At 41.8% G+C, this 243793-nt stretch overlaps 4 protein-coding genes and 1 long non-coding RNA gene across 12 annotated transcripts; 2 read left to right on the top strand and 3 right to left on the bottom strand.

Annotated features, from left to right (window-relative positions):
• Window positions 1–1073: 1073 nt before the first annotated feature.
• Window positions 1074–16196, top strand: PSMD6 (proteasome 26S subunit, non-ATPase 6). The gene is made up of 8 exons (XM_032867317.1): window positions 1074–1293; window positions 1944–2149; window positions 5777–5922; window positions 6176–6395; window positions 6497–6605; window positions 11522–11690; window positions 15769–15846; window positions 15982–16196. The coding sequence occupies exons 1-8, from the start codon at window positions 1149–1151 to the stop codon at window positions 16076–16078; spliced, it is 1170 nt and encodes a 389-aa protein (XP_032723208.1). The 5' UTR covers window positions 1074–1148; the 3' UTR covers window positions 16079–16196.
• Window positions 16197–17264: 1068 nt separating this feature from the next.
• LOC116873519 lies at window positions 17265–21634 on the bottom strand. The gene is made up of 3 exons (XR_004383833.1): window positions 21606–21634; window positions 20672–20900; window positions 17265–17535 (listed from the first exon to the last, which is right to left on the bottom strand). It is a non-coding gene; the product is annotated as an uncharacterized LOC116873519 (long non-coding RNA).
• Window positions 21635–24161: 2527 nt separating this feature from the next.
• On the bottom strand, window positions 24162–161133 carry ATXN7 (ataxin 7). Of its 7 annotated transcripts, none has more exons than XM_032867316.1 (14): window positions 161108–161133; window positions 128497–128595; window positions 113855–114184; window positions 113561–113629; window positions 73466–73570; window positions 45605–45857; window positions 43299–43558; window positions 42765–42847; window positions 37976–38241; window positions 36254–36452; window positions 35772–35893; window positions 30200–31172; window positions 29314–29383; window positions 24162–27459 (listed from the first exon to the last, which is right to left on the bottom strand). In XM_032867316.1, exons 3-14 carry the CDS (start codon window positions 114171–114173, stop codon window positions 27350–27352), a joined length of 2829 nt encoding a protein of 942 aa, XP_032723207.1. In that variant the 5' UTR covers window positions 114174–114184; window positions 128497–128595; window positions 161108–161133; the 3' UTR covers window positions 24162–27349. The 7 variants fall into 7 exon arrangements, 6 of the variants coding, with proteins under 6 accessions (XP_032723207.1, XP_032723202.1, XP_032723204.1 ...); XR_004383832.1 differs by lacking the exon at window positions 29314–29383 and having other exon boundaries at window positions 24795–24882; window positions 26710–27459; window positions 161108–161131; XM_032867311.1 differs by lacking the exon at window positions 29314–29383 and having other exon boundaries at window positions 24162–24882.
• Window positions 161134–161428: 295 nt separating this feature from the next.
• On the top strand, window positions 161429–184075 carry THOC7 (THO complex 7). The gene is made up of 8 exons (XM_032867310.1): window positions 161429–161504; window positions 177405–177522; window positions 178963–179090; window positions 179404–179490; window positions 181719–181776; window positions 182965–183031; window positions 183114–183183; window positions 183881–184075. Exons 1-8 carry the CDS (start codon window positions 161486–161488, stop codon window positions 183946–183948), a joined length of 615 nt encoding a protein of 204 aa, XP_032723201.1. The 5' UTR covers window positions 161429–161485; the 3' UTR covers window positions 183949–184075.
• Window positions 184076–184900: 825 nt separating this feature from the next.
• CUNH3orf49 (chromosome unknown C3orf49 homolog) lies at window positions 184901–206618 on the bottom strand. 2 transcript variants are annotated; one of them, XM_032867309.1, is made up of 5 exons: window positions 197576–197700; window positions 193139–193461; window positions 189699–189823; window positions 185866–185979; window positions 184901–185414 (listed from the first exon to the last, which is right to left on the bottom strand). In XM_032867309.1, exons 1-5 carry the CDS (start codon window positions 197698–197700, stop codon window positions 185217–185219), a joined length of 885 nt encoding a protein of 294 aa, XP_032723200.1. In that variant the 3' UTR covers window positions 184901–185216. The 2 variants fall into 2 exon arrangements, 1 of the variants encoding a protein (XP_032723200.1); XR_004383831.1 differs by lacking the exons at window positions 184901–185414; window positions 185866–185979; window positions 193139–193461; window positions 197576–197700 and adding an exon at window positions 206602–206618 and having other exon boundaries at window positions 189686–189823.
• Window positions 206619–243793: the final 37175 nt, after the last annotated feature.

The following is a 243793-nucleotide window of genomic DNA, read 5'->3' as shown; positions in this document are numbered from 1 at the left end:
CTCTAGAAGGTAAGTTCCACAAGGGCAGGGTGTTGTCCTGGCACCAGCCCTGGTACTTCGCGACCATGTAATAAATCTGTTGAATCAATGAATGAAAGATGTCTAGAAGGTTCTCCCCCAAAAGCTTAACATGATGGGGGCCTCATAACTTTTTTCTATGTTCCTTATTACCTTTTGAGGTATCTTCAAAATGCTTGTTTTTACCAAAACAAGTAAATCATAAAAATATGGGGTATAATGCTTACTGCTGGCAAGATTGTGGCAGTTCCAGATGTTTCACAGGCTGTATAAACTGGTTCAATTCTTCTGGAAAATGATGTGACATTAAATATTTAAAAGTCACAGAACATCCCTACCTTTTGTGTATTAATCCTGCATGGGAATTTTTTACAGGGGGGAAAAAAAAACAAATAGCAAATGATCTGTGATGTTCATCTCAGGTTTTATATTAAGAAAATAACAGCCCTGGATGACCTAAAGGGTCGACCTATAATGGAGAGAAGAGGAAAAAAAAATTATGGCAAATTCACTGGGTGGAATTTCACAATAACCATTACCAAGTCTGAAGCTACATAGCTTCTTCAAGAACAAAAAGAGGCTGAACATGCAGGCATGCAATGATTTAAATAATGCATAAACGAAATATTAATGTTGTTGTATAAAGACCGGAATTCTGGGTACCATTTTCTTAGACTAGCGGAAAGAACATGGGTTTTAGGGCTGTGCACAGAGATTTTTATTGTTGGTGCTGATGATGATATTTTGAAAAATTTCAAAAGCTTGTCAGCTCCTGTCAGTTACGAACAGAACGAAAAGCAGACTAGCTAAAAAGGGAGGGAGGGAGGGGAGGGAGAGTTTCGGGAAATCAATCTTCAGAGTTGGGCAACACGTACACGGAGACTGACTGTCGCGGCCAGAAGCGAGGGAAAGCCGTTCGTGACCACACGGGGGCGCCAGCGCTCAGACAGGGTGAGGTGTTCCAAGGGCTGTCCAGAAGGAGGCGCTGCTGACGGAGGCTTGCCCGGGACCGGAAGCCAGGCTGGAGGCGGCCGGGCACTCTCGTCGTATCCTCCCGCTTCCGCTGCCGTAGACGCCGCGGGTCCGCGCTGAGTTGCCGTCCGCCTTGTGTTGCTAAGCCCGCCGCCGAGATGCCGCTGGAGAACCTAGAGGAGGAGGGTCTGCCCAAGAACCCCGACCTGCGCATCGCGCAGCTGCGCTTCCTGCTCAGCCTGCCCGAGCACCGCGGGGACGCGGCCGTGCGCGACGAGCTGATGGCGGCCGTCCGGGATAACAGTGAGTCCCGCGCGAGCGCCGAGTCAGCGGCCTAGGCCTGGGCTGGCCCTGCGCCCCGGAGGCTGCTGGCATTTTCCCCGAAGGGGCTCCGGGCCCGGGGGTGCCCGCGGGGTCCTCCAGCCTTGCTGTCAGAGGGGGTCTGCATCCGTGCGGGCCGTACTGCTCTGAAAGCAGCTTTGGGGGGCTATGTCGAGCTCCGAGCGAGGCGCAGAAGAGAGGCTCCGGGCTTGCTGTTCTTAGCGGCCGGGCCCGGGCTGGGGCAGCCGTGTAGGAGAGGGCAGCTGTCCGCAGGACGGGGAAGGGGGGGGGGGGGTCGGTGTCGGGGGCCGTCCCTGGCAGTCAGTGCCCCTGACGTAGGTGCCTGAGGAGGTGTCTGAGCAGGCTTCCCCTTTCCGCGGCTTGAAGGCTTTGTTGGAGCAGAAGCCGTCGGGAGGCCGGCAGGACTGGCCGTGATGCCCGCCTCCCAGCAGCAGACGTTTACGTTCTGCCAAGCTCTTCGCCAGGCTCTTCTGTCCCATGCCTTCCTGGGCACGGGGCGGAGAGGGGTCGACTCGACAGGGTGTGTGTGTGAGGAAGACGGGGGTGGACCCTGATTTTGAGGGTACCAGGGGCACCCGCTCCTAAGTCACGTCCCTCTTTTTGGCTCTCAGACATGGCTCCTTATTACGAAGCCCTGTGCAAATCCCTCGACTGGCAGATGGACACGGACCTGCTCAATAAAATGAAGAAGGCGAACGAGGAAGAGTTGAAACGCCTGGACGAGGAGCTGGAAGATGCGGAGAAGAATCTGGGAGAGAGCGAAATCCGGGATGCCATGATGGCCAAGGCTGAGTACCTGTGCCGGATCGGCGACAAGGCAAGTGGAGACGGTTCCCCTCTCTCCCTCTCTGCATAGTGGCGGAGAGGCACTATTTAAAGAATTAACTTCCTTTCAAAACAAAACAAAACAAAACAAAAAAACTAGCACACAGGTGATGTGCTTACCGGGCTCAGCGAATCAGCACAAAAAGGAGCCAAGAAAAAGTTTTCTTTCTATCCCTGTTTAGCCAGGTGTGTGTTCTTCTCTGTGTCCACGCCAGTCAGAACTCAAGGGCACTTGCAGAGATTTGATCTACTGCTCTTGCAAAATTGGGATCATTCTCAGTCGTGCACTTTTCTCCCCTTCGTTGGAAAACATTGGTTCTGTTGAATTTTAAAAATTATTATTTATACAACTAATAGTCTCCTTATAAGAAACTGAACATTACAGTTAATGCTGAAGTTCTTATTTGATTTTTCTTTATTCCCTTTCTTCTCAAAGGTGACCTTTTTAAGTTGTTTTATTGCATGCTGACAGACATGTAAATTAGGCAGGATTATATTTTAAAAAATTGTTTTTAGGGGCCCCTACCTGGCTTCATGACGCATGTGACCCTTGGTCTCAGGGTTGTGAATTAGAACCTCATGTAGATATTAAATATAAAAATAAAGTATTGGAAAAGGGTTTTTTAAATAAGTGGGACCATAATATTCTCATGTCGTCCTGTTAATTTTTTCATTAAGCATTGTATCGTGCTCTTTCCCCTTTAAGGTACATAAACGGGGTACGTATTCCGGTTAACTCCTAGCTAGTAGTCCTTTGTAAGGCTGTGCCGAAGTTTACTTTGCTCTTTAGCTGTTTACTTAGCTCTCCAGCTGTTGATGGACATGGATGTTGTTTTCAGCTGTTCTTGCTAGTACAAACCGATGTAGAAACGTGCTGGAATGTGCTTCCTCGTGGATGTATGCTAGTGTTCTCTAGGATATAGAGACAAGGGACAAGGAAGGATTTTAGCCGTAATATATGTGGCCATCATTTCTTCCACATGGTGGCCAGCCTGATCGATACTTTCCCATCCACTGCGTGAGACAGATGCCCACAAGTATTACATCTTTTGAATTTAATTTAGCAGTTAATAGTGGTTAAGAGGATGGGCTTTGAATGTCATTAATTCTAAGCAGTGTATCCTGAAGTACTCAGATGACAGATGTCACGGCATCAGTAGAAGAAAGTGTGATAGTATGGGTTCTTGGATCAGATTGCCTGGGTTAACATTCCGGTTTCAGTAATTACCATTTACTGGACCCTCCATTTCCTCATCTGAAATATGGTGAACAGTTCCTACTTAGTGAAGATTAAAGATAGGGGCAGAGAACTCAAATGTTAGCGATAAGAACTATTATTATTTTAGGTTTATTTATTATTTTAAAAATTTTATTTATTTGCCAGAGAGAGAGCACTCAAGCGACCAACGTACACAAGCAGGGGGAATAGCAGGCAGAGGGAGACACAGGCTTCCCACTGAGCAGGGTCCCAATTGTGGGACTTGATCCAAGGACCCTGGGATCATGACCTGAGCCAAAGGCAGATGCTCAATTGACTGAGCCACCCAGGTGCCCCCGTTTTAGGTTAATTTATTTATTTTATTTATTTAATTTTTTTCCCCAAAGATTTTATTTGACAGCAACAGTGAGAGGGGGAATATAAGCAGGGAGAGTGGGAGAGCGAGAAGCAGGCTTCTGCTGAGCAGGGAGCCCAATGGTGTGCCCGATCCCAGGACCCTGGGATCATGACCTGAGCTGAAGGCAGACACTTAACGACTGAGCCACCCAGATGCCCCACCATTTTAGATTTAAAACGAGATTTTTCTTATTGTAAATTTAAGATCTCATTGTAAAAAATTTGGGAACTACAGAACAGTTTAAAAATAGCTAATAGAGGGTGCTTGGGTGACTCAGGTTGAGCGTCGGACTCTTGATTTCAGCTTCCGTCATGATCTCAGGGTCCTAAGAACCAGCGCCTCAACAACAGGCTTTGCCCTTAGCGGGGAGTCTGCTTAAGGATTCTCTTCCTCTGTCCGTCTCACCCCCATGAGTGTGTACGCTCTCTCTCAAATGATAAGTCTTTTAGAAAAAATAGCTAATAGTTTGTGTGGTTTTTCAGTTGTGTGATGTGGTTTGGTTTTTTTTATTTATTTTTAAAGATTTTATTTGACAGCGCGCGAGAGAGGGAACACAAGCAAGGGGAGTGGGAGAGGGAGAAGTAGGCCTCCCACCGAGGAGGGAGCCTGATGCGGGTGGATCCCAGGACACTGGGACCACGACCCAAGCCAAAGGCAGATGCCTAAGGACTGAGCCACCCAGGCACCCCTATGGTTTGGTTTCAGAGAGGATAGGTTATTACAGGTGAAAGAGAAACTAAAGCTTTTGATTCTGGATTTGAGGAATTTCCACAAGGATGTGCTTGAGTCAATATCCGGAGTTATAAATCGATGATGGGCTTATGTCATTTTCCATGTTTATTAAGTAGGATTGTTTTAAAAAGAGCTTGCTTTTTTCCTCTCCTGTTCACTCTCATTTTAAATATATTATTAACTCTTACGTAATGGATTTTTATTATTCACTGTGTTACACTGATCATGGTCCTTACTCTTTATGGTGCTCATCTTGTTACATGCCTGTTAGTGGAAGCTCCTTTGAGAAGTCTTTGTTTGACATCTCCTTGGTCTTCTTTTCTTTTTTTTTAAATTTTATTTATTTATTTGAGAGAGAGAGAGAGACATCACAAGTAGGCAGGGAGGCAGGCAGAGAGAGAGGGGGAAGCAGGCTCCCCGCTGAGCAGAGAGCCCGATGTAGGGCTCGATCCCAGGACCCTGAGATCATGACCTGGGCCGAAGGCAGAGGCTTTAACCCACTGGCCACCCAGGTGCCCCTGGTCTTATTTTCTCATACAACAAGCTGTTACAGACTTACCTGTTATTTTTACTCTCCAAACCTGGAATCATCCGTTTCTCCAAGGATCCTTAGTTTCTTTTAGCATGTGGAGGGTGGAGAGTTGTATTAAAAACCGCGATCTGAGTGCCAGCTCTGCCCATTACTGTTTTGCTAGCCCCCATTATTAATTTATGAGGTGTAACTTAACAATTACATAAACCCAGACACAGACTAAGAAGTACCATGTATTGACAAATGATTTTATTCATGTTTGTTTTTAAAGCAATAGAACATTTTATTCCACAGTATTTTGATACAGACTTGTATATTTGAATACTCCTTTGTATTCTTATGGTGACTAAGGTAAAGCTTCCATTACCCTTAAAGTAGTGTAATAATTTACAGGAAAGTAACATTGTAATTAGGGAAAAAAATGCTGAATATGTGCAAGAAAGAATGTTGAAACAAGTGAGGATAAATCGTGGCTGTTTTTCCTGTGTTTTAGAATGTTAAGTATATGCTTAGGTATAGCTGATGTATTTTTTTATACTTTATATAAGTGGAGAGAAAAGTATAATGAACCCCCCACCCCCCCATGCACTTATCACCCAGCTTCGACAGTTACCAATTCATTGGTATCTTACTTTCTCTTCAAACCTCTTCCCTCTACCCTTTGTTAAGAGAATTCCAGATAGTTGGTAGCATTTGAAAATTAACCTTTTTTCACCTGTTGCCTTGGATCTCTTGACAGGAGGGTGCTCTGACAGCCTTTCGCAAGACATATGACAAAACTGTGGCCTTGGGTCACCGACTGGATATTGTGTTCTATCTTCTTAGGATTGGGTTATTTTATATGGATAATGATCTCATCACACGAAACACAGAGAAGGCCAAAAGGTACTTTTTAATGATGATGATATATTCCCTTGTAATTATGCTATAAATAGGAAACCGATGTAAGAAATTTACCTGCTTTATTTATAATTAGTAAATTAGGTGAAATAATTGATGTGCTTATTTAGTAGAATATTTTCTTTAAATACTACCTTTTGATTCAACTTGTTGTTTTCTGTTTGAAAAGAACACAGCACTTAACAAAAAATGGCCTTGTCTGTTTCCAGATTGTAACCTTACTGTTTTTTATTTATAGCTTAATAGAGGAAGGAGGAGACTGGGACAGGAGAAACCGCCTAAAGGTATATCAAGGTCTTTACTGTGTGGCTATTCGTGATTTCAAACAGGCAGCTGAACTCTTCCTTGACACAGTTTCAACATTCACATCCTATGAACTTATGGATTACAAGACCTTTGTGACTTACACTGTCTATGTCAGCATGATTGCCTTAGAAAGACCAGATCTCAGGGAAAAGGTAATGCCTGAATCTTTAATACTCATGTTTAGAAATTACTCCATACTTTCCTAACCTAAATACACATTAAAGCATACATTTGTTCTTTTTCTAATTTGTAGGTGATTAAAGGAGCCGAGATCCTTGAAGTGCTGCACAGCCTTCCGGCGGTCCGGCAGTACCTGTTTTCACTCTATGAGTGTCGTTACTCAGTTTTCTTCCAGTCCTTAGGTAAGGATAGAGTTGCTCATTTCGATAATCTGTCTTTATCTCAATCCTGATCCTGTATGCAGAGAACTAAGATGATTGTTCACATATGTGACAGACTGTACAGGTCTTTGATTACCGGGGCTCAGTTTTTTGCCCCCTTTTGTTTAGAAGGGGATGTTAGCAGACTGTAACCTGTTTTTATATGGCCCACCAGGTAAGATTGATGTTTACACTGTTAAAGGTTTGTTTAAATTTTATTTTATTTTATTTATTTTTTTTTTTAGGATGAGAGAGCAGGGGAAGGGCAAAGGAAAAGAGAGAGAGAGAATCTCACGTAGGGCTTCATCTGACAACCCTGAGATCATGACCTGAGTCCAAATCAAGAGTTAGATGCTTAACTGACTGAGCCACCCAAGTATCCCTCAGTGCTTATTCTATTTTTGAAGTGGATTTTGGCCCAGTGATTCTGGAGTGCTTTTTCCAGGCGTAAAAGTTGGGACTGCTTCAAGAGAATTCATACTACTTACCTTATGTGATAGGGGAACAGGGCCCCTGAGGTATGATGAGTTACCTGCGTGGCCTCGTCTTCTCATATGTGTGCACAGGCGCGTTTGCACACAAGATCATACTGCACAGTTGTTCCTTTTTTATGCTTGCGGCTCTCCTGGCATTATTCTGCTCAAATATGGGGCCTTTCCCTTCTTCTTCATCAGAATGAATCCCTTCCCTTCATTCCTGGGGAGCTCTCATTTTATGCCTCCCCTTTTAACTAAGATATGAGTTACATACCATAAGATTCACCAGTTTCAAGTGTAAAATTTGGTGGCTTTATTTTCTTGACAAGGTTGTGCAGTCGTCATACCTAATTCCTGAGTACTGCAGAGGGAAATCGGTACCCTTGAGCAGCCACTTCCCATTCCTCCTCCCACTGCCACGTGATCTTCCTGTGTCCATGGATTTGCATGTTCTTACTCTCACATTTCATAGGAATGGCATCCTAATCTGTGTGGCTCTCTGCCTGGTACCTTCTCCCTGACATCATCCTTTCATGGGTCATCCGCGTGGTGGCATGTCTCAGGGCTCCATTTAGTTTTATGACTGAAGGATGCTCCATTATATAGAAAAACCACATTTTTACAATCCTTTTCAGCCACTGACAGACATCTGTGTTGTCTTCCCTTTTAGGCTGTAAGGAACATTTATCTAATGTTTTATGTAGACCTGTGGTTTCATTTCTCTTGGGTATGTATCTAGATACATACATATTTAGTAATGGACCTGCTGGGTCATACGATGATGCTTTGATTAACTTTTTGAGGAACTGCTGAACGGTTTCCCAGAGCGGCTACACCGTTTACATTCCCACCAGCAGTGTGTGTCTTAGTCTCCTCACATCCTGTACTCGTTACTGTGTCTTTTTGATTATAGGCATCTTAGTGGGTGTGAAGTGGTATCTGGTGGTTTTGATTGGCTTTTCTCTGATCTGATGGTGAACATCTTTGGTGTGCTTTTTGGTCATATGCCCCATTTTTAAAATAGTATGTCATTTTGTGACTTTTTCTTAGTTCCTTCTGCTAACTGGAATTATTGGGAGATTTTTTTTTAATCTTTTTAATCTTTGTAATGAACTTGACACCAGTACATTGCCTGTACATTACTGTGTGGTCTGTGCAAATCTGTTATATTCATTAAATAATTTTAGAGGAAAGTGAGGAAAAGAAATTCATGGCTTTGGGAAACCTTTAAATTGTGTAGATATTAATCTCTTCCTACTGCCCCTATTCCTAATAGCAATCTTTTTTTTTTTTTAAATTCTTTTTTATTTATTTGACAGACCGAGATCACAAGTAGACAGAGAGGCAGGCAGAGAGAGGAGGAAGCAGGCTCCCCATGGAGCAGAGAGCCCGATGTGGGGCTCGATCCCAGGACCCTGGGCTCATGACCGGCAGAGGCCTTAACCCACTGAGCTACCCAGGCGCCCCTCCTAATAGCAATCTTTTATTTGAACATTGTAGGTGAAATTTTTATCACTACCAAATTTATACATTTTCCAGATATTTTAAATGCAGAAGACAGAATAGTTACATTTTCTTTGATGACAGTTGTCTTTATTTATATCATTTATTTTCTCTAGTATACTGAGACATGGAGGATTGATTTAGTTTTGTAAGCCTTTTTGCTTCCCTGAGAATATTCATAGTGTATGTATGTGCTTTAAAATATTTCATTAGAAAAAGGAAACTGCATCCTTCTCTAGATAATACCCGGTTGTTTTTAAAATTAAAAATAGAGAGGGGTGCCTGGGTGGCTCAGTGGGTTAAGCCTCTGCCTTTGGCTCAGGTCATGATCTCAAGGTCCTGGGATCGAGCCCTACAACGGGCTCTCTGCTCAGCGGGGAGCCTGCTTCCCCCAACTCCTACCTGCCTCTCTGCCTACTTGTGGTCTCTCTCCATCAAATAAATAAATAAAATCTTCAAAAAAAAGAAATAAAGTCCTGTTCCCAAATCCATACACGTGTTCACTCACAAAATTCTTCCAGAAATAACCATTTTAAGATTTTATGTATCTTTCCAAACCTTTTGTACATTTAAATGTGCTTTAAGAAATGGAAACAATATACCAAAAACCCAAGGTTATACATACCCATGGAAAAATCTCAAACGGTATCATATAAAGAAGAAAAGCTCTCCCTAACCAGCGATTGCCAGGGTCCTTTCTCTAGAGGTGACTGCCACTATCCGGTTTCACGTGTGTCCTTCAGGGACATTCGTATCCAGAGACAGAAGCACGTAACACCGTTAAACATAGGTGGGTGTATTTTACATGCTGCTTTCCAAGTAGGTTTTTTTTGTCTTAACAATCTAATGTGAATACCTTTTCATGACTGTAGAAAAAGAGTTGGTCATTGAGTCAGTAAGGATTTTTAACTACCTGTCATGTATCAGACACTGCGGATGTAGTGGCAGATCAAACAGCTGGAACTCCTTGGAGCTTGTAGTTATCTTAAAGAGACCTATTTCAGTGTGATGGATGTGCCATACTTTATCCTCTACTGACAAAAAATTACGCTGTTTACAGTTTACTCCTGTTGTGAGCAACTTTGTTTTGAACATTCTCTTATAATTCACCTTTTCTACTTCCACTTACTTCGTTAGGGAAAAAAATCCAAGAAAGTGAATTTTACAAAGTGAAAATACATCTTGATCACTTTTGCCCTCCAGGAATCCTGTGCCAGTTTCTAGTTACACAGATTTTTTTTTACTGAAGTAGAACTGAGATGCAGTGTCAGTTTCAGGTGTGTAACATAGTGATTTGATGTTCATATACATTTTAAAATGATGACCTATATCAATTTAGTTACCACCTGTCACCATACAAAAGTAATACATTACTATTCCCTGTGCTGATTTCACAGTTTCTACCTCTCTTAATTTACATTGATTTTTTTTTAAGATTTTATTTTTAAGTAATTGCTACACGCATCCTGGGGCTCAAACTTCTGACTCAAGAGCAAGAGTTGCACACGCCAACTGAGCCAGCCAGGCACCCCTCGATTTACATCATTTGAGGAGAGCCTTTCCCCTGCCTCCTCCCCCTCCACTCTTAGCCAGTTTGAGAGGAGAAAAATATATTCATATTTTATTCATTTCTTATTTGTTTCCAGGGATAGTTTTTATTGAACTCTTGAGTTTTTTAAATGGCACACAAATGATAGAAGATATTTTATGTTCGGCTTATGAGTATGACCCATCCTGATGAAAATTTTTCTTCCCATTCTCTTTCACAGGTTTTCTTGCTGTGTTTTTTTCCCAGTTTTATTAAGATCTGACATATAACACTGTATATAAGTTTAAGCTGTACAATATGACTTGATGTTTATACTTTTTTTTTTTTTAAACTATTTGTGAGAATGAGCATCTTTCAGCTTCAGGCCGTTGAATGAGCATCATTCAGTTGAAGGTTGCTAAACCTTGTGCTGTCTTGGCCCACTCATCCATGTCTCTTTTGGTGTTGAGCAGCCTTTGCATCTTGCCACAATTTTGTTCTCTTGAACGGTAACACACCCTTGTTTTCCCCAGACCCACCACTTCATCCTCTGTTAGGCCTCTCAGTGACTGCCTCAGACTCGGTCACTGCCCTTGTCTCTACCTTCATTCTGTTATCAGTGAATGATAAAACGTGGGAAGAGCCACCTTCATATCTGTTACTGGGTGGCCGTGATTCCCAAATTCATGTCTCCAGCCCCACACTTCCCCGTGGGCACCAGACCCATGTCTAAATTCCTCCCTGGTGCCTTCAGCTGGATGTGCGGTGGGTGAGTCCGCTCGAGCGCTGTCAATCGCCCTGGCCCCGCCCCCTCCAAAGACTCTCCAGAGCCCAGAAACAAAACAGAAATTCTTTTCCAGGGATTTGGTTCTCGTTAAAGCCGCAGATACAAGTCTATTTTTAGCTCTTTTGTCTTGCTCAACTTCCATATCCCTGTAGCTGCCCCCTGTCGCTTTATGTTGAACCTGTGCTCCTTTCTTTTCCGGGGCGCCCCGGCTCTTCCTGCTGGGGGCACTTCTGCATTACGGGCTTGCTATGGGCCTGCTATGGGCCTCCTGCTGTTTGGCTCCTCCGAGGGGTCTTCCCTGTCCACCCAGTCCGCCCCCTCGTTGCCCTGTCACTCTTCCTTTCCACACAGAATTTGTTACTAAAAGTATCTTGTTAAGTCATTTATCTCTGCTCTTTGAAAATTTAGTTTCTGTGGCAGCAGGGATCTTGTCTTTTGGTTTACTGCCTTAGCCTCACTATTTTGAGCAGCGACACACTGTAGTTACTTGGTAAACTAATGCATGTGGATGGCTTATCCGCATCCTGTGTCCGTTTTACCGTTCAGTCTTTCCCCGTTATTTCGAAGAGCTGTCTCTTATAATTTGGCATCTTATTCACTGCAGCTGTTGTGGAACAGGAAATGAAAAAGGACTGGCTTTTTGCTCCTCATTATCGATACTACGTACGAGAGATGAGAATTCACGCATACAGCCAGCTGCTGGAATCCTATAGGTCATTAACTCTTGGCTATATGGCAGAAGCCTTTGGTGTTGGTGTGGAATTCATTGATCAGTAAGTATAAATAATTTATTATGTTAATGCATAGCTCTGAAAGTTACCTTTTAATGTCTCAGCTTGTACATTTTCTCCATTTACATTGCTTCCCTCACTTATAAAAAGTTTTTCTCTAAATGTTATCAGAACAATCTGTTATCTCTGCCTTCATGATGTGCCCTTTTTATGAACAGATGGGATACTGAATTGTAGAGTGGTTAAGTGATTTTGCAAAAGGGTAACAGACCAGGTGTTGTACAGTAGTATTCTGTCCCTTCTTTGTGGACCACACTGCTGCTATGGTGATGACTCCTAGCTCGCTCTCATATTTCACATTAAGGGCATGTTTTCTCTGATAATGCCTTCATTGTTTTTGGTTGCTGCTGCAATTCTGGTCACATTAGTTAAAAGTGAGACTTTTAGCCCTTAAATCAATGATTCATCAAATACTTTCTAAGCCATTACTGTAAGGTCCTTGTCACGGACTTTATTTGATACTTTTTATATGGGGAGAGTTAGCAAGTAAGCAAATAAATACATAAGGTAATTTCAGATAGAACTGAATCTCTGGAGATAATAAAATGCAACAAAAAGATGTGTGTGGCTGCAGCGGAGTGGTAGTAGCGAGAGAGGGGCAGCTGTGGGCGACTCAGGCATGCGTACATCTGTGCAGGGCCTGGCTGGCTGTGGTATGGAGCTTGGGTTTTAATCTAGGTCCTGTGGGAAGCCACTGGAGGATTTTAAGCATGAAAGTGATAGTGAAACCCTGTCTTACACAGGCCACAGGGGGATAGGGAGACTGGGTGGGCTGTTGAGTACAGTAGCTCATGGAGCAGCTATTACGGTGGTCTGGACTAGGGTGGTGGGAATGGAGTGTGGGAGACGTACACATTTAGAGTATGTGCTGTCCTTACTGTATCTGGATCAGTGGTTCCCAAAGATAGATCTTGTCAAGTACTAATGGTAGATTTCAGTGGCCCGTGTGAAAAAGATGGTCATATAAATTTCAGTGATGGTGTATTTCATTTAAAAAAAAAAAATCTCATTTTAGGGGTTTGATTTTTCTAATTTATTATGAAAAATTTTAAAAATGTAGGAAATTCTAAGGAATTAGTTATTTTCATGATTGATTCTGTAATTAACATGGCTGTTTTATCACATATCTGCCCATCCTATTTTTTAAGCACTTCAAAGTTAGTTTCAGACACCAGTACGTTTCATCCCTAAATACTTTAGCATGCATCTCAATATTTATTTATAGGCTTGTTTTGAGGTTTTACATATTTACATTTGATGAGAGATACAGATTTTAAGTATAACCTAAACTGTGGAGCAGTCCCAGAAATCCCCTTATTCTCTATTTGAATGTAAATTCTCTATTCACATTTCAGGTGGGTATTTCAGTTTGTTCCCTTCATGTTTACAGACCAACTCTAAAGGCAAAAAAAGTTGTATGTACACACACAGCTCTAGGGGTTACCTACTAAAGATCTTGTTTTAAATTTCTGATACCCAATTCACATCTGGGTTTCCCTAGATTCTTTTTGTCCTTCCTTATAAAAACCATTTTCGGTGAAATCCTTTTGTAAGGAGGGTCTGATTTGTTAAGTTGAACATGATTCTGCACCCTCCCTCCACTTCTCTACTTCCTTAGACTCAATAAGATACTGTGGGGAGAATAGAAAGGGGCCATTATTTGAGGAAACGCTGCTGTTGACAGGTTTAAGGCTAGAAATCCATGCACTGTGTACAGTTTTGTTGGTAGGTCTTCTTTTTGGAACATGGGATGCAAATCTGATTGGTGGGTGTTTGTTCAGTAAGCACTTGGGTCATCATGACTGCGTACCTTCCCTAGTGAGCCGCCACGCTCAGGACTTGAGAAATACCCACGGCTGGGGAAGAGGAGTCATCCTGGGAGGTGACTGGCACATGAGGAGATGACAACTGGTCTGGCTCTAGAGCCAGGGATGGGACTTGAATGGAAACATAGGCATAATTGTTAGGAGTTAAATCATGGTGTGGTAACCAGGAAGGAAGCTGTGGCCAGATTCTTCTTGATGAGCATGCCTCGGGGTCCTTGTATTTGACTGAAGTGCCCGAGAATCGGACACATCCACTGATGCCTTCTGCTGGACCTTTGGACTGGGTGTCGCTGCATTTGTAAGATTTTTGAAGGAAAAAAGTGCTTTCCCAGTGGAAGCAATAGCACAAATACCTGTAGGAGCGTTTCTTTGAAACCAGTAGCTTAAGTGTACTGGCTAGAGCGTGTGGCGGTGTGTACAGGAACTGAGAGCAGCACTGCGTTCACTGCCCGGCTCAGGAGTTAGCGAGCAGCTGGGGTCTCGCTGAGTGGTCCGGGCAGCGGTGACGGGAAGGCCTCCAGTCTGGCGACGCGGGGCGACGCGGGGAGCTCAGGTGTGCCAGCTGTCAGGCTCCTAGCATGGAGCAGTCTGTCCTCACCGCGGCAGAGGGCATTCTTCAGAGTTGGCCTTGGAGCTTCTCTGTAAGTCAGAACCACTGTCAGAGGTTCCCCCTGTCTTGGGGTTGGTGCAGGGGGTGGGGGAGGAAGTTAACTGTCTGGAAAATGAACACAAGTTTAGAAAGCCATTCAGTAACAGAACTCAAAAACAGCCGAAAAAGACTGGGCACTGTAGCACTTGGATCCAGGTGTCTAGATGGAGACTATAGAAATAAAGCCTGCTCCGTGACTGTGTCAGCCATGCCTGCTAGTTTAGGACGACCTCCAGCCTAATAACTTTTTTGTCTTTCCAGCTTTTTGAAGCTCACAACCAGATTTTCCAAAATTACACACTTCCTTATTAAAAACACTAATGCTTTCTCATTCTTCCTACCAAGATTAAGTATTAATTGGTTCCTTTTCATAGGGTTTTTTTCTTTTTGATACAACTTAGTACAGAAGGCATAGTGGGTTTTTCACCACTGCCTACTGGGGCAATTAGGTAAGAGACTTGACACTTTAAAAGCACAAATCCAAATAACACACTTTCTCATCTAATTCTATCACTTTGTCTCCAGTAAGTGTGAGACGTTGTGTTTGTTTCTGACCTTCCTCAACATTGCATTATGCTTTGTTCTCCCCAGAATGATGGCATTTCATTACAGCTTTAATTTGCATTTTTAATGAGTGAAATTGATCTTTTTTGTATATATACTTTGCCTGTGTTTTAATGAGCCATTTGTCTGATTTGTTGCTCCCCCCCCAGTTTATACTGCAGACATCTTCTGTCCACATTGTCATTTAGTTCGTGACTTGGTTCTGGTGGTATTATCCTATGTGGACAGTGTCTATATCACCAGGTTTAGCAGGCTTTTTTCTGGGGTTTGTCACGGGGAGGCTGCCTCATCACCATTCAAACCAGCCCTTTCGCATGGATTTCAAACGCCATCTTTGTTAGAAAATTGTTTAGGATTTAGAGTCTCTCTTTTGTTGTTTATGTGCTAGGAGCAAAATGTTTTAGTATCTGGGAGAGTATAATTTTCATTTAAACTTAACAGTTCTATTATAAGTAGATTTTTATTTTAAAGCACTCATCTTTCCATGTAATGTAAAGTCTTCATATAGCCCTTGTATATTTTTAAGCCCTTTTTCTCCTTGTTGATCTTTGATAGTGTTTCATTGGTAATGGTGCTGTTGAGGTTTATGTGTAAGCATGTTATAGCTATCTTAATTTTGAGGTTTGGGTTGTGACTGTACATAGATATTCAGAAAAACTTTTTCACAAAGATTAATATCAGCTGTGCATTCCTGATGCTTATTTATTGTGGCATAGTCTTTCATCTTAATTTTGAAAATCCTAAGCATCATCTGCTCTTGTTTCATTATTTCCGTATTATTTTTCTGCGAAGCTTTAAGGATTTCATTCTTTGACACTTGCCCTCAGTATGAACTTACCATTCTGGGATGATCCTGCGCAGTTTGCTCACGAGTCTTCTCAGCTGCTGCACCGTCAAGAGTGCAGGCTGGAAGCCATCAGAAGGTTCCCGTGGGCGACAGTGGAAGTGTGTAGTTAGTGCAATTTAAGAATTTTGTTTAACACTCATACTAATGCCCCTTTCTCCCTGCTCTTCATTGTAGGGAGCTCTCCAGATTTATTGCTGCAGGGAGACTACACTGCAAAATAGATAAAGTCAACGAAATAGTGGAGACCAACAGGTACTGCTAAGTTTGTGTGTCATTTGTGTGGTAGAATAAGGGGCATTCTTAAGTGTCTTTTAAAAGTAGGTCAACTCGTGTTATGGAGTAATGTGACTGGTAAATAATTCATTTTTTTCTTGAATTTATTTATAGGCCTGATAGCAAGAACTGGCAGTACCAAGAAACTATCAAGAAAGGAGATCTGCTACTAAACAGAGTTCAGAAACTTTCCAGAGTAATTAATATGTAAAACCATGTAAACGAAGGATTTCCTTTAGAGATAACTGTGGAATTTTTATAGCTTACTTTACTATGTACCCGGTTCAGCTGTATAAAATAAATATTGCATTTTTGTTTCTTTCAGTTTACTTTTCTGAGACTGTAATCCAAGACTACAGCGCCTGAATTCAAATCTGAGTAGTACACTAGGGATAATACAAACCCTTCATGTCTTACTGTAAGTCTCCTGAGTTTTAGAAAATATGTGCTATATAGTATGTGTTTAAACACAGTGTCTCCCACTTAGTACACAAAAGACAGAAGATAAATGAAATGTATCTTAAGCTTTCCCTCAGAAAAAAGGGAAGCTTTTGAGGAGGCAACCATAACCATGGATTCCAGAATCTGCCAATCTCACCAAACACTGATTAAAAAACAACAAAAATACCTATGTCAATAATAATGGGATTTCCCCCCCCCCAAACAAACAGAACCATAGTAAGGAAAACAAAATTGTTCCTTGTTTTTTTCTTAATATACACTCCGTGAGTCAGGTGGGGCTAAGTGCTAGAAAAAAAAAATCTGAAACTGGATAAAGGAGACAGTGAAGTAGGGCATGGAAAGCTCTCCTATAGGGTGGCACAGCCTCTGCTAAGGTGACATTTAAGTAGAAGAGGGACATGCAAATATCTGGGAGAAGAAACTTTGTTACTGGAGGTTTTAAGCTGAGGAATGGCCCTGTTTGACCTAAGTGGCACCAGCTGGAGGGAATGCCTGACAGTGGGGGTGGGGCCTGCTTTGCTGAAAGGTAAGAATGGGGGTGGGGGGGGGGAACCTGGTGAGGAAGTCTGGGACAACCCCAAACTTTTTGAATGCCATTCTGACAAGGCCATTCTGGTAGAGCTGAGTTAAAAGGAGAATGGGAAATGGCATTGTACTGTAAAAGGAAGGCAAGAGAAGTCTGCTTTTATAGTTTACATGCTGTTCTAGTTATGAGCCAATTGGAATGATTCATTAACATCAGAAAAGAAAACCTCTCAGTGGAAAATAATGTGATTCAATTCAACATTCACTCATGATAAAAACGTAAATAAACTAGAAATAATGAAGGTTCGGAAATAAGCACGATTGCCAATGGCATAGTTCATGGCTGTCTTAGAAGAATTACTGTAACGAGCATCCGTGGTGCTGCGGGAGGCACCGTGGGCGCTGTATGGTGAATGGCAGGCTAGTAAAATGCTGGATATGCCTTCAGCATTTGAGAATATCCACTTACAGATTTCCGAAAACGCTTATTTATAAAACCTTAACAATGATCACTATAATTTCTTGAAGAAAATGTGAACAGAAGTACTCTAAACCCATGATCCCGAAAATCAGGGCCATTTGAGAAATCCAACGTGTAGTCATTGAGAACTCACCGTGTTCCTGGTCTCCGTGTAAAAATCAGAATTCTGTTCTTAGCAAACTGACTCATTGCAGTTCATGCTAAAGGAAAAAAACGGATGCAAACAGCCCCTTCCCTGGGCTCCCACCTCTTAAGACCACTGGGACAAATGAGATCACAGAGCAATCCTGGCCTTTCATTCAAGGTTTACACTAACTCCTGGTCTAGAATGGGGATTCTCAAAACTTTTTTTTTTTTAAACTCTGCTTGCTTAAAATGTATTTGTATTTTTCTTTCACTATTTATGCCCAACTGCCTAAAATTAGTAGGCGAGGATGACAGGTAAGGGAAGCTAAAAGAAACAGATGCTATCCCTTCTGAGTTCAAGATCGGGAAATTGAAAACTCCAGAAGCTGTTAAAGGTCCAGTAGAGTAACTAAAAATGGGACAATACAGTTTTGAGGTGAGGGAGTAAATTTTTTCTTTTTTTTTTTTTTTTTTTCTGAAAAAGAATGTATGCTCACTGCAAAAGACATTCAAGATACTAACGTGGATGGCCTTGTATTCCCACCCAGCAGGGACAGCTACTGTCAACATTTTCATGCTCTCTACATTTATGTGGAGATGCAATCTCCACATAAATCCTATTGAAATGCAGTTTTTAATACAAAACTGGAGCATCTTACATGTTAACAAGTTATTCCATGTAATTACATGTCCCAGGGGAACACTGTTAGCCTCAAAGTATCCGTTTGGAGGTGAAAATAAAGTTAAGACTCCAACACATCCTCTCTAAATGAGGCCGTATGGTACGGGAGAAATAGCACTGACACTGAAGCTAGAGAAACCAAATTCTGATCCCAGCTCTCCTCACACTAGCTGCGTGATGGAGGGAGAAAGGATGTCCTCTCTTGGACCCTGTTCCCCCTCGTCTGCAAAGTAGAGGAGCAACCGGACCTTATGCAGTTCTCTATGTGAAAACACTACTAAAACACTGAACACTAAAACAATATACGAAAATATTTCTTAGTATGTGGATGGAGCGTTAGGAGAAAACTCACGTATGGTGAGTAAATTGGGTCACCTCGGTCAACTTTTATAGAATAAGCTGAAAACTGAATTTTTTGTATTTGATCAAGATCAAACTGATGTTTTTAACAAACTTACATTTGTTATGTAATTATGGAATGCTAAGATCTGCTTTATGGACAGGTAGAGTATTTTAAACCCAATAAAAGGCCTACAGACATTTTAGGTCCAGGCCCACATTTCCCACAGGTGGGGATCAAAGAGCTCAAAAGACCAAAAGCCCACCACGATGGCAGACGATGCTTCCTGATGATCCGAAGTTGGCTACTGGTCGCTCACAAGAAGCAATGCTGCCACGCCTGTCCCCACCCCATGCCCCAAGTTAGTTTCCTAGATAAAAATTCATTTATGGTCACCTTCTAAAAACTGAAAACAATTCCAAGGTCACTTACCTAGCTTCTGTGGAAAAATGGACAGATGAGGCTGCCTCCGGGCTCACCCTCCCCATCAAGCTAATGGCTAGCGTGGGTTCTCCAGCACGGTCCCGTTCCCACAGCCTGCCCTATTCCCTTCCACTGCCTGCCCTGCATTACCACCCCCACCGCCCCATTCTGTACCTATTTTATGATGGATGCCTTTAGTCCTGTAGTAGCCTGACTAAGCATTAGTATTAACTGATCAGCAGGTTACTGATCATGAGCAAACTGCGTAATTTTGGATTAAACCTTGGTGCTGTTTTTAACCTGTCTTTTAAAGAGGATTAATGGCTGATCATTGAAATCTTGTTTCTTCACGATTAGGAGGAAGAAAAGAGGGGGACGATGATAATCTCTCACCTTCCTGATGCTATACAAATGACAAACTGTAGCAAACTGCCAGCTCCACGTTGGCAATGGGGGCGGAAGGTTAAATCCCTATCTGGAAAAACATGACAAACTCGAGTATGCGCTAATGTGGGTTTCATGGGCAGAGAGCCACAGGTGTGCATTATTCCTGTGTTTCTGAAAGCCTACAAAAGATAAATTGTAGCAGTTGGGTCCAGGGGGAGGATTACTGTTTGTCCCTCCCAAAGGTCTGGCATAATTTTCCCTGGACAGACTGGCTTCGAGAAGTAAAAGGGACAATCTCCACCTGAATGATGGGTGGGCTTCCCTCCAGCTGCTGCAAATCCTGACTGCCTCAGGCAAGTGGCCTCTTTAGTCAAGACAACCAGTAGGTAGCGTCCTGGTAACTTCCTCAACCCTCTTAGAGTTCACCAGAGTCTCAAGACTGACGGAACTCTACACTTGGCCTCAGAGGATGCTGCATTCATTTCCCGAAGTCCTCTGGGTTAGAGGCTGTTCATTCAAAAATACATCAAGGCCTTGGGGACAACATGAAGTCCAAAGTCTCCAAGTCGGCCGCCCTCTCCTGGCCAGAGGCTTTCCACCCTCATTCAAAATGCCTTCTCTTGGAAGCTGCTCACCACCCACTTAGACCACCAGTTCTCTGTGCTCACTGTCCCCAGACCTCCAAGCCGCCCCACGCTATTCACACCAGATCAAGCAGCTGGCTCCGTCTTCCTCTCAACGCCAACCACTCTGAAACCAGCAGCCTACACAGTAATAGCCTTGCCTCACAGTGCCTAAGCCTGAACGTCAGTGCTCTTTATCCCCGAGGCCACTTCCAGCCTCTGCCACCGTCTCACCCAGGACCCAGGAATCACAAGCACCTCTGAAGAGCTCTGTTGTTCAAACTGAAACCTGATATTCTACTCCAGTCCCTACTACCCTAGTCCTCTGTTCCCTGACCTGTCACTAGAAGCGCTATGCCACCATCCTAACTCTGTTACCTGGATCCACCGCAGTTAGCCACTCTAGTAACAGCCATACTGAATTGAACTTGGACTTAGCTCTGTGACGTTGAATAAATCACTTAACTCGTCTCATCGCAAATACCAGGAAGGAGGATTCTAAGATTTACCAGGAGGGTAATTACAAATAGAATGTCTTGAGAGCGTCTCAAAGATGTACATGGAGGCTTCTGGTTCTGTTCCTTGAATGCCCCAATGACGGCCATCGTCAATGACTCAGCCATACCCTCATATGCTTTAACTGCCTGGCAAACTCCCTGCCCAAGTTCTAACCTCTCCACTGAACGAACACCTGCTGTTCCCATTATCCTGGAGAAAGAGGCAAGAGGAAAAAAAAAATAAAACCAAAACATTACCTGAGTGGCTTGGTGGGGTTAATTACAATGGAGTCAACTGCCCAAACTTCCAACTAAACCATTTCAACCTCGTCACCAAAAATAGGCTCTCCAGGGTCTCATCTTGGGCTTTCTTCTTTCCCTGGGCCACGAAGGATGGACTTCAGGTCTGTGAAGTCCTGGAGATGGAACATGAAATGTGGTATGTCTGTGCCTCTGGCAGAGAGAATCCACACTACTTTCTTGAAATCTGTGGGGAAGGAAGAGAAAAAAATTAAGAACCACTGATCTGACAGACCTGAATTCACAGTCTGGCAACGCTACCAGTAGCTGGAGAACTGTAGGTGAGACACGTAACTTCTTGGATGTTCCTCCTCCATTTGACTAGCATCAAAACGACCTACTCTATAAAACTCCCGTTACTCTATAGGGGCTTCGTGAGAGACGATGTTTGCAAAATGCTTCAACGGGCATTATAAGCATTCAATTAGATGGGCATCATTTGAACATAGTAATGAGCCGAATCCAACAGCGACCTTATTTTTCCTAGGTGAACTCATACACTCCTATGACCTCACCTACCACCTAAGAATGAAAGACAACCCTCCACCTTACAGCTCACACCTTTCTCTTAAGCATCGTCCAGACTGTACGTATAGCCACTGGGCACTAAACACGAGTATCCCAGTGGCTACTCAAATCCGTTGTGGATTTCTCCTTCTCTGTCATAGAATATACATACAAGGCTCATCAACCAGTTTAGTTAACCTTGGATTCAACCTTCCCCTTACTGTTCAACATAATGAGACTTCAGGACCTGTTGGTTCTACCTGCGAGGTATCTCTGCCATCAGTTCCCTATTTATCCATGTGGTCATTGCCTTAGTTTGGAAACTCAGCTCTGACCTGGATTTTTAAGACAGCACCGTACCTTATTCTTGTCCCAAGGTTCTCACCTGTCCATGTTGTCCTCCACAGTTACTGGACGGCCCTTCTATGATGGGGATTAAAAAAAAAGGGGGGGGCGCCTGGGTGGCTCAGTGGGTTAAGCCTCTGCCTTCACCCCAGGTCATGATCCCAGGGTCCTGGGATCGAGCCCCGCATCCGGCTCTGTGCTCAGCAGGGAGCCTGCTTCCTCCTCTCTCTCTCTCTGCCTGCCTTTCAGACTACTTGTGATCTCTCTCTGTCAAATAAATAAATAAAATCTTTAAAAAAAAAAAAAGGATTAAATTATGTGTTTGAATCTCCCCTTCTTCCTGAAAACCTTTCCCTCTGGCTCCATCTCCCTTTCTCCTGAAAGACAATCTCTGCCAGTGGCAGCTCTGGTCCCCGGGCTTTGGTTGTGGAAAAGGGGGTGAGAAGTGCCAAGAATCGCACAGCCTTACAAGGTGAAAGGTAAGTTTGTTTAACTCCCGTCAGCAACAGGAGCAAGAGTTTCTTACCAGACAGAAAAGACCAAAAGAGTAGAAAGTGGGATGAGAAGGGGGCAGGGCCGTGGGCCTGATTTAGGGAAGAGCTTTTTGATTAAGCTGGGGAGGGAGAGGACAGAAGAGGGAAAGGTGTAAAGGATGACATGTGAGGCAAAAGACAGAGAAGTACAAGAAAAAGGGAAAGATCTGAACGGCTTTTACTTCTGACACCTGCAGCACCCTGGCACTGGGTCCCAAAAATCTCTGGGCTGTGACAATCACATTTGGTTCAACTGTACATTCCTGAGGTTGAAGGCCCCATGACACTTCAGGTCCTTGACAATCTAGTGCCGACTTCTGCAACCCTCCAACCCCTCCTTTCCAGAGGCTTCACCCAGAATGGTTCTTGTCCACACTGTTCCCACCTGCGCTTGCCCGGACTGTTCTCTCTGCCGACAATGACCTCCCTACCCCTGTCTTCCAGCCAACCCCCCTTCCTGGAATCGGGAGAGTCTCCTGCTGTCCATGGCCAGGTTACCTGCAAGGGAATGAAGCAAAAAGGGTTAAAGACACTGAGCGAACCTCTTCCCAGGATGTTTAAGGAGGACACCTGAGGCAAAAGGAGCTTCTCAGAATTGATTTTAGGAGTTGGTTGATCTAAGGAGGAGGGAATGGGAAGTCCGTGGCGTGGTGGGGGTTGAAATCAGAGTAATAAATGGACATTTTCTCCAACACACAAATCAGATGCTTCCCTTACTATGTTAAGCAACAAGAATACTTTTTAATTTCTCAGAATGATTTGCAAATGGAAAAACTGGCCCAGTTTCTAGAGATCCAAGATTATCTGGTGCTCTGAATACTACCAGCATGCACTTGCCCTTCCAGGAGGGAAGAGGTATATAAAAGCAAGGAAGGGACCCCACTAGCCACAGAAACAAAACTTACCTCTGGAGAAAAATGAAAACTGACCACACGCCATCGAATTTACACCTAAACAAATACAGACAGAATGTGTTTCTCAATATATCAACTTCCCTTGGTTGACAAACCTGCAATAGTGTTCACAGTTTACCCCATTATTAATTTCTCCAAATCTTCTTGTGCCCAAGAAGGGAAACATCTTAAGCCCTGTACTTAGCTTATACAGAAGGGAAGGAAACCAAAGGTGCTTCACAAGGATGTCTGATTCAAAAATGAAGACAAGTCAGACTAGATTGAAAGGGGTTTAGTATCACGAGGCAGAAACATGTAAAATATTTCATGCAGCCAACCTTATTTATTGAGAAGTCCTAATTTTATTGCCCATTTAGTAACATGTTTGTTCCACAAACTAATTTCTCATAAAGCAAAGCACAACCTTTTCTTATAAATAGTATAAATTATTTTATTTACAGAAACTTGTTACAAAACAAATAGACTATATATTTCTTCTCTTTTAAATATCCAAAGTAATTTTCTATCCCTTGACATTTGTTCATGTTCTATACAGCAGCCAACACAAAGTCCAGCTGAGATGCTCTTGATTACGTGTACAAATTATCAAACTATTCACACATTTTAACACAGGAGATTGCTTTTATAACCAAGCTCAAAGAAACAGCAAAATGCTTTTCAAGGCCCTACATTCACACTGACAGTATGTAGTGCTCATTTAAATGATCGGAAAATGTAGAATGTTTTGCACAAAATGTAAAAATGATTTTCTGCTAAACAATGAAACTTTTAACAATCATTTTCTAAAGCCCGCCCCCCCACCCCGGACAGAGAGATAGTAAGAATTCCTTGGCAACAGAACTCTTGCAGGAAGACAGCTGCCTTTATAAGTTACATTTTTTTCAAATTATACATTTTTCAATGCTCTCAGAGGTACTTTGTATATTTTTGGAATATAAAATTTTTTAAATATTCTATTTTAAACTCTGTATTTCATGAGTGAATAACAAAACGGACATATTGTGTTAAGTCGCTGGCTGACAAAAAAGATTTGTAACCCTTGGTGCCACCAGGCAATCCATCACCAGTTGAATTACTGTGAACCAAAAGGCCTTAATTTTAAAATACCTTATAAAAATTACCAGCATTGGTGGTTTTCAACTCCTCCCCTAATATTTCAGAAACAATATTTAGGTGGAAAAAGCAAACTCCAAAAGTTGAACTGAACATTCAAGTCTTTTGAAAGAATCTGTCGAAGCTTAAAACTAGGTTCAGGCACTTTCAGTTTTTCCCGTTAGTTTTAAACCACATCACACATGAACACACATGTGCTCAGAGTGTGCACACTCAAACGCACAGGCACACACGCGCACTCGTACTCACACATAAAACACAAACGAAAGAAAAGCAGTGTGTCACTTCGTTACGTGTAGTCTATCGGGAAATCAGGCCACTAGAGAAGCAATGCCCACTTGATCAGCACGAATCCGCTCCCGAGACATTAAAAGGGACAAAAAGACTTTCACAGAACAGAGGCATCCCTTAAACTGTAAAGGAGGCAGGTTCTAGAACTATTGGCTTGGCAGTGAACCACTTCAAATTATAAAAAGGTATTTACTTTTATTAATTAATAAATAAATACTAGATGATCTCAATTGTACCAAAACAGGATATCAGAAAAAAAGACCTGTGCAAAAATACATATTTAAATATGTACAATTCATTTTTAACAAAATATGTCTTCTGAAATAGGGATACTTCCATATTTATAATAGAACAAGAAATTCCAAAATAAAGATACAAAAGTAGGTTTTGTAGAATTCTTTGTTCATCAATGCAGCACTTTTTTTCTTTTGTAGGTTAAGAAAACTGCAGGAGTTGTCATGAAATTCTATTGGAAAGAATATAAAAATTATCTTGGTTTTAAATTGATACCAAAGTCTGTCTAGAAACAACCCAACCACTGTAAATTTGGTTTTTGCAAGTTAATTTAATTCAAAAAAATACTTGTACTCCCGTGTTTTAAATGGTCTTAATTGTTCATTATAATAAAAAGTAGTTGTAGGAGAAAATAAAATATCTGAACAGTCTAAAATTTAATAGCACTGTTTAGAATAGGTCTGTTTGTGGCAGGCAGAATCCAAAATGGCTAATTTCCTAATCCCGATGATCTGTGTACTACCGGGAGACATAATGAAATCCAATTAAAACCTCAGTCTAAGAAATCAAATGATCAACACTCGCTTATCTAAATATCTACAGAATTCTGAATCAACTTGCTATCATGGATCCTATTCACATCTTTCGGAACAACATGATCTGTCTATAAATTCCATCGCTAAAAGCAACTTTATTTATAACCATCAAGTCCCCTTGGCTCTGAAAATAATTTCTACCCATATCCCCATTGCACTTGTCACCAAGGAATCATCCAAGTACGTTCTGATTCCCTCTTACCTCCGTTCTCACCCTCCACTGGGATGGAACAACCAGACTGATTTCTCCTATAACTGTACCAAACTGGCCCATCCATGCGCTCTCCTTACTAAGCTCTCCTATAGTAACATTTTTTAAAAAATATTTACTGATTGCATAATAAGTGAACAAGATACTCTTCTCCCCTTCCTTTAAAAAAAAATCAATATTTTACATCAATTTATAGCTAAAGCATCTGCATAAAGTTTTTGTTGTCTTACATAATAAGAATAATTCTGTAGCAATTCACATTATTAGGCTGGTAACCAAGTATTTATTCATTCATTCGACTTGTTGTTGACTTGAAATTCCCTGAAACTGATGTTTGTAACCCAAGAATTGTGGGCAAAGAAAGGATGCACTGACTGGCTCTGTCCAGGCCCTGCCCAGAGCAGTGATCAGAGCCCGGGGAAATGTACCCTGTGGTGTTCGGTAACTCTATGTGTTCCTCTAGGGAAAAGTGCCTGGGTTCTTGTTTCAGGAGCTGTGATCATGGAATCACCAGCTCAAATGCCCCAGCTCATTCCCCAATGCAATGAGACCTTCTCAAGCAATGAGTTTTAACACAGGAAGCTCTTTCTTTTGGGATGGGGTACTCAAAAAAAATAAATAAATAAATAACCTCGAGGGACTCCAAACTCTCTCTGGAAGATGGCTGGTAGTAATCACCAGAAAGAAGGGTTTGTCAGGAAAGTGTATGCATCCCATCACCTTGGCCTGGATATGTGTACACATATGCCTGCTCCCCTCCCTGGGTGCCTGCTCCCTACCCCACTGCATCCAGATGAACCTACGGAGAGGAAGAGAATGCAGACACACACAAAAGGGGGAGTGCTCAAAGCAGAAATGTACATGGAGTCCCAGGACAGTAGCCACAGAGACTGAGGGTAATGCACACGGTGCCCTGGAAACATTTAATATATTAATGACTCAGTGAGTAACAGTTTCTGCTGCATCCTAATAATTTCACTTAACAAAGGCAAGTTTTTAAAACCAGGAGACTGGGCAGGGCAACCAACCCAATCTGCCTTTCTGTATAACATGAAAACTTAAAGGATAAAAAATTCCATCTCTTTGGAAATCTTGGAAAAACATGCCCCCCATAGTGATTTTATCTACCCACCCCATCCCCCAACCAAAATTTGGCTTTCCATTATCAAAACTAATTTGCATTTGCATTTTCTTAAGAAAAAAAAAAAAAAAAGAAAAGAAGGAAAGAAATTACATAGAATTGCTTTTGTACCATGAAAAGGAAGCCTCTAAAATGTGGTATACTTGCTCTCTGGGCGTCGATGGCTTTAAACCAGTTTGTAAGTTAGAAACCTTTGACAGCTTCTTACTCCAAATTACTTGCAAAAGGCTGGGGGAAACACAGGCTATTTTGTCACGGTGCCTTGCGCGCACGTCCATATTCCACGCCCAGAACATTGCTATAAAAACCTAACAGCACATCCCTTCTCTGGAGGGTTGCTCAGGGCGCAGCTCTGCTCTCCTCTGGAACGTGTCTCCAGACAGGGCACCTAACTGCTGGAGGGTGACGTACAGAAGACAGTGTAAAAAAAAGAACTGGGACAGGAAGGGGGAAGAAGGGAGAAAAGTCTACAGTAATGCTCTTGCCAAGACATTCTTTCGCCCAGCCAATCTACTCAAAGAGTGGCTCCATGATTTACTGCAAGTTAAAAAACAAAGCAACAGCTTCTCACAGATCGGTAGCAAGCAGTCCAGGCCACTTTAACACTGACAGAAGCAACTCGGTGGCCGAACTTGATCCAGTGTCCTTTACAAGTACTCACTGCTACAGACAGAGCTTCAGGGGATCCTTGTTACAACAACAGCCCGGCAGATTCTACCCTCGAGGCCCACGGGAGGTTGGGAAAACAGACTCAAAGGCATCGTGGAGTCCATAGTGCTGAGTGGAGGTGTAACTTGTCATCAAAAGTGTCCAGATTATTCCTCCCCGCGCTATTTTCAGCTGTCAGGGACGTGCCTTTGGCTTTCAAAAAAGAGGGGGTAGGGAAACAATGAAAAGGTAAGTAAGCAGGTGTGCGCGGCCCCGCCCTGCCGCCCAACAGAGCATCCCGAAGGCCACGCGCCGCTCGGCTCTCTCTGGTGACTGGGGGACACCGGGAGCACTCAGCTAAACAGTGTGGCCTTAGCCACTTGGGCACAATCACTCTAAAAGACCGACTTTTAGAAAACTGTCTAGAAGAGAGGCAGGCCAGGTTTCTAGCTTAGAGAAAAGGCTCTCATGTTTGCCTTCTGGTTTTATTTACTGATTTCATTTCCTTGAAGGTCTTCCAGGTTGTCAGCTGAGAACTGAACAAGGCCTCCACGCCGGTATAAGAACTCACACCCAAGTGCCCACGCCTGGGGTGGGGGAAACTCGGGCCCTCAATGATCCACAGTGAGCTACCGAAGTCCTGGGCGGTAGAGGCCACAAGCAGACTGGGGGCTGGCTGGGGGAAGCTGCCAAGCCCCCAGGCTTCCCAGTACGGCCCACCACACCCATTCCCTTGTTTAGGGGTCTTCAACCAGCTCAGCTTTCTCCGCAAGGGGCACCCAGGTAGTGCAGTTGGTGAAGCGTCTGACTCTTGGTTTTGGCTCAGGTGGTGACCTCAGGGTCATGGGATCAAGTCCTCTGTTGGGCTCAACCCTCAGCACGGAGTCTGCTTGAGATTCTGTCTCTCCCTCTGCCCCACCTTACCCCTAAAATATAAATTAATTAAATCTTAAAAGCAGCTCTACAAGATACAGGGAGGTAAGACCCCTACTCTTCTAAGGGCACCGTTCTCTACAGCATTTGGGAGTCATGGATACCTTTGAGATTCTGATGAAAGCTATAGGATCCCTCCGGCAGATAAATGAGCACAGACACTGAAAATATCTAACACTTTTTTGGGGATTCACTGATCCTCCAATCTCTAGCCATCCCCCACCCCCAGATTTGTGCAGCACAATTAAAAAAAAGTTTTCTACTGCACAGGGGAAATCTTTCCCAAATACATACTTAGGTTGAAACTAAATTTAAGAACCCAAACTCAGACTGTTTGTCCTAGTGGGACCTCCCCAGAAGCGGTAAACGGGCAGCTCATGAGCCATACTTGGTCAGCAGATATGTGGGCTGTATTAGATTTCAAAACAACACACTACATAACTTCTAAACACGGCCAAACTTTCTCATGCTGAGTCCAGATCTGCAGTTTCTTTGAAATGGGTGACAAGTTTCTGCGAGCACCTGCTTTGTGCAGATGGGCTCCCATTCCCTCATTTTCCAAAAGCACTGTTCACCTCTGCTGCGCCCGCCAGCCTCCTCCCCTCCTTTCTGTGATTTGTGGGCACCAAGGGCTGGCAGTGCCATCTATGGGAAGCCAGGCGCACGCAGTCAAAGAACACGTGGGGCATCGCAACACAAGGGAAGATCCCTCCCCTAGGTTCACAGAGAATCAGGAAACTACACTCAGAAGGAAGTTTTTCAAGGATGGCTGGCTGTACCACTTTCTGCAGTATTTGCACCGTACTTTTATGCTGATAAACGCTAATGAATAACTACGAACCAAATGGTAAAAGCCCATTTTCACACGTCCAGGGACCCCTTGTTCAAAGAGCCACGCAACACACAAACAGCCCCTAGAGACTCGAGGCTCAAAGAGAAGAATTTAAACAGCTGCTCCTTCAATTCTTGGGTAGTTCTTTGCCCGCACCTTTGGCAGTGGGCATTCATGCACACAGGCAGTGGAGGGCGCGCTACCGCCACAGGAAACGTCCTGGTATGTCCTGCGGAAGCCCCAACCTGCCCACTGAGTGACGTTCTGCAGAGGAGGAAGACAGCAGGACAGGACAGAAGGACCTCGCACTGTACCCCAGGGCTCTGGGGGCGCTGTGGACAGCCCCATGTGCAGGCAAGGAGAGGAGACACGCTGATGAGTGACAGGATGAGAGGTGGATGGACACTTAGAGCAACGGAAGCTAGAGGCGGCGGCTCTAGGAGAAGAGGGTGAGGGGAGGACGGGGACTGGGGGAGGAGTGGGGAGCAAAGAGCGCAAGGTGCAGTCACGGGTCATTATGAATCTGACACCCAGCTGGGCACTGCTCTACAAATGGGCCTGCATTCGCACTGCCTTCTCATCTCTTCACTTAAATGAGATTTTAGTCTTCAGCTCTGCCCACACTTACTGCCGCTTCCCTGCCTCCATGGGAAACCGGGAGAAGAGAGAAGGTGAGAGTTAACTGGAAAATCTGAAGTCCTTTGATAAGAAGATTATTAAAAGGTCTTTCTTTCAAAAATTTAACCCATCCCTTTCTAGATTAGGGGGTTTGCAGGCCAGCTTTCTTCAGAGGAGCAAGCGAGAGAACCAGTCTCTAGGAGATCACGGCCTGCGTCCTCCCTGAACGGTGCCCTAGACATGCGCTCCCCGGGCCGGGCACCCACGAGCTGTGCTGGGTCTGCTGCCATCATATCACGCGGGATGGCTTCTGCAACCCTAGCTGCTAAAATAAAATGCGCTTCGTGGTTTCCTTACCCGGGAGCATCTTCCGAGTCTTAGGAAATCCTGGCAGAGAAACTCTGTTTTACCTTCACATGGCCATGAACTCTTCCTCTGAAGAGAGACCATGATGCTGGACACGGTTTACAGGCAAAGCAACCAACCCTACCACACCGATCTCTGAGCCGGCCAAAGAGCTCGAGGGAGAGGAAATGGGCACCCCCACAGGGCTCACAGTCCATTTCCTACCTGATGAAGGAGGGAACTGTTCGTCAGTCCTTGTGCCCCTGGGCTGGTGCCCGCGTGTTTCATGTAGACGTTGTTCATGGCTGGCAATTTGGCAACCTTTGTGGGTTTGCTGCTGCTGTTGTTGACGCTGCTGGAGCCGGGCGAGCACTTTCTTTTCTTTCCGATCAGTCTCTCGAGAGGAGTGTGAGAGTGTGCGTAGCCGCCGTGGGAGTTGACGGGCAGCTCGCTGGACTGGTGAATGAATGGGCCGAGAGAAAGCGTGGAGTCACCGCTGTTCACCATCACACTCATCCTCTTGATGGATTCGGCAGGGCTCCCCCCCGGGGGGCCCCTCCCTGACTGCTCGTGCCGGACACTCACCGAGTTCGCCTTATTTACCACACAGTTGAGGCCCACGCCGTGGGAAGACGTTACCGTGGAGGGGTAGGGAGTCCCAGAGTGCGCCACACAGTTTTTCCGAAAAGACTCCATGGAATGAGAAGAAGAGGAGGAGGAGGAGGAGGCAGAGTGAACTAACAGTGGGGAACTGTTTTTGCGTTTCTTTCCTGAGCCACCGCTGGTACTGCTACTGGCGTTGTGACAGTTAGTGCTGTTACCAGAAGGCTCCTTGGGCCTTAAAGACTTGCTGGATTTCAACTTCTGAGGTTTCCTGGACATAGGGGACGAGGGCACCGAGGACAGGCTTGAGGGCGTGGAGGGGGACGAGGAGGAAGAGGACACTTGTCTGGGTTGCATACTGCACACGGGATCCATTGCCCCAGAGGCGGCGGGCTGCGCATTTAGCGTGGTGCCATGAGCTGGTACCGATTTGCTGTTCGGGGAGATGCAGGTGGACGAGAGCAGGACGGGGGAAGATGACACAGTGGCTGCTGCCAGATAGCTGACCCCACACTGTGACGTCGGCACAGAGTTTGTCCGATGAGGAACACGTGTAGAGATGGGGGGTGCGGTGCTGGGCACCGGTGGGATTTTCCTGCGAAGAAGAGAGACGACAGTAAGAATCACCACAGCCATTCACAGAAACTTGGAGACGGAAGTGCCCTTTACCTCTGGCACTGAGCAGCACACACCTGTCAGAGGGATCCATCTGAAATGCACAGCCCATCCTTCCTGCCACTCCGCTCCTTCAAATTCCTTCATGCCTTCCTCGGGCTCTCAGAATAACGGTCTGTAAAGCACGTGTGCCTCACTCCTTGCAGGTCCCAAGCCCCACACTGCCTCCTCCCATCCACCCCTCCACCCCATTCCCAGATTCCACCTACTGACCTTTCTTACATCTCAGAACAGGCCTGGACACGAGGCACTGTCCATCTTCCACCTACAATGCTCTGACCCCATACTCTGCTCACCCCTCAGTTTCAGACCATTGTCATTTTCTTAGAAAATCTGTCCTGACCATCTTGACTTGCTTGGTTCTCCAGTGACTCACACTGCCCGTCCCCAGACTTGGGAGCATTCAAGGCAGTTCCCCAAGTGACTGATGATCATGGGCTAACTTCCCTACAGACAGAACAGTCCACGGCGTATTTGTAACTGTACTGCAGTGCCCAGCACGGTGCTATGAATACTGGAGGCATGCAGATATTGAGGGAATTCACGAACAAATGAGGAAAAAGGAAGGCCACAGTGATTTCATAGCAACTGCTAGGTCCTACCTATGGCTCGAATCACATCTCTGGGGGTTCCCAATCACAGTGCTGGAACAAAGTATTCCGTCAATAATGTCTGGGTTAGGTGTCTGTCTGAAGATGAGAGTGTCATTCAAATGGCAAACCAGGGAGGTCCCCTTTTGGTTTTGCTCTGATTTTAAAATATGCCAGCATCAGAATTTCAAAAACCCCTACGGCAGAATTAACACCCAGGCGACGACACAGAAAATGGCCTGAATGAAAAGCAAGTGTCGAGACGGGACTGCTCTTGACTTTATGGGGAGGCTCTAGGAGGTCCAGGCCAGCGGGGCGCCAGCTCCTCATCTTACAGGTGAGTGGGGTCCCGACTGCCGCCGAAGAGCTTACCGGATGCTCTGTGAGACCTACAGCTATTAATAAAAGCAACTATTGACTGCGTACCAGCTGTAACCGCCCCATTCAGGAGTGTCGTTCTGGTCCCACCCTGCATCCAGACCGACCACACCAAGATCCCTGTGGGGCAGGGTCCAGACATGGGAAGTTTCTCAATCTCTGAGGGATTCCAAAATGAAGCACAAACTGAGAAGCGGGGCTCTATTGCCATGCTTCTTACAGAGGGCAAATACGGATGCCATCTGAAAGGCTTATGAGAAATGAGGAGTCCCTGCACCTCACCCACACCTACTTCATCAGAATCTGCATCTCAACAAGACCCCCAGGCAATCTGAGGGCACTGGCACGTCTGAGAAGCCCTGCTCTGAATGTGTGGGTACAGCACCGCCCCCACTCATGGCGTGCAGTGGCTCCTCGCGGCCACCAGGTGGCTTGGGGAAGATGAAGCCTTAAGACCAGGCTGCTGGAACTAAATCCTGGGAAAAGGAAAAGCTTCCAGACTGGGAGAGATGTGGATCTCTCTGCACAAGATACTGGTTCCTGGTGAAAAAAGCAAAAACAAAAACAAAAACACAACAAAAACAAACAAACAAAAACATACACACACACACACAAACTCTTTTAAGTCATTCATTACCTTTTGTATAAAAACATGACAAAGAGAGATTATGCAGTCGTACAGACCTATGTCTGTATAAGTAAGTGAATTCTGTAAAAATATACAAGCAATTAATAAAAATGCTCCTGTCTGGGGGGTGGGTGGGAAATAGGAATGTAGGGGTCGGGGGGACTAAAACTCTGAACTGTATACCTCTTTACATTCATTATTCTTTTTTTTTTTTTTAACCCCAGTGTATTTATTAGCAATCTAGAAAACTAAGTACCACTGTCTCCCACTCTACCCTCCCCCTCCCCTACCCCCACCGCCAAAGAAAAATCCTATCCCTTCCTTAGGATTTAGGATGTGTGGAATAGCGGTCCTCAACCAACAGTGGACAGGCAGCTGAAAGAAAATCACAGGAGCTCAAAACTGGCCTTTGGGGTCATGGCCATGCTCCAGAGGAAGTGCTAGTCTAATTTCACCAGTGTTCAGACTCCAGACACTAAAGATGACTTATTTCACGGCCATACTCAAATCCCATTTTCACTTATCCCCAAATTAACCGTAACAGGTAACTAAAGGGACTGAGAAGGCTGCCACTGAAAGTAGGGGACCTCCTGGAAGGGAGGACTTTTGGCTGAGCCACTCTGGGAGTTTCCTTGAGTAAGTCAAAGATGCCACCTGAGGACCGTTCTTGAGCTGAGAAGTGCTGAACTCCTTGCGGCAAATTTCAGGAGCTGCCTGAGAAGCTCGCGTGCACTGGCCAGCCTTACTGCCCAGCACCTCTCTCCAAGCTCCTATCTGCCCCAGGCCTGTGTGCCACCTCATCACTGAGCAAAACGTCTCAGCTGTACTGGCTTTTCTAAAACCAAAGTTCACGTTAATGGAAAGCCATGATGTCCTCCTTGCTGGGGATCAAGTGAATGATAAGGCCGTCAGTCTCTGACAGAAAAAACAGAGAGACAGTGGAGACAACCTCATGATTCTACATCTTCAAGAGGTCACGGCACAAAGACAAAAACCTCCCCCCACAAGCCACTATGACCCGAAACCATATTCACCCCAACTGCTGGCCATCAACCACTTATCAGTCTAATGGAAGTAAGTCTTTCTGAGGACCCTTTGAAACTCTTGGTAGTATACTAAACCCATACCTTGGGGAGCTCAATGAGCTCTTCAAGTCCTAACAGGTGGTCTGCAGAAATAAGCAGCTGAGATTTCACCTATCTGGGGGTTTCCTGATGTGGAGAGACCCCCAGAATCCCAACAAACCAGTGCCCTGACTCATTTTTCTCGGCAAGGACAAAGTTCCTTCATAAAGAGGGAAAAGGAGCCTCTTATCTAGTAAAAACCAGGAAGAAATGTGAACTAGAAAAACAGAGCAGCACTGCTCTGGATCTGATTTTCTAAGAGAATAAATGCAAGTCCTATTAATGATCATGAAGCTAGTTCAGACTGTGGACTATCTGAGGCCTCTGACCAGCTTCCTCTGACTTTCTGAGGGAACCAAGGCAGCAAGGCAAATGGATGTACTGGCAAAGTCCTCTCAAGAAGGCTCTAGTAAATGATGCTCAAATGGAGAATATGGAGTGACATGTGGGCAACTGGACAGCTCCCTTCCTTTAGCAAAATTCAAGGTTTCCCAAAGTAGAGTCCACCAAACATTAGTTCCGTAAGATTCTCCCCTAAAAGAGGTGCCCAAGTCAAAAGAACTTGGGAGATGTTCTACATTATACATGATATTCCCTGCTTTGAGAGTTACAAAGGCTCTGAGAAGTCCTGCAATAATGAAAACTATTTCACTTCAGAAAAAGCTGAGCCTTTTGGCCATGAAACTCTTCTTCCACTTAATCCCATGTAGGAAACACTAGCACACATCATGGCATACAAGATGACCATCTTATCTCAAGCTGTAAATCAGAGCACATGGCTCCTCTTCCTGAAACCTTCAGCAGCACCCTACTGCACTCAGAATCAATTTCACAGTCATCTGGCCCCTGCCAGCTTCTTGAGTTTCATCTTGTAGCATGCCTGCTTTCTTGCTTTTTCTCAAACAGGCCATGATCTTTTCTGACTCAAGACCTTGACACATACGGCTCTTTCTGCCCATAGCCCACTCTATCCCACCATCCCATGGGCTGCTCTTTCTCATCGATCCATCTCAGTTCAAGGATCGCCTCTTCAGCAAGGCTTTCCCTGAATCCCTCCGGCTTCTTGTTTTCCCATCTCAGCTCCTTGTTTGGAACCAAACTGCCTCTGGATCCAAATCCTGGATGCCCTACCACCAACTCGCTGTGTGACCTTGCTTCTTGGTTTCATTATCTGTAAAAGAATGATAATCAAGGTGTCCCAAGATGGCATACCGTGAAAATTAAATCTAAGTTGTCTGGAATACAATAAGCTCTCAGTAAGTGCCAGTGATTTTTGGTGCTTCCAGGATCTCCCTTCTGACAAGCTACAACCTCTACTGATTTTCTGTTTAGTGGTTTTTGTGTTTCCCCCAACATGTGGGAGTCCCTCTGCCTGGAACCACAGCACCCAGAGCAAGACCCATCTGCTCAGAGTAAATGAATGAATGAATGATGAGGGGCCTTCTCAGGGACAGTCAGAGGCCGTGTTTTCATTTTAAATAAGTTTACCTTGCGGTGCCCAGGTGGCTCAGTCAGTAGAGCGCCAGACTCTTGATTTCGCTCAGGTCATGGTCTCAGGGTTGTGGAGCCCTGCATTGGGCTCCATGCACAGTGGAGAGTCTGCCTGAGATTCTCTCTCTCACTCGTCCCCTCTGCCCCTCCCCATTAGCTCACTCTAAAATAAATAAATCTTTAGATAAGCTTATTAAATCATCATCACCATCATCATTACTAAATCAGTCCCATAAGAAGGAGAGGATGCAGCACCGGGTAAAGTCGGCCCCTCTCCGCACCCCTGGAGTGGCAGGACAGGCACTCACTTCCACAGCTGCGCGTTCAGATGCTTCTCCACCATGAGGTTGAGGGCGCAGCGAAGCCGGTTCCACCTGGAGTCAAAGACGTAATAGCCTCTTCCAATCTGTCGGCTCCCGAATGTGCAAAACTGCAAGAGAGAGCACAACCGCGCGTGCTTGCTAACTCTGCCAGCAGCCCAGGAGGTGAGGGCTCTCTCGCCTTCAGGAAAGGAGCTAACCATGAAAGAGCTTACTCTGAGTACCGCAGGCTGTGAAGCATGAGAGTGAAGATGCCTAGCCCTGAGTTTCATGGAAGAGACAGGGAGAAGCACAAGGTGTCCCAGGAGAGAGTGCATGCCGCCTCTGGGGCGCCCTGTTCTGAGCTGCTCTCACACCTTGACCATGTCTCCCACACGAACGGGCATGCCAAGGCCCCTGGCACGCCCCCCTGCAGTGCCCTGTCCCTGCTGCGTGGGGAGGGTCAACACGGGGGTGCATGTGGAACTTACAGATGCTGGCTGAGGATGATGACCTGAATAATGACAGTCCAGTTTGTCAACAGACTCTTCTTTGTCATCGCCTTCTCCCTCCTCACTGGATAACCGAGAAGCTGGCTCAGTGGCAGGCAGGGGAGGGTGTGGAGATTCATGGACTGGAGGAGGGTCAATGGGGGCACTCCCACCTTGCTGAGCAGGGCAGCCTGGAGGCCTTGGTGAGTAGAAAGTGCAGCACTGATCAGATCACACATCTGGGAATCAGCCGCCTTAACCCAGATACAACAACGTGTCTGAGACCACCTAGGGAGGCCTGGGGTCCCCCACTAGCACTGGGGCAACAGATGCTGATCAGGTGGCCGGGGAGGGAAGAGTCCACTCTCCTGAACCGCACGATGTCACAGGGAGCTGTCTGTCAGTTCTACCCAGAGGTAACTTGCAAATGGTTCTCCTTTCTATAGCGATCGAGTGGCTCAGGGCCTCTTCCTAGTTTCCCCAAAGAAGAGGAAATAGAAGTGGAACTTAAGAGAAGTCTTTGATTCCTCTTCAAATTTCACCTAGACTTGGGTTACTGAGGCAATAAATGAGATAAATGGCAATGTGCTCTAAGCCTGAGAGGGACCAGAGGTGCTCAAAGGAGGAGGCAGCATGACCACCCGCTGTGGACAGTGGACAGCCTACCACTCGGGCGGTACTATAGGCTTCCTACATGTATGAATGCCTGGTGCTTCTAGAACTAAGTTTACTTTTTTACAGATGGAAAAATTTCAATGAGAAGATGGCCAAAGAAAGGACTTGCCAAGGAACGGACAGCCTGGGCTTGGCCACGTTCTGGGGCGCCGTCTCTGACGGCTTCCCCGCCATGCTTCTCACAGACCAGAGGGCCCGTGTTGGAGCAGCTCAACTACACACGTGGGTCTCCATGGGCAGCCACTTCTACCCGTCACGTGACCATGTTAAGGAACAGGCACATGAGGGGGAAAGGTTGGGCACAGTGACCAGAGGCTGGCATGTCCCTAAGCAGAAGCCCTTGGTGCCCATGGCTGGCAAGGAAGGCCCTCATTCTCTGTGCCTTTCTCTTTCCCTTCCCTCTAGAAATTGGGGACAAAGTCCTTTACTTCAACTTGGTTAAATATACAAGCACAAAGACACATATATTCAAGTACACCTTCACTGTCTCCGAGGAATGTGCATTAAGTTCTCATAAAACACTCTGAGATCCATCGCTTACAAAACAGCTCAAATGCCTAGTATGTGGTTAGGCCCAGGTCTCGAATGAATGAATGAAAAAACAGGCTGATAAATGGATGCTGTAAAAACTCAGGCTGAATGCCCATCCCCAGCAAGGACTCCCACTGCTGTGTTTTGCAAGAACTGAGACAAGTGAATGGGAAAACGTTGCCAAAGCCGTGTGAGATGTTCCAGGCACTAACCTGCAGTCAGGACCCAAGTCTCAGCCCGCTCAGTGGGGTTAAGAGACCCCAGAAGCTGAGCAGGGGTGGAGGAGATCATTCTGGCTTCTTTTTGCTGCTTGCATTTGGCCAAGAAGAGCCCTGGTTGAAACTGACTGATGAACTCAACAACTTTTTTTCCTTAAATTAAAACCCAATTAGAAAAATCTCTCATCTTCTTAGAGTGAGTGTGACGTACACTCCTCAACATCATGACTACACGGGGGTTTTAGAGTCTGCAAGTCTGTTCTCTGGAAAAGGGAGAGAACTGGAGGATTTGGCTTACCTTGGAAGACTGGGGGTGTGAGGTTTAGGTTTACTAGCTACGAAAGGCTTTGATTCAGAAGGAATCACTCCGTGAGAGTTTTGGTGTGGCTCCTGGGAAGGTCTGGGAGGGGTGGGCTGCGGGTCCCTGAGAGGCTGCGTTGGTTGTTGAGAGTCCGGATGGCGAATCGATTCCTTTTCCCTGGTTTTGTTTTTGTGCTCGGCTAGTAACACATCAAATCGTTTTCTTCTACCCTGGACAGCCCTCCGCTGAGTTAAGGAATGTGTCTATAGACCAAAAAAATACAGGAACTGAGGAATCTCATCAATAATTATTTCTTCGTCATATATCCAAAAACGCCATTCCCAATTAAAAACCACCAACAACAATCTGGACCATTAGCACAGTTAAAGACTGCTCACCATTTGATAAGCTAAAAATCATAGGAGTGTGACCTTTTTTCTTTTGCTAGAATAGAAGCACATATCCCAGGCTCCAAATACATGAGAATGTGGTGATGTTGCTTCCACCAGGAGAAAGAAGGAATGTTAGCTGTGCCACCTGGTATGTAAGTGAATGGCAAACAGTAGAAACAAACAGGTGTTAGGTACTCATGCTCCGTGTCATTGTAACAGTTTATTTATCGGGGCTCTTACAAGCTCAAACAGAAAAATCCCTCTTTGGGTCATTCAGATTTTAAATACTAAAAGGGAATAAATACGTATGCCATAAACATGTCCCAGAGGGGTGCCTGGCAGGCTCGGTCAGTAGAGCACATGACTCATGATCTTGGGGTCGTGAGTTCAAGCCCCATATTGGGCACAGAGCTTACTTTAAAACAATGTACCAGAGACTCCTTTTTCAGTAACAGCTGGAGAGTAAAAATTAGACAAGTATTTCTCTCTTCCAGTGAAAATGCCATGTCAAGAGTGAAAGTGGCTCAAAGCATCCTGGAGGTGGGGACTGCTTTGGAAGAGGAAGCCTGGAGAGAAGCAAAGACTATAAGGCCGAGAGGAGAAAGTGTGAGCTGGAAGAGATGAAGCAGAGTCAATTCCTACAAACAGACACTCACTACGTAGATCAAGAAAATGGGACAGACAGCATTTCTGGATCTTAAGACAACATCTATTTCAGAATTAGGAAATGGGCACATTAAGAAAAAGGAGGTCAATCCCGGCAGGGTAACTAACAACAACCCGTGCCTGAGGCGTATCTTATAATAAAAAATGTCTATGCTCCAGATGCGTTTGATAATTCCTGTTTGTTTGTTTTCGAAGGCTAACTTGAGGCTAATACTATTCCTAGAAGAAGATAAAGTCTAGTTAACTATTGCCTATTGCGGAGTCCTAGTCTGTAAAAAATGTTTAAGGAGACAGTGGCCACAAATCATGTGCTGCAAATATAAGTTAATTCATCTACAGGCTTCCTCCATTCTTCCATGTTACAAAAGTAACACAAAAGTATTTTGTGTGTGTTTATGGCCTTACACATTATACAAATGTATTACTGCTCCAGAAGCTTAGAGGTTTGATATAATTTAAGGGCTTGAAGGGGAATTAGGCTTTTACTGTCCTTCTGAACTTCAGCTAACGACCTATCTCCTTACAGACCTACTGCAAACTATGCCTGACCCACACTGAAGCTGGCATAGATGGGTACACAAGTGGATTTAGCTTCTTTTCCAAGTTTTACTTAATTTCCTTTACTATGTAATATATCCAGAGGAAAGTAACCGAAATGAAGAGAAGGAACTTTGTTATGTTCTAGCTACCTAATACTGCACCTGTCACTCAGGAAATGCTTCAAATAAAGTATGTAAAAATTATGGCCCTCTACTTGGTGTTGAATGAATCAATGAATCAATGAATATCTATCACTCATCCAGTCGCCCGTCTCTCTAGACAGATGTAGAAGCCATTCTTCTCCTTTGAATGTCTCTGGTGCTTAGCACAGCAAGACCAAATTAAGTCAAGCTAGGGAAATATCGGTCATCTTATGACCTTATGATCGTATGATCGGTCATCATAAGATGACCAATATTTCCCTCGCTTGATTTGAACAATAACCAGGATTCCTATGGAGCTCCCTCCCCATCAGAATCCTTGAGGGCTACCCAAGAATCACAGGACAAAGACTGGGTACGTAACTAGGCTCCTGCCCCCCACCCCACCCCTTTGGTAACCAAGTGCCTCCTCCTGCTCCTGCTCTTCAGGTGGGCTCAGACCCGACCAGGTCTATTCTGCCCCATCATGGAATATTTACACATGCTGCTTCCTTGGCTTCTCCCACCCCTCTGTGCCCAGTTAAATCATGTGGGTTTCAGCCCATATTCCTATGGCAAAGGAGGCCTGAGACTCCCTGGCTCAATCCCCTACTGAAGGCTGTCATAACACATAAGCTTCCTTCCTATTGCTCATCAGGGGTAACTTCACACATACATGAATTATTATGAAGCTAACCTACCTCTCATTCGTAAGACTGTAAGTCCCTCAAGGCTAGGGGCTGTGCCTTGATTCTGTTAAAGCCTGTATCTACTGAGTCCCAGAATGGGGCCTGTGCTCAGATATATGCAATAAATTTTCCACAATGACCGAAGGGGCAAGGAAACCAGAGCCAAATTTTATTTTCATGGAAGACAGAGAGGACATGAAACAGGATATCAGACAGACAAGGAAGTGAGGAGGGGACTGAGAGGGTGGCAGGCATACAGAGTGGACGAGCGACAGAGTGGGCAGCAGCAGGTCCCCAGACACCGAAGAGGAAGGACTACGTTCTCGGTCTGAGGCAGGACAGACCCAGGCAGCAACATGGGAGACATTCAGCAGGGAGGCCCTTAAGCGCGGGGCATGGGCAGCCCTCCACAGCTTAAGAGATGCAGGCCAAAACGGCGACAGGAAGAGGGAGAAGCAGTGGCAAACAGAGGCAGGAGAGGAAGGGCCACGTGTGAAAGGGCAGACCTGCCACTTCTCTGATGACCTCGGACAGGCCAGGGCTACAGATGCATACGAACATGAAGGCAGGCCCCACACCGGGCTCTGCGGATGCCACCCTTCATAGAACACATGAAAAGCACACATGACTTAGAAAGATGAGACGACAATGCAGAACCCGTATGAAGTCTGTTCACCGTCAATAAAGACTCAGGGAGAAGGCTGGTCAGTCCTGCACATTCTGACTTGATAAAGCTTTTGGTCCACTGGCATGCCCAGAGATGATTAAAGGCCAAGCCTCTGGGATAAGGCAAGCATTCTTCATCAACCACGGGCACCCTAATACTGAGAGATCTGGGGTCTCGAGAGCCAGGGAGGTGGCAAGAGAGTTGAGAGCAGTCGGCTGGTCGGGACCAGGTCGGGGTACCCGGGCGAGGCTTGCGCTTACAAACTCCTCTGCGGCTGCTGCAGCAGGCCATAGCTCTTCAGAGCTCGAGGGGCTAACTTCCAACAACACACTGTGCTCTGTGTTCAACTAATGTTACATAAAATAAAAGCAGTTTGTCCTGAGAAAGGAGTTTTTAGCCTAGAGATTTAAGGGTTGGGGCTTGGGGTGAAGATATGTGTGAACCCTGAGACAGAATGCAAAATTCAGAATATATATATATATATGTATATATATATATGTATATATATATGTATATATATACGTATATATATACATATATATATGTATATATATACGTATATATATATCATTTTCCTCAGGGAAAATGATCTGTGATTTTTTTTTTTTTTTAAGTTAGATACTTAAAGGGGCTCTGGTCAACGCCTTTCCGTAAAAGCTTCAGAACCACTGTTGCAAAATAAAATCTACATGCAAAATTAAATTAGAAATTTAAACTAAAATAAGAACCACTTAGAAACAACATTTACACCTTCTGAAGGATTTTAACATTCCTCCACTGTTAGGGGGTAGAGTAGGACCTGAAGTCCCTTATTCAAACATAATCTTTGGTAAAATTTAAAATAATACACCAAAAATTTTATTCAATTTTTTAGAAGACAACACTAATTTTTGTAATTCTTACCCCCTTCTCCAAACAAGTGTTTTTAAATTACTTTAGAGCAATGACCTGTGATAGTTTTTGAACCTCTCTGAAGAGTAGCTGGAGACATTCTCCAGAGAAAAGCACACAAGCACATCTGCTCATTTATGCGGGGTGTCCCCTGACACCACTCCACAGCAACTCCGACTATACAGCAAATACACCACCTTCTTATTAGCATATCGGCATTTGAAAGGAAAACTCAGGGCAGAAAGGAGGATCATAACATTTTCTTCGCTTAGTAAGTAAGACTGTATATTATCTAGTACTTTCTTAGAACTGGAAAAATGAGTCTATCTCAAAATCAGATGATTTGAAAGTGGCTCTTTAAAATTTAGGAACCACACATTACACAAGCATTTTAAGAATATTCACACACAGGCAAAGTAAATTCCTGGACTTGTTTTAAGCCCATACAATTTACACCACAGTAAAGGGTAGTCTCTCAACATTAAATTTCTCTGCAGAAATACTAACAGTCTTTGAAAATAACAGACTGATTAGGAAAGAACAGTATTCCCCTGGATATGATACTAGAAGCTCACCAGGGGCAAAACGCCTCTTTTGACTGCAGCTTATCACAGAAGATGTTGCATTTTCCGAACTGAAGGCATTCTTCATGGAAACCCCGTTACCCCTTCGTTTACAAAATTCAGAACAATCCACAGATCAGCACCCCTCCAGGTGCAAGAGCCTTACGGGGGCCATGCCATGGACCCCAACTCCTGTGCTCACTGGAGAGTTTCCAGTGCCATCTAGGAGGCCACCTACCTTGCATGTCAAAGACCGGGTGCAGGGCTTCTTGGTGTCGAGGTCGATGACCCCACAGTGGATGTCAGGGTCAAACTCTCTTTCTGTCAAAAGCATACAGACATTACCAAGGGCTCATCAAACATTCCTTCCTTTATTTTGAAAACAAAAGGAGAAATCTCAAAACAGACACATTTTTAACTTGAATACAATCTATGACATCACCAATAAATAAAATCTACAACATGTGAGCCCCATAAAGCAGCAGCAGACCCCAAAGAGGGCGGGGGTCTACCGTCATCACTTGACAGAAAAGAGAATGTGCCAATCAGCACTATCGCACCTCTCCGTTCGCAAAGACACCCCGAGAAAGCTAGTTTTACAGTACCTACAGACAAGAGTGAAGAGGTCAGATGTCTTACTTAAGGAACCTTCTCCTAAAGCTGAAGTTGACCAGCCTTAAAGGGAGGACTTGTAGACAGCAGCCCATTTGTTCCCTCACGAATGCCCAATTAATAGACACAGAAACACTGAGACAAGAAAATATGAAGTTACCTGATAATCTCTTATTTAAAAATTTCCTGTTATTGGAATTATCTTCAGACTTCTTTTCCAGAGTGGATGGTGCAGGAAGCCCTTTGCCATTCAGAATCTGTCCAGGTGAAGGCAAGGTTGGCTTTGGTATTGAGGAGCAGTTAAGGCCAGGCTTGACTGAGGAACTCACAGTAGCAGGACAGGTGGGCCCCACCGCAGATTTCAGTAGTGTGCTATCCATCTTCGGATGAATCTTTTCCACTTTGACAGAGGGCGTCATGCTATCAGAGAGGGAAGCGGAGCATCAGCCCACGGGCCTTGCGGCCCCAAGGAAGTGGGGAGCTAGAAGGCAGAGGGCAGAGTCTCCAACTACCCCCATGCGCTGCACAGAGCTAGGCCCCCAAAGGAAACTTTGGAAAATGTGTTGGGACTACCCAGAAAACTCAGGAAGATTCACGATGATTCAGTCTCTAAGCCCTCCTGCTGAAGCAAAAAAGTCCAGTGGACCATCGGATTTACCTGGTCTTTCGTCATCCAGGACAATCTGACACACAAGGCTATGGGAGACCTATACCTGACACCCAACTAAATTCCTCCAAGAAGCAGAACATGAAAAGGTTAGAAGGACTGAGACTATCTGCAAAACCTTTACAGAGTATCTTTTGAGAACTATCATTTTTAAGAAAGGAGTCATCAAAACCAAGTAAAGTGAGTGAACAGAGGAAAGAATAATTAGAACTAGAGAATATGTCCAAGAAATGTCTGTGGGGACATACAAGAATTCAAATGAGCCTAACCACACCTCTGAGAAGAGGCTCTCTGCCCCCGTCAATGAAGGAAACCAATGTTTAATTAGTTAAGTGATATGTCACTGACGGGATAATTCTCCAGTCTCTGAAAAAAGTTTCTATGACAAGAGCTCAGAAGTTAAGTGTCTGGCACACAGCTGGTGAGCACCAAGTACCTGGGCCACTGATAAAGAACTGAGTTTTCTGGGAATCTTAAACGCTCTCATTTGGGTGGCAAATGTTAGTACAATGCTAACAGTTGGCCTGGTCCCCCTCTAAAGCCCAGCTCCATCCAAATAAAGAAATTGGGATTGATGAGGTTTTATAAACTTTGCTCAGTGAAGTCAGTGCTCAAACAGCTGTTAAGCTGGCGAGTGACTTACACATAGCACTGGCATTTTCTTTGGCTTTCAGACAGGTCCGGGAATGAAAGCCAAGCCTGCTGTACTTGTACTTCTGACAGATGAGCAGAGGCCGGGGGCTTAGCAACCAGGACAAACAGCACCAAACAGCTGTACCTGGAAGAGGCCGACAGCAGCAGAGACGCTGCAAGAAGCCACGGCCTCTCCCAGCTGGCAAGGTCCTCGAGCAGCAGCAGGTGCTAGATGCTGCCCTACGATTAGCCAGGTTATCAGACCGGGGGACTGAGATGTGGGTCATACCCTCCAAAAGGGAGGCAGGCCAGGGAAAAGCCACCCACACCAGGGCAGAGGGCTGCCATGACGAGGCAAGACAGGTTTTTATGGAGCGATTGGGCTGCTCCCTCATTGCTCCCTGCCAGGCTCCAGACCCACTGTGCAAACATGCCAAAGCCTTGCCTGGAAGTGAGAACTTCTTCCAGTCTTCCCAGTCCGCTACTGTGATGAGAGCCCAAGACTGTGGGGGAGGAAGCGTTGTTTCCCTATTGCTCTGCAGGCTCCAGGAAATCCTGGAACAGCATCTAGGAATCACCTCACCTTTTTATTCCTACTGTTATCATTGGCAGCAGAAGAAGCACCAGTGTCCGTTCATTTACTGTCTCCCGTGGGCCAGACACTACGACAGGTGCTTGGCGCTACCATGTTAATTCTACTGCTCTCAGGAACTCTGCACCACGGGCTATTCTCACACTGAGAGAGAAACAGTGCCTCGATCAAAGCCCTGCAGTTAGGGAAGTGACAGGAGGGGCGTGTGAACCGGGGGCTGGTCTGACTGGAGTGCTCTTTGGCTACCACTCCTCGACCTTATTACGTTTCCTTCTCCTTATCTGCAAAATGGGGCTACCACCAAGACCTGCTTCATAGGGTTGTTGTGATAATTAAATGACAGGACACAAAGACAGCCAAGTTTCCACAGCTGGCACACGATAAGGAATCAGTAAGTATTAACCTTAACCCAAAGCGGGACAGGGAAACAAAACGAAACATCTATTTGCTCCCCCTCCTTCCCTGCCCCCGAGCAGCCTCTCTTCCCCATTATTCACAAGGCGCTTGGATGCTACTGGGGACACAGTTCCACTTCCTGCAGGGAGGCTTCAAGGACCCTCCTGGCCATACTCACATTCTACCATGGGGGACTCTACTTTGCTGAATGGGATGCATTGGCCTGGTGTTCCCCCTGAGCTGGAACTTCTCTTTGGGTGATTTCAGCAACTTGGAACTTAATGAAGATGCGCTTAGAACACCTCCACTGGAAGAACGGCTGCTTCCACTTCCACTGCCGCCTTTGCTTTTGGACAGAGAAGGGAAGAAGGAAAATACTGAACTGGGAGGAACGGCCAAAGAAGGCTTGCTGGATGAGCTATGTCTTCTTTCTGAAAAGGAAAACAGGAAGGGGAGGGGGGGAAAGACACGGTTTCAGGCAAGTCTCCAATGGAATCCTGGAAGAGTCCCCTGAAATCAACACATTTAGGTTCAAATATGCGTCACTAAGTGAAAATATATTTAACTCAGCAGCTTTCAGAAATGGCTTGTCTAGGCCCCACAGACTTATTTAGGATTCTAGGAACTGGTCCTTCTGCTTCGGAAACATCTCAGCATAAAGCGGTTTATCATACACAGATAGCCATTAGGAAATTAAATAGCCATTCTAAACCTGAGAGTATTTGGTTTTTCAGGCTCAAAATGAACCTCACTCCAACTTGCAGGTGGAGAGGCAAGTTACTCACTCTTCTGAAGAGCTGTACTAACTGACGCTTCACGGCCCTCGTTCTTCCTTGCTAGCAGAGCATCTTGCCAATTTTCAGAATTGCAAAATGTTAAAAAACAAGTTGTACCTTATTTTTTTTTCCACTACCCACTAGCATATGACAGCAAATAAGAATGTTTCTAGGGTTCTCTTATCATTCTTTAAGAATCTGTTCTGCAATTTTCCAGTGAATCACTTCACTCCCCCCCCACCCTTTTCTTTTTAATAATCTCACTCGAGTACAGATGGCATAGCTCTGGTTCACACCACTAAGATGCCAAAGGCATAAGACAAAAATACCACAAATAGCTACGCCTGTTTTTTTAAACCAGGAAGTAATTCATGGTTAAATACAGACTACACAGGTTTAACTGAAAATAAGTCTACTCACTGGAGAATCAGGTTTTCTCTGTGTAAAGCAATCCATACTAAATAAATCGAGAGCTGTTGAAGAACGCTACTATCTGAAACAAGTGAATTATTTAGTAACTTTTATCTACTTAACTACCTTATGATGGTAGCTTAGTGCCGTCAATTAAACTTGCAATTTAAAATGACACGTGGCTTAACTTAAAATGTATGGGATCCAACATTTACTTATCACAATATGGAAACTAAAGGAATATTTTTTAAAAATTTAAACTAGAATCAATGATTATAAGCATCACACAAATGGTTTATTTTTAAAGGTCATTTTATAACAGTCCTGAGGCTCTCTGGGAAACTGAGATGACTTATTTCCCAGAAGGTCATTAGTTCAATGGTGCTTTACATGGTACTTAAGAACCTACTCTACAGACAAGATTCCAGTTGTCCAACACACCAAGGCTACAACCAAGTTAGGATGGCTAACTGGATAGTGATTTTTAAGTGCTTTTTTCCCCCCCTCTAATGAAAGTTGTGTGTATGGGAGGGAAAATTAAAATAACTTAAGTTTATTAATTTTCTAAATTTGGCATCTGAGAGGTTCCCTCCCCACCCCGTCTTCTAATTTAGTTTCTCTCTCCTCTGTGATCCCCAAACACTGTCTGAGGATCCTTCCAAGCACCAGCACTTGTCAGCCAGGACTGTAAAAATCGGTTTCCAGTTCTGCCACCTCCCCTTGGATGGCGAGGCTTCCTGTCTGGGTCATCTCTGTCCCTCTGAGGCACAGCACAGAGCAGACCTTCAATTAACATTTTCAACTATCGGTACAGTTTTCTTGTGAGGAGGAGTGATTGCCAATCACTCCAATGGTTCTCAACCTTGGCCACACACTGGTGTAACATAATGGGCTTAAAAAATGCTAATTCCCAGCCCCCTAGATTCTGATTTCACTGGTTTGGGGTGTGGTCTGGGCATCCAGACTTTGATAAGCACCCCTGTGTGATTCCACTGTGCGGTCAAGGTTGAGAGCCTTCCTCATACTAGGCTAATGCTCCAGAACCATTAGACATGGCTGAGTAAGTTACCATTTGTAGAGCACTGAGAGCGCTGCCTGGGCCCTGGCACTCTATATCAGGGTCTGTTAAGTAAAGCTCACAGTTCCTACCTGCAGTGCTTTCCAGACTTTCATCAGCTGCAAACTGTTTTCATCATTCTTACCAAAGCCACATAAAATACTCCTTTTTACTGGACATTTTTATTTAAATGACCAACTCTACTGTTCCTTCCTCCTCCTCAGCCAGCATTAACCGGTCTCTTGGGGGGGCGTCACTGGTACTTTGGACAGGAGAATTCTTGTACAGGATATCAGGATGACTAGAAGTCCTGCCCCCTATCCCTAATCACCAGCAGTGTCCCTCTGCTGGGGGCAACCTGAAACTACCTTCTAATCCATTTTTACATCACCCAGTATGAAGCACAGAACCACCTTCGACTGAGAGCTATCTTTCCAAACGAGAGTATCTACGAAACAGGTTTTGATAAGCTTGTTATATATATTTTCTGATATATCTTAAAATAAATATTAAAATATTCCTCCAAGTTCATCCACAGCAAGCTTGTACACTTCTGGTGGAAGCGTACTAAAGGAATAATACCATGTTTCTGCTAGGAAGAGGTAAAAAAACCCCAACTACAACTTTTACTTTAACGAAGCACACTCTTTTTACTATTCTCTGGGGATTAGAATTCTTAGCATGTGTCTTAGAGTAAATGTGATACATTTTATCTTGATAACCAAATGAGGTAAATAACATTCTCAATCTAATTCAATACAGTTATGCTGATTTGGAGAAAGCAAATTTATTCTAAAGTCATTGATACACTAAGGAATGAATTGAGCATAATGAAATACTGCACTTGCTTTTGCAAGATTTCATCTGCAAAAAGCACTACGTCAATGCAAAAAATTACACCTGGCTGAACGGAGCCACGTGGGCGTACACAAAACACACCCCTCTTCCCAAACATCTACCATCCACCCCAGGCCGCCCTGGATGTGAGGAGCCACACCCACCCACAACCGGTGCTACAACTTTCCCTCAATTTCAGAAAACCTTCCGTCCACTACTTCCCAAGAGCTTGCAAGCAGCAACCTTTCCAAAACCTACTTTCAGAAGCAAATGTCAGGGTGTTTTCTTGTATTTACCTACTCTTAACCATTTAATCGATGTAAAACTATGCTACCATTTTTGTTAGGTTCCTATCCTTTTTATCAGTAGTAGTTTTGAGTGTTGTGCCCATAACCCCATTTTCCCAATGCGCCTCATGTGGATTGCATTACACAATTTTGCACAGCACAGTAATTTCTTAGGAATGCATGCTGTGTTACAGCAGAACTGACTGTAACTTCAAGCTTCTCCTTCTAATACTCTATTCCCATCATAGTCCATTGCTGCCATTTTCTTCAGCTAACGCTTCTTTTCTAGTCTATTAACTCTGATATGGGATTTTGCACTAGAAAAATCAAGCATCAAAGTTTCCTAACATTAGAAGTCAGCTGATGTATCGATGACACTTCAAAAAAATTGTATTTTCTACTTCAATAATAAAAGCTATTTAGAAGCTAAGAATGGCAATCTATCATGTGAATTTCTTTCATTTACTTAAAACTTGAAACCAACTTGTGTGATGTGTGCATGAGTATGCGTGTAACAGATTCTGGCTGAAAAGGGCCAGCTCAAATCCTTGTCATGCTGCTGAATTAAACTGTTCCTTCACATCATGGTCTGGTAACTTACTCTCTGGAAAGGGCAGTATCTGGCTTACCCTCTGCGAGAAAGCAAAGAGGAAAAAACAAATTTAATTACAGCTGAGTTGGACTCTCCTCATCCTTTCACTGTGGGCCTTTATTTTTCCTAAGATTTTAAACTGGACTTGAAAAAAAAGAAAGTGTTTGTTCCTAGATCAAAAGAGAAATGGGCAAGTTACGGGTAGGGTTAGGGACCTTATATTAAGTGGGCAAACTGGTGGCCAGATGCTAAGCATAACTGCGGTGTGGTTTGGTGAGAAGTCCAAGTTGAGTTTTCAAAGCACTCCTCTCTCCAGGGTCTGGCACCAGCTCAGACAAAGCACACTCTCATGTCCCTGAATGAGGAGGGCAGTTTGAATGGCTCCAGCAAATGGGAGAGATAATCAGGCAGCCCAACAGATAGACAAATACAGATACAGGGAAACACAGAACAGAGACCCAGTGGCATCGGGGGTTTGGGTTCGACAGGGGAGACAGACAGATGTGGAGGAAGAGGTACAGGTAAAGAGGAAGGAAGGAGGGAGAGAGAAAGAGACCACATGCAAGCGAACAACGAGAAGAGGCTCTGGGCTTTTTCTCCCCCTGTGGCTTGAATGTGTGCGACCACTGAATGCAATGGCAGGATACTGAGAAGGATAAGACAGAGGACAGCTCTCTTTAAGTCTTCCAAAATGCAAAGCAACCAAGAATACTAAGCTTGCAATCTGGGATTCATGCTGAGGTTTAAAAATATATGTATGTACCTGTTGACACCCAGGTACAAACCAAATAGGAGTTCAAAGCAAATAATTAGATCTTTTAAAGTCATAAATAAATACTGCTTTGGAAATAACTAAAAGTAATTTATATGCACAAGTGTCAAAGTTAGGACACAAACCTTAAAAAGCTGTCAAAGCAAACTCTAACTTCAAACCATTCACGGTGGAAAAAAAAAATTTACAAGGATGTATATCAAATTTTAAGCAGTTCTCCCTGGATTAGTGTCTATTTTTTTGAAAATTTTTGTATATTGTTTTCTTTTTCTACAACAGCTATAGTTTACTTGATTATACTTTAAAAAAAATGGGGGCATTTCATGTGGCACTCTAGCCTCAGTCTCACACATGCCAGATTACAGCAAGGCGTATTATCGTTCATGAGCAAAGAGTCCATCTGTCCCATTCTCAGGGGTCATCATGTTTTAAGAGCAGGCAACACCTAAGAGCTACTAGACCACTTTACAGTCTTATTTTTGCTCAGGGCTCTTTTATTAATGTTTTATAACTCAACCAACTGACTGATAAGAAGTCTCACCTTCAGCGACGTCAACAATAGCAGCCATTGTTTACTGGGCAGAAACCACGTGTCAGGCACTACGCTGCGTAATTTACAGAGGTTATCTCATTCAGTTCTGACCATCTTTGTACAAAGCAGATACTGTTATGATCCCCACTTCCAGATAAGGAAGCCAAGGCTTTAAAGGACTCATGACAGTTGCCCAAAGTCACCCAGCTAGTTAAGAGGCAGAGTTGGGATACAATCCCAGGCACGCTGACTCTAGCATCCAGGCTGGACTACACCATAACCCACCTGCCCTGACGTGGCGTTATTAGAGCCATAATTTGTGGTCCGAAGGCAGGCAGAAGAGAGGGGCAAAGGTGAGGGTTGGGACATGTAAGAGTGGGAAGCCCGTCTTCCCAAGTGCTCAGGAAAAACAGGCTAACTGCCAGCACAAAAGGCTGCGGGGGCTAAACACAAGGTCAAGACAGAATTTCAGTGAATTCAGGATAAGGATCCAGAATCCGTTTAAGTGAAATCCAGGTATTTTGGATTTCACCTTTCCATTATGCAAGCTGCTATCCTAAAGATTAGCTGTGCCCATCAGCCTGGGCAGCTTTCTCTTTTGCTCAGGGGAATTTTAAAGCATCAGAGATGGTCTGAAGAGTGAATTCTGGTACAAAGTATCAGGGAGAGCTGTCTTTCTGGCTAAAAAGAAACATTTCACAAAGTTCCCAGATGACTCTGTTTTACTATAAGAACCATCAGGAGGGGCAGCAAATACCTGTTCTATAGGATTAAGCTGGCCCCCCTCTGGACCAATACAATGTATGCTTCTTGTCACTCTCTGGTCTCTGGAGGTCATGGTGGCCTTTCGAGCTGAGGCTCAGGGCTATTGGGCACAGTCTTGATGTGGGCTAAGTAACTAACCAGCCTGAAGAGAATCCAAATTAAAATAAAAAACGCTTTTTTATAGATCCCCTGAAAGGGCAAGAACTTCGGAATCAAGAGACAGATGGGTTCAAAGCCTCTGCCACTTACCATATGGGTAATGCTAGACAATAACCTGATTCTACCTACCTTCTTAACCTCTTCATCTGTTGTGCCTACCCTGCAGGGCTATTGGGGATTAAACGATGGAGAGTTGTAGAGCCTGCAGACAAGGACGATCATGGACCGGCACCGGGAATTCAGCAGGCACGAAGGCAAATGACACCTGTGAATTCAGCTAATGCCAGTTACAGACTTCTGTGAGAAAGGTGTGCTGATTACCGAAGCAGGCAGAAATCACTTACTCATAAACCTAACCCACTTTAAGTTACCTTCTCCGGTGTAGGACAGGGGTAGGCTACGTATCTAGTACATATGTCAGTCCAGGAAGAGACTAAGCTCTTCTCCTAAAAGCTCAGAGGAACAACTTTTAAAATTCATTTAAAAAATGAGTAAATTTACACTAACCAAAAAGAACGCTCATTCAAGCTGAAGTTACTTTATCAATAAAAGGTTGGCTCATTTTTGACAGAAATGAGTCACTCAGGAAGAACTGCAGGGGAATGGAATGGAGTAAAGTGAAGATCAAGTCTCAAATTCAGCTTTGTAGATCCAAAGGTGGAAATTTTAGGCCGATTATTGAAGAAAGGATTCCTAAAACTCTTAAATTTTTCTCTAAATGAAACTGACACTTTTGGATAGATTTGGTCAGATAAGGTCACAAAGAGTGTGTACTCTGTACAAAAAGACCTTGTGAAAAAAATACCAATCCACACTTCAAGGACGGTATGGTTCCATGGGATCTCTGACAGCCCCATCCCATTAATACTCTACAGCTCTCCCTTTTAAAGCAAGGATATTTTAATAATCAAGCTTGTACGTGGCTATGAAATGTTAAATGCACATGTATGACCATTTGGTCAGGCATAGCAAGTAATTGCTGCACATAGCAAAAGGCACAGTTTGGAAACTTCCAGTCATTCATTAAGCAGGCCCTTCACAAAATTTATTAAGTTTTTTATTTCAACATCCAGGTGGGAAAATAACCCTAATATGCTTATCATCCAGCTCCCAATTAACCCAAACTGTCATACTTCACTTTCAGACGGCCAAACACGACTCATGAGGTGTCACGTCAATCAGCATCAAGGAACTATAAATCAAGACTACATAAACATTTTTCAACTCTCAGAGCATCTTCCTTGCACATCTGCTTTGCTCCACATCAGGGTTTTCTCCAGACTTTTGTCATTCAAAGCTCAGAGCATCTTCCTTGCACATCTGCTTTGCTCCACATCAGGGTTTTCTCCAGACTTTTGTCATTCAAAGCTGAATCCCATTCTGGATCTTTCATCATTTCTACACATTATCTAGATTATTGTCTATTTACTCTATTTTTCAAAATTCAGCGGCTGACCAGGCATATGTTATTTTAGCGTTATCCTAAGCATTATCAGTAAAACCAGGGCTTTGTGTCTGACACAGCAGTTATCTATTTTTTTTTTCCTAATAAGTATTTAAAAAAATACTTGGCATACTATCTAAATTCACAGAGTGGACATGAAATCATTGCATGTGAACATAAAGCATTTAATGTCTTCTCACTACTTTCATGATCAACTTTTCCTTGTAAGTTTTCTTCTTCTTATCTAACTGCACTCTCATGTGTCTGACCAGCAAACACGGTCTTACCCCACTTCCTGTCCTCACAGTCTCTTTAATTCTCAATCTGCTTTTTCTTTGATCTGACTTCTTTAGGATCTCCAGACACTCGATTAGACTACTCCAGAGAGAGCCGAGTGTAGTCCAATGCTAAAAAAAAAAAAACAAGTCAATCCGTGAGACTATCCCTGGAATATTCAACTCTCAGGATGGGGAATCCAGAGCTGACCCCTGACAGGCAGTGCCTCAAAGGACAATCAGCCAAAACTGGAGCTGGGAGGCAGCCTCCAGAAAGCATGCTTAGGTGGGTTACAAATGGCACTGAAAAACAGGGAGGAAGAAAAAGTCTTTACCACAAAGCACTCAGCATCATTTCCACTAGAGAGATTTAATTGAAAAGGATGATTTCAACACTGGCTGCCCTAACAAATTAGTCTCCAACTGCGACTTCTGCCAAACACGCTTCTCCTCCCCCTGATGCAGAGGTGCTTTTAGATTAAAACATAAGGGGAAAGTGCAGAAAAGAGAGTCATTTACAGCACTTGGGCCACTTGAAACAACTTTTCACCAAAGGTCTATAATCAAATTATCAAGCTCTTCAAGTCAGTGCTTTATGACGGAAATAAAAGGCCCACTAAAGTACTCGGGGAAGGGCATTTCCCCGTCTCCGGGCAGGGTGCGCACTTGCAGCACCCCCATTCATGCTAGCTGCATGAAAGAGAACAGATCACAAAGGGCAGATTACAAGGGAGAACGACTCCAACTCCAGTGGGGGAAGGGACAAGCGTGAATGGATTGTAAATAATGTTGCTAAGAAGGGAGCAGAAATATGGCAACTTCAAATAATCCTCTTGCCAGGAATTCTTCCCATGGGGAGGGACTGTTCTTTCTGTACTTTGCTTTCAAGCGTGTGAGAAATATGAAAACCTTAACTGAGTGCCTGGGGGTACTCCTCCCCTGCCACCCCAACTTGTTGCTCTTTGCAAACACTGTTTAAATGTTTGAATTTTAAAATTCAAGTACTTTATTAAAGGGGATGAAAGGAGAGAAAGAGGAGGCACTGAAGGGTTAGCACAGGAGATCACCTTGGTTGTCAGTGTAACATCGCTTTCTTCATAGTCATTGTCATAAAACAGCCGGTTTTGAGGAACAGTGAATGGTCCAAATGACCAGTTCACTTCCTGACGGGGGCCCTTCCTATGCTTCCGTGACTGTGGTCAAGATGCAGACTCGGAGCTGAAGGTTATCATCATTATCTCACACAGGCATGCACAGATGTTTTCAGTGAAAGTACCTTTGGGGGAAAAGGCTGCTGCTGCCTTGAGCAAAATACAGCCACCAAACTCTACTTTGGCTGCCACCATTTCTGACTACAGGCTATCACGCCACAAATGACATGCTGGCTGACACTTCTACGTTGCTAACAGTCATAAGGACTTCTCTCTGCTGTACTCAAGGAGCACAGTGTTACCCAAAAGATGCTGGCAGAGTACAGCAAGCCATCACCCTGCCTGAACAAACATGATCTCCCCGAGAGATGCACAGCACTGCCCCCAGATCCACTCATCCCTTTCCCTCCCTCTCTCTCAGTTATCAGTGACTTGAAAAATCTGCATTCCTCAGGTATCAACATGTGAGAAGAAAAAAGAGCCAAAATCAAAAATCAACCAGTCTCCAGCTACGTCTGATTTAATCCTTCACTGGTTAGGGAACAAGGCATCCTACAGCTCGGTGATTTATCATTCCAAGTTTAGTCTTCCAATTTGTTACATACCACATGAAGTTCAATTATCAACATACTCAGTCCTTACCCAAACTTCTCTGTAGTCCCATTTTGGGCCTACGTCCCAAATGAAAGATACAAGGCTATCATCAAAATGTAAAAAGGGAATTTAAAAAAAAAGGTATGCCTTTGCCACTCCAATCCAAATTTTAGACACACACACACACACACACACACACACACACACACACAGGAAGAGACAGAATTAAAGGAACCTGGTAAAACTTTAAAAATTCAAGTTCTCTTTCTTCATTGTTTTTATATTGTTTGTTTTTAAAAATGAAAACTGCTGTGCAGGAATGCCCACAGGGAACACTGTCCAGGCTGAAAAGGAGTAGCAGGTCCAAAGTGCAATGGAATGACAGCACCATCTGCCACCAAGAGCTACACTGAGTCTAGGTCACATCCTTATTGCTATTTCCCACTAATTTTGTATCCTTTTAATTTCACTTTATTCTGGATGGGGAAGGGAAGCAAACAGTGAACAGGGGAATGACAAAAAACTCAAACTCAGAGCCCAGCCCCCCAAAGCCTTCTTCATTAAGCACTCTGTTAATAAGGAACGGGTGATTCATTACTTAACAACGCCAATGTTTTCAGTGGACCTGCGGCACACATTTTTTCTTTTGAAAAGAGAAACAATATCTGCCCCCCCCTTCGGGACGGAGCTAACAGCTAATGAACATCAAAAGCGATATTCAAAAACGAAACCACGAACAGCAAAACTGAAACCGCCTGACAAGAGACAGTTTAAAAAAAAAAATAAATTTTAGGGAATGAATAGGAATTTGATTAAAGGTTTAAAATCTGTCTATCTTTACAGCCCTTGAAACTGGTAGCTAAATTTCAACCTCAATTCAAATCACCCCATCAAGCTCATTACTGCAAGAAGCCGTGAAATGTGAATCCAGGGAAAAGTCAAGCACTCCACTGTCACCTCGCCCCCTGCTCACCCAGAGAAGCAAGCACGAGACGGGGCAACTCTGAGAACAGACCCCCAACGCAGCCAGAAAGAATGAGCTGAAGGGCACTGGCTACCTTGATAACACAACTGAAACAAATCGTTCTTTCTGGCAGTCAGTATGTAATTAAATTTCTATACACTCAATTTAAGTTACTGAATGACTTTCCAGGGCTACTGTTTATATTTTGAAGTTGCTCTTCCTCTTGACAGTGTTCTGTTTGAAACGTTGCTGTGGATCTGAAGTATCTGACAAAACAGCTTTCAAACACATTCTACAGGAAACACTATGAACTGCCTGTCACAAAACCTCACTCACCACAAGTGAGATAAAAAACAAACAGTTAAAGCGTGTCCCAGCGTTCCTCCATTTTTAGAGAGCGGCGTAACTAATGCTTTCCCTGTTTTGAGATACGGGAACTGTTTGGTGCAAACCTCAGCATTTTGTCGGAGTTAATAACAAGCCAGACTCCTGTCTGTGTTTGAACTTTGTCCAGACCACTCGAATGACATTTCAGAATGGCTCCCGTGAACGGGCTGCAGCAGCTAATCCCCCTTGTTGCGATCACCCACTCGGCTCCACTAGCTCTGCAGAGCTCACTCCCTCCACCACTCCAGCAACGTACAGCTCAGGGCCTGCTGGCAGGGGAGGCCAAATGCCAGGAGGAAAGAGGCCTGCGCGAACTCTCTTCCATGTAACGTTAGCAAAGACCTAACCCACCTCCCTCACGCTCATCCACAACTGGGCCTCGAGCCAAGCCCAGCCTCTGGAAACTGCCTCAGAAAACTTACCCAGTGGAGCTTTCAGCCCTCGTGCGGAGGAAGGGCTGTTCTGGAGAGGCTTCTTGTCACCTTCCATTCACAGAATCTGGTTGTGATTCATTGCACACTTGCTACTGCAAGCTTGCATCATGACTTGGGTCTGCCCACCAACTCCAAATATGCTCCATGTCTGGTCTTATGTAACATTTGCTACTACTGTAAAAAGCACTTGAATTACAAAGGTCCTGGCAGATCAACAGAAAACAAGGGGTGGAGTCTAATTTCATCTAATATGGTCATACAAGGCGTCCTGGCTGGTGTAAATCAATCCTTCTATTTGAAAGGCAACTGGCCAAAACTGTGCAAGATGGAACTTACGAATTTCACCTGCTAAACTGTGAATTTTCTCACACTCTCATTTTGCTGAATACCTTGAAATGCATGCCACTGCTACCAGGTACATTAGAAAACTCAGATGATTCCTTAAGCAGCCTACATTTTAAGCCTCCGCAGACCTAGAAGTTTTAAAGTTAATACATCTCTATAAAAATCAGTAGCCTCTCTCAACATTTTAGTTCCCCATGATCTATACTTAAAATAATTAAAAGTTGTCATACTGAAGCTTACTTTTCCTTCCTAAATCTAGTAACAAAAATCTTAACCAATTTCCTGTGCTTTTTTGTAAAATACATCTAATTTCAGAAGAATATACATCTTATTGTCTGGAGTTGGGTGTTCAATCACTACATGACTGACTAACATACTTTTTATACTTTTATACTTTTGATCCCAAAACTTCTCTCTCCGGTCGCTCTTTATAAACACTGTCTTCCTGGTCTGTTTCCCTATCTCAGACCTATTCTACTCCCCACAAAGCTACCCCTCTTTCCTCAATCCCCAAATCTTACTGTCAAATAGACATGGAAAAAAATGGCCAACTGATCAGAGTTTGATGATGATAAAGGCAGCACACATAAATAGACTCGGATGCCTGATAGTTCAGAATGAACACTTTTAAATGTCAAAAGGAGGGGAGAAATTCCTCTACAGAATCCCATCACCCCATAGAGAATATCTGGCAAGAAGTCATGAATTACATGTGTGGAAAAGATTTGGCCTGGAAGGGGTGGGAGTCATGAGGTGTAGGAAATGGATTCTATTAGACCAGACACAAATTCTAAACTTACTCTAAAACAAAAGAATAGTAGCCACACTGCTTTATTTTCACGGCAAGCATGCAGATCCCAACCAAGGCAGCAATATTAAGATCCAGAGGGTTTTCTGAAACCGACTTTCTTCCCCCCAGACTTCTTATAGTCACGTTCAAACAATGCAAAACTATGGGGGTCTTTAAAAGATGCCAGAACACCAGGTAAGGGGCATCAGCAGGTCTCAGAAGCCCAGGATGAGAAAAATCTTCCAAAAGCTTATCAAAAATAAGAAGTTTAAGTTAAATTGCCAAAGGACTTCTTACGCTAGAAGAAAAAATTCCATTGCTATCCTACCTGATTGCAACAGGTCTTACTTAGCATTGTTCCCTATACCCACCCGCCCTCCCTAAGGGCCAGCTGAGGAGTCTCCTTGATGTCATCATCCACAGGGCACAACTGAGATAAGAGGCCCTTTCTCAGACTAAGCCTCAGTTCCACATCACTGCACCTGTCAGGCCAGACCCCAGAGTCCTCGCTGTTCTCCCAGCACAAATGCTTGCCTTTCTAATGTTCCCTTTTGTAAACGGTGGTAGGGCAAAGGGGGAAAAAATCCTTACAAACCCCAACTGATCCATGAGTTCTGAGAACCAAATCTTATCTGTAATTCTGATGAAAACCAGGGTGAATTTCAGCAAACATTCTTAATTGCTACAAATACACATCTATATTTAATTTCACAAATAGTTGACGCCCTTGAACAATGTGGGGGTTAGGGGAGCTGACCTCCCATACCCCACAGTTAAAAATCTATCTAACTTTTGACTCCCCAAAAATTTAACTATGAAAAGCCTCCTACTGATGGGAAGCCTTACTGTTAACATAAAGCTAACACATTTTCTATGTCATACATATTACATACTATAATGGGAAAAGAAAATGTTATTAAGAAAATTATAAGGAGGGGCGCCTGGGTGGCTCAGTGGGTTAAAGCCTCTGCCTTTGGCTAGGGTCATGATTCCAGGGTCCTGGGATCGAGTCCCACATTGAGCTCAATGCTCAGCAGGGAGCCTGCTTCCTCCTCTCTCTCTGCCTGCCTCTCTGCCTACTTGTAATCTCTGTCAAATAAATAAATAAAATCTAAAAAAAATAATAAATAAGGAAAAGAAAATACATTTACAGTACTATACTATATTTACTGAAAAAACCGTGGATAAATGGATAAAATCTGCACAACTCAAATCCATGTTGTTCAAGGTCAAGGGTTAATTGCAAACAAGACAGAAACAATTTATTTTTAAGATCTATATCCAAAAAGGGATGATAGCATAAGCCAGGAAAATATAATTTTGTACAATAAAAATATATATAAATATACAAAAAAATGGGCATAAAGCTTTAGATCAAATTTTTAAACACACACACATTCTCCTCTCTGAATGCCCCAAGTAAAATGTTAAAGCAAATACTTAAATACCTCTTTGTTCTGCTTGGACAGCATTCTTACTCTATTTTCTACAAACCAGCTCCCGATACCCTACCCAAATAAAGTTTATTTTGATACTAAATTTCCCAATGATGGCTCCTATTTAAGTGTCTAGGTCTGAGGACATGGTCACATTTCATTTTTCTTATGGAAAAAAAATTCAAAGACTACAGACTAAAAAAAGACTGCAGACTAAAATACAATTTTAACAGAGAAACACCCATGCCTCACAGACCAAAAATTCTAGGTATCGCCTGTGTTGTGGATGGTTTGCGTTCATCAATTTTATGCTGATGCACAAAGGGAGTCCTGAACTGACAAAATTCTTCTGTGAATGGGCCTGCTCCCAGCAAATGAGCACACCAGCAGGAGCCAGGAAGGGCAGCGCCTCGAGGCTTCGGCTGAGGGGCAACTGGCCCTCAGTCTCCTCTGTGGCCTCAGCCAAGAGCCTCCCCTCCCGAAGGGTCTGTGTCCTCTCCTGGGAAGTGCTAGGATGGCCTCACCCGTGGGGCTGCGGTGAGGAGTAAGGAGGTCATGCCCGTCATGCAGAGCCCGGCACCGCCTCCGTGCTCAATACAGGTTAGCTCATAGGAGCGGAACCAAGGAGAAATTAGACGGCGGGCATCATTTCAAAGGGAGGGGGAAGAGGAAAAAGAGGTTCCTGCTACCGAAATAAGGGACGTCCCCAACACAGCTTGGCATTTCCTAAGCCAAATCCCAGAGAGGCGGGCAGGTGTCATCTGGTGTTCAGCAGGCCCCCAGCAGGCTGCAGGCAGTGGGGAAAGGCTGTGTTGCGGTCACTGGTGGTAGTCGGGTCTCCAGTTTACAGGAGCACAAGTCTCCAGTGACTCCACTTCAGTGTCTCAGCAGGCCGGGCAAGTTATAATTGGCCTTAATTGGCACTTACAGGAGCTTTAACATTCCTCACCTGCTGCGAAGAACACTTGAAAGGGGGAGAAAGTATTTTCAAACTTGGAAATACCAAACGATTCATTCAGCTGTGGGCCTGGAAGCCTGCTATCCAGAATCAGATTAGCTTCACCAAGAAACGGTGCGACGTTATTATCTAGTGCTCGTCAGGTACTCAGGTACTCACGCCGGATTAGGAGAGGTGGAAGATGAAGTTGAAATGGGGGTAATTCACCTTGGGGTCCAATACCATGCAGCAGCCTTCCTCGGGCTGGCATCCTCTGATCTTCTGGTGGATGGCTCTTCAGGACTCAGCCACACTTCATGTGTGTATCCCTTTTCAACTGTTCCAATTGTTCAAAGGCAGGCAAATAAAGTAAGTATAACCTCATGGCCTGATTTACAGAGGCTTTGTAAACCACAGACTGACCTCAGTCCAGTCACTCAGGATTTGATACACAAAGTGAACACTGTTAAAAGGTGACTGATCACACCAAATGCAAGTGGGATAATGAGATCAGAATAAAACGTCTGACAACAGATTAAATCCTTGTTCCTGCAATTAAATTCACCCAAAACTGTTATTTTCTAGGAGCCTACACATTTCGCAGAGAGGAATCCCAGCCGAGCAGACCTAGTTTTCTCTCCTAAGGTAAATTCCAAGGAGGATGAATAGAAATTTCCCACAGATGCCAGGAAAATTGCCTGTGATTACTTAAATGAGGTTTTTTTTTTTTTTTAAATCATTGCTCGTTTTGAAAGATCTCTTTGCCCCATATTATTCCATATTACTCAAATTCAGAAGATATGTGCTAACACTCGGAGTAAAAAAGTTTTGTGCTTGTTTCAAAAACTTGGTTCAAAGTCGAATTACAATCAATCACGTGTGTGTGTGTGTGTGTGTCAAACACTTTAAAATGCTTCAGCAAAAGAAACTGAATTTTAGAAAGATAAATAAAACAACTACTCCTGATGGTGATACTTTCATATATGCCTAGTAAATATAAAGTATTGTAGCCTTTGTGGAAAACAATTTAGTAGCAGCTATTAACAATGCCTATCAATATCCTTTCTGGCCCAGGAAACCCTTCCTGAGACTCTAACTCCATAGAAACAAAGCCACCAGTAGTTAAGGACATGTGTGGCAGGAGGGTTACTGTTGCTTTGTTCCTGGAGGCAAAAAGCAGGAAATAGGTTTATGTCCACAGAGAGAGGACTTCGAGGAGGAAGCTACTACCCAGCCACACCTTAGAATAGTAAGCAACCATTAAAAAGGGGGGATTAGCATTATCCTGGCCTGTGTCTGAATTCCCATGTGGTACTGTTGAGTAGAAAAGCAGCAGAAGTGTGCATATTAGAATCCATTTTTCAGAAAACTATGACCAAAAGTCCCTACTAATAAAACATAGGATTATATGTATTCATATAGATTAGCATTAGAAAAAATTTACAAGTATGTATACTAAGTTATGTACTAATACTGTACTAAGTTACATAGATGGTTTGCAGAAAGATGGTTTGTTAGAGTTGGAAAGAGCGAGTAGGGAGAAAGAGCCAGCAAGATAAGAAAAAAGTAGGCTGAATTGAAAAGAGCGTATTTGCGATTATTACATTTGTGTATCTATATAAAAATATATGATGTTTATATATTTGATATATTCATGCATCATTCAAAAAAATCCATAAAGAAACTAATTTAACCAATTTCTGTACCAAAAAAATGCACTGTGAAAGGAGCGGAAGAAGAATTTAGACAGCACTACATTCTGGTGTTACATCAAACAAGCGTATCCTGATTAGGGCTCCCATTTCATTTGTTTGACTAAGCTGACTGAGATTCAAGTAGCACAACTGAACACACGAAGAATCATAGAGAAAACAGGCCTATTAGCTACTTTGGCAAAACAGTATTTTAACATTCTAAAGCTCACCCCAAATCTTCAGTAGTAGAAATTCTAACAATCTTTTGACAATATCAAGAATATGAAGCAATAAACAAATTTCATTCCAGAGTTTATTTCTGACCCTAGAAGACTATAGATCAGAAACTCTATCATGTGTGATCAGGGGCTTACTGCTTGTATTTTAACTTTCAAAACTGAGATAATGACTTTCCCTGATCTCCCCCGCCCTTTTTTTTTTTTTTAACTTTCAAAAACACAAGAGGAAAAGGTACAAAATTTCTTTGATGTTCAATCTGAGAACTGTTGTATCAATAACAAAACGTAGAAGTAAACCTAAAGACTGGGATTTCTGTATACACAATGTGTATATGTGTGTATACACAATGTGAAATGAGAAAGCCAAGAGATAAGTTAAGCCACTGCTCCTTTGCCCCAAACAAGTTTGTTTTATGGGCTTGGACTAGCGTATGCATGGGAGGAATTATTCCAGCCAGGCAGTAGGTGTTACAGCATAAAGAAGCAATAAAAACTCCCTCTTCTGGTCATATGTAAGACCACAGCTGAACAGGGTTGAAATAGCAGGTGTCTGTGTATCGTAAGCAGTCAACACACACATTAGTCTTGTGAAGTGACTCAGGAAAAACACCTTTTAGCAAATATCACTAACATGCAGCTCTATATACTGAAATAACTCCTTTAAAATCTGAAGCACAGCCATCCTGATGATTTCTATATATAGTAGACAGGTCAAAAAAAGCACTGGTGAATAAACAGTATTCATTTCCTGATTGATTAATGCTGCCAGAAACCCACATTTTCACTGTCTTATCCTGGTGACGCAAATCAGAACTGCTGAAGTAGTTCATTAAATTGCAGCCCTGACCAGCCTCCATGGGGAGAATCAATACACTGATATAAATGACAGACATTCCCAAGAAGAGTGTTATTTAAAGCACTGCCTGGCATAATGCGACACTGAGAAACTACATGTCTGCGAACAGAGGCCCGGTGAAATTAACTTAAAGACTAATGAAGTGGAATGTTCTTCAAAAAGAAGTGGCGTAGCATGAATTCACATGAAAAAATAAGATAGGTTACTAAGTTTAAAAAAAGTAAATTTATAACACATCCAATGTTAACGTGTATGAGGGAACAAGAAACATGCAGCCAAACAGGTCTATGTGCCGGGTCTAGAAACCTTCCAAGGGTATGTGCCAAACTGCAGCTCTGAGAAGTAACATGGAGGACCTTTATTCGTTCTGATTTCATATTTATCCTCTTCTTTCATATTTATTTTTCTTTTACAATGAATATTACTATGTTAACAATGAAAAAAAAATCAAAATGCCTGTGTTTTTGCTTTTGAATTGGTATGTTTCTGTTAGCTGAATGAGAAGCTGAGGAGTCCCAGGAGAGCACGCACATCCTCTTTTGTGTCCCGGCATCTAGGACTAGGTAACTACTGTTCCATAAAACAACAACAACAAACTAAAAAGAATAAATGACCCCAAAGTTTGCATTATTGCACTATTTTCAACCCCTACAATATTTAGAAAATGCCTAAAGACTGAATATAACACATCAAGGCTTTTCATTCCAGTCAGTACACCCCATTTACAAGAAGAAGAAGAAGAAGAAGAAGAAGAAGAAGGAAAAAAAAAAAAAAGGCCCCACACAAGCTGGAAGAACAACTCCCCTGAATCCATAAACTAGGTAAATTCCTCCAGCTGCTTGAGCCAAAAACCCCATGAGTCATTCCTTGTCCCTTCTTTCCCCATACTGCTAATCCCCCATCCGTCAGCAGGCCCTGATGGCTTTCTACTTCCATGCAGCCTGCAATGCTGGCCATAACCCTCAGCTTCGGCAACCTCTGCCACAATCTCAATCTCAGCCTTTTCTCCTGATTCAGCCCTCAACTGGACTAGAGCAAAACAACCCATCAACCGGCCTCCCTGATTCTGCTCTTGCCCCTATGTTCCACAGAGCAACCATCAATCAGATCAGGACACTCCCCTGCTCAAAACCCTCCAGCGACTTTGAGTCACCTGCACTGTCCAATCCTGATCCTTTGGTGGCCTATGGGGCCCTGGATCACTGGGCCCCAGTCCTCCCTTTTCTGAACCTTAACTCAGACCCCTCACATCCTTACACAATGCTTCTCCGCCTCCTCACTGGCCTTTCTGCCATGTGCATTTCCACCCCAGAGTCTCTGTACCTGCTATTTTCTCTGTGTCCAACACTGGTCTTCCACATCCTCACATGGCTAGCTCTTTTTTTCAGTGAGCTTCAAAATCAACACCTCAGAGGAGCTTTCTCTGACTAGCCTTACTTAGAGAATCCTGCCCTGGTGGTCATTCTCTCGCACCTTATTCTTAGCCTTTATCACTATTTGAAGTAATCTTATTTTACTTGATTTTGTCTCCATCCTCCCTAACTAGAATAGAAGTTGCATGGGAGACACTGTTTCTGTAGTTCAGTGGGAGCAATGCCTAGAGCCGACAGGGGGTACTCAATAAATATTTGTTAAATGCATGAATAACATCATGGCCAATTTATTTATTTTTTTAAGCAATTGGAAAGGCACATTAATAAAGGCAGAGATTCATAAAGAGGAAAAATTACTACATTTTATAACTACAAATTTAAATGTGGCTCCCATTAATGGCATAAGTAACACCACGTAAAGACACTGCTTATTACATAACCAAGGAAAAAAGGTAAAATTCTATTAGCTAGGGACAAAGTGGTCCTTTATTTGACACTACTAAAGTTACACAAAAAAATTAATTAGCACTGTTTGGCTTGTGACAAAGAAAGCTGAATTCACTGCATTTATTTTGTATCACGCTACTTGCGTTGACAAGAAGTTTAGGTCAAATGGTCAATTTCAGATTTCCACTGAGAGTTAAACTAATGTCCACCTTGATCTCATTCCCGTTTTGATGAGTCTGCTACGGTTAGCTCCCTTCCCTGACTCAGCCCTGACAGCTGGAGAAAGACCTGAGGTATGTCTCAGAAGCAAAAGAGTTAATTAAGTATGTTTGGCTCTGCAACAAGTTTCAATCTTTATACTGACTGAAGGAATAAATATGCCAACCAATTCTCTAAAGAAGCTACAGAATGTTATGGGGCTGAAACAAAAAAGAGGAGGAGCTTGGCTTTGGACTACGAGTATTTAGGGTTAAACAGAGGAGGAGAACAGGCTGAAAAGAAATCCAACAACTATGCTAAATCAATTACCTACTACCATTACGTCTTCAAATTACTGAATGTTCCCTCTGAGGTAATGGGTTTACAGCGCTGACCCAGCTACTCTACGCCAACTTTAAAGTTCTACCTGAGCTTGGACATCTGTCACTAATGATAGTTTTGTGACATGTGGAATTCATTACATCTTCCCTAGATTTTCTTTTAACTCTATACATCCTTATTACATGCAAGAGAAATGGGTATGAGTCGCCAGAAAACCTGGCCTGGTACGTTTTATCCATGTGAGAGAAATTTAATTTAGGAGTTTTATTTGTAAACTGGGAATAGAACTACCCACTCGGTGGGCTGCTAAGAACAGGAAATGAGACAGTACATACAACAATGCTTTGTGAATCACCAAATACTATTTAAAAAATCATCATTAGTCTGTGGACTTTTAGACGAATGGAAATCCTGAAAAGATTAACTATCACTAAAAGTTTCAAAGTAGAAAAAGGCCCAGATTATGAAAATGCAGTGGCCAAATTTAGCCAGCACATTGGACAGAACAGAGAAACATTTTTTCTTTATCCAAAAATAAAGTCACTTAATAGTGAAATAAAATAACTCATTCAAATTACCTGAAATTGTTACTTTCAACCAGATGGCAAAAGGGGAAGGGTGTTCTTTATTAAACAGCAAAACCTCTGCTTTGTGATGTAGATTAATTCAATCAAAGGACAGCAATCACCGGTCACAACTATCCGAAATGCTGTCAACAATGGCAGTCAGCACCCGTGCCAGAATCAGCCCATCGGCTCTCATAGGTTAAGACTCATTCTGCTCATATACTAACATTCTTTGAAACCAATTTAATTAGCTCAAACAAGTATGAGTACTTTCTATTTACTCATCTTCTGATGAAAATTACATTTCTGAAAAATATAATTTATGCTGCCATCTGAAAGAACCCAAGCCACCTCGGTGCACTTCACGGAATGTGTGCGGCTGTTAATTTTGCAGGACCGCAGTAGCTGCAAGTAGAGAAAGCTGTAAGATCGCAGCAATATTTCTGCTCATGCTACTTTCACAAAGTTAAGAAAAAGCCAGACTTGTAATATTCCCGCACCCCCACCCCCATCTATGAACAAAGATCTGAGAGAGGAAATGTGTTTTACACTGAGGACCAGACTCACATGCCACTCCTGGTGACTGGCAGGGGCTCAGCCCATAATCAATACATAATACCAACTGATAAAAGACCAAGGGTATTCGTTCTCTGTGATTCTTCTGCAGATCAAAACGTGACTTGAGAATCTGCTTCCTAGGCATGACGACTTCCTAGGGCTAGGGCTGGCCTCAGCGGACAGCCCCTTCAACAGGAGAGGAAACTAAACCCAAGAGCTGGAGCTGGTGTTTCCCAAAACACAGAGTAGGTTTCACTCCCCGTCATTAACAACATTAAATCTCAAGTGATAACTTACTCCTTTTCCAAATCTCTTTCAATTCTTCTGATAACAAACATCACATTACCGGGTGGATAACACTTGCCTAAAACGTGCTAGTCTCCTCTTCCACAAAGGGAGCAGGCCCTGGGGCTCAGAGCTAGCACCGGCAAGAACATCAACAAGGAATTTAATCACCTCCTCACTTTATTTATTTTTATACTTAGCATCTATGGCAAACAACACCAGTCTTCCTGATGATGATTCTGGTAAGGTTTTCTTTGTAAAGGATTTATTTAAATAGAAGTGGTTTGATTTACAGAAAAATATTAAGTGGAATTATGTAAGCAAATCATACATAAAGAACCCAACTGATTAAAACCGGGAAAGGTGGCACAGGCACATGTGACTACGAGGCCTTATTCAGGGACTCAGGGCTGAGCCAAAAGGTGAACAAATGGGTCAACTTAACTAACCTGGGGCAAAATACTTTAGCAGCTGACATTCAAGCAGGGTTTCCATTTCTTAGTGGTTCTAACTATGGCACCTGTCCAAGCTAAATCAACACATTCACTTAGCCCACCTAGGTAAGATCACCTCATGTCTGCACAAGGACAGGTTGAGAGGAATTAAGGTATTTTTCAAAAGCAAACTCAAAGAGAAGCAGCAGAGCAAACAGCAGCACATACACACAGCGTGTGCGAATCACTTGGGAAACTCTTACAAAACAGAACCCCAAAGGCACCCCACAAATCAACCAATCCAACCTGTTCAGATCCACAGCCAATGTACAGAAACAGGACTACACATTTTATGCTATTCAGTAGCCAGTTTAGGACCAAGACATGTGTTACTGAGATTGCCACTGTGGTAAACCACCTCAAAAGGAGGATACTTCTGGCCCTATGGAACGTCACCGTCTCAGCCCTCCTCTGTACTCAAAGAGTTAGAAGCAATTAATAGAACATTTCCAACATGTAATAAAAAAAAAGTTAAAAATCAGTTTAAAAAAAAAACAAGGGCCTCCTTTCGTGCCATCCCTGCTAGACTCAACAAATTTCTGAGTGCCAATCTATGTCAGTCACTGTGCCAGGCACCAGGACTGCAGAGCAACAACCCTGACAGAGTGGAGGGATGTGCTGGGGTCATAGTGCACCCCGCTCAGCCTGGGGTTTGGAGTCGGTCTCCAGAGTGGTTGGGAATATAGATTGCTAGGTCCTATCCCACAGATTCCCATCTAGACGGTCGGAATGGTCCTTGAGAAGCTGCCCATTTAAAAAGCTCCTCTCTGATTTAGATGCACAGCAGGTTTGGGATCCAATGGTTCAAATTATACTTTTAAATCTGAAATTAACAGGAAGGAACATCTTGCTCTCAAAAATACCGAGTAACTAAAGGAAAATATGAAGTATCCTGGACTACTTCAAAACATTAAAACAACATCAAGAAAATATATTACTATGCAGTTTCCAAGAAAAAAAAAAAGAAGTCTATATTATGAAAGCAAATAGATCTATGAGAAACTGGGAATGCCACAATGACACTACCATCAATCCACATCATTGCTCATATGGAAATCCTGGGTAATCGTTAGCTCCCAAAAAGGTAGTTTGGCTAGCAAAAAATTAATATTATCTCTTACTACTCTTGGTAATAAGCTGCTTACCAATTCACAATAACATTATCACCAACACAAACCAATTTATAAGCCTTGTTGCTATTGTGGCTTCCTTCTCTGCCCTAGCAGCAGTGGTTTTAAAGGAACTGCCTGTTGGAATTTATAACAACTGCTCGGTTGTTCATAAAATCACAGATGATTATCAGTAATACATTAATTCACAGAAGACTGCTCACACATTTTCACCAATTTCATGCAAGGATAAGAAAAGAGAATCCCTCCATCGGCAGGTATGGATTCTTCCTAATACCTAACAGACTATAACGGCCACTGGGAAGGATTTTGAATTTGAAAACTGTTTTTGGTGTTAACATGTAAGAATGGGACTTTGGGAATTACAACAAAAAACACGTGGGTTCCCCCCAAAAAACTTTTCCTATTATAACCCCTATGCCCAAGGATAGAAGAGACACCAAGAGCACTGGAACACTTCTTGGTACCAGAGCCCCTGCCCACACCTCCTTCCCTCCAGGTGAGTGGTGTGTTGGTCCCAAATCTCTCCAGGGTCATCACATGGTGCCCCCCTCCACTTCATGCAGTTGCACCCAACCCTCCCCCCCATCTTCAAATGTCCTAACCTCCTGTTTGTTTGCCATCAGCCTTCTCCTTGGTGCTGCCTCACAGAGGGAAGTCCTTCAACATCTCCCAGCCGAAAACCTCTCTCAGAACTCTTGGGCCCCACCTTCCTGCCAGGGACTCCTCTATTACAGCTTCAATATTTCCCTTGCAACCAGAGGGACCAAGCTCCCCCGTGCAACCACACACACACCCAACGGCTTTATCAGTCCCATCCAAGCCCCTGCGTAGCCACAGAAGGTATGTGAGTATGTGAATCTTGCATTCACATCTTCTCATTTACATGTCTGAAGTGACCACCATTCCATTCTCCTTCTACAAGTATCTTATTAGAAAATACTGGTTGGACTAGGTACTGGTACAGAAAAGGAGTAAAAATGTGATTTTATGGGACTCCCTCACCGCTGCCCCCAATACAGACATTCTTAAAGAGAGAATGAGAGAAGAAAATCATCTCCATAAGGTGCTGGAACAACTGTGTTGAAGTGCTTCTCGAAGAGGGGACCAAAAGGGCCCTTTGTGCCTATGAAGTCCTGTAAGTCCGTGAGCAAGTCAGTGAGCCTTGCCCCAAGCTGCAGCTTCGGGATTCACACTGCCAATTGCCTTTCGCTCCCTTTTGATCCACTCTGTCACCCACCAATCCTCTCTGGAGGACCACTAAGTCATCACTCTGGGCCTAAGAAACCTGAAGCACTTCCCCAATGACACATCAAAGACAGGGGGTCTAATGGGCACTGAGGCTCTGACAGCTAGTCCCAGCCTGCCTCTGCACATCGCTCATTCACGTGTGGGAACATCAGTCCCGGCCAATGAGGACTCCATTCAGTCCATCCCAGACAGCATGGGATTCCCTGCCTCTGCGCTTGCTCACATCATTGCCACTGTCAACCTAAGACCACTAAACGTGGCTGTTCAGCACACCAACTGTGAAGTTATATACGGTAGCCCTATCTATCCCCATCAATACACTTCCTGTTTTAGGGGATTAGAAGTGATTTTTAAAAAGTCTTTTCTGGACATCCAGATGGCCAAGAGATACATTAAAAATGCTCAACATCACTCGGCATCAGGGAAATACAAATCAAACCACAATAAGGTATCACCTCACACCAGTCAGATGGCTAAAATTAACCAGTCAGGAAACAACAGACGTTGGAGAGGATGCACAGAAAGGGGAACCCTCCTACACTGTTCGTGGGAATGCAAGCTGGTGCAGCCACTCTGGAAAACAGCATGGAGGTTCCTCAAAAGTTGAAAACAGGGGCGCCTGGGTGGCTCAGTGGGTTAAAGCCTCTGCCTTCGGCTCAGGTCATGATCCCAGTGTCCTGGGATCGAGCCCCACATCGGGCTCTCTACTCCATGGGGAGCCTGCTTTGCTTCCTCCTCTCTCTCTCTGCCTGCCTCTCTCTGCCTACTTGTGATCTCTGTCTGTCAAATGAATAAATAAAATCTTAAAAAAATAAAAAAAATAAATAAACACAAAATTGGCAAAGCTTATTTAAAAAAAAAAAAAAAGTTGAAAACAGAGCTACCCTACAACCCAGCAATCTCACTACTGGGTATTTACCGTAAAGATACAAATGTAGTGATTCGAAGGGGCACGTGCACCTGAATGTTTATAGTAGCAATGTCCACAACAGCCAAACTATGGAAAGAACCTAAATGTCCATCAACAGATGAATGGATAAAAAAGATGTGTGGTGTGTGTGTGTGTGTGTACATACATATGTATATATGTATGTATGTACACACACACACACACACACACACACACACACACAATGGAATACCATGCAGCCATCAAAAGAAATGAGATCTTGCCATTTGCATTGATTTTATATCCTGACACTTTACTGAATTCCGGTCCTCAATTTCTTTCATGAGGCCATTTGCAATGACGTGGATGGAACTAGAGGGTATTATGCTGAGCGAAATAAGTCAGAGAAAAACAATTATCATATGATCTCCCGGATGTGAGGAATTTGGAAGGCAGAGCTGGGGGTTTTGGGGGGTAGGGAAGGAAAAAATGAAACAAGATGGGATCGGGAGGGAGACAAACCATAAGAGACTCTTAATCTCACAAAACTGAGGATTGCTGGGGGGTGGGGGGTAGGGAGAGAGTGGCTGGGTTATGGACACTGGGGAGGGTATGTGCTATGGTAAGTGCTGTGAAGTGTGTAAGCTTGATGATCCACAGACCTGTATCCTTGGGGCAAATAACACATTATATGTTAATAAAAATAATTAATAAATTAAAAGTCTTTTCTGCATCTTCCACAATGGACATGCATTACACACCTAAAAACTAAAGGAAAACATTTGCATATGGGACAACAAATCCATTCTACTCTTCAGAATCACCTAACCTGAGGCAATTTTCTCCAAGAAGCCTTTTCATCGAAAAGCAATTTGTGTTCCTCCTTGTTCTTAAGGCCCTTGACTGTTTTTTGACGTTAAACACAAACCTGCCTGTACCCACAGTTGTACTTTTCTCTCTCCCTCATCCTTATTATGTGTCAGGCATTGTATGAGGAGCTTTACCATGTTGTTTCATTTGTGGTCACTGAGAACCTATGAGGTTGCTATTACCATTCTGACATTGTAACAAAGGAAGCTGAGGTTGGAAAACTTGCTCAGGGCAAATGAACAACTTAGGGTTCTTGCCAGTTTAAATTTAAATCCAGTCTAGTTTGGCTTCAAAATCCTGAACTCCAAAATACTTGGCAATTGATTAACTGCATTTTCCAATACTAACCTCTATGACTCTTTATCAGGAAGATAGTATCTTATTCAGCTTTGTTCTCACTTTAGAGCCTACCCAGGGCTTCACTCAGAATCAGACACTCAGAAAGCCTTTTTCTGGTTACATAAAAAAATCGATTCCTATGGGAAAACATAGTGGGATGTTGATATGATGGCATGCCTCTTAAAATAACTGTTGTCCCAACAACAAGCCTTTTTAAGTTTTAGCCTTAAAATGAATCTCAAAGCTATGCTGTCTCCTCAACTCTAGGGCCCCACATTAGCCTTAGTCTGTTACCATGTCTTGCACCTTGAACTCTTCCCAGCTTCTATCCTTCTCCTACAATTTATTCTCTGCAAATTCACCAGTGAGGTGGACCTGTGTTACTTACTTTCTTATAGAATAAGCCCTACAGTGCCTCCAAGCTGCTTCTTACTCTGCCCTTCAAGGCTGTGCATGATCAGGGTCCGGTCCCTGCCCACAAGGGCAGACCTCTCTAGTCTCTACTTCCATCCACTAACTACCCTCAACCTACGGCGGTCAGCTGTACACCAGCTCTTCCCTCCGTGTAAGAATGCACTTATTCTAGATTGCCACACGGGTGGCTCCATTCCATCACTTACAGCTCAGGTCACCAGGGTCACCTCCTCAGAAGCTTTGCTTAAACACTCTATCTATAGAAGGATCCCGTTTTTATTCTGTCTCAAGCTTGCATCTGTAGTAACGAGGACAATGAGGAATCAACTCACAGTTGTTTAAAAAGTACGTCTAGTTAGTTCTGCCTATCTCTTAAGCTAGGTTGTAAACTCCAAGGAGGTAAGTAAGGATCATACTATACACATCCTCATGCCTGAAATAAGGTGTTGCCCTCAAATACTTCTGAGCTATTACTGAACCCAACTGGGTATAAAACTATGTCTTTAGGTGCCATTATGACAAAGCAAAACCATCTTATTTGGATTCTTCCATGATCAAACACCCAGACACCAGGCTTGGAGCCTAGAAGCCCAGGGATGGCTCAGGGGTTCATGAAATCTCTAAAGACACATTGCTTCATTTCTAAGTACACGTGCGTTTTAATGGAAAAGATGTGATAGTTTCATCATATTCACAAACCGAACATAATGTCAAGCTGGATTTAGAACTTCTGAACTTGGAAGTTTCAAAATCACATTTCCTTTAAGAAGATATGTATCCACACTGTGTATACATAATTTTACCAACCACTAAATTCACAACCATGAGGTCTAGAAGGAAATAAACCTTTCACTATGCTGACTCAATATTTCAAAAGAGATTTTATAAAATATATTTTCCTTGTGTAATTTCAATAAATTAGAAAATACACATCACTTTTAATAAAATTCAGAAAACACACATCACTTTTAATAAAATTCAGAAAACACCCAACATCTAATAGGCATTAACCCATTCGATGAATTAGAAAGCCTAGCTCCTGACAGAGGGAGGAATATTATAGCCTATCCATGCTGTCACTGGCCTTCAGTTTAATCCTGCTTTACCTTTTACCCTCTAATAATGATTTTTAAATGGTTAAGCACTTACCGTAATGTGATTGAAATGCCTGCGGTTTGACAACCTGATTACAGTCGTTACACACCACCAAGTAGAAATCATCGTGGGCTGGACACAGACCAAATATTGGCATGTCTGCAACAAAGAAAGAGAGTATCACTCATCTGGTTCTGATTAATATGAAACCATTTAGCTAGCAATACTTTCTAAAGCTGTTGCCTAAGATGAAGTACACCAGTTCAAATACTACTCCAGTGACATTTAAAAGTAACTGATGTGCCACCATAACTATTAAGAGAGAAATCAAATCAGGCTTACAGAAACACTGTTCAGAAAGTTAAAATAAAACACACCAAAAATCATCAGTATGAGGTGAAAGAGACAAATCTATTAAAATGCAAACAATGAATACACTCACACAATAAAGCAACTTTAGATGAACTCCACCAAGGGTTATGGGTAAGAATCTGTACCACATAAAATGCTTAGCAATTCATAAAGCTGTATCATCTAATGGTTTTGTTTAACTATGCATCCTATTCCAGCCATCTGGTTTCTGAGTTCTATGGAACCGTTAAGAAAGGAAGCAAAGGTTTCAATGAAGAGTAAAACTGCTGGTCTGGTCAGCATGTAATACCAAAAAAATTATTTTTATACTCTTTTTCAGGTCACAAGAACCTCTAGTCCTTTTGCTCACATACTGATGTCCCTGAACTCATGGAACTTTGGTACAAACACAGTATTTCACACATTAATCTCAGTTCAGTTACTAGAATAGGGCAAGATACAAGTTAATTAAAACACAAATGTAAAACTAAACTATCTGCATGTACACAGAAACTGAGTGTGACTTCATATTTGGTAATATGTGGTTAACTAAAAAGTCCTAACCATGAATAATTACTTAAAAATAATCTAGGTAGGGAACAGTGCTAACATTTCAGATTCAGAATCTAATCTCTTAAATATTTCAAAATTGGTGAATTTAGGGGTGCCTGGCTGCCTGAGTCAGTAGAGCATGGGACCCTTGGTTTCTGGGTCGTGAATTCAAGCCCCACATTGGCACAGAGATTTAAAAGAAAAAAAAAGACAATTGCTGATTTTAAGTATTGCACACTATCTAGAATATCTGCAATGAATGGATAATTAGCACATTTCAATTAGACAAATAGTTTAGTAGACCAAATACCAAGTTTAAAGGGGAAAAAAGATCCAAAACTAATTGGCATCTGTTTTCTTTCCTGTAAGATCTGATTTCACGTTTTCTCCAGCTTGGGTGATCATGGTAGTTTTACAGGAAAAAGAAAATGCCCTGAGGAGATGTAAAGTGATCATAGTCTCAAAGCATCAAATGACTGATCTAATATCTACACATGGATATAGCTCAGATTTTCTTAAACAGTTTCTATTACACTGAACTGCACAGATTGCAGGCTATAAATCTGAAATATACCAGGGACCAACAAGCTTCTGGGACACAATGGCAGCACTGAGCAGTTTCTAGGTGCTATGATCTTGTTCTTTTCTCACAACTACCTAGGTCGATACCATTACAACCCCTCTAAAAAGGAGGAAACTGATTCACAGAGAGATGAAGTACTTTGTCTACGTCAGTAGCCGGGATTCCATTCTGACTCACAACAATGGCTTGGATCTGGTCCCTTGAAGATCAGAGGAACGTGATTTCTAGAAATTCCTTCCAGTTTCCACCTCCATTAAGTTGGAATGTCAGAGCTGAACACCTCTGATAAACTGATTAGATAATGCAAGAAGCTTCTAGCAGACTACGACTTCTGTGACTAAGCTTAATAATTTAATGAAAAATAAGAACCAAACAAGGTGCTATTTTCCTTGAAAGCATGCCCACATTGAGTTAAAAATAGTACATGTAGGAGAAAAGGAAAGGTTATATCCCTGCAATGATCAACACGTAATAAGCCATTTTCCATGGCTACAATTTCTTGACATGACAGTTCATTTTAAAAATAAAATGTAAGTAGTTCCCTTTAAGTTCCATATACCCCTGTGCTAAATGCCTCCAATACAAGACCAATTAAGAAAGAAAATCTGAATTACAGAACACAGCATTCATAATTTACAGCTGTGAAGTATGAAATGTCTATAAATATCAAATCAACAGTTTAATTAATGAAATTGACTCAATTAGTTTTATTAATTAAATGGTAGTTAAAACAGCATTAAATTAAGTGGTCTCACTTTAGATTTAGGCGACTGCAATGTGCTGGTTTTGTGTGGTTTCCCACAGCACTCAATGTTAAGCAATGCTGTTTAAAATATATCACTTTCCCAGAAACCAAATACTTTGGGGAACAAGCCCCCTCCCACCCCTTTATAAATAAAACAACTTTAAAAAATTAAGAATTGTACCGATCCTTTCAAGTAATAGCAATTCAACTAGCCACAATAACCTTCATATAGAAAACTGTTCTTTTTTGCTGTGATTCCTTTCTTCCTTTTTCAAGATTCAGAAATACTAGTAAAAATAAGAAGGTAGGGTTCATTCTGTAAGGGACCAGGAATCTATACTTCTGGAAAAACTTCAATTTCCTCAATAACTTAAGACCGTGTGCAATCAATGATGACAGTAATGAGGATGAATAGTTGGTCCTTACTGAGAGACAGCTATGTACCAGGCCCTGAGCTAAAGACTTTATATATGGTCTATCCTACAATAAAATCCTCATTTTACTGATAGAGACATAAACTTGTCCACTATCACCCACCAAGAAAGCATAACCAGGACTCAAAATCAGGTGTGCTCCATGAGCTCAGTTCTTAATATCTCACCAGCGTATCACACTCCCTAAAAAGCCTGCCTGGGTGCGTGCGTGCGTGCGTGTTGTGTTGTGTTCACACACGTGCACGATACACACACACAATCCCCGTGGAAGGAAACATGGTACACTTAAATCCAATTCATGCTACCCTCAGAAATCAGGTTCCAGTTATGAAAATCTAAAGCAACTTTAATTTTAGCTTTCTAAATTCTTTACTTTCAGAGAACCATATTTGGAAGTAAGCTAGAAGATACAAAATAATTTCAATAAAATGTCTTCAGGAGAAAAAAAAAAAAAAGAGTTCTATATCCTTTTTCTGTACTGGGACATTCCAGAGGCCTTAGCAACAGGAACAGAATGTGGAATGTTGTGGCAACAGAGAAAATGAAATTTTTGTGAGAGACAGTATGTATGTTTCTGAATATTTTTAAAGCATAAGTTTATAATCAGCCTATCTACAAATTAACATAAAAAAATTGCCCAAATGCAAGGAGGTAAAAGACTGAATTACTCTGGAAAAAAAAAAAAGAAATAGAATTGATAAAAATTAGTTATTATTGAATTTTTTTTAAAGTTCATAAAATATACTGTAAACATACAACTTAGACTATTATATACTTCAAAATAATGAGAAGTTTTTAAATTGTACCTGGCTCCAGGGACTCTGAAGCAGTTTGAAAGAATGGATTTTATTGTGTGTAAGCCCTAAATCTTTTTCAGGATTCAGGTCACTCCAATCTTCCAGTTAGCAAGTAGCCCAGCACCCACATCTAGGCCATCATGTACTTTGGAGACCCCAGGCCAACACACTGGGAAGGGCTGGGTTTAAGCACATGGACACATGAGCATGTGTGCAGAACCTCCACAGGCAAACGTAGAATGAAGGCTCTTTGCCGAAACCCAGACCCTAAGCAGGAGGGAATGTATTCAGTTACTTTGGTGCTACTATCTCCATTCTGAGAACTGAGTCCAACAATAGAACATGTGTTTTGTAAACAAAGCATTCTACCTTTGCAGTACACTGGGTGTCCCCCTTCTCCCATGCTCCCCAATCCCCACATGCCAAAGACTCCCACATTTCCGTCTCTAGCCCAGATGGCTCCTGGGCTCTGTCTAGACTCATATATCCAACTGCCTACTAGACACTGCCATCTGGACGTCTTGTATACATCTCAAAAGGAAGAAGCATGTCCAATAGAACTCCACTTTCCACCCTGCCCTGTTCCTGCCCCACAAAACTTTCCCTCTCGTGGGTAAATGACTATCCATTCTCTTTGACTGCTCAAACTAAAAACCCAGGTGTCACCTCTGACTCCCCCTTCCCTCATAATTTTCAGGCCACCAGCATGTCTGCTCGGCTCTACTCTAAAATCTGCATCCACTTCCATCATCTACGCCAGTGCTGTAGAGCTTTCCATCAGTACCTTTCTGACTGGCTCTGGAAGAAGTCCATCTATCAGCTGGTCTACAGTCTCCTCTGCATGGCCGCCAGAGTGACTCTCTGAAGTTCTCCAGCAGATCACATCACTACCATTAACATTTCTCCAGTGGCTTCCCACTCCTCTGGGAATAAAATCTCAGCCCTTACCACAGCCCCCAGGGCCCTGCCAGATATTGATCCACCTCCCTCTCGCTCTGTACCCTGATTCCCTCCCTGCTCCTCTCTCCTTGGCTCACTCTGCTCCGGGCACATGTCCTCCACTCTCTCCTAGATAGACCCAGAAAGCTACTTTCAGTGAGGCTCTGCCCTCTCTCTTCATCAGATGCCTAGTACATTCACACACTGTCAGGTCTGGTTCAGCGGTCTTCCTGTCAAAGGGCTCCCCCTCTTCCGGCCCCCCAATTAGTTACTCTCCATCACAAATATCATTAGCAGAGTGGCTAACAGAGAGGATCACTCCCACCACTCTGAATCCAGTATGTCCTTAGGCAAGTCTATAAGCTCTTTGAACTTCAGTTTCTTCATGAGTCAAACGGTAATGATAAACAGTACCTAATTTACTGGGCACTTCACAAGACTGAAAGATTAAGAGGGTTAATATAGGGCACCTGGGTGGCTCAGTCAGTTAAGTGTCTGCCTTCAGCTCAGGTCATGATCCCGGGGTCCTGGAATCAAGTCCTGTATCAGGCTCCCTGCTCAGCGGGGGCTTTGCTTCTTCCTCTCCCTCTGCCCCTCCCCCTGCTAATGCACTTGCACTCTCTAATAAATAAATAAAATCCTTAAAAAAAAAAAAAACAGTTAATACATGCAAAGCTCTAGGAGACCTTAGATAGCACTCAAGCAACAGACCCCTTCCCAGCCTGTGAGATAGGAGTCACACACCCACACTACTGCTCAGGAAACTAAGGTACACAAATATTAAGACCTTATAAGCTAGTAAGTAGCAGAGTTGAAATTTGAACCCAGATGTGCGGGGCTTCTGTGCCCTGGCTATTTCCAATGTTCTCCCACAAACACCGCCTAAATCTGCCTCCTCCATGTCACTCCCACTGCCGATACCCATGGTGGTGGCCACCACACACCAGGACAGGTCTCACAGAACCAGAGTTTCTTCCCTTTTCTGGCTCCTCTACCCAACTGCCAAAGCTACAGACCTATAAAGCATCAAAGCTGTTCCTCTCCTTGAAGACCTCTGCTGGCTCCAAAATAGAGCTGGGACCTCTGACTAATCCCTCCTCAACCAAGGCCCCAGCACTCTGGCTTCTCCCATCGCTCTGGCCTGAGGCAACCTGCTCCAGTCTCACGACTGCCTGGCCTTCTCAGAGCCTGCCTTGTCTTCCCACAATCCTACCTTTTGGCCAGAACAGTTCCCGTTGCATGCAAAGCGCTCCCCTCTTCCTCCTGGAACTCCCACATTTAGTAAGAACCAGTTCCAGTGCCCTCTCTGCTGTGCTCTTACTCACACCATTCATTATCCCTCTGCAGCCCTTCGCTCACTGATTTATGACTTACGAATGTAAGTTACATGCAGACACCTCTGTAGTCCTGCCTGACAGACGACTCCTTGCCTTCCCCAGCACGGATCCTGAAGATGAGCTCTCGCTGTGTGCTTATGATGACAACCAGCACTGAGAACTCTTCCGTAGCTTCCGGTTGCTCTTAGGATAAAAACTGGCCCACGAGGCCTTGAACATCTTCGACCTGCCTCTCTCCCCACTGGCTCTTTGCAGCTGGCCCTTCCGGCCTTTGATTCTAGAGTACATCATGCTCTCTCCTGCCACAGTACCCAGGTACCTGCTGCTCCATCTGCCTGGAACCACCACCTTCTCCACATCATCACCTGGCTTGCTGCTTTACTCCATTCCTTCTCAGCCTTGAGGTCATGGTCCTGGAGACCTGGCTAGGCAGACCCTGTTACATGTTACCAGAGCAATGCCTTAGTTATTAGCCTTGCCACAATGCACCATGCTCAATTTTTAACAGTCCATCTAGCCGTGTGAACCTTGAAAAAGTTCTGTATTTGTCTGGCTTCCTGCTCTAGTGACAGTGCCTGATAATGCCTAACTTGACCAATAAGCAGCAGCAAATAATGTGTGTCATATATTACCTGATGAATAATAAGTGAAATATTAAAGTACCTGTGGGGCCATCATAAGTCAAGGCTATAATTAGGCCTTTATGTCACTGAATGACAGAGTCATCCACTAGAATTGGGCATACCATTTATTGATACACACATTCAAGGGTGAGAAGGTTTCCCTTGAACACATGATCAATCCCATTCCTGGAAGCCATTTCTGGAAAAAATATGCATCTCAGGGTCCGATTCTCAAACATGCACATCAGCAATTTCTCTTTCGCTAGTATGTCAGTGCAGTAGCTAAGGGCAGTTGTGGCGTCACTACTTAGATTCAAGTCCTTATTCTTCCTCTCACTGGCTGTGTGACCACGGTTTTACATTATTTAACCTCTTTGAAGATTTTATTTATTTATTTATTTGAAAGACAGAGATCACAAGTAGGCAGAGAGGCAGGCGGGGGATGGGGGGCGGGGAGCATGCTCCCCACTGAGCAGAGAGTCTGATATGGGGCTTGATCCCAGGACCCTGAGATCATGACCCAAGCCAAAGACAGAGGCTTAACCCACTGAGCCACCCAGGCACCCTTATTTAACCTCTTTGAACGTCAGTTTCCTCGTTGGTAAAATACAGTTAACAGGACCTATATTTCAGAGTGTTATTTTGAGGTTTAAATGAACTATCCACGGGGAGCACTCAGGGCTGAGCATGTTGTAAACACTCAACAAATGTGAGCAAAAACACAAAAACACAAAAATATATACATACTACCAATGTCTGCTGAAAGGGCCCCAGCTCTAATTAAACTCACAGAAGATTGATATATACACAAATAGGGACTATTTTACAATGGGAGCTGAATTCTCCAGTGGTCTCACGCTCCTACTGCTGGCTACACACTCCTCCCTGTTAAGTGACAAAAGGCAGCGGGGCAGCAGCGGAGGCTCGCTGGCACCCCTCTCCCTGTGGAGGGTCAGGGCCCATGCTTCAGAGTTTAAGCTATACCTTTGCAAGCCAGAAAGAATGCAAGGTAAGTGAGGAAGCCACATGCTAGAAAAGGTCACTCTGGCGTGAGTGTAGATCAACTTAGGTAATGGCAGGGGGGAAACAGATCGAAGACAGTGATCCCTAAGGGCTGATGCAACAGACTGAGACACAAAATGTCTGTGCAATGAAAATAGGGGAAACCTGGCTGAAGACAAGCTCTGGAGGACCCTGTCAAGCCCTCAGGAGATTGTGCGTGCAGTGTGAGGCCAAGGGGGGAAGCCAAAGATGGGTCCGCAGCTCCTCACTGCAGCTAACTTCACGTTAGCATGGACCATGAGAGACACTGCTGGAAGAACTTTGTTTGCAAAGACAACAGAGCTTCGTGGTTTAAGGCACAGCCTCTGGAGCCAGATTGGCTGCATTCAGATCCCAGCCACCTACGAGCTCAATTTCCCCACCTATAAATGGGTCAAGTAATTATAACCACCTTGTAAGTTGTTGAAGGGACCAACGAATATAAAATGCCTCAACAGTGCAAAGTATTTTAAAATGTGAGCCATTTTTTTATCATCTTGCCTATCACTGCTCTCTGGTCTTAGATCTAAACAGTAGCTATGTTCCCTTCCACCAATTCCAACCCCCACCCCCACAGCAACCAGTGATGTTCTTCCATTAAAATATCACCCAGTCTTCTTAACACCTTAGTGGTTCTCCAATGTATTCAGAATGAAAACCAATGCTTAGAAGGCCTTGCGTGACCTCTGCAACCTCAAGACATATTATTCACCCTATAATTTCCACTCCAGAATTCTCATCTCCTTGACAATTATACCAATATGCCAACCAATTGCTGTCCCACCTCAGGGCCCTTGCTAATTCTGTTCCCTCTGCCCGGAATGCTTTGCCTGGCTGGCTCCAGGTCTCAGCTTATATTCCAACAGAAGGACCTCCCCTGAACACCCCCGTTTGAAGCAGCCCCCTATCTCTTCAGATAATTCTTCTCTTTAGTCATTAGTTATTTCTTATTTGTGTTTTGGCTCTTTGGCCTAAGAGATAAGCTCCATCATGAGGGTGGGTATCATACCTGCACAGCATAGTGCCTGGCACACAGCAGGTGATTAATTAATCAAAAAAAATAATTAATTAATTAATTAATAATTTGAGCAAGCCCTCTTCATCAGACTTCCCAAGTTTAAATCCCAATGCCATCATCACTCACTAGGAGTGTGACCTTGGGCAAGTTCCCCTGCTTTGGTATTCTCATTCATAAATCAGAGATGATGCTAGTAGCTAACTTAATGGGTAGTTATAAGGATAAAGTTAGTATACATAAAGCTCTTAGAACTGTGTCTAACATGTGCTAGGTCTGCCTTGCCTATATTGATTCCAATTATTCCTACTTTTACGGTCAGTGAGCTACAGTGGCCACTACTTCCAATCTCTGCCATCTATAGCCAGCACCTCTTATAATATTATGTATTAAGTACTTACAAGCATCATGGCAAGTACTCTATATACATCATTCATTTATTCATGCATGTATTGAATCCCTGTGATGCCTAGACACCACCGGAGTACTGGATAGGTATCAGTGAACAAAAATCACAACAAGAAACCCTAAGAAGCATTAATACATAAGGCAAAAGTAGTAAGTTTATAGTTACTGAATGCTTCCTATGTTCCAAGTACAGCGTTAAGTATTAAGTCATTTGATCGTCACAATTACCTGCCTTTCAAGGTTAGTACCCCCACACTTCACAAAAAAAGCAAGAAAGGCACAAGATTACCTGCCTTAACTCACAGAGTCAATAGATAGAGGAGCCGGGATTTGAAGGTGGCTTTCAAAAGTACATGTTCTTCTCCAGCTCAGGACACAAGCCTCTCCATTATTCAGTGCCCTCCCTAACTCTCTCAGGATATCTCTGCTCTTCTGCCTTTAGTCAAAGTCAACCAAGGCAACCTATCAGAGAGCAGGCTGCTTAATCTACCTCTGGATGGTCTGCTCTCATTGCTCCTCAAGGGTTTCCTTAGATACTAGGACACTCAGCCCCACTGGTGTCTGAAACACTTCTAAATAATCTGACACACCTGGAAGGCTGGTCTGCAATACTAAGCTTTTACTACAGTCAGCCCCAAATTTATTTCAAATGCTCTCAATTCTAGATAATCAAAAGTAATATCAATAATCTAAAAAAAGTTTTTATTTGCTATTAAATGAGCTCTAATATCTCAACTGGGAAATGACAAAACAGAATTTTATTTCTAACCTCCACACACTCTCCCAAATTAAAGGAAAAAACAGACTTCCTTTCACCGTAAGATGTTAAACAATGGAATCAACTAGGCACACAAAGGCCAATCAACAGCCTGCTAAGATATATGTGGTTTGGGGCCTTATTTAAAAGTAATCAATAAGGACTGGATTAAAAAAAAGAAAAATGACATGTTGTTTTTTTTTTTAAAGATTTTATTTATTTGTCAGAGAGAGGGAGAGAGGGAGAGAGAGTGAGCACAGGCAGACAGAATGGCAGGCAGAGGCAGAGGGAGAAGCAGGCTCCCTGCTGAGCAAGGAGCCCGATGTGGGACTCGATCCCAGGACGCTGGGATCATGACCTGAGCCGAAGGCAGCTGCTTAACCAACTGAGCCACCCAGGTATCCCGAAAAATGACATGTTTTAAGTCAAAAAGTAATGAACCAAACAGCAGAAGCCCAAAGAGTTAGATCAAAGAAAATGGTCCTAATATTTTGAATCACTGACTATGAGTGGCCAGCCTTACAATGACCCTCCACAGATAAAAGTCACAAGTGCTAATGTTGTCACTGCTTGTACTGGAAGTGAGATACAGTGCCTGCGACAGAAGAGAGGAGGCAAATAGCAAAATCCTAGGAAATCTGCATTAGGGAAGTACGTCAGGCTACAAGGGTGACCAACTGGACAGTACCCATGACAAGCTGTCTCATGTGTACCTTAAGCTACTCAAAATACTGTCAGTAAATTCTGACCTTTCAAATCAGAACTCAAGCCTGAAATGCCATGTGTTCTAAATCTGGAGGAGCCTGCCAAAATCCTTATGAATCTGATTTGCAACACGGCCATTCAGCTAAGCTTGTAGCCCATGGGTAAGACGTGGGCTAAAACAGAGGCTACCCCTTTGCTGGTATTGTAATCTCAAGAGAAGTACTTAACCTCCAAACAATGGTATCTGTCTCCATAGACTGTTGGGTTAAATTAGACAACTCATTAAAATGTTTAACTCTATTCTAAATACAGTAAGGAGAGTATATATAAGGACTCAATAAAGAGTACTGTTGATTTTACCATCATTATTATTTCATGACTCAATACCATTCCTCCTTTTGTTCAAAAGACAGTCAATACAACAACACTTTATCTGCTAGTATCTTATATGCAGAAAATCCCTGGCTCTCTTATAACTAAGTACAGCTTTAACTATGGAATAGCACTGCCTACTGACCTGTTTTTAAATGGTTGGCCTTATACAGACCATACCCTGGGCCACAAAACCAACAACCTCAACAAATTCAAAAGATCTGAAATCATACCACTATGTTCTCTGTCCCTGATGGAATCAAATCAGAAATCAGTAAGAGAAAGATAACATTAAAATTTCCCAATACATGGAAACTAAAAGGACATTTCAAAAAATCCATAATCAAACAATGTAATCAGAACATTAACAGACTAAGGAAGAAAAATCATACCATCATAAATGATGCAGAAGTTTTTAGGATAAACCACCACCACCTCATATTCACCTCATTCACATATAACCACCTCTATTCGTAACTAGGAATAGAAGGGACTTCCTTAACTCGACAAACAACATTTACCAAAAAACACCTACAACTAATACCATACTTAATGAAGAAAGATCATATGTTTTCCTCCTAAGCTCAGAAACAAAGCAAGGATATCCACTCTCACCACTGCTATTTATTTTTTTAAGATTTTTCATTTATTTATTTGAGAGAGAGAGAGAGAGAGAGCATGAGAGCAGGGGGAGGGAGAGAAGGAAAAGCAGACTCCTCACTGAGCAGGGAACCCAGTGCAGTGCTCAATCCTGGGACTCCAGGATCATGACCTGAGCCGAAGGCAGATGCTTAACCGACTGAGCCACCCGGGTGCCCCTCGCCATTGTTATTTAGCATAATATTGCAAGTTCTAGTCAGAGAAATAAAGCAAGAAAGGGAATTAAAAGGCATACAGATTGGAAAAGAAGAAATTAAGCTGTCTTTATTTGCAGATGACCTGATGGTCTATGTAGAAAATCACAGGAACCTACAGAAAACCCCCTAGAATTTACCAGTTTAGCAAGATGACAAGATACACAATTGCTTTAGTCTGTTTGGGCTGCTAGAACAAAACACCATAGACTAGGTGGTTTATAAACAACAAACACTTACTTCTCAGAGGCTGTAATGTCCAAGATTAAGGTGCCAGCGCATTCCGTGTCTGGTGAAAAACTGCTTCCTGGCTAACAGTCCTCTTTTCCATGTGTACTCCATATGAACAGGGGGAGGGAGCTCTCTGGAGCCTCTCATATGAGGGCATTAATCCCATGAGGTCTCCAATTCTCATGACCTAATTACTTCCCAAAGGCCAAGCCTCCAAAAATCACTTACATTGGGGATTAGGTTTCAACATATAAATTTTGGAGGGGATCACAAATATTTAGCCTATATACAAAAACAACACACAAAAATCAATGGTCTTTCTACATACTAGCCATGAACTTGTGAAAGCTGAAATTAAATAGCTAGTCTTCAGCTAAGCATGTTAAGCATGTTATTTGCTTTACAGTATAGTTGAGTATTATTCAACAGCCATGTGGCTGTGACGAATGTGGCAAACTAGAGATCTGTATCTTTCCTAAGTACCTTAAGGGGATACTATAAAACATAATTAGCTCATATTTATAAAGTCTTTAAATATCTTACCAAAAATGTGTCCCAGAAGGTTGACTTTTAATAGACAATGAAAGACAACAGACTTTTAATAAATGTCAAGTTTGGTAGAGATTCATCAAGTCAGAGAGAAGATGGTTATAGATCCTCTACCTTAATGATCACAATGAAAAAGAAAGTACATACAACTCTATGTTCACCCCCAAAGCCCCCTGCAGCTTAAGAATGACCCATGGACCATACTCTCCGTATCACCAAGAACCTGGTTAGAATTACAGAATTTCAGGCCCTGACCCAGACCAACCAAACCAGAGTCTGCTTTTTAACAAGATTCTCAGATGGTTTACATAAATGTTTGAGACGTGCTGAAAATAGAGCATCATATAATTTGGACTGAAAGCTGAATAATGTTACCAATATTGGAGAAATTATTCATAATATAATTCAGATTTTTTTATCTGTCCATCTATCAATCGCATCTTGAGCATACTTGCTCAAAAGTATATTATTCAAGTTTAGACTAAGTATATGTGCATTGTAAATTATAATAAAGGTATACTGTATACTGTACAATGAATATATTAGTCTGTAGTTTCAGTCTTTGGTTTCAGTTATCAGGGTACTGGTCTCAGAAAGAGTTGAGAAGTGTTCCCTCTTTTCCTATTTTTTAGAAAAGTTTGTGCAGGATGGCTGTTAATGCTTTATACATTTAGTAAAATCCACCACTCAAGCCATCTGGGCCCCAGGCTTTTCTTTGTGACAAGTTTTAAAGTTATGAATTCAAATTCTTGTACTAAGTCTATTTGGATCTTCTGATTCTTCTTGAGTCAGTGTCGGTAGTTTGGTAGTGTCTTTCTAGGAATTTGTCCATTTCATCTAAGTTATCCAATGTGTTGAAACATAGTTGTTCATGGTATTCTTTTATAACCCCTTTCTGTTCTGTGAGGTCATCTAATTCCTGATTTTAGTAGGAGGAATACTATGGTGAAATCTAGCTGAAGGTCTGCCAATTTTATCAAAATCAAAGCCCTCCGATCTTGTTAAAGTATCAGCTTTTGGCGTCACTGATTTTATCTTTTTTTTTCTGTTCTCTAGGTCATCTATTTACACACTAATCTTTATTTTCTTCCTTCTGCTTGCTTTATGCTCAGTTTGCTCCTTTCTCTAGTTTCTTAAGGTAGAAGAATGATTTGAGATCTTCTTTTTTAAGCGGTTTACAGCTTTAAGTTTTCCCTTAAGAACTGCTTTAGCTGTGGTGCAAAAGTTCTGATACATTGTATTTCATTTTCATTAACTTCAAAGTATTTTCTAAATTTCTCTTGTGATTTCTTCTGTGACCCACTGCTTATTTAGGAGTGTAGTGTTTAATTGTGAATTTCCCAAATTTCCTCCTGTTGTTAATTTCGAATTTTACTTCTCTGTGGTTAGAAACCATACTTTGTATTTACCTGATTTCAGTCTTTCTACATTTCCTGAGGCTACCTACAGATGGTCCTGGAAAATATTTCATGCACATTTGAGAAGAATGTGTATTCTGCTGTTCTTGGTTAATCTAGGTGGTTTATGTTTTTCAAGTCTTCTATATCCTTGTTGATTTTCTGCCTAGCTGTTGTATCCATCGCTGTGAGTGAGTTATTAAACTCTCCAGCTACTATTGTTAAATTGTCCATTTCTCCTTTTGGTGTCAGGTTTTTTCCCTTCATGTATTTTGAGATTCTGCAGTTAGGTACATGTAGCTCTATTATTGTGATGGACTGACTTATTCATGATTATATGCCCTCCTTCATATCTAATGACATTTTTTTAAACTCTATTTTATCTGATACTCGTATAGCCACTCTAGTGCATTTGTTCATTCTTCCTCTCTCGGTGGAGAGGAGGGGGTTCAACGTGGGGCTCAAACTCACGCGCCCAAGATCAAGAGCTGCAAGGTCTTCTCAGTAAGTCGGCCAGGCGTCCCTGCTCTAGTTCTCTTTTGACTGCTGTTTGCATGGTATATTTTTTCCAATAACTTACAACATATTTCTTACTTCGAACCTGAAGTATGTCTCCTGTTGCTAGCATATTGTAGGGATTTTTTTAAAAAATCATCTTTTGCCAATTTCTGTCTGTTGATTAGCAATCTGTTTACATTTAGCATAATTACTAGAAAGATAAGATTTACGTCTGTGATTCTAATTTTTTTTCTAAATGTATTGTGTCTTTTGTTGTCATTTCTCCATTATTACCTCCTTTGTGTTAAACTGTGTAACTTTTTTTTTTTTTTTTGAGAGACAGTAAGTGCAGGGTGGGGAGGGTAGAGGGAGAGAGAGAATCTCAAGTAGGCTCCACACTCAGCATGGAGACTAACGCAGGACTCAATCTCACAACCCTGAGACCATGACCTGAGCTAAAACCAAGAGTCACACACTTAACTGAAGGAACCACCTGGGTGCCTTCCTAGTATACCTTTTGGTCCCAAATTATTAATGGTTGGCTTGGGGATTACAACTAACAACTTCAAACAATGGAGTCTGAGTAAAACCAACTTAATTTTAATATATAAAAAAGCTTTGCTTTGACATGACTCCAATTTGTATCCCACCCCCCCCCACTGCCGCATGTGGGCCATATTTTGCTGTTTCTCTGAAATTCTTGTAATTTTTTGTTGAAGACTAGACAAATAATATAATGTGGCAACTCTGGAAATCATATCCACCTGTCCTTGTCATTTGTTTAGCGATTTACCTGGTCTAGTTGTTGTAAAGTCTATATTCTCCGTTATGTGTGGTGAGGGCAAAAGTCTGTGTGTAGTTAGCTAATTATTAGACAGGGATTTCCTTAAATTTGTTGAACCAGTGAGTCTCCAAGCCCTTGCCAAGGGGCTCTATGTGTATGCTGGAGCATGCCTTCAATGATCTCGAGCAAGCATTTTACAACTTTTCTTCAGCCTTCACTTCCTACTTGCCTAGATCCTCAAGGTCAGCCAGAAGTAAGAGATTAGTGCTTTCTCAGGTCCCCCAAATGACATCTTTTCCCCAGTGTTTCCCACTTAATTTGTTGGTCAGACTGTAGTGAGCCTCAACTGGTATCACCACCTCAGACAACTGCAATGGTCAATGAATGCCACTAATTTTCTTTCTTTTCCTTTTTTTAAATAAGCAGGGCACATAGTGAACCCTGAGCCAGCTCAAGTAAAGGCAAGTTCTGGGAATGGAACTTTCTACACGGTTTAAAGAGTGACAAATGCCTGGGAATAGGACTTTGGGGGAGTTCCAAACCCCTCTGTCCCTTCTGGTAGCTTCTAGGCTGCTGATTTTCACAGTTATCATAGTTGTAGGGCAGTTGGTTTTCAAAGTTACTATGGAGTTGGTGGTGGGGTTTGAAATAGAGTGAATTAAACTCCCCCAGAGTCTGCTGTATTTACAGAGACTCAGCTTTCTTTCTTGTGTAAATCAACAGATCCCTCCAGTCTTAATTTTCAGAATGCTGACAAAGTTAATTTCGACAATTCTTGACAGTGTTCTCACCATTTTTATGGAGGAGAGATTTTCAGGGGTCCTTACTCTGCCATTTGGAAGTGCTTACTGCAAGAGTATCATCGGACTGTTTACTATTATTTTCAGCACTGCTCAGACTGCAGTGTGGAGAAGGGAGGTTCATGGTTCAAAGCAGAACTGAGAAAACCAGACAGGAGCTGTTTGCAATAGTACAGCTGAGAGACCTGGAGTAGTCTGGACTTGGGGATGGCAGGGTGATGGCACAGAGAAGATTCTGCGACATTTAGAAGGAACTGTCGCCATAACTTGGTAATGGCCTGGACACAAGAGTGATGTAGAGAATGATGCCACGTCTCCTGTCCTGTAGAACAGGATGGATGAGTGGCACCAGTGGTACCAGTCTCTGAAAAGGAATTCTGGAAGAATGCCAGGTCTGCAAATGAGCAACATACACTTGGGACATCTGAAATCTAGGCACCTCTGAGACTTCGAAAAAGATGCCAAAGAAGCCTTCATCCTGAAGACTTCCCCCAATTTTAGAGAAATGTTCTATAAATTCTAAAACATTGGTTCCTCCATATGGAAAAAAAACAAACAAACAAAAAAACAAAACAAAACAGGCAAGGCATAAATACTAGAGTGTCAATAATTCAAAGTCACCCAGGAATTAAAAATATGGTTCCAAGAATGATGAGAACCAGGCATAAATGCCTAAAACTACTCACTGCTTACACTCAAGTGAATTAAAGCTTTCCCCAAAGGCAGCTATATTTAAAGTGAAATTACAATAAAAAATAAAGATAAATCTTCCCTTGTGTCTGAAAAGATGCTGTTGCACTCGTACACATGTCAGTTTAATGTTCTCATTGACGCCTGTGAAAACAGCTCAAATCAATCAGATTCGTTCACGCCTCCACTCATTCCACAAATATTAGAGGCTTCCTAATTGACGGCACTTGGTCTGACCTGGGAGACAGCTGGATCAGACTAGGTCATCAAAGTGTCAATTGTTCTTTTGGTTGTAACGCCAACTTTCCTGAGTATCATACATTTTTAGCTCTATAAACATTTCCGGTAGTCCTCCCGTTCATGCAGGAAACTCACTTGTACAGCTGCTGTCTCCAGGTGGGTATGGGGAGGGGAGAGACTTATAAGGCACACTAAGGGGAGAAAGAAAGAGGAGTGCTGACTGCTGGTTAATTACTTCAACTCCTAACCTCTCCTAATGTTACAAAGGCTTTTTCTGTGTAAACAGATTAGGTGTAGTTTATTACTACTGGGAAATATTTAAGTATCTCAAGTTTGTTCTGACTGTTAGCTCATTTCTGCTTCAAAAAGCTCTTAGGAGCTAATGGGCAATAGCTTCACCAGAAAGCTTCGTGTGTTCTTATCTCAGTCGTACTTCTTTAGACTGTGCAGCTGCATTCCTTGTCCTTCCAGGGCAAACTGGTCAACACACCTGAACAAGGTACTCAAAGCACAGTTTCCACAACCGTGTGCAAATAGATGTGGTTGGCAGATAACACTCTGCGTAGCCACAATTCAGAGCGATGCCTCAAGTTAAACACCCGTTTCCCCTCAGTTGTTTGTCTGAGTGCTTCTAAAGTAAAACATCAGACGAATGTTTAAAATACAGTATGATAACAATAGTCACTGCATCACACATTTATTGTGCACTCACTGGGCTACACAGTGTACTCAGCTCTTTACACGCTTTATGGCTTTATGTTATGTAATCTTTGCAACAACCCTGCAGTAGAGGTACTATTATTAGCCTGCTTTTACAAATGAAGAAACAGGCATGGAATGATTAAGTAACTCACCCAAGGTGGCACAGCTGGCAAGAGATGGGTCTGGAGTTAAAGGTGAAATCTAGTTGACTCCAGATCCTAGTCTCTAACCAGCACAATGACATGTCACTGGTTACAGAGCTTCATTCCCTCCTTCAAAAGTATTCGCTAAGGGTCCCACTAATGTCACTTCTGGGCAAGAGTAAACAAGAAGTACAAAGATCCAACCCTTGTGGAATTGACACAGCTTCTGACATTATGAGAGCTGTTTCCTTTAAGACACGTGGGTGGGCAAAACTGTTCACATACATTACTTTACACATAAATAAAACTCACCACTGCCCTAATAAATCCCAATTACCTTAAAGTAATGGTATATAAAAATTACACAGAAAATGATTTCAGTAGATGCGGGTGGGATCTCAATATGTTCGAAAGAAGTACAAAGCATTCAGCTATATTCTTAAATGACTAACATGACAATACGCACTCTCTCCCCTCATTCAACACATCACGAAGCACTTAAGACAACACAGAAAAAGAACTTTATGTACTAATAAATGGAAACTAACAAAGTAAGCTTTTTCACTCCAGTAAGCCTTTATTTTATTTTATTTTATTTTAGTTAACATATTTCTGTCCTCCCTCATTTCAGAAAAACAGCCAACGCGCTGCCTTATTTACGTCTGTGCTTATCGGTAATGACATGTCCATATCTCTGCAAACAGTTGGTTAATTAATTTGTACCCCTATCTTCTGGCAGCCTGCCTGTGCAACCGAACGGCAAAAATAATTACACTAGGCTAAGTGGGAACATTTTCACTCTTCTTTTTGAGATTTCTTATCGTGGGGCTTGTTGCCTTTTTTTAAATGGGTTTGAGTTGTAGAATGCTTGCCAATCAGATTGAAGTTATTAGAAGACCATGTTTCCATTCTTCACTCCAGCATGAATAAGCAATCAGGAAGAAAATGAACAGACTGAAAACTGACCAAGCAGTCAAAGGCATAAAACTGGGCTGAGTAGAATCATGGATGAGGACAAATCAAGCTCTACTGCAGGAAAGACCTTCATCTCTTTCATTACATTGATCTGAGAATAATCTATCAACACAAATTTACCTAGAACCTACCACAAGCAATTACCAAACCCCATGTGAAAGTCAAGTAAGAGATCACTGGGATCTTGTACCTGACACCGCAAATCACAGAATTTCTAATTAGGGATCACCTTTGAAACAGTCTCCAGGGATAGATGTCTAGTACTTCAAGGCAAACACAACAGTCCCCTGAGCCTGGCTTAAGCCCACCTAACATATAACTGATGTTATAGTTTCCTGCATGCCTGATGATTTTCATCTGTCTTGATTTTAACAGTGGAGTTCCATTTTAAGAGAGGAATTGGCTGGTTAGTTTCTAACATCAGTTGAAATCACCCTTGAAAATGTCTCAGACGCCACGTGGAGGCCAACCAGGAGGTCCCACACAGCCAATTGTGTCACTGATGTTAGAACAGATGGCTGTTCCCACCAAATGAAATAGATGGCTTGTATTCAGGGGCCTTACTGTACAAAAATATCCATGTAATTCAACACCAGAATCACAGGACAATGAGATGCTTGCACTTGGACTCAGTTCCCACAACCATCTCCAAATAAAGGAAAAGCAATCAATATTCATAATTGTGTGCTTACTATGTTAAAAACACTCTTTCAGGATGCTGAAGATAACAGCTGTGAGCAAAATCCTGCCCTTGCGAAACTAACATCTTAGTTGATTCACACCTCTCTTTTCAAGCTCAATTCAGGGCACTATGCATGGAATGACTAGTGAAATTAGCCACACTGTTTTTTTCTCTTTTGTACAATCTTAAGCTATAATTTACATAAGTTACAGGCACATATGATGCAACCCTCCTGTAAAAGTTTGAGACCTAGGTTTCTTTTTTTTCTTTTCAAGATTTAGAGAGAGAGCAGCAGACTCCCCGCTGAGAGGGAGCCCTATGAAGGGCTCAATCCCAGGATCCTGGGATCGTGACCTCAGATGAACGCAGAGGCTTAACTGAGCCACCCACGACCCATGACCTAAGTTTCTTTTATCAGCAGTGTCAGAAAACTGGCTTGTACTATTTATCAAAGTGCAGTAAAACAGTCACATAACCACTCACACTCACTGCTGAAATGGCAAAACAAGGACTATTGCAAAAAACACTGCTGGTACCCACATCATGTGAGAGGCTGCACTGCTTTTTGTCCTGAGTTGTGTGAAGGTCCAAAACCATATGAAAAGCAGTTTAAGGGCATCATCACAGAACAGTGAAAAGTGCAGGCTGTTCAAATGTTCGAGATTGTATGTTTGTGGCATTGTGCTGAGTGCTGGGAAAAAACAGCATGGTAAAGCATACTTTGCCCATAAAGAGCTTCCAATCCAGTCACAAAGCTGAGACATTCACAGAAATACCACATCTCTTCATTTCAAAGCTGCCACCAAGTGTGTGTCAATACCAGGCTTTGGGGAAGAATAAAAAAAAAATGTATCTTTCAACTTTATAGTCCACTCTTATTAAAATATTTGTTTTAAAATATTAAAACAAAAAAGAGGTGAGGCAGCTGGGTGGCTCAGTTGGTTAAGCATCTGCCTTAGGCTCTGGTCATGATCCCAGGGTCCTAGGATTATGCCTGAGGTCAGACTCCCTGCTCAGCAGGGAGCCTGCTTCTCCCTCTCCCTCTGCTTATCCCTTCTCCACTCATGCACACTGGTACAAGTGCATGCTCTCTCTCAGATAAATAAATAAATAAATAAAATCTTAAAAAACAAACAAACAAAAAAAAAGTGGCATCTTGGAATCAAGGATATACAATAACAGTTACTCTGGGACTTCTCAGGTGTGGCTGTGCAACATCAGTGAAACTCAGGATAAGGAAGGAAGGGAGGGCTTCTCTTGATAGTCACCCAAAAGAATATAGTTAATGTAAAACCACAACGATCTCAGCAGCGAATTTCCTCCATAATATGATTTCTAAGGAAGGGGCTAGTAGTCTTTCAACAGCATCACACCAGCGACACCAACATTCAGTCATTTGTTCAAACATTTATCAAGTACCCCATATGCACCCAACACTGAAGAACATTCCTATATGCCAGGACCTGAGTGAGGGGCTTTATATTATGGTATGTGTTTTGTATTATATGTATTTTAATATATACTTATATTTAGGGGCAATTCTGCCCCTAAAGGGATGCTGGCAGTGTTTGGAGACATTTCCGGCTATCACACATGGGGCATGTGGTTCTCCTGGCACCCGACGCAGAGGCCAGATGCTACCCAATACCCTACAATGCACAGGACATTCCCCACAACAAAACAATTATCTGGCCCCAAATGTCATTAACATTGAGGTTGAAAACCCCTCCATTAATTAAAGCACCCTCAAAAAACCTATGGGGGAAAGTCTATTGTAACCCATGCCCACTTGTGAGGTAATGGAGGCCAAGAGGTATGAAATAACTTGCCCAAGGTCAGCGGGGAAGGATGGAGCCGGGATTGTAACCCAGGAAATGCAAAGCGCGGTGCAACGAGCATTAACACCCTGCAAAACTCCTGGTGTGATTACAGGAACCCAGAGAGGAAGTACTTAAAAAAAACGGAGTCACCAGGATGTAACGCTCTTCATTTCACCCTCTCTTCCCTCAGTTACCATCCAGAAGTATTCCCTTTCCGCCTCTCACAAAGGCCATCTCTTTCCGGTGTTCCCCCATCCCCTCTTGATCTCTGGGAAGAGGTGTGTAAGTAGGATAACCATCTGATTTCTGATTTCTCCTTCCACTGTTCAAAGAGTGGTTCCCGTCAGCATAAACAAAAACATCCCCTACTCCCAAGAGCCCAGAGAAACAGGCAATTCTTTTTGTGAATTCTCTTCCCAGAGGTGGCATAAGTTTGGCACATGGCACGCCGAAGAGGCCAGCCTCAACCATAACTGTGAGTGGGCAGGGATGGAGAGGTGGTGGGAGAGGCCACCAGCCGGCAAGCAAATATGAAAGGACAGGAGGACACAAGGGGGTGGTTTTCAGACTTCCCAGCTCCCGGAGGAACTAGTCTTTGGCTTCTCTGTGCAAATGCAGTATTAGCCGTTAGCAGCAAAGGAGTTAGGGCAATTGAGGATTCTGAAAATAAGGATGAACATCAATAGCTTTTCAAGTGTAAAATCTGCAAATGAATCCATCACCCAACTTCCAATTAACTTTCTTCTAAAAAACAAAAAAATTAGAGTCCCATCTTAAAATAAATACCATACAAACAACAACAAAAATCAGCTAGTCACTTGTTCCTTTAGGTATCTGTAAGATACCAATTTTATATATCCCATTGCCCTCCCTCTCCAGAAAGGTTATCTTAACAAACTGCTCTGCAAAGGTTTATTTCAGCACTCCATGAAGAATGACATTTTTTTTTCAGGAGGGAAAACAAGGGAGCTTACCGCAGTCACAGTGAAATTTTTATTTCCTCTTTTTTTGTAAAAGAAAAGTAGCTGAGACTACAGTCACTTAACATTCTGTTCCTTATTCAACCCCAAATCCTGTTATGAGATGTGCAGTTCACTCATCATGGACTTTCTAGAGGGAGGTAGAAAACAGCTTTTGCCTCTGAGACTGGAGAGGCTGAGGCTTGCAGAGTGAAGAAAATCATCAACAGGTGGCAAAAATGGTACCTCCAATTCTGCACAGATTGAAGAGGGAATATGTCCGGTACCTTGTGATTCTCAGATGAAGACAATCATTGTAACCAGGAAGCATACAATGAACTCTTCTTTTAACAACAACACTCTGAAGGGGAGACTGCATTTTCAAATCACAGGGCTCTAAGTTTCTGCAGAACTGAAGACTGCATTTTCAACAGCCCAGAACTCGGGAAGTAGGAAGTCTGGGTAAAAAGGTGAGCCTGACAGTTCCGTAAGGAGAGACAGACTCCAGGAGAAAGGAACTGTGCTCCCAGCCATCAACAAACTTTTCTGTCATCTAAATGGACCTCTGACACCAGAAAAGCCTTTCTGGAGGGCACTTGGGCATTATCTACTTAAATATACCTTCCATTTGCCGTTCATTAACAAAATCAGCAAATAAAAATTTCACTGGTGCTAAGGATCTTGTAGAAGTACTGTTGATAAAATAAGCAAAACTACCAAGAGCCTAAATGTCCACCAACTGAGATTTAAACAACCAAAGTATATCCCAAATACAATCTACAAAGCAGTAGTTTAAAAAACAAAAAGGCAGAACTCAACGCAGTGACATGGGAAGCTCTCCTTACGGTTGAACACAAAAAGCATGCAGCAGGCTTAAAGCTGGACCACAGGCCCAGAAAGGCTGCCTGAAAGAACTAAGGGCAAATGTGGGACCTGAGAGATGAAAGTTATTTTTCTTTCTTTGAGGGGAGGGAATTAGGGGAAAGAAGGCAGCAGCGAAAGGAAGAGTGTCTGGGGTAAGGGGGTAGTTACCCTGCACAGAGACAGACATAACCCAGAGGGAAAGACTAAGGAGCCCAGACGCTATGGCGGCCTCAGGTAAATAGAACTGTGTCTCGCAGCCTCGTGAACAGTTTTCGCTTTACCCTAAGGGCAATGGGAATCCATGAAGTCAGTTAAGCAAGAACAAGTCATTTAAGCAATAATAAACATTATTTAATGTGAGTCTCAGTAAGATCACCCTCATGTCCTAAAGTCTGTCCCTTATGTGCTCAGAATTTATAAACTATTTCATGACAAAATGTCAGGTGGGACTGAGCTTTTACTCTATTTGCCTGTGTGTCTGAGATGACGCAGACCTACAGGCATCATTATGACAAAAAAATGGTATCTTCTCGTCTCAGGCTGGTCAACTATGACTCCTAACCTTGAATTCAGCCAGAATACTATAGGTTTCTAATGAAAATAATAAAAAACAATTGTGCTGTGAAATCATCCATTAAAACAAAAGATTTAGAAATTGAATAGGAGTTTTTTAAAAATTATCTTGTATATGAACAAAAAACCTGCTTTAACTACAAAGAGCATAATAATGGAGGCTAGTTACAAGCTTATAAGAAGTCTGGTTATTTTTTGGTGGTGCCAAACCCTAATTGGGTTTTAAAAGGCCTTTGAGTATCTGTTCAAAAGTATACTCTCTTTTTAGAAAACTGTACTTAGGCAAATACGGACAGTATTTTGCATGTATCTACAAGGGGGTTCAAGGACCTCCCACTGCTCAAATAAACCCAGTTTGAGAACCACTTATTTCAAAGCCCTAGCATTAGTTACTTCTTCGTAGGTCTATGCCCACTTCTCCACTTAAAGGCATCTCTGTCCTGACACAGGGGTGTAACAGTCACAATTCATAGAGGTCACCTACATCATGACATGAGACCGGAAATGTTAAAAGGGAGCAGAATTTCACGTGAACTCTTTTCCTGAAGTAAGAGTGGAGGGTTGGGGAGGGGCGGGGCATGTAATTTAAAGAGGGTGTAGGTGTACAAAGGAGACCACCTATACCAGAAAAAATATAGCCAAGGGCACTGAAAACAATGCAAAAAGAAAGGATATGGCAATAATGTGCCTTTTTTTCTGAAGAGAAGGCAAAAGGCTTTAAGGGGAACAGTGGATCGGTCCGTGAGGGGCCTCAAAGGCCAGGGTTTGGGTTTGTTTTCTGCAGGAAGAGCAAGTTCATGAACGCCCTGTCTCCAGAGCTCTTCCTTCCTGACACTATAGTCAAGGCGAGGCACCCTATATGCATTGATTCCACGCACGGTTATCCACAGGTATTGCTCACAAACCCTTTGTCAGAACTAAATTAAAATTTTGAGTAATTAAGTGTCATGTTTTCCCCTCTACTTTTTTGTGAGGGGGGGGTTGTGCTTACAAGTAAGTAAGATCAGTAGTAGAAATAAGAAGTTAGAACTCCCACTTTACACTCCACTGACTCCAACTTTAAGGACTGACTCTTCTAGACACCTCTGTGTTTCACTTTAATTCTTTAGTGGCTGTCTGAAAGAGACTGCTCTACTCTCCAATGCCCCATATGGTACTTCACAGCCATATTTAACAAAATCAGTGCACATGCTCTTAATATGTCTCCAAAGAAGTAGCCACCTGCCCAGTGTCTTAAACCTTGATAGGAAAATCCTTAAGCAATAGGGGTATGTTAGAAGCCACCCCAGATTTTAAACTGTGGGATCTGAAAAAGATCAGGCAACTGTTTATCTGCTCTGGCCCCTCTCTTCATTTGACAGTGCCCAGATATAGAAATAATTATGGCCAAGGTCTTCCAGGGAAAGCTGTGGAGGGGCTGCACACAAAGGGATCTTATTACGAGATATTTTCATCAGGCAAATAAGAACTTGAGTGATGATGCCAAACCAACCGCTTGCAAGACATATTCCCTACTCACTCCCTAATTACCTTTTCATAAAACTGACAGCACTGGAAATTTCCTGGGGATTTGGGAATAAAAATAAAAACTTGTTATCTTTTAAAATGGAAGGAAAAGCTGTCTCTGAACAGGGGCTGCTAAATTTTACCAAAATCAAACATTAAAGTCTGACCTCTCAAAGTAATCAGCATTATTTGAAAACCATTAAAATATACGTTAAGATCTATTTTTCCTGTAAAAGAAAGAGAGACAGAAAGAGACAAGGAAGGAAGGAAAGAAAGAAAATAGAATATAGAAGGAAGATAAGTAGTTAACTAATTCTGTCCAATTCAATCATAACCATTTCAAAACCCTAGATTCCTGCCCAAGGCTACGGGGCAGGTAATTCCCAGTTCCTATAGATGGTTGGAGAGCCTCTCAATCATGTCTGCACTGAAAACCGATCGCGTGAACCCGCTGTGTGCAGAGGAAAGACAGAATGCTGGGAGTGGCTCTGCGGCCAAGAAGAGCAGGCTGGCCTGGCCGTCAAGAAAACTCCCACTTGTCTGTGCCAGTCGTGAGGCACGTAGGCAAGACCACAGCAACGTGACATGACCAAAGCAAAAAAAAAAAAAAAAAAAAAAAAAAAAAAAAAAAAATACCTGATGGGAAGTTTTGTTGCTGTTGTAACCTATTTCTCTTTCGGGAAAGCACTACCAACAAGGCCAGCAGAGACGAAAAACAAGAATGAAAGATCAGATCAATCAATTTAGCTACTTAATACCAACGAGAAAAATGGTTCGGTAAGTGAAGCAGGAAAATTGAGTGAGTCTCATTCTCAAACGAAACACTCCAGGAGAATCTCCGGATTACCAGCATCTTTGTGCATTATTATAAAAGACTGTATTAGCTGTGTTTATTTATCTGCCTAGATGAAGACACTGTCCTCAAAGATTAGTATACATGCCACTTCCCTGGTACATTTAAGAAATGTCTAAATTACTTTTTTCTGTTTCGGTTAATAAACTATTAGGATTTACTTTCATAGAGTTAACCACTTCTCCACCATGCATTCTGGAAACTATGTTGACTAGAGATTTTAAATGAACCCCTGCATGGCCTAATTCTCTCTCTCTCCCTTCCCCCCCACCCCCTCCTGCTTGCTCATGCACTCTCTCTCTCACATGAATAAATCTTAAAAAAAAAAAAAATACAATGGTGATAATATAAGTACCTGTTTTACAGTACTTTGTAAGGATTAAGTGAGGCAATCCATGTAAAGCGCTGGTATAGTGCTTGGCACACAGGAAGTAGTCAAGTAATGAGAGTCACTAATACTAGTTACTAGGTATTGGTTAAAATGCTTAATTTTTCGAGTTCTAAAGTACTCCTTAAAAGCATTTTCCCAGTGTTAAGTAAAATGGGTATGTAAACCATGCAGCTAACAGGATTTGACAGGTTTCATAATTCTTAAATGCCATTTATTGAAATCCTATATTTAAGGAGCTGTTTTTTACTTCAGAATTACTAGCGAGGAGAAAAAAGAGGATCTCTGCAAAATTTCTACAAACACTTACATGGCAATGGGTGAATACTAGTGCCTACCAATTTGACTAATCTATCTGGATGGTATGGTTTTTAAACTACAAAAAAATTAGTTGTTTTATTTGTTACCCTGACATAACTATCTCTTTAATGAGAAGAGACTATGATTCATGGAGAGACTGTAAACTCACACAACAGATTATTTTCAGTAACAGCCACCAGCTTTTAGGAAAACATCTACCAAACACACAAGATCTTTTAAAGAAATAGCCATTGCAGCTGCCAGTTAACAGTGAAAAGCTCCTCAGACATGAAGCTAAGGAAGAGAAGAGGAATAGAAAGTGTAGTACATAAAATCTACAGTAAACTCTGAGCTAGTCCCTAGTACAGTGGTTCATCAGAGGAGCCAGAAAAAGGCCTAGAAACAGGAATAAAGGGAAGGAAGAAAAAAAATTTCCTATTCAGAGGCCGAAAAAAAGCACAGAGTTTTATTGGGAAAGAAAACCCCGATGATGTAATAGAGGGATTCAGGCACACTGTCATTTATTCCTACAAAACCAGTTATTCCAAAACTGAAACCATTTCTCTCTTCACAGCACACTGTTAGTCAACCAAAAAGAGGGTGCTGGAACACAGGAAGCAATGAACAAGGGTCTACCAAACTTTATATCCAACAGGGAAACGAATGTTACTGCAGTGAACACTACTGGGTCTCCCCAACAACAAGAAGCCAAAGAACATTATTAGCAGGTAGTCTATACTGTTCTTTCCTCTAGGCAGACCAGTTCTGCAAATTTAACCAAGACCTGTGTCATGATAATTCCTTCTACCTGATATTTACACCCCAAGTCTAACAGGAAGGCCACATTTTGGTAAGAGTGGTGGCTTACTTTCCATCATCACAGGATACTAATGGACAGCTTTTGGTAAGGACTACAAAGCATGGAGGAATCCTTTTAGGAAAGGGACGCCTAAGCTAAGGAAGGTGTGGGGCCAGAAACAGCAGCACTAGCCCAGGCAGAGGGAACAGTATGTGAAAGGATTCAGCATATGGAAGGGTTCAGAAGTAGGAAAGAGCCCGGAGTGTGTGAAGAATTGGAAGGAGGCTAATACCCCCAGGGGGAGTGTAGGTAATGGGGAAAATGAAGGTGAGGAGGCTGGACAGCCTGGCAGAGGCAAGACCAAGCAAGGCTGTGGGCCACAGAAAAAGCTCAACGGGACCTGCCGCCCCAACTCACCCCAAGCCCTCAGCATGTGACTTCTACTGTTCCCCAGCCACCCGGGCCCCCTGCCTTTCTGTCAACACCCTAGGATCCTCTCCCACCAGGGCCTTTGGATTTGCTGTTCCTTCTGCCTGAAGGTCATTCATGATATCCAGATGACTCACACCTTCATAGTCTATAAGTCTTGGTTCAGAAAACTCCTCACCCTATTTCAAATTGTACCCTTCCATACACATCTTTCTCCAGAACACTCATTACCACCTAACATTCACAGGTTCTCTCTTTTTTTTTTTTTTTTTTTAAATTGTTGCCTATCTCCTCCACTAGAACAGAAGCTCTATGAGGGCAGTTCTGGAACCCTGAAAATTAGAATAGTATCTAGCAAAAGTAGATGCTCAGTAAATACAGGCTGACTGAATGAATGAATACTAACAAAAAGAAACACTTAGGGTGCCTGGGTGGCTCAGTCAGTTGGGCATCTGCCTTTGGCTTGGGTCATGATCCTGGCTCCTGGGATCAAGTCCTGCCATCAGGGGTTTTCTCCCTCTGTCTCTGCCCCTCTCTCTCATGAATAAATAAAACTCTTTAAAACAAAAAAAAAAAAAAAAGAAAGAAAGAAACGAAACATTGAAAAGTTTTACCAGAGAGAAACAATCCACTTTAGACTTTAGAAATTATATTTTAAAACCTCACTTTCTGAATTTATCCTTACCTAGACATGCGAGATTTCATGTGTAAGCTAATGCTGCACAGGCCTCCAACTTCTACTTTAGCCACAGCCAGTTCAATTTCCAGACAGCTACCATGCTGAGCTCTCGACACCCACCCTCCTCGGGAGTGACCTTCCTCCTGCTGCAACCAGCTCACCTCCTGCCCTCCGGTGTAGCCAGGTTCCAGGCTCCTTCACAGAGATGTCCCCACCTCAGAAGCTGCTCCCACACGAGACTGGCTAACTCCTTCAAGGATTAACAAGAGCTCCAACTCTCCCTATCAACTCCAGAAAGCCTCTCCCTTACCTAACCCCTGCTTTCCCACCAACTCATTCTGTCCTCCACTTCAGAGTTACTAAGATTCCCGATTTCCTGGGCCTACCCTCTCACCATCCAAGGCCTCACAGGACTTGCTAGGAAGTTTGGATTTCCTCCAAGTGCACTGGGAAGCCTCCAAAGGATACATAACTGCCAGTTTACTTGGCTATCCACCCTCCTCCACCCCATCTAGATACTTGGAAAAAGTGGCGGACAAAATTCTTTTTCCTGTCCACTCTCAACAGATGACCTCCTTACTTCACAGAAAGAACTAATTACCTTATCTTCTCCCAATTCCACATTTTACCTATAACTGAATCTACAATCTTTATTACGAACAAAAAAGCCTCATTCTACCCAAAGTTGACCTGTCTACTTGGGCTCTGGTTGCATCCCCTTTTCCCACCTCAAAGTATTATCCTTGTGATGATCCATCTTCTCCCATGCAATCAATTCTCCCCACTCCTGGGTACTTCCAGTGGCAGACAAACATGCCCCAGTATTATCCAAAATAAATAAAACAAAATAAAATGGAATAAAATAAACCTTCCCTAGTGTCCTTTATCTATGCTCCCATCCGGCTACTGCAGCATTATCTCCGTTCTCTCTCAGAGCAAAACCCTTTGGTCACCTGCCCACATCTGTCCTCTCCACTTTTTCAGTGCTGGTCCTCATAGCCCCCTCCAACAATCTCCCTCCCAACCAACCTCCAACAGCCCCCTCCAATGAGGTGCCTGTCTCTCCGACTCTTCGGATTAAGGTCATTAACCACCTCCACACTGCCAATCCAAAGATCAATTCCCTGGCCCGGCTTGGCTTCATTTCACACGGCATCTGACACAGGCAATCGCCCCTCAATTGAAGTGTTTCTTCTCTTGAATTCTACACCAGTGCTCACCTGGATCCCCTTCCCGCCAACTGGAGTTTTCCTCCCTCCCCCCGGCAGATTCTTCCTATGCACCTACCTCCTCAAGGAGGACTCTGCTGTTGGCCCTCCTCATGGATACTGGCACCTTGAAGGAACTCACCCCGACCCCCAGCCTTCCATATTCTCCGTACACTGGTGACACACACTGACACACAGCTGCCCACGCAGGCCGTTCTGCAGAGCCCCAGACTGTACACTCAGCTGCCAACTCCACAGCCACACGTGAATGCTAAGTACATCACACACACTGTGGCCCAAACCTGAGCTCCTGACCGCGTCTCCGCTTTCTCCACCATTCCTCAGCTTACTAAGGTAGCACTCGGCTGCTCAATTCTTACCCTTCTCCATCATCCACATCCAATTCTTCACTAAGTCACATCAAATCTGCCTCCAAAACATACCCTTAACAGGACCCCGTCTATACTGCCACTGCCACCACCACCTCTTACCTAGCTGCCTGGCCCACACCCTCCCCTCAAATCACTCAGCATACAAGAGCTGGTGGTTTTCACACTTCACAATCAGGCCATTGCCCTGCTGAAGGCTCCCATTATGCTGAGGATAAACCCAAATCTTGACCGTGACCTTTGTGATCTGACCTTCATACACCTCATTTTTTGCACCCTTCTTCATTCCCATCTCAGAAGCTGTGTACTTGCTTTTTCCTTCTGCTTGGAACACTCTTTCCCCCCATCCCAGAAGATCCAGTGGCCATTTCTTTCACACCATTCCTATTTCAGCTCCAGTGCCAGATTCTCAGAAAAGCCTTCGTTGGTCAAGTTAGCTAGAACTTTCCTCCCACCCCCACATCATTAGCCTACTTTACAGCACTCTATGCCCTTGAAAAATGTTTGTGTATTTACTGTGTCTCCCTCTGGCAGAGGGCAGGGGCTCTTTCTGACTTGTGTCACTCTATCCCCAACACCCATGAGAGAACCTGGCACTTAGTGGGTAACTGCATAAATATTTGCTGACCAACTGCCTGACTGGGGGGTTAGGGCTGTGCCTTCGTACCGCGTTTGCAGTTGTACCCTCAGACTCTAGGCCAGCAAAAGGTACACATAAAATGTCTATCACACGTTTGTGGGATAAAAACTAAACGAACAAAGGCAAAACAGCCAGAGGATTCTCAAGGCAGGAATCATGCTGGACAAAATATCCTGAGGCCAGCTGAAAGACAAGGTCGGACCCCGTCAGGAAATAAAATGACCAGGCCAGCAAGTCTGAGTCCTGCCTATTGTGAAGTGCTCAGAGCAGCTACAGGGGTGTCCTTGATCAAGTATGAATCTCCCAATACCCAAATCCTGTAACCGAAGACTTAAAATTGGCTGGATTAGGATTACAGAGAATTACCGTTTTCATGTCCCATATTTCCGTGATCTGTAAAATCTTTACAATGAATAAGTATTAACTTCTATAACAATGATTTTTTTTCCCCCACTAAAACATATCTGCCTATATAGTTTCCAAAGAGAACAAGGTAACTTAAATGAAGAACTGCTTCAAGCTGGACTGGAAATTTCCAAGAATTAAAAAGGCAATTTTCTAAATTCCCTCACCAGGTAGAAAACCCCTTGTGACCACCACCACACACACACACCAGATCACATAAATAGGAGTGCCTCTGTCACCCTATCCACTGCATAATTTCGTGAGGATGACTTGTTCTACTAGCTGTAATTTACCTTTCTTGCTCAGAAAAAGAGGTTTGTAAAAACATTTTAAGAAGCTACCTAAAGACAAACTTGAGGCTTCCAAAAGAGGAGCAGTGCCACTGTGCACACGCAGGAGCGGGTAAAAAAAACCACACTGGTATGTTCTCTGCAAGTCAAAAAGAGAGGACTAAAGGAGGAAACAAGAAATGTCAATTCCCACTTCTCATTTTTACTAGAGTCCAAGAAAACTCGAAACCTGGGTTTATTTCCTACCCTCTGCTCCCTTGAGCATACTGAGGTTTCCTCTGACTGCCAACACAAGGCCTGCTAAAGGAAAACTGGCATCTCACTTCCTGCTGCTCCTGACCACGCTGGTCCACCGCCTGATCAGAGGCAAGCTCATGACACTGCGTTCTCATCACTGATAAAATTAACAGAATTAGCAATTAACATTTAGTGAACAGTTGGTCTGCTAGACACTGTACCAAGTGCTGAAACTGCATTATGCCATTTAATCCTCCCAACCACTATGAGGTACTACTATTATTCCCATTTTATAGGCCAGTCAACCGAGGCTTAGCAAAGCTATGCAGTAGTTACTCAGCAAGTACAGCCTGAATTTGAGCCCAGGTTTGTGTAACTCCAGAACTGGTAGTTGCCATGACTGCCTCTAAAGTTGCCTTTTTCAAACTTACCACATGGAACCCCTTTCCTGCATAACTCCTAAGAGGAGCACAAAGAAGCAAGGCTGCATGACCAACACTTTGGGAAACTGATTTAAAACAATGGTTCTCGGGGCGCCTGGGTGGCTCCATCGGTTAAGCGTCTGCTTTTGGCTCAGGACATGATCCCACGGTCCTGGGATCAAGCCCCACACTGGGCTCTCTGCTCAGAGGGAGGCTGCTTCTCCCTCTCCCTCTGCTGCTCCCCCTGCCTGTATTCTTATTCCTGTCAAATAAATAAATAAAATTTTTAAAAATAAATGAATAAATCACTGTTCTCAAGTACCAAAAATACATGATGATCTCCAAGAAGTCGAAAAAGAAACGAGAAAAATAAGAACAGTGCACTGTGCCTTTCTTAAAACTTTCTTCAATTTTAAAAAACTGCCCTATATTCCAGAACAGTGACCCTCATACTTTTATAATGGGAAGAATTATATGTGTGTCTAATTACATATATTCTAGAATGCCAGCAACCCTAGCACTGATCTCCAATTTATTTAGGAAACTTTCTGGTTTGAAATACAGAAGCCTGGGGCCATTGGTTAAAAACATTTTTCTTTTTCCTACTGCATTACTGGAGTTCAAAATTGTGGAAACCATCCATATAACCTGAGAGGGAGACATTTTCTGTTTTAAGACTGTGGATATAACTGACAAAAACCTATTACTTTTGCTTGCCATAAACTTACACAGAACAGAAAAAGCACTTCATGTTAACAGGGTCTTTATTACAAAGAGGAACAAGAACACTTAATCTAGTTTTACGGTGAGTGCCTAAAATGCAAAAATCATTCTTTTCCTTCTTTTGCTCATTTATAATAATCCCTGCTGTACAAGATGAATATAAATGTAATCCTCTGCCTTTCTCTCAAAAGTACAGTAACTCCGACTGTTAAGTCTACTAACAGGCTTCTTTTTCTCCTTAGAACTTCAATCAAAAAATACTTTAATAATCAGAGGGGCACATTTATTAAAAATACTGCCATAAACTTTGAATATCAATGTGATTAAAAGCAATCTTGCACTGAAATACTATTTAAATAGCGGAATTTCATTTCTTTTTTAAAGGATTCTTTCCAATGGCACAAATCCCAGATGATTGTGTTTGCTATCTGCTGCAACCTTAGCTTTCATTTAATCTTTTTTTAAAGCCAATTACTTCTAACGCAAACTGCACACACTTCCCCTCCCCCTCAAAGAAAAGATTTTATAAAAGAACTGCTAAATACAACGTATAAACTGCTGTAAGGCACAGCAAGGAAAAGGCTCTGGTATCTTTAAAATGAATTTGCAGGGGAGGACGGTAAGGTTCGGTTTTTCTAGCTGAGCATACAGAGAACAAGGGTCATAGCAACCTGCTCAAGCTCGTGAAAAGCAGGTGAGCGGTCTGGAACGGGCTCAGCACAGCAGAGGGCCACGCACGTGGGCCGCGGAGACAGGCAGATCTGGGTTAGTCTCTTACATGCTCTGAGATCATGCTGAGGCACCTCATTTCTCTGAGCCTCAGTTTCCTCCTCTGTAAAAGGGGAAATGGTACTACCTAGACCACACAAGTGCTGCGAAGATTACCTAAGGAGACACTTGTGCTGGCACAGAATGAAAGGGCTCACCAAACGTAAGCTGTCCACACACCTGTAGGTACTCTGTGAGACACAGCACTGAGAAGGCACGATGTGCTTATGAGAAATGAGGCCATAGAACATGTAGGTCACACTCAATAAGGATGCATAAATTCCTCAAGCTTCACCCCCAAAGTTAAAGATCGCAAGAAACAAAACTGTAACTGGGTTAAAGCTCAGGACCCCATCCTACTACAGCTCATGTACAGGATTTCTGTGAAACAGGCCTTGAGGGTTGAGGAATTCAGCATGGACTGTGTACCAGGTGTTACGCTCTTCAGCGAGTACAAAGTCTTAAAAATGTGAGATACAACGCACATGTATAGATGCTGTGTACCTTCTCCATCAATCAAAATGAAGATTTGTTTTCTGGTGAATCTGCCTTATAATTCCCAAGACGACCTCCAACGAGGCTTCAGCCTTTCTAAACCAAATGCAAGGGCAGAAATGCTGAAGAACTAGAGTCAGGTACCCTTTTGAAGACCCCATGAAAGTTCGAATCTTTCTCCAATCGGGCTTAACAGAAGCCAAGCACCACCCTCACAGTTTAAGGCCCTTGAAAGCTGAGACAATAGCAGCTCTGTTCATGCTCTGTATCTGAATTGCTCCGAAACAGATCTATGTCCTAGAGAAGTAGCAGCAGTAAATGACAAAAGTGGACAAGGACAGGATCCTTCCTATAAAAAACCCTACAGAGAGTCTTATATGTTCCTTCTAACCCAACATACTTCTTCAATACCAAATAAACTTTTGGTTTAAGAAGAATGAATTTTAATATTTTAAAGATTGTCCCCTTCAGAACAGCAAAGTTTGAGGAGTACCAAAAGCACATTCTGCAGAATGAGTTTCCCTTCATTAACCAAGGAACCCATTAGAACAAGAACTGGCAATTTTTTTCTGTCAAGAGCCAAACAGGCAACCGTGGGCCCTGCAGACCCACAAGCCGAAGCATGGCTTCGACTGCACCTGCTCGACTCTGCTGTTCGTGTACGCAAAAAGCTGCCACAGATGATCAGTACAGGAGCGGCTGGGGCTGTGTGCAATGAAGCCTTACTATGGACTCTAACATCAGAATCTTGTGTGTTTTCCACAGGTCATGGAATAATCGTTTTCTTTTAAGGTTTCCCTCTAGTGCTTCACCATGTAGAAACCATTCTTAGCTAGGCTGCAGGCCCAGTTTGGTCCACACACGGGCTACAGTTTGCATTAAAAGAGGTAAGGAGCCAGAGTCACGGGGAAGGAATCCCTGTTGTGGGAGGGTTTCGAGGCCTCTATTCCGCTATTTAAATAGTATTTCAGTGCAAGATTGCTTTTAATCACATTGATATTCAAAGTTTATGGCAGTATTTTTAAAGGTCTTTCACCCCCAAGTCAGTGCAGACTTCAGAGGTAGAGAGTCACATACAGGAACTGTCAGCAAGGACACTGCCCACTATCAATGCAGCCCTAACTCCCATGCACAAAGCATCAGATATGGGTGACCTGCAACTGAATCACCTGAGTGCTCCTGAAAGGAGTATTAACAGAATTCTGATGCAGTGAACTTGAATCTCACTGATTCCCATCTGAGGCTCAGTTTCCATCTCCACTTGAGATGTAGGCAGAATGCAAACACTGCCACCTGCAGAACCCTCGCACACCCTTGGAAGAGGTCAGAAAATGGCAGCCTGGCTTGCCTCAAAAGAACAAAGAGCTCACATATAGGCTCCCATTTTGCAGGAGGCAAGTTGAAATCTGTGTAAGCAGGGAAAACAAAACCAAGAGAAATCATACGCTGTCTGGAACATGATTCAAAATAACTCAGTGTGGGGAATAGGGTAGAGGTAAAACAAGATTGGGCCATGACTCATGAGTTGTTTAAACTGTATGATGGATACAAGGAGGCTCACTAAAATTTTTTCTGTACTTCTGTAGATTTCAAATTGTCCATAAGAAAAAGTTGGGGGAAGAAACAAGAGAGAAACCCTAGAGAAAAACAGAAATGTTCTTCACTTCAGGAAGAGGGTTTTATGCCTATAATGCAATTACTTTTAGAGTACTTCACACAGATACCTATTTGTTTTCAGTAACGGACTATGAACATTTTTTCCCCCCTAGGAAAGAAAAATTTGGTATTGTTGACTCCGTCTCTGTTGATTGAGGCTACCCACCTCCTAGCCAGTCTTTTATTTTCTTTTCTTTTAATCCAGCTGCCTGTAGATGCCAACTAACCTCTTTTTCATCTTGCCCTAGGCTCAATTATGTCATCATTATTATGACAGGGAAATCACCTGTCATCAAGTATGGATATCACTCTGGGTTGCCATCCTACTCCCTTGCCTAAATATCACAGATAAGAGAGGTGGTGTCCTGTCTGCACTTTCTGGAAAGTGTAAATGGAGTGCTAAACTCAGGACAAAGCAACAGGAAGTGCTGAAAGACAGCCTCTGGCCTCCCCTGGGGCCATAAAGCCTAGCTTCCACAGAGTAGGTACTTGGGGAGGGGGGTCCAGTCGAAAATTTATCATTGACCTCTTCATCCTTGAGTGACTCAGTTGAATCTTTCTAAGCAGCCCAATTAATCCATTTTGGGTCACAAGTATTTACTGAGCACAACCTGTGCAGAAGCTGAATATGTCTCCATCAACAATGCTCAGGTCCTCCGGGAGCGGATATTCTAATGAAAGAGTCACCACATAATACATACTTTCCAATGGTGACAGTTTTAAGTGTTTATTGGAAGGAAAAGTACAGGCTACTTTGACTGTTTTACAACAGGTGGCTTAAAAGAGATTTAGGGATGACTTTCCAAAGAAAATGTCATTTTTCTAACTCTACTGTTGACCCTCACAACGACATCATGTATTTTTTAAAATCTACCATGAAATTAAGGCGTTTAACATTTTCATTTTTTAAGGCTCCCTATATGTTCAGGCACTAATATGGAAACCTTAATCAGTTACTCATACCAATTGAGTTCACCTAAAAATAATTTTGTTAAATGTAGAATTTCACAAGTCACCTTTGGAAAAGAGGGTAATTTGTTTTCTGAGTTTAATCATTTGAAAAAAGTAGAAATTATTATCCATCTATTTCCACCTGGATCAACTGTTATCAACTAATATTATAAATTACAGAAAACAAAAAGCAATAAAAATATGAGGATGCAAACAAAAAACAGGCTGACCTCTGAACGATAACTGCAATTTTATCCCAACATTTGCCCACTTGTGCTAATAGGAAGGAAAAGGATGATATGTTAGCTAAACCACAAATAATCTCACTTCCATCTAAATCAATATTTCTAACCTCTCCTGCAGCATTAGCCCTTGGGCAGTCTTGTCATGAGAGAACTGGCCGAACTAAGCTACAAGAGGAAAAAGAAAAAGAAATCCTGGCTTAGGAGTTTTGAATTTTGGGGCTAGAGATATATGAAGGATCCTCAAGAATCCAAGAGAAGCTGTTAATGCCGGCCCTAGAAAGTAGACATATACAGATTTTCCTACGATTCCAAGGCAACTGTGACCATCCTGAAGCCCATTCAAGTCCCAGACTAAAATCCCCTGACCTAGATAAATATCAAATTCAGAAATCAAATCTAAGAGTTTCAACAGCTTAAAGGGTTGTAAGAATTAGTATACACAGAGTCATTTTCCATACGTTATCTAATTTAACGTCCACTCCAACAACCGTGAGAAGCAGTTACCATCAACTCCTTTTACAAAGAGGGAAAGCTAGATTCTGAGAGGTAAAATAACAAATGCAAGGTTAAGCAACCTGCTGTCATACCCAGGTTTTTAACCCGTAGGTCCACAATCATGAACTGGATGAGAACTCAAGAAGTCTGCTCCAGGGGCACCTGGGTGGCTCAGTTGGTTAAGTGGCTATCTTTGGCTCGGGTCTTGATCTCAGGGTCCTGGCATCGAGCCCCACATCAGGCGCCCAGCTCAGCTGAGAGCCTGCTTCTCCCTTTCCCTCTCTTCCCACTTCTTATGCTCTCTCTCTCTCATATAAATAAATACAATCTTCCAAAAAAAAAAAAAAAAGTCTGGTCCATCGTCCTAGACATCGTCTAACATGGGAAGTTTCTGATTCTTAGTGCTTCGACAATATGATCAATTTATCTACATTTTCATCTCAATTTAACCTCCTTGTCAAGAGGAATTAGTACAGATTTAGTTCCATACACCTCTTCTTGGAAACAGATAATCCTAACCAAAGACAAAAGATACCTGGTCTAATAATTTTCGATAAATTTAAAATCTATTTTCACTTTTTTTTTTTAAGTTTTTTTTTTTAAATTTATTTGACAGAGAGAGCGAGCTCAGGCCGGGAAAGGGACAGAGGGAGAAGCGGACTCCCCAGTGAGAAAGGAACCTGACATGGGGCTCAATCCCAGGACCTTGGGATCATGATCTGAGCCAAAGGCAGTCGCTTAACCAACTGAGCTACCCAGATGCCCCTGTATTTTCATTTCTTAAACAGTCTAACGTGAGCTATTTGTTAGACAAACAGAGCCCACTGCCTGAGTGCTGAATGTTCTCATGCTTGAGTATTAAAATTGTCTCAGAAAATCCATCAAGTCACAAATGAACCAAGAACTGACTGAATTAAAAACTTCAGTCTCTACTCAAAGCTGCCAGGCAGAATTTCAGCCATCCTGGTCCCTTCAGCATCTTCTGAATGGTTAGAGCACCTTTTAAAAAAACAGCACCTTTAATAATCACTCATCATTTGATAGGCCAGAAGCATACACAACCAAATCTATGATCCCTTTTGGCCTCAAGAAGGTAGTTGAGAGGTCTTAGATCCTCATGGTGAAAACCTGCTGATGAGTATGTCCCAGCAAAAAATAATATGACAAAAATTGGGTTCGGGTGACTAAATTTGGTTGGGTCAGTCCAGACCAAGTTGCCCAGTAAAACACGAATAAACTTACTCATCCTCTATTGGGGAATTACCAATAATTAGCACACTGTTTTCACACAGATTTAGAAACCCTTTATGGGAAATGTATCCACACCCAAAGAATAAAAACTAAGAACAAGAGTGGGTCAGGTCCTCTAACGCTCCACTCCAACTGTTTCCTATGAGAGTTGCCACCTAGAGATTTTAATTTTTTAAGCTCAGGCGGACTGCCAACTCAACACTAAAACCGGACTAACAACTGATTTTTCCTATTGCAACATCGCCAGCAAGTCCTTTGCTTTCCCTCTCTTTCCTTCAAACTCAAACGGCGATTCTCATTTTCAAAATCAACTAATTTGCTCTATAATCTGTTCCAACTGGAAACCCTCACAGAACTGCCACTAGTATTACTCTTCCTCCCAGTGCCAAGAGGCCAACAAGAGGCCAGTTCAAAACACCAAAACAGCGAACGTGAAAAAAAAAAAACAAGTAAATATGGAGACAGTAACAACGGGCCAACTCTGGACTTTAAAACGTGCAGCTTGCCTAAGTTCTACCTATTCTTGGGCTCTGGACATTATGCCAAAGTTAATGGCTACACATGAGGAATGAAATTGCATTGGGGAATATAAACTCAGTATTTTGGATACCAAAACTCATGTAAGGCCTTGTCCTTACTACCACTAAAAGAGCAACTTAAATTGAACCTAAAGTCGACTGGCCTCCAGAAGTCCCTTTGGACCACAGTGTGTCCAGGCCCAGCACAGGCATTAGATAGCAAAGTTGACTATTCAAAGAAAAATAAATCTGAAAAAAAGTCTGACGATTTCTAGATACCAGAGCTTCCATTTAGAAACACACCTTTAGGTACAAGTATTTCCCTAAGTATCAAACAGTTTTATTAAAAACTGACTATAATCAGACTCTGGTTTCACTAACTACGGACACTAAAGGCTTGTTTCACCAAATAAAATTCTGGACTTTTTCCTGCCCTGATCTTGGCAGCTCTCACACACACACACACACACACACACACACACCTCTGGCCAACTCCTCCTCAAGCAGCTCTCACACTCACACACACTCACATACACCCTCTGGCTAACTGCTCTTCAGTTGTAATGATCCTTCTGAGGCATCCTAAACTTTGTAGCTTAAATCCCATAGAAGTAAGACCACACGGATAAAGCGTTATCTTTCCTTAAGTTTGAAATCAATTCTGATTGCCAGCAGAAAATTTCTGGTGGCAAAATGTCCTTTCCAAAGCCTCCTAAAGCATGCGTGGAAATGCTTTCAAGGCGAAAAATTTCTTTTTCCACTTGTGTTTCTTGGGAAGAAGGTCAGACCATAAGGATTTGGGTTAAATTCACTGCTGGTCCCCAAACCTTATCACTGAGCAACGCACCTCATGCTGCACCAAGTTAGGCCTAGAAGTGAGTGGTTCCGAGACGCTCCCCATTACAGGAAGCCCCGGAAACCAGATTTTCCAAACGTTCCGCTCTCCCCACTCTTCCTCCTCAGACAGCAAAATCCTCACGGGGATAAGGAGTGGGTAAGGTGGGATAAAGTCTCCCACCCTGGCGAAGCCGGCTAGAAACTTCTGAGGGCTTGCAGAAACTCCAATGGGAGGCTGAACTCACCTTCGCGACAGAGCCCCATGACTTCGCGGTTTTTCCCAAACTCCTTGAAACTTTCGTCCAATTCCGTCCCTAGGAGATACACACACACAGGAGGAGGGGAGAGGCAGATCAGTGGCCGGGAGTGTGACGCACGCTGACGCACGCACGGAGTAGGTGCGGGCACCTCCGCTTACCCCAACCGAGCGATAGCATCTCTGACCCCCGAGGGGGCGGGTCACAGGGTGGGGGGAGGGGAAAAGGGTCAGAGGGTGGGGGACGGGGGGACTTGGAGAAAAGGAGGGCGTGGACACTCACCGTCCTTCCCAGGAAGTTTGGAAGCCTCGACCCACAGATTCCACGACTGTCCCAGCATCGCTTCTGGACTGGGCAAGGGCCTGCGCTCCCCGACGGTCGCCATTGCGGCGGCGGTCGAGGTGGAGGCGGCGCCGGGGCCGCCGTCCTCCGGCCGGAGGCGCCGCGGAGGCGGCGGCGGCGGCTGCCGCTGGGGCTGCGGAGGCTGCGGAGGCTGCTGCTGCTGCTGCTGCTGCCGGGCGGCCGCCGCCACTGCTCCGCCCGCTGCCGCCGCCGCTCGGCGCGGCTCCCCCCTGACGTCATCCACGGCCCGCTCCGACATTCTTTCCGCTCCTACAATGTAACAAAAAAGGGGGAAAAGAGTCGCGCGGGGGCCGCTTTTAAGGAGGCGCCGGGGAGTTCCGGCGGCGTGCGCGGCCCGCAGGCCGGGTGGGGCGCGCTGACAGCGCCCCCCGGCCGCCCAGCCCTCCCAACCCGCCTCCTCCTGGGCTACCCCCCGCCCCGGGCGCAAAGTCCGTGGCCCAGGCTCGCTTTCGCTTTCGACTCCCGCGGCCCCTCGGGGGAGGGGACAAGCCGGCGGCGGCCCGCCACCACGGCGCAGGGTCCCTTGCCTGCCTCTGCCGCCGAGACCCGCACGGAGGCCGGCGCCCGGGGCTGCTCCCGCCACGGCTGCCCGCGGCGGAGAGGCCCGAAGACGCACCCCCGACCCTCGGGCTGCCCACCCTGAGGCCGCTTGCATCCCCGGGCCGGGCCCGGCGGCCCCGCTCCTTCCTTCCGTCCGCGCGTCCGTCCGAGCGGCGGCGCCCGACCGGCTCCCTTAAGCAGAGGCGCCTCCCGCCGCCTCCTCCCCCTCGCCGGTCCCTCCCTCTCAGCTCGCTCCGGCGAAGTTTGCACGTCAAGCCCCCGGAGTGGAGCCAGGGCGAAGTCGGAAACGCAGCCACCTATGGAGAAGCGAGCCGGCCGGAGGGCCCCGAGACACCATCGAGTGTTGTCGCCGTCCGGCCCTCCCGCCAGGGGCTTCGGACCAGGGACGCAGGGGTTGGTGCAGGGAGCGCTTCGCTCTCAGCTCGCAGGCAGCCGCGCAGCTGTCAAAAAGCATGAATGGCAAGCCTCAGCCTAATATGTAGGAAACCACGGGCCGGCAAGGAAATGTTGCCCAGGTGCCATCCCAGGTGTCAGCCCGAAGCCTGGTGTTCGCCTCATGCCCACCACTAGAGGTCACAGCGTGGGCCCGGGGAACTTGAACTTCTCATTTAGCAAAGAGACCATAAAATCAGTGTAAGATGGAGAGAGAGAGACGGAAGCGAATCCGAGTACATGTTTTGGAGGCACTATCCGAAATTTCTCTATTTCCCCTTCCACTGCCTCTAGAAGTGATTTGTTCGCCCCCTCCCCCCCGGGTGGTGGTGGGGGGGAATCTTGCCATTTTAAAATCGGACTCATTTTTAATTCGAGTTGTTAGTCCCTCTCTTTTCATGGTTGCCTTTGCTTGGGAGGGCGGGAACCCAGGGCTTGGAGAATACACAGCATTCCTAGAAAATGTGTCTAGAAGATAGTGTTTGTCAGGTTTTGTATACTAAATTAAGCACTAGCTCACAACATTTAGCACCCCTCCCCAACACACACACACAGGATGCAAAGCTTTTGCTTAAGTGATAGGTAAAGATAGCAAAATAAAAGCCTACTTAATAAACTACAGCATGTGAAGTACTTGAAACAGTAGCAGACCACACCAGGCACCTTCAGTAAGTGCTTTGTTGTTTCAAACTGATGGGAGGATCTGAAGCCTGAGACAGAACAAGGATTTTGATCATGTTTCACATGGCAATAGTATCAGCACTCCTGAGGCAGATGGGCCATAGTTGTTTGCTTACAGGTGCTTTCTCTAGGTGGAGAGGCAGAAGGTTTCATGTCTTTTATTTTGAATGTCTGCTGTGACAGAGGTGGCCAATTTCTCTGCTACAGAAACAAAGTCCAACTTGCAGAAACAAAAAATAAGAGCAAAAATTAAGAAGGAAATGTTCCTGCAACCTAAACTTAATTCAGGGCTCCTAAAGAGTTTCAGCTGAAATTTTACAAGCTCTAAAAATACACACATACACATATACACTTACACATGCATTTTTTATTTTATAAAGATTTAGAAATAACGGTGTAAAATTTTCCTGGACTGCATGCAAACTTAAGTTCCAAAAAGTGAAAGTATGCATGCTTTCTGTCATTATCTAAGAAGTAGTAAGTACAGGGGCCAGTCGCTTAAGTGTCTGACTCTTGATTTTGGCTCAGGTCATGATCTCAGGGGAGTGAGATTAAACCCCTCTCTGTGCTCAGTGTGGAGTCTACTTAAGATTCTCTCTCTTCCGCTCCCTCTGCTTCTCCCCCAGTCACACACCCTCTAAATAAATAAATAAATAATTTTTAAAAAAGGTAGTAAAAACAAAATAACCAAAAATGGTGGAAATTATTGGAAGGATAAAAAATCATTTCTAAGGCCTTAATTTCCTGTATAAGTTACCAGTGAGAAAAACGCATGGGCAAAACATGTAATTAACCCTGTTAGTATCAAGGGTTCCTACCTCTTAATATAGGCCCTCAATACTGGAAAAGGAAGTCCTCATTGCACTTTCAACTTTTCATTCATCCCAAATCACTGAAAAATTTACAGAATCACATAAAAATGTCCAATTTCTGTTTTCCTAAAGTACACAGTTCATTAATTGCTTTGAATTTTTTAGTTCAATATTTAAGATAAATGAAAATCTGAATTTTAATGTCCTTTGGACCTGCCATTAAAAAAAAAAAAAAAAAAAGCTTAGGGCCACCCAGCTATATAGATACGAAAGGGAGCTGGCCTTTTAAGTATAGGCCTTCTGATCTCTGAGAGAGCACTGTGAGAACAAAAATAAGGGGAAGAATGGCAAACATGAAGTACAGACTGACTTCCCCAAGACGCGGCTTGGTTTTCCTCTTTTTATATGTGAAATCCTTCAAGATTCACTAATACAACCTTTAACCAATGGGCTCAACATAGCACTTTATCATACTTCGCCTTCTGTCCTTATTGTTGCTCAATACCTCTTTCCTTTCTTCACAGTTTTTGAGTGGTTTAATAAAGAAAACACAACAGGGCTTTAAGTGAAAAATACTAAGTATCCTCCTAGCATTATGATAGTTATTACGAGAAACTGTGACTAATAACAACTATCAGTACTGAGTACCCGCTAGGGGCCAAGCACTGCCCAAGGTACCTTCCTGCATTATCGCAACTGATATTCAAAACTGTATAAGGTAGAAGCTGTATTTCTTGCAACTTATAAATAAGGACAATGAAGGAGGGCTCTGGAAACCAGGTGCTATGAATTTTTTCTGGGTCCACATTCTGGCTCTTCTACTTACAAACTGTCATCGGAGCAAATGACCTAACCTGACTTGTCTGTACTTCAGCCTCCTAATATGTAAAATAGAGATAAAGCCAGGATTCTTCTGAGGAAAAGATCCGTAGAAAGCACTTGGTACAAAGCTTAAAACAAAATAAACCCTATCATAAGGGTCTAATATCAAACTAAGCAACCCAGATCAATTCTTATCTATGAAATTTATTTGAATTTAAAGTTGAAGATGTGGGTACCAAAAGAATAACAGGCAACTCCAGGCACCTGCCCACCAATGCTATTCTGCTGCAGCCAATGCATCTTACTATACTCTCTTCACCCACAAGTACATCTAAAATCCTCCCAGACTCTCATATCCATAGTTGGTCTGGGTTTCCCAATAGTTCAACTGAGTCGCCGACAAAAGTCAAAACTGGTAACTGAGAAAGTGCAGTGTTCTGATAGGCAAATTTGGGCAACATTTCCAAACTACTCCTTACAAATAAGGCATGGGTCTATAAAGAAAAGTACAGCAGACACTCAAATTTTACCTACCAGGCCATAATAAAAAAACCTGATGACTTCTTACCTAAAAACCCCTCCTCCATACCCAAATATTTGAAATGAAAATTACCAATACAATTTGTATTCATTTAATGTAATTATTTTAATACAGTAGTGTCCCTTGTATGCTATCAATCCGTGTTCCTGCCAGTGTACTGGTGATGTCTTACAGCTCTGAGGATCTTCACTACCCATCCGTACAGATAAATGATATGTTTCATAAGGTCTGAGTAATGAGGACTCAATCTTCCAAACACTTCCTGATTGCCTAACACATACCTGGCGCTCAGACCGGCACAAGGTAAACACAACACAGTAATTTTGTTGAGAACCTGATAAGAATAAGAAGTAGGGGAAAAATTTTAATTCATCAAAATGCTCTTGTGCAAAAGGCTGTCACCACCAATTAGACTGTATGTGGCTTAAGAACTAGGCCGTCAGATGTGAAATGTTGCCAAATTCTGGGCATTTCATCCCTTCCAGGGATGCATTTAAAATATGGCCTTACTTCACCATCCAAATTTAGGGATGTTCCCAGTAGGTGCCAAGGGTAACAAGGTCTCTTTACAAAAAGTATTCTTTGCACAGCAGATTCACTTGTAAAATGCTTTGTTCAAAGGCCAAAGGCATCACTAAATGGAAAAAATAAAAGTTGATCTTTTCCAGTCTTTAAATTCGGTTTAATGTAAAATGGCTGAAACTGTCCAAAAACTTCTAAGATGCAAGACCCCACACAACCAGCCATTTTATTGGTAAAGCGAAACAACACAAAACAAAACAAAACAAAAAAACCCCACAGGTCCCACAACAACATTTTAATAAACTTGAAAAACGGTAACTACAGTATATTTATCTGTGCAAATTACAGGGTTGGTAACAGAGATTCTCTATTATCAACCCCAAAGAATTGCAGTTATTTGAGTAACAAGAAACTCAGATCCCCTGAATTAGGAATGTGTTGGTTTTGGTTTCTTTATTTCTCCTAAAATTGGCTGAGCCTTTATTCATATCCTCTCTCCTTCATCTGACAACACCTCTCTCTCTTCCTTTCTTCTCCAGAGCCAGGGCTCTGCTCTCTTCCGCATGTGGGGCTGGCAGGCAAGGACCCTTTAACCATGCTCCCTCTGGTGAAATATTTGCAGCCTGTCATGAACACCTCTACTCCAGCAGGGGGAGAACAGTGGAAGGAGGAAACTGAATTTGGCTCAGTAGCTGGCACTGCTCACAACCAAAGGCAAAATGAGAAATAATAAGGATAGTGGCAGAGGTGGAAACTTAAGGATGATGGGCAGTTACCTTTTTAGGAATTTAACCTATACACATATTCATTCTATAAGCTGTGCCAGCTGCCAAGAGATCCAAAATTTTGAGTTCTGAGTTTGCTTTCTTAATCACAAGTGTAAACTACAGGCAAATTCTCCCAAAGAAACATTCACCAGTAATAGCAAACTGAAGGAAGAGAAAATTTAAAAATACAAAATAATAGGGGCACCTGGGTGACTTAGTCAGGTTAAGCATCTGCCTTCAGCTCAGATAACTGGGATCCTGGGATCAAGCCCTGCATCGGGCTACGCTTCCGGCTCCCTGTTAGGCGGGAAGTCAGCTTCTCCCTCTCCCTCTGCAGCCCCCGTGCTTGTGCTCTCTCTCTCTCTCACTCTCTCCCAAATAAATAAAATCTTAAAAGTAAAAAAATACAAAATACAAATAGTAAGTTTTAACTTTAAACTGAATAAAGACCAAGTGTTCTAGGGACTTAATATTGGCCCATAATTTTAAACTACTGACAAACTTGATTTAAAATCTTCACTTAAAGCCTTTAAGTAGCTAAAAAAGAGAGAGAAAGAATAGAAAAAAGTTATGGGAAAAAATGGAGAAGTCAGACTAGCATTTAGCTATAAAAAGAAGCTGACTATATAAAGTTCTAGTGCACTGCCTCAGATGCAATAAAATGCAAAGATTAAACACACTGTTAAAAATAATTTCTGAAATCTTTCTACTGATACAGGTTTTACTGACATGACTGTAAATATCACAACCTATGGGCCCAGCAGTTAAGAACATGAGTTCTAGAGCCGGTCTGCCCAGGCCGAATCCCTGTGCTACCATATGTGGTGTAATTCTGGGGAAACCATTTAACCTCTTTGTACCTGTTTCCTCATCTATAAAATTAGTAAAACAAGAGTATCTACTTTATGAGGAAAATTAGGAAACCTCACAGTACAAAAGCACCCTGTAAGTGTTAGCTATTTTTATTAACACCGTGTCTGTCACACAGAAAGTCCCAATTTTAATGGAACCACGCTACAGTGTCAGGTCAGTCTTGCAGAATGAAGAATGGTTTTAGTTATGTCAGTCCTCACTCTACCAGTTGTCAGGACTCCCCACTGACCACTGAAGTCAGTAAAAGCTTCTCACCTAGCACTCCAGGCCCTCGCAAGTTGGTTCCATTTCACCACAACCACAGTGCTCCCTCCAGCAGGTACTCTACAGTCCAGCCAAAATGACCAATCTATAGCTTCAAACATGCTCCGCACTCCAGAGCCCTGGCGCCCAGGCTTTGTTCATAAAGGTCACTCTATTTATCATACTTTGCGTCTGTTGATTTAAATCCTACTTGCTCAACCAAGGACCTCCTCAAATTCCATTTCTTTAACAAAATCTTCCCTGATTCCTCACACTTAAGCACATGAGAACTCATCTCCACCTCTAAATCATAGGATTTCATGGACTGAGGTTAAGAATTCATGCTTGAGGGATGCCTGGGTGGCTCAGTAGATTAAGCTGCTGCCTTCAGCTCAGCTCATGATCCCAGGGTCCTGGGATCAAGTCCCGCATCGGGCTTCTTGCTCAGTGGGGAGCCTGCTTCTCTCTCTGCCTCTGCCTGCCACTCTGCCTGCTTGTGCTATCTCTCTCTCTGACAAATAAATAAATAAAATCTTTTTTTTAAAGATTTTATTTATTTATTTGATAGAGATCACAAGTAGGCAGAGAGGCAGGCAGAGAGAGAGGAGGAAGCAGGCTCTCTGCTAAGCAGAGAGCCCGATGTGGGACTCAATCCCAGGACCCTGGGATCATGACCTGAGCCGAAGGCAGAGGCTTTAACCCACTGAGCCACCCAGGTGCCCCTAAATAAATAAAATCTTAAAAAAAAAAAAAAAAAAAAAGAGTTCATGCTCAAAATCAAAGTGGCAAAGAGATATATGCTTAGTCTTCCCAGGAATCAAACGTCTGCATTCCCAACATAAGTGTGTCACTGGGAGCTTAGAATGTACCTACCCACAAACCTGGGATGTGTGGTGGCCAGTTCCTACAGTTAGTCAGTAAAATGCTTTAAGGCTGAACTCTAGGACTAACTGCAGGTGTGTCAGTGCAAAGGGAAGGAACAACACATCTTCTTCCTTCTTTCCTCAGCAAAGTTCCAGCTCTGAGCAAAGTCCTAGATTCCACAAATTCAACCCCCCTGACTTTTCCCCATTCTTTGTGATCCTGTAGCCATCTGGGTTTGTACTGCTTCCCAAAGGACAGACTGTTCCACAAAGGCTTTCATCCCCTGTCCACCACCAAAATAAAACCTTCCTTTTCTTAGCAAACATAAATGGCACGCTGATTTAACTATTTTTCATTAAACATGTGAATGAATGAATACTGTTTTCTGTCTTCAACCCCTAAACCTAACACATATTCTCTCATACAGAAGGGAGACCTTAACCCAAAAGACTTTATAGATGTGATGGTCCCTAAACCTGTCTACCTAGACACACACAATTACTGCATCCCCATGGCCATTCTGATTTTAAATGCTACAATCTATGAAAGAAGGCAAAGTTTCCGACATTTTAACCTCTTTAACCTTTTATGGATCAATGTAAAAAATCTGGAGGACTCTTCTCCACCTTTTACCACAACCTCCTCCCCACCAAACTGCTCCAAGTAAAGGAACTTCAGCAGAGGCAGAAAAACAGAATTGAAACAAAATTGCTACTGTTGAGGAGTCTACCATTGCTACTTTCCAGAACCTCTTGCCTCTCTCCACTTCAGAAAACAGGTATTTTCACAAAGCATTAGGATTTTTCCAAATAGTTTCTGTGGGGGAGTGGCAGCAGAGGACAGCAATCATATGTAAGTGGTTAGTAAGCTAGAATCTGACTTACCAGGTAATTTCTTAAAAACAGAGCCAAATAGATAAACGGGGCTTCACCAAAACCATTAAACCTTTGGGCTTCAAAGGACACCTTCAGGAAAATAAAAAGACAACCCACAGGGAGAAAATTTTTGCAAACTGTGTATTCTAGTAAGAGACCTGTATCTGGAACATATAAAGAATTCTTATAATCCACAAATGGGGGAGGCAAGTAATCTAATTTTTAAAACTGGCAAAGGATTTCAATAGACATTTGTCCAAAAAGATAACACAAATAACCAACAAGCAAAGGAAAAGATACCCAATATCATTTTTCATTTCAGAAATACATACATGGGTTAAATAGGTAGCTCAGTGGGTTAAGCGTCTGCCTTCGGCACAGGTCATGATCCTAGAGTCCTGGGATCAAGCCCTACTTCAGGCTCCCTGCTCAGTGAGGAGCCCGCTTCTCCCTCTCCCCCTACCTGCTTTTCCCCTGCTTGTGCACATGCTCCCTCTCTCTGTCATATGAATAAAATCTTTAAAAAAAGAGAGAAATCCATATAAAATCCACAAGAGATACTGATTCCCACCCATTAGGATGTCTATTATCAAAACAAAACAGGAAATAATAAGTCTTGGCAAAGATATAGAAAAATTGGAATTCTTGTATATTGCTGGTAGGAATGTAAAATAGTACAACCCCTGTGGAAAAGTCTGGCAGTCCTTCAAAAGGTTAAACACAGATTTGCAATAAGATCCTATAATTCTACTTCTAGATATACACTCAAAAGATTTAAAAGCAAGGACTCAAACACAGATTTGTACACCAATATTCATAACAGCATTACTTACAACTAAAAGGTAGAAGCAATCCAAGTGTCCATCAACTGATGGAGGAATAAAATTGTGCATATCCATACAATGGACTATTATTCAGCCACAAAAAGGAGTAAAGTACTGATACATGCTACGACATAGATGAGCCTGAAAAACAAGCTAAGGAAAAGAAGCCTGACACAAAAGGCCATATATTATATGATTTCATTTCTATAAAATATCCAGAATAAGCAAATCTCTACACACAGAAAACAAAGAGGTGGCTTTCAGGGCCGGGGAGGGGGCGGTGGAGGGACGGGGAATAAGGAGTTACTACTTGATGCAAATAGGGTTCTCCTTTGGGAGTAATGAAAATGTTTAGACCTATATGGAGGGGACAGTTATACAACACCATGAATACATTAAAGATTATTAAATGGGTAAATCTGTGGTATTTGAATTATATCTTAATTTTTTTTTAAGCCAACATTAAACTTGGAAAATTTCACAGAGAATTCCAGATTGACTTCTGAAAGATCTCTATGATCTCACACCACTGGCCACAAGGTCCCTCAGGACAACCATCAGTGGGAGTGAAACATGTCCTGGAGTCTATCTCTGCCACTGCCTAACTCTGGACCTTAACAGGACAGGTTTTGTCTCTGCCTCGGTTAGCTTCTCTATAAAAGGAGGATCATAACAATATCTATACCTCATCTATGCAGTATCATAACAGTATTCTACCTTATCAACTTGTTACAAGGAGTCAACGATGTAATATGCTTAGAACAGCACTTGCCACATAGTAAGTACTCATTAAGTGTTAGCTAATTTTATATTTTATACTTTATAATCCTCATCCTCTTTGTAATGGAGGTAAGTTGCATTTGCTTTTCATTTTTGTTTGTTTTTACAAATGAAAGTATAGAGCCAAAAGAAAGTATAGCAGTCCAAAAGAAAGAAATAGAAAGACAGCCAAGGTAAAAATTTTTTTAAAGCAAATTGCAAGGGGACGCCTGGGTGGCTCAGTGGGTTAGGCCTCTACCTTAGGCTCAGGTCACAGTCCCACTGTCCTGGGATCGAGCCCCGCGTCGGGCTCTCTGCTCAGCAGGAGCCTGCTTCCTTCTCTCTCTGCCTGCCTCTCTGCCTACTTGTGATCTCTGCCAAATAAATAAATAAAATCTTTAAAAAAAAAAAAACAAAACTTGCCAAGTACTTGCATAATACATGGCTATTTTTGTGAAATAGTAATAGTGATGAGGATGACAAGTCTATGCATAGGAAACAGTCTAGATAATTCTGGACTTATGGAAAACTGGAAGTGAAAGAATGTAATTAAAGGGACTTTTTATTAACATACATATTTATATAATGTTGCAATTCTTCCAGCTTTATTGGAATATAACTTCCAGCTATATTGAAATATAACATTATGTAAGTTTAAGATGGGCATATTTTGATACACCTACTGAAAATGATTACCACAGTAAGGTTAGTTGACACATCCCATCTCCTCATATAGTTACCTAAATCTTTTTTTAGCAACCTTTTCTAAAACCAGGAACTATAATATGGGTATTTTTTTAAGGAGAACCCCTAAATTAATTTTGTTTGAAGCCCTTGTATGAGTGTCACAAAATTTTACCAAGTAAATAGCAGTTATCACAGATTGGTAAGACCAGAAGCCATTTACTTTGCTTTGAAACACAGAAGCAGGTATTCCCAAAACACCAACCTCTCTTTAGTCTTATTCCTTCTCATGGAATACATGCTGTTATACTTTACAGCCTCCAGCAGAAGAGATTCTAGCAGGCAACACCTTTCAGTACCTGGCCCAACATCCTTTTTCCAGCTTTACCATCCATTAGTCCCCCTTACAAAGATTCCACTTGAGCTAAACAGAACCTAAAATATACATCTCTCAAATGTTTTTCTGCATGCCATTCTTTTTTTTGTTTTGTTTTTCCGATTGAGGTAAAATTCACATAACACAAAATTCACAATTCTAACCACTTTAAAGTATACTAAGTGGTATTTAGTACATACACAGCATGCTATAACCATCATCACTATGTGGTTCCAGAACATTTTTACCACCCCAAAAGGAAACCCTGTACCCATTAAGCAGTCACTCCCCATCTCCCATCCCTCCCCCACATCTGTTTTGTCTCAATAGATTTGCCTATATTGGATATTTCACATAATTAAAACCACACAATATGGGGCCTTTTGTGTCTGGCGTCTTTCAGTTAGCATAATGTTTTCAAGGTTCATCCATGTTGGAGCACATATCTGTAATTTATTCCTCCTTATGGCTAAATAATATCCCATTGTGCGGCGATACCACAATTTATCTATTCATCAGTGATGGACATTTGGGTTGTTGCTACCTTTTGGCTATCATTGCATGCCATTACCTTTCCCTTCCTTCACTTTCACCTCCTAAACAAAGTCAAGCTTTCCCATGAGTTTCAAATTAACTCTTACCCTCCCCAATTTAGCCTGTCCCAAAGTTCTCATCCTCTGAATTCCTTCTCCACTTCCATAGGTGAGGGATCAAACTGTCACTAGACGGCAGAATCCCAAAGGCTTATTTAAGTTTACTCAAGCTGTTTTTCTTAAATTAGTTGCTAACATTGAAAAACTCAGGGAAAATAACTGAAGTTGAGTTCAGCTCCCTTAAAAATCTGCCTGGATGATTCCAATAACCACAGCTGACCTGGTTTTTACCCTTGCCCCTTACAGCCTATCTCAATATAGCTGCCACAGCACTTCTATTAAAAAAGTCACAGGGGTGCCTGGGTGGCTCTGTCAGTTGAGCGTCTGCCTTGGGCTCAGGTCATGATCCTCAGGAGGTCTGGGTCCTTGGATTGAGCCCCACATCCAGCTCCCTGTTTTCCTCTTCCTCTGCCTGCCACACCCCTGCCTATAAGCATGTGTGTGCTCTACCTCTCCGTCAAATAAACAAACAAAATCTTAAAAAAGAAAAAAACAAAAACAAAAAAACAGAAGTCAGATCAAGTCATTCTTCTACTCAAAATCTTCCAGTGGCATCCCACTCCTCCCAGAATAAAAGGCCCAGGGAATGGCCTTTAAGGCTGTACTCACTGGTCTTGTACCTATCTGATCTTATTTCTTACCATTCTCCTGCCTGCTCAAGCAGCTCTGATTCTCACCTTTCTCAGAAGGCCCAGGCAGGCTCCTGCTTTAAGCCTTTGCACGTAACAATGTTCACTCCTTCATCCTTAATGCACAGATCTCACCTTCTCAAAAAGCCTACCCTGTCCACCCTTATTTACCGCTAAAACTCCACCCCTCATCAGCACACATGATTCTCATTATCCTGACCTGCTTTTTCTAGCCAATTCTCATCATCTAGTATAATGTATTTACTTACTAGATTTTCTGTGATATGTTTCTTCCCATGAAAAAGTAGGTGGCACAATGGCAGGGACTTTTGTCCCTCTGGTTTGCTAATTAATCCCCAATGCCCAGGGAGCACAGCATGATATAGGCAGGCACTCAAACATTTACTGAATGGGTACTGGGCCTATAATCAGTTGGCATGAAAAGGGGCTGCCCTTTCAGACTGGTCATAAATTTGACAGTTTCTCACAGTTCTACCTGGCCCATTTCAGTACTCTACCTGTCTGGACTTGAGTTCGTCACACTTCTTGCGGACTTGAGTTTGTTATGCTTCCTCCTTTCCTGCCCCTTGTCATTGACTTTCTGGTATCAAATTAATCTTTCTGTCTGAATACTATTCAAAAAAGAATAAGTCATGGGGTGCCTGGGCTCAGTGGGTTAAGCCTCTGCCTTCGGATCAGGTCATGATCTCAGGGTCCTAGGATCGAGTCCCGCATCAGGTTCTCTGCTTGGCAGGGAGTCTGCTTCCTCCTCTCTCTCTCTCTCTCACTCTCTCACTCTCTCTGCCTGTCTCTCTGCCCACTTGTGATCTCTCTCTGTCAAATAAATGAAAAAAATCTTAAAAAAAAAAAAAAAAAAAAACAAGTCATAACTGTAACCTGTGAAAACCACCTCCTATACTCTTTTCCTCTTCAAGGACAATCCCTCTGCTCACAGCAGCTCAGTTGAACAACTACAGACTAAAGAGCTCCTTTAGCATTTCTGTCAAATGTGTTTCCTCTCTACCTCCCCACCTCCCCTCCACCACCACCCTCACCGCCCCCCGCCCCGACCTGTTGCTCACCACCATCTAAGAAACCACTGCTTTTCTGGTGCTTTCCAGACATTCCACAATGAATGCCATCCTTTGTGATGACTTTGATGATCCCTGAAGGATAACTCTGAAATGCTGGCCTTTCAGCTTTAGGTCAGAAAATTTTAGGTGCCCCTTTTGAGGGCAGAGACTTCAGAGCCATCCTGTCACATGTTCCAAGCACCTAAACAGAACTGCTACATTCTCCCTGAAGCTCCTGTTTCTGTTTGTAAAGTTATCTTTGAGGATGAGTTATTCATGTTGTTCAAAATGTTTCCATCTTTGCTACAGTTGCCTCAACCTAACTGAAGCCCTGCATTTGTTGCCTAAATATACAAGTTGATCAATTTCAGAAGCTGAACCGCCTTTGGTCTTCCCTGTTTGGATCATGCTCAGTTTTATCCCTCAGTGACTCATCTTTTTTTTTTTTTTAAGATTTTATTTATTTATTTGACAGAGAGAGATCACAAGTAGGCAGAGAGGCAGGCAGAGGGGGAAGCAGGGTCCCCACCAAGCAGAGAGCCCGATGCGGGGCTCGATCCCAGGACCCTGGGATCATGACCTGAGCCAAAAGCAGAGGCTTAACCCACAGAGCCACCCAGGCGCCCCTCAGTGACTCATCTTACATTGCATCTTAAGCTCAAGTTCCCTCACTCCTCTCAGGAGTAGATAGGAAAATGGATTTTTTGTTTTAATAAAAATTCCTCCAGGACTTTTTCCTCTTTTTCACAGTATGTGAAACTTACCATCCTCCTCCCCTAATATTAAATGCACAAAGGCAAATACGTAGTGAGAAACTCAATTAATAGTGACTGTTATTGGGCACCTGGGTGGCTCAGTGGGTTAAGCCTCTGCTTTCGGCTGAGGTCATGATCTCAGGATCCTGGGATTGAGCCCTGCATCGGGCTCTCTCCTCAGCGGGGAGCCTGCTTTCCCCTCTCTCTCCCCCTGCCTCTCTGCCTACTTGTGATCTCTCTCTCTCAAATAAATAAAATAAAATCTTTAAAAAGAAAATAGTGACTGTTATTTTTGTAGTGATCTGGGACTGCTCATGAGCACACACCACCTGGCAGTCTAGGCAAAGGCTCTGGGCCCAGAGCGTGTGTCTGAAGAACTCCTGCTTCTTTTAAAATTCGCTTAGGATCTTCCCTGCTCTGAGCAGCTGGGTCAACATTGTTTGAAGAGAGAAGAAAACAGGAGCGAGGGAAAGTGGAACTGAACAGAAACACAAGGGCACGTCTTTGAACAAATTCCTAGGAAAAGGTGGATAGGGATGGACAGTGGGAGATGGTCCTATCTCCAAAGTCTTCCCACAGTGTTAATAAGTTGGGGATGGTCATTTAGCACTTTTTCTTTTGACACACAGCAAATAATACTGTACTCTTAAATTCAGTGTCATTTCCTATTACAAGATCATATTCAGGGTTATACTGGAGATCTTACTCAGATACCCTGAGTTTTAAGAAATACCCTCCTCTGGTAAAAGTCTGACTCTGTTATAATCAGAAGCATCGCATTTATTCGGCGGTGCTATGCTGGGACAGCCAGTTACCTTTTCTTTGGAGAGCAGGCCAAAAATTCTGATTGAGTCACCAGTGGATCTTCATCTGCTGTGATTGTGGAAGCTCTTTCTTCTTAATTCTGTTTGGATCTACAAAGAGAGAAAAGGGAAAAAAGGAGGAAACAATGGATAAAGCTAGTCAGGGATCTACAATCTCATTTGCCGCCGGATGTTCCGAAATTATTCTCTCTCTCCTGAAATGTCCAAGTGTTAAAATTAGAGGCACTTTACCAATCTTCTAACAAATGCAATTCGGTTTTTTTTTTTTTTCTTTTTACAGTGAATTTAACTGGCTATATTTACAATAACCTAAGAACAAATGACTACTCAATGTGTACATAGAGGCAGCCTCCTGGGGCTTAAAATCATTGTGTGTAATTTGCCACTAATGACTTTTCACTTAATTTTTGAAATGGTTATTCAGAGAGCCTGCTCCTATGAAACCTGTCAGTATCACAAATTTAAAACACACACTGAATGAGATTATTATTTGGAGAGCTCACTCAGACCTTTATTATTCAGCAATTCAAAAAAGTAATTCATAACACTACAAACAGAAAACAAAGACTCAATTAAGCCATCCTCCTAAAAAGCAGAAGGGAATTATGTGTTCCTTCATGCACGTATTTCCATAGATAGGCATACATATATATTGCAAGTAGAATGTGGTTACTATTAAAATTAACTCGGCAGAAGAGCACTGAGTTAAGGAGTCAAGGGACTGGAGGTTAACAAACTAGAGTTAGAAATTAAACCAGTTTTCGAGTCAGACAGGCAGCACAAGAGAAAACAGCAAATACAGGTAATGACACAGCTACGAAGCAGATGCTGTCAGGGTGTAAAGCACAAGGCAAGCTGATTTCATATGAAAAATTCACTATTAACATACTTCTCTTCCTATAATCCTCAAAAGCTATATACCAAGGCTGGATGGCAAGAAGATTGTTTTGCTTAACTTTCACTCTAAGATAGTAAGCCAAAATTTTCTATGGTCTGAGATGCTAATAAAGCAACTCTAAAAGTCAGGAGCTGAAATTCTATACCATGCTTTGAACATTTATTCATAATTATCTTTACTGGCTCTTAAGTTATCCTGGATCATATCCTTTCCCTCTTCCTTTTAAGAATAGTTTCAGTTTCATCCATCCACAAAATGCTATTCAGTAATGTAAGCATTCAGTAATCATTCCTCCAATTGTTATAAGCCAGTTGTTTGTCTTCCTCAGATTTCTAATTCCTTTCTAGTCTCCTATCTTTTAGAATTTTTCTCTGATTTCCATTTTCGTGTTCTTTTTCTGCCTTATTTCCAATAAAAGCCACTATCTTGCTTAACATGTCTGTCCTGAGCCAAAATTCATTTCTCTGCATCTTAACTACTTTACAGCTATGCAAAATCACTCAAAGGAAGCTACAAATTACCAGGATAGAGACAGCCAATAAAGATGTTATGTTAGAGATAACCATTCGGCCCACTGACAGTGATTCCTTCAGAGTAGACTAGAGGTGGAACAACATTGACATCAGATTAAACTCTGTGCTTGATAGCATGAATTCATTGGGTCAAGCCTTTTTTCCGTTTTCCATCAGGATACTCCAGCCATATCCCCAAAGTACCCAAGGAAGTCATCAGATTTTGGGTGCCATCCCCAAGACAGCATTCACCTTTAAAAGAATTCACCATTTACTAGCCTGCATACCTCAAAAATGCTTTAAAGGAAATTCTATTCTTAGAGGAAAAAAGGTAGAGGCAGTTACTAAAAATAAGCATTTAAAAATAGCAACTTCTCTTAGAACAGGAGGCAGAAAGGCAACTATCCTATGTTTGTATATGTTCTTTTTTATCTTCACAAGAACATTGTACTCAAAAGAGCTCTTGTTATGGTCCCCATTTTACTAGCAAGGAAACAAACTGAGAGAGATCATAATTTGCTCAAGATTGCCCAGTAAATAAATGGTTTGGAATTGGAACTCGAGGGAGGCTTTTGATGTTATTTAGTTCCCTTACCAGTATACCAAACTGCCTAAACAGTGACTTAATTTTGCAAAGACAAAGATATATTGTTTAAAAGGTAGACTGTAAAGCATTTTCTAAGAATAGAAACAAAACTGGACAGATTTTATTCATTTACCAGATAAAATGTAACAAATGTTCAATAAATATAATTTTTAATAAGATAGTTTTTAAATGACAGGCAGTTAGAGATGGGAGAGAAGGAAATAAAAAAGATACAGGGATGCCTGAGTAGCTCAGGCAGTTAAGCATCTGACTCTTGGTTTGGCTCAGGTCATGATCTTGGGGTCCTGGGATCAAGCAGAGCTTACATCGGGCTATGTGCTCAATAGGAGAATTTGCTTGAGATTCTCTCTCTCTAAATAAGTAAATCTTAAAAAAAAGAAAAAGAAAAAAAATTGTAACTTGAATTTCTCCAAAGTCCTGAGAGAAGCATACATTTATTTATTTATTTATTTATTTATTTATTTTTTGCGGGGGCAGGGGGAGAGTACGCAAGATTGTAGAAGATGCCCTTCTTCTCTAGAGGAGCTGCCTAGCCATGGTGACCCTTTTTCCTAAGTACTATGTAATTCTCAACTCTCTGCCACATGATATTTGTATTATGTGATCCCAAACTCCTCCTCTGTTTCAGCCAAAGGACACATGACCCAAACTGAGATATTCCATTTGTTCTCCTTGGAACTAGAATTTGGAATGAAGAGGTTCTGCTCTGGGCTCGACTGTAAGCTACTCCCATGTACTCTCAGTCAATAAGAAAAAGCCGGTCAGCAAAGAAAATAAACATGCTGCTCAGAGAGAATCCAACCTAGGAGGCCACGAAATCCCAAAAGAGAGAAAGGGAAGAAGTTTCTGTTGTTGGGGGGAAGGGGGGGCTGTTCTTGGACTTTCCTGTCCCAGGTACAGTCCTCCAGAGGCCCAAAGCATTTCCTTCCCCAAGGGTTTAAGAATCCCAAAGACCTGTAAAGTAGATGGCTCCTCTCTTCTCAGCTTAAATGTTAATTGATTCTTGATAAGTGCAACAAAAATTATCTTGCTCAAGACAGTGAAAACTTTTTTGTTTTAAAAAGGGCAGATATCACCAGAATTTGTTGTAAAAAGAGGTTCTGTGAAATGCTCAAGGGTTCAGAAAAATCCTCTCATCTTTAAACAGAGAAAAGCCCACACTGTTACATGAGCAATGTTATATCAACCTTTATGGGGAAAAGGACTTATTTCCTAGGAGAACATTTTTATGTAATTTTAAGACTCTGAGAGCCTCACTGTAATTATTTATTATAAAGTCAAGTCTGTCAAAATTAAACAAAAATGCACTAACCATGATAGAGGAAAGAAAACCAGGCTAAACTGAGTTAGTCTTGTATTAAAGCATACCAATACGAACTTTCTTTTTAGTTCTTAAACCTTCTTAAAATCTAGGTGCTTGGAGAGGGCATGAAAGGGAAGAGAACAGGGTAGAGAGGGCCCTGCAAGGAGGGCAAGCCAAGTTCTAATCGGATCCTCTACCTTCCAAGTTGGAGCTAAGGGAAGGCCAGCTCCAATCTGCCCATTCTACGCATGGAAAGACTGACTAGCAACAGAGGTTTGCCCCATGTATTTATTCAGTAAAAACATGCAGAGTGTGTGCTCCATGCAAGTTTCCATGCATGGCACCAGAGCTGACCGTGTACTCAGCTGCGCAGCTTAGCGCTGGGGCTACACGTCTTTCTCTCCACTCTCTGATGCCCGCTGCAAACAGGTCCACAGGCCTAAAACAGTTCACTTTATGGTCTCTGTTACTTTAGTGACCTTAGGGGAAAAAAGGAATTTGTTGCTAATATATAAAAGGTGGGAAGTCTCACCTAAAATTCCAAATTTCCTTTTTCTCTTGGAAAGTTAAAAAAAAAAAATGTGGCCACAGGGGGCACGGGGGGTGGGGGGGGCAGCTCTCCTGTCACGGGCTACCCCTTGTCACTCACTGGGCATGTTCTTTTCAAAGTTCCCACCTGGCTGCATTACTTGTTTTCCTCTATCCACCTATCTCCTGTGTGTGACCTTTAGCCCATGTGACAATCCTCAGGCTCTTCTCCCACACGAAACACCACAGACCAAACATTTTAAAAACAGATTATGTATCACCTGAAATGCTCCAAAAATATGAAGTAATGCGGCCCTGAGTTTACTCATTTTCTTCATTGCTTTCACCCTGACAAGCTTTCTCCCTGGCAGAGCAAATTTAAGAATAAAATGCTATGCTCCACACAACTGGACTTCTCGATGGTGCTCCGGACATCCACCTCTTCAAAGATCAGCTAGAGTTCTCCCACCTCCTGAACTACAGGGTCTGGTCTCGCGGTCACTCCACCGAACACCAAATGAGAGTATGAAAATGTAACTGCCGAACAGGGAGCTGAAATGACTTCTAGTAAGGGCTCCAATAGCTCTGGCCTAGGTTTCCAGGATACATTTTAGGCCCCACAGTTGGTCATAGAGCTTGCTTGACCCTCCACAAAACTGCGTCAAAGGAGCCTCCATCTTCTGTCAGTGCCTGGCACCAGACCATTTCCATAAACACTCAGCCCCTTCCTTCTTAGGAAAGATTTCAGCGTAGCCATCCCTCACTTCCCTTCACATTTTCGGTCGTATGACTCTTCTATCTCAAGCCTCATCTTTCCCAGGCTTCACTGAGGGTAACCCGGCTCTCCCTCCGTTTAGCTGAGGGGTAAGCCATTTGCCCATCAAGTGTGACTACAATACACTATTTCACCATTAGCCTGAAGGAAAAGCAAAAATATAATAAAAACGTCAATAATTTATGCAAAATACTTGCAAGTCAATTACAAAAGCACAGGACAGTAACAGTGGCTGACATTCACTAAGCACTTACTATGTGCCCAGTTTCAACACACAGTAAACCCTTTACGTGTATTCTCTAAACTTAATCCTCCCAGTTCTGTAAGAGAGGAACGTTTACTATCCTTGCTGAGACTTGTGAGATGAGGCCCAGAAGGGGTAGAACTGTGGCAGCTGCATACAAGTGGAGCTGAAACCCGTTCCTTCTACTGCTACCCTGCACGGCAATCCCTACCTCTGTTCCTCCATACCTGCTCTTCCTACCACCCTGAACTACTTCCTTCCTACCTTCCCAGTAACTCACATCCAGCCTCCAAAACAAACTCAGATAAACCTCTTCGGATCATCACACCTACATCCCTAAGTGGGCTTCTTTGAGGCCAAGTCTGCAACATTTCCTCTCTGCATCCCCAGGGCCTGATAGTCTTAAGTGTTAATAAACGCCTGCTGAATAGAACTGAATTCAATGGAACCAAAGGCTCTGACAGCTACTCAACCACTCAAAATAACGCAGGCCTGAGGTGGGACGTTCCTGCCTTGCTAAGAACTTGCAATTACGCCTGAGTAATATGGAGCTGTTAATATGGAGCTCTTCTGGCACCTACCCTCACTCTTCCCGGCCAAATCCACCTATCGACGAAAAAGGGGAAGGAGGGATAAAAAGTAAAGTCCCTGACTCCTGCTGTCCTCTTGATAGGGGAATTAAAAGTCTGTGGTGTTGACACGGAAGAGGGGAGCCTGGGAGGGACGGAAAGGGTTTCTCCCCCAATATTCTGCCAAGGGGACATTAATTTCCTATTACTGGAGTAGGGTTATAGAATTCTAAAATCCACATACTCAATCAAATCATTCTTTGCTACTCTAACACAGTCCTTCAGGAAAGATGTCAAATAAATGAACGGCCAGCAAGTATTTCCCTCTGGAGGCATACTTACCAACAGTACCAATAGCAGGTACAACTTTGACTGTTTACTCTGGGCCAGCCCCTGTGCTAAATAAAACTACTATTTTAAGTACAATACTTTACGTGCACTGTCCTGTTTAACGTTCACCACACCTCTATGAAGAACGCTTAGAAGTGAGGAAATGGAGGTCTAAAGTAGTAAAATGGCTTGCCTAAGGTCACTACCAAATAAATGGCTCACAGTAGAGACAGTTGCTAGTACATTAAATATGTAATTTTTATTGATAATGCTTGCAGGGCTTTGGGGGCTTTTTGGAGTTTTTTTGTTTTTTAGTTCTTCTACCCTTGTCTTTAAGTAAGGCCACCTAAATAAAGGTAGTCTGGGCAACCTATAACTCTTAGTGGCTTCTCTAAAAGATCCAGGAAAAGTCCTGCCTCTTTAATAAGCCTTTCTAAATATTATTTGTGATAAAGATTGCCAATGCCAACCTATATCTACATTCTTCATCTTCCAAAACACACAATTAGACTAAATTTCCCAATAACCATTGCAGGAAGGCCTAACTATGTGAGTCCTTAAAATATGAAGAGAAACATTGGGATCCACTTCTAGGCTGGATCCACATAAACCTCCTTGTTTTGATTCTTAGTCTCTCACACGCTAGGCTGGTAAAACGGAGAGGGCTCCAAGTCCGTAGGTGGGCAGAGCCACAAAACTTCACCCCTTAATGACTGGGTAAAGCAAGAGCCTCCTTGCCAAACTACACTGAGCTGTGACTTGAGTAAGAAACGAACATGTATTTTATTATGCTACGACAGTTTTGTGTAACAACAGTCAGCCCACCCTAATACAGTATTAGTGCTTTTGCTATTATTGTAATTTTCATTATTAACAGTACGGCTATGATTTATGGAAGGTGTACTAACAGGCAATATATATAATAAGGCTTTTACTTACACAGTTTATTCATTTCTCACTATGAGGTAGGTATCATCTGTATTTTACAGGTGACACAACCAAGGGTCAGAGATCAATAATCTTTTCTTCCTCTGAACAACTACAGCACTTAAAATCTGAAGGATTTATTTGGTAATTATTTATGGATTGCCTTATTATATATGTTGCATTGATAAGTTGAGCAGTTTTCACTCCTGTAGTTAACTGATTTGTCTTCTATAATTTCTTCTTATAATTGGTTTTCCTCATCTGGATAGAGAGCTGCTAATGGGAGAGGTAGGTTTTATATTCTTATATTCCATATCACTTCACACATTGTCTCATGAATACACAAATTAATATATATATTCTTTAAATTACCTACTTATATATAAATTGGCATATATATATATAACTTCAAATATGTGTATATATAACATATACATTCCGTTTTGAGCAGCAGGCCTCTTAAGTAAATCTGACCAAGAAAATTGACTTATTTGCTATGGTTACTTAATACACTTGGTACAGTGCCTGGCATACAGTTGATGATCAATCAATGATTGCTTCCCTTTTCCCCAATCCCAATGGCTATTTTAAGTACAATGATATGCTGCTTGAAGAAAACAAGGATGATCAGAAGAAAAATGTTAAAGTGGTGGGGCACCTGGGTGGCTCAGTAAGTTAGGTATCTAACTTTGGCTCAGGTCATGATCTCGGGGTCCTGGGATCTAGCTCCCTGCTCAGCAGGGAGTCTGCTTCTCCCTCCACCTCTGCCCTTGCCCCCCTGCTTGTGCTCACTGGCTGGCTCCCTCTCCCTTCCTCTCTCTCAAATAAATAAACAAAATCTTAAAAAAAGAAAGAAAGAAAAATGTTAAAGCAGTATAGTAGTACGTAGAGGTTGTTTTAACTACAAAGAATATTTTCCTACAGGGAGGAAGGCTGTCTAAAATGTTAGGAGCTACAGTCAAATAAAGATCATTTGCCAATTACAATAGTATTTATGAAAAATCTGCTCTGACACAACTTTCAGGAACATGAATTCTGGGCAAGCCAAGGAGTGAGTGCTCACATCCCTCCTTCACTGCCAGAGAGCTGCAAAATGGGGGACTCACCTTCTGTTTGCTCAGTTACGTAGGTCTGGCCACATGGGATTCCCTAGAGCCACGGTATCATTTGTAATAAAACACTAACGTGTCCTCCTACAGCTCCTAGCGTAATTTTTATATTTTGTTAGAAAACAGCATATAGTCATCTAAGGAAGATCTGTTCCCTCTGAGGCTGGTTGTTCCCATCTTTCATCTACCACAGGACTCCATTTCCTGCTTATGACAGTATTAACATGATGAAGACACTGACCTTCATATGTTACATTTCACACTAACCACATACAGGAGGTCCCTGACTTAACAATGTTTTGACTTAATGATTTTTCAACTTTTCAATGGTGCGAACGAAATACACATTCAGTAGAAACTATACTTAGCATGTTGGATTTGGATCTTTTCCCAGGCTAGCTATACGTGGTATGACATTCTCTCGTAACGCTGGGCAGCAGCACCACAGCCCCAGTCAGCCCTGCAATCATGAGGGTCCACAACTGACACAACTTACGACCATTCTGTACCCAGAGTCATTCTGTTTTCACTATCAGCACATTATTCAATGAATTACATGAGACAGTAAAATTTTCTTATAAAACAGGCTTTGTGTTAGATGATTTTGCACAACTGTAGGCTAATATAAGCAGGTTTAAGGTAGATTGGAGTAAGCTATGATATTAGCTGAGTTAGGCGTTTTAAAAAAAAAAAAGATTTTATTTTTAAGAAATCTCTTTTGAGTGGAGCTCAAACTTACAACCCAGAGATCAAGAGTCCCATGCTGTACTGACTGAGCCAGCCAGGCACCCCAGGTTAGGTGGTTTAAGTGCATCTTCGACTTAACAATACTGTCAACTTATGATGGTTTATTGGGACATAACTCCATTATAAGCTGAGGATGATCTGTAGAGCAATTCTCTGATCTTTCATTATCTAATTAACATAAATATTTAAACTACTATTTATTTAAATATCATGTTCCAAAGAGTCTTTCTTTGAAAAATTCTTTCAAGGGCGCCTGGGTGGCTCAGTGGGTTAAAGCCTCTGCCTTTAGCTCAGGTCATGATCTCAGGGTCCTGGGATCGAGTCCCATATCGGGCTCTCTGCTCGGCAGGGAGCCTGCTTCCTCCTCTCTCTGCCTTCCTCTCTGCCTACTTCTGATCTGTCTCTGTCAAAGAAATAAAAAAAATCTTAAAAAAAAAAGAAAAGAAAAGAAAAATAAAAATAAAGAAAAATTCTTTCAAGAAGAAATGAACATAAATGTGGCTCAGTTACTTTATTTGGTATAACTAAAGTATACATTTGGTTTTCTTTTTCTTGCTTCATAAACAATTGCAATATTTAATTCATTGATGGGATGGGCTTTTCCCGGGGTAATTTTCCCTTTAACTTTGCAGTACCATCTTTTAATGGTAGGCAAAAAGGTTAATGCTATAATCAGTTATTAGGTCGGCGCATACGACTTTAGCTGCTGTTCAAATATAGCAACAGAGTATAGAATACCCAAGCTAGAAAAGTACAGGTTTGAAAATTAGTGAATCAAACTCTGGACAACAACTTCTTTTAAAAATAAATGTATGTTTTTAGGGGCACCTGAGTGGCTTAGTCGTTAAGAGTCTGCCTTCGGCTCAGGTCATGATCTCAGGGTCCTAGGATCGAGCCCCACATCGGGCTCCTTGCTCAACAGGAAGCCTGCTTCTCCCTCTCCCACTCCGCCTGCTGTGTTACCTCTCTCGCTGTGTCTCTCTCTGTCAAATAAATAAATAAAATCTTTAAAAAGTATATGTATTTTTTTAAATGTTTAACATTGATACTTTTTTAAAAATAAGATTCTTTTTAAACCGCTGATTGAAAATGCCAATCTCAAAAGATCACATTTATGTATCATTCCCCAAAATGACAAAATTATGGAATTAGAGAACATTAGTGGTCGCCAGGGGTTAGGAGTTGTATAAAGGTAACGGGAATGAGTACAACCATTAGAGGACAGCACAAGGGAGATTGTGATTATGGCAGTGGTTATACAAGTCTGCATATGAGATAAAATGACACAGAACTACACATGTATTTTATACCAATGTCACCTTCCTGGTTTTGATATTGTGCTGTATAGATAAGAAAGATGCAACTGATGGGAGAAACTGGGTGAAGAGTAACCAGGTCCTCTCTGAACTGTCTCTGCACCTGTGAATCTAATTATTTCAAAATAAAAAGTCAAAATAACTAAAAGTATGTTAGATTATAAACATATCTCACAGAATACTTTATGCAACCTATAAGATTAAATAAAACCCAAGCATGTGCGATTATTTTATCATCTGATTTTCCATTTTGTATACAAACTACCCCGGATCTTAACAGAGGCAAGGAAAGAGTAGAAATGGAGTAGGTTTTATAATTGGTTTTGTTGTCAGGATGCTTACTGTTAATGACAATATAAGTAACAAAAAGCATTTGGGCAGCAAGTATCTGGATGTCTTAACAAAGGACAAGTAGTATATAATGTTAAAAAAATACAAACATGTATTTAAAGGCTTATCTTAAAATCCATAAGATTTTGCCATTAAAAAAATAGAAAGCCAGGACACCTGGGTGGCTCAGTCAGTTAGGCCTTTGGCTCAAGGTCCTGATACTGAGTCTCACAGTAGGCTGCTTGCTCAGCGGGGAGCTTCTCCCTCCGCCTGCTCTGCCTGCTCTTTGTGCACATGTTCTCTCTCTCTCGTTCTCTCAGACAAATAAATAAAATATTTTAAAAAAAGAAAGCCAAAAAAAAAAACTGAAAGCCATAGGATGGTACTTGAAACCTAACTTAAAAATAAAAAATATATTTTGTGATTTCTGTATGCTAATGAAGATCCCACTGTACATATGATTATGTGTAATTTGCAAAATACATTATTAGACTTCTGTGATTACCCAACAAGAGATTCTTTTTTATGTACACATGGCAATAGTTTCTACAATTCAAACATCTCCCTAGCTAAATTAATATAAATTGCCTCAATATACCAATAATAAATAAGAGACAAAAGAATTCCAGAAGCTGGGAGATGCAAATTAAACAAAGCCAGTACAAGTTATTTTCACTAGGGCTTCAGATAGAAATCTTTTTATTACTGATTAAATGTAACATTCTGGGACTACATCAAAAACATGACTCTCTGACTCCATGTATCTCACACCTAATCTGGCTCAACACTGGCTCATCATAACTCAGAATCTACAGAGAGGCTGGCAGCACTTCATAAATACCTTCCTGTTCACTCCTTTCTACAGTGATGCAATTTGACCTACATTTCCAGTGCCCACTGAAACTTCATAGGAGGGGGAAGAGGAGAGTTTTTCATTTCTCCTACCCTCTGATTAACTAGGACAGCAAATGCCACTCAAGGGACTGCTACCGGGCAGAAGCAAAGGGGGGGAAAAAGTCATGCCGGTAGGAAATTCCACAGGAGAACATTTAAAATTCCTGCATTCTCTGATTCTGCAAACAAACCGTCATGGCTTTACAAGATGATAGCAAAGAAGAGTTGCCCCACTTTACACCATAATCAGCCTAGGACACCAAGGGCTTTTATTTACTTCAGGCTCCCAGCATGATGAAAATTAAACCTGAACTAGAGACTCTTGTCCTTGCCACCGTCTTTTTGTAAAAATAAGCTTAAAAAAAAAAAAAAAAAAGCTTTTTAGAATGATGCTAAGCTTACAGAGAGCTCAACACCTCAAATACTATACATTGTTCCTATTTACCCTACACCCCATTTCCCCTATTGCTAACCTCTCCTGTTAGTATGCTACATTTGTCACAACTAATGAACCAATACTGACCTATTTAACTTAACTGAAGTTCCTACTTTATTCAGATTTCCTTAGTTTTTGCCTAACGTCCTTTTCTGTTCCAGAATCCCATACAGGATATCACATTACATTTAGTTGTCACAACTCTTTACCCCTCTTTGAGACTGTGATAGTTTCTCAGACTTCTTTTTTGAAGACCTTGACAGCAGTTTTGAGGAGTTCTAGTTAGATATTTTATAGATATTTTACCTCAATTTTCCAATGGTTTTTTCATAATCATAATGGGATTAAGAGATCTGAGGAGGAAGACCACAGAGATAAAGTGCCATTCTCATTACATCATATCAAGTGTACGTTATCATTGTTCATACTAACTTGATCAGCTGGCTGGGGTATGTCTGTCAAGTTTCTCCACTATAAAGCCCCCCCCCATACTATGTTCCTTAGAAGGATGTCATGAAACACAGCCCACATTTAAGGGATGGACAGTCACGTTGCACCTCCTTTAGGAGGATTTTTTTTTTTGTTTTGGTTTTGTTTTTTCTTTTTTAGGAGGATTTTTGACAAAAATCATTTGGAATTCTTCTATACATGGAAGATTTTATCTATTCTCTCCTATTAGCTTACATATCCAATCATTTACTTACATCAGTATGGACACACAGATATCCCTTTTTAATTAATTAATAACTTATATTTTTCCATATTTATATTGATATTATTACAATATATATTATATGTATAGTGTATCTTTTATTTATATTCATTTTCTATCTTGGGTTACGATTTAAAATTATGTTATTTAGTTGTTTAAACTGTCCCAGCTTTGACCCACTAGGAGCTCTTTCAGGCGCCTATCTTTATTTGACACACCCCACTACCGTGTGTTCTGTGTTTTGTTTTGTTTTGTTTTAGTACTTTCATGCTTTCTGGTATCAGAAGATCCTCCAGGCCCATTTTGTTTATTCCCTGCCCCAGCCATAGAATTAAGTCATGTCTGGTTCCTTTTACTGGAGAATGGAATTAGAAACCAAGGTCTGGGCACTGGCTCTTAACACAGACTTTTAGTTTTACACTTTAAAATTTCTACATAAACTATTTCTATGGTAAATTAACTCCTCAGTAATATCTTCATGTTGTGATAACAATATGATAAATCATAAAGAGGACATTTAGGAATCAAACTGCCATCTGACCGGCCACCTTTCAGGTTTGGTATGTCCAATAAATGCCTTATCACAATAAAGTTCCTCCAAAAAAAATTAAGATTTTTTTTTTTTTCTGTTATCGGGGAGGAAGAGGAATCTAGATTTAAATACAGCATGCTTGCTCTTCTATGCAAGAAGGTCTCCTTTCTCTCCCATTACCATAAAATGCCGCCAACACTGAACTGCCTGAGCTAAGAGTATACAAATATTTGTCAGATCTGGCTTTGAAATACATTAGTGATGAGTTATGACAGCAGCTATACCTTCTTATTTACAGTTGTTTTAATCTTACACATAGTTTTTCTGCACTGAAACTAAACTAATTAGCCCAACACAAGGACAGAGCCAGGAGTTTCTTGGGCAGTGGGGGCACCTAGTGGGAAGCAGAGATTTCTGTAGATAACAACTCTACAGACAGGAGTTAATCCCCAGCAACACACACAGGAAAATTTGTCACCTCAGACTCCAACTGTTAATCTGTGTAAACACGCCATGCTAATAAAATCTTTGGTGACCTCAGATTTGTTTTTTGGGTTTTTTGTTCTGTTTTGTTTTAGCAGAAAAAAGGCTGGGGCCAGGCCCTAATACTGCCTTTCTCTGTCATCTTTTTCTCACTCAATTTGATTTAAGATTTACAGTCAATAAACATTCCTTGAGCCTCTACTATGTACTAGGCAGCACACTATGCCTGGCGCTGCCAATTAATCCAATAGATTAGAAAAACAATTAAGAGCCCTGTTTCCATTTTCACCTCCCAGGGGAGCTGCTGAAATTGCTGGGAAATAAGTCAGCCCATTACAATGCTAAAGGCACAAAATGGTTTGGAGAAGCACATGGTTTAATGTCTACTTCTACAGTTGTCTGGTGTCAACACCTCAGAAAGATCCTAACTTCCTTATCTGTAAAATAGACATAATCAAACCCACTTCCCAGGGATAACGCATGGAAAGCACAGCCCTGGCATACACAATGGGTTCTACAAGTATTAGACCATTTCACATTTTGCATTTCATCATAAACACATCTAGGAAACAGCAGGATTACCCCCAGAGTAAGATGATTCATTCTTTTTTTCATTGACAATTTTATTATCTTTGTAAACACTAAAATCATGATCTTTAAAAAAAAAAAAAAAAAAGTCAGTTACTGTGTCCCAGTCAACCGGTTTTTGATAAATAGACAATGCACAAAGAGTCTTCAAGAGACATGGCCAGAATGGATAGGAAATATGTATTAATAACAGAAGCACCTAACACTGCCTGAAAGCTTATTTTGTACCAGATACTGTGTGGATGTTGCACAAGAAGACTATGAGGTAGACATTTTATTGTTTTTTTTAAGGATTTTATTTATTTATTTGACAGAGATCACAAGTTGGCAGAGAGTCAGGCAGAGAGAGGGGGGGAAGCAAGCTACCCGCTGAGCAGGGAGCCTGATGCGGGGCTCGATCCTAGGACCCTGGGATAATGACCTGAGCTGAAGGTAGAGGCTTTAACCCACGGAGCCACCCAGGAGCCCCTGGGGTAGACATTTTAATTATGTCTAGTTTCCAAACAAGAAACTGGGGCTATAGAGGTGAAGTGACTTGGGTGAGTTGCTAATTCCTTTCTCAAACACTACTGTGTTGGGTGCTACAGTGGAATGAAAGAGCAAAAATGCTTCCTTTGCTATTAGAGATGCAAAATGGGAGAAAGGCTATGGACACTTTGGCCCATAAAGGGGACTCCAAATTGGGACTTGTTACCGCCAAAATATTTTCAATAAATAAAACTCACTGACGTTTCCCTACAGTGTTTTACAGCAAGTAGCAACTCCTTGGCCTGGCCTGCAAGACTCTTCACCCTCTGGCCCCAGTTCTTGCCTTGGGGCATTTTATTACACACTGCTTCTGGATCCAGCTAACTTCTTCGGGACTCCGTTTAGAAGTCACTTACCCTTTCATCTAAATGGAGTTAATCCCACACTCCAATTCCCTAAAACTGGTTTAAGCCTGCTTCTTCATGAATGTCAATATCCTCAGAATGGGCAAGCACCCTACTGCCAGGTATCAAGGACCTCCCCTATAGGTCTTACCCCCAGGACAATCGCATAAAGGTACAGAGAAGAGCAATCAGTTTTTGAAATTAGAGAGCAGGATTTAAATCCTGTTTTCTGCTTATGAACTATTTACCTCAAGCAAGTCATTTCACCTCTACGATTCAGTTTAATTGAGGAGGTAACAAAAGCACAGTGCCTAGCACATACTAAGTGCCATTATCATTATTATCCCCATATTACATGAAAAAATTAAACTCTGAATTAGCAACACACCAAAAGCCACCAAGAGGGTGAGTGGTAGGGGTCTGGGCTAAAAGCCAGTTATTTTTCCTTCTTTCTACAATTTACTGAGCACCATTATTAAACACCATGCTTGGCACTGAAGACAAAGCTGTGAAACAGACAGGTACCCAGCTCTCAAAGTACTTACACTCTGGTAATAAAGATACCCATCAAACATTTACACTAATAAATTTAAGTGTTTGAGGGAGAAGAGCAAAGTGCCTGGTTATATACGGGTTTTAGAACAAGTAGTAAGATCCCTGGATTTTATCTGGAAGGTCAGAGAACGATCCTGTGAAGAGGTAGCATTTAAACTGGGACCAGGAGGCAAAAAAGGTGTTCTAAGATGAGGGTATAGCTGGGACCCGAGGCAAAGGATATCTCAAGAGAAAAGACTCTAGTAAGTATGGCTTGACTGAAAAACTAAAAGGCCAGAGCACCTGAGGAGGCTGGAGATAGAGGTGGGGCCAGATCAGAGGACCACAGAAGGACATGGTAAGGGTTTTCAATACCATCCAGCCTGGAAGTATTGGGAAGCCACCAAAAGACTGTCTGCTCCTGATGAGAGAGTATGAAAAGGTTAACTAATCCTAGCTCTTTGCGTTCAGGGCCTTTTGGTATCTTTATCATCTGTATTTCTAACACATGGCAAGTGTAAACCTTTAATAAATATTTGTGAGATTGGAAAGAATCGCTGATAAATACAGATTAAACCTCTTCTCTCTCTTATAGATCCCACAGCTGATGCTTCTGTTCAAGGACCTATCACTGATTACCATAGTTGGGTATGGACCTCTCTTCACTGTTTAGTCTTAAGTTTCAGAATCAAGTAAGCATTATTTGTACATTTCTCGATGCCTAGTGCTCAATAAATTCATGGATTGAAACAGACCCTCCTTTAATAGCTTAAAATCTTTTCTTATATCTCTAGATTGGCTGAGTAAGAATTTTCATGCCATTTTATCTACCTTAGTTAAACATATCTGAAGGGATAATACACAGGGACTTAAAAGAAAAAGTTCCACTTTCCTTTTGCAATAAAAAAAAAGATTTTTATTTTTTTTTAAGATTTTATTTATTTATTTGACAGACAGAGATCACAAGTAGGCAGAGAGAGAGAAGAGGAAGCAGGCTCCCCGCTGAGCAGAGAGCCTGATGTGGGGTTCGATCTCAGGACCTCGGGATCATGACCTGAACCGAAGGCAGAGGCTTTAACCCACTGAGCCATCCAGGTGCCCCAAGATTTTATTTTTAAGTAATCTCTACACCCAATAGGGTCTTAAAATCACAGCCCCAAGATCAAGAGTTGCATGCTCTAAGGACTGAGCCAGCCAGGGCATCCCTGCAGCTTAATTCTAACAACAAAAAACCTTCACCAATGTGGGATTAAAAGTACAATTTTTGTATTTTAGGGTATATCACTTGTACAGTTCACATGCATATTTTTTTAATCTTAGTTTAATTTTAGTCAAGAACAAAATGCCCCAACAGAAGGTCTTTCAGTGGTTTTCCAATTCTTCTGAGAAGTGTTCAGATTATTTCTTTGAATAATTAATCTGATATGGGTAGGATAACTGCTTGGACTATTTATATTAAAAGATACAACTGAGTCATAATCAATAGTTCACCTGCTTTAAGGTTTATTCTGGGACTTCAAGAGATGAGAATGATGCGCTAACATGAGGAAAGTGTAATTACGTGTATGCTACTAGGGTGTGCTAGTTAGTAACTCTCCATTTGATAGTCCCCTCCCCATCGCCAGACCAATTTTCCACCACTCTGGCCCTGCTCTGTGCCCCCAAAGACTTGACCTTTATGGGCAGAATCACTGGGTTAAAGCAAGCAGGCCTCCAGGTGAGTCTGGCCAACTGAAGGCACCGGAAGAAGATCAGAGAGAGAGGGAGGAAAGAAAGTGGGGGAGTACTGCTTCCTTACTCCCTCTCTGCTCTTGGCTACACACTCAGCAGCTGAATCCTCCAGGGCCCCCCTCTGCGGCTCCAGCCCTCTCACTAAACTCCAGTAAAGCTATTTCCTCTTTGCTCCTTTGGACCTAATAGTGATAACGGCTTTCCATTGTGCTTGGTTCCATGGATGACAGGAGACACACTGTCACCCATAACTCTGGCATTCCTCTGAAAATAATCCTTTCATTAGTCTCCAGAACCATCTCAATGGGCCCTGTTTCTTGCCCGACCTAAGAATTCAAACCATAGACTTGTAAAACCAGCAATCTCCCTCTTTTGCATATAGCAGTTATCATCACAATGGTTGCGCATCTTCCAAAGCAATTCCTTCATACCAACCACTGCATGTAAGCTCTTAAAATTCTCAGGCAGAAATGACCCTTTTAAACTGGTCAGTGCAGGAGAACACAGGCAGGCACTCCTGAAGGACAGCTGGCAGAATGGAGAGGCTGACACAATTCTCTAGGCGGGAGTCTGTTACATGTCAAGAATAAAACGTTTACAAAAAGATGCTACTTCCTCCTACTTCTCCCTGGGTTTCCTCTCACCAAGGGCCTGGGATCAAAGCCACCATTGTATTTTCACACAGAACACCAAGAAGTTGTATCACTGCCTGGGGAAGCCGTCCTGTGTGTCGCTTCACTTTGCTAGTTTCTCAGACCTAGGGATCTGCTTACCGCTAGGCCAAGGCACACAGAAAAAGAGCCAACCATCTTGTATTACCAGCCACCTGCCCATCTTTCCTTCTTTCTCTCTTTCATCCCAGGATAAATCTTTCTTCTACACTAAGACAAGAGATGAGCAGGATGAGAAAATTCTCCTTTGTGCAGCCTTGCCTGTCTCTTTAACAGATCTGACCAGATTAGCACTTTTCTTTTCCACAGAAGAGGACTGGCATATGCTTATACCATAATCTGCTCTGAGCTCCTTTGGATTTTTCTTTTATCAAGTGGACTGGATTTAAGGTTAGATGTTAACTGAAATCACCTGGGAGTGTCTAATCGCTCCACCTTGTTCTCACTTAGTACAAATAACTGAAGGTGACTCTATTTCTGAATATTGAGACACTCTTTTGAGTAAGAGCCAATTTAAAGAATTCTTCAAGGTGCTGAAAAGAACTGAGGTGGATTAGGGGCTCCTGGGTGGCTCAGTTCGTTAAGCGTCTGCCTTTGCCTCAGGCCAGGATCCTGGGGTCCTGGGATGGAGCCCGGAGGCAGACTCCCTGCTCAGTGGGGAGTCTGCCCCTCCCCCTGCTCTTGCACTCTCATGCACAAGGCACGCACTCGCTCTCTTTCCCCCTCTCAAATAAATATATAAAACCTTAAAAAATAGAAAAATAAAATAAAAATGTGAAAAGAACTGATGTGGCTTATTCAACAAGCTACTCCACCAAGAACTCCAAATGTTTCCCTCTGCAACCAGTAGACACTCAGCGTTAACAGTTGCTAAAAGACAGACTATAGTCTGCAGAAAAGATGCTCTGCCTCACTTCAGCCAAGGCTAGCTAAAGGGCAAGATAGCTCTCTTCTCCCATCCTGGGGTTGGGGGGGGAGGGGGAGATGCCCCTCTCCTCGGCTCTTGGCAATACCTGAGAGGCAGTGAGACTAAAGAAACTTGGTTCACACTACATATACATTTCTACCACTCATTATCCTTCCTTGTAAGCATTCATTCCAAAGGTTATTTAATCGGGTACCTCAGTAACTAGCTGCGTGGATCTACACCAAATACTAGTAGTGGTATCTTTGAGTAGTAGAAGTATGAGTAACTGTTATCTGCTTCTGTGTATTTGTGAAATTTTCCAATTTTTCTACAACCACCTATTTTTTTCTTAGCAGTTTCCTGTTCTAAGAGGAGATTAACAAGTCAAACACTTGATGTTTGCAATCAGGAAAAAGTTACTAAACAAAAGCTTTGCAAGCATTCAGAAGTTTCAGTTTTCCATGAACACCAAATTTATGTATTTCTTTGTTTCATGGAATTCATTTTCTAACTTTTTGTTTTTATTATGTGCTACATGAATATACTGAATAACCTTCTAGAATGGGTAGATGAACATAACCAAGTTACTCTGCATCAGTCAGGAAAATGCTTCCTTAACTAATATTCTCCAAATCCTCTGATGCACAGTAATGATTAACTACAGAGACACACCTATCTCTTTTCATCAAACTCCTCTGACAGGGATAATCGGAAACCCTGTTTTCCTTGCCCCCGTTACTGAACCTGTAGTTGTGCACCAGGGCGATGGGGGGGAGGGGCAGACGGCAAAGCACACAGTAATGATACTGATCCTGGGCAGAATCTCGAACCACATCAGACCATGGTCACCAGGGCCAAACTCTTCCTTCCCAGAGCTCTAAAGGTGACCCAGCCTCAGCCCCTTCCTGATAGGCTCCCTGCCCCCCGCTTTTTTTTTTTTTAAGATTTTATTTATTTATTTGACAGAAAGAGATCACAAGGAGGCAGAGAGAAGAGAAGCAGGCTCCCGGGTTCGAAGAGAGTCCGATGCAGGGCTCGATCCCAGGACCCCAGGATCATAACCTGAGCTGAAGGCAGAGGCTTAACCCACTGAGCCACCCGGGCACCCCCCCGCCGTTTTAATGGAATTCTTAAAACTCAAAATCAAAATCATATTTTTTAGTTTTTCTGTATTTTAAGATTTTCAATACATTTTATAACTTTTGTTTTAAAATTAAGAAACTATTCAAAATGTGAAAAACAGGAATACTAGATTTAACATGCAATCTTTTTTCTAGTACACATCACAACCTTAATTTACATCATTTAGACTCTTCAGGGTAAAGTTCACTATTTTCATATGCTTCAGTACTAATTCAGTTTTTTTTTTAAAGGAACTGTTTCTGTAAGAACACCACACAGATGATATCGTATGTAGTTAAATGCTTAAGAGACTACAGATAAAAAACAGACTGGTGTTTCTTCCACTTACAAATGCTAGCCAATAAAAACTTTCCAGTCTACAGCTGATTAATGCTTGACACCAGATCTATGGAAAGGAAAGCTAATCGTTGCTGGCTGTTAGCTAAAGCAAGAGACACACTAAGAAACCTGCCTCCTATCACATCGTGACTGCTGTTTACTGGGACAACTGATTTTTCAGTTTAGCTCCATTATAGTTCTAAACAGAAAACTGGAATACTATCTTCTCTAGTAGCTACTGTTCTCATAATCTATAATAGCTAAACATGTGTTACTGTCTTACAGTGTTGAAATATATTCACAGGGAATCCTGAAAACCATAAACATTTTTACTAGCTTCAGGAAGCTAGTAAATTTGAACAAGTGATTCCTTTTAAACTGTCCTAATGTAATGGCAAATGGTCTCTTTTCTAATTTCGATTTCCAAATGATTTATAGTTATAACTACAGAACAATAATAATAAACAGGATGGGTAGTGGAGGAGCTGTGAAGGGAGTCTTACATATCTCCTTTTAGAGCAACTAAGAGGAGCTATGCTCCAAAACACTAAAAATCTCTTTGTGTTCAGAACATTAAAACTTAAAAACAGCAAAAAACAAAGCAAAAGAACCCAAACACTTAACAGCGTGAACAAAATATAAATATAAACAGATTAAAAAGTATGTGTTTTTCTTTTTAGTTTTTTAAGATTTACTTGAGAAAAAGAGATAGGGAGAGGAGGAGCACATGGTGGGGAACAAGCAGACTCTATACCTAGTGTGGAGCTTGATCCCACAACCCTGAGATCATAACCTGAGCGGAAATCAAGAGTCTAATGCTTACCAACTGAGCCACCGAGGCACCCCAAGTATGCATTTTTCAACAAAGAACTATGCTAGCACTTTCTCAGGATTAAGTTCAAGGATTCTGAAGGTTTCGAAATGCCTGCAAGGAGACCATGAGACAAACTAGAAACGCAAGAGAAAAAAAGACAGTTTTTGTCTAGTATTAAGTGTTAACATGTTTAGGAGCTGTAGAAATCAGCACCTGAAATAAATTAGAGAAAGGCAATTTAAAAATTAGTGTTAAATGTTAGGACAAGGTTCTACAAGCTACAGAAAAGTCGAGATGTCTCTATTTACAAAAAGTTCTGGCCAAATAAGAACTACCGTATTAACACTGTGATCACATTAATGGTTCAGACTATAGTGAAACTTTACAAGCAAGGGGGAAGGGCCTAAAATGCAACCCTATTGTTAACAGAACCCTGTCTAGAGACCCTAATTAAACAAAAGTGTCAAGCACTCCTCTCAAAATCCCTTGTAGTGGTGGGCCTGAACAGCAGAAAACAGAGCAGACCATTTAAAAGAAGAGTCCAGGGGTTGGGAAGACAAGTGACTACACCACAAGGTGGTAATTACACTGTGGGGAAGTAAAAAAGGCCAGACTGAAGGGCTCCAAGAGGTACTTCAAAACCAGCTAATCATGGCAAGAAGAGGTGGGACAAACTGGCTTCTCATCTGGCTATCTATGGGGACATAAAAAGAGGCCGGGCCTCCAAAGCAAGAATAAACAAAAGTGGCAACTAATGGCCAAGGCGACGACTAGATACCTCCATGACACACCCATGTCCCAACATATATTCCCCCATCTCCAATTCAGCCCAGAAACCTAAGAAACCAGAAGAGAGACTTCTCCAGTTGGGAAACCAGTGTTCTTGAACCATTTTCAGCAAAGGCACAGGTAGTCAGAATACCTAGGTTTTCCTGCCAACAGTCCTATGTTGCAGCGGAAATTGCTTACCTCTTCTAAAACATATGCTCAGCTGAAAATTAGGGAAAATATCCTTGTCTTTGATTTCAAAAGATTATAAAAGATAGGAGTAGATACATGAAAATGTTCTGAATAAAAGCGCACTGTATTTGCACAACATTTTACCACTAGAAACATGGGTTAATAACTAAAGGCTATAAAAATGTAGGTTGTTCCTTCAACCCATAAACTGTAAAGTCGAAAATATTCATTTTTAAGGATTAGCAAGGTTACAAAGAAAGCCACTAGACACCTGGAGAAGACAGAAAAACAAAAGCAGGGCAGTGTGGGAACATTTAGAGCAGGGGCCAATAACTGAATTTATCTTACTACGTCCTAAGGGAATCACTATCCACTAGGTAAAACTGTTCCTAACAGGAAACCTGTTACCAATAAATGGCTAAATTATAGCTCATGTGGTTTTCTTTTAAAAATCAGGGAAATGGGGTGCTGGCTGGCTTAGTCGGTTAAGCGTCTGATTCTTGATTTCAGTTCAAGTCATGGTATCAGGATCATGAGCTCGAGCCCCATTTTGGACTCACATGAGGCATGGAGCCTGCTTGAGTTTCTCTCTCCCTCTGCCCCTTGCCCTCCCCCCTCTAAAACAAATAAATCTTTAGAAAATAAAAATAATAAAAATCAGGGAAATGATAGAAAAGAGCACTATGTAAAAAAATGGATAAATATGTTATTGCCCTTGGAACGATAAGCACTTATTAGTGGAAATGGAAACAGATGGCGGAGTTACAAAAGTGTTTCTCAAACTGGGGCTTAAGAACCTTTAGAGGCATGTGGGGTTGAGAGGGAAAGGGATGAACCAGGGGTCATCAGCATATTGCAAATAGTAAATGTGATCAATAATGCACACAGCAGCTTGCACGAATGTTCAGATAGTGGACATCTGTTGGGTTTTATCAGCCCTGCATTCACTCCCCTGTTGGGAAATAAATTGCATGCCGCCCCCCCCCCCACCACCACCCCCAACCACCACCACCAGTAGGTACTTTCTTGGTGAAGCAGGAAACAAGGCACCTTCCCAGACCCAGGTTGACCCTAAGGGATACACTCTCAGCAGAGGGTGGAGTTTCGAAGAGTTGGGAAGGTTAGTAAGGCCAGCACCCTGTGAAGACTGTGCATTGAGGCCTGCTTCTTCAGCTCTATTGTCAATTCAGGGAGCTACACCACATCCTTCCAGTAACCTCCGTTTTTGCTTACTCCGATTTTGTTTCCACTACTTACAACCGCAGACTTTTAGCTGATTAGCTATTATTTTCAGTCTAGGAGAATCTATTTTCTTAAAGATTCTAAAGATTTGGGAGGTAAAATTTGACAAGTAATTTTAAAATAGTAGTGTTATGGTGAAACAAAGGGATGTATCATGGAGTAGAATACAGAATTCATGTAAAATTTTAAGACACTGTGTTTTTCTTTTGAGATTCCTAAAGATATGCCCACCCCCATGCAAATTTCTTTAGCAATGGATTTAAGCACTGGTACAGGGATAAACTTTCCATGACTTTTAGGATCTGCCCCTAACTAGGTAAAAGATCTAGGGCAAGTTACATAACCTCCCCAAGGCTCACTTACCACAACTTTAAAATGGGAGTCATAATTGAACCTACTTCACAAAGCTGTTATCCCAAAAGATAACACAAGGAAGCACTTAACACTATGCCTCACCATAGAGTTTATCAGTCATGGGTTAAAGAAGGGTTAATACACAACAGCAAAGGGCATACTGTTCCCAAAGATGGTCACAACAGTACTGCTGCCCACTGCCCGGTAACCCACCACCCCCCCAACTGCTGTCGGCATGACTTACAATATGTACTTTACAGCATCTTCCATCAAAAGGTGGTGCCTACTTTCAGTCCTTGAATCTGGACAGGGGTTGTGGTTTGCCTTGACCAACACAATGTAGCTGAGTGACCCTGTGTGACTTCTAAGCCCAGACCTCAAGAAGCCTTGTAGCTCTCACCTTGAAACACAACATCTCTGTGTGAGGATAACCCAGTCTAGCTGCTGGAAGAGATCGTTTGGTGGTCAGAAGAGCTGTCCCAGCTAGATCCCGAGACCAATCAGCTCTGACAGGAGACTTCAGATGGTAACAGCCACATTAGGGACCTCAGGCTAAACAGGAGCAGTGGAAGAACTGTCCTGCCCTAATTTTGTGCAAATAAATGGTCATCATTTTAAGTCACAAAGTTTTAGAGTGGGTTCTTCTTACTCTGCAATATGTAATTGATAGGTACACTTCATCAATTATCATAGTATTTCTACATTTTTTTATTCCACGCATTTCCTAAAATTTCCTACAAACAAACCCAAAGCCCCAGTGTTTGCAAATGAGTATGTCACAGCCAGATGGTGGTTATACTTCTCATTCTTCATGGCCAGGTCAATGTTTCTAATTTCATAGAAAAACTGAAATGTATCTCAGAAATTGAGTGTTTAGGGTGGAAAGTAAAACATATCCCCACACCAAAATAACTTAAGTGAAAATAACGTGAAAAATTTCTAAAATTATCACAGATACACCACAAGGATGCAGGTGCATGGAGCTGAGCTAAGACTGAGGTAACCAACTAAGAGAAAAAAAGTGAAACAAAATTGCTATGATTCATTCAAATATTAGAAATCAGAACAGATTCTCCCTTTTCACAGTTTTTGCACCTGACATTTTCTTCCATATTACTTTAAAGATGACCAAAACCCTCTTTTAGAAGTTCACTATCACTGTCAAGAGGAAGGCTTGCTTAGGTCACCATGCATTCAACAAATATTTATGGAGTACCAACTCTGTAAAGACCAGTGAGTTGTCAGACCCTGAACGCTTTTTCTGATAGTGTACACAGAGATAGTACACTAAAGGGAGCATGGCTGATGACTAGGTGAACCTAGACGATACTCCTGTCTTGGTCAAGGTACTGAGTCTAGTAGCTAGAGGGTTTAGGATGGTGAATGTGGCAAGCAAGGCTCTGCCTTCATGCAAGCCTCTAGAAGGAGGGAAATATTAGCAGCCAATATTATTATCATCACTGTCATTACTATTATTATTATTATATACCCTTACTTGTCCCACCACTTCTTCCTCCTTAGCTACTGCTAAGTATTTGGAACTCTGCTAAGCACTTGCTTCATTTAATCTTCACAACTTAGCAAGGCATTGCCTACATTTTCATTCATTCATTCATTCATCCATTCATTCATTCAGCTCTACACCCAATGAGGCCTGAACTCATGACCCCGAGATCAAGAGCTGCATGCATGCTCTACTGACTGAGTCACCTACGTGCCCCAGTTTTGCCCACATTTTACAGAGGAGGAGAGTGAGGCCATAAATGGCTAAAAGTAACATAGACTGTAGTTAGTGGAGCTGAGGCTTTTAAACACTACACTATACTGCCTCCATACGTATGAACTCCTTATAATTTTACAGGAATCTCAATGGAGGAAAAACTTCCACAGCAAGAAATGAGGCACAACATACTACCATGTAAATGTCTGTGTTTCAGTGAGTTTCTTCTGAAAGCTGTTATTTAGTCCTGTGTGGATTTTTTTTTCTTTCTTGTGAGAAAAGTCTAAAAATATTCTTGCTTATTAGTAAAACAGAAAACATTTTTAAGGTATATGAGAAAGCATATTTCACTTCTAATACAACAGACTATGAAGGAAAGCAGCCGTGAGAGTTCAATTAGCCACAAATGGGAGATATTTTAATGACTATATTTATTCTTCAATAGTTTTTTTTCCTGATTACAGAAGCACATGCTACATGAAAAGAAAAATTGAGAAAACCATTTTTTAAAAAATCACCCACAATCTTATTACCTAGAGATAACAAGTTCATATTACTCGATGTATATCCTTTAAGATACTTTTAGGTTTCTTAACCAGGGCTTTTTCCCACCTTTATTTTTTTTTTTTAATTTTTAAAAGCTTTTATTTATTTATTTGACAGACAGAGATCACAAGTAGGCAGAAAGGCAGGCAGAGAGAGAGGAGGAAGCAGGCTCCCCGCAGAGCAGAGAGTCCAATGTGGGGCTGGATCCCAGGACCCTGGGATCATGACCCCAGCAGAAGGCAGAGGCTTTAACCCACTGAGCCACCCAGGTGCCCCTTTCCCACCTTTAAAAACAAAACAAACATTAAAAAGGACACCTGGGTGGCTCAGTCAGTTAGGTGGCTGCCTTGGGCTCATGATCCCAGGCTCCTGGGATCAAGTCCCGCATCAGGCTCCTTCCTTGGCATAGAGCCTGCCTCTGCCTGTCCCTCCCCCTGCTTGTGCGCACTCTCTCTCTCCCTCTCCAGCAAATAAATAGATAAAATCTTTTTAAACATCATTAAAAAAAAAAATCACATATTATACCTATTCTCATGCTACCTTCTTTCTTTTAAACATCATTCCATGTCAACAAATATCAACCTGCATCAGTTTTTAAAAAGATTTAAGTATCTCTATTTCCAATGTGGGGTTCAAACTCACAACCCCAAAATTAAGAGTCTGCATGCTCTACTGACTGAGCCAACAAGGCACCCCTGCATCATCTTTTTACAGACTGTACAGTATTTTACTGCATGGGTAGGTCCTCATGGACCTAATCAATCCTTTATTAATAGGCATTTGGATTACTTTCAATGTTTTGCTATTTTAAAAAAAATGGGGCAGTGAGCAGTCTGGTACACCCATCTACACACATGTGACCGATTCTTTAAGATAAATTTCTGAATGTTGACTTGCCATTTTATGACTTTGGGTGCATATTGCCCAAATTGTCATCTAGAAAGTATATACCAAATGTACCTTTTTTTTTTTAAAGGAAACGCTTAAAATTTAAGAGTAATAACATATTTTACTACTATCTACATACATTTTACTACATAAAATGGCATATTTTAAAAACAGCATCTTATCTCTAAATATCTAAAATAACTGATGTATAACTCTGATATTACATTAGGTTTACATTTGGAAGGGGGAAGATTCTAAAATACCCAATAACCCAATAATGTTCTGAAAAGTTACTCCAAAAAAAACATACCTGCTGCAAAACAAGCAAATTAGTAGGGAATGTTAAAAGGCAGGGAGGCAAAAAATAAGCCAGTCAGTTACAGCAATTACCAGGTCACCAAACTGCATCCCATACAATGACCAAGAGGGAAGAAGGGTCAAGAGATAGAGAAAGAAAAGGTGAAACTAAAAGCAGCAGCCCTCAGAGCTTCAGTGACAGCCAGATGAAATTACACACAGACATACACATCTACATGCTCTGTACACATCAATCCTGGAGCTAATCTCCAGGGGTTGGAGCACAAGAGGAATCTTTGTGTGCTTTACTTAATCAAACATGGTTTGGTTTGGAAAGGGGGTGGGGGAGTCCAATTACAGATTTCCTTAAGGTAAGAGTGTCCAGTTAGCAGCCTAAGGGCCTAGTATCCATTATGTCCTTTCCAGGACAAGGGGACAAGAGGAACTTGAAGCATGAGACAGCTCCAAAGGCATAGATTCCTTTCAAAACCATCACGTAGGACAGGGTTCAAACATCAAGTCTTACGGAAAACTGGGCAAGGTGAGAACACTTTTAGCAATAAATAAAACTTCATGGTGATATAATAATACATGTGCTAAGAAGGGAAGGCCACACATATAACTAAGAACAACTAACCTGATGGGGAGTTTCATCCTAATGGGGAAGACAGGAGTCTTAGATAATGCTGCCATACCAAAAGCATGGAATACATGAGGAGGCAAAAGACAGTCTGTATGCATTGGTAGGGGTGGGGGGGGGGGGGGGGGGGGGGGGTGGGGTGCTAGAGCTTGGTGAAGCCACAGACCTACAGGACTTAGGAGTTTAACATTCTTCCAGGGAAGAGGTCAGCCAACTATGGCCTATGATCAAATCCATCTGCTGGCTGTACACATCACCGGCCCAGAAGAGCTTTAACATTTTCAAATGGTTCAAACAAATAAAAACTTACTTCATGGCACATAAAAATTACATGAAATTTAAGTGTCAGTGTCCAAAAAGCTTTGGTGGAACATAGCCATGGACATTGGCTTATGTCTCTGGCTGCTTTCTAAATACAGTGGTAGGGTTGCACAGGTGCAACAGAGAGATGGGGGGGATGCTGAAAAACTGAAAATATTTACTATGGTGTCCTTTCAGAAAGTTTGCTGATCTCTGTTCTAGGCCAAAAAATCATGTAGTTTTTGAATGGATCATGGCTCCAAACCTGTGCACACTTGTTGGTTTGCCCCCCCTCCCGAAAAAGTCAGGATTTAGACATAACCTGCCAGCCTAACAGAGAACACCACCCCACTGCCAAGAACAGCAGACACGTCTCATAGGTCCTGCAGATGCTGGGCTACCTGCCCATGGTAACAAGAAAGATGTGAAAGGCTTTTATGGGTTGAAAGCAGGGTGATCCCTAAAGGTTTTTATGGGAATATTCCCAAAGAATATACTAGCTTTTCCTTCAAAAAAGACAAGAAAGAAACCATCCTTAAGATGGCTACCACTTTTTTTTTTTTAAGATTTTATTTATTTATTTGACAGGCAGAGATCACAAGTAGGCAGAGAGGCAGGCAGAGAGAGAGGAAGGGAAGCAGGCTGCCTGCTGAGCAGAGAGCCTGATGCAGGGCTTGATCCCAAGACCCTGGGATCATGACCTGAGCCGAAGGCAGAGGCTTTAACCCACTGAGCCACACAGGCGCCCCAGCTACCACTTTTAAGCATTTACACTAGGGGCCTAGGATTAAGCAAAGTCTTTTGCTTTTATTATCTCATCTAATGCTCACCTCCTCCAGACTCAGGCTGGCTGGCTCAAGCTGAGCACAACCAGAAAGCTTAGGAAATGGGAGTCAAACCTAGTAAGAGCTTGTGTTCACACCACTACCTCACTCAAAGGCAGTAGGAATGAATGGTCACCACGAATAAATGAAAGGGAAAAAGAAGACCACAGAAACAGTGGAAACAAGTTTGCTCTTATAGCCGTAAACATAACAAGTATGTTATTCATATCTCTCTTCTTACTCGTAATACCTTCTCTTCTTTCAATGCTTAAAGATAGGAAAATACAATTCAGTTCTTCCAGACTCTTTTCCCTGTTGAGAAAAAAAATCGATACAGGCACCCAACTGCGGAGGCATTTCAAAGATGCCAGAATTAGACAAAGTTACAGGTAGCTTCCACTAATGAAGTCCTGGGAGTACCTATGAGGGTCCCCAACACAAGGAGGTGAGTCAACACTTTCAGAGACAACGGGCTGGAAAGTACAAGTACAGTTTTTTAGTTTAAATTTTTCATTTAAATTACAAGTGAAGAGCAAAAGTTAAATGGAATCTTATACAAAGACGCAGCTAAGATACTGGCGGGCTGCTACTATCTCTTCCTGCCCAGTACCCATGTCTTCACCTTTACCAAATGCATCACCATCTTCCTTCAACTTTCCCCCGGATATCTACAAAGTAAGGACCACTTAATCCTAACTCATTTTTGAAAACCTAATCTTTAAAAAATGTTTCAATTTGTTAATAGTTCCATTATTATTTGGGAACTAATATGTATCATTACTATGTACCATGTTTATACATGTTAATTCCTGTGTTGATTAGTGGTTATCACATCTAGCTCCCAAGTCCTTAATATGGGCCAAATGAGGAGTTGACAGGTTTTCTTACACAGGAAACTTCATTCCTGCTCCTTACGCCTCTACTGCCACAGGCTTTATCCAGATGAGGAATTGGGAGGGTCAGGTAAGTTAAGTGGCTACAGTGAATGAAAGAAGCCAGATTTGAACTTGAGTCTGTTTTGAAGAGAAACTTCTTCCCACCATGCGCTGCTGTTTGGCCAAGGCAAAAACACATTTTCTCAGAATGATTACTTCCCAGTCACATTTCAGATTTGTTGGAGAGCCGTAAGAGAGTGGCACAGGGTGAACCATTTTCTCCAAGGGCTGGTTCTCAAGTTCAAATCTCTGCTTATCAACCATCAATCTATCTGCTCTAAATTTTTTAAATTTAAAAACAGCCACAATGCACCCAGGACTAGCATGTCAAGCCCTTTATGTGTGTATATGGTTTATCAACTAACAGGCAATGCTTTGCTGTGGCAACAAAATGGAAGCGTTTTTGCACCTCTAAGACCACATGTCTAGGCTAAAGACAACTTTAAACAGCAAACACTGGGCACAAAGATATGTATTTCCTTTTTTCTTCCCTTTAAGGATTATTCTAACTCCCATTTTATTCAATAAGAACATAACTCTAACATTTTGGGACTCTAGACCTCTTTTATAACACAACCACAGACTTTTTTCCTAGAAAGACACATATACACAAAAAAGTTTGGTCACAACTACAGAGTTCAGGATTCTCTCGAAGCCCATTCATGGACCCCTTAGAGGTCCAAAGACACCAGAACAATATTTGCTCTAAAAACATACTGCAAGAAATGTCTACATCATTTCATAGGACCAGGGTAAAGACATTAGAGCCAGCTCTCTCATCATCCTTTATCATTTCAAAAGGCTAATATTAAATAAACACTCAAATTTCTGTAACTAGACTCCCATAGTCTCCAAGAAACCAACAATCTAATGACAAATAAAATCACCCAATCTAAGATTATGTAAGTTCAAAGTCCAAATCCATTTTGTTACAGCTCAGAATCTGCTACTTCTTTCTGCCTAAAGATTTTCCTATAAATGAAAGAAACATTAGTATGGCATAAGGCTTGAGTCCTTTCCTAGTTTAACAATCACAAACATATTAAGATATAATTATATGAAAAAAGACTACTAAAATTTACTAAAACATGTCATTTTACTACATGATATGAAGAAAAGTCAATTAATTCTTAAATGTTCAACACACAGATCTTTGTCAATGCAGCTGCAAGTTAAATTAAGTAGTTGGCAAAGCAGATTTTTAAAAATTTCACAAAGGCTCAAATTTGGATGTGTTTCGAACCACTTGGATCAAGAACTTTCAGAAATGTTTATTTTTTTAGGTATATCTCAAACTTTAAACTTTCAGATCTCTCTTGTTCTTACTGCTTTACAAAATTTCTTGCGTTGTCCACCATATTTTTAAGTTACAAAATGAACATATAAAAGTTTTTGTCCAGAACTCCATCTATGAATATGAGAGAGAATGTCTCATGAAAATTTAACAGTTACAAGGGGTAGTGATACTCTGCTATAAACAACACTAAAGATTATTTTAAATCACTAGATACTGTTTCAAAAAATCATTATATGATAAGGTGAAGTAACAAGTAGTTTACACAGAGCATCATTTCACCCCTTGACGATTATCTTTTAAACAACCATCCCCACCAAAATGCAGTTGGGATATATAGATAATCAATGGACACTTCCAATTTACAGTGTGTACGACCTAAGATTTAAAGTAAGTCTCCCTTTGGTTAGAGTATTTTCTCTCCTAAAACCAAGAAAATGAACCGGGCCTGATGCCCATGCACACACAGAGTTTTAAGCCAGTATTATTTTAGGCCAGAGAGGGCTTCACACCCTTGGGGAGGTCAAATTATAACTCAGAATCTTCACTCAAAGTAATTTTTTGGGTTTTTTTGCCTTTGTGCCAAAAATCAACGGTGCTAATTCTTTAAGAACATTACTGGAGTTTCGACTTCATACATGTGAAAAAAGTTTTACATATAATATACCGATATCTAGTTAGAAGTTAAACACATTTCACTGCCATCCATTCGCATTTACAACTCTTTCCTCTTTGAAAGACCTAAGAGAAAACTGAGAGAATGAACCCAAGTTTCGCAAGGAACCAGAAAGAACCAAATCCAACCCACGTAACTGCTTCAGCCCGGATGTGAAGAGTCAGGGTACTGGAGGGGGGGCGGGTAGAGGGGAGAAAGGAAAGCTGGAAAATAACTTTATGTTCAACAAATTACCAAACCTGGGTTAAAATTCAGACGCGCGTCTTCGGGCTAACTCAATCTATCCCACTGGAGATCAAATCAGCTGTACTGGTTCTTGTTTCCTCTCGCCTCTCACCACCTATTATGTTGCCATTTACGAGAAACTCATCGAAGTTGAATCAAAGTGACTTTTGGGAAGAGATGCCACTATGATCTACACTGTGCTCCGGAAATGTGTAACTCTACACACAGGGCAACGTTACTCCTTCAGCACCAACCCCCCCTTCCCCCCCCTTCACTTTCAACTTCCCCTTAAGATGGGGACAATCACATAGCCTTTTTTTTTTTTTTCCTTGAAAATCGAAGAGGAAAAAAATAAATAAAGCACCCCATCCAGATCACCGACGGGCTCCCGGCGTCCCGGGGGATCGGCGGGCACCGCGCTCTCAGGTCGCTCCGACAACTCCTGCGGGAGGTCTCCAACTTTCTCGTCCCCCTCGCCGAACACCCGCCAGAGCCAGGGAGGGAAGGGGACGGCCCCAAGGGCCGGAACCGCGCGACCTGGAACCCGGGGCCTTTGAGGCTCGCAGACCGCGCCCGGCGCAAGTGGTGGCGTTCGAGACCCGCCCGGGTGCGCGTGGGCGCCAACTTCGCAGGGACCCTAGCACCGCGCCCCCTCAGTGCCCCTTGTCCTGAGCGCCTCCCGGGTCAGCCGGTCCGGGCGTCCCCGCCGTCCTCCCCAACCCCCCCAACCCCGGGAATGAGCCCACCCCCAGTTGAGCCAGCTGGGATGCGGCGACGGGGACCACGGTCCCCTTCCCCGGGAAGGCGCGGAGGACCCGCAGCCCGGAGGCCCGCAGCCCCCGCAACCCCGGCGGCGGCCGGGCGAGCTCACCTGGCGGCCGGCGGCGGCCTCCGGGGCGGCCTCTGGGCGTGGGCCGGGCGGGGGCGGGAGGGGGGGCGGCGGGGGCCCGGGCTGCAGCCGGGGCCGCCGCCGCCCGCTGGCCTCGCCCCCCACACGCGCCGGCCGCGGCCGCCCCCGGGCAGTGTGGGGAGCGCGGAGAGCGCGGGGAGCGCGGATTCCGCGGCGGCGGCGGCGGCGGCGGCGCAGCGCGGCTCAGGCGTCGGAGCGGGCGGCCGCGGGCGCCGCCGCCTCCTCCTCCATGGCTGTTTACCCGGCTGCATTGTGGGAGTTTGACCTCCGCCGCCGCCGCCAACCGCCGCCTCAGCTTGCGCCGCCGCCGCCGCCGCCGCCGCCGCCGCCGCGCACGCCATGGGAGCCGTGACTGACGGTGAGGCCCGCTCGCCGCCACCCGCGCCCGTTCCCCCGAGCCCCTCGGCCGCCCCGACCTCCTCCGAGCCCCCCGGCCTCCCCGGCCCCTTCCGGGAGCTCCTCGGCCTCTGCGATCGGACCCCGCGGGGAGCCGGCCTTTCGCGGACGCTTCTCCCCGGGTCCTTCGGGCCTCCCCCCCGGCCCCCTGCTCCCCTTGGGAGCCCCTCGGGCTCTCGGCCCGCTCTTCGGAGGCCGCGCCTGGCTTGCAGAGGGTGTGCTGGGAGGATGGTCGGGGGGCTGGGAGCACACGTGCGGGGGGTGGGCAGCGGTGCGTGGGCGGGTGGTACCGGGAAGGGGTCCAGGCCATTCGCGTTTGTGATGAGGGAGCACTTGGTGAGAATATGGAGTCCGAGGAGTGGCGAAGGGGCGGGGGGGAGAGATGGAGACCCTGCCCCGGTGGTCCGAGGTCTGGAGGGTGGCCTGGAGGGTGTGGGAACTTTAGGGATGGGGTGGAAGTTTGGGGCCAGGCCCGGACGAAGGGAGAGCTTCCAAGACGCGGGTGCTAAGGGTGTCAGCGTACACAGGGTGACACCTGGAGGATTCTTCTGGGCAGGTTGGGAAGGGCCCCCCAGACAGTGGTGTGGATCGCAGTGAGGCCTGAGAACTAGCCCCGGACTGGAGGTAGGAAGAGAGAGTTAAGGACAATATCTAAAAAGGATAGATGTGGGGTATCTGGAGGGCAGAGAGTGTGCAGTGTGCATGGGGGTGGGTGGGTTAGGAGGACCCAGTGTAGGGATGAGGCCACCTGGGGTATATAAGACAATAAGAGATTTGTCTGTGTATATGTGTTGGGGACGGTGGTTTGTTGGCAGGAATGGGAGGAGGGTGGGCAGGCAGAGATGGGGTTTGTGGAACGTTGTGTGAGGATAGTTTAAGGCAGGTGGACCCATGTGTGCAGAAACCTACGGGATGATCTGCGGATTGAGAGCAGAGATAAAATAGGGTGCCCCGGTGAGGAAGGTGGACAGGCATGATGGGCAACTGGAGGGAGAACCTAAGAAGGTATTAGGTTAAGGAGGAAGGAAGTCTTTTAACATCAGGGAAGGGGATGTCTAGGGCTGCTGTATTTGAAGAGGAGAAGGTCGCCAGTAAGGGGTGATGCCTGTGGAGAGATCATTTCTGAAAAGTTGGGGATGGACAGGAGCTCCACATTAAAGGGCCTGCAATGGGAAAAAAAAAAAAAAGATAGGCTTAAATTTGTGATAACAGGTAATGAAGTGGGAGTCTCTTAAAGGTCCAGGAACTTCATGGGAAATTACAGCTTTGTTTCATTCCAGTTTTATTTATCCTGTCTAGGCTAGTCCTTGGGATTACAGTCCAGAACCAACAGGCAAGACCTTTTCTCCCCTCTTGGGTTGCAGTCTGGTGGAAGGACACGTTGGATAATTAGTTTTACAAGTGGCAAATGCTACTGCAGGGAAGTACAAGGTTGGGGACTGTGGGATCATGTAACAAAGATTGCTTATGCATTCTCAAAGATCAGCTTCCCTAAGACAGTTACTGTTAATCCCGTTTTTGAGGAATAAATAGTTGTATTTGGACTGGTGTTCCAGGTGGGGAACCACTTGTGCAAAGGCCCCCAAATGTTGGAAAAACTCAAAGTTGATAAATATTTTCTAAAATTTAAAAAGTTATTTCCAGAGATTTCTGAGGGCAGTGGGAATCAGTTTTTAACATTGGTGTTGTGTGATCAGAATTACATTAAAAACAAGAAAACAAAAACCACCACCACACTCTATGTACTATGTGAAGAATGATGAGGGGAAGGGAAGAGAGGAGTTCAGTGGTCTCTAACATGTATTCATCATGTGTCAAGAAGTGTTCTAATTATTAACTCCAGTTTACAGGTGAAACTGGGACACGAGGAGGTTAAGCAACTTGTCCAAGTTTGTGCAGTTAGTAAGGTATAGAGCCTGAGCTGAAAACCAGGCAGTCTGGCTCCAGAGTTCTTGCCCCTTATTACTGTGCATCCAGTCTCTCGGTTACTGCTGCCCTAGTCCTAGTAAGAGATCATGGGAACCCAGACAAAAGTGGCATACAGAGAAGTAGACTGAGGTAGAATGTCAGGACTTAAGCGGTTGAGTGGATGTTAGAGGTCACAGGAGTGCCCGCTCTGCCCCTTACAAGCTGTCTGATCTTGTGTAGATTAATTAATCTCTTTGAGCCTCAGTTTCATTCTTTATAAATGGGGATAATAATAAAATCTATCTCATAAGGCAGTTTGGAGATTTTAAATGCAATAAAAGTTGTCATGCTTTGCATTGAGTCCGACATGCAGTAATGTTCAGCAGATACTATTAAATGTAAGAATTGGTTTACTCGGGGCGCCTGGGTGGCTCAGTGGGTTAAAGCCTCTGTGTTCAGCTCAGGTCATGATCTCAGAGTCCTGGGATCGAGCCCCACATCGGACTCTCTGCTCAGCAGGGAGCCTGCTTCCTCCTCTCTCTCTCTCTCTCTCTCTCTCTCTGCCTACTTCTGAGCTCTGTCAAATAAATAAATAAATACTAAAAAAAAAAAAAAAAAAAGAATTGGTTTACTCATCTCTCCTTCATTTTCCTTTCATTAGGGCTGTGCCTTCTTCATCTCTGTATTTGCACAGATTGCCCTTGCCTGGCTGGCAACTGCTATTTCTTCAAGACTCACCTCAAGTATTCATCTCATTTCTAGAAACAGTTGCTCTTTCATTATTAACCCTGTTATTTTATGCATATTACTGTTGTAGCACTTAATACTTAATTTACTTAAATGACATATTCCAGAAAATACTTAAGGCAGCTCACCATAATGTGAAACCATAAAAAATAAATGCATGAGAAAACAGGGCAAAAAGAGCATTGAGAGGAAAGAAAATGAGGTAGCTAGAAGTGGGGTGATCCTCAAAATGCAGTGGGTAAAATCTGGTGCATTAGGCAGCCAGAAGTGACTCTTGTTTCTCTCCTAGTTCATACCAAGGGGCAGGACCTAGTCCACTGTGGCTATTGTGTACAGGAGAGAAGGCAATGTTAGATACACAGTACAAGCAATTCTTTCTGATTAAAACACTAGAGATAAAGTTGTCTCTAGGGTCCCCATAAAGAAAAGCTAGTGTCATATCCTTAACCTCTTAACAGCACCGTTGATCATAGGGCTGTTTCCTAGCACATCTCTGACTAGGTCAGAGAAGGCTAAATCACAATTTAGAAAGGCATCCTAAAGCCAATAGGTGGTTTAGCTGAATACTTCTGCTGCTCTGCCTTCATTCAGAGCAAGACTTTTGTTGTTAATTTGTCTCAAGAATACTTAGGTCGTAGAAGAGTGGATGAAGTACAACTTTTTCAGGCAATCCACAGTAAACATGGATTTCTCAACTGGACTTTTGGTAAAAAGAGGAAGTGTGTAGTGGGTATGATAGGTCAGCAGTATATTGCATACCTCCTGGGCCCAATTCAGGGTGCTGTACAGCAGTAAACTACCAAGGAAGCCCCGACTTCTGCTTGGGGGACAGAAGCAATGGTGTGCAATCAAATAAGTAATAAGATAGTTTCTGAGAAAGAACATAACTAAGTTCTGAAATGACCTAAGTTCTGAGAATGAACTGGATGGGATATGAAAGACCATAATGGGAGAGGGCTGCCAAAAGTCCTGTAGACGTCTCTGAAAAGTGACCCTTAGAGTAAGGCCTGAAGGCGTCAACCCCTATGTAGACTTCAGGAAAGGATTCAGGACAGGTTGCAACTAGTGCAAAGGCCTGAGGCGAAAATAAGCTCTGCCCTGGGAGAAGATAAGGAATAAATTCAAGGAATAAGATAAGGGTTGGTATCCAGGTGCGTCTGGAGGGGTGTGATACAAAGGAGGTCAGAGAAGTAAACAGGAGCTTGCCCAGAGCTACCTAAGCGGCGGAAAGGAGATTGGATTGTCTTCTGTGGGGCTTACAAATATGATTAGAGGATTTTAAACAGAAAAGTTAGTACTTTTTGATCATTCTGGGTTGCTGTGTAGAGAATGGATTCTAGGAAGGCAAGAATGGAAGCAGAGAGGCCAGCAAGAAGTCCTCCAAGGCTCAGGGAGGGTTTGGATTAGGATGATGGCAGCAAAGAAGATAGGAGTGGCCTGAACAGCTCAGCCACCCTGAAAAGTTCTCGAAGTACCAGTACTTGTCTCTGGAGCTTAAAGGACAACGAATGCCCTCTTACAAATTTGAGGTGCCTGGCAAGATGCTATGCCCTCACATTATCCTTCCATATGGGTTTGCCTGTCCATTCGGACAGGGAACTCTTAGAGGAGAAGCTCTTATATTCCCTGCACTCTGTACAAGGACATTTCGGAGCACGTGAGGAACTCCTCTGCTCAGAGGGAAGGAGAGAGACATGATATAGTTTCCATGGATACAGAACTATAGATATTACCACCAACACTACCATGTTATGGATGGCAAAATAGAGGTCCTGGGAAGTGAGTGACTTACTGTCACATAGCTAGTTCTTGGCAAAGCCCGTTTCTTTCCTCCCCTGTTGTGACTCCAGCATTTTGGCTAACTGAAAACAGTTCAGGTTTTTGTTTTGTTTTGTTTTAAAGATTTTACTTATTCATTTGAGAGAGAGCACAAGCAGGGGGAGAGGCAGAGGCAGACTCCCCGCTGAGCTGGGAGCCTGACATGGGGCTCAGTCCCAGGATCTGGAGATCATGACCTGAGCCCAAGGACAATGCTTAACCATCTGAGCCACCCAGGCACCCCTGAAAAACAGTTTAGATGTTGTCACTGTTAATTTAAACTATGTTCACAGTTTGTATTTTGTATGTGTTAATTTAAAGAGTGTTAAACAGTGTTAGTACCGTGATGGGAATCATTTCAGAAGCACTTTTTTTTTCTGAGAGAAAGAGAATCTTGAGCAGGCTCCATGCCCAACGGTGAGCCAACGCAGGGCTTAATCTCATGAGATGATGACCTGAGCCGAAATCAAGAGTGAGACACTTAACCAACTGAGCCATCCAGAAGCACTTTCAGTGCAGAGAACATTAGGTACGTGCGTACACGGATGTGCCAGAGCACAGATGTGGGGTGAGAAGGAGATGGCAGGGAGCAGGGTGTGGCCGTACATTCCATTGAATAGAGCTTGTTGGTTTTGACCGTATTTTTTTTTTAGTTGAGGTAAAATTAGTACATATCATTAGCTTCAGGTGTACAACAAAATTTGGTATTTGTATGCACTACAAAGTGATTGTCATGATAAGCCCAGTTATCCATCACCATACAATTGACCCACTTCCCTTATTTCGCCTACCCTGCAATGGCCCTGTCCCTCTAATAACCACTAATCTGTTCTCTATATGGTTTTTTTTTATGATTTTATTTATTTATTTGACAGAGATCACAAGTAGGCAGAGAGGCAGGCAGAGAGAGAGGAGGAAGCAGGCTCCCCGCTGAGCAGAGAACCCAGTGCGGGGCTCGATCCCAGAACCCTGGGATCATGACCGGAGCCAAAAGCAGAGGCTTTAACCCACTGAGCCACCCAGGCGCCCCCCCCCTTTTTTTTTGTATTGTTTGTTCCTTTGCTTTTTAGATGCCACATATAAGTGAAATTGTATGGTATTTGTTTTTCCCTGTCTGACTTGTTTCATTTAGCATAATACTGTCAGGGTCCATCCATGGTTTTGCAAATGACAAGATTTCCTTTTTTATGGCTGAGTAATATTCTGTTGTATATATGTTTTTGTTTTCTAATTAGAAATATGATGTTTGAATATATGCCATTAAAACTTAAAATAATGAGGTTTAATATGCCTGTGAACAATATGACAGAATAATGGAACTGTGCTACGACTTTCTAACAATGTGATTGTGGATATTTTCCAATAGCAGCAGATACTACTCATCTGTAAGATGAAGGTAATAATACACGCTTCTAGGGTTTCTTCAAGGGTGAAGTGTGATAATGTAGGTAAAGCACTTCAAAATTGGCTATTTAATCTCCTGTCCAAACCAGGACACTCTCCAGAGTAAAAGGAATAAGCAATGTATGGTCCTCAAATAGGAGTGGGTAAACCTTGTTTAAGGGCCTGCTGCTGCTGGGATTCCTTTTTCAATTGCTGATCCAATGTTCATCGGACCTTTGTGGTCACAGAGTTTGTTTGGCTTTTTCCCCCCCCACTAAAGCCAATGGATTTAACCACTGTGTTCCCTCAGCTCTGATCCCACCACAGGGGTTACTGATGCAGTGCACCTATTAAATACTGTTTCTTTAGCCAAGATAAATGGTTTTAAAAAGCAAGATTGAAGTTTCAACCTTGACTTTTTTTAGCACCACACTCTAAACATTTAAGTAAATCTAGAGAAAAACAAAAGGACCTCAATACTTTGTTTTGCTTTTTTAAAAAAAATTTTGCTTTAACTTTTGTTTAAGTAATCAACTTTAACATTAGCAATGTATTTAGACTAGCCCTAAGTATCTCACGAGAGATCAAAATTTTAAATGGAGAAAGCAAACCATCTTATATACTGTTCCTTCCACTGCCTCTTTGTAACTTCTTAATATCGTCAGCCTTCAAAATTGTTTTAGTGATTTTAAGCTTCTTGAAAGGAGGGGCAACATGTTATTTTACCATACCACAAGTAACCTAAAGCAATGAGACATAAGTAATTCAGCTTAATGACCCACGAGCAGTGGCGATCCAGTGATAAATCTGAAAGGAATCTGCATGCTCACGGTTTTTACATGGCCCTAGTCTCTTGTTGTAGGTCAAGTCAAGCCAGTTTTCTTGTTTCTTGTTAACACATCATGGATTCATTAGAGAACACTGAATGGAACTTATAATACATAAGAAATGAAGAAAAATACCTCAAAGTGACCAATAAGCTCACTCCCCAGATAATCACTATTAGTATTTTTAAAAAGAAAAGTAGTGCATGTCAGACAATTCAAGAAAAAAAACACACCAAGTGACAGTGTGAAAACCCACCCCTCTCACTTTCCATGGCTATTCCCTCTTCCCCAGAGGTAATCACTGTAGACTGTTTTTGGTGTGCCTTTTCAGAAGGATTTTTAAGTGCCTCTAAAGGGTGAAAGCATCTTCTCTCGTGCCAGACTTGTGAGTTTGAGTCTAAGCTCTACTCCATACTTCCAGTGACACTTAATTTGAGCAGCTAACTTTCAGTTCCTTCACTGGTAAAATAGAGGTTGTAATATCTACTTTACAGGGCTGTTGTGCAGATTAAGTGTAAATGCATATATATATATGCATTTACATATATGTGTATTCACATATATACATTTGCATATACATATATACCAATAAAAGTTTTTTATATGTAAAAAACACATCCTTAGCATATTACAGGCATTATGTATATGTCGGTTGGCCACTATCTATATCTACTTTAAAATTTTACACAAACAGGGGCGCCTGGGTGGCTCAGTGGGTTAAGCCGCTGCCTTCGGCTCGGGTCATGATCCCGGGGTCCTGGGATCGAGCCCCGCATTGGGCTCTCTACTCAGCAGGGAGCCTGCCTCCACCTATCACTCTGCCTGCCTCTCTGCCTGCTTGTGATCTCTGTCTGTCCAATAAATAAATAAAATCTTAAAATTTTACACAAACATTTACACACTCTTCTGTGATATACTTCTATAATTATATCTTGGAGCTCTTCCTACTTCATGCTTTTGTATCACTGTATAGTATTGTATTTTTAAAATTAATTCTTGGGCCACCAGGGTGGCTCAGTTAACTGTCTGCCTTTGGCTCAGGTCATGATCTTAGGGTCCTGGGATTGAGCCCCACATCAGGCTCCCTGCTCAGCGTAGAGTCTGCTTCTCCCGCTCCTTATGCCCCTACCCCCTTGTGTGCACACTCTGGCTCCTGCGCGCTCTCTCTCTCTAATAGACAAAATCTTCAAAACAATTAATTCTCTAGTAAACATCTAAACATTTAGTTATTTTCAGTTTCTTACTCTTACAGGTAGTATTCCAATGGAGATATTTGTATAGATGTCTTCACCACACACCTGTGGGAATATTTAATAGGAGACAGGTCAAAGACTACATGTATTTTTAATTTTGGTACATATTGCTACATTGCTCTAGGAGCCAGCTGTTTCAAAGTCACCCTGTCCCAGAGTGTTTAATAAATTGTCCCTTCTCATGGTTTTCAGTTTGGATCTAGAGTGTTGAGGAACACGAAAAAGAAACCAATGGTGCATTTCTGTGCTAATAAAATTCCTTGCTAAAGTGCTTTTAGAAAGGAAACGCTAATCTTCACTGGTAGGTCACAGGATTGCCCTTTCCTTTTTTTTTTTTTTTTAAAGATTTTATTTATTTATTTGACAGAGAGAGATTACAAGTAGGCAGAGAGGCAGGTGGGGGTGGGGGGAGCAGGCTCCCTGCTGAGCAGAGAGCCTGATGGGGTGCTGGATCCCAGGACCCTGAGATCATGACCTAAGCTGAAGGCAGAGGCTTAACCCATTGAGCCACCCAGGCGCCCCAGGATTGCTCTTTCCTAAAAGCAGGTGAAGATTGCTGTGCTGTGAGGTCCGGCAGTTTAGAGAGGCACACCTAAGGGTAGATTAGCCCCAGGAGGAAGTGACATTAACCGTGACACTCTTGATACTGGTTGTCAAGCCTTGACCTATACCTAAAGAAATAAGTGTCTTGAAAGTTGGGCCAGCATTATCTTCCAAATTGTTTTGCTTTTTGAATATTTGCTCCAAGATGTTCTGAAAACTTGTTTTGTAATCAAGGTTTTAAGAGCTATTGTGAGGGAATAACAATGATGGGTTTTGAAAGTCTGGGTTTATGAGAGATTGTCCTTTCTGTGATAAAATGAGAACACAGCTAAAATGGCGGTGTCCTGTGACTCAAGGCTTGGAGAAGGAGAATGGGTCTAGTGACTGTAAAGCAATCATTTCTTCATGCCTCTCTGTTTATGGAAAATGAGGTATTAAAAAATCTAACCCCTTCGGCTTTTTGAGGCTTATTTAGTGTCTTAAGCAATTACATGTTTTTTCTAGGTATAGGTATAGGTCAGCATATAAGACAAAGAGGGGTTGAAAATGACAAGTAAATCTTTGCTTATCAGCATATATGTCATAACGGATTTTAAAGTGATTCTGAATGGCAGACATTTTGTAGATATAATTATAGCACAACATATAACTGAATCCAGTAGGAAATCTTTTTGCAAGCCTACACTCAGGTGGAAAAGCACCAGTCTTGGGGCATATATTAGATATTTGGGGTCAAAAGCTTTTCGGGCGTGCCTGGGTGGTTCAGTTGGTTAAGCGTCTATCTTCGGCTCAAGTCATGATCCAGGGTTCTGAGATGGAGTCCCGCATCAGGCTCCTTGTTCAGCGGGGAGTCTGCTTCTCCCTCTGCCTGCTGCTCCCCATGCTTATACTCTTGTGTGCACTCGCTCTCTCTCTTTCTCTCACAAATAAATATATAAAATCTTTAAAAGCTTTTCCAGATAGCATTGATCTTATAGTCAGTAAAGAAAGCAATCGTGACAACTAAGAAATGATATTGATAACATCATTAAAATAGTTTCTAACCCATCTTATAAAGGGTGGGCCAAGATCTTCCAGAGTTAATAATATTAGCATTTAAGTTGCTTATAGAGAGCTTCAGGCATGATGATAATTTATGAAGTTAATGTGTATAGTAAACAAAGGTTTTAGGTGTGTTCAGTGTAGCACTAACTGATGAAGTACCATTAAAAATAATAATACTCGTCATCTGTGTTAGGAACCATCAGCAGCTTGCCTGGATTTAGATAGAATAAGCTATTTTCAAACTGGCCTCTTTGATTGTTGTCTTACTTTGTTGCTGTTGGAGCAGTGCTGTGTATTTTTATTTATGTTACTTTGGGGATTTTTATTCCCAGAGTATTTTCTAGGCAACAGCTGTCTATGCAGTTTAAGCTAGAGATACCATGACCTTAAATATGAAGCTTAAGAAAAAAGCAAATTTAGGAGAGATCATAACAAGGCAAAACTCTGAAGGCATAATATTTACTTACATGGTTATACAGTTGTGTCCATAGATACAGACGTTATCTATATATATCTATAAATACACCTTTCATAGTGTTCACTCACTTTTTAAGACTTTTTAGAATGATACAAGTTGTGGATTAAATTAACATAAAGATACGGGTAACTTTTTTTTTTTCATTCTCACCATGAAATGGCATTGTGTTCCTTTGCATAATTTCATTTCAATAAAGTTTCACAGCTTTCCTTCCAAGTGCATATCTTATTCCCATTTTACAAATGAAGTTTTATTCCCATTTTACAGATGAAGTGAAACTTGGTCCCCCACACACACAAAGTAAAGCCTCTATGAACTAATCAGAATTTTGGCCCCAGTTTTTTACTTTGGCCCAAGGGGTTTTGCTATGAAGAAATGCCATAAGAGGGAAGAGGGATAGGGCTGAACTGGGAAAAGGACCTGGGATGGGGAATCCATCGTGCTGCCAGAACTGGACCTGCTGCACTCCTACACGTAGTGCCTTGGCTTTGGCCCCTGCCTTTTCCTAGCCAAGTCTCTGTTCAGTCCTAAATTGCCCCAGGACCTGTAATTCTAATCTCTAATTTTCATGCTGTTTTAGCTCCTACTGCATGTTTTTTGATAGCCTCCTAATAGCTTCCCTGCCTTTGGGCTTTTCCTAGTTACAGTCCATTATGTACACTGCCCTCAGCTTTATACTCTTGGAAAGTCTTGGTCCTGAACCATTAGCAACTTCCAGTTGCCTACCAGCAAAGTCCAAGTCCACTAGTATGGCATTCACTAGTGCAGACTCCCACATTCAGACCTCCATCTTTCTGTCCTTGGGTTCCAATATTTGTCCAGCCTCCTTAAGGTTCTCATATGCTCATGTATCTTCTAGCCTTTCATTCCCTCCTCTGCTAGAGCTCACAGCTTTCTCCCTGCCTGGGGTGGACAGGGAAGGGACTTAAGCTTGCTTTTTAATTTTTTGCCCTTTTTAAATATTTAAAGTTGGTCTTTTTTTTTTCTTTTTAAGATTTATTTATTTGGCAGAGGGTGGCAAAGGGAGAGAAAGTCTTAAGTAGAGTCCTCAGTGTGAGCATAGAGCCCCATGTAGGGCTTAATCTCATGACCCTGAGATCCTGACCTGAGCCAAAATCAAGATTCGGATGCTCAACTGACTGTGCCAGCCAGACACCCCAAAGATTTTACTTTTTTAAGTAATCTTTACACTCAGCGTGGGGCTCTAACTCACAACCCCAGGATCAAGAGTTGCATGCTCTACCAACTGAGCCAGCCAGGCACCCGTCATTTTTTGTATTTTTTAGGTAGCTTTATTGAGGGATAATTTTATACAAAGAACTGAATATTTAATGTGTAAAATTTGATGCATCTGGACATATGCAAACACCTCTGATAATTTCACCATAATCATAGCTTGCTTTTTCAAACAACTAACAGATTTTGAGTGCTCATATGGTTCAAAAATCAAATGTAAAAAGATATTTCCCCATCTTCCAGCCTGTTCTCTATCCCACTTAAATTGCCCCTCTCCCTTGGTAACTCCTTTTAGTTAGTTTCTTGTGTATCATTCCAGGGTATTTGTATGAATATAAGCATATATTCTTGTTTCTCCCCCATTTATGTGTGAAAGGAAACATGCTATACATTACTGTTCCTCACCTTGCTCTTTTGTCAAGTTATCTTTTTTTTTTTAAGATTTTGTTTTTTTATTTATTTGACAGAGATTACAAGTAGGCAGAGAGGCAGGCAGAGGTGGCGGGGGCGGGGGGGGAGCAGGCTCCCCGTTGAGCAGAGAGCCCTATGTGGGGCTCGATCCCAGGACCCTGGGATCATGACCTGAGCCCAAGGCAGAGGCTTTAACCCACTGAGCCACCCAGGCACCCCTTGTTAAGTTATCTTAAGTGATCTCTGTATCAGCACATAAACATTTCCTCATTCTTTGGTTGTTGTTGTTGTTGTTGTTTTTATGGCTTCATAGCATTCCAGTTGTTGTTGTTGTTGTTGTTTTTATGGCTTCATAGCATTCCATCATATTTTTGTGCCAAAATTTATCTAGCTCCCTGTCAATGGACATAGTCATATTCATATGTACGAGTTTATCTAGGATTATTGGGTGGAAGGGTCTATGTTATTTGAAGTTTAGGTAGATATTGTTGAAATACCTTTTAGTTTTCTTGATTGGTGATTTTTTAAAAGATTTTATTTATTTTATTTTTATTTATTTGAGAGAGAGTGAGCAAGAGAGAAAGAGCACAAGCAGTGGGAGAAGGAGAAGCAGACTCCCCACTTAGCAGGGAGCCCGATGCAGGGCTCAATCCCAGGACTCGGGATCATGACCTGAGCCGAAGGCAGATGCTTAATCAACTGCACCACCCAGGAACCCCCAACATTTTCTTTATTTGAGAGGTAATGAGAGAACGCAGGCAGGGTGGGGAGGAGAGAGAGAAGAGCAAGCAGACTCTGCTGAGTGTGGAGCCTGACGTGGGGCTTGATCACAGGACCCTGAGATCATGACCTGAGCAGAAAACCAAGAGGTCATTTAACTGACCGAGCCATCCAGGCACCCCACTGACTGATGATTTTTAAGTATGAAAAGAGCAGCCCAAATTCCATTTTCCCGGATTCCCCCAAGCCAAAGGAAACTGTCCAAATCTCTTCTGGTGCACGTCCGTGTCATTCACTTAACAGCCCCCACCTCTTCTGCATGTGTTCACGTGCACGTTATTTCTCCACCTAGAGCGGAAGAGCTCAGGTCTTCATCTCACATCCTCAGAACTGCTCTGGTCCCCTATGGACACATCTGCTCATTGATCAAGTATTCATGTTTTGTGTACAAGAAAAGAAATCTCTGCTTAGGACCTGAAAATAAGGTGGGTGCCTGCTTGGTCCTTGTTAGTATTTTACTGAGACAAAACTCTTCGAAGGGCAGATGGCCCCAGGCAGATACCACAATCCAATTTAAAACTATTTATTGCACATCAGAAGTGTAAAGACACAGGGGTACTTACTCCTCTCTCTCTCTCTCTGCCTGCCTCTACCTACTTGTGATCTCTGTCAAATAAATAAATAAAATTTTTTAAAAAAGAAGAAGAAGAAGAAGAAGTGTAAAGACACAGTGTGAGAGGTTGGGGAGGAAACAAAATGAATGAGACCCAGGACTGGCCCTTATGAACCTTTTCCCAAGTTTATTTGGCCTATACAGTGTTCTGACATTTTTTCAAAAACTTCTTTAATTGGAGTATTACATACATAAATGTACACGGATCTTAACTCTACAGCTGAATGATCACCAAATGTGCTTGAAATATTTTTTTTGTCACCAAACCTTAAAAATCTCTTGAAAAACCAGCTGTGGTAATAGTTCCCCCCTTAGGGTACTTGTTTCCCAATTTTCTATTCCCTTACATCCCTGGTCCTCAATAAAGTAAGATGCCCAGGTATTTGGGAGGAAGATGGGGTTTCTTGGGCAGGTTGGGAGAGCAGAGATAAGAAAACGAGAAACTGAACAAAAGAAAGGAATTGAGCAGCATCAAACATCAAACTGCTCACTGCTGGATGTTTACTTTTAACAAAGTTAAAGCGTGTTTGTAATAAAAAATAAAAATTCAAAACCCAATTCTAAAAATGTTCCTCTAATGTCGCAGAACAGATTTTAAAACTGCAGCCACCTGCCTTCCAAAGTTTGTCTCCGCTGCACCTGCGCTCAGAAATACTTCAGCCTACACACAGGAACTCTTGTTTAAGATTTCGCTGTTGTTACATTGTGCAGGCTCTCCCAAGAATTAACCACACTTAAAAAATTATTTTTTAGGGGCGCCTGGGTGGCTCAGTGGGTTAAAGCCTCTGCCTTCGGCTCAGGTCATGATCCCAGGGTTCTGGGATCGAGCCCCGCATCGGACTCTCTGCTCAGTGGGGAGTCTGCTTCCTCCTCTCTCTCTCTCTGCCTTTAAAAGATTTTTTTAAATCTTTCTAAAAAATTAGTTTTTAAAAAAAATAATGCACACACATGGTGAAAAACAATTCTGTGAAACAACATAGAAAATTCAGTTTTTTCTCATTCCCTCTGTAGTCCCTATCACCAGAAGAAACTTCTATAACCAGTTTCTTGTGTTCTTTCCAGAGATATTCTCTGAATACGCACATATGTATGTGTGCGCACACAGGCACACACAAACACACAAAGCCTCCCCCTTTTCTACACAGATGACAGCAAACGGTGTGGTTCTTTGCACCTGTTTTGTTTTCATTTCACATCCTGGACCAAAGGAGATTTCTTGCCGTCAGTATATACAGCCAAACTGTTGGCTTCATCATAGTACATTATATGAAGTTTGGATAATCTAACCAGTCTCTTACTAGTACATGCTTAGGTTTGTGATCTTTCTACTAGGAACAGCACTAAGAACATCTCTGCATTTATCTTTGTGGGTGGATATGCATGGTTATCTATGGGATCAGTTCCTAGAATTGGAGTTCTGGGGTTGAAAAGATAATGTGCCTTGGAAATCTTGTTTGTGATAGCCCATTTGCCCCAGAAAGAGCCTACCAGTCTGCATGCCATCAGTGTATGTAAGTGCAGTTTCTCCGTATCCTTGCCAGCACTTTTATCAGGTATTTTGATCTTTGCCAATCTGATAGATGGAAATTATGTTTGGGGTGCCTGGGTGGCTGAGTTGGTTAAGCCTCCAACTCTTGCTTTTAGCTCGGGTCATGATCTCATCATGGATTGTGGGATCCAGCCTTTGTTCCAGCTCGCTGCTCAGTGGAGAGTCTGCTTAGGGATTCTCTCCTTTACCCCACACATGCGAGCTCTCACTCTCTCAAATAAATAAACCTTTTTTTAAAAATTATGTTTTATTGGGTTTCAGTCTGCCCTTCTCTTTTCATGATCCAGCATTATTTTGTCCAGCAAGAACATTGCCAGACTGGCCGATTGGAGCCCCACTTACCACTCATCATTATTATCTGCCATGCTCTCTGATTCCATTTTCTTTTTCTTTCCCTTGAAGCAAAAGTGAGACAGACTTGTTAAAAAAGGAAGAAAAAAAAAAAAAGTCTCCATGGGGAAGAAACATTACAGATATAATAACTAAATTACACCTTTTTTTTTTTGACAAATCCATTCCCATTTCTCTGACCTCTCTCGTTCTTGTCACCCAATCTGCCACTACATCTTTCAAATCTTTTCTTTCTGTGCCTTTCACCACTACCTCACCCCAGTCAGAGACAGGAACACTTCAGCCTGCCTTCTGTGTGAACAGGTTTTTCCAAAACAAAGTTCTCCAAGAACTATGGGCTTATGTCCTTGGCGATACCTGAAAATTTTCCGTTCAGTACCCCAGCAGTAGAATTCCAGTTCCATGAGCGCATTGATAACCCCAGCCTCTAGTACACTGCTTGCATATAGTAGCCACTCAGTAACTGTCTTCATAGTGACATAAAAATATATACATAAATTATAGTAAAACCTGCATAACGTAAAATTTGCCATCCTAACCATTTTAAGTATACCGTTTAGTGGCTTGAAGTATATTCGCGTCCCAATGGTTTTCTTTTTTTTTTTTTACAAATTTTTTTTAAGATTTTATTTATTTATTTGACAGAGAGAGATCACAAGTAGATGGAGAGGCAGGCAGAGAGAGAGAGAGAGGGAAGCAGGCTCCCTGCTGAGCAGAGAGCCCGATGCGGGACTCGATCCCAGGATCCTGAGATCATGACCTGAGCCGAAGGCAGCGGCTTAACCCACTGAGCCACCCAGGCACCCGTCCCAATGGTTTTCTTTTGGATGAATGAGTAAGTCGTGATATTGGTTATTTGTCCCTGAAAGTCAGCAAGAGCCAGACCATCATTTTCATTCACGGTGTTGTTCTTCCCTCCAGACGAAGTCATACGGAAGCGTCTCCTGATTGATGGAGACGGCGCTGGAGATGACCGGAGAATCAATCTGCTGGTGAAAAGTTTCATTAAGTGGTGCAACTCCGGGTCCCAGGAAGAGGGGTATTTCATCTGACTGTCGTTGCTACACCAGTGTCCTAATCAGAGTTTAGACCGTGTATACAGCCCTGTCAGTAGTTCAGCTTTTCACTCTCCTTCAGTTGTCCAGTGGAGGCAACTCTAGATTTTTCTGGCCCTTATTTCTCTTCAGAAGCCTGCTTTGTGTTTATGCAAATGCGCAGAAGGTGTAGTGGTTAAGAAATAAGGATTAAATTCTGGCTCATTCATTTTGTCAGTTTCGGCATTTAGTTAGACAAAATATCTAAATGGAATTTTCTCTTTTGCTTTTTTCGTAAAATATTTGAATCACTCTTTATAGCACTACTTTTTTAGTTTAAACTCAATTAACATGAGATATATTATTTGTTTCAGGGGTACAGGTCTGTGATTCATCAGTCTTATGTAGCACCCAGTTCTCATTACAACGCATACCTTCCCCAATGTCTATCACCCAGTTACCCAAATCCTCCACTCCCCCTCCCCTCCAGCAACCCTTTTTTTCAGTAAGCTCTAGGCCCAGTGGGGCTTGAACTCAGGACCCTGAGATAAGGGGTTGCCTGTGCTACTGACTGAGTCAGTCAGCCCGGTGCCCCAATTTTCTCTTTCTTAAATAAGCTAATAAAAAGTTTTTATATACTGCAGGGTTCTATATATATTTAGTAACTTTTTTGCCTTAGAAAAATTTCCCTCATTTGAATTAGCTTTTCACATAAATCATTGTTAAAGAGTGAAAAATTTGTGAAAATAAAATTGTGAGGATAAAAAACCATCTTGATTAAAACATTTTTTTTTAATGGGGTGCCTGGGTGGCTCAGTGGGTTAAAGCCTCTGCCTTCGGCTCAGGTCATGATCCCAGGGTCCTGGGATCGAGCCCCACATCGGGCTTTCTGCTCAGTGGCGAGCCTGTTTCCCCTTCTCTCTCCTGTCTCTCTGCGTACTTGTGATTTCTCTCTCTGTCAAATAAATAAAAATCTTTTAAAAAAATAAAAATAAAAATAAAAATAAAACATTTTTTTTAAGATTTTACTTATTTGAGAGAGGCAGGGAGGGAGAGCAAACTCCCCACTGAGCAGAGAGCCCCCATGGGGCTGGATATCAGGGCCCTGAGACCTGAGACAAAGGCAGATGCTTAACCTACTGAGTCACTCAGGCACCCCTGGATTAAGACATTTTTAAAAAGTATTTTAAACAAAATTCAAACAAGTAGTTGAATTAAGTTTATATTGATAAGAACAGCAATCCCATCTTTGCACTTTAACTGAAGCAGTTTATAAATTCAAGTACTCCCATTAAGAAAAATTAAACAGAAAGATATTCTAAATTATTTTAAATAAAGCAAATGATTCTCTCAGAACTTGGTAGTTCTGCCTACACTGTAATATATAATTGTTCAACTTTGGTATTTCACAAAAATCTTTAGTCTGTTTTTCTCTTTTCCACCAGATACAGCCAGTACCAACGTATGCTGAGCACACTGTCCCAGTGTGAATTTTCAATGGGCAAAACTTTGCTGGTATATGATATGAATCTCAGAGAAATGGAAAATTATGAAAAAATTTACAAAGAAATAGGTAAACTTAAAACAATTTATGTTTCTGTGTAAAATTTTAATTTTTATGGTGTAAAGGAAGTAATATCTACTAGCATTTTTCTTTGATTAGTGGTAAAATAATAACAATGACAATATTAATAGAAAGAATGTGGTAAATGTTAGCTCCAAAAGTGTATTCTGATATGATTATGGTACTTTGGATTGTAGCTGTTTTTTAAACACCAGCCTCTATTAGCAATGGAACTTAATTTAAAAACACATTTTAAAATGGAAAATGGATGAAGATGATGCATGTTGCTGCAACTGTCTTTAAAAAATCCCTTTTCACATAGAATGTAGCATTGCTGGAGCACATGAAAAAATTGCTGAGTGCAAAAAGCAAATTCTTCAAGCAAAGCGAATACGAAAAAATCGCCAAGGTAAGGGTTTTGCGGGATTTAGGGTGCAAATACTTTATTACTGAGTACTATTTTCATACAGTTTTTAACGTTGTGTGGTAAAATCTTCAGCAAGAATCAATCTGAATTAAAAAAGGAGCTAAACTTAATTCTTTAAAACTATATTATTCTTCAAAATAGTAGAGAAGGAAGGCTATGCTGAAAAACATTTTTTTCTTGCTGTATTATATTGATTATCCAAATATTTCTTAAGTATTCATTTTTTCTTACTGTTTTCAGACCCCTTTGCCTAAGTAATGTTATCATTAATCAACAGAGACAATTCACACAAGTGCACTAGACCTAAGGTTTTGTTTGTTATTTGTTTCATGGAGTTACTTTCCAGGAAAAAGAAAAGAATTTAAGCCCAGTGAGTTTTTAAGTACAAACCAAGTGAACATTTAAAGTTTAGCTTCGTCCTGATCTCTTTTGGTTTTGTTTGTTTGTTTGTTTGTTTTTAAGATTTTATTCATTTATTTGACAGAGAGCAAGAGCACAAGCCAGGGAGAGCAGCAGAGGGAGGAGAGGGAGAAGCAGGCTTCCTGCTGATCAGGGAGCCGGATATGGGGCTCCATCGTTATCTTCAGGGAACTAGAGTCTCTGGGAAAGGAACTAGAGCATCTTTCACATATTAAAGAAAGTGTTGAAGATAAGGTCAGATTATGACCTGAGCTGAAGGCAGGTGCTTAACCCACTGAGCCACCCAGGCACCCCTGTTTTGTTTTTTTATTAGGTTATGTCCTCATTGCAGTCCATAAAAACTATTTCAAAATTGTTTCAATGGCTGGGGCATTGTTCCTCCTATAATGTAAGTTGAAAGAAAGGAAGATAAAAAATATAATGCATAAGGGCGCCTGAGTGGCTCAGTGGGTTAAAGCCTCTGCCTTTGGCTTGGGTCATGATCCCAGAGTCCTGGGATCGAGCCCCACATCGGGCTCTCTGCTCAGCGGGGAGCCTGCTTCCCCCTCTCTCTCTGCCTACTTGTGATCTCTGTCTGTCAAATAAATAAATAAAATCTTTAAAATACATATATATAATGCATAATCACAACTGTGACCTATATACGAACAACAAGAAGGAAATAGAAAATGTTAATGGTTATTTTGGGTCTGTGGATTTTTATGGCTTTGTCTTTTTTTTTTTTCCTTGCAGTGGACATGTATTATTTTGTAATCAAAAACTTTTTTATTAAAAGTCACACTTTTATTGAATCAAAATGCTGATTTTCAAAACAATGAACTTTACTTTTTAGGAAGCGAAGTAAGATGTTCAGTTCCTTATTTTAAAAAATTGGTTTTGGGGACGCCTGGGTGGCTCAGTTGGTTGGACGACTGCCTTCAGCTCGGGTCATGATCCCGGAGTCCCGGGATCGAGTCCCACATCGGGCTCCCAGCTCCATGGGGAGTCTGCTTCTCCCTCTGACCTTCTCCTCGCTCATGCTCTCTCTCACTGTCTCGGTCTCAAATAAATAAATAAAATCTTTAAAAAAAAAAAAAAAAAATTTTAAAAAAAAAAAAATTGGTTTTGAACTCGCTCAAAAATATATGTGGTCAAGTTCAGTGGCCAATTTGCAGAAGAATATATCAACTTATTTAATAATTATTATCGACTCTAAAAACATTTTAAAAGATTTCATAGTGTTTTTCTCAATTAGTTGAGGCTTTGAAATGAATGCTGCCATTCATCAGTTCAAGGTTAATGGGAAATAACAGGGAAATTTGGAGACCTCAGTGGAAGAGAAAAAAGAAATTTTATCATTTCTGAATTTTAAATTGTTTTTAAATTTCTGAAATCTTTACCTTTAGAATGAGAATGAGAAGTGTTTGCCATTGTTAAGATCTGCAGTGAATGGTAGTATATTGACCTCGCTGATCTTCTCTTTGCTGGGCAAATAGTGAATAAGATCCTCTTCATAATCAGTCCACTTAATGATCAATAAAGGGCTTCAGTTCACGTTGCTATGCTAGCCTCTTATATCCTGCCCAGGGATAGGTAAATAGAAAAACAGAGAGGGAGCAAAAGGCCTTATTTGGAACAGTTTTGAAATCATGTTGAACCAAGTGACATTGGCAGTACTCTTTCCATCCTTTGGTGTTTTCATCTTTATGCACTGAGAAAGTGATTAGGAGAGACCTGTGATATTATACCTTTTTCTTCATGTCCATGTTCAAAAGAAAACCTTAATTTGGTAAATATTTTGTATCTTTCAGAATATGATGCTTTGGCTAAAGTGATCCAGCACCATCCAGACCGGCATGAGACATTAAAGTAAGTTTAGAGTTTACTTTGAAAGGAACTAATCTTTATAAATTTGTAACATTTACATATTAGCCTATGCATTCCATTTTTTATGGGAGTACATATGTTTCAGAAGGAGGGGTCAGATCTTCCAAATTATATATACTACCAGTTGACTGAATTTTTCCTTCCTCTGATCTTACTGTCTGTAGTTCTAAAATAAATGAATATATATATATATATATATCACAAATGAAAATAGATAAAATATGGTAGACTATATATACAATACTAAATGAGCAATTTAAAAGAACAAACTAGATATACACTTTTTTTTTTAGATATGTGCTTGTTAAACTCAGATCTCAGGGGCACCTGGGTGGCTCAGTCTGTTAAGCATCTGCCTTCGGCTCAGGTCATGATCCCAGGGTCCTACGATCAAGTCCTGCATTGGGCTCCCTGCTCAGTGGAGAGTCTGCTTCTGTGTCTGCCTCCCCCAGCTTGTGCTAGTTCTCTCTCTCTCTCTCTCTCTCTCTCTGTCTCTTAAATAAATTAATTAAAATCTTAAAAAAAAAAACCTTAGATCTTAAAAATATAATCAGTGAAAAGAAGAATAGAAGACATAATGAATTTTAAGTTATTCCTAAGTTTCTGTAACACATACAGAATAGTAACCATTTATAAAAGCTAACCCCCCCCATTACATACTAGTACTGTATATTATTTAGAGAGACAAATATGTGAATGAAAAAGGATTGGTGTGGTGAAGTGATTGCCTGAGTAAGGAATAAAGGAGGAAAAATGGTCTGGGATAGAGGATAGCCAATAAGGTTCTAAGAGGATTTCAAGTTAATCTGAAATGTTTCATTTCTTTTACCAAGGGGGGAAAAAAAAAAGAGGAAAGACCTTTTTTTTTGGTCAAATAAGTATGATAAAATGTTAAAAGTTATCAGTTCTTTTGGTGTGATATCCTATTATGTGTGTTTTCTTAGGTTTTAAAAACTTTTCTAGAAATTTGATTTTAATAAAGAAAAATATATACTTAGAATTTAAAAAGACCATCCCTAGCTTCAAAGTTTCATCATAACGGAGTTTAATAACTTCTTATCCTTTTTTTTTAAATTTTTGAAATCCAATTTAGTAACTAAAAAGTTAGGTATTAATTGTGACTTCTGTGCCCCCAGTTAGCAAACTATAACACTGTTTTATTGTTTTCAGGGAACTAGAATCTCTGGGAAAGGAACTAGAGCATCTTTCACATATTAAAGAAAGTGTTGAAGATAAGGTATCTATACACATACATTGGTCTCTATGATATGTATATGTGTATAGATCAATGTGTATTAATTTTTTTCTTGTTTACGCAGCTGGAATTGAGGCGGAAACAGTTTCACGTTCTACTTAGTACCATCCACGAACTTCAGCAAACGCTAGAAAGTAAGTAGAAGTAGTCACAGAATGAATGTTTATAAAGTCTTTTAAGTGATCCAGGGGCATGCCTTCTAAAACACACATCTTGTTGAGAGAGTAGACCTTCAGTTTCAGAACAGGAGTATAGTTGGATGATGTTAGAAGTACTCAAGCTGTTCAAGTTTCTGCGTATATGATTTAAAATACATGTCCTGTGGTTCACATTAAGAGAAATTTAAGGATGATAGATTTGGAATTCTTCTTGGTTTATTACAGTTTATTGCTATAAAGTAACAATGCAGGATCCAGGCAGGCAGTGGTCAGTGAGTGGAGTAATAGTGCATAAGCTCGTTTACATAGTCGGTAAATGGAAGGTGCTTTGAGAAACTTGAGACTAGCTCTTTGTATTGACTGTTGCCAATTGGAAATGTCTATGTTATCTGACCTCCTTATTGTTTTTACGAAAAACCTAAAACCTAGATTTTTTTTTTAATGTGTTCTATCACATAAATTTTACACTTTGACTTAACTAATAAACACCAACAACCAAAACAGCACTTTTAAAACCAAACACTGTGTTGGCCGATGACAGTCATAGGCTGCCATTTTGCCATCTTTGTTTTAGACATATTGGCTCATAAAGGATAAAAATGTTGTCATGTATTCATTAAACATATAATTTAAACAAATTAGACTGAAGTTTTACGGTTCTTCTCAATTGCAGATGATGAAAAGCTCTCAGAGGTAGAAGAAACTCAAGAAAGCACCATGGAAACAGATCCTAAGCCATAAACAGGCTAATGGTTCACACTTCCCAAGAATGCAGAAGTAACGACATGCTCCTAGTGCATTCAGAATTTGTTGTGCTCTTCAGATATTTAAAGTTTTGGCAGTAAACTACTTTGCTTTTAAATATTAATGCACAGTTCATTCCTATTTCTTTACACAAAGGAAAAAAACTTCACTATAGATTTATTTGTATTGAAATGTGTTTTTTTATTCTTAAAAGGTAGGAAGCAATATCCAAAAATGTTTAATAAAATGTTTTCAAGGCAGATATGTTTGTTCTCATTAGCTTTCTAAGTAGTTTTTATAAAATAAATTGAGGATTGTGAGAAAGTGGCATTTCTAGAACGTCTGTGAAAAACGAGTCAGTCTGGAAATCGTTACCATCTTTGAAAATGGAATTCGTAAATAGGCTTCATGAGGGCTTTGAACTTATGAAATTGTGTACAAAGTGTCTGTGGTGTGTCCTCATTTGGCAAGAGGTTGCCTGATCTAACAGTCAGTGGTATAAGAAGTAATTACAAGAGCAAAGTAAATCAATCATGCATTGCCTTCTAGATCTCTCAATGTAATGCTTAAGCAATGTGGTTGTTAAACGTTTTGTTGTTATGTTTTCTTCTACTGTTTCATTTTTAGGAGTCATTTTCAGTAGAAAAAACATATCGACAAAGAAATAATTGTCTCAGAAAAATAATCTATTAAGATGGTCAGTCTTGCGTAAACGATTTCATGATCTTAAAAATTAAGCTAAGGCTGAATCAGTTGTAATTTTCTTAAGTAGTGAATTTAATGTTCCGTACTTGTTAGCTTCCATCCATATCCATTTCTTTTAGTTCGGAAACATGACATTTTGCATGGATCATACCTTAAACAATGTTACATTTTTGTAATTTTAGTAAGAATTCTTATCTTTAAGTATGAAAGTTTAAATTGAACTCAGTAGTAGTCATATTACAAGTGTCATAATACCATTAAATGCTTCTAATTTCATCTGGCAAATCCTGGGAGAAATTTCTTTGCAGAATTGCTATGCCCTGATAAATGTTTCTGTTTTCCAATATTAATAAGAATTATGAAGCAAAAATTTGCTAACATGGACTCAAAATTAAAAATCAGTTGTTCAAAAAAGGATTTTTTTAAAGACCGTTGGGCAGAATATTCTAAGAAATTTCCATCTCCCCAACTGATAATTCACTAGAGAGATTTATTCAGGATTATGTACCAAAAGATAAGAATTCCTATAGAGATAACTCTTAACGCAGTCAGGAACAGAGTCAGAAGCAGCAGCAAGTACATGGGAAACATACATTTTTCAATTTATACTTCCTCATGGTTCTCTTGGACATCCTCTGGAACTGCTTCGAAGACTGAAGAATTTCGTCCCCTAGAAATTCACACTGTTGAAGCTCAGCATGTCTTTGGGCCAATAACTTCATGGATTTATCTGTCACTGTCTCTATGAGGTCATCCACCTATGACAGATGCAAAGAAATGTAGCCGTATGTGGGAAATCCTTGTCAAAACCAACGGGACGGTGGTTTTCCCTGAGAGACAACTTCAGGAACCAGTGGACATTCTGCAAATCCCAAAGTATTATTCTAATTCAAGTCCTAGCAAACAGAGCTCGAAAAGATGCATTTACCACCCAGTGGTAAAGACGATCTAAGTTCTTCTCAAAAGAAGCCTTTGTGCATGCCTTCATTTTAACTGAATTCACTTAATATTTATTAGGCACACAACATCGTCCTAGGTGCCCCTAGCAATCCTTCAGCCACTCTCAGGATGCCCCCTGCTAACATTACTTCTTCGTGCTAATCATTACTTTCATCCCACAGCCCTGCCGTCTAGCAGGGCTGTGTAGTCAGTTAAATTTGCCCCTCCGTGATGCTTGTGAAACACAAAGTAAAAGCCTTTGTCCACTACCTGCATCTGAAGTTTTCCTACTGTCCAATCTGATCTTCGGAGGATGTTTTCCATGCTATGTTTCTTTTTTTTAAGTGCTGGAAAGTGCGATCTCTTTTTTGATGAATACGGAACCTGTCATAAGAATGCAGAAACACGTCAGATTAAGAAGTACTGATGTTATTTCTGTGACAGTGCTTAAACAAGAATTCTCACCCTTTGCACGTTCTCCTATAAACTGAACATTTGCCCCATAACAGCGCTGGGTTGGAGACCATATTCATATTATTCTCTACGCCCCATGTATCTCCTTTGTGCCCGGCGCGCTCTTTGAAGAGATCTATAGGGTGCAGAGAAATGAGATTGTCTGGTTCTGAAAGAATATATAGTGCCAGGAAAAAAGCAGGTCACTCACAAGGGGAAAAAGAAGAAATTGCCTCGGCAGCCGCTGAGCACAGTGAGAGTGCGGGGCTGCGGAGAACCAGTGTCCCAGAAAGCTCATTATCACTGCATCTAGTTGTTAATTTGGTCTCCTTTTTGCAGGTTTCCTTATTTTCGTGGCAGACATGTCTCCAAACATAAAAAGAAGGCTCTGGGTTCTTTTTGCCCCATGCCTGATACTTCTCCTGTCGTCCCTGGCTTGCTGCTTCTAAGTACCTGTCTTAATAGTGTTGCTAGTGGAAATCATTCCTAGGTCACGGCTCCCGGCTAATAGGCCCCTTTTAGACTTACTGGCTTCACTCTTCCTTCCCCTTGTGCTTAGTAACTTGCATTGAGACTGTTGTGAAACCGACACAAAGTGGGACGTGGGACCACATCTGGGACTTAACCCCGTGTCTGAGTTTACAAATGAGTCTGCTGACCCACCACGCTGCCCTGCCAGCTTGCCCAGGCTCACATGTCACTTGCAGGACCCTCCCCAATCCATCTATATATATATAGTTGGACCCCTCTTTTTTCCTCGCCCATAAAACCCAGTACTTTTTCCTACTGATCAGTTACCACATGGGGTAATTCCTAAGTTATTTTTGTGTTTGTTGAATACCACTGTTCTAGAGTCAAATGCCTAGGTGGTGCAGGAAGGTTGTATACAACAGCACCAGTTGTGGCTTGTGGTATACAGAGACAATGTGCCTCTTGCCAAGGGGCCAGCCTCTGCATGTCTCCTGCTCTTATCATGAGGAATTGTGGGCCTAGTGTTTCTAAATCCTATTTTTCAAAAGAGGGCTTAAAGTCCAGATTTTTAAAAAATAGTCTCATTTTTTTTTTAAGATTTTATTTATTTTTTTGTCAGAGAGAGAGAGAGAGAGTGTGTGTGAGAGTGAGCACAGGCAGATAGAGTGGCAGGCAGAGGCAGAGCGAGAAGCAGGCTCCCTGCTGAGCAAGGAGCCCGATGTGGGACTCGATCCCAGGACTCTGGGATCATGACCTGAGCCGAAGGCAGCCGCTTAACCAACTGAGCCACCCAGGCGTCCCAAAAATAGTCTCATTTTTAAATGTGACCGATTAATGCAAACATGTTGTTGAGATCACTCTGAGAGCTAAATAAAACCCTTCGCAACCTTTTAAGTCTTTTGCTGAACAGCAATCCCACTATAACCAGATGTGTCCCATTTTTTTTTTCTTTTTTGGTCAGTGATATTTGTGTCCTAAGAATTACTTCTCTACACTGAAGTCATTTCTATCATCCTCCACAAGTTTTAAGGTTTTACCTTTTCCACATAGATCTATATATAACCCAATAGGAATTAACTTTTATATATGGTATGAGATGGGGATCAAATTTTTTTCCCATATGAACACCTACTTGTCCCAGTGCCATTTATTCAAAAGGTTATCCTTAACTCAATGCCCTGCAGAGCTGTGGTTTAATATCTATCCCCCTTACTAAATCATAAATTTCACAGGCCAGGAATATGTCCACTGGATCACCTTTAGAGTTCCCAAATCTAGAAATTGCCCAGTATATAGTAGGAATACAGTAAATGTGAACCTGTCACACAAAAGGCAAAATTCAAAACTAATATTGGTGTCTTTTGACAATGATACTCTACTCTGGAGCCCCTCTGTTCAATAGAACTTTCTGCAAATACAGAAATTTTCCTTATTGGCTAATACAACAACCACAAGCCACATGTTATCATCGAGCAACTTGAAATGTAGTTAGTGCAACTGAGGAAGTGAACTTGAATTTTAATTAAATAGCCACATATACTTAGTGGCTACCATTTTGGATAGTACAATTAGTATTTAGCATAGAGATTAAGAGTAAGGACTCTAGAGCCAAATCTGCCTGGATTTGAAACCTGTCTCTGCCACTTATCTAAGCAAACTACTGAACCTCTCAGTACCATCCCTAAAATAAGGATAATATTGCTATTAACTTTTATATATGGCATGAGATGGGGATCAAATTTTTTTTGACACATCACTAGCCACATCACTAGAGAATGAGTCACTTTAAACACTCCTTCTATCAGTAACAAGTACTCAAGTAAGAGACAACTTCAGGAACCAGTGGACATTTATCTAAGCAAACTACTGAACCTCTCAGTACCATCCCTAAAATAAGGATAATATTGCTATTAACTTTTATATATGGCATGAGATGGGGATCTCATGCCTTTTCTTTTCTTTTTTATTTTTTTTTAATTTTTAATAAAGATTTAATTTATTAATTTGACAGAGATCACAAGTAGGCAGAGAGGCAGGCAGAGAGAGAGAGAGAAGCAGGCTCCCCACTGAGCAGAGAGCGGGATGCAGGGCTCCATCCAGGGACCCTGGGATCATGACCTGAGCCAAAGGAAGAGGCTTAACCCACTGAGCCACCCAGGCGCCCCTCTTTTCTTTTTTTAAAAAAGATTCTATTTTTAAATAATCTCCACCCGCAACATGGGGCTCGAATTCAGAAATCCGAGATCAAGAGTCCCAGACTCTTCCAACTGAGTCACCCAGGCACCCTTATTGTTACCTACCTTATAGGACTGTTGTAATTATTATCTGAGTTGATATTTCCAAAGTACTTAAAATTGGAACAAAGCTCTAAGTAAATATTTTTCATATTCAAAAAATAATAATTCAGGTGATTAAAAAAATGGGCAATTTAGGCTGAAGTTTACATTTGCACAAATAAGGACACTCTTGGTTTGGACTCTCTTGGATTTTCTACTGTCACATAGTCTGTACCCATGACTATCTTTTAATTTCGATTACAATGAAATAAAAATTCAAGTTTTTAATTGCATTGGCCACATTTCAGGTTCAAAAGTTACATTTAGGGTGCCTGGGTGCCACAGTCAGTTAAGCATCTGACTCAGTGTTTCAGCTCAGATCATGATCTCAGGGTCATGAAGTCGAGCCCAGCATGGGGCACAGAGTCTGCTTGAGATTTTTCTCTCCCTCTTCCACTGCGCCTCCCACTTGTGCTCTCTCTCCCAAATAAAAATAGCTTAAAAAAAAAAAAAAAAAAGTCACATGTGGTTAATGGATATTGGCTAGCATATACTTCACAAGGTTCTCCGGAGCAGTGCTGGTCTAGTGAATTTCTCTCCATGCAGTGTGTGTCATTGACCTGATACTGATGTACTGACTTGTTACCTGAATAGCTGAGAGGTCAGTATAAAGCTCAGAACTCTACTGTTGCCCCAGTGATAGTAGAAGCTGAACCATTTGAGCTCAGAAGTAGAGGAATCAGACCTGGAAACCCTGCTTGCTGTGGCTTCAGGCCTTGGATAGGAGGATACAAGCAGCAGCAGGTATGAAGGCTTTTACCTTCATGAACTTGGCCTCTACCATACCCCTAAACATCAACTTGTATGCAAGCCTTTAGAAGTGAGTTTGTTTTAGCACTGTACCTTTTGCAGTCCTGAAGGAAGGGACGTCACCGATAACCGCTTGGTGGTCCTCCTGGCCCGGAGCAGTGTATTTCCTCGGGTTATCTCCTCTGTCTCTGCTTCTACAACATCAAGTTGTATAGTCGCTTGAAGAGAAGGGAGGGGGGAAAAACCTGTAAGCATCTCAGAGATGAACTTTTTCTTTCTTTTTTTTTTTTTTTTTAAGATTTTATTTATTTGATGGAGATCGAGAGAGAGTGGGGCCTGGGCGGGGAAGTTGTGCAGAGCAAAGGGAGAGGGAGAAGGAGGGAGCCAAAGGCAGACACTTAACAGACTGAGCCACCCAGGCACCCCACAACGATAAACTTTCTTATTAGACGTATTCTGAAAAGACTGCATCCCATGCTGCCTCAGTGGCTTTTTCCCTTCTGGTAAAAGATTAAAAAATGACTTTGCTTTTTCTAATCTTATACTTTTTCCTAGAAACATTTGCCTTTTCTTGTGGTCATGAACTCAGGGGTCCCCAACCTGTTCTGGCAAGGTACTTATGTCTCCTTCAGACTTCAGTTTTGCCCTTTGTTACCTTTTCCTTTAACTATTGTGTAATTAGAAAAAGTAACCCTCTCTTGTGTAAGATGATCACTTGAGTACTTGTTACTGATAGAAGGAGTGTTTAAAGTGACTCATTCTCTAGTGATGTGGCTCAAGGCTCTGTCATCACATTACCACATTCATTGTTTTTCTCATTTTCCAGGAGCCGTGTGAACCCTGGCCCCCTAAATATTTTTCTTTATATCAGTTCAGTTCTTAACACAATAAATGCTTTTATGAAGGTAACTTTAAGACACCAGCACAAATCAAAAACCGGTGTCATAAGTAGGCATTAAAATTAATATGGTAAAAACAAAATGTCATTGCCTATGGATGGCGCTAAATTTGAGATTATTCTCCTTTTCATTAAAGGAGAGGGCAGTAAATGAGGCTTTTATTTCCTGTTGTCAAAAAGATTGACAAGAACATTGGGGAAGAGGTGTTTGCTATTCACTCTGTGTTTCAGGGCCTTCCTGCTGTGCTCACACCTCCAGCCATCTTGTCTTGCTTGGGGTCCATTGATAAGGACTTCACTAGAAGTGGTGGCTCCTAATCAGTGAATGGGGGTCTGCCCTCAGAGCAGGTGAACACCCCAGGAACTCTTCCCTCCCCCTGCCCTCTGCTATCCAGCTCTCCCCCAGATCTTCCAACTTCTACCTATGAATGCTTCTCCCTTTCCTCCCCACCCCCACTGCCGCAACTAACTAAGCTACTATCCTTCCTTGCCTGAATCAAGGTAGGAGGATTTTGCTGTTCTTCCTGCCTCAGCTATGGCCCTCCTCCCATCCAGTCTCCGCTCTGCAGCCTGAGCTATCTTTCAAAAAGATGCAAATCAGATTATATAAATCCCCAGCTTGAAAGTATTTGATGCTTTTTTAGCAAAAAGTTAAAAATTCTTAGGAGAAAGTTAAAAATTGTTAATGTCACTTGCAACACCCTGACCACCTTATTCCCCAGCCTTTCTCTGGCTGAATTACTTTCATTTCCTTATTATACCCTGTGTTCTCTTAACACTGGGATGTGAATATGCTCTCCCTTCCTCCTGGAAAACTCTTCCCACATCTGACTCTAGCTGTCCTTCAAATCTCAACTGAGTTGTCCCTTTTTGGAGCAGGCCTCTCGGGGGTAGTTATCTGCCTAATGTTGGAACGTCTCTCCATGAGGGCAGGGACCATGTCTATTCTATCTGCTACTCTATGCCTAATTGTGTGGCAAACACATAATAAGTATTCAGCAAATATTTGTTAAAAATGTTGCAAGGGTCTATGGGGAAGAGCCACTATCTTCGGGCTATAGGTGAGAGTGTCGTAATGTTAGATCTGTGTCCTGAAAGACAGGTTTCCTGAAGAAATCTTGGTTGTAGAGATTGGTTAGTCCAACTAAGAGGAGAAAATAAGCCAATGCACACAGAGGAGGAGGAGGAACTGATCTCCTGCTAGGCTCTTCAACTCTACAGCCATCAGTATAGAAACACGCCATTTTTGTTATTGTCAATGAAAATAGGCAGGTGAATCTATACCAGCTAATTGCTAGATGCTTGGATGCTAGCATTAGTGACTACTTTTTCCAAAAAGCGGGGTGGGGGGGCAGTTGAAAGGGTCATCAGCCCCCTGGGAGTTGTCAGTTTTGGGGGGGCTTGTTTTCTGGAAAAAATACTCACTAGGTATGCAGCCTCATCATTGTGTGAAATGTGGGATCACATGCGGATTCCCTACAGGTACTAGAAGGGCCATATTGGTTTCCTGATGCTGTCCTATAAAGGAAATTAAGAAGCTACATAGGATATTTAGGGCAGTGAATTTGTCCTGTATGACACTGTAATGGTAGATACAGGACATAACATGATGGGTTTGCCATATTAGGGCAAGATGTTAATAATGGATGTGGGTGGGGTAAAGAGAGAGGGTATCTGGGAAGTTAATCTCTGTATCTTGTGTTCAATTTTTCTAGGAAACCTGAAACTGATCTAAAAAAAAAAAAAAATCAAGTCTATTAACTTAGAAAAGCTACAGGGAAGAATGTGAGTTTTAGTGGTATTGTTAGTCATAACTCAGAGGACACCCCCCACCCCCCCCACCCCGCCCAACAGCATTACTACCTTGCAAAAAAGACTTCAAGTTAACAGTTCAAATGCTGATTCTTCCACAAGGTACACAGAAAGTAGATACAATAAAAGCAAATGTCTGGGGTGCCTGCTTGTCTCAGTGGGTTAAGCCTCTGCCTTCGGCTCAGGTCATGATCCCAGGGTCCTGGGATCAAGCCCTGCATAGGGCTCTCTGCTCAGCAGGGAGTGTGCTTCCCTCTCTGTCTCTGCCTGCCTCTCTGCCTACTTGAGATCTCTGCCAAATAAATAAATAAAATCTTTAAAAAAAATAAAAAAATAAAAGCAAATGTCTGTTATGACTTACCAATCATAAATTTTATTCATAGAATTCTTCCCACACCCTCCACTGTTGGAAAGTAGCTATTTGAAAGGCTGTATTACGACTTTTCCCAGAAATAAAATAAAAGAAAAATCCCACTTTAGTTTAATTTTTTAATGTATATGCATATAGCCGTATATGAGTATATATGCCTGTATATATGCATGTTTAAATAAAAAGTGGCTTTAGAACAGTTAGACCATGAATTGGACTGGGAGGGACCTTGAAGACAATGTAATTCAGAAATTAAAAATGTCTGTACAGGCAAGTCACCTGGGGCTCTTTCTACAATGCAGATTCTGACTCAGTAGACCCAGGCAGGGCCTGAGATTCTGAATTTCAGACAAGCTCCCAGGAGAAGCCATACTTTGGGGTAGCAAAGAAAGTCGTCCTAACTTCACTATTCCTCTTGGCCTTGACACTTAAGGATAAGTTGCCTTTGATTACCATTCTGCGACAGCTTTCTTGTTCTTTGTTTTGCAAATAACCTGGGGGCTGGAAGCTCCTTGACAATTCTGGGAAGAAGGCTCTGTGTGTTGGAAAGAAAGGATTCCTTTTGGTTAGTGGAGACCCCTCTACCAACACTTGCCCATTTGCTTCTCCATTTGTAGGACAGCACCCTTCCCAAAACCGTCTTCACTTTTCTCATCACATTTTTTCTTTGGTTTTGCTGGCTTTCATGAAATTCCGTGTCACTATCAGCAGATGATTCCTCTTTGGGGACCAATACATTTTGTTTTACTAAGTTAGTGGACACGGCTCTATGCCACCTGAACAAAATAAAAAAGAATTCGTGTTAAGGAAATTGAAAAGTCAAAAACAAACAATTTAAATCATCAAAACCCAAACTTAAATTGCGAACAAATGATCCAATAAAACTGAACACCAAGAACCAAATCATAGACAAACAAAGCTAAAGCAACCCCTCTGTGTTTTGTAATCCAACTGTGGTTACGTGCACTCTGACCACTACCTCATTCTATCCTCATAGCTCCGTAAGAGGTAGGTTATACTCTCATCTTCATGGCATTAATGAGTTAACTGAAACATAGAGAGGTTAACTGACCAAGCATAGAAGGCAGATCTTAATCCAGGTCCCTGACTGTTAGAACACATATTGGCAAATTGGTAACCTCCTTTCAATGATGGCTAGATGTCGTTTTTGCTGGATTTGGTGGCTTTCAGTCTACAGTGATGAAAGATGAGCAATGGCTAGGGTAGTGAATAAAGTCTGTAATCTCCAAGGCCCTGTAAATGATGCATGTATATGAAACACTCATTTAGGTAGAATAACTCTAAACTCTTGTTTCTAAGATTCCAAAGAGTCATACACCATCTTCATCATGGTGGCCTATTTTAGTAATATAAACAGGTAATGGGGGCATCTGGGTAGCTCAGTTGGTTGAGCGTCCCACTCTTGATTTTATCTCAGGTCATGATCTCAGGGTTTTGGGATCAAGCCCGGTGACAGGCTCTGCACTCTGACAATTTGCTTGAGATTCTCTCTCTCCCCCTCCTTTGGCCCTTCCCCCCATTCACACTCTCTAAACAAACAAATAAACAATCTAAAATAAAATACAAACATGTTTCTTAATAATGTTCTATGCACTAAACGCTGTTCTAAGTTTTTTATGTGTTTTATGTAGTTTATACCGCATCCTGTCATCTCTGTTTTACAATGAAGAGATTAAAGCTTTTGAAAGAGAAGTGCCTGGGTGGCTTAGTCATTCCTTAAGCATCTGTCTTCAGCTCAGGTCATGATGCCAAGGGTCCTGAGGTGGAGCCAGCATCAGGCTCCCGGCTCAGCAGGAAACCTGCTTCTCCCTCACCCACTCCCCCGGCTTGTGTTCCCTCTCTCACTGTGTCTCTCTCTGTCAAATAAATAAATAAAATCTTAAAAAAATTAAAGCTTTGAAAGATTAAATAACTTAGTGCAGGTGATCTGATCCCAATGTCTGTGTTACTCACTATTCTAAAATAAACATACAGCCTCACACCATTATTTAGCTAATATTCTTCCTCAGTGAGCTTTTATTTTTAATGTCATCCAAAGCAATAATATATAAAAAAAAAAATCCAGGGGATTTAAAAAAATTAAACCTCTTATTTTGAGGTAATTGTAGTTTCACAGACAGTTGTAAGAAATAATACAGGGAGATTTGCCCAGTTTCCTCCAATGGTAAACTCTTGCAAAAGTGTAATTATCACAGTATTGATACTTTTTTTTTAAACAATTTTATTTATTTATTTGACAGACAGAGATCACAAGTAGGCAGAGAGAGGCAGGCAGAGAGAGAGGAAGGGAAGCAGACTCGCTGCTGAGCGGAGAGCCCGATATGGGGCTTGATCCCAGGACCCTGGGATCATGACCTGAGCCAAAGGCAGCGGCTTTAACCCACTGAGCCACCCAGGTGCCCCAGTATTGATACTTTTAAGATACAGAACATTTCCATCACCTCCAGGCTCTTCATGTGTTATGGCTGCACCTACACCCCCAATACCTCCTTAAGCTGGCCTCCATTTGTATAATTTTGTCCTTTCAAAATTTTATCTAAATGGAATCATACGGTATATAACTTTTTGGGATTTACTTTTTTTTCATGCAGCGTGAATCTCTGGAAATTAATCCAGATTGTTGTATGTATCAATTTTTCCTTTTTGTTGTTGAGTAATATTCCATGATATGGATTACCACATTGTCTAATCATTCACTCATTGAAAGACATTTAGATTGTTTCTAGTTTGGACCTAATAGGAACACATCCATAAACATTTGTGTACAGGTTTTTGTAGGAAGATGCATCTTCACTTCTCTGGATGAAATCCCAGGTTTTATATTATGTTATGTTATATTATGTTTGCAGTAAATGTAACAGATTTGTAATATGGATTAAAATAAATTCATAACTATTAAAAAATGTTCTTCATATGCTACCTAAAATATCTCAAGTACTACCAGTAGCACATAGACCATTCTCCAAGAAAATACTGTTCTAAACTAAAGCTAAATCCTTCAACTTCTCTGTAATTACACATGGGAGCTAATTCAGAAGACCTCAGTCACTGGAGTTAAATGATCTTATTCAAACCAGTACCAGACTTCCTAGCTGTGTCATCCTGGGCATGTTATTCAATCTCTCATAAGCTTAGGTTTTCTCATTTGAAAATGGGTATACTGTTTTTAGAAATGTGAGCATAAAAAGAAATAATTCATGGGCTTAGAACCTAAAAAATAATAGCTTTTATTAATATGTGGATCAGAGGAGTGAAGGAAAAAAGTAAAAGGCAAGAAGGGAGTTCAAACAGGAGGTCGAAAGAAAGGGGAGAGCCGGTTAGCTAGCCAGCCCTCCCTTTTGGGACTGAACATAGACCATCTGCCAGTTAAACACACACACACACACACACACACACACACACACACACACACACACACCAGGGGTGCTATTCATTTAGTCATCATAGTGTCTAAGTTAACTACAAATTTCTAGATGATGGCAGTAAAGAGTTTTGAGGATGGAGTGCCATTTTCTAATTTGCCCAAAGACCACTTATAGTCTAGGATTAATCTTCCCTAGAGCCCTGCGAGAATCATTTAATAAAGCCATCCATTTCTACTACCATAAATACACACACACACATCCCCAAAACAATGAAAATACAACTCCAGGAGGCTCAAGAACCCCAAAGGCCATCCACTTATTCCCCCAGGTTAAAAGTTCAACTCTATTAAGTAGTCTGAATCTTTAGAATGTATCTCCTTAGGGCATCCCCTCCACCCTCATTCCCGATCTATTTATAACATAACAAACGAAGGTGATTTTGCTGGGGCGGGGGGTGTTGGAATAGAACTGTAACAATTTCTGTTTTGAAAAGAACCCTTCCCTTCTTAAGTTTTTAAGTATCTCCATTGGTAATGAATGTAATTTGTAGTATTGCTTCCCCCTTTGAACTCTTTTTCTTATTGAAAGTGGAACTCTCAGCAATATTTCATTTTGTCCGTGGAAGTTCAGAAGTTTGGTGTTGGAGGATTCAGGCCTCATCAAAACACCTCATTTCTACATGTCTGGTAAGAAAGAAACCAAAAGAAATTGGAAAATAAGTCATCTCATTGATTTTCCAAATTAAAATATATAATGTCAGGGTGCCTGGGTGGCTCAGTGGGTTAAAGCCTCTGCCTTTGGCTCAGGTCATGATCCCAGGATCCTGGGATGGAGCCCCACATCCGGCTCTCTGCCTGGTGGGGGACCTGCTTCCTCTCTCCCTGCCTGCCTCTCTGCCTACTTGTGATCTCTGTCTGTCAAATAAATAAATAAAATCTTAAAAAAATAAAATAAAATAGATAATGTTTGGAGTATTTCATTGCCTGTCTTTACAGCTTTTCCATTGACAGGAAATACCAAGTTTAAGACAGTTTTAACATTACATTAAAGAGCACACACAGCGTGACCTACAGTTAGTAGATATCTCAGTGCATATTGCTGGGCAAGAGAACAGAAAGCATTGATCATGGACTCATCTCAACGGATACACTACGGAATTTTCACAATCATAGCACTTGCACCGGACACGTGATGTCTAAAATTCTGAGACTGCGCTTATTTTCGCATCATATGCCACATTAAAACGCAAACTCAGGTGGAAAGGAAAGCTTTTTCCCCATTACGATTACACTCATAAAATGAGGCTTCCATTGTGTCACTAGGTTTCCTGACCAAAGTAGCGATTCGGTGCCTCCCCCACCGCCAATCCGTTCAGAGCATTCATTTCTAAAGGCAATGCTGAAAAACAGATGCTAACTTTTCTAATCATCACAGTGACTATCGCTTAATGCAAAATCCCAAGAATCTTGCTCAACAGAAAAGAAAATGAATCCCATTGTCCTACCTTTCAATTCCCCTCCTTTTGAACGGGCCGTTTTTCTTCCTGGGTTGCTGGAGTCTTCGGTGCTGGACGACTCTTCCACAGGCACCCTTAAAAGACTCAGGAAGATACTGTTGAGGGTGGTCCATTGCCGTGAAGTCCTGTAGCTACACCTGTAGCAGCTGTTTGGGATTTCTCCAGCTCTTGAGCTCCCAAATGACAGAACAAAATCATCAGGTACCAGAGGCCCTTTTAACCTCTGGGCTGTTTTGGGAAAAGTATGTAGGACATTTTTGGAATCGCTTTCTTATTCCTTTCTAGGTGTGAGAGACATCATTTGTGGGACTGGCCCTGTTTACCAACCTCAGAGAGGTTGGGAATGATGCATTTGACAGAGTGGTGGGAAATTCCAGTTCGCTTTGTGGAGCACGTGCTCTAGATTCCTGGGCAAGGCAAATGCAGAAAAGGTGACCTGATTTTCTAACCACTATCACTTGGGTTGGTAATACAATAATCACACACCAACTGATTATGACATTTGGATGTGCCTGTTTGAATCCTAAAGAGGAAAGGCTTGGTAGGAATCCCAGTGATCCCAGCTTCTATTAGGTATCTCAGCTAGAACTATGAATATTCTCTCCGCCTGGGGAGGGGACACACATTAAAAAAGCCAGTTGTTATTTGGGTATCTCATAGTACACCCCAAGGCTATTTTATTATATCACAAAATTTTGTACTGGCCTCTCAAGGCCGAAAAAGTTGAGTGCCTGGTCCATCCTTCTAACTTACCCCATTTCCCCGAAGAGGAAATTCTGCCTGCAAATTCTTCTCACCGCAAGGTGGCAGCAGACACTAGGATTTAGTCCCATCATGCTCAAAGGCGTTTTTGAGTTTTTTAGCCGGAAGGAACTGGATACTGAGAAAAGAAAATTCTAGAAAAGTGTGGGAGAGAGATGCAAGGATTACCCCGCTTTTTGGGTTTGTCCTCATCAGTAATCTGAAGCATACTTCTCAAACTTTCATGTGCACACGAAGTACCTGAGGGTTTTATTAAGATGCTGATTTTAATATAGGAAGTCTGGCATGGGATCCAAGAATTTGCATTTCTAATAAATTCCCAGGTGATGCTGATGAAGCTGGTCCACAGACCACACCTGGAATAGTGTAAGAAAGAGCTTAAAATAGTCAAGAATGAAGTGTGTTACTTGGAGGGATTAAGACAGTTCTTGTTCTAGCCCCACTGTCAATTCGCTTACCCTATCTGTGCTTGTTTTCCCGTCTGTGAACTCGGGTTACTAATAATTGGAGAGTGGGTGCAGGTGGTCTTTCGAGAAGCAATAAAATGCAACATACCTGATGTGTGTTAGCCAAAAGGGCTTGCGGTTCTACCTGGTCTGTTTTTCTCAGCTGTTGGCATTCCCAGAGGGCAATAAATAACAGGTCCTTGAAAGAACAAATGAATGAGCATTTTCTTTAACCATGAGCCACTTATTTTCACTGGAATAGTTGTCTTAATTCTGTTGTATTTTGTCAAATATCTGGATGAATGCAATTAATTCCATATTAGGAAAAGAGAGTGGATTTTTATTTGTGTCCGTAGGTCTGGTGTGTGTACATGTCCATGAGGGTGCAGGTGTGTGTGTGTGTGTAACAGGCAGAATCATTTGCTGGTTTGGCTTCTGTCACAAATGGCACAGTTTCTCCAAGGCATCCTGGAGCAGCTGAAAGAGCTAATGAGTAGAATAGAGAAGAAAAGCTAGGACACAGACAGAGAAGCAATTTGAGCCAAATCTGTTTTTAAATTCTAGCTCTGCCCCTTATAGGATGTGGGTCCTTGGGCAGAGGACAAAACCTCCCTGGACCTCCATTTTCTCATCTGTAAAACGGGGAGAGTCACCACTGCCTCCCAAGAACACTTTATTCATTCTCTGACAATTACTTGAATGCCTACGGGTGCCAACGTTATTCTAGATGCCTGGGATGCTGGGAAACAACACACCCAGAGTCTCTGAACTGATAAAATTTACAAGGCCGTGGGTGAGGGTAGCAACAGATAAGAAACCAAATCAACTAACTTCAGCTAGTGGTAAGGGCTATGAGGACGACAGAAAAGGATGTAGGCGTGAGAGTTTTCACATCAGAAGAGGAGTCGAGGAAGGCGGGCCTGCTGACGAGTCGCTGAGCCTTAGAACTGAACAAGGAAACAGTCGTGTGAAGATCTGACTGTCCCAGGTAGATGAATCAGCAGACACCAAAGCCCTGAGGAGGAGGAAGTCTGGTGTCTTTGAAAATACCTAAGGTATAGTGGTTGCAGCAAAGCTAGGCAGGGCCAAACCTGCTGGATTCTACAGAACAAAGTAAAAATTTTGGTCTTGATCTGTAGAGCAATGGAGAGGTGTTAAGGGTTTTTAAAAAAGCATTTGAACATAATTGAGTCGTGGGAAAATATACATAATATAAAATTCACTGTCTTAACCGGTTTTAGGGGGACAGCTTGGTGGTGTTATGCATAGTCACATTGCTGTGCAAAATTGCCACCGAACTTCTTCATCTTGCAACACAGAAACTCTGAATCCATTCAACAGTAACTCCCTGTTCCTGCCTTCCCGCCTTTCCTCCCTCTGCCTCCAGCCTCAGGAAACCACCATTCTGCCTTTCTGTCTCTAAGACTTTGATAAGGGCTTTTAAGTACCTAGTCATTAAATATGTATTCTGTGCAAAGGGGATTCGGCCTTGAACAAAACAACTAGGATCTCTGCCCAGGAATGACATCCTGGTAGAGGAGAGAGACACCAAACCTGTTAACAAACAGATAAAGCACTGAAAAAGAATGCTGTGAAAAATCTAGGAAAAGACTACAGAAAGCGAGAGCATAAGTGGGAGTTTCTGCCACAGCGATCAAGAAGGTGTCTCAAAGAGGTGACATTGAGGTGAGACATTTCACATTGAAAAGGAGGCAAACTAGGGTAAATTCTGGGAGGAAAAGTAGTCCAAAGGTGGAAAACTCTCAGGCAGTTTTCTCAGATGGGTGGGAAACAGGACATGTTTGAGGCCAGAAAGGAGACCAATGTGGTGGGAGCACATGTGACAAGGGAAGGCAACATTATGTTTGTGTTTTATTTATTTATTTATTTTCAAGATTTTATTTATTCATCTGAGAGAAAGAGAGAGACAGCATAAGAAGGAGGAGTGGCAGAGGGAGAGGGAGAAGCAGGCTCCCCACTGAGCTGGAAGCCTGACTACCTGGGATCGATCCAGGGATCCTGGGATCATGACCTGAGCCCAAGGAAGACGCTTAACCATCTGAGCCACTCAGGCGTCCCTATGCTTGTGTTTTAAAGAGAGTGTTCTGTTGGCTTGGGAAATGCACTGGAGAGGACAAAGTATGGTTGTCAAGAAGCCATTGGGCAGGCAAGTGGTCCAGGCTGGAGACGGTGGCGCATAGGAGCCAACTGAGATAGAATGGTATAGATTCGGGAAAGAGCTGGGGGATACAATGCTGAAATGAGCGGAGTCTGGGGATGGGTGAGGAGAGAGCAGGACATGGAGCCTGGGCAGTCAGGCTGTGGCAATGGTTCAAGTGTGAGACTACGGTGGTTTAATGGCTTAGGGGTTACTGGAAGCTAGAGAGAAAGGCAGCAACGCAAGAGTCCCTGATACACCTTCTTTTCAACTGTCCTGCCTGGGGGTATGGCTTGGAATCTTATCCATATGGTCATTCCCTGGACATTTGTAAATGATCCTCTGAAAAGCCGAAAAGATGGAGCAGGGCAAAATCTAGTCAAAACACCCCGTCTTTATTGTTCCCAACATTATCTTTCTATTGAACATGCCTGAGATTCCATAATCTTATTTAGGGAACCATAACAACAGTCCACTCCTCTTGAGGTAGCAATGGACTGAAACCACTAAGTCCGAGACTGCCAACATGAATGTGGGCAGGACCAGGAAGGGGAATGTGAGTCGCCGTGAGATGCAGCAGGAAGGGGTGGGAGCTGTGGCAAACTGTAGGGTGCTGGGCTGTTCAAATGCTCCTAAACTTCAAATTTCTAAGAGTCCTCGTGCATTTAGCAATGTGATCTGCAGGTCTAATTGAGCCTGTGGATCACCTATTTGCTGTCCCGGGAGATTTTTTTAATGTCATCTCTCCATTCAGTCAGCCAGGTCCTTCCCATCAGTGGCCCTAAAGGTGATTTCCACCCCCAATTGTAATTTAAATGTATTTACTTTTATCCATTTCGAGTTTATCTTTGTGTGTGGTGTAAGAGAATGGTCGAGTTTCATTCTTCTACACTCAGCTGTCCAATTTTCCCAGCACCATTTATTGAAAAGACTGTCTTTTTTTCCAACGTATATTTTTTCCTGCTTTTTTGAAGATTATTTGACCACAGAGTTGAGGGTCCATATCTGAGCTCTCTACTCTGTTCCCCTGGTCTACGTGTCTGTTTTTGTGCCAGTACCATGCTGTCTTGGTGATCACAGCTTTGTAGTAAAGCTTGAAATCAGGCAACGTGATGCCCCCCCAGTTTTGTTTTTCTTTTTCAACATTTCCTTAGCAATTTGGTGTCTCTTCTGGTTCCATACAAATTTTAGGATTGTTTGTTCTAGCTCTTTGAAAAATGCTGGTGGAATTTTGATAGGGATGGCATTGAAAGTATAGATTGCTCTAGGCAGTATAGATGGATAAAAGACCTCAACCTGAAGCAGGAATCTATCAAAATCCTAGAGGAGAACATAGGCAGTAACATCAGGCACAGCAACTTCTTTCAAAATATGTCTCCAAAGGCAAAGGAAACAAAAGCAAAAATGAACTTTTGGGCCTTCATCAAGATCAAAAGCTTCTACACAGCAAAGAAACAGTCAACAAAACAAAGAGACAACCCGCAGAATGGGAAAAGATATTTGCAAATGACAGTACAGACAAAGAAAGGGCTGATATCCAAGATCTATAAAGAACTCCTCAAATTCAACACACACAAAACAGATAATCATGTCAAAAAATGGGCAGAAGACATGAACAGACATTTCTCCAAAGAAGACATGCAAATGGCTAACAGGCGCATGAAAAAATGTTCATCATCATTAGCAATCAGGGAGATTCAAATCAAAACCACATTGAGATGCCACCTTACACCAGTTAGAATGGCTAAAATTAACAAGACAGTAAACAACAAGTGTTGGAGAGGATGTGGAGAAAGGGGAACCCTCTTACACTGTTGGTGGGAATGCGAATTGTTACAGCCACTTTGGAAAACAGTGTGGAGATTCCTTAAGAAATTAATAGTAGAGCTTCCCTATGACCCTGCAATTGCACTACTGGGTATTTACCCCAAAGATACAGATGTAGTGAAAAGAGGGATCACCTGTACCCCAATGTTCATAGCAGCCATGGCCACAGTTGCCAAACTGTGGAAAGAACAAGATGCCGTTCAATGGATGAATGGATAAAGAAAATATGGTCCATATACACAATGGAGTATTATGCCTCCATCAGAAAGAATGAATACTCAACTTTTTTATCAACATAGATAGGACTGGAGGAGATTATGCTGAGTGAAACAAGTCAAGCAGAGAGAGTCAAGTATCATATGGTTTCACTTACTTGTGGAGCATAAGGAATAACACAGAGGACATTGGGAGATGGAGAGGAGAAGTGAGTTGGGGGAAATAAGAGGGTGAGACAAACCATGAGAGACTGTGGACTCTAAGAAACAAACTGAGAGTTTTGGAGGGGACAGGGGTGGGGGAATGGGTGAGCCTGGTTTTGGGTATTATGGAGGGCACATATTGCATGGAGCCCTGGGTGTGGTGCATTAAACAATTCTGGAACACTGAAAAGAAATTAAAAAAATAAATGTATTGACTTGCATTCTGCTGGCTTTTGGCCAATTATTAGTGTTTTTGAATTTGTAAGCAACTTGTAAGCCCTCTGCAAACTTGATAAGCAGAGATTCTGGGACTTATTCCAAGTATTTGAGGGATAAACTCATAGAACAGGGCAAGACAATATACCTTGGTGACCCGAAGTCATTTTTAAACTGAATCTTTTTGAGAATGAATGAGTGTAGCAAGGTGACCATTTTTTGAAGAGTTTCCATGAATTCTGGCCACCTCAGATTTACCAGGGTTTGAGAGGCCTTTGCATGGAGGGGAAGATGAAATGGGGACATTTCGTCCTTGTTCAAGCAAATCTCTTTATTGGAGATTCTTTTTGAAAGAAGGTGTCACTTTCCTGATGGGTTAGCAAGAATTATGTCATGAGGAAGTGTCCTCAGGGTGCCTAGAGACAGAGTGTTTCCACAGAGAAGAGTGCTTATCCAGACTGTTCTACTCCCTAGAAGTCAGAGAAAACAGAGGCTGGAACAAAGTGTCTCTGAAGAGGCAACAGACTCAAGTATACAGTCCCCTTTTTTCATTTGCTTTTTGTGTTGGCTGCTGCCCCAGTCTGGAATCTCTTATCATATAACTTTGAAATAATCATTTGGTTTGCTTTTACTCTCCTTCCTAACTTCTCAGGATGGGTCTTAAACCTGCCAAATGCTCTGGGATGTGCCACATTGGAAAGACTACATTTTAATTAAAATGTCTTCTCAGATGCAGTTAATATGAGTATAAATCAGTGTAAGGTCTCTGGAGGGTGATTTGGCAATATTCATCAGCATTTGAAATTGCCATGTCAGAACCAGCCGTCTACCTCTGGGAACCTACTTTATTGAAATGCCCACACAATAATGCTGGTTTATTTGTAGTATCAAAAACTAGTGGCAACCTACATGTTCTTCAATAGAAGATTGATGGACCTCATACAGACATTGGAGCCATTAAGGAAGAAGGGCAGATCTATGTGTTCTGATGTGTAAGTAAAAATGTCATCTAGGGTAGACTGTGGAGTGGATACAGGACGTCCTAAAACTGTGAACTCGAACCAGTCCTTAAAAAACTTTCTCCATATTCACATACAAACAGGTATAGAAAGTTCTGGAAGAATATGTACCAAAGATTTGACAGTGGTTATTTTTGGAGATTGAGAGAGGAAGTGGTGGTAGAGTAGCAGAGATAGGAATGAGGAGATTAAAAATTTATTACTTTATTTATTTCATATTGTCTGATTTTCAGAAAATAGTGAGTATGGCTTACATTTATAATTTAAAAATCAAACCCCAAAATTTAAAAATCATTTACCCAAATATTGAATGTGTAATACTAAGACATTAAGTGTTTTTCTTTGATTATTGCATGGATGGATTTAATAAAATAACTCAACTGGTGAACTTAACCATTTGTTTTAGAATCTGAATTGAGATATGCCATAAGTGTAAAACACTAGATTTTAAAGATTTCATAGATTTAATATAAACTATCTTATTAACATTTTAAAATGTTGATTACATGTTAAAATGATAATACTTTGAATGCATTGAGTTAAAAAAGATATAATATTAAAATTAATTTTAACTTCTTTTAAAAAATCTTTTAAAAATGTTGTTACTAAAGGGGCACCTGGTTGGGTCAGTTGGTAAAGCATGCAACTCCTGATCTTGGGGTTGTAAGTTTGAGCCTCATGTTGGTTGTAGAGATTACCTTAAAGAAAATGTCTAAGAAAGATTTTTTTTTCAGTTTAATTTGTTCTATTTTGATTTTTTTTTTTTTTTGTCTTTGGGGGAAGATTTTGGTCTTAAACCTAGGATCATGAACTAGAGAGTCTCAATTGCACTTGGCTTACAAGATATTTTGAATATCAGATTTTACATAAAAATATTCATTTTAGGATACTCACAAAAGACAAGAACATCTGACAACTCCGTCCACATCCCATATGGGCTGAGTGGTGGCTTCCTCCATTTAAGTAGAACAAATTTCATTTTCACCAGAGTCCCCACTACTCCCAGATGTCTTCTACCCTGCACTTGACCCTTTATTTTACACTCTCATTAAAAAAGTTCAACCAGTTTTTTTCAAATATCTTCTTGTCCTTGAGTAAAAAGATGTAGCCTCCCAATTTCCATCATTTGATGAAGTCATATGCCAGCATTATAACATAGCTTGAAGTATTTTTCACAATTACTCCCTATGACCCAACATGGGACTACCATCAATTTAATCCTTTCTATTTTGATTTATTGATTTAATTGCAGAAAGTGGAGAGTTTATTATGGAACTATTCTGATTGGAAATGCATAATAAAATGCCAGCTCTACTCATTTAAATAACAGCTAGGTGGACGGGTTGATTTATGTTCTGGAAATTATTCTCTTCTTTTCTAGAGATTATTCTATGTTCAAGGTATTGATCTGTGTTTCGGAAAATACTGTTAGTGAAAAGCTTAGTATTCCTAAGTTTCTCAGCATACAATATGCATTAAAGAACGTTTATAATCAATTCATTTTTAATGTGATTATAATGAGGCATCACTGAATGCAGAAGCCATTGGTGACGTAGCTCAAACTGCAGAATTGAATAGAAAATCTGAACTAATGAAATGACATCTATTTAGTTGCAGGTTTTCAAATGCATATAGTGTCACAAAATAATAAAGTCCTGATGAATAGGTCAGTAGGACCTAACCAATCTCCTTCAATTAGCAAAAAAAGAATCATCTTATTCACTCATTTATTCACTTATTCATTCCACAAATATTTATCACATGCCCACTGTCGTCAGACACTGTTCTTATTACTGGGGATTTAGCAGGGAACAAACAGATGAAAGTCCCCAATTTCATGAGGCTTGTTTTTGGGGTAGGAGGGAGGAGGCAGAAAATAAATAAATAATATATGACATTTCCTGAGCTTGGAAGTGCATGCAGCAGTGGCAGACTTGCTATTTTTGTGTAAGGGTGTCCTGGGAAGACCTCTCTCCTACAGGGACATTGTATCAGAGTCCTGAGAAAGCGAGCAAATGGAACATGCAGATATCTAGGGAAAGTGCAGTTTGGACAGAGTATAGTATGCTTGCTCTGTTTAAGGAACATAAAGGCTCGTTTGGCTGGAGCAGAGGGAGTTAGCACAAGAGTTGTAGAATATGAACCAGGTAGATACCAGGGGACTTACCTGTCATGTGGGCCTGAAGGCCGGCCTATGAACATGGCTTTCGCTTAGTGTGAGATGAAAAACTGTTAGAAGACTTTGAGACCTGTACCCCTGAAACAAATAATGCATCATGTTAACAACAACAAAAAAGAAGAAAATGAAAAAAAAAAAAAGACTTTGAGAAAAACAGTGATGTCATTTGATTTCAGTTTTAGCACATCGTCACCCCGAGTAGCTCAATCGTGTCAAATGTGCTAATTAATATGTTCTTCCATAATTACTTGTAACAAATTACCACAAACTTGGTAGTGCCTTAAGACAGCAGAAATCGTTCTTACAGCTCTGCAGTTAGGAGTCTGACATGTCTCACTGGGTTAAAATCAAAGCGTTGGCATGGCTGTCTTCTTCTGAGTCTATAGGGTAAATCCATTTTTTTGTCTTTCCCAGCCTCTAGAGGCCACACACATTCCTTGGCTCGTGATTCCCTTCTTCCATCTAAAATCCAGCACATCTCTTCTGATTCTCTTCTTCCACCTCCCTCTCCCATGTTTAAGGACCATCATGATTACCATGGGCTCATCTAGACAACCCAGGATAATCTCCCATCTCAAGACTCCTAATCACATTTGCAAAGAAAGTCCCATGTACCATGTAAGGTAACATATTCAGACTCTCTGGAGAATAGGAAGTGGACATCCTTGGGGTGGGGCTGTTATTCTATCTAGTGTCATACTTTGCTAAATAACCATAACTCCCCACCCCAACGCACATACCTAAAGCCTAACGGGATGCAAATTTCAACTATGGAGAACAAATTCGGAATAAGACTTTGAAATGCTATTCCAGAGGGAAATTGACAAGCAGAAATTTATGAATTTCGTGGTTCAGAAATTACCAGATCACTTTTTTTTTTTTTTTTAAGATTTTAAGATTTTAAGAGAATGTATGTCTGTGAGTAGGGGGAAGGGCAGAGGAGAAGCAGACTTGGTTCTGAGCAGGGAGTCTGACATAGGACTCCACACCGGGCTCAGTCCCACCACCCTGAGATCACAACCTGAGCCAAAATCAAGAGTGAGATGCTCAGCCAGCTGAGCCACCCAGGCACCCATCAGATCACTTCTTACATGGAAGAGCTCCCTGGTGACCAAAAGCACACATCTGAAGCAAAAGGGACTTTGTTGGCACAGGACAGAGGATGGTGAAAATATCTATGGCCAGAAAGAGGCTTGCAACCCTCTTTAGAGACATGTTCATGAAATAACAGAGAGTCAAAAAGCAGCAGCAGCAGTAAAAGCATCATTAATTATCTAGCACTTCAGCCCATCAGGCAAAAAAGTACAGATGCTGGCAGATGGAAGCTGAGCCTATGTACACAGAATAGTAAGAGCTGGAGGGCTGGAGGGATATGGCAGGGCATGGACGCTTTGTTGCTCTTCCTGGATACATCACACTTCCTGTTAGATGGGGAGTGCCTGGGCTGTGGGAGAAGAAGGAGACATGGGTCCTAGTTCACCGCTGTGTCAGAGCTTACATACATTCTCTTACTGTGAATGGCCATTGCCATATTTGCTACGTTTTGTCATGTGTTGCAAAAAATGATTACCTAACAATATCTGGCCTACCCCATAAGCACTCAATATTTGCTTGACCAACTAAATCAGAACAGAGTTTTAATTGGGGAATGGAGAAGCAACAGGACCTGAATTCAGGACACTATCTTAATCTCTAATTTTCCCAAGAGGTTTTGGGACTCTAACCTTACTCTGCCTTCCCTAAACCATCACTTTTACCATCAGGGAAAGGTCCAGCTGAAATTGAGGGGCGGGGGAAAACAAATAAAAAAGAGGGGAATCTAGAAAAAGAGAGTCAAAGTCGGCCAGCTCAGTGGGACAAATAATGGTTTTTGTCTCAGAAGGCGTTGTGACTTGAGTATTGAGTCATTTCCTGGCACTGCAGAGTTAGACACACATGTATAGAACACTGTCATCCAGAGAGTCATTTTTTACCCCGAATTTTAGGCATTGGGTCTAGTTAAACTGATAATGGCTTCCTGTGAAAAGAAATCTTACATTTCTCATGAGAGTGAATGACAAAGCTTTATTAAAATAATGGTCCATAATCCAGATCACTTATCTCTTAAATACAGTGATCTGCTTCCCCCCTGCTTGTCCCAGAAGGGCTTCCTATCAAGCCACAGTTGACATCTAGCTTCTGAAAAGATGAGTTGCTTGCCCAAGTGGCCATATGGTCAGTCAGATGTAGAACTGGTATCTCCCATCCAAGTACTAACCAGGCCCGACCCTGCTTAGCTTCCGAGATCAGACGAGATCGGGCGCGTTCAGGGTGGTATGGCCGTAGACTAGAACTGGTATCTAAGGCAAAGTAGGCTTGATTCAAAAGTTCATTCCCGATGTGTCCCTCTCATTTCTTCCCAGAGCTATTGTTATAACTTTGGTGAGGGCTTTCTCAAAATTTGAAATTCTGAGGCTTTTTCCAGTTTTTAGCCCAAAGAACTCTACTCTGAATCATGAGCTTATCTTCCTCCTTTCAAAACATCTAGCAAGTGTGGGGTTCAAATCCTGCTGCCATTTATTAGTAATTTCAGGCCATTTGGATTTCTTTCTGTGTCTTAGTTTGGTTTTGTGCATCATTCAGATGGTAATAGTAGTATCCTGACCCTAAAGCTTAAGGATTAAACAGAAAAGTTCATGGGAAGGATGCCTGGCTGGCTCAGTTGGAAGAGCATGCAACTGTTTATCTTGGGGTTGTGAGTTCCAGCCCCATGTTGGGCGTAGATATTACTTAAATAAATATATTTTTAAAAATTCACATGAAATAATAGCTTGTAGTTATTAATATTACTTATTTTTCATTCAACAAATATGTATTAGGTGTTTTTTTAGGGTTCAGAATAAACACGGTTCTTGGAGTTGAAGTTTATGGTTCCCAGGGCAGTCATACAAGAGAAAAAAAGTCACACAATGTGTCCCATGTCATGATATGGTGGCATGCAAATATTGAGAAGGAGGGTCTAATCCAACATGGGCAGGGCAGGGCAGGCTTTTGAAGGGAGTGATGTTTTATTTTATTTTATAAATAAATTTTAAAGATTCTATTTATTTATTTATCTAGAGAGTGAGCAAGTGGGGGAGGGTCAAAAGGAGAGGGAGAGTGAGAGAGAGAGAAGGAAGCAGACTCTCTGCTGAGCACAGAGTCTAATGCATGGCTCAATGTCATGACCCTGAGATTATGATCTGAGCAGAAACCAAGAGTCAGACGCCCAACTGACTGAGTCACCCAGGTGCCCCTAAGATTTTATTTTTAAGTAATCTCTACACCCAACATAGGCTTGAACCCACAACCCTGAGATCAAGAATTGCATGCTCTACTGACTGAACCAGCCAGGCACCCCTGAAGTGAGTGATATTTTAAAGACAAATGAAGTTTGGATAGAATTTTGGAAAGCAAAACAAATTTTAGAAACAGTATATAAAACTATCTAGAGGTGGCATAAAGAAGTGGAAAGGAGGTCAAGATAATTGGAACAGAGAGTATAAAGAGGGGAAAGGGGAGAGAGATGAAGCCAAGAAATGAGCAAGGATCCAAGGCCAACCAGAAGACCTTTCCAAAGTTCAGTGTGAACCAAAAATGGATGCCTGATTTCCCTGATGCTTTTCTCTTACCATGAGTGGCCACTGAAATATTCTTTATGTTTTGCTGTATCTTGCAAAAAACCCAAAATGATTCTATCATGTCATCTTAGTTTGGATTCTCCTGGAACTGGAACCCAAAGAGAAGTCTTCAAGCACAAGTCACTTGTTTGGGATGGTGATCCTGGGAAACACCAGTAGGGGGATGAGGAAGTGAGAGCAGTGGAAGGCAGATGGTGAAGAGTGTGTTACCAAGCTTGTTAGCACCCAGGGCACTTGGAGCTCAGTCCTTCTGGGGAACACAAGGATCCCAGGTAGAAGCACCTCTTCAGTTCCTGAGTTACCAACAGTGAAATAGAGGAAGCCTATCTGTTTAACCACCAGGTAGGTCGCTGCTGGTCATTGGTTGAGGGATGCCTCCAGAGGCATGAACTCTCTAGCACTCTGGCTTGGCCCATGTGCAGGTCAAGGCTTAGCTGTAAACGCTCACAGTGGCCTTCCACCCGTAGTTGAGGTGAGTATGGACGGAAAGGGGGCAGAATACTGAGCATCTGCTATTTTTTTTTAAGACTTTATTTATTTATTTAAACATTTATTTATTTATTTAAGAGAGAGAGAATGAGAGAACACAACAGGGGGAAGGGTGGGGTGGGGGGAGAAGTAGACTCTCTGCTGAGCAGGGAGCCTGATGTGGGACTCTGTCCCAGGACCCTGGGATCATAATCTGAGCTGAAGGCAGATGCTTAACTAACTGAGTCACCCACCCAGGTGTCCCCCTGCTATACATTTTTCTTTTCTTTTTTTTTTTTTTTTCAAGATTTATTTATTTATTTATTTGACAGACAGAGATCACAAGTAGGCAGAGAGGCAGCAGAGAGAGCGAGAGAGGGGGAAGCAGGCTCCCCACTGAGCAGAGAGCCTGATACAGGGCTCGATCCCAGGACCCTGGGATCATGACCTGAGCCGAAGCAGAGGCTTAACCCACTGAACGACCCAGGCGCCCCCTGTTACACACTTCTAAACATGTTAAAAAGAAAAGAAAAGTAAGGATCCCATTCTTGTAACCTCATTTGACCTTAATTACCTCCTAAAGATCCCATTTCCAAATATTGTCACATTGGAGGTTTATTTCAACATATGAAATTGGGGGAACACAATTCAGTCCATAGCATTCTGTCTTAATTCAAGGGCCCTAATTTATTTATTTATTTTTAAAGATTTTATTTATTTATTTGACAGAGAGAGAGATCACAAGTAGGCAGAGAGTCAGGCAGAGAGAGAGAGAGAGAAGCAGGCTCCCCGCTGAGCAAATATCCTGATGTGGGGCTCGATCCCAGGACATTGAGATCATGACCTGAGCCAAAGGCAGCGGCTTAATCCATTGAGCCACCCAGGCACCCCCAAGGGCCCTAATTTAAATGTTAATCTTGTTCAGGTACACTCTCACAGACACATCCAGAATAATGTCTGGGCAAATGTCTGGGGCCCAGTCATGGACACATAAAATTAATCACCACGGTCTCAGACCCAGCAGCCTTGTGTCTCTGCCAGCATCAATGGAACTCTAGCTGGTTAACCTGTTAGCTTGTAGGTAGAGTAAGTTGTCAGATCCTTCACAATTCTTGATAATCTTACCAAGTGAACTCAACTGATTTTAAGACTTTTAATTAAAAAAAGGAGCCATATGCTTTTTGTGGGCTTTTCCTTTGTGCTTGTCAAATACATTGCAGAAATCCTTATACAAAGTAAAATTTTGTGTTTCCTCTAAGATGTTTTAGCCTTCCCAAGTTCTGCCGTTGAAAATGCCAGCCCTCTTCTGGAAAATGACTCTGAACATACATGGGTTGCCATAATCACTGTGTCTGTCTCGCCTCATGCTTCTCTGTTCTCCTTAATGCAAATCCTGTAATCCATCCATTTGTACTGTCTCATAGATTTCCACATCAGTGGGAAGTATGTAGACAACAAGTATAATTACTTGGTACCACAACAGTTTTAAGATGAAAATATCATCCTCTCCCTTCTTATCTTCCACCATATGTTATTATTTTTTTAAAATTTTATTTATTTGAAAGAGAGAGAGAGGGTACAAGCAGGGGGAAGGGCAGAGGGAGAAGCTGACCCCCATTGGGCAGGGAGCCCAACGCAGGGCTCCATCCCAGGACCCTGAGATTGTGACCTGAGCTGAAAGCAGATACTTAGCTGACAGAGCCACCCAGATGTCCCTCACCATATGTCATTGATTTAGCAACGTCTCATTGGGATACTATATGCCAGACACTCTAAAAATCCTGGGGACATCAGGATCCATTTATTTTATAGATATATCTTGGGGTATAGGGCAAGACACTGGGACTCTTGTGGCGGAACATGGTCCTTGCCCTCATGGTGTTTACTAGTTCATAGGTACTTATATTATATCTAGTAAAAACACACAAATATAAAATTGTAAATGGAGTAGATGCCAAGAAAAAAAGGTCCATGAGTGTATGGAACACCTAAACAAGACATGTGACTTAGTAAGTCTTTCCCTGAGGCAAAGCTACATGAGAAGCAACCTTCAAAATTAATAGAAATTAAACAATGAAGGGAAAGAGAACTCCAGGTAGAGGGAACAACATGTGCAAAGGCCCAATGGCAAGAAAGAGTATGGTGAGGAGAAGGGGGGACTGAGTGAAAGCCAAAGTGACAGGAAGTGTAGTGAGAGATTTGACTGTAACAGAGGTGAGGGACAGAGCCTGTAAGACCTATGAGACATATTAGGAAGTTTTATTTAGAACCTTGTATAATAAAGCTTTTGTCTCTCTCTGGGGCAGTGTTCAGGTAGACTAACTGCTCATTTTAGAAGATTTGGTCTTCCTAATATCAGGGTTTCTTAAACATGATGCAAGCCCTCTACATGCACAGCATTTGTCTGGGCCCCTCTGCATGACCATCATTGGACTTGAGAGCCAGGGGAACCAATGTGAACATGAAGCTCACACTGCTTGCTGTGTTGAGTAATGAAGTCCTTAAGAGCAATATGTGATTCCCACCGGAGGGTCTTATGTAGGTGAACCTGAATTGGCTCCCAGCTTTAAGAGATTCCAAAACTGATAGGAAGAACAGATAGCTTAGTGAGGAGTTATGGTGAATCATAACAGGCAGTATGAAATCATGATTAAGAGTGTGAACTCTGGAACCAAACCACCTGGGTTCAGATCCTGGTTTTGTATGTATTATTTTCAGGAGATGACTTAACCTCTCAGTTCTAATTTTTGTCATCTGTAAAATGGGATAGACAGTATTAAGTAGATAAAGTGCTTGAAAGAGTCCCTGGTAGCCAGTCAGTACTAAACCAGTGATAGTTATGTTAGTATCATGGTGATCTGGACTAGACAGAGGTTTTTGGCCCAAAGGGGTAGTTGTAACCCAGAGGAGGAGTCAAACTCAGACGGCTTAGGAGAGGCTCTGCCAATGAGCTAAAATTCTTTCAAGAGGACTCAAGGACAGGGACAATATGTCAAAACAAATACACTCAGCAAAAACCTGGAAGTTTGAAAATTAACATGTCATAGAAACCAAGTAGCAGTGTGCCTGGGAGAGTGTGTGGCAAGAAGCAGCCAGAGGGGAGCAAAGAGGTCCATGCATCTCAAAGTCCACCTTCCAGAGAGCAGTGTCCCTGATACACTGTCTCCTTGGCTTGAATTGTCTGGTCTTCTTTGCCTCCCATAATTTAGATTCAGTTAAATGTTTGCATCAATTGGTATGTGGAAACATAGTGCATCCCCTCCTTAATTGTTTAAACCTATCAATTAGAATACATTTGTTTATATACTTTAAAAATAGCCTACTAGGAAAATAGATAACATGTTATCAATAAACTTTATAGATAAAACTTGCAGATGAGCCTACAGCAAATATCATTCTCAATGGGGAAAAACTGAGAGCTTTTCCACTAAGGTCAGGAGCATGGCAGGGCTGTCCACTATCACCACTGCTGTTCAACATAGTACTAGAAGTCCTAGCCTCAGCAATCAGACAACAAAAAGAAATAAAAGGCATCTGAATTGGCAAAGAACAGGTCACACTCTCACTCTTTGCAGATAATATGATATTTTATGTGGAAACCCCAAAAAACTCCACTCCAAAACTGCTAGAACTCATACAAGAATTCAGTAAAGTGTCAGGATATAAAATCAATGCACAGAAATCAGTTGCATTTCTATACACCAACAGCAAGACAGAAGAAAGAGAAATTAAGGAGTCAATTGATCCCATTTACAATTGCACCCCAAACCATAAGATACCTAGAAATAAACCTAACCAAAAAGGCAAAGAATCTGTATTCAGAAAACTATAAAGTACTCATGAAAGAAACTGAGGAAGACACAAAGAAATGGAAAAATGTTCCATGGTCATGGATTGGAAGAACAAATGTGAAAATGTCTATGCTAACTAGAGCAATCTACACATTTAATGCAATCCCTACCAAAATGCCATCAATTTTTTTCAAGGAAATGGAACAAATAATCCTAAAAGTTATATGGGATCAGAAAATACCTCAAATAGCGAGAAGATGTTGAAAAAGAAAGCCAAAGTTGGTGACATCACAATTCCAGACTTCAAGCTGTATTACAAAGCTGTCAGCATCAAGACAGTATGGTACTGGCACAAAAACAGACACATAGATCAATGGAACAGAATATAGACCCCAAAAATAGACCCTCAACTCTATGGTCAACTAATCTTCAACAAAGCAGGAAAGAATGTGCAATGGAAAAAAGACAATCTCTTCAACAAATGGTGTTGGGAAAATTGGATAGCCACATTCAGAAGAATGAAACTGGACCATTTCCTTACACCACACACAAAAAAAGACTTAAAATGGATGAAAGACCTGAATGTGAGGCAGGAATCCATCAAAATCCTTGAGGAGAACACAGGCAGCAAACTCTTCGACCTCTGCCACAGCAATTTCTTCCTAGACACATTGCCAAAGACAAGGTAAATAAGGGCAAAAATGAACTATTGGGACTTCATCAAGACAAAAAACTTTTGCACAGCAAAGGAAACACGCCACAAAATCAAAAGACAACTGACAGAATGGGAGAAGATGTTTGCAAATGACATATCAAATAAAGGGCTAATACCCAAAATCTATAAAAGACTTATCAAGCTCAACAGCCAAGGAACAAAAAATCCAATCAAGAAAAGGGCAGAAGACGTGAACAGATATTTCTGCAGAGAAGACATCCAGATGGCCCACAGACACATGAAAAAGTGCTCCACATCACTCGGCATCAGGGAAATACAAATCAAAACCACAGTGAGATGCCACCTCACACCAGTCAGAATGGCTAAAATTAACAAATCAGGAAATAACAGATGTTGGCAAGGATACATAGAAAGGGGAACTCTCCTACACTCTTTGTGGGAATGCAAGCTCTTGAAGCCACTCTGGAAAACCGTAGGAGGTTCCCCAAAAAGTTGAAAATAAAGCTACCCTATGACCCGGAAGTTATACTACTGTGTATTTACCACAAATATACAAATGTAGTAATCTGAAGGGGCACGTGTACCCAAATGTTTATAGCAGCACTGTCCAATAGCCAAACTATGGAAAGAGCCTAGACATCCATCAATAGATGAATGGATATGGGGCACCTGGGTGGCTCAGTGGGTTAAGCCTCTGCCTTTGGCTCAGGTCATGATCTCAGGGTCCTGGGATCAAGTCCCACATCAGGCTCTCTGCTCAGCAGGGAGACTACTTCTCTTTCTCTCTCTCTGCCTGTCTCTCTGCCTACTTGTGATCTTTCCCTCTGTGTCAAATAAATAAATAAAATCTTTAAAAATTTTTTTAAAAATTAAAAAATAGATGAATGGATAAAGGAGATGTGATATATATATACATATATATGATATATATATAGAAATATTATGCAGCCATCAAAAAAAGAAATCTTGCCATTTGTTAATGAAGTGGATGGCACTAGAGGGTATTATGCTAAGTGAAATAAGTCAATCAGAGAAAGATAATTATCATATGATCTCACTGATCTGTGGAATTTGAGAAACAAGGCAGAGGATCATAGGGGAAGAGAGGAAAAAATGAAACAAGAAGAAGTCATAGAGGGAGGCAAACCATAAGAGACTCATAATCTCAGAAAACAAACTGAGGGTTGCTGGAATGGGGATGGGTGGGAGGGATGGGATGGCTGGGTGATGGACACTGGGGAGGGTATGTGTTGTGGTGAGCTCTGTGTATTGTGTAAGACTGATTAATCACAGACCTGTACCCCTGAAAAAAATAATACATTATATGTTAAGAACTCAAAAAAAAAAAAAAAAAAGAAGAAGAAAAAGAAGAAGAAGAAGAAGAACAGAATACCCAGGAATAAATTTAATCAAGGGATGAAAGATCTACCTGTACAGTACACTAAGAACTATAAGATACTCATGAGAGAAATTGAAAAAGATGCAAGATAAATGGAAAGATATTTTATGCACATGGATTGGCAGAAATAATATTGTTAAAATGTCCATATTATTCAAAGCAATCTACAGATTCAAAGTGAACTCTATCAAAATTCCAGTGGCATTTTTTTTTCACAAAAACAGGAAAAAAAAACAGTACTTTGTATGGAACCACAGAAGACTCCAAAGGCCAAAGCAATCTTAAAAAAGAAAAAAAAGTTGGGGATATCATACTTACTGACTTCAAACTATACTGCAAACCTATAGTAGACAAAACAGTATGGCACTGGTATAAAAACAGACACACAGATCAACAGAAGAGAACAGAGAGCCCAGAAAACAGACACACGTATATCACCAAATAATTTATGACAAAAGAGCCAAGGATATACAATGCGGAGAGGATAATCTCTTTAATAAATAGTAATGAGAAAGTTGGAAGTTACATGCAAATGAATGAAATTGAATCACTGTCTTATATCATTAAAAAAAACTCAAGATGGATTAAAGACTTGAACATAAAGCTTGAAACTAAATCTTAAGTGAAAACACAGGGAATAAGCTCCTTCACCCTGGTCTTGATAATGCCAGAAGCAAAGGCAACAAAAGCAAAAATAAATAAATGGGACTATATCAAAATAAAAAGCTTCTTCATAGAAATCCATCAAAAAATTATAGACAAACTGTGGAATGGGAGAAAATATTTACAAGTACTATATCCAATAAGGGGTTAATACTCAAAATATATAAAGAACTCCTACAACTTAACACCAAAATAATAATCTGATTTAAAAATGGGCTGAGGAAATAAGTAGACTTTTTTTTCAAACAAGACATCCAAATGGCCTTTAGGTACATGAAAAGGTGGTCAACATTACTAACCATCAGGGAAATGCAAATCAAAAGCATAATGAGATATTTCATACCTGTTACAATACCTAACATCAAAAAGACAATGGATAGCAAATGCTGGCTAGGATGGGGAGAAAATGGAACCCTTGCGGACCACTGGTGGCAATGTAAACTGGTTAAGCCAGTTTAAAAACAATATGGAGATCCTCAAAAAAGTTAAACATAGAACTACCATATGACTGAACAGTTTTACTTCTGGGTATTTATCTGAAGAAAATGAAATCACTATCTCAAAAAGATATCTGCACTCCACGTTCACTGCAGTATTATTTATAATAGCCAAAACATGCAAATGACCTAAGTGTTCACCAGTGGATGAATGGATAAAGAAACACACACACACACACACACACACACACACACACACACACAGGACTGCTATTCAGCCACAAAACAAGAAGAAAATCCTGCCATTTGTGACAACACAGGTGAACCTTGAGGGCAAGTGAAAGAAGACAGAAGAGAGAGCAAAGTACTGTATGATGTCACTTATATGTGGAATCTACAAAATCTGAACTCATAGATACAGAGAACAGATGTCATTGCTAGAGGTGGGAATGGGGGTGGTGAAGGAAAAATGTGAAGGTGCTTTCCAGTTATAAGATAAGTAAGTCCTGGGACGCCTGGGTGGCTCAGTTGGTTAAGCAGCTGCCTTCGGCTCAGGTCATGATCCCAGCGTCCTGGGATCGAGTCCCACATCGGGCTCCTTGCTTGGCGGGGAGCCTGCTTCTCCCTCTGCCTCTGCCTGCCACTCTGTCTGCCTGTGCTCGCTCTCTCTCCCTCTCTCTCTGACAAATAAATAAATAAAATCTTTAAAAAGAAAAAAAGATAAGTAAGTCCTGGAAGGTAGTGCACAGCATGGTGACAGTTAACAATAATGTATTGTAGACTTGTAAGTTGCTAAAGGAGATCTTTAAAGTTCTTATTAGAAGAAAAAAATGTGTAACTATGTGAGGTGACTGATGTTAAATAAACTTATTGTGGTAGTCATTTCGCAATACGTATATCTATCACATCTTATCTTGTGCTAATACCTTGGAACTAATGTCATATCATATACCAATTATATCTCAGTAAAACTGGAAAAAGAAAAGTAAAAAAAGGGCGCCTGGGTGGCTCAGTCATTAGGCATCTGCCTTCGGCTCGGGTCATGATCTCAGGGTCCTGGAATCGAGCCCCACGTCGGGCTCCCTGCTTAGTGGGAGGCCGGCTTCTCCCTTTCCCACTCCCCCTGTTTGTATTCCTTTTCTGACTGTCTCTCTCTGTCAAATAAATAAATAAAATCTTTTTAAAAAGGTAAAGAAAAAAGAAGAAACCTTACAGATGAAACTAACTGAATAGATGATAAAAATTGAGAACAGACAGGGGTTAAGTCATTTGCCCAAAGAGAAACATACACAAACAGGAGTTTTAGCACGGTTAGTGAGCAGATGACTGGCCCCAATGCTATCATTAAATAGTTGTAGCTCCTTTTGCAAGGTTTGGATCCATAGGGTTTATATCTGCAAAATGGGATCATAATTTCCTATTCTCTAAGAATCTCGCCCAGTTATTACGGGCATCAAATGATATCAAATACATTGTAAAGCACATTAAGATGCTTTGAAAAAAGAGCAAGAGGTTTCTGTGGCTGAGAGGAGTGAGCAAGAAGGAATGGCAAGGGAAGTGGTCCTAGAGGGAGGCTTTATAAAGCCTCAGGGGAAATAGCTATAATTTTAGATGTATTCTGAGGAACGTAAGGCATTCTTTATCATTAGCTGCAACAGTGCTGTATAACAAACCATCTCAAAACTCAGAAGCATTTTTTTCTTGCTCACGTATCTGTGGGTTGGCTGGTGATTAGCTGACCTAGCCTAGTTTGGCTCCTGGCTTTGGGTGGGGTTCCAGTCTGTTTGTCCTACCTCTCATCCTCCTTTAACACTGAGGACATGCACAACTCCACAGGCACACTTCAAGCTATCTGCTCACATCTCATTGCTAAAAACAAGTCCCATGTCCTTGTTACAGGATGGAGACATTGACACTGCTTTTAATGCAACCAACTGCAAACCCACACTGCAAAGGGTATGAATAAAGGGAAGAGTAACGAATTGGGGACATTAAATCCACCTCTCATATCTAAGAAACTTTTGGGGGGTTTGTGGAAGAGGGATATGATTTACTTACACTTTAAAAGAACTGCTCTAAGTGCTCTGGGGAGAAGAGATTCTAGGGGGACAAAGGCTATCTGTCAGGAGGCTATTGTTAAAACTTGCTGTTTCAGATTTTAAATTTGTTTTCAGCCTCAGGTAGGTACAAAATGCTCTCATGCTCATTCTTAATTTGAATTTTGTTATAAGCCTAAACAGCAAAAGGCAGCAAAGATCGTTCAAGTTATGCTTATTGGTTTTTGTTGTTGTGTTTGCTTTGGTTTTGGTAAGGTAGTGAATGAGAGCTGTTCTAAGCACAAGGTTCTGATGTCTGACACACCTAGGCTGTGAACCACAACTCTCCTAGTTAGTGGCAGTGTGACCATGGGTAAATTACTTGACTTTTGTGTGCTTTGGTTTTCTTTACAGCACAAAGAGATTAATAATAATAATAACTCCTCACTCAGGGTTTGGTAAGAAGATCCAATGGGATAAGGTGTGCAAAGTACCAACTTAGTGCTTGGCCCATAAGAAGCAATTAACACACAGTAGTTGTTACTATAATGAATATATTTATACTTCAATATTCACATTATTTTAGTCAAACTACAGACAATAAAAAACTAGTAAAGATGGTCACATTATCATACTGTATCACAGACCAGTTCTAGGTAGCTTTAGAATCAGTTCAATTATGAAATCTTTTCAGAGCATAAATAAATCTGTAGATAAAGACAAAGCTAAGTGAGTTAATATCTGTCTCTACAGCATTATAGTATAAAAGAGAATATACTTTTCCACTTGAGGTTGAGACTATCATTATTCTTTGTTGAAGCTTCTTCCTTGAAGATATATGCTTGTTTGGTTTGCAAAAGAATGAGTTTTAGAGGGGTGACTGGGCAGGTGTCAAACTGGGAAAAAAAAAAAGGAAAGAAAGGAAGGGAGGGAGGGAGGAAAGAAGGAAGAAAGGAAGAAAAAAGCAAAGACAGAGAGACCCAGCCAAAACCAAACTAGTTTCCTGGAGAAATAATATCAAAGCTTGAAGTGATCTGATTATACAGATAAATCAATGGAAATGAGACAAGGTATACTCCGGTTATGTAATCTTCAAATTGCTACCTGTCATCGAGCAATATAAGTGGGGTTGCACAGGCAGAATGGGAAAAGGAATCCAAGTTAACCATTGTGTATGCACTTTCTGTTCCCTGGATGGGAATTATCAGCCAAAGGGGGATTTCAACCATCTTCCTGTCTTCTTCCATTGTAAAGTGTAAAGAATAAGTATTTGAAATTTTTTTTAAAAGATTTACCCATTTATTTTAGAGATGGAGAGAGCAAGAACAAGCAGGAGAAGAGGCATGGGGGGAAGAGACTCTCAAGCAGATTCCCCACTGAGCAGGGAGTCCAACATGAGGCTCAGTCCGGGACCCCGAGATCATGACCTGAGCCGAAGGCAGACACTCAACTGACTGAGCCACCCAGGGACCCAAGCATTTGCATTTTTAAAAGTTCAATAAATATTTGTTGAAAAGCCTGATACTGTATGAGGTGCTAGGGAGCAAGGACAAGATTACTGCCCTCGTGGGGTCCCCAGGATAGAGGGAACCACAAACAGGAAGGTCAGTCTGTGTCCAAGGCTGTGCTTTTTGGGTAGGGGAGTCCATGAGAACACTTTGCCTAATCATAACTTGAAAATCCCATATATCTTCAAATCAGTTTATAGTATTAAATTGACTTACCAGGAAGCTTCAGGGTGTCATGAAAGGAAAATAGGTTTTAGAATCAGGAAGACTCAGCTTTAAAGCTCTTTTGTCACTTACTAGCTGTGTTTCTTGGGCATCTAACTTCTGAGCCTCCTTTCCTCATTGCAAGCATGAGGAAAATAACAGCATTTGCTCTATTGGATAATGATGAGAATCAAAGAGATAAAGTATCCAGACTATGGGAAGTATTCAGGAGAGGAGAGCTGTCAAATATGAATGCATTACTGACTTAGAGTAGTGGAGAACACTAGGTATTACTGTCAACCAGTGTTCGTCAGTGCAATATTAATATGTTAGCTACATGACCTTGAGTCAGTTACTTAATCTTTCTTTTTTTTAAAAAGGATTTATTCATTTATTTGATAATATGTATTCTCCTGAAGTTGTTTCAAAAATAAAAACAGAAGGAAAACTTCCAAAGTCATTCTATGAGGCCAGCATTATCTTGATCTTCAAATGAGGCAAAGACCCCATCAAAAAAAGGATTAAAGACCAATATCCCTGAAGAATATGGATGCCAAAATTCTCAACAAGATCCTAGCTAATAGTAACCAACAGTAGATCAAAAGGATTATCCAGGGGCGCCTGGGTGGCTCAGTGGGTTAGGCCTCTGCCTTCAGCTCAGGTCATGATCCCAGGGTCCTGGGATCGAGCCCCGCATCGGGCTCTCTGCTCAGTGGGGAGCCTGCTTCCTCCTCTCTCTCTGCCTGCCTCTCTGCCTACTTGTGATCTCTGTCTGTCAAATAAATAAATAAAATCTTAAAAAAAAAAAAAAAACAAAAGGATTATCCATCATGACCAGGTGGGATTTATCCCTGGGATGCAAGGGTGGTTCAACATTCATAAATCAATCAACAAGATGGAACACTTAAATAAGAGAGGAGACAAGAACCACATGGTCCTCTCAATTGATGCAGAAAAAGCATTTAATAAAATACAGCGTTTTTTCCTGATTAAAACTCTTCAGAGTGTAGGGATAGAGGGAACATTCCTCAATTTCATAAAAACCATCTATGAAAAGCCCACAGCAAATATTATTCTCAATGGGGAAAAGATGAGAGCCTTTCCTTTAAGATCAGGACCATGACAAGGATGCCCACTCTCGCCACTATTGTTCAATATAGTACTGGAAGTCCTAGCAACAGCAATCAGACAACAAAAAGAAATAAAATGTATTCAAATTGGCAAAGAGGAAGTCAAACTCTTTCTCTTCACAGATGACATGCTACCTCATGTGGAAAACCCAAAAGACTCGACCTCCAAATTTCTAGGACTCATACAGCAATTCAGTAATGTGGCAGGAGACAAAAATCCATGAACAGAAATCAGTTACTTTCCTATACACTAACAATCTAACACTAGAAAGAGAAATTAGGGAATTGATTCCATTTACAATAGCACCAAATTCCTTAAGATACCTTAGACAAAACCTAACCAAAGAGGTAAAGTATCTGTACTCTAGAAACTAGACAACCCTTATGAAGAAAATTGAAGAAGACACAAAACGATGGAAAAACATTCCATGCTCATGGATTGGAAGAATAAACACTGTTATAATGTCTATCCTGCCCAGAGCAATCTATACTTTCAATGCCATCCCAATTAAAATACCAACAGCATTTTTCAAAGTGCTGGAACAAACAATCCTAAAATTTGTATGGAACCAGAAAAGACCCTGAATTGCCAAGGAAATGTTGAAAAAGAAAAACAAAGCTGGGAGCATCATGTTCCCTGATTTCAAGCTGTGTTACAAAGCTGTAATCACCAAGACAGCATGGTACTGGCACAAAAACAGACACGTAGATCAATGGAACAGAATAGAGAGCCCAATATGGACCCTCAACTCTATGGTCAAATAATCTTCGACAAAGCAGGAAAAAATATCCAATGGGAGAAAGATGATCTCTTCAACATTTGGTGTTGGGAAAATTGGACAACTATATACAGAAGAATGAAACTTAACCATTCTCTTACATCATACACAAAGATAAACTCTAAATGGATGAAAGACCTCAATGTGAGACAGGAATCCATCAAAATCCTAAAGGACAACATAGGCAGTAACATTTTCAACATTGGCCACAGCAACTTCTTTCAAGACATGTCTCCAAAGGCAAGGGAAACAAGAGCAAAAATGAACTTTTTGGACTTCATCAAGATACAAACTTCTGCACAGCAAAGGAAACAGTCAACAAAACAAAGAAGCAAACCACAGAATGAAAGAAAGATATTTGTAAATGACACCACAGATAAAAGGCTGATATCCAAGATCTATAAGGAACTTCTCAAACTCAACACCCAAAAAAAATAATCAAGTCAAAAAATGTGCAGAAGACATGAACAGACACATTTCCAAAGAAGACATACAGGGGCGCCTGGGTGACTCAGTGGGTTAAGCCGCTGCCTTCGGCCCAGGTCATGATCTCAGGGTCCTGGGATCGAGTCCCGCATCGGGCTCTCTGCTCAGCAAGGAGCCTGCTTCCCTCTCACTCTCTCTGCCTGCCTCTCTGCCTACCTGTGATCTCTCTCTGTCAAATAAAAAAAAAAAAATAATAACAAAGAAGACATACAAATGGCTAACAGACACATGAAAAAATGTTCAACATCATCAGCCATCAGCAAAATTAAAATCAAAACCGCAGTAAGATACCACCTTACACCAGTTAGTATGGCAAAAATTGACAAGACGAAACAGCAAATGTTGGAGAAGTTGCAGAGAAACTGTTGGTGGGAATGCAAGTTGGTGCAGCCACTTTGGAAAACAGTGGGAGGTTCCTGAAAAAGTTAAAAATAGAGCTACTCAGGGCACCTGGGTGGCTCAGTGGGTTAAAGCCTCCCTTCGGCTCAGGTCATGATCCCAGGGTCCTGGGATCGAGACCGACATCGGGCTCTCTGCTAGGCAGGGAGCCTGCTTCCCTTCCTCTCCCTTCCTCTCTCTGCCTCTCTCTGCCTACTTGTGATCTCTCTCTGTCAAATAAATAAATAAAGTCTTAAAAAAAAAAAATAGAGCTACTCTGTGACCCAGCAATTGCATTACTGGGTATTTACCCCAAAGATACAGATCTAGTGAAAATAAGGTCCATATGCACCCTAAAGTTCTTAGAAGCAATGTAAATAGCCAAACGGTGGAAAAGGCGAGATGCTCTTTAATAGACTAAATGGATAAAGAAGATGTGGTCTATATATACAATGGAATATTACTCAGCCATCAGAAAAGGATGAATACCCAACATTTGCATCAACGTGGATGGAACTGGAGGAGATTACACCAAGTGAAATAAGTCAAACAGAGAAAGACAATTATCATATGGTTTCATGTATTTGTAGAACATAAGGAATAGTATGGAAGATATTAAGAGAAAGAAGGGAAAAATGAAGGGGGGCAATCAAAGGGAGAGATGAACCATGACAGACTATGGACTCTGGGAAACAAACTGAGGGTTTTAGAAGGGAGAGGGTTAGGGGATGGGTTGGCCCAGTGATGGGTATTAAGGAGGGCACGGATTGCATGGAGCACTGGGTGTTATGTGCAAACAATGAATCATGGAACATTACATCAAAAACGAATGATGTACTGTATGGTGACTAACATAACATAATAAAAAATTATTTATAAAGGTTTATTTATTTGAGAGAGAGAACGTGTGTGTGGGAGCCTGTACATGAGCAGGGGGAGGGGCAGGGGGAGCAGGAAAGAAAGAATCTCAAACACATGCCCTGGGCATTGCAGAGTCCCATGTGGGGCTCCAGCTCAAGACCCTGAGATCACCACCTGAGCTGAAACCGAGATGACTGAGCCCCCCAGACACCCCAGCTACTTAATCTTTCTAAACCTTAGTAAAATGGAAATAATAATAAAATCACCAATGATAGTAAGTGCCTAGTAATTAAAAAGCCCTCAGAAAATGTTCGATGTTGTTATTGTTTAAATTATCGAAACTATTTGCTTTATACCTGACACATGATAGACCCTTGATGAATGGTGTCTATGTAATGATTATTATGATTAATGGAAATCACCCTATAAGAACACCTGTGCTAAGGAAGCACAGTGCCTTAAGTTTTATCTCAAATCCTGGGTTGGAGGAAGGCTTTTGGGCTTGTCATGGTGACACTCATTCAAGCTTATCTATTGTACCTTTTCTGGCAGTTACTAAGATTTATATTCTAGAAGACACTGCCCCGGGCATGGTCATTTATAGAACAGAGGCCAAGGATCTGAAGGATGCTGTTTTGGAGGTAATTTATGGGTTGGAGCCAAGGGTATCAGTACCTGGTGGTTTTATGTGTAACTGCACTCACATATAAAGCCATAGGGATAATCAGGTCAATTACACCCACAATCCAAGTGCCAAACAGGCACTTGGATTCAATTATCAGGATATTTCAGATGAAAATGATTGAGGCCTGCATTGTCTGGGTAGTTGCTTCTCTTCTAATGTCTTCCACTCTGTGAAGACAGGCCCAGGCTAAACCTTAGGTAACTTTTAACAAAAGATGCTAAACTATTTCCTTTCATTCTTGGGGTCTTGACTACACACATTGTCAAGAATCAGTACAGCTTTTCTCCCATCATTAATTTGTAATTCAAAACTCTGGGTCTCATCCTTAGCCTTTAAAATACTCCAGAAAAGCACTTGTTTTCAGAACAGTTGTTTTCCTGTTATAGATACCATGGGGGTGGGGAGGTAGGAAACTATGGACTTGGTTTCAGGAGGCTTGGATTTCAGTCCTAACTTTATGGCTGCAAATCATTTAATATTTCTGCTTTTCTATTTTAACTGTAAAATTGGGGGAAAAGTATCTGCTTTGTCTTCTCTCATAATGAATGTGAAAGAAGCTTTTAAGCTAAGATACCTTGCAAATGACAGGATTTATATTAATGCCTTTATTTTTGATGCCTTATGGAATTGTTGTGGCATTGTCGGGCCATCACATTTTTAGCTAATGGATTTACAGACAAGAATATTACATCTTTAATTTTTTAAAAATCTTTTTTAAATTTTTTTTTTAAGATTTTATTTATTTATTTGACAGACAGAGATCACAAGTAGGCAGAGAGAGAGGAGGAAGCAGGCTCCTTGCTAAGCAGAGAGCCCAATGCGGGGCTCCATCCCAGGACCCTGGGATCAAGACCTGAGCCGAAGGCAGAGGTTTTAACCCACTGAGCCACCCAGGCGCCCCTACATTTTTAATTTTTAATATTATATTACTTCCCCCAAATTGGCTAAAAATTAGGTAACTATACATGTTGATGCTATACTTTCAACATTTACAGTTTACTGGTAATGCTACTAAAACCTTGTTGAAGGCAACTTGACTTTGATGAATGTTCTTTAAACAATGGATGGCCACTGATATTTGAGGCATTGTCCACAGGGTTTCTAAAAGCACTGAATGCACACAAGTAATTACACAAGGAGACGCTGCAGTTGTCAAGCTCCCACACACATATTTGTCTCATCCTCCTCCCAAAAGCACAATACCACATCCAGGATGGGACTGGAAAGGTCACAGCTTCCTTTACAATATGCAATTAAGCCACCTAATCATGCATATTGCTCCAAATCAACATGTTCAAGATTATAGTATTGAATCCAGCACTGAGCAACTCCAGCCATATGGGAATCAGATATCATATTGCAGTTGTTTCCTTGGCATGCTCCATGGCAGCTCACCCACCATGTTGACATTTTAGGGTGGAAAACACGTCACAGTCCAATAGGATTTAGCTGTGACTCTAACATGCAATCACGATGACTTACTAGCCAATTAACACAAGTAGTTCATTTCAAATGAAGGACTCCCAAATGCTTGCTCTTACAGATTAAATGCTTCTGGCCCCGGCCCTATACTTTTCGTGGAAGGAAACTGGTTCCTGGGCCATATTTGGAAGGCTCATGAAATGTTCTTTGTGAATTTTACCAAACATGGAATGACATTTCAGTGTTGACATAGGCTGTGGAAACTTACATTTAGATACACTCCCACACACATCCTTCTGACACAGTAGATCAGACCAGATGTGTTATTCAAGTACTCATGACTGGGCAACAACTTTCATTTGTTTGAGCCTTCCTATTGATTCTTCCTGTTTTTTTTTAGAGAAAAATTGGTTCTCTCCTGGGGAAGAGTGTACCACTCTCTTAGAGCCTGCTGTTAGAGGATAATAACAATGACATTAATGACTGTTAAGTGTTTATCGTGTGACATGCACATAATTTATGTGATTGAATTCCCATGTTAATCCCTGAGCTGGATGCTACTGTCTTCTGTGATATCAGCTCATGGATCAGCAAGATTATTATGTCTTTAATTCATAGGTTAGGAACAGTAGACTAATAGGATTAATGACATCTCTGGGGTTGTTACAATAAGGAAAATGAAATTTCAGGTGAAGATCTGGCTCATAGTAATCAATGTGACAAGAGTGGATTTACTTTATCTCTAGAGTCACATAAGTTCCAGAACTGAGAATTTCCAAGCCTCACCACCATTGCACCAATTTGCCTAAAGGATAGGTCATGGATTGAGGTTCAAATCCATGACCATTTTACTCTAAAACCTGTGTGTTTCCTATCATACCACCCAAGCAATATCAAAGCGCATCCCACAAAATGCAAGTTCCACCAGAGACTCCATGAGGAAAACAAGAGTCTGCAATCAAATGATTTTGGGGAATGATATTTACCTGTCTCCTCTGAATTCACAATAAATAGCATATTCAATGCCCTGAAGAGTTCTCCAATAGAGAGATGTTTCTTTAATCAGATTTGTTGTAACTATTTGTCCATAACACTTTTTAAATAAAATGTGATGCTTGTTAACATTTCATGTAATCCCTAATTTGCATTGCACAGAGTAGAAAGATTATACTAGATCCCACTGTAAGACTGACATGCAATGTGACATATCTGAGGTCATTGTAATGAGGAAAATGAAATTTCAGGTGAGGATGTGGCTCATAGTAATCAATGTGACAAGAGTGGATTTGCTTTACCTTTAGAGACATCTAAGTTCCAGGACTGAGAATTTTCAAACCTCACTACCATTGCTCCTGTATATGTTTAAAGACACCTGATGCTCTGGTTCAGGGGATATTCCAACATGGAGAAAAAGTGGGACCTCTCATCCTGAACAAACTGAAAATCAATGACTTGATGTTCAATCACTCCATAATCTAGAGGGAGGTGAATCCAGAAAAATCACAGTCAAGTTCTGCTTACCTGGAGTGGAAGTTGATAGAACCAAAACTGGTATAAAGATATAGTAATTGGGATGAATTGCTGGAGGCTGAGTGTGAAGTAGCAAGAGAGTGAGTCACTTCTGGGTGCCACAGTATTGTGGGGGCACATGGTCATGGGCTTTACTTGCAGGAACTGCATTAGGTTCTCACAGCGCAGATCCAAAAAAGATTACCTTGTATCTCTGGGATAGAAAGGAGGAGAGAATCATGAAATAAACCCAAAGCCTTTTCTGCAACAATGGCTTACTCTCCAGGGGAAAAGACTTTTCTGGAGCCTTATATCATCTGGGATATATATATATATCTCCACATACAGCCATAGGGAGATCATACTAAAGTTTCAAAAACCAGAGACAAAGAGATACTCTTTTTTTTAATTTTTAAATTTTTAAAATTAACATATAATGTATTATTAGCCCCAGGGGTACAGGTCTGTGAATCGCCAGGTTTACACACTTCACAGCACTCACCATAGCACATACCCTCCCCAATGTCCATAACCCCACCACCCTCTCCTACCTCACTCCCCTCAGCAACCTTCACTTTTTTGTGTGAGATTAAGAGTCTTTTATGGTTTGTCTCCCTCCCTATCCCATCTTGTTTCATTTATTCTTTTCCTACCCGCCAAACCTCCCATGTTGCATCTCTACTTCCAAAGAGATAGTTTTAAGAGGAACCACAGTCGGGGTGGGGGGGGAACCCCACCTTACCTATAGAGTAAAAAGGATAAGAAATATGACATACTTCTTGTTAGAAACCCTGCAAGTCAAAAGGGAGTGGAATAAAATATTTAAAATGTTTCAGGAAAAACAGTCAACTAAGAAGTCCATATCCAGTGAAATTATCTCTCAAAAGCAAAGGAGAGATTAAGACTTTCTCAGACAAACAAAATCTGAGGAGATTAATTTCTAGCCTACCTGACATACAAGGAATATTAAAAGAAGTTCATCAGCAAGAAGGAAAATAATATAGGTCAGAAACAAGAATCTACATGAAGAAAGGAAGAGAATGAAAGAAGAAATAAATGAAGGTAAAATATTTTTTCTATTTTTGATTGATCTAGGAGATAATTTTAATAGCAACAATGTATTAGAAGATTACAGTATGTTGATAAGTGAAATGAATGACAGCAATATCATAAGTGACAGGAGGGGAAAAATTGGAAATACTCTGTTATAAGATACCTATCTACACAGTGATATAGTGTTATTTGAAGCTATACTTAGATGAGCTGAGGAGCCATATTGGAAACCCTGTGACAGTAACTAAAGCAAAATTAAAAAAATTCATATGCTAAGAGATAAAAGGAATCATATAAAATGTTCAATTAAACAAACAAGAGGGAAAGACAAGGACAGATACAATGAATAGAAGAGTTATAAACATGGTAGATATTAATTCAAATGACACAAATGACACAAATGCACTAATTCAATGACAGAAATTGTCAGAGTGGATAAAAAGCAAACAAACAAGGCCCAAATATATGTTGTCTGTAAGAAATGTGTTTTAAATATAAAAACTCAAATGGGTAGGAGGAGGAGCAAGATGGTGGAGGAGTAGGAGACGTAAATTTTGTGGGTCCCAGGAGTTCAGCTAGAGAGTTATCAAACCATTCTGAACACCCACAAACTCAACAGGAGAGAGAAAAGAAGTAAAGCAGCAATTCTGTGAACAGAAAATTGACCACTTTCTGAAAGGTAGGATGTGCGGAAAAGTGAATCTGAGGTGATATACAGGAAGAGAGACTGTGGGGGGAGGGGCCGGCTCCTGGCAAGCAGTAGAGCAGCAGAGCACAGAATCCGAACTTTTAGAAGTCTGCTCCACTGAGGGACATCACTCCAGAGGCTCAGCAGGGGTGTGGAGCCCTCACGGGGACAGTGTGGTCTCAGGTCCCATGGGGTCACAGAAAGACCGGGGATGCCTGAATGTGGCAGAGCCCCCAGATATCAAAGCAGGGAAGCTGGCTGCAGAGATGGAGCCAAGGAGGAGGCTCTCGGCTCAGGGTTACCTTAAACTGTGATCCCAGGCACAGTTGGGCCACTGCTCTTCCAGCAGGGACCCCACAAGTGGCAGATCAAGGGAGACTCATCTTCCTCCCCAGAAGGAGCAGCATGGGAGCATGTGGCAGGAATCTGCTGGGTTTGGAGACGCCAAATGGGGTCGTGCGCCAGAGATAGAAATACTCAGTCACAGGCTGGGTGACCACAGAGTGTGGCTGGAGACCAGGGAGATGGGAGGGATTGACTGCTTTTCTCTGAGGGTGCACTGAGGAGTGGGGCCCTGAGCTCTTGGCTCCTACGTGGCGGGAGATTGGGAGGCTGCCATCTTCATTCTTCACCTCCAAAGCTGTACGGAAAGCGTTCAGGGAACAAAAGCTACAAGAGCGAAGAGGAGCAGATTATTATCCTGGCCCCTGGCAAGGGTGGCACAATTCCACCTCGGGCAAAGACATTTGAAAATCACTGCCACAGGCCCCTCCCATAGAAGATCAGCAAGAACATCCAGCCAAGACCAAGTTTATTGATCAATGAAAACTGCAAAACTGCAGAGCAAGGGGAATACAGCACATAGAATTCATGACTTTTCCCCCCATGATTCTTTAGTCTTTCAAAGTTACCTTTTTGAATTTTAGTTTTTTCTTATTCTATTTAAAAATTTTTTTCCTCTTTCCTATTTTAACCTTTTAAAACTATTTTATCTTATCAAAGCCTTTTTAAAATTCCTTTTTAATTTTCATTGTTATAGTCATATTCTATCCCATCATTGTATTTAACCTTATTTGTTGTATACATATAAGTTTTTCTTTCTTTAAAATTTTGGGATACAGTTTCTTCCAACAGATCAAAATATATCCTAAATCTAGCATATGGCTTTGTTCTAGTTTCTAGCCTGATCACATTCTCTCCTCTTTTTTTCAACCAACTTATCAATTCCTTTCTTAAAATCTTTTTAAATGTTCATCTTTACAGTCATATTCCATCCCTCCATTGTGTTTACCTTTATTTTTGTATATATATGAGTTTTTATTTCTTTAAAATTTTAGGAGGCAGTTTCTCCTTTTTTCTTTTTAGGATTTTATTCATTTATTTGATAGACAGAGATCACAAGTGGGCAGAGAGAGGCAGGCAGGGAGGGAGAGGGGGAAGCAGGCTCCCCACTGAGGAGAGAGCCCAATGTGGGGCTCGATCCCAGGACCCTGGGATCATGACCTGAGCCGAAGGCAGAGGCTTTAACCCACTGAGCCACCCAGGTGTCCCAGGAGGCAGTTTCTTCTAACAGACCAAAATACACCCATAATCAATTGTGTGGCTCTGTTCTATTCACCAGTCTAATCATATACATATATATATATATTTTTTTTTCTTTTTCTTTTTTCCCTTTCTTCTCCCCCTGGTATCAGGTCACTTCTGATCTGATTAGTGTAGATTTTTCTGGGTTGTTAACACCCTTTTAGTATTTTTTTTTCTCTAATTCATCTATTCTTCTCTGGATAAAATGACAAGGTGGAAAAACTCACCTCAAAAAAAAAAAGAAAGAGGCAGCTAAGGACCTAATCAATATGGACATTAGTAAGATGTCAGAACTAGAGTTCAGAATGACGATTATAAAGATGCTAGCTGGGCTTGAAAAAAACCATAGAAGATACTAGAGAATCCTCTTCTGGAGAAATAAAATCCCTTTCTAGAGAAATAAAAGAACTAAAATCTAACCAAGTTGAACTCAAAAAAGCTATTAATGAGGTGTAATAAAAAACGAAGTCTCTTACTGCCTGGATAAATGAGAGAGAAGAGACAATTAGTAATATAGAAGATCAAATGATAAAGAATGAAGAAGCTGAGAAAGAGAGAGATAACTACTGGACCACGAGGGGAGAATTCAAGAGATAAGTGATACCATAAAATGAAACAATATTAGAATAATTGGGATTCCAGAAGAAGAAGAGAGAGGTGGGGAGAAGGTGTATTGGAGCAATTTATACTGGAGAACTTCCCTAATTTGGGGAAGGAAACAGGCATTGAAATCCAGGAGGCCCAGAGAATCTGCCTCAAAAATCAATAAAAATAGGTCCATACCCGATCATCTAATAGTAAAACTTACAAGTCTCAGTGACTAGAAAATCCTGAATGCAGCTTGGGACAAGAGGTTTGTAACATAAAATGGTAGAAATATTAGATTGGAGGCAGACCTATCCACAGAGATCTGGCAGGCCAGAAAGGACTGGCATGATATATTCAGAGCACTAAACTAGAAAAATATGGAGCCAAGAATACTATATCCAGCTAGGCTGTCATTGAAAATAGAAGGAGAGATAAAATCTTCCAGGACAAACAAAAATGAACAGAATTTGCAAATACCAAGCCAGCCCTATGGGAAATATTGAAAGGGGTCCTCTGAGCAAAGAGAGAGCCTAGAAGTAACAGACCAAAAAGGAAAAGAGACAATATACAGTAACAGTCACCATACAGGTAATACAATGGCACTAAATTCATATCTTTCAATAGTTACCCTGAATGTAAATGGGCTAATGCCCCAATCAAAAGACACAGGGTATCAGAATGGATAAAAAAACAGGTTAACCTAAAAAATAGGTTAGAAGTAGAGGGATGGAGAAAAATATCCTTGTTAACCCTAATCTAAGGAAACCTAGGGTAGCTATATTAATTTTTTTTAAGTATTCAGGGTTTAAATTTTCTTAGCTATCCCCAAAATATTTTTTGTTTTATTTTTTTAATATTTTATTTCTTTTCAGCGTAACAGTATTCATTGTTTTTGCACCACACCCAGTGCTCCATGCAATCCGTGCCCTCCCTAATACCCACCACCTGGTTCCCCCAACCTCCCACCCCCCACCCCTTCAAATCCCTCAGATTGTTTTAATCCGAGTAGAGAGTGGGCAGCGAGGAAATGTCCACAAAGGGCAAGTCAGCAATGGCAGAGGTTCATCCTGGGATGATTACAAACTGGCTGCAGAAAGAAAACCCAATTCCTTTCCTACACTACAGTAATGTGATCCCCGTGAATTGAGACTGACCCAATTCCTCCCCATGGAGGTCTTCCAGATGCTTCCGTGGGTTTCAGCTTTACCCCACATCTCTACATCACAACCCATTCACATGACAAACATTGTCCACTGCCATCCACGTAACCTTTGTAATCTTCCTTGGTTAGTGGTGATGGGAGTGGTGGTGGGAAGGAGGTAACATGTAGTTCTCTCTATTATATATTAACTTGAAAGTCAGGTTTGGATCTAAGTGCTTCTAAATGAATGTCTCAATTCAACTCTGCTTTAAAAATCCTACTTCCTGAGGCAATACAGATGCCTTCGACAGTCATGAACAGGAACTAGGAGGGGCAAGAATTTTCTTGCTCAACAGGTACTCTGTCTTTTCCTTTCTTTTTTTTTTTTTTTAAGATTTATTTATTTATTTATTTGACAGAAAGAGATCACAAGTAGGCAGAGAGGGAGGCAAAGAGAGAGAGAGAGGGAAGCAGGCTCCCCGCTGAGCAGAGAGCTCAATGCGGAACTCGATCCCAGGACCCTGCGATCATGACCTCAGCTGAAGGCAGCGGCTTAACCCACTGAGCCACCCAGGCGCCCCCTGTCTTTTCTTTTCTTAATGGTAAAATAAACTTATTCCCTTAAAGTTATCTGTCATAGAAGTGTGTTGTGTCTTATTCTGCCTGCGGAAACAGTTAATTAGCCCCTTGTGAAAATAAGCCCAGGCTTTGAGGACAAGCAGCATGGGGGACACTGCGGGGGAGGAGGGGAAGTCATTTGGAAAGTAGGAAAGATGGGATTAGGAGGGGATTGGGCTAGTTTCATGAAAAAGGGTTTACTATATCCGTTTTAAGGTATAATATGCCTTTCAAGTTACCCTCAAATGAAAGACAAATCTCAGAATAGAGATCTTAGTTATACATTGTCATTCCGTTAGTAAAATTTTTTAAATCTTTAAGGTTTTTAAAAATTTATTTGTCAAAAAGAGAGAGTACAAGCAGGGGAAGGAGACAAAGGGAGAAGCAGGCTCCTCCATGAACAGGGTGTCCCTTGTAGGACTTGATCCCAGGACCCTGGGATCAGGACCTGAGCTAAAGGCAGACACTTAACTGAGCCACCCAGGCACTTCCATTAGCAAACTCCTATTTTATATTGGGAATTAGGAATTTTAGGACATTTTTAACAGGCTAAGGAAGTGATCAGGTAAATCAACATTTTATTTTTTATCTATTTTTTAAAAGATTTTATTTATTTACTTGAGAGAGAGAGAGAGAGAGAAAGCACAGAAGGAGAGGGAGAAGGAGACTCCCAGCTAAGCTGGGAGCCCAATATGGGGCTCGATCCCAGGACCCTGAGATCATAACCTGAGCCAAAGACAGATGCTTAACCAACTGAGTCACCCAGGTGCCCCTAAATCAACATTTTAATAACTTGTTGGAAAGATTTTTTAAAAATTCCAATAAAAGATAGTTTCTAAAATTTTCATACTAGCCCCTGGTGGGGGGTGAGGGCCAATAGAAGACATACCATTTTAATGACAAATCAAAATCTATTTCTATGTTTTATTATTTTCCCCCTCTTTGATTAGAATAAGTACAATGAATCAATGTAGGCCACAGATTATAGATGGAAATAAACAATATATTCCAGTCAGTCAAGTATATTGACTGAAGACTGACAATGATCAGATTTTTATGGTGAAGTGGTCTTTGGAAATCCTAAAAGGCACAGTTAGTGATGGAATCATCAAAAGACTCAACAATTACACTGCAGTAGAGCTTATAATTACGGATCTGAGGATTTTAATTATACACTCCTATTTTTCAACTCAGCTATAAAACAAACATTAAAGGGAAGAAAAAGATGAGTCTATTGGGTTAGAAACCAGAATATGTAAATCTTGCTTTATAATTTGAGGTGGCACTTCTGGTATTAATGGATTGTTTTTAAGTATAATCACTTTCAGGAAAGCGCCTATGTTTGCCTTTTGAATATCAACTACATTTTCAGTTTTTAAAAGTTTCATGTGTGGCGAGAAAACGCATCAAATAGGTAAAATGTATTCAACTGTTGAAAGTATCGGGTTTTTCATTTCTGTACCTATTTGGCCGATAAAATTAATAAGTAGGAGCCCATTTCTTCCTTTTGTGAGTCTTCCTCAATCAGAAACTATATTAAGATTCTTGTGGTTGGAGTTAGGAGAAATCTTGACCTTAATGAGATTTGTGGCTACAATAATCCAGAACCTTCAGTCTTTTCTGCCTTCCATTGGGTAACATATTCATGGTAGGAATTCAAGTCCCTACAAGCTAATAGTTTTGGACACATCTGAAAACAGACTACCGTCCAAAGCCAGATGCTCACTATAGTGAGACCGTTGGTATCGAATCAACCTGTCAAAACTTCCAAATCTTCCTTACCTTGACTCTGTTCTATACAGAGCCCATTTATAATTGGAAAATTTCAAAATCCTTTCTCATTTTGTCCATTTGGTCAATATTAAAACTGTCCCTATTCTCCTGAAAGTATTTATAGAAATAGAAATGGTTCAAAATAATTAGCTTTTAGTGTGGGTTATTGTTTGGTAAAGAGATTATTTTTTTCTTGTCTTTTTATAACAGTGATCACACTTAATCATTTAAAAAGTACCTCTCGTGGAACTGTGCATTCCATTAAAGCAGGGATTGGGTTTCCCTTGTTCACAACAGTAATCCAGTGTCTGTGAAGCGTTTAATAAATTTAACTTCAAATCAATGAGAAAGGTCATAAAATGAAATATTTTCCAGGAAAATAGCTTAAAATATTTTGTACTAAATCGAACTTCCATACATTTTGAAAACCTATTTACTGTAAAGCAGTTAGAACTGTTTTGAAAACTCTAGGTATCCATTGTAGGAGTAGTTCCTGAGTGCCTGTTCTGGGTCTACAGTTCCAGGTGTTGAGAATGCAATATTAAATAAATATTGAATGAGGCATGTTTACTTATGACCTTTACAGTCTAGTGAGGAAAACTGACAACAACCCAAAGTATAAATAAATAAAATAATGTCAGATAGTAAGAGGTGTGGGGAAAAACATAAAGTCAGGCAAAGGTGAAGAGAATGGTGTGGAGAAGGGATGATAATGTGCATTATTTTGTATAGGGTGGTTAGGTAAGTTCTCTTTGAGCAGAGGATGTTTGCCCAGAGACCTGAATGAAGTAAGGGAGGGAACCATGTATATATCTTGGGGTAGAATATTTCAGATGAAGGCAACAGCAAGAGCAAAGGCCCTGAGGCAGAAATAGGCTTAGCATATTTAAGGAACTACAGAATCCCAATTTCATTGAAAAGCAGAGTAAGGACAGTTACAAAGTTGATGTTGGAATGTAGTCACTAACCAGATTGCGTAGGTCCTTTTAAACTTGGTAAGGTCTGAAGATCTTATGTTGATCAATGTGGAATTTCCTTGGAAGTTTTGGGGTAAGGGAATATATGTTATTTACATTTAAGAGATTGTGCGGGCTTTTGTGTGAAATAATTGACCATAAAGAGGAAAGAGTGGAAGCAAGGAGACCATTTAGAGATGATGACAGAAGTCCAGGTGAGAGATGAGAGTGGCTTGGTCTAGAATTCAGGTAGTGAGAAATTGGATTTTATAGGCTTTTTCTCTCTGACATTTTATTATGAAAAATTTCAAACATATAGAAGGGTTGAAAAGTTGGAAAATGAAGGAGTAAACTGTCATATACCCGTCACTAGTTTCTATCATTAATATCTTAGCATATCTGCAGTGTCCTACAGCTATCCATCCTTGTATTTATCTATCAATCAATCCTCTTTTCTTTACCATTTCAAAGTAAGTTACAATTACACCCTTTACTCCTAAACACTCTGACAGTTGGCATATATTTTATTTTACTTATTTTCTTAAAAGATTTATTTATATATTTTAGAGAGCATGAGAGAGAGAGCAGGGGGAGGGGCAGAGGGAGAATGGGAGAAAATCTCAAGCAGACTTCATTCCTAACGCAGGGTTTAATCTCACAATCCTGAGATCATGACCTGAGCTGAAACCAAGAGTCAAATGTTCAACTGACTGCACTACCCAGGCACCTCTACATATATATATATTTAAAAGTTTTTATTTATTTATTTGACAGAGAGAGAGATCACAAGTATGCAGAGAGTCCGACAGAGAGAGAGAAGCAGGCTCCCTGCTGAGCAAAGAGTCCGATGCGGGGCTCGATCCCAGGACACTGAGATCATGACCTGAGCCGAAGGCAGCAGCTTAATCCACTGAGCCACCCAGGCGCCCCTCTACATATATTTTTAAAGTGACCTATAGACCAGTTGGATGTACGGTATAAAGGAAAAACAGAAATCTAGATGGTTTCTAGGTTTTTAACTGGAACAAAACCCCATTGAAGAGAAATGGGGTTGAGGAGGAAAACTAAGTGCTTTGTTGCACACCTGTTGAGATTGAGAAGTCAAATAGACATCCAGGAAGAGTAGGCAGGTAGATTAAAATATTTGACATTGGCTCTAGTGAATCAATTTGGAATCACTAGCTTGAATAACACCAGCACCGACCTCTGCAGAGTCAAAATTCCAAGTATAGCTTGACTCCCCCAAAACTTAACTACTAATAACTTACTATTGGCCAGAAGACTTACTGATAACATACACAGTCGATTAACATATTTTTTCATGTTCTATGTATTATATACTGTATTCTTACAATAAAGTAAGCTAGAGAAAATCATAAGAGGAAATACATTTACAGTCCTGTGCCATATTTATTGAAACATATCTGTGTATAAGTGGACCCATGCAGTTCAAGCTCATGTTGCTCAAGGGTCAACTATGTTCACAGCTTGGGACTCAATGAAATCACCTAGGGAGCAAGTGTGGATACATGAGAGAAGAGAAAAAAACTCAAGGTCTGAGCCTGGGGGTGCTCTAACATTTGTAAGGTAGAAAGAGGAAGTGGATTGAGAAAATGAGACTGAGCAAGAGCAGTAAGGTAAAAGGAAAATCAGAAGAGTGGAGGGCTTTCAGGAGCATAAGAAGGTGTATTTCAAGGAGGGATTGAGGCAGTACAGCCAAGCTATTGAGGTCATGACGACTGATTACTGATCACAGAAGCTGGCACCATGTCAATCGTGAGAACACAGATGGCTAAGTGCCTGGCACACAGCAGGTGTTCGATGAGTGAAGGCATGGAGATCTTTGGTGATCTTGATAAGTGGAGTAGTTCAGTGCAGTAATGGAAATGAAAGTCTGATTGGAAGCGCTTCAAGAGAATCAGAGGTGAGGAAAGTCAGTTCAGTGAGCAAAGACAATATTCAAAGAGTTTTCCTAAGAAGCAGAGCAGAGAACCTGGACAGTATTGGGAGGAGTTTATAAAATCCAGATAAATTTTCTTTTTGAATAATAAAAAATATTATAGCATGTTTTATGCTGCTGATAATAATCCAGTAGAGAGAGGAGAAAATCAACAGTGCAGGAGGTAGTAGCAAAAATTGCAGAGTGATGTCCTGTGCAAGCAGTGGGTGAAGAGCTTGATGTTAGAAGCACGGTTTGGGGGCGCCTGGGGTGGCTCAGTTGGTTGAGCATCTGCCTTCAGCTCAGGTCATGATCTCAGCATCCCGGGATCAAGCCCCATGTCAGGCTTCCTGCTCAGCAGGAAGTCTGTTTCTCACTTCCCTTGCCCCTCCTTCCCACTTGTGCTCGCTCTCTCTCACTCAGTCTCTCTCAAATACAAATCTTAAAAAACAAAACCAAACAAAACCCCAAAAAACAGAAGCACAGTTTGGGGGTACCTAGGTGGCTCAGTTGGTTAAGTGTCTGACAGTTGATCTCAGCTCAGGTCTTGATCAGGAGTTCAAGCCCGGCTTTGGGCATGGATTGTTCTACAGAAACAGGGAGGAATACAGAGTATAAGGGACATATGCAAATAGGTTAATGGAAATAGTGGTTGCATGTTCCTTCTCTTGCCCCTCCAACAATGATTTATTGAGCATTTACTTGTGCCAAGCAGTATTTTAGGAAGTGGGACTTCAGCAATGAAGAAACAGACAAAAGCCTCTGCCTTCACAGGGCTTAAATTCTAATGGGAGGAAGATAAACTATGTCGTTGAGTACATTAGATGCTGCCAAGGTTATGGAGCAAAATAAAGCAGCGAAGGGAATAAGGAATTCTATAAGAAAGTCATTTGTAATTCAAAAAATGATAATCAATGGTTTTAAATAGACTGACCAGTGGATATTTTCTTTTGATTACTTCTACTTTTCTCAGTGAAATAGAAAAATGAAGCCAGCAGCGGAGACTGGGGACAGGGTAGAGACCATCAGGAGTGCTGGAAATTGGAGGAAAGAGAAGCTGTGTACAATGAAAAATGTGGAAGTTGAAGGGAACATTCAGAAAAGGGGTGGAGGTTAGAAAGGAGTTTCTTGATGACAGACTGAATTCTCGAGAGTACACTGGGAGGTTTTGGGGTATTGGGTGGAATGAACCATTATCCCAATGATAAAGACTGAATTCTCAGGGTGACTAGGGTATGTGAGCTGTGATGGGAGGTGTCCTGAGGCTCTCCTACAGGAGGCAGGATGTGCATAATGGGCACTGATCATAATGACTACCTGAGGTTGGTCTCTGCAGCAGTTTCCATCATTGGTGCCGTCACTGTCACTGAGGAGACTATAGGGGTGGGCATCCCAGTGGGAGCAGCAAGAGTTCTTTGTGGTTTTCTTAAAACTTGCTGTGATCAGTGTCACAGGGTTGGAGGAGGGCAACCCTCCCAGGAACTACTACATAGGAATCCATGAATTTAAATCTATTTACAGAAGCAAAATGAATAATTATCCTGTTCAAAGTCAATAGTTATATCGAAAGGGCAACAAATCAAAACAAAACACAAACAAAAATTTCCTGCTATTCACATTTGAAAAGTTAATCGGAAATTAACATCACTGGGTGCCTGGTTGGCACACCTGATGGACCCTGAAACTCTTGATCCCGGGGTCGTGAGTTCAAGTCCCATGCTGGGCATAGAGATTACTTAAAAAAATGAGTTGGGGGCGGTGAGGACTTGAACAAACATTTCTCCAAAGAAGACATACAAAGGGCCAAAAGGTATGTGAAAAAATGTTCTATGTCACTAATTATCAGGGAAATTTAAATCAAAACCGTAACAGATATCACCTCATACTTGTCAGGATCATTACTATCTAAAAAACAAAAAGGGGTGACTGGGTGGCTCAGTGGGTTAAGAGTCTACCTTTGGCTCAAGTCATGATTCTAGGGTCCTGGGATCAAGCCGCGCATCAGGCTCCCTACTCAATGGGGAGTCCGCTTCTCCTTCTGTCCCTTTCTCCCAAGTTGTGTTCTCTCTGTCTCTCTCAAATAAATAAATAAAATCTCAAAACAAAAATCTTAACCCCCCCGGCCAAAAGACAGCAAGTGCTAGAAGGATGTAGAGAAATCAGAAATCTTTTGCACTGTTAATGGAAATACACAATGGTGCAGTCACTGTGGAAAACAGTATGGAGGTTCCTCAAAAAGTTAAAAATAGCACTACCGTATGACTCAGCAGTCCCACTTCTGGGTATAGCTGAAAGATTCACTTCTGAGTTGCCCCCAGTGACCTGGTCTTCTGCCCTAAACTTGCCTTAAAATCTCATCTCTTTCTATTGCCAGAAGAAAGGGAGGAGAGGTTTGAATCATTCAATACGACATTCTTAGACTATTCTAATGTGTGATGAAATATTTAGTGTAGGCATCTGCGGGCCAAATGAATATGAGAATTGAGGCAATTATCTGGGTTATTCAAGCTAAAGAACAATTTTGCTTCAAATGGTGTATAACTGGGGAAAAGTGATTTTAAGAAAAGCTTTAATTACCTAGAAAAAAATCTTAAACTCTTCACATGAAAAAAATCTTAAACTCTTTCACATGGAGAAAACCACGGTGGTATTTGTAATACATATTTCGGGGGAGTATTTACTTCTTAACTGTACAACTCGCACCATCCTCCACAAGATGGCATGCCAGTTTCTAACATACTTCAGCGAGTAGTCCTGGTTTTGACTACATACATCATCTTGCAACAAGCAGTAACACTGAATGATTACACAATAAATTTTTTTCTCTGGCCTCACAAATCGCAAAGGTATACATTCTAACAATGCTTTCGGTAGGTAAATGTAAAGCTATGCATATTCACGTGTACTTATTTGAAGGCAATCTCACGGAAATCAGTAATTGAAACCTATTTACATGAGGCAAATTTGGCAATGACCAGCCTGTTCCAAGTCCACACTGTACTGAAGATCTGACAAGACAAGACAAAACAAAAATGTTCTGCTGCTCATGCTGAAAAGACACTTTTAGGAGATTAAGACAGGAGTCGGAAAGAAAATATTTGTGTTTTTTTGGGGGGGGGAGGATTTATTTCATTATGTTAAAGTATTCCTGAAAACATTTCCTGGGACAACTAGGATCTAGCATGGCGATTCATCTCGAATATGACTGTGGAAACTTAACTTGGCTGTGATAGTAGTATCACCTGGTTTGTTTTTCACAAAGCACAGCTGCCAGGGGCCTGCCTCAGATTAATTAAATCAGAACTTCTGGAGGTGGAATCCAGGCATCGGTATTTTTTAAAAGCTCCGCAGACATTCTAATGGCTCCTTAGGCACAGACATTCTCTGACGGCACTGGGATTGCTTTCTCACTAGCTAATGGCAGGAGTCACTAAGAGAATGTGGCCCTTTACCCACCTAGGCTCACAGTCCTTCTCAATGTAATGCTCCCAGTAGCTTTACCAATCAATTGAGAGTTGAAATGAAGCCTATTTGCTCTCGGAATTACCAAAGAATTTGGGACAGAATCAAATGCTACTCACGCATAAGGTAGCTGGTTTCTTAATGTGCTAGCTAACACTGCTTTCTAGCATGATCGGGCCAGTCTATTGGTTCAGCTGTTACAATGAAGGGAGTTGTAGAGGCTGGAGTGAATAATATCCTTGCTTTTCCTGGATACCTGGCTACCATTTCTGAGTGTGGCTCCCCATTCCTGTGTGGTGTTCCCCACTTCCTTGTGCTTTTGGTTCCTTCAGCAAGAGGGGGGAGGACTGTCCTCTGACTTTTCTTTCACTTCAGAGGGCAGGAAGTACCTAGAAATTTATGTCCCTAGGGTACCCCTAAACATTGACTGAGGGGTGAGGAGAAGGGTAGCCCCGCCTCATTTTCCTTGGGTGGGGACTACTTGGTGTAAGGGCCATAGCTCCCTTGTGGAATCAGGCTGAAACTATTCTGAGGAATTCAGATGTTACACTTTTGCCTGCCTTCCTCTCCTGCTCTGTCCTGATTCCCCCACTTCCACCCTCGTTTTCTTGGAGCATTTAATTAATAAGTCACTTGCCCACAGATTTTCATCTCAGGATTTATTTCTAGGGACCCCTAAGACAGATGCCAAAACCTAAGGTCAGTGGGCTCCAGGAACATCTGTATAAACTCGGCTTAAAATTATGCAGTTAGCCCTTCTGGAGAGAACCTGTGAGAGAATGAATGACACTAGTGTGCTCCACTCCAGGAAAAATGTGGGACCTAAATAGACTATGGGGTTCATGTGTCAGAAAGGATAGGATGTGCTGTATCAGTAGACTTCAGACTTGATGACACTGTGAAATTATCCAGAGAGTTTTAAAAGATACAGATGCCCAGGTTAAACCCCCAAGGATTCTGATTTCATAAATCTGGGATGTGGTCTGGACTTTGGAACATTTAAACTCTCCAAGTGCATCTATTATACAGTCAAGGTGGGGAATCACTTTACGAGAACCAACTTTAGAACACATAAAAATCTCTCTGGCTAGCTTGTTAAAAATTCATATTCCCAGGCCTCTGGGCCCAACATATTCTGAATCCAGTAGGTCTGCATATCAAATAAATATTTTTGGGGCGCCTGGGTGGCTCAGTGGGTTAAGGCCTCTGCCTTTGGCTCAGGTCATGATCCCAGAGTCCTGGGATGGAGCCCCGCATAAGGCTCTCTGCTCAGCGGGGAGCCTGCTT

Source organism: Lontra canadensis, unplaced genomic scaffold, assembly GCF_010015895.1.
Source record: "Lontra canadensis isolate GAN:19392208 unplaced genomic scaffold, GSC_riverotter_1.0 scaffold34, whole genome shotgun sequence".
Classification (NCBI taxonomy): Eukaryota; Metazoa; Chordata; class Mammalia; order Carnivora; family Mustelidae; genus Lontra; species Lontra canadensis.
Note: the sequence above shows the minus strand (reverse complement) of the source record. Positions and strands in the feature narration are given on the sequence as shown.

Bases quoted from the DNA above. Each gene is read 5' to 3' on its own strand.
- PSMD6 (XM_032867317.1), top strand. From the start codon at position 1,149: ATGCCGCTGGAGAACCTAGAGGAGGAGGGTCTGCCCAAGAACCCCGAC. The intron at 5,923-6,175 runs GTACTTTTTAAT...TTTTATTTATAG, and splicing joins AACACAGAGAAGGCCAAAAG to CTTAATAGAGGAAGGAGGAG. The intron at 15,847-15,981 runs GTACTGCTAAGT...ATTTATTTATAG, and splicing joins GAAATAGTGGAGACCAACAG to GCCTGATAGCAAGAACTGGC.
- ATXN7 (XM_032867316.1), bottom strand. From the start codon at position 114,173: ATGTCGGAGCGGGCCGTGGATGACGTCAGGGGGGAGCCGCGCCGAGCG. The intron at 73,571-113,560 runs GTGAGTTCAGCC...TCTTTGTTGCAG, and splicing joins CATGGGGCTCTGTCGCGAAG to ACATGCCAATATTTGGTCTG. The intron at 38,242-42,764 runs GTAGGTGGCCTC...TTTGGTCTATAG, and splicing joins CCCGGTCTTTGACATGCAAG to ACACATTCCTTAACTCAGCG.
- CUNH3orf49 (XM_032867309.1), bottom strand. From the start codon at position 197,700: ATGGACCACCCTCAACAGTATCTTCCTGAGTCTTTTAAGGGTGCCTGT. The intron at 189,824-193,138 runs GTAATCAAAGGC...CTTCTCTTCAAG, and splicing joins AAGAAAGCTGTCGCAGAATG to CGACTATACAACTTGATGTT. The intron at 185,415-185,865 runs GTAGTGGACAAA...CATCTGTCATAG, and splicing joins TAGGAAAACTTCAGATGCAG to GTGGATGACCTCATAGAGAC.
- THOC7 (XM_032867310.1), top strand. The intron at 183,032-183,113 runs GTATCTATACAC...TTGTTTACGCAG, and splicing joins AAGAAAGTGTTGAAGATAAG to CTGGAATTGAGGCGGAAACA. The intron at 183,184-183,880 runs GTAAGTAGAAGT...TCTCAATTGCAG, and splicing joins ACTTCAGCAAACGCTAGAAA to ATGATGAAAAGCTCTCAGAG.